Here is a 268771-nt window from a genome sequence, read left to right on the forward strand (position 1 = left end):
CAAAGGCAGGTTACAAACTCCACTTTTTTATTTGAGGTAAGCTACATGGATAATATTGTAGTAAATATAAACATTAAAGCAATATTATGTAGAAAGCAGAGGAGGAGCAACATCTCATATTCCATATGGGGAGCCTCCAACCTGATGGCAGGAACATTAATTTGTCTAACTTCCAGTAATTTCTCCCCCTCCCCTTTCTCTCGTTCTCCATTCCCCGTTCTGGCTTCCCTGCCACCCTCTCTCTTCTCCTCACCTGCCCACCACCTCCCTCTGGTGGCCCACTTCTTTCTCTTTCTCTCATGGTCCACTACCTTGATCAGATTCCTTCTTCTTCAGCTTTTTACCTCTTCCAGCAATCACCTCCCAAGCTTCTTACTTCATCTCCCCTCCCTCACCCACCACCTTCCCCCACCTGGTTTCACCTATCACCTGCCAGTTTGTACTCCTTCCCCTCTCTCCCCGCCTTCTTGTTCTGGTTTCTTCTTCTCTTCCTTTTCAGTTCTGATGGAGGCTCTCAGCCCAAAGCATCGATTATTTATTCCTATCCATTGATGCTACCTGACCTGCCGAGTTCCACCAGCATTTTGTGGGTGTTGATCTGGACTTTCAGCATCTGCAGAATCTCTTCTGCTCTGTTCAGTTGCGGTTTTCCACCCTAAATGAGATATCTGACACCCCTCCAAATTTTCCTGAAGCCCAAATCTATCAAACGCAGTGCCAATTTTTGTAGCGTTAATCTTCTTAAGCATGGCTCCTAGCATTTGTCCCAGCCTTTAATGTAAATCCTGAACAAAGATGAGGAGGAATTTCTTCCACCAGAAGGTGGTGAATTAATTGCCATAGACGAATGTGGGGCCAAGTGATTGGGTATTTTTAAAGCAGAGGTTGATAGTTTCTTGATTAGTTGGAGCATCAAAGATTATGGGGAGAAGGAAAAAGAGTAGGGTTGAGAGGGATAATAAAACAGCCATTAAAAATGACGGAGCAGCCTCAATAGCTGAATGGCCTAAATCTGCTCCTATGCCTTATGGTTTTATAACAATTCACCTGACACTGAACCTAACTGGAGAAAAGAACCATGGCCAATACCATTACTAACAGACTGCCATGGACACCATGGCAACCAGTTGGTTACAGTAATTGGTGATAGCTGCCTTCAAAAGATCGGACAATAAATATATTCCAAAGTTATGGGATAGACATCCCATTGATCCATCTCGTCAATCCTGTCTTCCTGGTAAAAGGAGTGCCAGTTGACATGGAGTACGTACCAATCATGTTACACAAGACTAGTTAAAGAGAGTTCCAAATCAACCAGTGTCAGGATATTTGTAAGCACAGTTCTTTGCTTAAAATCCTTAATATTTAAGGCTGCGAATACTCACTGTCAGCGTTCACTCAGACAGCAATGATTCAGCATCCAAAATATCAAAGGTACTGCAATAACAATATGCCTTGCAGAAAATAAAAAAGGGAATGGGTTTTCTCACCTTTAAATCTGCATTTTGAAAACGTTTATTCTGACGAGCTGCTCTGCTAACATCTGACTTCGGCTCACTGCTGCCTGCAGATGCTGTGTATCGAGAAGCCTCTGTTTCTTTCCTGCTTGTTCCTTGCATGCACCAGCCACAACCCAAAGTAGCCAGATTCAGAGGTTTATTCTCCAAGGCACCATCAGCCGTCTCACCGAATCTCTGCTGGGCTTTCGGGCTGCCGGATCCCATGCAGGCAAACCAAGCTGGCATGTCTGTCTGCCCCACTGCTCTCTGAGCCATAATCAGATTCTTTTTCTCTCTCTCTCCGTTCGTGAAGGATCTAAAAGGTTTGCATGCTATAACTTTGCAGAGGCTGATACTGTTAACCGCAGGAATAGCATTCACTGCTTCCAAATGGGCAGTGATGTTATGATTTCCCAGCACACCAGTGATACAGCATTGAAACCAATCAATCAATCAAGCAGGGCTGGACTTGGAGGTAAATGGGCCTTCTGACATTTTCAATTCACATCGCAAAGACAGACACACACACACACACACACACACACACACACACACTCACCCACACACACACGTTCACCCCACATCCTTACACAGACAGACGTACACACTCCTCCCCCACACACACAGACACAGATTCACCCCCTTCCCCACTCACCCCCGCACACATATATACAGGCACACATACACAAACACACCCCGCACCCACGCACACAGAGAGACACACACCCCACACACCCACACACCCACAAACACAGAGACACACACCCACACAGAGAGACACACCCCACACACATCCACCCACACAGAGACACACACCCCACACACACCCACACAGAGACCCACACACCACACACCCACACAGAGAGACACACACACTCCACACCCACCCACACAGAGACACACACCCCACACACCCACACAGAGACACACACACCCCACACACCCACACACACAGAGACACACACCCACATAGAGAGACACACACCCCATACACCCACACACCACACACACACCCCACACACCCACACAGAGAGACACACACACACTCCACACCCACCCACACAGAAAGACACACACTCCACACACCCACACAGAGAGACACACACCCCACACACACTCACACAGAGAGAATCACACCCCACACCCACCCACACAGAGAGACACACACACCACACATACACCCACACAGAGAGACACGCACCCCACACACCCACACAAAGAGACACACACCCCACACACACCTACACAGAGAGACACACACACCCCACACACCCACACAGAGAGACACACACCCCACACACACTCACACAGAGACTCACACCCCACACCCACCCACACAGAGACACACACCCCACACCCACCCACACAGAGAGACACACACACCCCACACACCCACACAGAGACACACACACCACACACACACCCACACGGAGACACACACACCCCACACCCACACAGAGAGACACACACACCCCACACACCCACACAGAGACACACACATACCCCACACACACCCACACAGAGAGAAACACACACCCCACACACCCACACAGAGACACACACACCCCACACACACTCACACACAGAGACACACACCACACTCACCCACACAGACAGATACACACAGCCCACACCCACACACAGATACACACACCCACACAAACACATGTTCACCCCACACTCACACACAGACAGACACACACACACACACCACACTCACTCACACAGAGATACACGCACCCCACACACACCCACACAGAGACACACACACCACACTCACCCACACAGAAAGACACACACCCCACACCCACACACACACACACACACACACACACACACACACCACACTCACCCATACAGACAGAGAGACACACACCCACACACAGATAGACACACACACTCCTCCCTCACACATGCAGACACAGATTCACCCCCTTCCCCACTCACTCCCACGCACGCATATACAGGCACACATACACAAACACACCCCACACCCACCCACACAGAGACACACACACCCTACACACACCCACACAGAGACACACACACCCCACACACCCACACAGAGAGACACACACCCCACACACCCACACAGAGACACACACACCACACTCACCCACACAGAGAGACACACACCCCACACACACACACACACCACACTCACCCATACAGACAGAGAAACACACACCCACACACAGATAGACACACACACTCCTGCCCCACACACGCAGACACAGATTCACCCCCTTCCCCACTCACCCCCACGCACGCATATATAGGCACACATACACAAACACACCCCACACCCTCCCACACAGAGACACACACCCCACACACACCCACACAGAGACACACACACCCCACACACCCACACAGAGAGACACACACCCCACACACCCACACAGAGAAACACACCCCACCCACACAGAGACACACACCCCACACACACCCACACAGAGACACACACACCCACACAGAGACACACACACCCCACACACCCACACAGAGAGACACACACCCCACACACCCACACAGAGACACACACCCCACACCCACCCACACAGAGACACACACCCACACAGAGACACACACACCCCACACACCCCACACACCCACACAGAGACACACACCCCACACACATCCACACAGAGAGACACACACCCCACACACACCCACACAGAGACACACACCACACCCACCCACACAGAGAGATACACACCCCACACAGACACATATTCACCCCACACTCACACACCGACAGACCGACACACTCCTCCCCCACACACGCAGACACAGATTCACCCCCTCCCCCACCCCACACACACACGCATACACACACAGGCACCCCACACAGACACATGTTCACCCCACACTTGCAGACAGACACACACACGCACTCCCCCACACACGCAGGCACAGATTCACCCCCTTCCCCCCCCCACACACACATATATACACACACACACACACCCTGCACAATCCCTAACAAGCAGACTCACATTCACCCCACACCGATCCACATTGACAGACGGACATTTCCCCCACAGAGACACCTACTTGGCCGCACACGTGCCCATGGATTCACCCACAGCTGCCTGAACAGAGGCACTCGTTCACTCACTCACAGACCCACCAATACAGACATGACATCTGCCATATTCATCTTGTATTGCAAACCCCCATTTGTCCTCGAGAGGCTGATGGTTAGTCACCTTCCAAAGTTCAATGTGCAAAGTGAATTTATTATCAAAGTACATATACATCCCCTTCTACTACCCTGAGATTCATTTTCTGCAGGCGTTCACAGTAAGTATAAATAAACACAATAGAATAAATGAAAAACTGCAAATGACAAAGACGGACAAACAACCAATATGCAAACACAACAAACTCTGCAAATCCAAAACAAAAGTAGAAATAATAATAATAAATTAACCAACAAACATATAAACAAGCAATAAATATCAAAGTGAGTCCATAGGTTGTGGAACCATTTGGTGTTGGCATGAATAAAGTTATAGTCATAGTCATAGCCATAGTCATAGTCATGCTTTATTGATCCCGGGGGAAATTGGTTTTCGTTACAGTTGCACCATAAATAATTAAATAGTAATAAAACCATAATTAGTTAAATAGTAATATGTAAATTATGCCAGGAAATAAGTCCAGGACCAGCCTATTGGCTCAGGGTGTCTGACCCTCCAAGGGAAGAGTTGTAAAGTTTGTTGGTCACAGGCAGGAATGACTTCCTATGACGCTCAGTGTTGCATCTCGGTGGAATGAGTCTCTGGCTGAATGTACTCCTGTGCCCAACCAGTCCATTATGTAGTGGATGGGAGACATTGTCCAAGATGGCATGCAACTTGGACAGCATCCTCTTTTCAGACATCACCGTCAGAGAGTCCAGTTCCATCCCCACAACATCACTGGCTTTACAAATGAGTTTGTTGATTCTGTTGGTGTCTGCTACCCTCAGCCTACTGCCCCAGCACACAACAGCAAACATGATAGCACTGGCCACCACAGACTCGAAGAACATTCTCAGCATCGTCCGGCAGATGTTAAAGGACCTCAGTCTCCTCAGGAAATAGAGACGGCTCTGACCCTTCTTGTAGACAGCCTCAGTGTTCTTTGACCAGTCCAGTTTATTGTCAATTTGTATCCCCAGGTATTTGTAATCCTCCACCATGTCCACACTGGCCCCCTGGATGGAAACAGGGGTCACCGGTACCTTAGCTCTCCTCAGGTCTACCACCAGCTCCTTAGTCTTTTTCACGATAAGCTGCAGATAATTTTGCTCACACCATGTGACAAAGTTTCCTACCATAGCCCTGTACTCAGCCTCATCTCCCTTGCTGATGCATGCAACTATGGCAGAGTCATCAGAAAACTTCTGAAGATGACAAGACTCTGTGCAGTAGTTGAAGTCCGAGGTGTAAATGGTGAAGAGAAAGGGAGACAAGACAGTCCCCTGTGGAGCCCCAGTGCTGCTGATCACTCTGTCGGACACACAGTGTTGCAAGCTCACGTACTGTGGTCTGCCAGTCAGGTAATCAAGAATCCATGACACCAGGAAAGCATCCACCTGCATCACTGTCAGCTTCTCCCCCAGCAGAGCAGGGCAGATGGTGTTGAACGCACTGGAGAAGTCAAAAAACATGACCCTCACAGTGCTCGCTGGCTTATCCCCCCGGTTCAAGAGCCTGATGGTTAAGGGGTAAAAACCGTTCCTGAACTTGGTGATGTGAGTCCTGAGGCTCCTGTACCTTCATCCTGATGGCAGCAGCGAGAAGAGAGCATGGCCTGGATAGTAGGGGTTCTTGATGATAGATACTGCTTTCTTGTGGCAGAGCTCCACGTAAATCTGCTCACAGGCTTTACCTGTGATGGACCAGGCCGTATCCACTACTGTTTGTAGGTCACCGGTGAAATACTTGATACGCTTCTCTATTTGAGCAAACAACTGTGAGTCACTTGCTGGATATTAAGGATCAACCATGTAGGATGGGTCTAGAGTCACATAAATGTAGATCAGGCCAGGTAAGGGCAAGGGTGCAGCTGTTCGAGATGCTGCCTCACAGGTGCAATGATAGATTCAGTCCTGACTTCAGCTGCTCTCTGTATGCAGCTTGCATGTTCTCCCTGTGATTGGAGAGGTTTCCTCTCACTTTCTAAAGATGTGCAGGTTATTAGGCTGCTGTCACTTGTATAATCTGCAGTAAATTGATAGGATGGGGGTAGGATAAAATGGAAGGATTCTTAATGACCAAGACATGACTTAGTGGGTTGAAAAGTCTGTTTCCCTGCTGTATGAAGAAAAGGATGGCACATTGCCTTCCTTGAAGGTTGTGAGTGAATAAGGTTCTTGGTTCTTGGTTCTTGGTCCTCCAAAATATTCCACATGGAATTTAAACTGGAGGTGGCGGAGGGTGGGCTTAAGAAGGAGAGTTTTGAAGAAGAAAAGCAGCCTTAAATTTAATTGGGTTTGGTTGTGTGACTGTGTTAGGATTAAGATTATTTCATGCTTTAATTGTGCAGGGGAAAAATGAATTGCTGTACACATCTGACTTGGTAGTTAGTATTTCAAATTGAGTTGAGTGCCCTCGTCTGCTCCTAATAGGTTTGAGTTTGATGTGGGATTGGTAGTCTATGTCGAGCTGACCATTTAACATTTTGTAAAAACAGGTCAGGCGGCGTGCTTCACATCTGTCTTGGAGAGAGTTCCACTTTAATGAATTTAAAAGTTGAGTAACACCCGTTTCTCTCTCATAGGTATTTGTGACAAATCGGGCTGCCTGTCTTTGGACTCGCTCGATGGAAGTAGTGTTTTTGTTAGTGTTTGGGTCCCATGCAGCGACTGCATATTCCAAATGTGGCCTAACAAGGGTGAGGTACAACTTCTCCTTAACTGAAGCTGAACAATGATGAAAATTGCATCTCAGAAAATTTAGGACTCCTGTTGCGTTCACTGTTGCATGATGCAAGGTGTTGTTTCATAAGATTTGTGGTCATCATTCCAGGATCCCACGACTACCACAGTAGGATTTTGGTTTAAGCACCTGGATTACTAATGTATGACAGCACCTTCCTCCTGCTCCTTCCTATTTCTGTAACCTCCTCCAGCTCCACAACCTCCAAGCATTCATCACCCCTCCAATTCTGGCCTTTCACAAGCCTTGAAAATAACAAGCACTCAATATTCATGCCTTCAGAACAGAAAGGCTTCCTCCAGGAATTTGGTTCTCAAAGAAGGGAACTTAAAAAATACTCTGGAATCTCTCTTTAAACTTCTTCACTTGCTCCCCTTCTACCTTTTAATTATATTCCTTCCCATCACTTCTCTGATAAATGCATTGGGTGAAGGTTGCCAAAACCCTGGGAATGAAAGGATTAGTGTATGAGGGGCATTTGATGGCTCTGGGCCTCTGCTCATTGGAGTTTAGAAGAATGACAGTGGATTTCATTTAAACCTATCAAATATTGAAAGGCTTAGTGGATGTGGTGAGGATCTTTCCAATAGTGGGAAAGTCACAGCCTCAGAACGGAAGAATGTCCCTTTGTAACAGAGGTGGGAGGAATTTATCATTGTCACAACTTGACTTCTTTTGCACATTGGATGTTTGTTTGTCTTTGTTACGTTGCATTACTTTATTTTCATGTAAATGCCTACAATGAAGTGAATCTCAGGGTAGTACATATATAATGACATATGTACTTTGATATTAAATTTGAACCTTGAACTTCTTTAGCCAGAGGGAGGTGAATCCGTGGAATTCATTGCCACAGTTGGTTGTGGAGGCCAAGTCATTGGGTATATTTAAAGCGGAGGGTGGTAGGTTCTTGATTAGTGAGGGTGTCACAGGTTACAGGGAGAAGGCAGGAGAATGGGGTTGAGGGGGATAATTAGTTAACCATGATGGAATGGCGGAGCAGGCCCAATGGGCCAAATGGTGTAATTCTGCTCCTATATCTTATGGTCTTATAGTTTAACACTTAGCATCCAAACTCTGCCATGGATGGTCCCAAGCCCGTCTGCAAAAGGAGGAGGGTTGGGGCTGGCAACCCCATCGCATAAAAACTCAGAGCTACAGAAACGCTAATAGAAGTTCCAAAGACCACACCCCGGGAGGGGGAGGATCTTTAAGGACGGACAACATCCAGGGACAAGCTGAAAGACTGGCTCAGGATAGAGGACTCTGGTGAGCTGCTGTCGGCTGGCTGTGCCCCAGAAAGGGCGATGGGCTTAACCTAGCCTTAGCAGCCACAGAGTATTGTGTAGCACTTGAAGAGGGGTAGTAGATGTCAATAACTGGTCTCCTCATTTCCCAGTGTGATTTCTATCCTCCTTCATGGGTGTTGCTCCAAAACCACCATCTCTGCCCATTGGACTCCCCCCCCCACCCACTCATTCTTTGTGTGGAAGTAAGGTCATCTCTGAATGAGAATCAGGCTTATTATCACTGACGTACATACAGTAGTGTTTGTACATACAATGCCAGACAAAAAACTCACTATAAGTTATAATTTTTAAAAATAATTAAACAGTTCCAAAAAAAGGAATAGTAATGTAGTCAGCAGGTCAGGCAGCATCTATGGAAATGAATAAACAGTCGATGTTTTAGGCAAAGGTTCTTCTTCAGGACTGAAGAAGGGTCTTGGCCCAAAACATCAACTGTTTATTCATTTTCATAGATGCTGTCTGACCTGCTGAGTTCCTCCAGCATTCTGTGTGTACGGTATGTAGCTATGGATTTCCAGCATCTTCAGACTTTCTCACGTTGATAGTAAGGAAGTGTTCATGGGCCATTCAGAAAGCTGATGGTGGAGAAGACAAGCCACTCCAGGTGTTGGAGGACTGTGGTGTGTGAGTGGGTGAGAGGGAGGAATGGGGCTTTTCTTTTGCTCATGTTGTTTCAGTGCTCGTTGTGCTCTGTTTTGTTGTGGTCTGCGTTGTTCTGTGAGCATTGTGGACATGATAAGCTGGCAGGGGAATGTGTGACAACATTTGCAGCCTGCCTCCAGCACACCCCTAGGTGCATTGGTTGTTGAAGCAAATGATACATTTCACTGTAGGTTTCCATGAGCATGTGAGAAATAAATCTAAATCTGAAAGGGACGTGTATAGTTCTATACAAATGCAAACCTCTTTTTCTAGCAAATGAGCTTCTTGTTTTCAACTCCATTTTCCATTCCACCACTTGACCTTTCCTACACACCTGAGTTCGCCTATCGCCTTCCAGCTAGCTTCCGTCCCTTACCCCACCATTTTATTCTGACTTTTTCCCCTTTCTTTCTCAGTCCTGAAGCAGCGTCTCAGTGTGAAATGTCGACAGACACTGCCTGACCTGCTGAGTTCCTCCAGCATTTTGTGTGTGGTTCTCCAATTTCTTTCTGCAAGCTTTTATCTGAATATGACTTCAAAACACTAACTGTTCATTGTCTCTGATTATTGCTCTGATCGTGTATTCCTTCTTCAAAATATTTCTAAATCTTTTAAGAAATGTGAGATATTTTAATAAAATAGATCACCTATCAATGAGGTTTCATCTTTTGAATGTCTTCCATAAATTCAGAGGACTTTTCAATTTCCTTTGCCCTTTTTAATTTTTGTCTTGCAGCATGCACAGAAACCTATTTTTTAAAAAACAACAAGGAAGTCTTATCGGGAACCCAGATGAGGGGAGCAAGTTCAGAGAATGGAAAAGTCAGCAGGATATAATGGTTGAGTAGTGGTTTCTGAGGTAGTAACCCAAGGTCAACACTAATAACCTGCAGACTCAAATTCAAACATAATGAAAGGAGCTGTGAGATTAATTTAACTTAATAATAATTTGAAAAATAGGATCATTAACACAGAATCATTAGCCTTTAGAATACTGAAATGCCTGGATAGATGGGATGTGGAAAGGATGTTTGCATTAGTAAGAGAGACTAGGATCTGAGGGCACAGCCTCAGAATAAAGGGATGTCCCTTTGAAACTGAGATGAGGAGGAATTTCTTCAGCCAGAGGGTAGTGAATCTGTGGAATTCATCACCATGAAGGGCTGTGGAGGCCAGATCATTGGTGTTTTTAAGGTAGAAATGGGTAGGTTTTTGATTAATAAGGGAAGAATGTAGGAGAATAGAGTTGTGAAAAATCAGCCATAATTGAATGGCATAGCAGAGTTAATGAGCCAAAAGGCCTAATTCTGCTCCTAAACCTTACATTCCCGTGGATGATCGTCACAAACTACAGAGTACCCATGTTCTATGACAGCTTGGCAGTGAGAATTTGCACTTAGTGATGTTCACAAATTGTTTTTTTTTTAAAAATTGAGCTACAGAATAAAAATTCACTCTTGGAGTTTATTGAGGAAAATATAACTCAATCCAAAGTTCAAAATAAACGGCAAATGTCAATTTCTGTCAAGTTTTCACATTATGCAAAATTGTGATACAGATGGTTTTCTAGAATGCATTTCCTCTGTAAAACACAAGTCATTTTGTTGTTGTAATTCAGCAAGTTCTCTAATATCTGTCAGGAGAGGATATCTGCCTTCCATAACCAATTTGGTTCATATAAGATTCCATACCCACATCTGGTTGATTCAAAATGGTCAGTCCAGGACAATTAGGACTAGGTAAAATTCCACTTATGACAGCAGTGCCATTATCTCTAAAATTAACTAGATTTTTTTTTAAAAGCCAGATTGAGTAAATTCCAACAAGTTGAGGACTCCTGCATATCTGCCAAAGTCTTGAACCTTCTAGCAGGTATCTATGTGCCTTGCCCACCAGAAATCTGACTCAGGAGTTTGTCTGATGAACCCACTCCAGGATTTACATTGTTCATTCTGGATATCGAAAGACAAATATCCATTCATTTTCTTTCTAAATCACACTTTATCTGAAGCAAAATATTCTTGATAGGCAAACAGAGACACAGAAATACTCAGTTGATCGGGCAGCAACTTAGGAGAGAGAAAAAGACAACACTTCTTCAGAATTGGAAAATTAAACGCTTTAAATTGCATTGAAAGGGGAACAGTCGAGAAAACAAAGGGAGTATCTGTGATAGGCAGACAACCAAGAAAAACCACAGCACATTGCTGTGTTGAAACATTAACTTTGTTCCTCCTTCCACAGATGCTGTCTGACCTGTTGCGTGATTGTAACAGTTTGGGTTTTGTTTCAGATTTCCAGCATCTGCAGCTCTTTTGGTTTTCATTTATCAACACATTGTTGGAGTTAATGCCAGTGGAGAGATGTGGTGATGGTTCTTTTATTGTGGTTGATCTGTCAGGAGGAAATGGACAAGAAGAGATAAACAAGAACAGAGGATTAAAAACAATGCAGAAAGCACGAGACATTGAACAAAGCAGATGCTAGACAGATGAAATTTTTCAAAAGTTGTGTAAGACCATAAGGCATAGGAGTAGAATTAGGCCATATGACCCATCGAGTCTGCTCTACCATTTCATCATGGCTGATCCATTTTCCCTCCCAGCCCCGATCTCCTGCCTTCTCCCTGTAAACCTTCATGCCCTGACTAATCAAGAATCTATCAATCTCTGCCTTAAATATACCCAATGATTTGTCTTCCACAGCCACCGGGGGCAAAAGATTTCACAGATTCAGCACTCTCTGGCTAAAGAAATTCCTCCTTGTCTGTGTTCTAAATGGACGTCCCCCTATTCTGAGGCTCCGTCCTCTGGTCTAGGAAACATAGGAAACATCCTCTCCACATCCACTCTATCAAGGCCTTTCAACATTTGATAGGTTTCATTCTTCTGAATTCCAGAGAGTACAGGCCCAGAGCCATCAAACACTTTCCATACGATAAGTCATTCAATCCCAGAATCATTTTGGTGAACCTCCTTTGAACCCTTTCCAATGTCAGCACATCCTTTCTTAAATAAGGAACCCAAAACTGCTCACAATACTCCAAGTGAGGCCTCACCAGTGCCTTATAAAGCCTCAACATCACTACTTTGCTCTTATATTCTAGTCCTCTCAAAATTAATGCTAACCTTACATTTGGCTTCTTCACCGCCCACTCACCTACAAATTAACTTTTAGGGTGTCCTGCGCATGGACTCCCAAGTGCCTTTGCACCCCCGATTTTTTAAATTTTAACCCAATAACTGTGGCTGTTCCATTTTTGAATAGTTTTTGACTCATTTTTCAAAAACAACTTACATGCTTTTCTTCTATTTCTACCCTCTCCTCTTAGCCAATGCCTGGAATGACAGCCATAGAATCATTCATCATCCTTTTTGTGTGTTAACAGAAATAAAAATACACTCAGTGGCCACTTTATTACATACACCTGCTCGTTAATGCAAGTATCTAATCAGCCAATCATGTGGCAGCAACTCAATGCATAAAAGCACGCAGACATGGTCAAGAAGTTCAGTTGTTGTTCAGACAAAACATCAGAAAGGAAAAGAAATGTGATCAGAGTGATTTTGATGTGGAATTGTTGTCGGTGTCGGACAAAGTGGTTTGTGTATCTCAGAAACTACTGACCCCTTGGGATCTTCTAGACTAGAGTTTAGAGAATGGTGCAAAAAAAACTAAACGAAAACAGCCAGTGAGCAGTAGATCTGTGGATGAAAATGCCTTGTTATGTAGGGTAGCACTGTAGCATAGTGGTTAGCACAACACTTCACAGTACCAGCGACCGGGGTTCAATTCCCACCGCTGCCTGTCAGGAGTTTGTACATTCTCCCCGTGACTATGTGGGTTTCCTCTGAGTGCTCTGGTTTCCTCTCACAGTCCAAGGATGTACCAACTGGTAGGTTAATTAGTCATTGTAAATTGTCTCATGATTAGGGTTAGGGTTAAATCAAGGGATTACTGGGTGGAGCAGATGGAAGGTCCAGGAGGACCTATTCCGCATTGTACCTCAATATAAATAAATAAATAGATAGATAGATAGATAGATAGATAGATGAGATCAGTCAGGGGAGAATAGCCTGATTGGTTCAGAATGACAGGAAGGCGACAGTAACTCAAATAGCCACACATTACAACAGTGGTGTGCAGAAGAGCATCTCTGAACGCACAACATGTCGAACCATGAGGTGGGTAGGCTACAGCAGCAGAAGACCACAGACGTACAATCAGTGAACCCTTTATTAGGTACAGGAGGTACCTAATAAATTGGCTGCTGAGAATAGATTACGCATCCAAACTGTGAAGGAAGTGCAGGTTAGATGTTAACCCTGGTGATAGGGAACATCTCAGTGTCACGCTAACAGGTCACAATTTTCCTTTGTCTTTGCAGATCCAGAAGCCCTCTGCTCTCCAATCCCAGATATCCTACAGGATGGCAGGCTGACCTTTGCCCCTCTGCCCCTTCCCTTTCTTATCACCATCGTTGTGGGAGTTTGGAGGACTGCTGAGTGTGGACTCTCAGCTGTTGGGGAGGGAGAGGGGTGTGGGCTGGGGGGTGTGTTTAAGCTTGGATTGGCAGCAAGTGAAGAAAAAAGCATATGGCACCATCTCCAATTAATTCCGCCCTCAAGGAGGACAACCACTGCCAATTCAGAGGTGTCCAAATCAGTGCTGAAATGCAGATGGGGCTTGCAGCCAACACTGAGATCACTATCAAGAGTATGTAACACACAAGCACATTGTAGCCATTAGCTAAGGTCTTTGTACTAATGGATTAGGTAAAGGAAGGAATATTGATGCAATCACAAAGAAGGCAGGGCAGCAGCTATATTTCATTTGGAGTTTGAGGAGATTTGGCATGTCACCAAGGACATTTGCAAATTTCTATAGATGCATTCTAACTGGTTGCATCGCCGTCTAGAATGGGGGTGGGGGGCACTGCACAGGATTGTGAAAACCGCAAAGGGTTGTAGACTCAGCCAGCTCCATCATGGGCACCAGACTATTCACCATCGAGGGCATCTTCAAATGGCAATGCTTCAAGAAGGTGGCAGCTATCATTAAGGACACTCACCATGCAGAACATGCTCCCCCCTCCTTACTATTGTCAAGGAGGCCTGGAGGACGTGCATCTTCAGGCTGCAGCCTGTGGACAACCGGATTCCTTGCCAGTGTCACCGACTGAAATTTCACAGGAGATGGGAACATCGAGACAGCAGTGTACACTTGTTGTCAAAATAAGCAACGCTGCAGACTATAACGTCGAAACAGTGAGATGTTGCTCTGCCCTCTCGCTGTGGCAGGAGTGATACATCTCTCTCCTTGATTAGTGGGAGAGAGAGATCCTGAGGCATGTCAAAGTATTGGGCTGAACAGTGATTTTTTTGATGGAGTCTCAATCATGGTCTCTTTGGGAGTTGTGCTATTGCTTGCATGGCAAGTGGTGGGGGCATGGATGCTTTCGCTGAGGCAGGTGGGGTGAGGGAGGGGGGGAGAGTTGATGCTTTGCTGTTGTTGGTGGGTGGGAGAGGGGAGGTTTTAGGGTTCTAATGTTTTTCTGTCATTCATTCTTTGAGGGTTTTTTCTTGTGTTTTGTGGATGTCTGTGAAGAGTAAGAATTTCAGGTTGTGTACAGTATACATTCTCATATATTTTGAACCATTGGAGGAAAAGATGCTCACCCACCATTTTGTAAAGAGCTAGTTTCCCTCCACCATCAGTTTTCTAAATGGTTCATGAACACTATCTCGCTATTTTGCCCTCTTTTTGTACTATTTATTTTGTATTATTTCTTATTGTTATTTATAGTAATTTTTATGCAATGTACTACTGCATAGAACAACAACATACTTCGGTAACAATGAATCTGATGCTGATTCTAGGGAAGGCCATAATCTCACATTCCTGTATAATCTCATTCATACCCCGCCTTCCCCAATTCTTCCCCTGGGGCTTTCATGAACATCATTTCTGCTTGCACCCTCCCTGTCAGCTCCATTTCCTCCATCCAGGGGTCATAGCAGTACCGCCATCTTACTGATGTCCCTCCCTTAAATCATCAGCCCATTCTTCAGTGGTATGTTCCTCTTTTGCCTCTGCCTCAACTTCTCTCCCTCCACATCCCCTGGAGTTGGAATTGGTTTATTATTGTCACGTGTACTGTGATATAGTGAAAGGCTTTTGTTCTGGAGGGGGGCACTGTGTTGTAGCAACAGTGCCACATTTTATAGCACCAGCTGTAAGATTGGGGATCAATTCCTACCGCTGCCTCTGAGGAGTTTGTACATTCTCCCCGTGACAATGGGTGTTTCCTCTGGGTGCCCTGGTTTCCTCCCACTGTCCAAAGACATATGGATAGGGTTAAGCTAGTGAGTTGTGGGCACTGAAAGCATGGCAACACTTTCAGGCTGCCTAGCACAGTCCTCACTGATCTGACTTGATGCAAACGATGCATTTCAATGTATGTTTTGATGTACATGTGACAAATAAAAGCTAATGCACTTGTTTTTGTGCCATCCAGACAGATCATCCCACACACACGTACACTGAGAAAGTAAAAAGGCAAACAAAATGCAGAAAATACAATAATGTAATAATTTTATATATTGTTTCATACTGCTGCTGCAAATAAATCAAATTTCATGACACATCTGAGTGATGATAAACTTGATTCTAATACTGGTCTCTGTTGTGGGCTGAGAATGGGAAGGGGGCAGGGAGAGGGGAATTATGGTTGGGAAAAGGGGAAGAGAGAGGGTAGGGAGTGAGAAGCACCAAAGGAACATTCTGTAATGATCAATAAACCAATTACTTGGAATCAAATCACCTTGCCTGGTGTCTCAGGGCTGGGTGTGTCTGCATCCAATCCACTCCCTGCCCCTGGCACTCCTTCTCCGCCACCTGTACCACACACCTCCCACGACACTCCACATTTGCCATTCCCAACGCCTTTGCCCGCGCCAGATTTACAAACTCGCTGTCTGCTCACTGCACTCTGCAACAGTCTTAGGCATCCTAGCTATGTAGACGTGCCTAAGGCTTTGCACAGCACTGTTACGTTACAGAGGAAGTGCAGTGCAGGGAGGCAAATAAAGTGAACCCTGTCCTTATCCTATCCTTCCCCTCCATTTCCCTTCCCATTCAATATTTTTTAAATCTCAAGACAATGGTTTGAATGTATAGGATACCTTTAAGAAATGAGTGGAAGGGTGGAGATACATCTCTACTAAAGGAAGCGTAAGCCCCCCACCCTTACCTCCGCTAGCCTATAGGTCACCTTTGGGCAAGGTGTAGCATCTGCTTAGCCCCCCCGCCCATCGGGGTCATATGAAGCAATGGGATCAAGTGGTGGATGGCCGTATGAGCAGCTGGTGCATATCACAAGTCCTGGTTACAGGACCACCCATGCCAGGCAATCTCTGAAGAGTATTGATAAAGGCTGAGGGGAGTGTCTTGTAAAGACACTGCCCAGAAGAAGGCAATGACAAACCACTTCTGTTGAAAACTTTGCCAAGGACAGTCATGATCATGGTAAGACCACGATTGCCTACGTCATACAACATGGCACATAATGAATTAACAATACCCAATAAATCCATCATAGAATAATAACCATAACAGAAACAATGAAAGATTGCACCAACTTGGGTGTTCGACCTGTGTGCAAAAGACAGCAAACTGTGCAAATGCAAAAAGAAATAAAAATGATAAATAAATAAGCAATACTTATCGAGAACATGGGATGAAGGATACTTGAAAATGAGTCCATAGTTCATGGGAATATTTCAGTGATGGAGCAAGTGAAGTTATCCCCTTTGGTTCAAGAGTCTGATCGTTGAGGGGTAAAAACAGTTCCTGAACCTGGTGATGTGAGTCCTGAGACTCCTTTACCTTCTTCCCCATGGCAGCAGCAAGAAGAGAGCATGACCTGGGTGATGGGGGTTTCCTGATGACGGATGTTGCTTTTCGGCGACAAGCCTCCGTGTAGATATACTCAATGGTGGGGAGGGCATTACCCATGTTGGACTGGGTTCAAAGGGAATTTTACAGCTCTTAGGAGCTGAAAGCCAGGTCATAAATAGCACAATAGTTAATATAAAGGGCAGGTTTCTAGAAGCTTAGAGAGGATTGTACGAAGGAATGAGAACACGGAAAGATCTGGAAACCAGGGTGAGAAGTCTGGACCTGCGGACTTAGCCCTAAGTTTATACCCCTCCATAGATGCTGCCTGACTTGCTAACTTCTTTCAGCACTTAATGTGTGTTGCTCAAGATTTTCAGCATCTACAAAATCCTCTTGTGTTTATAATCTACAAACGTTTGTAGTACTAAAAGTTTATTAGTTTCAAAGTTAAAGGTGCATCACCTTGGGAACAGGTCCTTCACAACAACTGGGGGCTCAAATCTCTTATCACGGGTACACTTTCTCTATCTTGTTCACCACCAAAAAAAAACTCGAGATTTTTCTCAATTTAGCGCATTTTACCTCAAAAAGAAAAACAAGCAGAAACCACATCCTTCATCATTTCTATACCAAGAAACTCCAAAGAGCCAGGAAGTCTTTCAATTGCTTGCCATCAAAGAGTACCACACAAGATGGTTTCATAATGTACAAAGCATAACAGGAATATGATGAAAACCTGAATTAGGCCATCTGGTACTTTGAACATGCTGTGCATTCATCAAGATCACTTCTGATCTTCTACTTCAGCTCCTTAACCATCCCCGAGTCCCTGAACATCCTCAGTGCAGTACATGTATTCGGAACTTGTATTAGAAAATCCCTAACACATGTAAATGTATTGCATATGGTGAAAAGTTGATTATTGATTGAGAAATGTATCAATCTGTTTTCAATGGACTGAGTGACTGATCTTCCACAGACCTTTGGGGTAAGGAGTCTCAAACTGTCACCACCCGCTAACTGTACACAATTCTCGTTTCAGTCCTCCTTATCCGGAGCCCGCGACCCCCTGGTTCAGTATTCATCTGGGTGAACGCCCTCCCTGCTCAAATCCATTTGTAGGTATCAGTGACCAGGTTCAAATCCTGGTCTGAACCATTCTGATGGCGGAGGGAAGTGGGACAGGATGGCAGGGGCAGTAGGTGCTCCAGGCGTGACAGGTTTTTGTTTCTACAGGGGTAGATGAGGAGAAAAATGGCCCAGGATGAGTTGCCTACAAGACTCGGGGGGGTGGGGGGGCAGCACTGTGGGAAGTAGTTAGGGCAACACTATTACTGTACTGGTGACCCAGGTTCAATTCCTGCTGTTGTCTGTAAGGGAATTTTTACATTCTCCCTGTGAGTGCATGGGATTCCTCCAGGAGCTCACTTTCCTCCCACATTCCAAGGATGTACGTGTTAGGGTTAGTAAGCTCTTCACACGGCTTTAGACCACCTGGACAACACAAACATCTATGCCAGGATCCGTTCATCGACTATAGTTCAGCATTTAATACCATCATTCCCACAATCCTGATTGAGAAGTTGCAGAACCTGGGCCTCCGTACCTCCTTCTGCAATTGAACCCTCGACTTCCTAACCAGAAGACCACAATCTGTGTGGATTAATGATAACATCTCCTCCTCGCTGACGATCAACTTTGGTGCACCTCAGGAGTGTGTGCTTAGCCCATTGCTCTACTCTCTCTATACCCATGACTGTGTGGCTACGCATAGCTCAAACACCATTTATAAGTTTGCTGACGATACAATCATTGTTGGTAGAATCTCAGATGGTGTCGAGAGGGCGTACAGGAGCAAGAGATGCCAACTAGTAGAATGGTGCTGCAGCAACAACCTGGCACTCAACGTCAGTAAGATGAAAGAGCTCATTGTGGACTTCAGGAAGGGTAAGACGAAGGAACACGTAACAATCCTCACAGAGGGATCAGCAGTGGACAGAGTGAGCAGTTTCAAGTTCCTGGGTGTCAAGATCTCTGAGGATCTAATCTGGTCCCAACATATCAATGCAGGTATAAAGAAGGTAAGACAGCGACTATACTTCATTAGGAGTTTGAAGCGATTTGGTATGTCAACAAATACACTCAAAAACTTCTCAGACATCCCACCTCTCCCGGAAGTTCCGGGAGTCTCCCGTATATCCATAGTGGCTCCCTGTCGCCTGGAAATTATATACAATATCCCGCAAATGGATTTTTTTGAGCGGGAGAGGGAGAGCAAGAGTGAGCATCCTAATGGGTCTCTCTTCGTGCTAAGAGTGGTCCTCAACCACCGGGCCGCAAAGAAACGATGTGAGTCATCTGCACCTTTCCTCATTCCCCGTCACGCCCACTGTTGAATTTGAATGCACGCGAGGTCATTACCTGCATGTCATCCATGTCAGCGCGGGAAGAAGATCAACTCCTTGAGCTTGTAAATGCCGGCAGGCTGAAAAGTATGTTTGACATAACATCTCTGCCGGCATTCTGGATCAAAGTCAAGGCTAAATATCCTGAGACAGCCACGAAAGCACTGAAAACGTTGCTTCCATTTCCAACATATCTCTGCAATGAATGCAACGAAAACTAAATTGCGGAATAGACTGGACATAAGGAACCCCCTTCAAGTATCGCTGTCTCCCATCACCCCTCGATGGCACCGTCTTGTTGCAGGAAAACAAGCCCAGGCCTCCCACTGATTCAGCGATATTGGTGTGTTGCAATGATTTTATATGTTCATACGGGGAAAATATGTGCTGTGTGTTTAATATCCAAACGTTACTTACAATGTTATGATGCTATTGACTTATAATTGACTTATCACCTATATTCCAGTCGTGATTAACACCCCCACCCCCAGTTGGCCGGTCCACAAGAATATTGTCAATATTAAACCGGTCTGCGGTGCAAAAAATGTTGCGGACCCCTGCTAAGTAGACCTATCAGTTTTCTCTGTGGGCGGACTTTGAGGTCAACCTCAAAAATAATGACAGTGTTGCTCACTGCACTGTTTGCAACAGTGACTTTTCTATTGCCCATGGTGGGTTAAAATGTAAAAGACATGGCGAGGTGAGTTTAACAGGTGTCAGTCATTCATTAGCATAGCTAACGTTATTTAAACTAGCTGGCTGGCTGCTAAGGAGCTACCCTATTGATGTCCTGCATGATGAGACCAAACTCCCTGTAGACTTGCTTAAAGTTGTAATAGAATAAACATGATAATATAAGTATAATATAAGTACATATTTTAATGTTACATTTTCTGCATATACCCAACTTGGTTTACAGATTAGACAAAATCACTAAACAAAGTATTACATACACCCTTGGAGATCAACGGGGGTGGGGGGGGCGGGATATGGGGTTGTGGGGTGCGAGGGTGCTATCTTCCTGAAATGGTGGTGATACCTCCCTGAAATGAGTTTTTACAGGGTGGGATGTCTGACTTCTATAGATGTACCATGGAGAGCATTCTGACAGGCTGCATCACTGTCTGGTATGGGAGAGCTTCTACACAGGACCAAAAGAAGCTGCAAAGGGTTGTAAATTTAGTCGGCTCCATCTTGGGTACTAGCCTACAAAGTACCCAGGACATCTTCAAGGAGCAGTGTCTCAGAAAGGCAGCGTCCATTATTAAGGACCTCCAGCACCCAGGGCATGCCCTTTTCTCACTGTTACCAGGAGGTACAGAATCCTGAAGGCACACACTCAGCATTTCATATATATTATTTCTGTTTTTTGCACAAATTTTAATCTATTCAATATATGTATACTGTAATTGATTTACTTATTTATTTATTTATTATTACTATTATTTTATTTTTTCCTTCTATATAATGTATTGCATTGAACTGCTGCTGAGAAGTTAACAAATTTCACAGCGCATGCCGGTGATAATAAACCTGATTCTGATTGTTGGGCGTGCTATGTTGGCACCAGAGCCTTGTGGACTGCCCCAGCACACATTTGGACTGTGTTGGTCATTAATGCAAATAAGGCATTTCCCTGTATGTTTTGATGTATATGTTACAAATAAAGTTAATCTTTAATCAGACGTTCTGTCTGAATTCACAGCAACCGCAGCCCAAATGAATCGACAGGATGCAGCCGTTCCTCATGACACAGCTCCAGAAGAAGAAAAGAATCTCTTAAACATTTCAGGGCATATTATTTCCAGAATCTGCTGTATTTTCAGCCGTTCCCTGGAAAAGTGCACAGAAAGGCTGATTGAGTTTTTTTCTTTCATTGCATATAGCAGGGGAAAGGGCACAAATCGATATTAATAATTAATATTGAAAGCTGGAAATCATATCAAGCTGCACATTTCTGTTTAAAAGCAGAGCACCATGCCAAACATATTATTAATTGCACCCTATTGCTAACAGGCGCATACATGGGCTTTGTTAATAGGACAGACCAGTTGTCATGACATTGAACCAGCCAATCAGCCCGCAGGAGAACATCAGAACACCAGAGCCACCCAATCACAAAATGTAGAACCTCTTGTGTTTAGGCGAGCTCTCCTTCTGTGATTGGTCCCCAGAAGGCGTGCCCTGCTTTTTAATTTGATTGGAGTTTCCAGGCTGGCTGCGGAGTGATGTGGTCGGAGCAGGAATCCGGGCTGGGGGACGTTCTGAAGCCAGCGCAAGGGCTCGATGGGACAGGACCACCAGAAAGGGTTCTTCCGCTACTGGGGAGGGAGGGTGTGGAAGCCCCTCAGTTATTGTAGAACTGTACCACCCCATACTTGTGCTTTATCCTTGGCAACCACTCCAGCCACATACCACTGTATTAAAAAAATACTGCCCACACATCTCAGAATCAGGTTTAATATCACCGGCATATGCCGTGAAATTTGTTAACCTAGCGGCAGCGGTACAATGCAATACAGTACATGATAACGGGGGAAACGTGTATGAGTATATATATATATATATATATATATATATATATACATACACACACACACACACACACACACACACACATATATATATATGTGTGTGTGTGTATATATATATATATATATACATACGTGTGTGTGTGTGTATATATATATATATATACATACGTGTGTGTGTGTGTGTGTGTGTATGTGTATCAGATAGTTTAAATAGGTAGTGCAAAAGGGATATTTAAAGTAGTGAGGTTGTGCCCATGGAATCAATGTCCATCAGAAATCGGATGGCGGAGGGGAAGATGCTGATCCTGAATCGTTGAGTGTGTGTCTTCAGGCTCCGGTGACCTCCTCCGTGATGGTAGCAATGAGAAGAGGGCAGGTCCTGGGTGATGGGGGTCCTTAATGATGGATGTCTCCTTTTTGAGGCATCGCTCCTTGAAGATGTCCTGGATACTACGGAGGATAGTGCCCAAGACGGGGCTGGCTGAGTTCACAGCTCTCTGCAGCTTATGAATAAAGTTTAGTTTAGTTTAAGTAAAAAGTTGGCCACCTGTGTTTGACGCTGGTTCCCAGCACTGGCGCAGACCTGCTGGAAAGCTGGTCACCGAGTGTTGCGGCAGTAGGGAGGAGCTGCTGCCGTTTCTAAGGCGTTGCAGCCTGTTCCTTGCTAACGGACCCCTCTGTGACTGCAGCTCCTCAACACAATGCGACTGGAAATTAAAAACTCCTATCCCTCACGATCAAGCATCAACTTTATTCGCCATATACATGCACATGTATTAGGAATTTGCTGTGGTGTGTTGGGGCGACAGGTAACAAAAAATCAATTAGTAACAATTATGGAAATAAAGCTAGAGGGTGAAGAACGGCTATGGAATAAAATGTACATGAATAGATAAATAACAACTATTTAGAATATAAACAATATTACAAAAAGTGGTTTAAAGTGTTTAAAGTGCAGTGACTTGGGTAATAGAGGGGGTGAGTTGGGGGGCTAAGTAGACTGGTTGATTAGATCAACTGCCTGGGGTCAGAAGCAGTTAAGATGCCGTGAATCAGACTTGCTCGCTACCATCCCCATATTCGCTGATTTGTGACAACTCATAGTAAAACTTAGCTTTGAATCTCAAGTTTATTTTAGGACGTCGGACAGTACAGCAGGATCAGAATCAGATTTAACATCACTGGCATATTGTCGTGAAATGTGTCAACTTTGCCAGCAGTATAATGCAATACATATTAAATTATATAGAAAAAACTGAATTACAGTAAGTATATATGCATATTAAGTTGTTAAAATAAGTAAGTAGTGCAAACAAAACTAAAATGGAAAGTAACACACATAGAAGTTGCTAAAGAATGCAGCAGGCCAGGCAGCATCTCTAGGAAGGGGTACAGTCGACATTTCGGGCCAAGACCCTTCATCAGGACTAACTGAAAGAAGAGCTAGTAAGAGATTTGAAAGTGGGGGGGGGGGAGATCCAAAATGATAGGAGAAGACAGGAGGGGGAGGGATGGAGCCAAGAGCTGGACAGGTGATTGGCAAAAGGGATATGAGAGGATCATGGGACAGGAGGTCCAGGGAGAAAGAAAAGGGGGAGGGGGAAGCCCAGAGGATGGGGAAGGGAGAGGGACAGAGGAAGAAAATGGAGAGAGAGAAAAAATCTATATAATAATTAATAAATAAACAAGGGATGGGGTACGAAGGGGGAGGTGGGGCATTAACGGAAGTTAGAGAAGTTAATGTTCATGCCATCAGGTTGGAGGCCAAATTAAAAGTACTGAGGTGGTGCTCATGGGTTCAATGTCCATTCAGTAATTGGATGGCAGAGGGGAAGAAGCTGTTTCTGAATCATTGAGTAAGTGTCTTCAGGCTTCTGTACCTCCTTCCTGATGAGAAGAGGGCATGTCCTGGGTAGTCGGGTCCTAAATGATGGACAACGCCTTTTTGAGGCACCGCTGCTTGAAGATGTCTTGAATACTATGGAGGTTAGTACTTATGATGAGGCTGACTAATTTTACAACTCCACATAGTACAACTGTAGAAATTTGAGTGTTTCAGAATCAGAATCAGGTTTATTAGCACCGGCATGTGACGAGAAATTTGTTAACTTAGCAGCAGTTCAATGCAATACATAATTTGGCAGAGAGAGAGAGAAAAAAATTAATAAACAAGTAAATCAATTATGTATATTGAATAATTTTTTTTAATGTGCAAAAACAGAAATACTGTATATTAAAAAAGTGAGGTAGTGACCAAAGCTTCAATGTCCATTCAGGAATCAGATGGCAGAGGGGAAGAAGCTGTTCCTGAATCGCTGAGTGTGTGCCTTCAGGCTTCTGTACCTCCTACCTGATGGTAACAGTGAGAAAATGACATGCCCTGGGAGCTGGAGGTCCTTAATAATGGATGCTGTCTTTCTGAGACACCGCTCCCTGAAGATGTCCTGGGTACTTTGTAAGCTAGTGCCCAAGATGGAGCTGACTAGATTTACAACTTTCTGTAGCTTCTTTCAGTCCTGTACAGCAGACCCTCCATACCAGACAGTGATGCAGCCTGTCAGACTACACATAAACAAAGACTCACAAACAATTAACATGCTAAAGAAGACAAATTGTACAAATAAATAAATAAAAGAACCCATGCCAACTATCAAGCACCCATTTACCCTAATCCTATTACCTTCTTGTATTCCCTTCAACACCACCCAGGTTCTGCTACTCTCCTATGCACTAGGAGCAAGTTACAATGAAGAATTACCCTAAATCAATCTGTATGTCCTTGGGACATGATATGAAATCAGAGCACCCAAGGAAACTTACCCTGTCACAGTGGGGTGAGTTGGGGGAAGGGAGAGACTGTGAAGACTCCATGCAAGACAACAGAGGCAAGCACTGAACCTGTGGCATGGGACCCATGAGGCAGTAAGACAATCAGCCATGCTACCCTCTTGAAAATGGACCTCTTTCTCTACACACTGAGTTAACACCTCTGCCATCTCCTTACTTGACTCAGAATTAATCTTAGGGGACATTTGTTCATCCGTTAGGTGCCATGCTATATGCCATAGGTGATCATGGTCTTTCCATGACCATGACTGTTCTTGGCAAATTTTTCTACAGAAGTGGTTTGCCATTGTCTTCTTCTGGTCAGTGTCTTTACAAGACGGGTGACCCTGGCCACTAACAATACTCTTCAGAGATTGTCTGCAAGGTGTCAGTGATTGCGTAATCAGGACTTGTGATATGCAGCAGCTGCTCCCATGGCTTCATGTGTCCCTCATCGGGGGGGGGGGGGGGTGGTGCTAAACCTTGCCCAAGGGTGACCTGCAGGCTAGCAGAGGGAAGGAGCACTTTACACCTCTTTTGGTAGTGATGTATCTTCACTCCACCACCCAGGGTACATTTGACTTGTGTAACATTAAAAGAGGAGCGGGTTGAGAGAATGCCCATTAGAATCATCTCAAGAAATACAGGGAGCATTTGAAAACTCTGGACCTGTACTTGGCATTCAGGATGAAGGGTGGGGTGGTGGGCCTCATTGAAACCTACCAGTTAATGAAAGGTATGAATAGAATGGAGGTGAAGAGGATGCTTCCATTAGTGGGAGAGTGGTTCTTCATTGACTCCAATGAGTTTCTTTGTAGTTACTGTGAATGCCTGGGAGAAAATGAATCTCCGGGTTGTATATGGTGACAGATACGTACTTTGATAATTAATTTACTTTGAACTTCGATGAGGAAAAATTTCTTCAGCTGGAGGGTGGTGAATTTGTGGAAATTGTTGCCTCAGAGGGCTGTGGAGGTCAAGTCATCGAGTCTATTTATGGTAGAGATAGATAGGTTTTTGCTTGGGAAAGGGGTTAAGGGTAATGGAAGAAGGAGAATTTTCAAAAAAAAATCAACCATGATTGAATGGTGAAGCATACTTGATGGGCTGAATAGCCTAATTCTCATCCTATATTTTATGGTCTTAGCAAACTTCCATCCAAGGCACGATTAAATCAGAAAGTTTTATCCATTTTAAAGAAATAGGATCATAGAAAACTACAGCACTGAAACAGGCCCTTCAGCCCATCAAATCTGTGCTGAACTATTAATCTATCTAGTGCCATATTACTGGCCCCAGACTAAAGCCCTCCATACCTGTCTCATCCATGTACCTATCCAAATTTCTCTTAAATAATTGAAATCAAACCCTTATCCACCATTTCTGCTGGCAGCTCATTCCACATTCTCGCCACCATCTGAGTGAAGAAGTTTCCCCTCTCATTCTCCTTAAACATTTCACCTTTCACCCTTAACCCACGACCTCTAGTTCTAGTCTCACCCAGGGGAAAAAGCTTATCTATACTCATAATTTTGTATACCTCTACCAAATCTACCCGCTTTCTCCTACACTCCAGGCAATATCGTCCTAGTACTTCAGTATTAATAAATATATACCTCACATCTAATGGATGAAACCTTTAAAACTTTAACCTTGACTTCTGAAACGTTTTCAGTTGTGCTGAGGAAGATTCTCACAACTCTGGTGGAGAGTCTGGATTACATGGCTTTAAGAGATACCATCAGTTCTTGTTCACTTGTAAAGTACAAGCTGAACCTCTGCCTATTCGAAAGAAAAGCTGAGTGGAAGCAATATGAGCAAATATTGCTACAGTTATCAAGTCTGAGATGAGTAGAAAGGGACTTCCATGTTTCCAGTCTTATATTTATCCTCAGTAATACTGGCAGGAAATATTAGCCCAACTTTTTACTTAATATGAGACTATCTGCAGAAGCTGGAATGATGGGTCTCAGTCCAAAACGTCGATTTTACTCTTCTCCATAGATGCTGCCTGGCCTGCTGATTTCCTCCAGCATTTTGTGTGTGTTGCCTTTTACTTAATATAATGGACTACTGTTCATAGATTCTTGATTAGTGAAGGCATCAAAGGTTTCAAGGAGAAGGCAGGAGAATGGGATTGCAAGAGATAATAAATCAGTCATGGTGGAATGGTGTAGCAGACTTGAGGAGCTGAATGACATAATTCTGCTCCTACGTATTACGGTGTTCAAGATTTTATGCTTTCAGTTTTATAAGCCAGGGTAAGGGTTATTTAATTTTGAACAAGAGCACATGAATTTAGTCTCGTTAACAACTGGTCCTTATACTTCATTGACATCTCCTTAATGCATCACTTATTCCGGCCCACAACAATGATACGTATTTATACAGCACTTCTGACATAGTAAAACACCCCAAGATATATCATACTAATTTGGCAAACGAAATTAATGTCAAGCCACAGAAGGATATATTAGGACAGCTAATTAAATGTAAGCACTTCAAACCTCCTTGCACATATCCACTTTTTCAACATATATTATTTAATACTATGTTCCGGGAGGATTGTCTGCAGCTGCTGGCTCTCCTGATTTCAAATACAAGGTTGGATTTTCAGCTCCAAGCCTGTGTGTAAATTTCCCATTGATATCAGCTCCCTATTATAGGAGCCTCTATTCTGTCAAAAGACCACAGATCTATATTGGGTGTCACAGTTGCATATCGCAGCTCAGAGCGTTAGAGTTTGGAGCTCAGTTCCAATGCTCTCTGTATGGAGTTTGTACATTCCTTGCCGTGAACACATGTGTTTTCTCCTGATGTTCCAGTTCCAAAGAGGTTACTTGGTCATTGTAAATTGTCTTGCGATTAGGCTACAGTCAAACTGGGTGGGGGGGGGGGGTTCATTAAACCAGAAAGGCTGCTGCATGCTGTATCTCTAAATATAAATAAAATATATCCTGGTAGCAAAGTGTAAATATATTCCATGGTGATGGTGATATAATCCTAAATTAACTCACTGGTCAACCCCTGAATGTCACCCTAAATTGTTAATAGTATAAAAGCAGTTTTTATTCTAAAAAGCTTTCCAGATCCACATTTTATGATGTGTGGAATTTATACTTGTCAGAATGAAGGGTGTCAGTGCTAGAGTTTGGGCCAAGTTCAGACAGATAATAGATTCATGCCCAATATGGTATGGCTTCAGACCAAAGATCTCTCTGTACTTCTGTAGTCAAGGGCAGAACCCTGTGGAACATTTCTCTGGTTCCCATGTCTGCAGTTGTATAAAGATTTGCATTTCTGCAGCCTCCTCCCCATCCTCAGGTGCCCGTAGCTCTTTACAGCCAATGTTTTATTTTAAATGAAGTATCTTTACACTTTAAATCAAAGCCCTTCTTCGAAACTCATTTCACACCACAGCCTTGGCCAGATATGAACTAATTCCTGAAATCAATACATCTTGATTTTGGCTTAGGGTGTGCAGCCTTCATTGCTGCAGACTTTAGCTAGTGAACCATACAGACACACAGTCACAGTGGCCTGAAGAGAGTTCGGATAACTACAGACTGTAATAAACTGCATTCAGCTTCCTATAATAGGTCATAAGTCATTGGGTATATTTAAAGCAGAGGTTGATAGATTCATGATTAGTAAGGGTCCCAAAGGTTACAGGGAGAAGGTAGGAGAATGGGGTTGAGAGGGATAATAAATCAGCCATGATGGAATGGTGGAGCAGACTTGATGGGCCAAATGTTCTACCGCTGCATCTAGGTCTTATAGTCTTATAATACCCAATAACCAAAACACAGATTGAGCTCCTCTGCTTGGCTTTTAACTAAACCAGCAAGGCATTTCCAGAGCAACGCACACAAAATGCTAGAGAAACTCGGCAAGTCAGACAGCATCTATGGAGGGAAATAAACAGTCTATGTTTCGGGCAGAGATCATTCATCAGGACTGGAAAGGGAGGGGGATGAAACTATGGGTTTCCTCCGGGAGCTCTGGTTTCTTCCCACAGTCCAAAGGCGTACCAGTTGGTAGGTTAATTGGTCATTGTAAATTATCCCTTGATTAGTCTAGGGCTAAATCAGGGGTTGCTAGGCAGTGCGGCTTGAAGGCCCAGATGGGCCTATTCCGCACTTTATCTCAATAAGTAAGTAAATAAATAAGCAGAGTAGATCAAGAAGGTGGAAGGAGGAGAAGGTTTACAAACTGGCAGGTGATAGATGAGACCAGGTTAGGGAGAAGGTGGGTGTGTGGGGGAGGTGGGGATGAAGTGAGAAGCTGGGAGGGAGGAGGTGAATGAGTTAAAGAGCTGAGGAGGGAATCTAAAAGGTGAAAGAGTGTATCATGGAAGAAAGGAAGGGAACCAGAGGGAAATGATGGACAGGTGAGGAGGAGTGAGAGGGTAACCAGAATGGGGAATGGAAAAAGAGAGAAGGAGATATGGGGAAGAAGATACTAGAAGTTGGAGAAATTGATCCATGCCCTCAGGTTGGAGGCTATCCGGATAAAAATGGTGGTGTTGCTTCTCCAGCTTGAATTTGTCCTCACTCTGGCAGTAGAGGTGGCTATAGTGAGACATGTCAAAATAGGAATGGGAAGATGATTTGAAATGAGTGGCCACAAGGAGATGCTACCTTTTGTAGCAGACAGAGCAAAGGAGCTCAATGAAGTAGTTTCCCAACCCGCAACAGGCTTCACCAATGTAGGTCCAATGGATGACCCCAAAAGGCCTTCTGGAAGGACTGTTTAAAGGTGGTGAGGGAGGAGGTGTAGCACTTGTCACACTTGCAGGGATAAGTGACATCATCTCCAGGTGTCTGTAGCGGTCACCCAGGATGGATCCATTGATATTTTCCCCCCAATTTCCTTTCGGTACCTCTGTAAAAAGCAGAGTGACATGTGGGAAGCTCAGGCTCCTAATCCACCTCTGCATAGTGTTTTAATACAGTTGACTGCTCTAATCCCAGTCCACATACTGGGAGCTTGCATTACATGTCCAAGACCAGTCAGCCTATCACTTGTTCTACCAAAAAGACAGGGCTGGAGGAAATCTGATGAAAGTCTTTAAGTTTATGAAAGAGTTCAATAGGATGTCAGATAGAGGCCATTGAATCCCCTTTCCACCATGGAACTCCAGGTCTGAGGACTTGTCGATTATAACACTTTTAGGAGTAAACAAAGTATCATTTTACTGACAATGTGGTAAAAAGTTCAATCCCCATCGCCCCCTGGGTGGACAATGAATGAATATTGAAAGACCTAGAAAGAGTGGATGTGGAGGATGTTTCCAGTTGTGGGAAGAATCAAGGGCTTAGATCTCAGAAGAGATGAACAACCCTTTCAAACAGAGAGGAAGAATAACTTTTGCCAGACGGTGGTGAATCTGTGCAATTCACTGCCACAGACGGTTGTAAAGGCCAAGTCAATGGGTATATTTGAAGTGGAGGTTGACAGGCTCTTGATTAGTAGGTGTCGAAGGTTATGGGGGAAGGCAGAAAAATGGGGTTATGAAGATAATAAATGTAATGCCCTGGTTAAGATTTCTACTGCTATGCTGCAGGCATTTCATTTTAGCAGTTCTGCAAAAGCAGTGTGTTCTGTTTTTAGGATGTTTGGTTTCAGCTGGAAGGGACTATGATGTTCAATTTAGGAATATTGTGTCAGCCAATCAAGATGGTGAAATCAGGAGAAAGTTCGAGAGAACGGGATGGAGAGAGATTTGTGGTGACAGAGTGGTTTGTGTTTTTTTTTGGCGGGAGCTACGGAGAGGACAGGAGGAAAGATGGCTGAGGATGCCATGGGAAAGGACATCTCTATTGCACAAAGTGCTTTATGCAGTTGAATGGCTCCAAGAAAAAAGGGCCAATACTCCTGTTCAGAACGGATTTCGAAGTTTGGAATGTGTGTGCTTCCACGCAGACCGTGGATCCAGCGTGCAAGTTAACGACGACTCTGGTATGAGCTCCAACTTCATGAAGACATTTGGACAGGGTTAATGTAATGGGCCTTTTTATTTTTTTTGGGCAACATACACAACATGCTGGAGGAACTCAGCAGGCCAAGCAACATCTATGGAAAAGAATACAGAACTGCTGAAGGGTCTCAGCCCGAAACATTGACTGTACTCTTTTCCATGGATGCTGCCTGGCCTGCTGAGTTCCTCTGGCATTTGATGTGAGTTGTTTGAATTTCCAGTATTTGCAGGTTTTCCCTTTTCATTTTCCGACTAACTGTTCGATAAAGCTGAAATTTGTAAATATACTTTTATGCAGTGTACGATTTGTTATTTCTTGCCGGTCAACAATTGCTTATGGGTTGGATTTGCGCAGCATTCACTGAAATCAAGGTTTCTTGAATTGGAACGTTGAAACATTACAACATTCCTCTTTGATTGAGCCCCAAATCACACCAACCCTAGACGCCTATGGTCTATGAAAAGTAGCATTCTTGCCGCTGTCTCCCTTGGCTGTTAGTGGAGCCCAGTGGGCAGGCTTCATAAACTAGACATGATTGAATGGTGGAGTAGACTCCATGGGCTGAATGGCCTATTACTGGTCCTATATCTCATAGACAATAGAATTTCTAGCCTCACCAATCCACCCCACTTTTTCTGTACCAGCAAGCTCGAGAGAGATTACAATTTGCTTCCATGTGGACAAGACCAAACCAGAGACTATAAACAGGTAGTCACTAATCCACCCACAAATACATTCAGCAGATAGTTACTCATCCAGAGAATAGTGGGGATACGTCACTAGAGGAAGTAGCCAAAGTGATAAAGGGAAAGATAGTGAAATACACTAGCTTTGTCTCATGTTCTCAATATTTATTGCTTACCTATTTATTATTATTATTGTTATTTTTTCAGTTGTATTTGCACACTGGCTGTTTGTATGTCCTGTTGGTTGTGGCCTTTCATTAATTCTATTATATCTCTTGAATTTACTGTATATGCCTGCAGTGTCCATCATCTGGGATCCCCACCGCCCAGGTCATACTCCCTTCTCACTGTTGCCTGCCATCAGGAAAGTACAAGTGCCTCAGGACTCGCACCACCACCAACAGTCACTACCCCTCAACCGTCAGGCTCTTGAACAAAAGAGGATAACTTCACTCAACTTCACTTGCCCCATCATTGAAATGAATCTCAGGGTTATGTATGGTGACATATATGTACTTTGATAAATTTACTTTGAACATGAGAAATGGATGTAGTACGTTGGTGGGGTAAGAGGTCGGGAGAAATCCGATAGATAGATAGATATACTTTATTAATCCCGAGGGAAATTTGGTTTCGTTACAGCCGCACCAACCAAGAATAGAGCGTAAATATAGCAATACCAAACCCCCCAACAATCAAACAACAAATGCAAACTATGCCAGATGGAAAATAAGTCCAGGACCAGTCTATTTGGCTCAGGGTGTCTGACCCTCCACGGGAGGAGCTGCACATTCAATGGCCACAGGCAGGAACGACCTCCCGTGCCGCCGAGTGTCGTATCACGGTGGAATATGGCCGAAGTCCAACAGTGAAAAGTTCAATATCCAGTCTGCAAACATGTTCCTCGATCGTAATATGCCCCGGATTGCACCGTCCGTTGTTAACCAGATCAGTAAGCACCCAACTCCTTTACACTTAACGCTCTCGGTGCACTTCCGGTCAGCCGGAACGGTATTACCCACCGAACTCCTCTTCTCCAAAAGTCTCTGTTGTCTCGACCCGGTCCTCTTTCCTCGGCTTTGTGATTCCCCTCTGTATCCTCTGTGTGTTTTCCTCCGGATTTCAGCAGGGGTGACCACTGCTCTGTTCGCTAAACCGGCCAGACTTTGCTGTTCCGTGGAATACACAATGCGACCTTGCTTCTGTCCCACGTGTCGGGATGTAACAATTTCCAGCGCTAAAGAAAACCCAAATAAAACTCTCTCTACCAGCATGTTAGAGAGGGTGCAGCTTTGACGTGTTACCGTGAGGAAAAAAATACAAAAAATAACATAAATTAAAAAGTAAGAAAGTAAGAATAGATCAGAACAGCTGTACCTGACTGCAGGCATGACTGGCGCAATGCAGAGCTCACAATATTAGTGCTGTAAATTCAATTCAAATCCATCACTTAGAAGTCAGCCTCTCTGTTAAATATGAAAGTGTCACATATGACAGTGCTCCTAGTCCCTTGCTTCAGCTTGCTTTGCCAGCCAAGTGGCATGCACTGCATACAAAACCCACATTTCACAGGAAAGAAAACAAGGAAAATACCATCAGGAGAGTCCCCAAAACGTCCACTGTTTACTCATTTCCATAGATGCTGCCTGGCCTGCTGAGTTCCTCCAGCATTTTGTATGCTTTGCTTTGGATTTCCAGCATTGCAGACTTTCCTGTGTTTGAGGAGGGTTTATTGCAGTGGACAAGAACCTGTGCCATGGCAAACTGACACCTTCCCTGCTAAATCGCATTGAAGCATTCAGAGATTATCCGTTCATTAACACAAGAAAATCTGCAGATGCTGGATTGGCAGCATCAACCGTGACTTTGTACTGATGAAAGGCCTTGGCCTGAGACGTCAACTGTTTCCTCTTTTACATAGATGCTGTCTGGCCTGCTGGGTTCCTCCAACATTTTGGGTGTGTTAGCTGGTCACTATCACATTGCTTGTAGGAGTTTATTCAAATTCAATTCTCATTCAACAAAACAGCACTCCTCCTGGGCCAAGGGGCAAATCACAGCACATACAGTCACACACTGCACGTATAGTTACAGTAGCACATAGTCACAAAAAATATTAGCACAAGTTCCTGAAGATTGATGGTGCATGAGACATTATCCTGGAGCCACAGTTCTGCAAGAACAAGGATGCAGCAGTTCATCTCCTGGAGGCACAGATTAAAGCAATCCAGTTTGTCTGGTTGCAAACACCAGAGAGCGCACAGAAGAGAGGGGCCAGTCCCCAAGCCAGCTAGATTTCAGCGCACCTGCCACATCACTGTTCTCTTCGACATCGCTTCCAGTGCCTCCTTTTCTCAGTGGCTGTAACAGGCAATGCTGCAGCACGAGGGCCTGGCCCACAGAACAAATGGGGCCATGCAGCTTCCCCACTGTCAGTCTTCCAGACTTGCTGCATTTTACATTACCTATGTCCAACAGGCTCTTGCTGTGCACGAGTTGGCTACAACATGTCATGTTACAGCAGTGATTACACTTTAAAAGGTACTTCATCAACTGTGACGTGCTCTGGGATGATTCAAAGTTGTGAAAGGCACTGCAGACAATGAAAGTCTATTTTTGCCAAAATGAACAATCAGATTTCTGTTTCCTTGGGGCATTCTTCTAATTCTTTGTTGGGGAAAGCATTAAGAAAATACATCCGGATTTAGAATTTGAATGACCCATTCATTCTTGTTTAATGGAGCACTATGGAAGGAGGCTATAGATTTTATTTGAACTGAGAAGGTCATCTGTATCAAAGTCGTACTTAGATCTTCTGCAGAGGATCCTGTTGCCAGTTAGACATCTTTTCCGCATTCAGCTATTGGGGCATTGTCAGAATTATCCACATTTTGAAATGGGACTATTACATTTGCTTTGGCGAATTCCTTCTCTGTCTGCATGATGCAACAATTCAAACTAGCATTTTATCTGAGAAATATAACAATGTACAGAAGTTTATAATACTCTTCCCTAAATGGTCTGTGGCAATAGGCTCTGATATTTACTTTTGTTTCAAGATACAGTACGGGAACAGACTCTTTCGGCCCAATGAACCTGGTGCACCCTATTCCACCATGCGATCAATTAACCTACTAACCCATAAACCTTTGGAATGTGGGAGAAAATCCCATGCAGTTATGGGGAGAACATACAAACTCCTTACAGACAGCTGCAGGAATTGAATGCAGTGTGCTAGCACAGTAATAGCAATATGCAACTATGCCACGGTATTGTGAGAGCTTCTCAAAGGTATGATTGAGTAGCATGCTCCCTTCTTGTTCAGTCCTGATGAAGGGTCTCAGCCCAAAACAATGACTATTCTCACCCATAGATGCTGACTAATTTTCTGAGTTCCTCCAGCATTTGTGTGGGTTGTTCCAGATTCTGCAGAATCTCTTGTGTTAATGAGTAGAAGACCCACGATAATTTTATAGATGCTGTGTTTGTTTTTAAAAGAAACATTAATCGCTAATTAGTTCTTTGTTATGTTATTTCAGGGAAATAAAAGGATGGAGTGAGCTATATGTTACTAGGTAGAACAGCAATTAATTTGATGTTTAATTGTACTGTCAAAAGTGTCCTTGAAGTAGGACACGCTTTCAAACCACAGCAGCACACACAAAATGCTGGAGGAATTCAGCAGGTCACGCAGCATTCATGGAAAAGAATAAACATTTGATGTTTTGGGCCAAGACCCTTCTTCAGGAGTTTTAAGGACTTTGAAGGAGGGTCTTAGCCTGAAACATCAACTGTTTATTCTTTTCCATAGATACTGCCTTCACCTGCTGAGTTCCTTCAGCATTTGGATTTCCAGCATCTGCAGACTTTCTGGTGTGTTTTTTTTTAAAACCACAGACAAGCCCTCACTAACACTGGCTTTTTCCAGTCCTATAGTGGCATAGTAGCATAGAAGTTAGTATAACACTACTAAAGCACCAGCAACCCGGTTTCCATTCTGTCTGTAAGGAGTTTGTACACTCTCCCTGTGACCCTGCTGGTTTCCTCCCACAATCTGAAGATGTATGGGTTAGTAGGTTAATTGGTCACATGGGTGACTTGGGCTACATCTCTAAACAAAATAACATTGTCCAATCTGCTCTGCTTTAGCTCATCTGCTGTTGAATCCTTTAGCCACGCCTTTGTAAACTGCAGACAACTTTTCCAGTCCTTTGTGCGCTGCAGCCCATCCAAGACTCTTTTTCCTAAAATCTTAAACTGACCAATTACATTTGCCATCGACCCAATGCTCACAAGCACACCAGTCCATTATTTTAAATAATTTTCAAACCCCTCCCTTTACAGTTGTATTTACACAAATTCTCCAGCACACCTGTCCTCTGAATTTCATTTCAGCATTATCATTCATACCTGATGACAAGTGGCCATTCAGCCCATCAACTTCTTGCCAACAGTAAAGCAATCTCATCAGTCAATTCCCATTGTTTTATTTCTCTGTGGCTCCGCATACTATTCTCTCATGTGTCCAGCAAATTCTCTCTTTTTGTTTCATTTACCATGTGGTTACACCAAGGAAAACACACAACCAATAAACCTAACAGCATATCTCTGAGATGGGAGAGGAATCCCAAGCACCCAGAAGAAACCCACGCAGTCACAGGGAAAATATGCAGACTCTAAACAAGCAGCACTCAAGGGCAGGATCAAAACCCAGGCTGAGAAACAGTGAAGTAGCACTGTTGTACTAGCATGTTGTAACCCAAAGTTCCATAATTCTGCTCCACCTCGCTTCCCTTTTTAAAGGAAGGAAAGAAATGCAGAGTAAATTGGAGTTTTGGACCACACCTTTTTTGCAATAATTTCCTAGTATCTCAGGATAAAATCTGACAGCTAAATCAGCACCTTGGGACATTTTGTTGGGTCTAAGGTCAAGTGCTGTTCTTCAGCATGGAATTACATGTGAGCACTAGGCACACATTACCACTTTGTTTCGCATTTAAAGCAAATACAGTTTTCTCATGTTTACAAAGCTTTTCACCCTTAAATTTGGAAATTGGAGCATTGCGAGCAATCTGATTCTTGAATGTTAAAGAACTGAATGGATATCTGGAGGAACCACAGATCACAGACACAAAAATGCATGGTTACTTTACTTTATAGTCACCAAACAATTGATACTAAAGTGTACAATCATTGCAGCAATATTTGATTCTGCACTTCGCGCTCCCTGGAGCACAAATTGATTGTAAATATAATAAAAATTTAAATTATAAATCATAAATAGAAAATAGAAATGGGAAAGTAAGGTAGTGCAAAAAAACTGAGAGGCAGGTCCGGATATTTGGAGGGTACGGCCCAGATCCAGGTCAGGATCTGTTCAGCAGTCTTATTACAGTGGGAAGGAAGCTGTTCCCAAATCTGGCTGTATGAGTCTTCAAGCTCCTGAGCCTTCTCCCGGAGGGAAGAGGGACAAAAAGTGTGTTGGCTGGGTGGGTCATGTCCTTGATTATCCTGGCAGCACTGCTCCAACAGCATGCGGTGTAAAGTGAGTCCAAGGATGGAAGATTGGTTTGTGTGATGTGCTGCGCTGTGTTCGTGATCTTCTGCAGCTTCTTCCGGTCTTGGACAGGACAACTTCCATACCAGGTTGTGATGCACCCTAGGAGAATGCTTTCTACGGTGCATCTATAAAAATTAGTGAGGGTTTTAGGGGATAGGCCAAATTTCTTTAGCTTTCTCAGGAAGTAAAGGTGCTGGTGGGCCTTCTTCGCAATGGACCCTGCTTAGCTGGACCAAGTCAGGTCATTTGTGATATTGACCCCGAGGAACTTAAGCTTCTGACCTGTTCCACCTGTGCACCACTGACATAGATGGGGTTGTGCGGTCTGCTATTCCTCCTTCTGAAGTCAACAACCAATTCCTTCATCTTGCTGATGTTGAGGGATAGGTTATTGTCTTCGCACCATGCCACCAGGTTCTTAATTTCCTCCCTGTACTCAAACTTATCATTACCCGAGATACGGCCTACAATTGTGGTGTCATCAGCAAACTTATATATTGAGTTCGATGGAAACTTACAGTGCAGCCCCTCAACTACACCCTCACCCCCTGCTGATCAGTCAAACTAATGATACTTCCTGCCCTCTTCCCATAGCCTTGTAATTTTATTTTCTTTCAAATATTAATAAAACACTGTTATGAAGAGTACAACTGAATGAACTCTACTATGACGTCTCACAATCCATTACAGACCCTAACACCATAAAAATAAAATTCTCAGATCATTTGAATTTTATGTTCACAATTCTATGTTTCTATCTCCTCCTGCAACTCTCATTTTAAATACTTCAATCAGGTCTCTGTTCTTCAGAGGGGCAAGGTCAGAAAAATACACAGAAATGGAAATACATAAAGATCAAAAGAGGCTACAAAAAGTTGTAAGATTAGTCACTCCAATGATGGGCACTAGCCTCCATAGTATCTAAGACACCTTCAAGGAGTGGTGCCTCAGAAAGGCAGCATCCATTATTGAGGACCTCCAGCAGCCAGGGCATGCCCTCTTCTCATTATTACCATCAGGAGGTATAGGAGCCTAAAGGCACACACTCAGTGATTCAGGATCTGCTTCTTCTCCTCTGCCATCCGATCTCTAAATGGATTATCGAACCCATGAACGTTACCTGTTTATTATTTCTGTTTTTGCACTACTATTTTTAATTTAACTATTTACTATACGGTGCCTATAAAAAGTATTCACCTCCCTTGGAAGTTTTCATGTTTTATTGTTTTTACAACATTAAATCACAGTGGATTTAATTTGGCTTTTTTGACACTGATCCAACAGAAAAAGACTCTTGTCAAAGTGAAAACAGATCTCTATGAAGTGATCAAAATTAACTACAAATATAAAACAGAAAATAATTGATTGCAAAAGTATTCACCCTCTTCAAGTCAGTATTTAATAGATGCACCTTTGGCAGCACTTATAGCCTTGAGTCTGTGTGGATCAGTCTCCATCAGCTTTACACATCTGGACACTGCAATTTTTCTCCATTCTTCTTTACAAGACTGCTCAAGCTCTGTCAGGTTGCATGGGGATCATGAGAAGACAGCCCTTTTCAAGCCCAGCCACAAATTCTCAATTGGATTGAGGTCTGGACTTTGACTTGGCCACTCCAGGACATTAACTTAGTTGTTTTTAAGGCACCCCTGTATAGCTTTGGCTTTATGCTTGGTGTCACTGTCTCGCTGGAAAAGAAATCGCTGTTCTCTTGCAGACAGCATCAGGTTTTCCTCCAGGATTTCCCTTATTTTGCGGCATTCATTTTACCCTCTACCTTCACGAGCCTTTCAGAGCCTGCTGCAGTGAAGCATTCCCAGAGCACGGTGCAGCCACCACCATGCTTCATAGTAGGGATGGTGTATTTTTGATGATTTGTGATGTTTGGTTTACGCCAAACATAGCATTTAGTCTGATGGCCAAAAGCCCATTTTGGTTTCATTGGACCATAGAACCTTCTTCCAGCTGACTTCGGAGTCTCCCATATGCCTTCTGGCAAACTCTAGCTGAGATTTCACGTGAGTTTTTTTAAAAAGTGGTTTCTCTTTGTCACTCTCCCATAAAGTTGTGGTATGCGCAGTCTCTCTCATGTCAGTCACTGAAGCTTGTAACTGCTCCAGAGTTGTCATAGGTCTCTTGATGACCTCTCCTTCTTGCACAGTCACTCAGTTTTTGAGGACTGGCTGCTCGAGGCAGATTTACAGCTGTGCCATATTCTTTCAATTTCTTGATGATTGACTTAACTGCACTCCAAGGGATATTCAGTGACTTGGAAATTTTCCTGTATTCATCTTCTTATTTGTGCTTTTCAATAACCTTTCCGCAGAGTTGCTTGGAGTGTTCTTTTGTCTTATGGTATAATTTTTGCCAGGATACTGACTCACCAGCAGTTGGACCTTCCAGATACAGGTGTATTTTCACTATAATCATCTGAAGCACCTTGACTGCACATAAGTGACCTCCAAAAACAGATCTCCATTTACTAACTATGTGACTTCTAAAACCAATTGGCTGCACCAGTGATTATTTGGTGTGTCATATTAAAGGAGTTGAATACTTACACAATCAATTATTTTGTTTTATATTTCTAATTAATTTAGATCACTTTGTAGAGATCTGTTTTCACTTTGACATTAAAGAGTCTTTTTCTGTTGATCAATGTCAAAAAAAGCTAAGTCAAATCCACTGTGATTCAATATTGTAAAACAATAAAACATGAAAACATGCAACAAAGTGAATATGTTTTATAGGCACTATATTATTGCATCGTACTGCTGCCGCTAAGTTAACAAATTTCACGACATATACCAGTGATATTAGACTGATTCTGAATTGAAAAGTTTAAGAAGGAACCACAAATGTCAGTGGTTTCAGGGGTGATCAGAAAGCAGAAATGAATGTGTGTTAAGATAAAGTAGTTTAACATGACCTCAAGCTTGTGGTGGACAGAAAGCAAGAAGCCATCGAGGATGCATTGGGATGGTCACATCCATGGACAATATAGGGATGGATGAGAGTTTCAGCAGATGATCGGGGGGGGGGGAGGGGGGTCAGGAAATACCTTGGAGGTAAAAAATACATGTTGAATAATATATTCCAAAATCATTAAATCACCCTATATTTTTAAGACAGTATGTTTGTTTTAAAATGCGGGCTATGAAGTGCCTGCTTAAGATATATTTATAAATTCTGCTTGAGCGTTGCTTACGTCAGGCTGTGATAGTACACTCAGCAGTGACCTCTGTTGGTCAGTTACACTGCATATAAAAGTATACGTCAACCATTTTGTCTACACAGGATGTTACTGCATTGTTTAATTTAGAGGATAGAGCCTGACCTTGGGACAAATACTGAATAAGCTGGCTGCTAGAAGCTCACTGCTTTCAGGCACTGGAATCAACACCAGAACATTAAGGCATAACCTAGGCCAAAACTAACAGAATGCTATGTTGTTGAAGATACAGTCTAAAAATATTTCTCGGTGGGCTGCCTCAGAGATTTTCCATTCACAAATACTTTCTTGTGGAAGCAGAAGCAAAATGATTTTCAGACTTTAGAACAAGTTTAACTGCACTCAGCAATTTGGCTGGAGCGAAAAACTGAACCTTTAACTCACAATCACGAGAAAATCTGCAGGTACTATTAATCCAAAGCCACACACACACACACAAAATGCTGGACTCAGGCCGGAAACTTCAAACTGTTTAATTTTTTTTTCCATAGATGCTGCCTGACCTGCTGAGCTCCTTCAGCATTTTGTGTGTGAAAGCTTTAACAGATGCCCAGGTTAGAATCTGATACTGATTAGTGGAAACTAATTGGGCAGCCTCTTTTCCATTATGCAGTTAGCAACAGTCCCATTTTATGGAAATTATTTGTAGGTAACTCGGTGCTTTTTTTTCCCCCTGGAGAAATGATCTTGCTTTTACCTGAAGTTGCTGCAGATTTTGCCATGGGCTCTGCTTTTCCATTCATTGAACAGATTTAGGAATAAATTACTTGGTTTGCTGTTCAATTAGATGTTTGCCAATAGCCTAGACGTTCTAACCTGCTTCCACCTCTTTGACTGACAGCATTGTCAAAAAGTAGTCAGTACAAAACAAAACTCTCACAACCCATAAAGTTACTCAACTCTCAGATTTTTCAGGACATTAGCATTAAAAGATTAGTCAGCTCCATCGCTGGTACCGGCCTCTGTAGTATCCAAGACATCTTCAAGAAGCATTGCCTCAGGAAGGCGGCATCCATCATTAAGGATCCCCACCATCAGGATACGCCCTGTTCTTATTGCTACCACCAGATAGGAGGTACAGAAGCCTGAAGGCACACATTCAGCGATTCAGGAACAGCTTCTTCCCCCCTGCCATCCGATTTCTAAACAGACATTAAACCCTTGAACACTACCTCACTACTTTTTTAATTTGCTTTTTTGCATTACTTATTTTAACTTTAATTATTTAATAGATACCTTAGATATATATATTTACTGTAATTCCATTTTTTCTCTCTACTTATCACGTATTTTATTGTAACTCTGCTGTAAAGTTAATAAATTTCACGACATATGCAGATGATATTAAACCTGATTCTGATTAAAATCAGATTTTTTTGCTGACTCAACTAAAATTAATCTTCAAACTATCAAGTATGTTTTCCCTCACAGCACTCAACAGACACTTAAGGCCACATAAACAACACTCTGTAAAAGATAACAGCCACTATCTTGCAATGTCACTCCAAAACTTTCAATACTTCAAGCATTTTTCTTCCTCCTCTCCATAAGTCTACTTTTTCCAACTGGTCTCCAATTCCTACGGTAGCCTGGAGCATTTACTGTGTTAAGTATTTATATAACCAAGCTGCTTATAGAAAAAAGGGTCACAGACTGGCTTCCTTTTGTGAACCTTTAGAAAAATGAAAAGAGAGTCTTGTATTTATATGTTTAATGGCACAAAAATGGTTATGATACTAGTTTTACATTAATCAGAATACATAATACAAAGTGCTACCTAGATAATTGCCAGGTATGTTGATACTCACTTTGGCTCAGTTAAATTCAACAGATTCATTTTTGAAAACCTGTCCCACCAATTCAAAATTAATGAAGAAAATGTTTATTTTAAATTGTAACTTTTTTTCATTAATATGTGCTGCAGATTGACATCTTGGCTGCTGCAGACATAACACACTAATGTGCAATTTAGGTTATTTTATTACCATATAGATACCTGTCAGATAAATGTTTATGCTAAAGATCAAAGTATAACCTTTTCTACTTTGTTGATTGGGAGGTATGGGGAATTAATTCAATCTTGTAAAGCTATGGTCCTTCTAATATCTCAAAGTGCAATTTAAGATGAGGACAATTCCCTCACCCCCGCACCTCCACACATTGAAAACAATATTTTAGTTCATTTAGATATCTAGCACAGAACAAGCCTTCCCAGCCCAATGAGCTGCACCACCCAGCAACCCAACCATTTATCACCAGCCTAATCACAGGGCAAATTATAATAACCAATTAACCTACTAACCAGTATACCTTTGGACTGTGGGAGGAAACTGAAGCACCCAGAGGGAACCCGTGTGCACTCATGGTGAGAACGTACAAATTTCTTGCAGACGGTACCAGAATTGAACTCTGAATTTCGGAACGTCCCAAGCTGTAATAGCGTCATGCTAACCACCACACTACTGTGGTGTCCCCATATGATGGTCACAATCTCACTGCATGCACTCAATCAATCCTTGAGCATCTCAGAGCCAATCTGGCACACAGATATGCAATTTAAGGTATTGTGCTCAAAACAAATATTCTTACTGCACGGTGCAACATTAGCAGGAGAAAATGCAGACTGCTTCAGTCAGGAACCTTCCTTGGTCATAGACAAAAGGTATACAGCACAGAGACAGGCCCTTCCACCCAACTGGTCTACGCTGACTTTGATGTCCCATCCAATTTAGTCCTATTTGTCAGCATTTGGCCCAGAAGCTTCTAAACCTTTCCAATTCATGTACCCATCCAAATGTATTTTAGAAACTTTTATTGTACCGGCCTCAGCCATTTCCTCTGGCAGCTGATTCTACATAGATGTTCTGGAGGGTCCTATGCAAAGTTGATTGCCCTTTCTTTGGGAAACTGCATTTCTCAATCATTTTGTGACATTATGTCCTTCAAGCTTACCATCTCTGAATATATCTTTCAATATATCCTGGGCTTCTGCTTTAATTAAAACAGCATTCCAACATCTTTCTTAAAAAATTAACATGTAATATTGGCGCAAAATCAGTAATTCTCTGGTATATCACCATCTCCTTCAACAAAAGGAAACTGAAACAAATTATCTAGATCTCAAGAGCTGGAAACAGAAGGAAAATAATACATTTCCCAACTGCAATGAGCTTCTTCTAAAGACAGCATTCAGATAAGGATATCTTTTCGCTGGAGATCAAGCAACATTCATTTCAAACCAGTATTTTCTTAAACAAGGATCTTCCTTGGTTGTATTTTACTAGAACTAGACATACAACAGGTGCTAGATTATCTCAGAATTTAAACAAATTCACTTCATTTTAAATTTTACTTGTCTTTCTTAAAAGAAACTTTACAAAAATCACTTTCCAAACTTTATTTTCTCCCCCTGGTCAATATGATCAAATAATTTTGCTTAACATCATGAGTTAGCTGAAAGAGCCATTTTGTAGGAGGGGCTTTTATATTCTTCAATGCAAGGGGTAGTCATGCAGTGGAATGAAACGTCAGACATCCCTGCGACAACATTCAGAGTCAGCCCACTACACTGCAGCAGAATTAAGCTTTTTAACACTGCTCAAAGCAGCCCCAACACACTGAGGTTCTTCTACTTCTCACCAGATAGCAATTCTAAAGAGAACTGTGAAATCAATGAAGAACTGAGGGCAATGCCAACACATTGGGAACCAGACTCAGACTGCCTTAACTTACTTGGGGCAGAATTCTTACAACCAAGAGAAAATAGACCTGCTCATCCCATCAGAATAAGCTGAGTTAAACCCCATGTATTAAAAATCTAAAACCTTACTCTAAATTAGGGTTTCCCAACCTGGAGTCTGTGGCATAAAAAAGGTTGGGAAACCCTGCTCTATTACCCAAACAGAAGATTGAAACTGAAGTGCCTACTCTCAAAACAAAAGACAGAAAAAAACTGAAAGGTTATAGGACATAGTTTTAATGTATTAGTTTCCAGAACTAAAATCTTCCTATTAAAGTATTAGGGGAAAGGCTTAAATATCCACAGCATTGCAGCTTAGTCAATCAGGATGTGACAAACCAGCAGAAATTATCATTTGTAGTCCAAGGTGTACATTGCTGTCAGTAGTTCATATCCTCAAATAATGGTGAGATTTCTGAATTTTGCCCATCAGAGGGTTCAGAGTTTGGATCCTTCAGTTTCAGGGATAATCACCAGTCTGGGCTGACTTACCAAATCTTAGCTGGGGTATCACAACTGGTCTCAATATTTGCTGGCAATAGGATCTGCAAAGGGAGGAAATCAGATCACACTTCTTTCCCCCATGAAACCTGTTAGGAAACATCAGGTAGGAACAGGGTGCAGTTCAGCAAGGTCAATAAAGTGTGCTTGAAATAGAGAGATATCAACATTCAGAGGTAAAAATTAATTCTTAAACAAAAATCACAATTATCTTTAGAATTCTGAAAATGTTTCAGTGAAGCATTAGAAAGCAAAGACAAAAAAGCACTGATTTGATCAGTAGAGTCAAGGCCAAATTGCATGGCTGCTTCCTCATTAGCATCAAGCATGTAAAGAAGCAGTGATTTATGGTTAGTTAAGAGAATACACAATAGGTTAAATGCCAATCATTACAATCAAAAACATAAATCTAACTGGAATAACTTCATCAGCAAAACAATATGTTGATTTGTTAGTTCAAGTATTTAGCTGTTTGCTCAAGAGGCTGTAAATGTTAAACGTGAGACTTCATCGCCCACTGCTTTGTTGGTTCAATGCTGCTGGGCACCAAACCTTTCTTCTCCCAACCCTACTGACACCTTTTGTGCTGTGCATAACTTGTGCTATTTTATAATCTAAATGCCTGCACTAAAAGATGCACTGAACAGATCTTCAAAGGTGTTTGCTGGTGAATCTACTTCACACTGATGCAAACAATTAATTACAAGCATATTAGGGTTGCTGTAAGGTGGTAACACAACTTGCTTAACAAGTCAAAGTGCAAGAGAGGAGTCCAGTTAGTGCTCAGGACGGCATTCTCTACAAAGTAATAAAGGGGAATATGTGATGAGATGGGATGCCTTGTGCTTGTGATGGGTATTTTTCTTCCTCCAATTCAAATGTACTGATGGAACATCCACACAATTTCACAGGTCATGTTTAAATCTGAATCTGGCTCTCAGAAGGTGCTGGATGATGAGGTTGTCAGTCTTTTCCCAATGTAGATCCTAAAACAGAAGGGCTCAGGTTAGGAAAACCACATCTCTCCCTATCAAATTCTCACTCACACAATGCAAATGACATTTTTAAATTTACATTGTTGAAAATGAACATTATGTTAAAATTATAAATGAAAGTACAATTTTTATTCTCCGTATTTGATTTCAGCTTGGAATTAAGATTTAGACCAGTGCACTCTCAACATGAACAAAGCCATTCTACCTTTAATTCATGTAGCCAGTAAATTTGAGATTTGGGCCCTTGACAACACTTATTTTTAACAATAAATTTGAAATCCCTCCAGGCAATTAATCTTGCACTTAAATATGTCTTTCACAAAAATGAAATACTGTATGTCCCTCCAACTGAAGTCCGAAGCTTGAAGATCGCCTGGTATACAAGGGTTTTAAGAAATATAAATTCCAAACAATTAAATCCAAATATGAACATAGTGATAAACTTACAGATGTTTCAATGGATGTTTTAAATGCATACAAAATACAAAAGGTGACTCAGTAAAATCTTGGTAATTTCCCAAAGGTCTGAGGAAATATGATAAACATGCACTTGTAACCAATCACAACTCCCCACAAATAAAAGTGCAACATTGGCCAGAGCACAATTTGAACATTCTGTACAACTCTGGTCACCACATTACAGAAACTGTGGAGAACAATTACAAAGATATTATGCCAGAGTAAAGAAACAGGGACAGAGAAGATTAAACAGTCTGAGGGCCATAGTGAGGGATCTTTTGATACCTCTGCTGTTCAGGAGGCATAAAGTTAAAATAACTGGCGATAAGATTTTGAAGGATTGAAGGTGAAACCTGATTATATTTTTAAAAAATAGATGGAGCTGCAGAATAGATCAAGGTAGAACTAGACCAGATAGCTCTTTTTCAGCTAGTAAAGACATAACAGGCTGAATGGACTCCTGCATCATAAGTTTCCCTTTATTCTATGAATTCATAAAATGATGCAGAGTTGCAGGGTAAGAGATGGAAAACATTAAAAGCCAAAGATACATTAAAAATTGACTTTCTAACTTTAGACCATTTTGTTGTTGGAAATGTGAACATTTGTTTTAAATTATGCTTTATCCTGCATTGGTGCTGGAAACTCCCAGGTCAGAGCATTATTATTCCACTTCCACACCCACTGCACTAGTGAAAATTCTAGTGTCCAGAGTGAGTTTATTTTGATTACTACAGTTGTGCCCAATTTAGAAAAGGTATGACAGCAGAATCTCTGAAGTTGTTAGCCATCCAAGAGGTGGAATTAATTTTACTTCTGGTGGTAAATTACCTCGACATCGCCAGTTGGAAAGAGTCCTTATGACTCCCTGCAGATGCCCCCATTTCAGGTTTCCATTCCCATCAGAAGCTTCTGTGATGATGTAGTAGTTATAGACTGCTCATATTAACCAGCTACAATGATTTAAGTAGTGTTTTTAGACTAGCTTGACAGAAACCAGTAGACAGTCAAAGAAAATAGGAAATACAAGCCTATCTGAATTCCCTTACAGTTTGCAAGTATAGATTTTGAAAAATTAGGAGACTGGCTATGCCAATTCAGAACTATTAAAATGAATTATGCAAACAGGCATGCCACAAAATAGCTTGGACGTCCTACCCATGGAACGTGTATTTCCTCTGGGTGCTCTGGTTTCCTCCCACAATCCAAAGATGTACCGGTTAGACCATAAAGAAATAGGAGCAGAATTAGGTCATTTAGCCCATTAAGTCTGCTCCACCATTTCATCATGGGTGATCCATTTTCCCTCTCAGCCCCAGTCTCCTGCCTACTTCCTGTATCCCTTCATGCCCTGACTAATCAAGAATCTATCAACCTCTGCCCTAAACATATCGAATGACTTGGCCTCCACAGCCGCCTGCGGCAACGAATTCTACAGATTTGCCACACTCTGGCTAAAGAAATTCCTCCTCATTTCCCTTCCAAAAGAATGCCCCTCTATTCTGAGCTGTCTCTTCTGGTCTTAGACTGGCTAATAGGCTAATTGGTCTTTGTAAATTGTCCAGTGATTAGGCTAGGGTTAAATCAGTGGGTTGCTGGGCGGCGTGGCTCAAAGGGCCGGAAGGGCCTGTTCCGCAATGTATCTCCAAATAAATAAATGTTCAGCAAGGAATAACAACATCCTGAACATCCATGATCCAGTTACTCTCGAATAAGACGTTCATTTTGTGTTTTTTTTAAATAAAGGCTTTTTAAAAATTAATACGAAGGTTCATTATTAAATACTCACCCAAGGCCAAGAGCCAGAACATGTGACAGAAGCAGGGAGGGAAAGAGAACCTTCAGAAATTCAGCAGAAAATACTCCTCCTTTCTTCATTGCTGCAGTTTTTCTCATACTGAGTGTGACTGAACGCTTAGGATGTTTGAAATGAAATTCCCTGCAGGAGAGGGGGCAAGGAAATTGAGAACTGTGTTTTACTCAAGGACATTTTGTATTATGTACAACTATGGATCTCTCAGACTGACACATTTAAATTCAATAATGGCCAAATGTACCTTAATAAAATCTGAGGAAAAATAACTTCAGCAGGTAGCTACTCTTTTTCTGTAAATTAACAGCAATTACAGCAAAAGCAGACAGCAATAAACAAACAAAACTATGGATGACAAAGGAGAAACAAATACTATAAAAGTACATAAATTCAAATTAATTTTCTATCTTTTGTGCAAAGCTTTGTACTGCTGGGTCTTGTTTATTCTCTCTCTCTGCTTTTAACTGAAATGCATCATATACTTGTTTTCTTTTAACTCCAAGAAGCTAGTTACAAGCAGTTACATAACATCTTAGATTTAAAATACATTTCAGGATCATTTTCTAAGTTTTTCACTTTAACTTCACAAACTTTCAATCACACCAAATTGAGAGCTTTCTCCATTTTGTAGGTAAGTGTGTAATATTCAAATGATACTTCATAACAAAATAAACAGCAACAATCTCTGATTCAACATTCACTTTCTGGCACTGCTGATTTTTGCTCCTGTAACTTCTTATCATTAGCTGAACCTATCCTGTGTATTTTCAGCAGTTTCTTAGTGTTTTACTATTTTATAGAGCTAGAATTTAATAAGTAGCACATCTGTGAATTGACATCATTCTCACTTAAAAAAAAACAAAAATGGATTTATCAAATGTTTTCAATTAAGAAGAAATGTGCTGATTGTGGGGAGCTTGATAATATCCACATTGAAGTCCACTTCATAAACCATTTATGAGTTGAGAGACAAAGTAAATCAGAATCAAAGTCAATTGTGGCTCAGAAAGGTAGGGAAAGGGAGAGGATGGCAGCAATGATAGGGGACTTTATAGTTAGGGGGTCAGACAGGCGATTCTGTGGACACAGGAAAGAAACAGGGATGGTAGTTTGCCTCCCAGGGCCTGGGATGTTTCTGATAATGTCCAAGATATCCTGAAGTGGGAAGGAGAACAGCCAGAGGTCGTGGTACATATTGGTACCAACGACATAGGCAGGAAAAGGGAAGAGGTTCTGAAAGCAGACTACAGGAAGTTAGAAAGGAAGTTGAGAAGCAGGACCACAAAGGTAGTCATCTCGGGATTACTGCCTGTGCCACGCGACAGTGAGTATAGAAATAGAGTGATGTGGAGGAAAAATGCGTGGCCAAAGGATTGGAGCAGGGGAACAAGGATTCAGATTTCTGGATCATTGGGACCTCTTCTGGGGCAGGAATGACCTGTACAAAAAGGACGGGTTGCACTTGAATCCCTGGGGGACCAATATCCTGGTGGAGAGGTTTGCTAAGGCTATTGGAGAGAGTTTAAACTAGGATTGCTGGGGGGTGGGAACCAAACTGAAGAGAAGGAAGAACAGGCGGTTGGCTCACAAATAGGGAAAGCTTGGAGACAGTGCGAAAGGGAGGATAGACAGGTGATTGAGAAGGAACACACTCAGGCCGATGGTTTGAGATGTGTCTATTTTAATGCAAGGAGTATTACGAACAAAGTGGATGAGCTTAGGGCGTGGATCAGTACTTGGAGCTATGGTGTTGTGGCCATTACAGAGACTTGGATGGCTCAGGGACAGGAATGGTTACTTCGAGTGCAAGGCTTCAGATGTTTCAGAAAGGACAGGGAGGGAGGCAAAAGAGGTGGGGGCGTGGCACTGTTGATCGGAGATGGTATCACGGCTGTAGAAAAGGAGGAAGACATGTCTACGGAGTCGCTGTGGGTGAAAATTAGGAAGAGAAAGGAGTCAATAACTCTAATGGGTGTTTTTTATAGACCACTCAATAGTAACAGAGACATCAAGGAGCAGATAGGGAGACAGATTCTGGAAAGGTGTAATAATAACAGGGTTGTCATGGTGGGAGATTTTAATTTCCCAAATATCGATTGGCATGTCCTTGGAGCAATGAATTTAGATGGGGTGGAGTTTGTTAGGTGTGTTCAGGAAGGTTTCATGACACAATATGTAGATAAGCCTACAAGAGGAGAGGCTGTACTTGATCTGGTATTGGGAAATGAACCTGGTCAGGGGTTAGATCTCTCAGTGGGAGAGCATTTTGGAGATGTGATCACAACTCTATCTACCATAGCATTGGAGAGGGATAGGAACAGACAAGTTAGGAAAGCGTTTAATTGGAGTAAGGGGAGATATGAGGCTATCAGGCAGGAACTTGGAAGCATAAATTGGAAACAGAAGTCCTCAGGGAAATGTACGGAAAAAATGTGGCAAATATTCGGGGATATTTGTGTGGAGTTCTGCATAGGTACGTTCCAATGAGACAAGGAAAGGATGGTGGGGTACAGGAACCGTGGTGTACAAAGGCTGTTGTAAATCCAGTCAAGAAGAAAAGAAGAGCTTACGAAAGGTTCAAAACTCTAGGTAATGATAGAGATCTAGAAGATTATAAGGCTAGCAGGAAGGAGCTCAAGAAAGAAAGTAGGAGAGCCAGAAGGGGCTATGCGAAGGCCTTGGTGGACAGGATTAAGGAAAACCCCAAGGCATTCTACAAGTATGTGAAGAGCAAGAGGGTAAGACGTGAGAAAATAAGACCAATCAAGCATGATAGTGGAAAAGTGTGTATGGAACCGGAGGAGATAGCAGAGGTACTTAATGAATACTTTGCTTCAGTATTCACTACAGAAAAGGATCTTGGCAATTGTAGGGATGACTTACAATGGGCTGAAAAGTTTGAGCATGTAGATATTAAGAAAGAGGATGTGCTGGAGCTTTTGGAAAGCATCAAGCTGGATAAGTCACAGGGACTGGACAAGATGTACCCCAGGCTACACTGGGAGGCGAAGGAGGAGATTGCTGAGCCTCTGGCAATGATATTTGCATCATCAATGGGGACGAGAAAGGTTCCGGAGGATTGGAAGGTTGCGAATGTTGTTCCCTTATTCAAGAAAGGGAGTAGAGATAGCCCAGGAAATTATAGACCAGTGAGTCTTACTTCAGTGGTTGGTAATTCGATGGAGAAGATCCTGAGAGGAAGGATTTATGAACATTTGGAGAGGCATAATATGATTAGGAATAGTCAGCATGGCTTTGTGAAAGGCAGGTCACGCGTTGTGAGCCTGATTGAATTTTCTGAGAATGTGACTAAGTACATTGATGATGGTAGAGCAGTAGATTTAATGTACATGGATTTCAGCAAGGCATTTGACAAGGTACCCTATGCAAGGCTTATTGAGAAAGTAAAGAGGCATGGGATCCAAGGAGAAATTGCTTTGTGGATCCATAACTGGCTTGCCCACAGAAGGCAAAGAGTGGTTTGTAGACGGGTCATATTCTGCATGGAGGTCAGTCACCAGCGGTGTGCCTCAGAGATCTGTTCTGGGACCCCTACTCTTCGTGACTTTTATAAGTGACCTGGATGAGGAAGCGGAGGGATGGATTAGTAAATTTGCTGATGACACAAACGTTGGAGGTGTTGTATATAGTGTGGAGGGGTGTCAGAGGTTAAAGTGAGACATTGATATGATGCAAAAATGGGCTGAGAAGTAGCAGATGGAGTTCAACTCAGATAAGTGTGAGGTGGCTCATTTTGGTAGGTCAAATATGACGACAGAATATAGTATCAATGGTAAGACTCTTGGCCATGTGGAGGATCAGTGGGATCTTGGGGTCCAAATCAGTAGGATACTCAAGGCTACTGCGCAAGTTGACTCTGTGGTTAAGAAAGCATACGGTGCATTGTCCTTCATCATTGTGGGATTGAGTTTAGGAGCCGAGAGGTAATGTTGCAGTTATATAGGATCTTGGTCAGACCCCACTGTGCTCAGTTCAGGTGGCCTCACTATAGGAAGGAACCATAGGAAGAGTGCAGAGGAGATTTACAAGAATGTTACCTGGATTGGGGGGTATGCCTTATGAGAATAAGTTGAGTGAACTCGATCTTTTTTCCTTGAAGCGACGGAGGATGAGAGGTGACCTGATAGAGGTGTATTAAGATGATGAGAGACATTGATCATATGGATAATCAGAGGCATTGATCCCGTGGATAGTCAGAGGTTTTTTCCCCAGAGCTGAAATGGCTAGCATGTGAGGGCACAGTTTTAAGGTGCTTGGAAGTAGGTACAGAGGAGATATCAGGGGCAAGTTTTATGCAGAGAGTGTTGAGTGCGTGGAATGGGCTGCTGGTGACGATGGTGGAGTCGGATATGATAGGGTCTTTTAAGAGTCTCCTAGACAGGTATATGGAGCTCAGAAAAATAGAGGGCTATAGGTAACCCTAGGTAATTTGTCAGGAAAAGGCATGTTCGGCACAGCTTTGTGGGCCGAAGGGTCTGCATTATGCTGTAGATTTTCTATGTTTCTATAACTGATTGGTGGAGCAGACGTGATGGGCTGAATAGGCCTAATTCTGCTCTTACGTTCTTATGCAACTTCTTCAATGTGCTGTTCTTCTCAAAATACCAGAAATACACAAAATATTCAGAGGGATTAAAGCCATAGTGGATGCAGTTGGATTCTGTTCAGTGCATTTCAATAATGGTGCTACTAAAATGGGAAATACGGAGTCTCAGGATTTGAATGATTCAGTTCACATTCTCCAGCTACACAATCGGATCCCTGAGGGGTTTTCTCCCGAAGTTTAGTTACACAATAACACAATCTAGAATATACATCAAAGACTTGTTCATATTTTGTCACTAAGTAACATTTAAACATTATATGCCAGGATTTCTACTGAATTAGCTGCTTTTAGCTTGGGTTTAGTAGAGGTGCTGCGATTTATTTTTGCTAATTCAGTACAAAAGGGGATGAAAAAGCACATCAGTAAGAATTCCGACCATGTACTTGTTTTGAAGAATAGGGTCAGGTCCTGGCAACAGAGCATCAATTCATTCCAATCTGAGAAAGTGAAAAAAAATAAGAGTTCCCTAGCTGAGGGGAAAAAAAATAGTATCCATAGACAAAATGGCCACAATTGACAGTACATCTAATAGAACATCGACCAGTACAACACGGGAATAAGCACTTTGACCCATAATGTCATGCACACTAATTAAATTAGTGATCAAATTTCCAACTAAACTGATCCTTTCTGTGTACACAATATCCATATTACTTTCCACAGCTTGCACATTCATGTGCCTAAGAGTCTTGAACACTTCCATTATATTTGCCTCTGCCACCACCACCCGACACAGTGCATTCCAGGCACTCAACACTGTAAAAAAAAAACTTGTTCCACACATTTCCCTTGAACTTGCGCCCTCTCACCTTAAATACATACTCTCTGGCATGAGGCATCTCAAACCTGAAAGAAAGATACTGGCTGTCTACTGCATCTATGCTTCTCAATCTAATTGGTTGGTTTCCTCTTACCCTCCACCACTTTTCTTCTATATTTCTTTATAGCACAAGGCCTCTAATCCAGACAGCATCCTGGTAAAACTCTTCTGCAACTTCTCTAAAGCCTCAACATTCTTCCTATAACGCATCATTCTTCTAATGCAGTGGTCCCCAAGTACTGGGCCGCAAAGCATGTGCTACCGGGCCGCGAGGAAACAACATGATTTGGCGGTATGATGGGTAAAAAAAACAAATGTCACTTGAGAGTTTCTTCAGAAGAGGTGGTAGGGAACATAAAAGGCCTAACGATGATGATAACGCAGAGACAGCTGAGGCCGAGACTACAAAAAAAAAGAAAGCTTCTTTCAATAGAAAATATGATGGGTCGTACATAAAATATGGCTTTATTGCGACTGGTGACTTGCACGCTCCAAGCCTCCTGTGTGTGAAATGTGGAGACAAGCTGTCTAATGAGGCAATAAAGCCCTCAAAACTGCTTCGGCACCTTGAGTCCAAGCACCCTGCACTTAAAGACAAACCCGTTGAGTTTCTTGAGCAGAAAAAACATGAGCAAGCGGGACAGAAGCAAGTGCTGAGAGCCACCACCTCCTCAAATGCTGCTGCTCTGAGAGCGTTGTACTTAGTGGCTAGCCGTAGTACTAAGGCTAAGAAACGTCTGATTGAGCAGCTTTGCGAGGAAATAGATGCAGAGCATAACTGCTTCTCTTACACACTGAATTCAGGTGGCTATCAAGGGGGAGAGCCCTGGCCAGAACTTTTGAGTTAAGAGGGCAGCTACAGAGATTTCCTTCAGGAAAAAAAAGTCACCACTGGCAGCACACTTCAGTGACGAGGAGTGGATAGCAAAACTCGCTTATCTGTGTGACATCTTCAACCTGCTCAATGAACTCAATTTGTCACTTCAGGGGAGAATGACAACTGCCTTCAAGTTGGCAGATAAAGTGTCTGCTTTCAAAGCCAAACTGGAACTGTGGGGACGGCGAGTGGACAGGAGCATATTTGACATGTTCCCAATATTAGCTGGGATTCTGGGAGAGACTGAGGCTGCACCGTCTTTCTCACAGCTGGTGCGCGATCACCTATCTTCGCTGTCGACAGAATTCGAGCGTTACTTCCCAACTGCAAATGACCCAAGACGTACAAAGGAATGGGTCCGTGACCCACTTGTGAATGTCCCTGGTGAATCATCCATGTCAGCGCAGGAAAAAGATCAACTCCTCCAGCTTGCAAATGACGGTGGGCTGAAAAGTATGTTTGACATAACATCTCTGCCGGCATTCTGGATCAAAGTCAAGGCTGAATATCCTGAGATAGCCACAAAAGCACAGAAAACGTTGCTTCCATTTCCAACCTCATATCTCTGCAAAGCGGGATTTTCTGCAATGAATGCAACGAAAACTAAATTGTGGAATAGACTGGACATAAGGAACCTCCTTCGAGTATCGCTGTCTCCCATCACCCCTCGATGGGACCGTCTCGTTGCAGGGAAACAAGCCCAGGGCTCCCACTGATTCAGCGATATTGGTGTGTTGCAATGATTTTTTATGTTCAGATGAGGAAAATACACGCTGTGTGTTTAATATCCAAACGTTACTTAAAATGTTATGATGCTATTGACTTATAAGTGTCTTATAATTGACTTATCACTATATTCATGCGAGGAAAATATGCGCTGTGTGTTTAATATTAAATTTGTTAGATAAACCCTTTTAGAAACGATATTGAGTGTATTAGCCACTTATAAATAACTTATAGTCGACTTATTACCTATATTCTGGTCGTGATTAACACCCACTGCCTCCCCCCACCCCACCATCGGCCAGTCCTCAAGAATATTGTCAATATTAAACCGGTCCACGGTGCAAAAAAGGTTGGGGACCCCTGTTCTATTGGACTCAGAGCTGAATGCAACACTGTGAATGCAGCACTACTAGAAATTTACACTCAGTGGCCACTTTATTAGATTCCTCCTGTAGCTAATAAAGTGGCACTGGGTGCATTTTGTGATCTTGTGCTGCTGTAGCCCGCCCACCTCAAGGTTCGACATATTGTACATCCAGAGACACTCTTCTGCACACCACTGTTGTAACATGTGGTTATTTGAGTTACTGTCACCTTCCTGTCAACTCCAACCAGTCTGGCCATTCTCCTCTGCCCTTTCTCATTGATAAGGCATTTTTGCCCGCAGAACTGGATGTTTTTTGCACTATTGTCTGTGAATTCTAGAGATCGTTGTCCGTGAAAACCCCAGGAGATCAGCAGCTTCTGAGATACTCAAATCATCCTGTTTGGCACCAACAATCACTCCACGGTCAGAGACATTTAGATCATATTCCTTCCTCATTCTGAATCTTGGTCTGAACAACTGAACTGTTTGACTACGTCTGCATACTTTTATGCATTGAGCTGCTGTCACATGATTGGCTGATTAGATATTTGCATTAAAGAAGAGTACAGGTGTACCTAATAAATGTGGCTACTGAGTGAATAAAGCTGTAACATAATTTCCCAGCCCTTGAACTACATTCCTTATCCAATAAATGCAAGCATGAGACGTCCAATACCTTCTCCACCACTCTACCTACTTATGTTTCAGCTTTCAGGGAACTATAGACTTGGACCCCATTATCCCGCTGTTCATTAATTTCTTAAACGTCTTTACATTAACAGTGTACTGCCTCTTTACATTTGATCCCCCAAACTGCAACAGTCCACAGCTGGCCATGTTAAACTTTATCTGCTCATGTTAAACTTTATCTGCCATTTCTCTGCCCATATCTGCAACTCATTTATATCTTGTGTCATTCATTGCCAGCCTTTATGCCACCTAAAACATCACCAATCTTCATATTATCTACAAAATTACTAGCTCACCCATGTCAGTTTTCATCCAGATCTTTTAAGAAAATAAACAACTACTCTTTCATAATTACACAAAAACAGACATTAATAATCTCCAACAGATTTTTTTATAAACATTTAATTTATATGGCATATCATACCTCCAAACAGAAGACACAGTACAACGCAAAATTCTTAGGCACATACATATCGTAAAGTCATTTGATTCTGAACAATTGGCTTATTGATCAATAGAGAATATCTCTCTGAGGCTTTCTGCTCCCTCCCCTTCCCCTTTCCCCAACCATGATTCCCTTCTCCCTGTCCCCTTCCCACTCTCAGTCCACAATAGAGACCCATATCAGAATCAGGTTTATCATCGTTCACATGTCATGAATTTTTTCCGTCAGTAGTACAATGCAATACATAAAATTACTACAGAATTACTACAGTACTGTGCAAAAGCCTTAGGTACCCTAGCTCTATATTTTATATATATATATATAAAACTTTTGCACAGTACTATACATTTTCTGTATGGCGCATTTCCTTCTTGACTAACATACTGGCACTCACTTTGGAGGAATGTTTTCAGGTCGACTTGACCAGTCAGAAATCCATTCAGCACGCTTCTTCATCATAACTTCCATCTCGCGGTCTCGTTCCAGACCATCATCTTCAGACTAAATGGAAAACACAGACTGAATTGGCAAATGTCTGCAGTGTGCATCACATTGTAACTACACTTGTGCCTAATGTTTCCAACAACGTTATGGTCCTGCCTAGCCTCTGGCTAGCAGATTGCCACACTTACTGATATGCAAGTCATGACTCCTGGTTTGTTGTCTGCTGAAGCTGACAATAACTTTAAACACATTGTTGTGTACATACATCTATTGATGCTTCTGGACACATCTTCAGTGATGTTCCTGGAATCATCGGGTGTTTCGGGTCTTTCAACATCATACAACTTCCTCCAGGTGACCCAGCCGGGGCTAATCAGACCCCAGCTTGTGTCCAGATGGCTAGCTACTTATGACTCCATGGCTGCCCTCTTCTGAGCCACAGCCATCTTGAGGCCCTCTCTGCCGCATCGGTGGTACTGCGGATGGCTCTCCTCTTCTCCTCTCCCTCGATGCCCAAAATGCTGAAGGCTCTAACTAAGGAACGGGCTGCAAATCCCCTACAACCAACCTCCACTGGGAGACACCTCGCTCTCCATCCAGCCTGCTGACCAGTCCTGCGTACTTGGAGAGCTTCCTTTCAAAGGCCTCTTCCAAGCTGGTTTGTTGTCTGCTGAAGCTGACAATAACTTTAAACACATTAAAAGAACTACACACTAATTATGCTATCATACTAAAATACTAAACATAATTTGGAATAATTTAAACTCAATTACAAGTAACAATTTAAAAACATTTCCCCTCACAGATGCCATTCTCTATTCGAATAAATGAAGATACTGTTCCTAAACCAGTTCTACCCATTTCAGTCTAAGTGTTCTGTAACTTTGCCAGAAGTCTCTACATCCTTGCTTTTATATTCTAGTCCTCTTGAAATTAATGCTAACATTGCCTTTGCCTTCCTCACCACAGACTCAACCTGCAAATGAACCTCTAGGGAATCCTGCAACAGGACTCCAAGTCCCCTTGCACCTCAGTTTTTTGTATTTTCTCTCCATTTAGAAAATAGGCAACCCTTTCATTTCTTCCACCAAAGTGCATGACCATACACTTCCCGACACTGCATTCCATCAGCCATTTCTTTGCCTATTCTCCTAACCTGTCTAAGCCCTTCTGTAGCCTCTCTACTTCCTCAAAACTACCTGCCCCTCCAGCTATCTTCATATCCTCTGCAATCTTTGCAACAAAGCCATCAATTCCATCATCCAAAATGACATAGATAAAAATAAAAGCAATGTGTTATAAAAATATACTCCAAATGATCAGCAAACAGGAAAGAGTGGGTTGACGAAGGCAGACCGAGCTGCTAAGGAACAGAAGCTTCCTTTAGAGCAGGAGTTCCCAACCTGGATCCACAGACCTCTCAGCTAATGGTCAGAGTCTATGGGATAAAAAAGTTTGGGAACTCCTGCTTTAGAAACACCTAAAAAGCAAAAAGTGGAAGATAAACACTGATATTAGAGCTAGATTGATAGGTCAGGTTGCTTTAATTTTTTTAAGCCACAAGCCAACATACTAAAAACCACAAGCCAACAAATGAGAACTTGCTTTCTTATATTCTCTCATTTATCTTTTAATTTTATTGGTTTTTTAAATATTCTGTTTTCCTTTGGCAGTTGTCTATGTAATATCCTTTGCCATTTCCTCTGACTGCTTTATCAACTAATCATCAATTTGAGGATAAGTTTATGGACTGCAATCCAGGTCAGAAGAATGATCAATCATGCTAAGATGATGTAAAACTTACGTCAAACTATGAAGTGACAAGGTCACAGTAAACTGTCGTTTCGCCCAGATAAATTTATCCATGGCAGGGTTAAAAACAAATGCATTAGTGTTGAATTAGTGCACCGGGAAAGAGATTGACTTGAAATCTTTTTTTTCAACCTGCACCCGGCACAGCACTGAGGTTCCAACTCCTCTAGAAGTGTAATTCTGCACACTCTGTGCTTCAGTGATGGAAATCTATTTAAAAAGTGTTTTCCAGACTATTACTTTAAACTATGATCTCAACTGTCTTCCTATTATGAAATTGCCATCTGAGATCACACGGATTGTCAATTGTTAGAAGAACCTGAGGTATGCAGGCTGCACCGAAATTCAACAGCAAAATGCTTTTGCCATTATTGATAAGAGATGAAAAGAAAATTGGGAAGACAAAGGAAAAAGATCAAATGCAATCTTAAGTACAGGTATGAACTGTTTTAAGATGTATAATCACTTGGGTTCAGTGGCTACGTTTCTAAGAAAAATCGAACACATAAATCAAACAGGGTACAGACCTTTCCTTTCATGAATGATAAAATAATTTCATTGTAATCAATGATAGAAACATAGAAAACCTACAGCACAATACAGGCCCTTCGGCCCACAAAGCTGTGCTGAACATGTCTTTACCTTAGAAACTACCTAGGGTTACCCATAGCCCTCTATTTTTCTAAGCTCCATGTACCCCTATTCAGGAGTCTCTTAAAAAACCCTATCATATCCGCCTTCACCACCGTCGCTAGCAGCCCATTCCACGCACTCACCACTCTCTGTGTAAAAAAATTTACCCCCAACATCTCCTCTGTACCTACTTCCAAGTACCTTAAAACTGTGCCCTCTCATGCTAGCCATGTCAGCCCTGGGAAAAAGCCTCTGACTATCCACATGATCAATGCCTTTCATCATCTTATACACCTCTATCAGGTCATCTCTCATCCTCCGTGCTCCAAGGAAAAAAGGCCGAGTTCACCCAACCTGTTCTCATAAGGCATGCTCCGCAATCCAGGCAACATCCTTGTAAATCTCCTCTGCACACTTTCTATGGTTTCCACATCCTTCCTGTAGTGAGGCGACCAGAAATGAGCACAGTACTCGAAGTGGGGTCTGACCAGGGTCCTATATAGCTGCAACGTTACCTCTCGGCTCCTAAACTCAAACCCACGATTGATGAAGGCCAATGTACCGTATGCCTTCTTAACCACAGAGTCAACCAGCACAGCAGCTTTGAGTGTCCTATGGACTCAGACCCCAAGATTCCTCTGATCATCCACACTGTCAAGAGTCTTACAATTAATACTATATTCTGCCCTCATATTTGACCTAACAAAATGAACCACCTCACACTTATCTGGGTTGAACTCCATCTGCCACTTTTCAGCCCATTTTTGCATCCTATAAATGTCCCGCTGTAACCTCTGACAGCCCTCCACACTATCCACAACACCCCCAACCTTTGTGTCATCAGCAAATTTACTAACTCATCCCTCCACTTCCTCATCCAGGTCATTTATAAAAATCACCAAGAGTAGGGGTCCTAGAACAGATCCTGAGGCACACCACTGGTCACCAACTTCTATGCAGAATATGACCCGGCTACAACCACTCTTTGCCTTCTGTGGGCAAGCCAATTCTGGATCAACAAAGCAATGTCCCCTTGGATCCCATGCCTCCTTACTTTCTCAATTAGTACTTTTTCAAATGCCTTGCTAAAATCCATATATAGACGATATCTACTGCTGTACCTTCATCAATGTGTTTAGTCACATCCTCAAAAAATTCAGTCAGACTCATAAGGCATGACCTGCCTTTCACAAAGCCATGCTGACTATTCCTAATCACATTATGCCTCTCCAAATATTCATAAATCCCACCTCTATCTTGACTGATTATTATTGAAAATCAACAAAAAAAACATTAATCAAGTCAACATGTCAATATGTACAATGAGAATTAAATTATCAAATAACTGATTAACAAAGCTAAACAATATATCAATAATAAGAAAAAATAAAATGTTAAAACTATATTTTTTTGGAAAAAAGAAAGAAGGAAAAAAGAACCCCTACTAACTAAAAAAAAAACCCACACTAACAAAAATAAACGAAAAAAAAAACCCATTGGGAGCACAACCCCGGAGCTATACGCCATACAAGCTTCCAAGGATCTTTTCCATCAACTCACCAACCACTGAACTAAGACTCACTGGTCTATAATTTCCTGGGCTATTTCTGTTCCCTTTCTTGAATAAGGGAACAACATCTGCAACCCTCCAATCCTCTGGAACCTCTCCCGTCCCCATTGATGATGCAAAGATCATTGCCAGAGGCTCAGCAATCTCCTCCCTCACTTCCCACAGTAGCCTGGGGTACATCTCATCCGGTCCCGGTGACTATCCAACTTGATGCTTTCCAAAAGCTTTAGGACATCCACTTTCTTTTTACATGCTCAAGCTTTTCAGTCCGCTGTAAGACATCGCTACAAGATCCTTTTCCGTAGTGAATACTAAGCAAAGTACTCATTAAGTACCTCTGCTACCTCCTCTGGTTCCATACACACTTTTCCACTGTCACACTTGATTGGTCCTGTTCCCCCATGTCTTATCCTCTTGCTCTTCACATACTTGTACAATGCCTTGGGGTTTTCCTTAATCCTGTCTGCCAAGGCCTTCTCACGGCCCCTTCTGGCTCTCCTAATTTCATTCTTAAGCTCCTTCCTGCTAGTCTTATAATCTTCTAGATCTCTATCAGTACCTAATTTTTTGAACCTTTCGTAAGCTTTTTTCTTCTTCTCGACGAGATTTACAACAGCCTTTGTACACCATGGTTCCTGTACCATACCAACCTTTCCCTGTTGCATTGGAACATACCTATGCAGAACTCCACGAAAATATCCCTTGAACATTTGCCACATTTCTTCCGTACATTTCCCTGAAAACATCTGTTTCCAAATTATGCTTTCAAGTTCCTGCCTGATAGCTTCATATTTCCCCTTACTTCAATTAAACGTTTTCCTAACTTGTCTGCTCCTATCCCTCTCCAATGCTATAGTAAAGATAGAATTGTGATCACTATCTCCAAAATGCTCTCCCACTGAGAGACCTGACATCTGACCAAGTTCATTTCCCAATACCAGATCAAGTATAGCCTCTCCTCTTGTAAGCTTATCTACATATTGTGTCAAGAAACCTTCCTGAACACACCTAACAAACTCCACCCCATCTAAACCCTTTGTTCTAGGGAGATGCCAATCAATATTTGGGAAATTAATATTTGGATAGGTTGAAGTTGATGCTATATTTGAAGACCACTGATCTCCCATTTACCATCTTCCATTAATCTAAGCTCTTCTAAAACTCTGTTGCACATAACCTAACTCATAGCTAACATTGCACACCCATAACAGATGGCTTATCCCTCTCTGGGCTGCAAGTCTAATCTTAAAGTTAACACCCTTCTGTAGCTTTAGAACAGATATCTCTGCAAACTCTTCCACAATATAACCCTCACAATTCTATCTCATGCAATTCTTCTTCTACAACTCTGAAACATTTCCTCTACCACCAAGATTTCTCTCACCTTCCCTGCCCTCAAAGTTCAGTACAGGTGTCCCCCGTTTTTTGAACGCTCGCTTTATGAAACCTCGCTGTTACGAAAGACCTACATTAGTTCCCTGTTTTCGCTAACAGGTGTTTTCACTGTTACGAAAAAAGTAGCGCACGAAAAAGCAGCGCGTGAAAAAAGGCAGTGCGCGAGCAAAAGCAGCACACGCCCCGAGCAGCCGCTCCTCCCCTGGAATGGCATTCTCGCCGGCATTGCTTAAACACGTGCCTGTGAGCAGCCGTTAGCAAGATGAGTTCTAAGGTATCGGGAAAGCCTAAAAGAGCTCGTAAGGGTGTTACACAGCGTAAAACTAGACATAATTAAGTGTCTCGATCATGGTGGACGAAGTAAGGACAAAGTGAGTTTGGCTTGTGGAAGTTGCCGAAGATGATGCTGAAGAGGTTTTGGCATCCGATAACCAAGAACTGATAGATGAAGAGCTGATGCAATTGGAAGAGGAAAGGATAACAATCGAAACCTCAGTGTCCCACCACCCCAAACCCCGGGCTGCGGACAGATACCGATTCGCAGAGAATGCAGCGGTAGCCGGGAAGCACCCAGCACGTCTTTAAGAAAAAAGCCGAAATAAACAAGCTAATTAATTAGGTGCCGCCCGGCACGTAAATGTCGGCCCAGATCAGAAGCGATTGCTGATTTCACTTGCTCTATGTAATCGGCAATTGCCTCTGATCTGGGCCGACATTTATGTGCCGGGCGGCACCTAATTAATTAGCTTGTTTATTTCAGTTTTTTTCTTAAAGATGTGCTGGATGCGTCCCGGCTACCGCTGTACCCCTGCATGCTTCGCGGATCGGTACTGGTTCGCTGCCTGGAGGGTGGAGGCCACAGCACCACCCAAACTCCGACTCAGCCTAACACACCATCATCAGTGTGCTCGGCACTGTCCCAATTCCGGTAAGCGAAAGTACACTGTACATACATTATTTCTACTTTATATAGGCTGTGTATTTTTATATGTTATTTGGTATGATTTGGCAGCTTCATAGCATAAAGGTTACTGGAGAGAGTGTTTTTGCCAACAGTGCTTGCGTGAGATTTTCTGCCGAGAGCGCTTGCGTGAGATTTTCGCTACGGCGATCTGTGCAGGCAATCGTTGTAGAGAAGTATTTCAAATTTATATAGGTTGTGTATTTATCATATCATTCCTGCTTTTACTATAAGTTACCGTTATTTTAGGTTTTATGTGTTATTTGGCATGATTTGGTAGGTTATTTTTGGGTCTGCAAACGCTCACAAATTTTTCCCATATAAATAAATGGTAATTGCTTCTTCGCTTTATGACATTCCTGCTTACGAACCATTTCATAGGAACGCTCTACCTTCGGATGGTGGGGGAAACCTTCTCAAAACACTTCAATCACTCTGCAAAAGAAACCTCATTGATTTTATGGGCACTGTCATAATACCTTTACATGGATTGATATCTGAACATAATTTAAGGCAGCTTGTGTCAGGTTATGACATGAAATTTGATATATTACCTTTGCAGTAAATCCTACATATTACATTTGCAAGCAACCATGAACATCAGACGAACATACCTGAGAACTGTTGTCTCTGCTACTTTGTGGCTCTACTTCAAAGACTGCTTGAGTCATCTGAGGTGTTTGGGGTCGAGACTGACTGGAAAATTCAACAGAAATGGTCAACCCAAATGAGACAGAAACAAGACTTACCGTGCCAAAAGTTTGTAAGTTTTAAAATGACCAAAGTATCTATCTATGGTAGGATATCTATCAAATGGATACATATCTCAAGGTAACAAAAGGGATACATATCCAATACCAGAAGAGTTGCAAAATAAACATCACTTGACCCCCATTTATTTTCAAATCTCTGATTGACTGGCACCCCAGGCAAGCTATTACAATGTAGAAACAATGCTACAAAGAATTCCCACCCTCAATTAAATTAAAATACTGTTTCAAAACTCCAGTTAAAAACACTAGTTTCTTTTTCCATTGCATAAGTAGAGATTGAATATTAAGGTAATGTCTAACAAATATGTAAAGATTTATAATCCCTCATGCTGACATTTGGACTTCAGTGAAGTGCAAAGTGATTTTGAAATTGTTTTATTGGATTACATGAATTATAAAAAGAAGGAAACACGCAATAACATAACTTAATACAAGTGTAGAATATTAATGGTTGTAGGTCAGCTACTTCCAATAAAGAAATTTGATATGGTGCAATTAGAGTACATGCACGACTCATTTAAATAAATCTTATGTTATTGAACATGTCACCTAGGATAAAGCAATGTCTGTGTTATCACAAGAATAGAATAAGAAACCTTTTTTCAAACATGTACAAGTAAGACAAATTAGTGACATAGCCAACTCAACATGACCAGTGAAAATGTCCCCAATTTGTTTGGTCAAATTAATGTTGCTCTAAAAAACCCAAAGTTCAAAGTACATTCATTATCAAAGTATGTATACTATATACAACCCTGAGATTTGTCTCCTTACAGGCAGCCACAGAAAAAACTCAATAGAACCAATTTAAAAAAGATTGTCAAACACCCAACGTGCCAAAAAAAAAGAACAAATTACACAATCAAAAGTAAGCACATAACATTCAGAACTAAAGTTTACAAAAATGAATTCACAGCCACGAAGCCAATCACTGCTGCAGCCGGTCCAGGAGCCTGTTAGTTGTAGGCCGCGGTCTCAGTTCAGTGCAGAGACGAGTAAACCGGCCCATCCTTCACCTCCAGCCCTGACAACTTGACCTTTCCAATCTGGCCAGTTGTTTAAACTGGTCAAACATCGGCTTGTCCCTCTCTCTCAGGCCTGGGCCTTGCCGCCTCAATTTGGTTCATACAGGCCACACCACAACCATTCTGCACCTTCGAAACTTCAGTTCACACCGCAAAAATGCCAGGTCGTACAGGAGGTTCAAAAGCTCAATGCCGAAAGGGAAGTTATAGGCTATTGATTACAGTGATCATTGTCCAGAATAAGTGCGATTAATTGAGTATTTAGTAGATTTGTTTGCTGCCAGTAAGGCATCGCTGTGTTTCACCAGCGCCATCTTAAAAGAAACTGCCAAATATTGATTTCATACCAAACAAAGCTACAGTACAAAATGAAAGATGAAACTTCACACAATTCTACAAAGAACCATGACAGCCAATAATCACAAAGTAGTAAAATTTATTTAGTGATGCTCCTCTGCAAAGTCCTCACCATTCTGCAGTTTTTTTGTACAGTGGGACAAAATAAATTGCTAACCAATAAAAGAGTAATCAACAAATATTGCTGGATGGATTGAAAAGGCAGGGTGTCAGGACCAGAGGCGAGGATTGGACTGGTTCTGCTCGCTGCACTGCAGCCGTGGGCCTGCTCCGGGCTTCGTGTCTGAGGACTCACTTTTGTTCTAAATGCCATTTGCTTACTTTCATCACTTGCACTACTTGTTTTTTCTCTCACTCTGCACGTTTGGTGTTTGTTGGTCTTTTTTAATGGGTACTTTTGGGTTTCTTGCTTTGTGGCTATTCGTAGGAAGACGAATCTCAAGGTTGTATAATGCATACACACTTTGATAATATATGTACTTTGAATGTATTGCCAGGATTTTTTTGATGAAAAGGCAAATTCACAGACATATTTCTAAACAAGCATTTGGTTTAAAAAAATTACTCGTTATTCTTCAAACCCCAATTATATTCAGCATTACACAGATTTATAAAAATAAATGAGCTTATTCTCAATGGTATGAAAGAGGCTGAGGAGTGACCCTATAGATATTTATAAAATTCTGAGGGGCATAGGCAGGGCAAATAATAAGAATCTTTTTCTTCAGGGCACGGAGTCGAGAACTAGAGGGGATAGGTTTAAGATGTGAGAAGAGAAACTTAAGAGACCTGAGGGGATAGGTTTTTCCCAAGCAGGAGGTGGTGAATATTTGGAATGAGCTTCCAGAGGAAATAAAGCAGATGGAAATACGATGTTTAAAGATATTGACAGGCCTACTGTGGGCAAATGAGATCAGTGGAGATAGGTATCACTGATAGCATGTACCCAGGTATGCTGGAATGCTCTGTGATTCTAATGACCTTCAACACATTGCAATCAAAATCAATTATTCAACAAACAAGAGAAACTCTGCACGTGCTGGAAATGCAAGCAACACACAAAATGCTGGAGGAACTCTATAGGCCAGGCAGCATTTATGGAAAAGAGTACAGTCAACGTTTTGGGCTGAGACCCTTCAGCAAGACTGGAGAAAAAAAAAGGATGAGGAGTGGATTTAAAAAGTGGAAGAAGGGGTGGGAGAAACACAAGGTGATAGGTGAAACCAGGAGAGGAGAGGGGTAAGGTGAAGAGTTGGGAAGTTGATTGGTCAAAGGGATACAGAGCTGGAGAAGGGGGGAATATAATAGGAGAGGACAGAAGGAAAAGGGGTAAGAAAAAAGGGGAAGGAGCACCAGAGGGAGCTGATGGGCAGGCAAGGAGATAAGGTGAGAGAGGGAAAAGGAGATGAGGAATGGTGAAGGGGAAGGCATTACTGGAAGTTCGAGGAATCGATGCTCAGGTTGGAGGGACAACACCTTATATTCTATCTGGATCCTCCAACCTGATGGCAAGAGCATCAATTTCTTGAATTTCCGGTAATGACCCCTCCCGCCTCCTTTCACCATTCCCCTCTCTCACCTTATCTCCTTGCCTGCTCATCACTTCCCCGGCACTCCTCCCCACTTTTCTTTCTTCAATGGCTTTCTATCCTCTATTAAATTTCCCCATCTCCATCCCTGTATCTCTTTCACCAATCAATTTCCCAGCTCCTTACTTCACTCCCCCCCCCCCAGTTTCACCTATCACCTGTTGTTTCTCCCTCCCCTCCTCCTACCTTTTAAATCTACTCATCTTTTTTTCTCCAGTCCTGCTAAAGGGTCTCAGCGCAAAATGTCAACTGTACTCTTTTCCATAGATGTTGCCTGGCCTGCCGAGTTCCTCCAGCATTTTATGTGCATTGCCTCAATTTTTAAACAATTTTTTTGCCCCACAACCATCCAACTCAAAACTGGATGTACCACTGAATATGCAGTTGTCAACAACATGGACGAAGCTCGTGGGTGAAGACTGAAGTAGGGGCAATAACTGATGAAAAGCACAAAAGCTGGAAAGGGTACATAAAGGATTCACGAGGATGTAACTGGGACTGGAGAGTCTGGATAGGTTGGAATGTAGGAATCTGAGGGGTGACCCTACTAAGGTTTATAAAACTAGGGGAAACATATAGACTGAATGGTCACATTCTTTCTCCATCTTCCCACACCCTGCCCAACAAAGTAGAGGAGCATAAAAGTAGAAACTTTTATGATTTCAAAAGGTGTGAGTGGAAAAAATTAAAGGAAACACAGGGGATTTTTTTTTCCACATACAAGGCAGTAGTAGGCTGCCAGAGGAAGTGATAAATGCAGGTACAATTATAATGATTAAAAAAGGAATTCAGACAGATACATGGATAATAAAGTTTTAGAGCAGGGAGTCCCAACCTGGGGTGCATGGATAATGGTATTGGTTCATGGCATAAAATAAAGGTTAGGGATCCCTGGTTTAGAGGGATACAGGCCATACGCAGGTGAATCGGACCAGCCAGGAAGGCAGCTTGGTCCATATGAGCAAGTTGGGTGAAGTGCCCATTTCTGAGCTGCATAACACCTGGCTCTAAATTAGTCGCAAGCATGTGGAACACAGTGGGATCAAAGACATCTGCATCTATCTTCCTAGTGCGCAATATGGTACATCCGTGCAGGAGAATATCCTTTTTTTTGCAAAACACTACAAGGAAACAATCCTAAAAGAACAAATAGAACATTGTTAAAATAAAATTGCATAAAATCAGCACTGTGAGTACACAGAAGACTTAATTTTGAGCAAAAGAGAAAGCAGCCCTAAAAAGATTTCACTTTTGTAAATCAAGAGTGCAGTTTTCTTAAATGTTATATTCATTGGTAATTCTTTACCTGTCAGCATGGGAACTTCCCCTCGAGCTACTCTGACCAGATTCATGCTGGGCGTCCAAAAGGATTTTTTCCATGTCTCCGTCATGGATGGAGGATGATGAGGGCACATGTTCCAACCCTCCATTTCGCCCAGCACCATTATCATTCCCATTCCCATTGTTCTTTATGTGCAACTCCACCCAAGAACCTAAAGGTTTTAAGAATAACAAAGGTGATATCTAGAATGCAATTTTCTTTCTTCTCTCTTGAAGGCTGTATGTTAAATTCATTCAGTTATTAATGCTACAATGGATGTATTTCAAATACAAACACCAGGCAGCAAATTTCATTTGGATATTTACCAATAAATCCTTCTGTAAATGTCATTAATAGTTTCCAGTATATGTACTGATTGGAATACTTTTCCATTCTTAGAGAACGTCCCCTCCCCAGTTCCCCTGCGTTGAACAAAATTAATAAATGTTGCTCTATACCCTTTGTACTTTGCAATGCCCCACAGGTTTCCTTTTGTAGCTGCCAGACAAGATTACTTAAGAGGAATGTGCAAATCCCTTTATGACACCACAGTAAACACTTCAGAAACTCACTTGGAATATTAACCCTTCGGGGGGAGAGATGGCAGGAGCTGTACAAATGTCGTGGAATAATTTCACATTTGCACTGCCACAATCTTTTGATCTTGCTCAATATTTAGGGATGACAAAGATATTTCACTTGGGGAAATCTAAAACTAGGGTTTAAACTATAAGTTACAGGAGACAGCATAGATTTAAATGGCTTCTGTTTACATAACACTCACAACACATGCAAAATATTTTATTATGTTTCACAGATTGGTGATTAAATTAAAACTGATGCCAAACCACAGATGGAAATATTAGGGTAGGATAAATGACAAGTAGTGTGGTGAAAGGTAGACTTTCAAGGAAGGAGAATGTAATCAAGGAAAGATATGGAAAGTTTCAGGAAGGGACTTCTAGGAGCTAGAAGAAATTGCTACCTCAAGTTAGAATAATTAAATTCTAACAATTAAGCTAGAATTATAATAGGATTACAGGACTGGATGCGGTTACAGAAATGAGTGCAAGACAACAGAGGAATTTGGAGGAAAGGCCCATGATTCTAAAAAGGCATTAGTTTACTGATTGTCACTAAAGACCATCAAGCACAGAGCTGATGGGTGAAAAGGGCACAGAGTTTGGCTGGTCCCAAGTAAGAGTTTCAAATGACTTTATTTTCTCATATTTACCCTATGTCTAAAGGAAAAACTCTGCAAACCATTGCAATTCTTCAAATGATCATGGACATCTGGTAGCTTCTGCTCTATCATCTCAATTCAAAATGTTTTCTAAAGAATATGCTTAATTTCTTCGGATTTTAAGTAGAAATAGCTTTATTTGTCACATGCACATCAAAACATAATGAAGTGTGTTGTTTTGTGTCCCACAATTCACTCATATGTCTTTGGAACATGGGAGGAAACTGGGGCATCTGAAAGAAAGCCATACAGTCATGGGAAGAACATACAAGCTACACATAGATAGTGGCAATAATCTGGTTAATTAAACCTTGAATACATTAACCTCTACACTACTGTGTCACACGTAAATTGAAAAAATACCTTCTAACTATGACATATACAATCTGCTCTATGATATAACTGTAAGTTAAATCACTCTAGACATTACTTCAGCATACTCAACATAAATGTGTATACGATTTAATCATGCCTGGGCTTATTTCAATTTATCCACATATGAACACAGCCCTATAAACACTCAATAATTAATTAAAAAGGTCTTCATCATTAACTCAGCAAAGGTAAGAGGGCAGATATTTTAACAAGCAAGTGATGAAAAGCTGCAAGTATAAGGATTGACCTACCTTTCCACAGTCATAACTACTTGGAGCATACAATAAATACAATGCGTTGAAGGAACATCATTGCTAAAAACAGTGGCGTTGAAATTCCTTTAGAGTGCACATGGCATTTAATCAATATGCTAACAGAGGACAGTTTACTTTTCAGAATACTAATCTGCACACTATCTGAATTCAGAATTTGCTTTACTCAATCTCTACTGCTGAAGGAGGAAAATATGTTCCACATCAGCTGTTTTGCAACAACACTAAGTGGTACAAGAATAGCACAAACTTGTACCTCAAACCGTAGCTGAAAATCTACTTGAGATATCTGACACCACCTTTCCCAACGTTTGCTGCCCTCACATCTATTACAGCAAAGGATACTAATCATTACAGGAACCAAATGACGTTGAGACACACTTCAATGGCCAACACTGACCAAATTGGGAGAAGGAAGCAGTTTAATCCTTACTTACATAAACACCTATTCCTAGAAATAGGTTTATGTATTATAAGTCTGTAGACCTCATTTACATTGCCACATATCATCATTGTCTGCACCGAGGTGGCACAGTGATACTGTGGTTGTGCAGCTATCTCAGAACTCCAGAAGATGCAATCCTGACCCTGGGTGATAGCGCACACTCCACACATTCCTACCTCTAACCACATGGTTGAACCACATTCTGCAGGTGTTCCAATTGTGTCCCACTTACCAATGCCATACTGATAGGTTAACTAGACAGAGTAAATTGCTCCTAGTGTAGGTGGCCGATGGCAGAATGGTGGTGGGAGTTTGTTAAATGACAAGTGAAGAATGGGTTACAGGAAAAGAACTTGCAAAACCAGATTCCACTGGGAACCGGCATAGATTTGATGGGCCAAATGGCCTTCTTCACTATAATTATGAACGAGGAAATTCTGAGGCACTGGGAGTTGTGGCAGCATGCCAAGACTTTCTTTTGATCACTTCTCTGCCTGCATTGCTGGTTAGTACTTAAGCTCCAACCAAGTTTATTTTTATCACACGTAATTATATAAGTATAAAGACAGTAATGTGTGGAATTAAAACAACGATTACCTTTCTCATAAAAAGGGCTTCTTGTTTTAAAATGCAACCAAAAGGTCAAATTACAACAAATTTCTTCTTATGACTAATGCTTGCAGGCTCTAATTTATTTATTCATGATTACAATTAGGAATCCATTTGACTTTTATCATTCATTAGAATTACCAATGAAAACTTCAGCTTACAAGCTTTATTTTAAATGAGCTTCCCTCTATATCTCAATGGAATCGAAACAAATCTAGACACAAAAGATTCTGCAGATGGAAGAACCTAGCAAATTTAATTCTCCGGTCCAACAGAAATCAACAGTTCAAACTAAGAACTTCCATTAATAGCCTATTACTTGATAAGTGCAGCACAATTAAATGTAGGAATTAAGATACCAGTGTAATGACCCTTTTGCAAATTGACATCAGCTATAAGCATAAGATGTTCTGTCTGTACAGTAGACTTTTAATATAGGAGTTCCTAACCTTTTTTATGCCATAGATCCCTACCATTAACCAAAGGGTCTGTGGACCCCAGGTTTGGAACCCTTGCTTTAAAACTATTTAATATTCAATTCCCCCCACCTCTCACTTCCTTTATTTCCCACTCTGACCTTTCATCTCCTCTCACCTGTGTATTATTTCCCCTGGGTCCCTGTTTGGGCATATTCTGGAGTTATGGAACATAACAAATATTATTTTCAACAGCAATCAGTCTTCAGACTGTAGATTGAATTTAAAATGCAGTCCAAAACAATTATCTTTCTGGAGCTGTGGACTTGGATGATTGCAAACCAAGAAACATTCATTCACTTGAGGTGTCTGCGTATGCATGAGTGCGAGATTATTAACACTCATTTTGGGTGTATTGGTGGGAAGCTGTAGGTGCTTGAAACTGAAAGGAAGCATTAAGAATGCATTGTAACTCTGGAAATTGTCCTGCTGTTACCTTTGTTCTTTAATATATAAAATGTGATGTAATATTGGGTCATGAAGCCTCTTCTTCCAAGAGTGTCTCTGGAATAATGCCTGCTTGTCGTTCAGAATAAAGACTTCTATATCACCAGCTTCTGTGTCTTCTGGTTACTTTGTCACAGTCACAACAGACCCCTCCTCCTTCCCTTTTCCTGTGGTCCACTCTCCTCTCCTATGAAATTCCTTTTCCAACCCTCGACCTTTCCTAGCCACCTCGCTTCACCTATCACCTTCCTCCACCTTTTTATTCGGCTATCTTCCCATTTCCTTCTCAGTCCTGAAGAAGGGCCTGAAATGTCGACTACCTATTCATTTCCATAGACGCTACCTGACCTGCTGTTCCTCCAGCAGTTTGTATGTGTTGCTTAGTATTCAATGTATTTTTACATACCAATAAAATGTTTAAGCAGAACGAGATTTTATGAGAGGAATTGTATCTCATTGCACAAAGGCAGTGAGGATTTGCTTAAATATAACATGACACTAACATAATTTGACAAGGTCTGAAAAACAAGCAGGATCCGACCATATCAATGAGAACATTCCAAATTTGGTGTACTTATTTTCATGCTAATGACTGCTACTGACAGTCTCTGTGCCACTATTCATCGCTTTCCTTCACTTGTTAACAACGGTTATCAGTTAAACATTAACCTTTTGTTATCTGTTTAATATAGACTTACTCAAAGCATCCAGATGTTCTGAGTTTTCATCTTCCTCATTTAACTCTAATGCAATTTAAATATTATATAAATAGCAGCTACTTGTGGAACTCAAATGCAGAAAATGTTTAGAGGAAGCATATATTAATGTTAATTATTCCATAGAACAGACCACTATCTACACTTTCCAGATTGGCTCTCAACCAAGACTGAATTAGTTCTGAGGAAGGGATAAGGGTTTCTATCACTGCCAAGCATCTTGTATTTTCTACTTTCTTTTTACTTGATTCACTAGTTTAAAAAAACATATCTCCCCCTCAGCTACTTCCCACGTAAATACCACCCTGTCAAAGCACTGAATTTTGTGAAAAATTAACTTCCATGACACTAAGTGTTGGATGCTGCCACAAAAAGCAACTTAAAAGGCTTATACTTGTCAAAGAGCGGAGCTACGATGGTGCTCAACACCGTATCTGCAAGCTCATCTGCAGGAACAACTTAATTTCTACCTTTAATCTCTCTCTCTATCATTGGTGGGGAGGTTGTTGCCGATTCTCAAGTCAGGGAACTCAAAAAAAGCAGCGTGACAGACTTTAACACCATAAATTGGCAAGTTGTTTGTCCTTGTTGGTGTCCCCTTTCACTGTGAAAGGGCGACACCTCTTTGTCCATTTATTAGGGAAGGAGAGAAAGAGCCTTCAGTATGTTGAATTGTCAGGTGAACGATTAGTTTTTGTTGTACTGCAGATCATAGTCTTTCTCGGGTGCTTTGCTTGGTGGGTAGGTGCTATGCTTTTTTTTGCTGAAGTGGGAGAAAGGGAGGGTCATTGCTTTGTTGTTGCTTGTGTGGGGGGGAGTGGGGGCTTTGTGGATCTAATATTTTTACTTTCACTTATTCTTCAGGGCACTCATCTGTTTTTGTGGATGACTGTGAAGAGTAGGAATTTCAGGTTGTATATTGTATAATGGAACTATTGAAGAGCCTAGAAAAAAAGATCCAATATAATCAAAGCTCCAAACACCAATGAGATACAGTTGCAAGAAAAAATTTGTGAACTCTTAGCAATTACCTGGTTTTCTGCATTAATTACTCATAAAATGTGGTCTGATCTTTATCTATGTCACAATAATAGACAAACATAATCTGCCTAAACTAATAACACACAAACAATTGTCCTTTTCATATCTTTATTGAACACATTGTTTAGTCATTCACAGTCCCAGTCCAGGTTGGAAAAAGTATGTGATAAAAAGTATTTATTAACTGGTAGAACCCCCACCCAACGTTTCCTGTAGCTGCTGATCAGACTTACACAACATAAGAAGGAATCTTAGACCATTCCTCCAGACAAAACTGCTTCAGTTCATCAGTATTTCTGGGATACCTTACACGAACAGCCCTCTTCAAGTCATGCCCCAGCATCTCTATTGGGTTAAGGACTAGACTCTGACCGGGCCATTCCAAATCACGAATTTTCTTCTATTTAAACCATTGTTATTGATTTACTTTTGTCTTTCAGATCATTGTCTTGTTGCATCATCCAACTTCTATTAAGCTTCAGGTGACAGACCGCAACCCTAACATTCTCCTGTAAAATGACTTGATACAATTTTGATTCATTGTTCCATCAAGGCAGCAAAGCAGCCCCAAACCACGATGCTCCTTCCACCATGTTTCACAGCTGGGATGAGGTTTTGGTGTTGGTGTGCAGTGCCCTTTTTCCTCCAAACAAAGCGGTGTGCATTCTGTCAAAAGAATTCAACTTTTGGCTCATCTGTCCACCGAGCATTGCCTCATAAACATTGTGGAACATTGAGGTCTTCTGCAAACTTGAGACATGAAGCAGATTTTGGAGAACAGTGGTTTCCTACATGGTGTCCTTCCATGAACACCATTCTTGTTTAGTGTTTTTCTTGTAGTGGACACATGAACAGAGACTTTAGCAAGTTTTAGAGATTACTGCAAGTCTTTTGCTGTTGCCCATGGATTCTTTTTCACCTCCTTCAACATTATACATTGTGCTCCTGGTGCAATCTTTGCAGGACACCCTCTCCAAGGGAGAGTAGCAACAATAAATTTCCTCCATTTGTAGACAGTTTCTATTACTGTGGACTGATAAACACCCAGGTCTTTAGAAACGCTTTTGTAGCCTTTTCCAAGTCCATTCATCTCTACAATTCTTCTTCTAAGGACCTTTGAAATTTGTTTTGATCGAGGCATGATGCACATAAACAGATCTTTCTTGAGAAGAGCAGGCTGTCAGTAAACTGACTGTGTTTTTTTTATATACAGGACAGGGCACCTCTACAACCCACACCTCCAGTCTCATCTCAATGATTGGAACACCTAATCCAAATAGCTTTTGTAGAAGGCATTACCCCAGAGGTTCATATACTTTTATGAACCCAGACTGTGATTGTTTATATGGTATAAAGTACTCAAGAAGTAGTACAATTGTTTGTGTGTTATTAGTTTAGGTAGATTGCGTTTGTCTATTATTGTGACTTAAATGAAGATTAGACTACATTTTATGAGTAATTAATGCAGGAAACTGCAAAGGGTTCAAACTTTTTCTTAGAGCTATATATATTAACGAAATTCTCAATTACTAAGGAAACAATTTCATGCACTACAATAAAATGTTTGATAAAATCACTGGATGATTTCTTCAATTCAGACCTGGTTTGGCAACTTATAATTGTTTACAAACAAAATCACTGAAAAGCAAAGATGTACAGCAAAACCGAGTCAATCCTTTTCAACAGTTTATAGTTTCAGGAAATTCTGGCTACTGTTACAGAGTAATTGTATATATTTTTCTCCATGCAGCCTATTGTAAATACCACAGTTAGACTCAAAATACCTATGTATGAATCTGGTGACCCAAATGCCATGCCTCCATTTCCTTAAGTAGTTATGTGCTTTGTGACGCCACTCTTATGTTCAAATGTTTTTCGGCACTCCCTGATTAAATCACCTCCGGGATAGCAAACTAAAAGGGTGTATTCTGTTTACATTGGCTACAAATGACAAATGAATACAGTGAAACTCAAGCGGTAAGGCAACAGCTTGAAAATGTAAGGACCGTCACATTATTAGCGAAACTATGGAATGGCATTAAGTCCATATTAGTACAGGTGTTATAATATGGAAATTTTACCTTTCTAAAAGTAACAGTAATAAAGAAAAGTTTATTTAATAGTTTAGGTAACACTGCACTCCTCCATTCTGTGACATTAAAAGATCACAAACAAGGCAGATGGTTGTGTTCTATTATGGAATGTTAAATCTATTCCAATTTTTGTTCACCAAAATCAACCACCCATGCGATTCTTTTGTCGATACTATCAGAGCCAACAGAACATAACACAGACAATTTCAGCGTTTCAACCTTATGCAGAGTAGATAACGATAACATATAAGAAATTTCAGGTGAAAGGAATCCGGCACAAACACACTGTAGTACAAAATAAACTATACACATTTATAGAGACAATTTAGCAGATGTACATTACAAATAACTACTAGTCTATTTTAAAACATACAAAATGCTGGAGGAACTCAGCAGGTCAGGCAACATCCATGGAAATGAATGAACAGTCGACATTTTGGGCCGAGACTCTTCTTCAGGACTGAGAAGGAAGGAGGAAGACGGCAGAATAAAAAAAGTCGGGGGGGGATGGGGATGGAGGCTAGCTGGAAGGTGATGGGTGAAGCCAGGTGGGCGGGAAAAGTCAAGGGCTGGAGAAGAAGGAATCTGATAGGAGAGGTAAGTGGACTATATGAGAAAGGGAAGGAGATGATCCAAGGGGGGAAGCAATAGGCGGGTGAGAAGTAGTAAAAGACCACAGTAGGGTATAGAAGCGGAGGGGGGAATTGTTTAACTTTTACAAGGATAGGAGGATAAATTTGTACTGGCAGACTAGCCATACATCCTGCACAGATGCTCCTCACTAAGAGACCAGGATATGAATGGAAGGCTTAAGAGGATGGAAAGAAACTGAAAACTGCAACTTTTCAAAGTGCCCCCTAAAGCAAAATATAGTGATTATTAAGTCCTGCGATGCATGCACAGCAAGCTCTCTCAAATCACAGAGACATCAGTTGCCATGAAATGTTTCAGGGGGTCAGGATAAAATATGCTAGGTTTAGGTGAGGTGGGTTCTGAGACCCAACCAGCACCTCCGCCTGGCTGCCGAGCAGCTGGCCTGGAATGAGAAGGGGACAGTTGCCAGAAAGGCCATGGAGTATCCTGGGCCGTGGCCACTATTCGCCCAAAGCTGTTGCCAAGACAGTCAAGCTGGCCCTGCTCACCCCGCCCCTACCACTTTCCATTGGCCGAAAGCCGCCAGCACCACAGCCCGACACACAGCAGCGCCATCTCATTGGCTGGGGGCAGATGTCAGTCAGCTGACGACATTTCCGCCCCTCCGCCGCCGTGTTTTTGTTTACCAGCTTCCGCCTCGGAAAACGAGAGGCCGTCAGCGGCCGGCTGGAGCCGCAGGAGGTCGTTGCGGCGGCTCCGCCAAAACCTGCACACTTTCTCCATGGATAGGCTGTGGGGTGGAAGTTGCTGCCCAGGCTACGCACACGTCTCCTCACACTCACCGTTGAGTCCCGTCTCTTCGATGGGTGGCTGTGCGGCAGCCATGGTGCACCTGCCCCGCTGTGCGCCCGGTCGCGGGGAGTCGGCGGCCGTCCGTCCCCTCGGTGTTTGAATTTCCCCACCGGCCCGACGCAACCACTCGGCAGCTTTCGGTTGCCAGATCAGCGCGCATGCGCCAAGCCGTTGTCGGGCCAAGGAAAGGACGCCGGTCGTCATTGCGTCATCGCGTTCCGGCGTCAGCAGTAGTTCCAAGGGGCGTGTCATCGCAGCGTCTTTGGAAACTTTACAGCACAGTATAAGACACTGAGACAGAGGAGATGAAAGCTTGGCCCCTCTTAACAAATGCCCTGAAAGGGTCAGAGTTGTATATTCCAGCCCACACATAGCACTGCTAACAATGCATTCGCATTTAGGCTCTGGTATAATAGCAACCATCATTGCTTATTAGGGAAACAGCCCACTGTAAAGACTCAGATATACAGAATCAGGTTTATTAGAAGAAAAAATAATAAATACATTACAAATTATGTATATAGATTAAAATTATGCAAAAACAAATTATATACATTTTAAAAATGAGGTAGTGTTCGCGGGTTCAATGGCCATTTAGAGGGGAAGCAGCTATTCGTGAGTCACTTCAGGCTATGTACCTCCTACCTGATGGTAACGGTGAGAAAAGGGCAGGCCCTTGGGTGCTGGGAGTCCATAATAATGGACGCTGCCTTTCTGAGTCACTGCTCCTTGAAAATGTCCTGGGTATGTTATAGGCTTGTACCCAAGATAGAACCGACTAAACTTTCAACCCTCTACAGCTTCTTTCGGTCCTGTACAATAGCCCCACCACCCCAATACCAGACAGTGATGCAGCCTGGCAGAATGCTCTCCACGGTACATCTACAGAAGTTTTTGTTGACATACCAAATCTCTTCAAACTCCTAATGAAGTATAGTCGCAGTCTGGCCTTCTCTATGGGCCCTCAGAGATCTTGATACCCAGGAACTTGAAACTGCTCTCTCTCCACTTCTGATCCCTCTGTCTTACCCTTCTGGAAGTCCACAAATAGCTCTTTCGCCTTACTGAGGTTGTTGCTGCGACACCACTCCACTAGTTGATATATCTCACTCCTATACACCCTCTCACCTTCATCCGAGATTCTACCGACAATGGTTGTATCTTCAGCAAATTTATAGATGGTATTTTAGCTATACCTAGCCACACAGTCATGGGTATGGAGAGATTAGAGTAGTGGGCTAAGCACACACCAGAGGTTCACCAGTGTTTATCCTCAGCGAGGAGGAGATATTATCACCAATCCGCACAGATTGTGGTCTTCTGGTTAGGAAGTCGAGGATCCAATTATAGAGGGCAATACAGAGGCCCAGGATTGTGGGAATGATAGTGTCAACTGCTGAGCTACAGTCGATGAACAGCATCCTGACGTAGGTTGTCTAAGGCCATGTGCAATGAGCCATTGAGATTACATCTGCCGTTGATCTATTGCAATGTGTCCAGGTCCTTTCACTGTATCTCAGTGGATGTGACAATAGAAAACCAATCGCCAATTTATTCAGTAGCAAAAGGAGACTAAACTTTAACATCTATTATGAAGGGTGTAGAAAGTTAGATCCGATTTGTCATTATTAAATAGTCTAGTGTCTCTAAAGCAGTATCAGCAACAGGCAGCAGTGAATGAGGGATCACAAGCTGGTAGAATACTGAAGCAACATGCAAGCGTAAAACATCATAACATCCACCCCACAAAACACCACTTCCTTAAACACGAAATTGTCTACATCTCTCTCATCAGCAGATACAATTACACAAGGGAATACCGTTGTAAAGAAATATCAGCTTGAAACCTACAATATTGTGAAATTAAAATAGGAATGACTTGCATTTTTGTATTCTACAATATTACAAATAGCCCTGGCCTGCTGGAAAACAATGACAATTGTCAAATGATTATAATAAATCGGAATTGCATTCTCAAAAGTGTAGTAGAAGGAAATATCAACAGGCTAATCAAACATCAGAATTAATTTTAAAAAGCTTTAAGTTACAGTGGCATGCATAAGTTTGGGCACCCCGGTCAAAATTTCTGTTACTGTGAATAGCTAAGCGAGTAAAAGATGACCTGATTTCTAAAAGGCTTGTACTTAAAGATGACACATTTCTTTAATATTTTAAGCAAGAAAACTTATTTCCATCTTTACAGTTTCAAAATAACAAAAAAGGAAAAGGGCCCAAAGCAAAAGTTTGGGCACCCTGCATGGGTCAGTACTTAGTAACACCCCCTTTGGCAAGTATCACAACTTGTAAACGCTTTTCGTAGCCAGCTAAGAATCTTTCAGTTCTTGTTTGGGTATTTTCGCCCATTCTTCCTTGCAAAGGGCTTCTAGTTCTGTGAGATTCTTGGGCCCAAACAAGAATTGAAAGACTCTTACACGAGGAATTCTGCAGATGCTGGAAATTCAAGCAACACACATCAAAGTTGCTGGTGAACGCAGCAGGCCAGGCAGCATCTCTAGGAAGAGGTACAGTCGACGTTTCTGGCCGAGACCCTTCGTCAGGACTAACTGAAAGAAAAGCTAGTAAGAGATTTGAAAGGGGGTGGGCGGGAAGAGATCCAAAATGATAGGAGGAGGGGGAGGGATGGAGCCAAGAGCTGGACAGTTGGTTGGCAAAAGGGATGAGAGAGGATCATGGGACAGGAGGCCCAGGGAGACACAGGTGAAGTGTTGCCTCACCTGAAAGGACTGTCTGGGGCCCTGAATGGTGGTAAGGGAGGAAGTGTGAGGGCATGTGTAGCGATCCATGGTCATTGCTGGAGTCTGGGTTTTGAATATGCCCTGAGGTGTTGAATCCATGGTCGTTGCTGGAGTCCGGGTTTTGATCCATGGTCTTACACTTGCTCCCTTACCACCACTCAGGGCCCCAGACAGTCCTTCCAGGTGAGGCGACACTTCACCTGTGAGTCAGCTGGGGTGATATACCGCGTCTGTTGCTGCCGATGTGGCCTTCTATATATTGGCGAGACCCGACGCAGACTGGGAGATCGTTTCGCTGAACACCTACATTCTGTCCGCCCGAGAAAGCAGGATCTCCCAGTGGCCACACATTTTAATTCCACATCCCATTCCCATTCTGATATGTCTATCCATGGCCGCCTCTACTGTAAAGATGAAGCCACACTCAGGTTGGAGGAACAACACCTTATATTCCATCCATCTGGGTAGCCTCCAACCTGATGGCATGAACATTGACTTCTCTAACTTCCGCTAATGCCCCACCTCCCCCTCGTACCCCATCCGTTGTTTGTTTATATACACACATTCTTTCTCTCTTTTTCTCCTTTTTCTCCCTCTGTCCCTCTGACTATACCCCTTGCCCATCCTCTGGGTTTTCCCACCCTCCCCCTTTCCCTTCTCCCTGGGCCTCCTGTCCCATGATCCTCTCATATCCCTTTTGCCAATCACCTGTCCAGCTCTTGGCTCCATCCCTCCCTCTCCTGTCTTCTCCTATCATTTTGGATCTCCCCCTCTCCCTCTCAAATCTCTTACTAGCTCTTCTTTCAGTTAGTCCTGACGAAGGGTCTCGGTCCAAAACGTCGACTGTACCTCTTCCTAGAGATGCTGCCTGGATTGAAAGACTCTTAGCTGGCTACAAAAAGAGTTTACAAGCTGTGATACTTGTCAAAGGGAGTGTTACTAAGTACTAACCATGCAGGGTGCCCAAACATTTCCTTTGGGCCCTTTTCCTTTTTTGTTATTTTGAAACTGTAAAAGATGGAAATAAAAAAGTTTTCTTGCTAAAAATATTAAAGGAATGTGTCATCTTTAACTTTATGCCTTTTGGAAATCAGTTCATCTTTCACTCGCTTAGCTATTCACAGTAACAGAAATTTTGACCAGGGTGCCCAAACTTTTGCATGCCACTGTATTATCCTCCATGATGGAAAAGGTTTTAAATATAGTTCGTGACCTTCAACACCAGACTCATTGGAGAGAGGGAAAGTGGTTTAGCAGTTTTCCGTAAGAATAACTGTCTCAGTTTTAAATTGGAGTACATGCCATTTTTTCCCTTCTAAGCATTTCCGGAGGACAATGGTTTCTGCAGTAGCCTCTGGCTGTATATGTAAAACTCAAATTGTTGAGAGATCAGCTCCTTTTATTTACATAGAAACACCATCGTGTGCAATCGCTATTCCTTCATTTGCACACACAATTAACTTTCTAGGGTGGAGAGGCAAGGAAAGTGGACTTGGCACTTTAACAGTCCCCTTTGATAGGTTTGCCAGCAACATCCACATCCCAAAATACAAAGATTAACAACTCTCCTACAACTACACAGAGATTTACAAACATGGTAGCCATGGTTCGAAGTCGGGGCCTTCATGGTCCAAAGCAACACACACACACACACACATACATACATGCAAAAATGCTGGAGGAACTCAGCAGGCCAGGCAGCATCTATAGAAGTGGGGAAAAAAGTCAACGTTTCCGGACAAGACCTTTCTTCGGGAGGAGGACACAATAAAAAGGTAGGGGAGGGGAGGGGGAGTAGGGGAAGGAGGAGAGCTATAAGTTAACACACACATAAAAATGCTGGAGGAACTCAGCAGGCCAGGCAGCATCTATGGAAAACAGTCGATGATTCCGGTCTTTGCTTTGGATTTCCACCATCTACGTATTTTCCCATGTTTGTGATAGCTAGAAGGTGATAGGTGAAGCCTGGTGGGTAGGAAAGGCAAATGGCTGAAGAGAAAGGATTCTGATAGGAGAGGAGTGTGAATGTTTTTTCTGCATTAACGAGCTGATAACAGAAATTGGTGGCTTTGGGGGGGGGGGAAGCTGCAGTTTTTTTCTTATACACTAATAACAATTCGGGTCTAACTTACTTGACTGAAGAAAATAAAAGCACCAGTTCAATCATAAGAAATTGGTAACTACAAGGGGGAAAATATCCTTAATCGGAAATAGTGACACACTTCTTCAGAGTCATACAAACAGGCCCTTCAGTCCACAGCATCAGCACCAACTGTCAACACCCCTTTACCATCCTATCAACCTGTGAAGCCACTTTTAGGGACCTATGGACTTGGACCTCAAAATCCCTCTGCACATCAACTTTGTTAAAAGTCTTGTAGTTGGCTGTGAACTGTCTCTGTACTTTTGATCTCCCAATGTGTAACACTTCACAACCTTTCCAAAAGTGACATGCAGGCTATTTCAAGATAAGATAATTGAAATTTTTACAATTCTAACCCAAATTATGGGCAATAATTTGTAACAAGGCACTTTCCAAAAAATACAATCAATCTAACGCACAGAATGTTGGAACTCAGCAGGCCAGGCAGCATCTGGGAAAAGTATACCCTTTTCCTAGATGTTGCCTGGCCTGCTGAGATCCTCCAGCATTTTGTGTGTTTCTCAAATTTCCAGCATCTGCAGATTTTCTTTTGTTTGTGATACAGAATGTAGATTAAGATTTCTTAGTAGTTATTTCCATTCCATGAAGTACACCAGGAAATAGCTAGTACATCACAATTCTAATGATTAGGCACGTAGTTTAGCAGCATTTATGCTCTTTCGAATCATTTCCAGGCAACATCATTCCCTTTCACATGCTACCTGAGACAATATATACAAGTAGTTTTCAAATTTCTTTCAACATAGACATTCACTGAACATTGATGTCTTCTTGCCAAGGGTAACTTGGTATCCAGCAGGGGAAACATTGAAAAAAAATGTTGGTATGTAGGCTAGGCTAAGCAAAACTCAAGAAATCTGACATTGGGAGCCTCGAGATGTCTTGGATTTAGGAGGCTCCAATTTAAAAGGGTGAATTTGTAAGAATCACCTATATTTACTGTAGCACCACAGTGTGGCAGCAAACCAATGTAGGCAGTTCCCGTGTTACCATCCCTGAGAACCAATTTAGGCAGTTCCGTTACAGTTCCTGAAAATTGTCCATAAACTAATATTTCCCACGGGTCAGAACTGTCCATTTTCTTTAGCTACCCATGTTATCTTTCACTTCATTGAATATCGCCCCTGTCTGTCCTAAAATTACCCATAACACTGGACAGTTCTTTTCGCAAGTGCTGCTGCCTCAGAATTTTTTTTATGATAGACTGCCAGAAGCTGAACACAAATATCACACAAGAATTTGGAGAAACAAATTAACTTTTATTGAATATAATACATGTAATTGCATAACAGTGCTGATGCTTTGCAATAGTTCAACTAAGCCAAAAATGTTTTGTTGATTTTTGTTTGTACTTTTGTGTCTGAGGCTTCTCACTTAAGTGTCCAACAATAATCAGCCAGCATTAATGGATTCCAGTTGCACATATCGTTTCTCCATCACAGCAATGTCCTGGTGAAACCCATCGCCATGCTCATCACTGACAACACCAAGATTTGCAGCAAAGGAGTCTAAAAGGGAATGCATAAAATGAATCCTTAGTTTCATGTTGCACTTCATGGTTTTGTATGCTTGAAGCATGTTGTCAACCACCTGCATATAGTTTGGTGCTCTGTAGTTGCCAAGAAAAAACTCAACATCCTTGAATGTCTTCCATGTGATTTTCTCCGGTCCCAGTGGAAATACTTCAGATTTCCTGTCATTGATGACCTGTTTGATTTGTGGACCAACAAAAAAATGCTTTCCTTAATCTTGGCATCAGTTATTTTGGGAAACGTCTGTCTCAAATATTGAAATTCTTCACGGAAATTTATAGCCTTTCTAAAAACCTGCCCTGTCATGCAGCATCTGCCCTCTTTAAGCATGCCCTAGACAAGGTAGAAAACTTTTCAACTTATGTTGTGGACAACATTTTAATTGACTTGAATTATGAATTGAAATAACAAATAGAGGCAATTTTTAAACAATGGTGCGTGATAGGGAAATTTCATAGTGATTTTCATGATCAGGAGCCCAAAATCCATAAGATACACCCGAGAATTCAGTAAGCAAAATCTTTATATTGTCCAGTGTAATTAAACTAATGAAACATACTGTATTCAATCGAATATCACAAAATATCATAGTTGTTGCCATTTTCAAATTTTTAAAAACTTATGGAAGATTTTGTGCAAAATCAAATTTCTGTAAGTCCGTCCATTCATAATCCAAGCAGCTCCAATATTGAACTAAATTATTCTTCTTTACAAGACAGATGCACATATATGGGCGCCTATTGATGGGCATAAGCTAAATGGAACATGTTACTTGAGTTCATTATAACAGGGACTGAAATTGCTTTACCTACTGCAGTTAACAGGGCAGTGAAACAGGAGAAAAACCCTTATTCATCTTTTCCCCCTCAGATTTTTTTCTTGCACATGAATACATCATCCCGTTGCTGGGGAAATCACAAATTACGACAGTGAAGGTGGTTTTAAATCCAAATAGAAATTTACATTAACAGAGCAAAAAGAAATCATCAAACCAGTAAATTCTTTGGGGGAGCACTCTGTCCTCTTTTGGCTCAAAAATGAAATTTAAGATCCAAGAACACTGCAATTTCTAAACAATGTTCTTCCCACCCCTTTACCAAATTACAGAGCCTTGACAACTTTTAGAAGTGCTAAATTTTATTCAGGTTGAAATCCTAGGCATCAGTGATAGTAGTGTTCCAAATTGTTGCTCCACGGTAATCAGCTGGGTCATGTTGTACCTTGCTCTAGATTAACCCAGTTACAAACATTTCAAAATCGAGATACACAAAGAAAAACTGGAAATATTTCACTTTGGAAATTAGATAAAACCATGAATGCCATTTTGTGGAACTCTTGGATAAACACCAAGTACCTTTGAAGGTGTAAAGAATTTATATAACAGCTTTTCTCTTGGGATATCTGAATAACTTTAGTTATGGGAAAAAAGGCGATCACACATAGAACAGTATAGGTACAGGCCTTTTGGCCCACAATATGTGTACTGACCATCATGCCAACCTGAATTAATCCCACCTGCCTGCATATGGTCCATTCCTCTTCTCCCTGCCTGTTCATGTGCCAGTACAAATGCTTAAGTTGTGATTTTATTTTTGTTATACAATTTCTCCAGCGAACTTCAAGCGCCTACTATTCCTGTAAATATACAAACCATTGCTTGTAATCTTAATTTTCCTGCTCTTGCCTTAAATTTACATCCTTAAGTATTGATATTTCTTTCTGGGGCAAAAAGACCATATGTACCAAGCATGAAGTCTCTCAGCTTTATACACTTCTATCAAGTTGCTTCTCGGCCTACTATACTCCAAAATTCCAAATCTATCCGCCTTCTCCTTATGGCAAATACCTTATTTCAAGTAACATCCTAGTGAACCTTTTCTGCACCCTCTACACCTGTCCAATAATATGGTGACCGAAACTGAACTTGGGGCCCCAGATGATGCCTAACCAGATTTTAATATTCAGTAGCCAACATGACTTAATTTTATACCCAATGCCCTCACTGATTTCACCATCATGCTGTTCTTCACTGTAGCTTTAAGGAGCCCAGTAAGCTTAAAGTGGGATTTGCACACCCTTATCTATACAGGGCAGGAGGTGTTTGATAGGTTGGTTGAAAGGATTGCATGGGCTTTAAGGAGCCCAGCAAGCTTAAAGTGGGATTTACACACCCTTATCTATACAGGGCAGGTGGTGCTTGATAGGTTGGTTGGAAGGATTGCATGGAAGAACAACGATGTAAATTTAATCTCTCAAACAGCAAAGACATAGGACCGTAATATATAGGAGCAGAGTTATGTCATTAGGTCATCGAATCTGCTCTGCCATTCCATCATTGCTGATCCATTATCCCTCTCAATTACATTCTCCTGCCTTCTTCCCGCAACATTTGACAATAATCTGTTTAATGATATTGAGGAAAAAACATTAACCATGACCATGTTCCAGACCATTGTGTGTACCTAGAGAATTTACTGCTTCACGATCATTGGTTCCTTAAGGCTGTTATCACCGGGGAGGGGCGGGTATAGTGGGGATAAGGTCCCACAACCTATCAGATGCTCCCAATGGCACGCATCTCAAATACTGTCTGACAACCAAGACCAGTTCCTGGCCTTCACGTGGCTTAGCTACTAAGCCCGGTGGAACAGTTTCTGAGAGAATGGGCCAAAGCGGGGTACCTGGACCTTAAAACCACTTCGGGCAGATGGGGCTCATCAGCCAAGGTTGACAGCTCATCGAGGTTAAATTTCAATCTGAAATGTCTGCTGTCTTGCGGCTATACCCTCATGAGGGAAGCATTGGGAGTAAACCCTGAGGAAAAATCCAGTGCTGGAGTCCCTAAGGAAGTCCTATATTGAGTTGAACGCTGACTGACAACTCCTGTGATGCTACTAGTGCCAAACTGTATCGTTCTCTTCCATTCAACAGAAGTACAGTATGCTTGGATAAATCACTTCTCACAGCCATGAATGGGGCCTGTGCCGCACCACAGTTGGTAACATTCAGATGAGGGAAGAATGCAAAATAAACCACCATTCTCATGTTCCCAATACCCTGTTAAAAGCCCTGTAGAGTGACTTCACATTGCCAAGTAACACAAAGGACTTTTTGAAACTTCGATTTCATTCCTATTCTGCGATGTTCTGTTCCTCAAGCTCCTCCTTCCTTCAGGTTCAGCCAGAACAGCTGTCACATTACTGACTGTGATAACGAGCCTGCTGCCTGATCGCATACAAGCAATGATTTTAAACACATGCTTAGCACAGTGCAGAACTGAGGGCAAGCAAAGCCATGCCATTATTCTCAACATCTTGCTGAACTATTGCATCTCACCTCCAACACCCTCTCCCCCACCCCCCCCCCCCCCAAGATACAGAGCTGAGGCTTTGGAAGACAAGCCTCTTTCACTCTCAGGGGACATCACTCAGAAAAGGGAGGTCCCTATGAAAAAAATAATCACCATCTCAGGTGGAACAGCACGACCTTTGGTAAAAGAAAAGTGTGTTCAAAGCTCAAGACTCCAAACCTGGCAGAAAATTCAAGAGCTCCCCATGCTTCAGGAAACAGATTACCTACAGCTCCTCCAAGCACCGGAGAGGTACCACCCATTTCCCAAAATGCAATGGTAAGTGAACCAAAGTGCTCTCTTCCAGGCCAACACCCCTATTACCTAATTACTCAACCAGTTTCAACTGGCAGCCACACTGTTCACACACCCATTAGAATCCCCAGGTAGGCACTGTACTCCAAGCTACTTCACAGCAAGATATTACCAGGACAGGGCTGACATTTCAATGGTGTTCTCAAAACCTCCTTGGTTAAAAAAAAAGTTCGACAACTTACTGGAATCTCAATTGGTGACCACTCAAAACTGGATGAGCAGATTTCAGGGTGACAGAGGTATTCTCCTCGTCCACCCACACAATAACGCAAGTCCTGCCTCAATCCGTGTTGAGGTCTGCAGATCATATGATGGCCTCATTAACCACTCAAAACCCCCAGAGATGGAGCAGAAGCAAGTTACCCCAAACCTAAATGGCTGCCCAAGAGGAGACTATGGTAATTACATAGCACACAATAATTCACAGTAGGATGTTTTCAGTTTGATTGGGGAGGGGGGGATGCACTACAGAGGAAACTGATCTTCAAGACATTTAAACCAGCCTAAATTAATGGAACCACTTGTTACCACTCCCAAGTAGGACTCCTCACTTTGAATGTGAACATTAGCAGCATTTTTGGTTTAAGCTTTAGAATACTCACTAGAAAGGTTCACATTAGACAACAGACCACTTGGAATTGTTGATTCATCACTGATCTCTCCAGAGTGATTATTGAAAAATTTGTAATTTTCAAACTACAACCCAATACTGACATTTAAAGTGAAATACAGATATTTCAACCTCACGAATTTAAGGCCACAGAAGTCCAAGCCCTTCTAAACCTGCCATCCTGATAACTCTTCCCCCCCCCCCCAAAAAAACAGGTTTTTTCAAAATAACCTCACAACCGGTGTAAAATAATTAATATAAGGACTAAATAGGCAGGTAAAATGGGATTGACCAGTAAAAAGAAATGACTATTTTCCTGTGAGGAACCAACAGCAGTAAATTTCACATTCTCATGTGTGGCACCCTGTCAAAGGCCTTCTGAAAATCTAAGTAAACACCCACTGACTCTCCTTTGTCATTCCCGCATGTTATTTCCTCAAATAACTCCAACAGATTTGTCAGGCATGATTTTCCCTAAAGGAACCTATGCTAAGGCATATTTTATTACGTGCCTCCAAGAACCCCAAAACACATCCTTAATAATGGTCGCTAAGCAGCCTATAACTTATGTTTTTCCTTCCTCCCTTAAAGAGGGGAGCCACATTTGCAATTTCCATTTCTCCAGAAACACTTAAAAATCTAGCGATTCTTGAAAAATGACTAGTAATGCCTCCACAATCTACTGAGCTATCTCTTTCAGAACCTTGGGGTGTCATCCATCTGACTTACATTCAACAGGTCAATGAGCCATGACTACTGACCAGGGCTAATTTCTGAATGCTAGGGTAGTAATTCCTTAACTCAAAGGCCTTGAGATTGATTGAACGGAAGGAGTAAAAGGGGATGTGACATGTCTTACAGAACTGCTGAAACCTTACGAACACTTTTGTTTAGAGGCTGCAAACTCAGAAGGTAATTGCCTGCAGAAGAAATTACATCCACCATGTGTTCCTAAGAAGCCAACTGTGCATAAGACTACAAGCACAAGTGATTCTGCAGATGCTGAAAATCTTGAGCAACACACACAAAATGCTGGTTGAACTCAGGTCAAGCAACATCTATGGAGAGAAATAAATGTCAACTGTTATAGGTGCCAGTTTACTTGTTGAGTTCCTCCAGCATTTTGTGTGCGCTGTATAACTACAAGGATCTTCCAACACCCACAAAACCATTCCACCATAAAATGTTTTCCAGTCTAAACTGCACAATCCTGTTTCAGCATTCTTCACAGAGGCTATTCCTGGAACAGTCCATTTCTCTACAGGGTAAAAGGTTGCAATTCTATCAGGATGCCCAATCCCAGTAATTGCTCCAAATCCAAACCTAATACATTTCTGAGAGAATTTGCAAATAAAGAAAAAAAATAAAAGCAAGACTGCAATCCTGCATGATGCCACTTCATTAACACCCTACAGTGAACCATGGGACACTAAAGTTATTAATAAACAATTGTATAATAAACAAAATCTGGCCCATTTTATATATTCCTCATTCTGGCCAAAAAACCATCCCTGATGTGCAGACAGTAATTGGCATCAATTACTCCCCAATTTTAGAATCCAATTTAAAGGAGATGTAAAACTAGTTAACATCTTACTGCAACACACAATGCAGGAGGAACTCAGCAGGTCAGGCAGCATCTATGGAGATGAATAAACAGTTGACATTCCAAGACCTTCCTTCAGGACTGGAAAGGAAGGGAGAAGATGCCAGAATAAAAAAGTTGGGGGGAGGGGAAAAAAGACAAGCTAGAACATGACAGATGAAGCTGGATAAGTGGGGGAAAGGTAAAGGGCTGGAGAAGGAGGAATCTGATAGGAGAGAAAGAGAGGACAATGGGAGAAATGGAAGAAGGAGAGGCACCAAGAGGTGATAGGGCAAGTGAGAAGTGATACGAGGCCGGAGTGGGGAATGAAAGAGGAGGGAAGGGGGATGGGAAAAAAATTACTGGAAGGAGAAATTGATGTTCATGCCATTAGATACAGGCTACCCAAACAGAATACAAGGTGTTTCTCTTCCACCCTGAGAATGACCTTATCGTGACAAAAGAGATTGCTGTGAACAGCCATGTCAGAATGGGATAAGAATTAAAATGATTTGCCACCAGGGAATTCCACTTTTGGCCAATGAAGCGCAGGTGCACAAAAAAGCTGTCCCCCATTTAACGTTGGGATTCACCAATGTAGGGGAAACTGCATCAGATTCAAGACAACCCTGACAGAATTGCAGATGAAGTGTTGCCTCACTTGGAAGGACTGTTTGGGGCTCTGACTGTCATATCCTAATGCACTTTCTTTGTCCTTCCCATGTCAATGGCCACCACACTCAGACATATAGGAATTAATATTTCCATGTGGTACAAAGTTTAACTTGCTCCTGATGTTGACCACAAAGAAAAAAGTTGGAAAATCAGAATTGTTGCTACCACCCATCACCCCTCACCCTCAATGCACCAGTGATTCCCAATTGTTACCTTCCACTGCTACAGCTCAGCCAACAATGAGAGTCCACACGAGCACTAGAGCCACCCGAACATTCAACTTTACAGACTCTGCTCCACATTGACAAGTACTGTACTGTGCAAATCCTAAGCATACTACCCATATATATGTGCCTAAGACTTTTGCACACAACTGTAGGTGGCAGCAAAAATTGTACTGCTTTGGTTTTCTCCAATTAGAGAGCAAAGCTTACCTGGAATTCAGGTCCTGTTGACATCTTACAGGTTGATACTGGGAAAGGTACCAGAGGAAAATGGAGGTAAGTTGGAGCAAACAGTATCTAACCACCTCAGGTTCAAATGGATGAGGTCACGGCAGCTGTTGTGCTTTTGTTTTGCACATAAATAATTTTAGAAGAACTTGAGGCACAATCTTGAAATAGCACCATACCAGTCCCCCCACCACCCCATCCCAGAAAAATATGCTGAAGTCACAGCAGTGGTCAAAAAATCCTTCAGGATGCATCTCAAACCAAATTGGACTGGAACCTACATTCCACCCAGTGGCAATGCAGTTTTCAGCATTTAGTGACCGGAGACATTTCAATCACCTTGTTTTCCACAACAAGTTACTTTAAGTGGGGTCAAATCATAGTCTTCCATTGGTCTAACGAGATCAGCAAAAAGGTGTCAATGGCAGGGAATTCACTGAATGCTAACAGGTCCAATTCAGATTTTAACTATCCAACTTAAATAAAAATCCAGCATGTACTGTTCAATTTTTGACATTGAACAAACCAGAGTAACTGTAGAAGGGCTCCCACCTGAAACTTCACACATTATATCTGCAATCACAACTCTGCCCATTATGACTGACCTAGATCACTTACACTGAGAAGCAATCAGATCCCAAATTTCTGCAGTTAAGTGTACCTCAAAGCTAAGCACCGCAAGTTCTGCATGCAGGCGAAAAAGAACATTGAGAAATGAAAGGGTGGGCGGAAATGAAACAGTAAACACAGATGGACTTCATCAAGTCCACTGGCGTCCCCTTGAAAACGCACAAGTTTATTAACACCGTGTAGAAAATACTTAAGATTTATATTCCATTACATCAAACATCAGTAAAACTTACCAGTATTAGACACGCTCTTTAATGCATTCCGTTAAAAAGAGTACATGGGATTTTCAAAAAGTACAGTTAATTCCAAAAAGAAAAGCACCAAAGGAGCTATTTTTATCATTTTTATTCAGTAGGTTTTTCTGGTGCCAGGAATGGCAGGGCAGCAATATTACAGTCGGTTGTTAAAACATCTGTATGCAACAAAAACCACCTGACCCACTGACCCAACTCTGACCTGGTCATGTCCTTTACACTCCAATGGGGCCGGATGGAGGAATCCGTGAGGTCAGAGAAGGAATGTTACAAGCATTAACAACAAGCTGTATGTAGATAAAAAGGGGGAGGGTGGGGGCGAGGCGGGGATAGAGAACATTACGGTAATGAGGGTACACAGTAAAACATTGCCATACCATGACTGAAGGACTTCTTCCTCAAAACCTCATCACAATGGAAGGCAAAGGAGTGGATTAAATGAAGATCTGATGCAGTAAAATGCTAATGTAGTAGCCCATAATTTGTAATGCAGAGACAACCTCCCTCCCCGCCAAATGACTAGCGATCATAAGTTGCAAATTTGGGTGGGGTTGGGTATAGGAGTAAAAACAATTCCCTGCGATAACGTGACTGGTGTGCGTTATAAATGGCACTGATTGAAGAGAGGAGGTGGGGAGGGGGCCAGAATGGGCCTCTCTCTTACAAGATACAAAGGCTACACTATCTTAACTAGGCAGGAATCGGATTCTTTCTTCACTGCACAGGTTTTAATTCACTTTGTCCTGGAATATATACAGGTTGTTGGTTGTGGCTACGGCAATGATATTTTCCTTGGGGTGCCAAGCTGTGTGGAGGATCTTCTTGTTGAAGTCCAGACTATCAACACTAATCTCGTCCTTCTTCCTCTTGCCGCCTGAACACACCCTACGTGGCTTCAGGATAGCCCGTGGTTTGCTGTTCTCTCTCGAAGCCTCTAGCGTAATGTCCCGTTTTGTGTTTCTGTCGAACATTCTGAAGAAATTGTTGTACGACCCAGTCATGACAACACTGGAAGAGGGGTAAAACATTCAACCATTAGTATCATTGAGTCAATACAAGAGGTTTTGCTGCAATCTCAAACTCTTGCTTGGCACATCGCAAGATTATTAACATATCACTGAGAAATTAGAGCCTTACAAATTCAGTTTTTTAAAAATCTGAGTGGCTTTGAATAGACTCCCATTAATTTTATGTCAGTCTCAAAGATCAGAATGGCTTGTTGGGACTCGCTGCATTAATGCATTGACCAACCCTGGTACTGCAAACGCTGGCTACTGAATAACCTTCCAAGGCAAAGCTACAACCACACAGTATTCAGAATTCACAAAACCTGCAACACTTACTGCACGAAGTCCGTCACCCTTCCAATTTATGGTAAATCAGCCATTTCCCATTTTTCTTTTCAACATGAATTCGCTCATACAATAGCTCAGTGTTAACCATGCTCCCAGCAATTCTTCACTAATGGATGCCATAATATGGAGCCCACATTTACATCAAGAGCAACGTTTGAAAATTTAGACAAAGTTTTCAGAATGAGCTACTGATCACTAATGATAGGTAACAGTAACTGCTCTAAACTTACATGATGGGCCCCATTGCAAGACACTTTGGAAACGTCAAGCCAAAGTGCAAAACACATGTGCGATCTGCAGCTCATGCCATGACCAAAACATCACTCTATACACTCAGGCTCAAAATATTTTTTTCCCAGGCAAGTCAGTAAGGAAGAAAATCTTGAAATGTACTTAACAAATGGATCAAGTGCATAGAATTAAAACATTACATTAGATGACCACCCATTACATATTTAAAACATAAGTACAGAGAAGATTCTAGCCTGCAATCACCAACACTGGCATAACTTCACTTTCAGTAAATCTTGAACTCAGCAATCCCACCAGTATTTCCAAAACGACAAACCAATTCATTTGCTGTTCACAGGGACACAGCCAATCAGTTGATCTTTTCAAACATCCACTCAGTTAAGCCTTCTGATTATTAACCACCTTAATTTGCTGAAACCAAATTATAAAATTTTGAAACTTTTATCAGTGAGTCAGCTGAATACATGCCATGCACAATGGACAGTACTGATCTACAGGTTGAACTATTATTTAAATGTACAAAAGTAAAACCAGCATGCCAGACAAGTGATCTTTGCCTTTGTAACGCAACCTCTGCCATGAACCTGTTTTCATCCCAAATTTACTGAACAAGTTTTATCATAGATTGAGGCCGATGTAAAAGACAAGACAGCTCCATCTTCCATTACTCAGTAAGCATCAACTGGCTACACCCTACCCCATCTGTTTTAGGAAATAAAAATATTGAGTATCCAATCCCCCACATTTGTTAACTCTCACAAAATGGGAATCCAGCTTTCAATCACCAAACAAGATCATATTTCTTCTATCTACTCACTAGGGAAAGAGAACATGATCTCAATAAAAGACATATTACTGCAGTACAGCATGTTGTAACCAGCCAAACCACTGGTATTCAATCGAAGCAGCCATCCTACCTAGTGGGAAGAGTCTCAGGTCTATGCTCTGTTCAGGAGTCAGACTAGCTGACCATCCCCGGAAACTGTAGACATATCAAGCTTGATTACCAAGTCCGCAAAAAGGCACTAAACCAAATTTCATTACTGCTTTGGCAGACAGAGTGCATGTGAAGAGCTGGGGAGTCTAACACCAGAAGGCACAGCCTCAGAATAGAAAGACATCCCTTTACAATAGAGATGAGGAGGAACTTCTTTAGCCAGAGAGAGGCGTATGTGTGGAATTCATTTCCACAGACAGGGTGGAGGCCACATTATTGGGTATACTTAAAGCAAAGATTGATAGGTTCTTAATTAGTAAAGAGTATCATAGGTTACAGGGAGAAGGCAGAAGGATTTGAGGGATAATAAATCAGCCATGATGGAATAGCAGAGTAGACTCCGATGGGCCAAATGGCCTAGCTCTTTTCCTATCTCCCAGTCTTACTGTAACCCTGAAAAAGTGTCATATTTCAATGAAAACTACAAGCCATGAATATCTGAAACTAATCACCGTCAAGCACTGGATCACTGTACCTGAAGCGCAGAGCACACAGCAATCACTGGTCCCATGACACAATTTACCAAAATAAATACCATCAGCAAGAACAATTGAAGATCTCATGGTAGAAGAATCAACTTTTACCTATCACATCCATTCCAACAACATTCGAACTTGTCAAAAATACAGTCGTTTTCGTATAGTGAGCAGAGTTTGCTTCGGAGGTATTCATGCACCTGTAGGAACAATCAACAATCAGCACTAGTGCAGCCACAGTGAAGACTCATCTTATACAAAATACAAGATCACAAATATTTTTTGGATAAGTGGACTGTTATTAAATCCTTTAATATACTGATAAAGCCAGGTGCAACATTTGAAAACCTTGGTTTTTTAGGTGGTGGTGGCGTAGGGTTAAATAAACTCAAGGGAGTGGGATTATCAATAGGAAGAGTGTCAGAATTCTTCTTACAAAGCAAGTAAGGAAAATAAAAGTAAACCAATATGTCTTTTTTCCCAGGTAACGGAGAGAAATTGGTCTTGCTTCATCAGAATCCAATCAAATTTCCAAGTCACCCCAATACATTTGGGCAATTACAGCAAGTGAAACAACTCTTGCCCAATTAAGCTGCTGTCTCCATATTATCATCCCTTCAGTTTAACAAGATGCCTTAGGTCAAGCAAAAGTAATTAAGGAGCAACAGCACCAAAATTAAACCAGGTAATTTGCATCAGACACAGTAACATTAGACATTTGAAAGGATGTACACCAACTTTTGCATGCACGGTGCAAATATCAAGGGATCATAACTGGCAGTGACACAATTTAAAGGCTGCAACTTCACAATCATAAGGGATCCTTAGGACATTGGCTTTATGCTTCATGCTGCCCTAACCCAACCATTTTTTTAAGACACAGAATAGCTGATTTTGTACCTACACTCAGTGGCTACTTTATTAGGTACACCTGCTCCATAACTGCATTATCTTATCAGCCAATTGTATGACAGCAAATCAATGCAGAAAGCATGCAGGCATGGTCGAGAGGTTCAATTGTTGTTCAGACCAAACGTCATGTGAAATGATTGTTGGCACCAGATGGGTGGCCGAGTGTCTCAGAAATTGATCTCTGGGATTTTCAAGCATTACAGTCTACGGTTTATAGAGAATGAAAACTGGTTGCATCACAGCTTTGAATAGAAAATTCTACAAATGGATATGGCCCAGTCCATCATGGATAAAGCTCTCCGCACAATTGAGCACATCTACATGGTGTTGTCTCAAGAAAGCAGCATACATCATCAAGGACCCCCACCTCTTCTCACTGCGACCATTGGGAAGGTGCTACAGGAGTCTCAGGACTCACACCAGCAGGTTCAGGAACAGTTACTATACCTCAACCATCAGGTTCTTAAACCAAAGGAAATAACTTCACTCAACTTCACTTGTCCCATCATTGAAATGTTACCACAACCTATGGACTCACTTTCAAGGACTCTTCATCCTATGTTCTCAATATTTATTGCTCATTTCTTTTTGTCTTTTTCACACCGGTTGAATGACCAAGATGGTGTGGCCTTTCATTGATTCTATTATGATTCTCATTCTATTATAGAATTATTGAGTTTGTCCGCAAGAAAATGAATTTCGGAGTTGTATATGATGACATGTGTACTTCGATAATACATTTATTTTGAACTTTGAAAAGCAAAACATTTAGTAAGTGGCAGTTCTGTGAGCAAAAATGCCTTGTTAATGGGAGAGGCTAGAGGAGAATGGCAAGACTGGTTTAAGCTGACAGGAAATTGTCAGTAACTCAAATAAGTGCACATTACAACAGTGGTGTGCAGAAGAGCATGTCTGAACGCACAAGTTGAACTTTGAAGTGGATGGGCTACAGCAGAAGACCACAGCGAATTCTGTTTCTGGGTATAGGTCTAAGTTTGCTTCAGTTGATAGTACTTTCATCCAAGCCAGAAAGCTGTAAATGCTGCTCCATTTCAGTTGACAGTCTAAATCAATACTGAGGTAAAGATACAGAGTCAGAAATGCTGCCTTTTGTACATTAGATGGAGAATTCTCCTGTACTGTCTTATCACACAGACTGCCAAAGACAACAAAAAGGTAACCAGTTATTCATGTCACAACGGTCCATGGGATTGCGCAAGTTGTAAATGTTTGCCATGTTTGTGCATAGCTATATTTATTGTTTTATATGAGATATTAAGAGAGCAAGGAACTTTGCAATGCAAGTTTTCCTTGTGATAGCAGAGGTTCCCAACTTTTTTTATGCCATGAGCCAATAGCATTAAGCAAGGTTGGGAACCCGCGTGTAGTATTAAAATATAACCTATCACCCAAAACCAGATGCTACAATAGTGTAGCAGTTACTGCTACACTATTACAGTTCAGGGCAGAGTTCAGTGTTCAATTCCAACATGATCTGTATTGAGTCTGTACAGCCTCCTGTGGGTCTTCTCCAAGCACTCTGGTTTCCTCCCACAGGCCGAAGACATACCAGTTAATAGGTCATTAAAAACTGCACAAGGCAGCATGAAAAGATACACATCTGTCTAGTGCATTTTGTGAATTAGTTGCCAAGTGGTCTTTTTGTGGCAAACAGTAAAATAATTTAGCTTTGATATAAAGAGATGCTGTAGCCACATACAAAAATATAAGGTTATGTTCTCATTCCCAGTTCCCAGCTATAACCAGCTGAGACGATTCCTGGTGCCAATGAAATTATAGAACAAGTGTGCTTAATACATCATTAGATACCTTAATCACTGGACAGTTCAGGACACATGGGAAAATAACACATTGGTTTAGCAGGTGCTGTTGGTCTGCTGCAGTTTTTGGTGGGAGGATAAAGATCAGCTTTATTTGTCAAATTTACAAAGTAAAATGCCCTGTCTGTGTCAATGACCAACACAGTCCGATGATGTGCTGGGGGCACTCTGCAACAGTTGCCATGCATCTGGCCCCAACATAGCATGCCTACAACTTAACAACCCTAACCAATACGTCTTTGGGAGGAGGAAGAAACCGGAGCACCCAGAGGAACCCATCAGCCTAAGGGCAGAACATATGACAGTAGTGAAATTGAACCCCGAATCACTGATGTTGATAAAGCGTTTCGCTAATCATCACGCTACTGTGAGTGTAAGGGGTTTCTTTTTTTTAATGCCACTGCGTAGTCTAATTAAAATGGCTTCTTTGTTATGTTATAATTGAAAGGGTTTCTTTGTTATGTTAACTGCTGAGAAAGTCCTCCCGCTAGCAGTTTGTTTAGATCACGTTACTGATAAGAAGATGTTATGAACCAATTGGTATAGTTGTTATGCTTTTGGTGTGTCTGTAAGATATTGTATGTGCGGGGTTTTGGGCAGAAGGCGGGAGACAGAGACAGAGGATGGACCAGGTGCTGTGAGTCCGCTAATGGGGTCGGACCCCGAGCAGGAGTCCGAGTTCCAGGGTGAAGAGAGGAGACGGAGATGGACTCGTGTGAAGCGTCTGGTCGACCATCATTGTTGGTCCCAGGCGGCCGGTCGAGGTGGTCCAAGGGGTCACAGGGTGAAGAAGAAGGGTCCTGAGCTCCAACTGTTTGTGCATGAAGAGATTGAACTTTGATAAGTGTGGTGCCTTTTATTTTCCTTTTATAAAATATATTTTATTCTCTATTAATTATATAGTTCCAGTAATATCTATAAACTGTAAATCATTTAATCGTATCTGGTGTGTACAAGATAAGAGGAATAGATAGAGTGGATAGCCAGCGTCTCTTCCCCAGGGCACCACTGCTCAATACAAGAGGACATGGCTTTAAGGTAAGGGGTGGGAAGTTCAAGGGGGATATTAGAGGAAGGTTTTGGTGGTGCGTGGAATGCACTGCCTGAGTCAGTGGTGGAGGCAGATACACTAGTGAAGTTTAAGAAACTACTAGACAGGTATATGGAGGAATCTAAGGTGGGGGCTTATATGGGAGGCAGGGTTTGAGGGTCGGCACAACATTGTGGGCCGAAGGGCCTGTACTGTGCTGTACTATTCTATGTATGTTCTATATATTGTCTGTTATTCAGGCGGGGATGGGTACATCATACAGCATCCACACAAACTAATTACCCAGTTTGGCGGGGCCGAGGGCTGTTTCCCTAGATGACAGCAAGCCCAGCGACCCTGAGGCTGGCCGGGGGGGCTACATGGGTATATTCTGAATTGGCCCTTTCCCAAGTACATGAATTGAAAAATGAAAAATGGAGCCTGGCATACAAGCCCTAATCACACAATTATCAAGCAAACAGCATACCAAACTGCCAACGCAAAATAACAGCAACTTGTGTACCTGGTACGTTTCCACAGGTCTGCTTTCCATATTTAAGTCCCAGATTTTCACTGATAAGTAATCTCGTGTCATCATGTAGCGACCACTATGACTGAATTTGACGTCTGATATAGAAGAAATTATTTCTGAGAAGAACGACCTGTTGCTGGGATCTTCAGGTTCTTCAAACACTGTTGGGGAGGAAAAGATGTTGAGATGGTCCAGAAAGTTCTTCCATTTTATATTCCACTTGGAAGCAACTAAACAATTGTCATCTTGATTAAACAGCATATTTAACACCAATTCAGTAAAATATTAAATTCAAGCCCATGAGTATCCCTATTTACAGCAAGAAATGTCAACAAACGCATGTTCGACAAAATAAAATAGCTAGAATCTCCTTATCAAATATTTGATAAGAAAACCAGAAACCAATGTTTTGGTCATAACATGCAGTCCCACAAGGCAGTGGACACTGTACTGTAAAGAATCTTAATCACTAGAAAATGCTCATTATTTTTAAGCCAGATTTTTGGATGCGCCCTCTCAGCGCATAGATATCTTGTAAATAATAGGATTCCAATTGACAAACCAGGTATAGCTGAATTTTAGTTGTCACGTCACCACCTTCAATATAAGAGATCCAAGTCAATGCCAAATTAAGCTCTAAAGCGGGGGGAGGGTGACAACCTGGGGTTCATGGACCCCTCAGTTAATGGTAGGGGTCCATGGCATAAAGGAGGCTGGGAACCCCTGCTTTAAAGGGTCAACCAAAGTTGCATCTCCATCGTGTGTCCACAGGGAATCTTTGAGTTCCTTTGGAGGATCAGCCATGATCACAGTGAATGGTGGTGCTGGCTCGAAGGGTTGAATGGCCTACTCCTACACCTATTGTCTATTTACAAGGAAAAATCAACTCTTTGCAGAAAGACATGCAGTGGTTGTGCATAAGGAAGGGAACTAGAATGGTGCAGATGTAACAGAGCATGGTGATGTGGATCAGAAGCAAGAAGCAGAAAGAAAATTTCCGCTAACAGCTATTTTTGGAGAGAGCAGGACAATGCAGAATACAGTTAGATCAATCCACTGAGGGGTGGGGGGAAGAACACAACATCGGCGAAAGAGAGCCAGCCTCGTCTGTGAAATAGTTTAGGAAACACAAGATGTAATGTCATAGTACCAATATTGTAATATTACATCAGTCTGTGAAATGCAGGAAATTAATCTTGGGTCCCTGCTTTCTTTACATTAGGGGACAACCACTACAGAAACCAAAAACAAATGTACAAGATATAGAAACATTGAGAAATAAATCAAGTTTGTCAGTCAACAAATAGGTATTCTGGCTCCACTATTTGCCCGCAATAGATTGCAGCAGGTTGCTAAATGTCAGTGGTTACTGAACCACTTAATTTGTTGCAATTGTCCAATCAAAGCAGTTGATTTCTAAGCCATGTGAAAGGAGCATTCATTGAAATTACAAATCACTGAAGAATAAGTATCTGAGTCACCGACTTACATTTGGCATGTTTGTCACACAGGGCAGCTGCTCTCATGTCACACAGTCGAATGGTTCCCTTGCTACTGCTGTATACAAATGTGTTGCACTGATTCGGGTGGAACTCTGCTGCTGTAATCACTTCAGTCAACTCCTCCATGTTAGCAGGCTTGATATCTACAATATCTGAGAAAGGCCATCAAGGGTAATACTAGGATAACTGGCCACACAAAATGACAGCCGTCCAGCAGGATGGAAAAAGTTATCTTTTCAGCTTATGATTGCAACTGTCCCAAGAAATATCCTATTTCCGTAAAATTATAGCAAAGTAAAATACACTATTAAAGCAAAAAAAGTCACTTCTGCAAGAGTCAACTCTGCAATGGACAATATTTAGAACAAGAAAAATATTAGCCCCAAGAAGGTTACCCATGTCTTTCATTATGGCTATCGTCTGCTAGTTAGTTGCAATCTGTTACCATAAAAGGCTTGGAGTCAGGCTCCAAATGAAAACTGCAACTACCCAAGTTTCGGAGAAATCTAATTCATTCCAATGGCCGCCCATCCCAAGCCACATATCAACTTGTGCCAGCAAGTCATGCTGCCTTTTTATTCCATAGAACTCTCCCATACCCAAGCCTACATTCTCCAAGATCTCAAGATTACCGCCGTCTGTAACATAAATTAACCACTATACCAATTTGACCAAATTTAGTTTTTCTCTGCAACCAAAATGTCATCGACCTGAAAAGTGAACTTACTTTGCAGATTCTGCCTGATCTGCTGAGCAATTTCCCATTTACAATTACCTTTCCTTTGCAACAGAAACATTAAAAACCTTCTGCAGTTTGCTCAGATTTAGCTGTACATCGTACTGTTGCATGTGGAATAAAGACAAACTTCTTGGCACAGCTGCCAAAACCTTCAGGTCAATAAAAGGAGCTGGTGTGGCGGCCCGCACACGCCTCGAACTGCCATCGGGAGCCGCGAGCAGACACGCAGTAGCGCGTTTGGAACTACCCGCTCAGGGCAGACTTTCCGGGGATAGTCTGACGTCACGTCCGCCCCACAGGTTGCAGGGGCCCATGGGAGGGGAGATTCAAACGTGCGATTTTGAATCGGTAAAGGCATTCTGAGTTCAGCTCTCTCTGCCTCCATGTGTTTCTTTAGTAGCACGTTTGCGCGCGACTACATTGGTGACCCCGATGTTCCAGACGGCACCCGGAACCGGCCACTCAGCGACCAGCCATGAGTTTGAGCAACTCACACAGCGCAGTCTCTCTGAAGCTCCCGACTTTCTGGGCCACTCAGCCCCACGTTTGGTTCGAGCAGGCTGAGGCCCAGTTCAGTATCAGAGACATTACAGCTGACGCCACGCAGTACTACTACGTGGTCAGCACGCTCAATCAGGAGACGGCAGGCCGGATCATCGACTTCCTACACCAGCCACCAACGGAGGACAGGTACACTAAGCTTAAGGCGCTCCTGATCCGTACCTTTGGACTCTCCCGCTGCGAACGGGCCGCACGTCTCCTACACATGGACGGCCTGGACAACCACATGCTATCCGAGCTCATGAATAATATGCTGGCGCTCATGGACGGCCATAAGCTGTGCCTTTTATTTGAACAGTTGTTCCTCGAGCAAATGCCAGAGGACCTTCGCCTCCTCCTCACGAGTGAGGATTTCAGCAACCCATGCAGGGTCGCAGCTAAAGCAGAAGTCCATTGGCAGAGCAAGCAACATGGAGCAGCCTCCATTGGCCTAGCCACGATCGTGCGCCCCAAAGCCAAGACCCCGCAACCGAAGCCATCCAGATCCACGGGGGAAAAGGATGGAAGTTCGGAACAATGGTGCTTCTATCACCAAAGACGGGGCTCAGGTGTGTGCCGCTGCCGTCCACCATGTGCTTTACAGGGAAACATTGGGGCCAGCCATTACTAATGGCTACAACGGCTGGCCAGGGAGACAGCCTCCTGTACCTCTGGGACCGACACTCCGGATGGCACTTCCTGGTTGACACCGGAGGGGAAGTCAGCGTACTCCCCCCCTCGAACATGGACACTCGTAACACAGTCCCAGGCCCCGAACTCACTGCTGCAAATGGCACCTGTATTCCGACGTACGGTCCGTGAACTATCTCACCGCATTTCAGGTCCAGCCGTTTCACTTGGACTTTCACGTTGGCAGCGGTGTCACAGTCACTACTAGAGGCAGATTTCCTACGAGCCAACTGCCTCCTGTTTGACCTAAAAAGCCGGTGTTTGGTCCACGCCAAGACGTTCCACACTTCCCAGCTTGGAGAAGCCAAGCTACCGGCCCTCCACCTGGATTCCGTGACCCTCTCAGGTAACAAATTCGCCAGGGTGTTGACGGAATTCCCTTCCAGTCACCCCGCAGTTCTCCACGGCCAACCCCAAGCACGGCGTGCAGCACCACATCCCCACACAAGGACCGCCGCTGCACGCCCGAGCTCGCGGGCTCCCACCCAACAAGCTCCACCTCGCCAAGGAGGAGTTCCATAAGATGGAAGAGATGGGAATCGTACACCGCTCAGACAGCCCGTGGGCATCCCCGCTGCACACGGTACTCAAGTCCGCAGGAGGATGGAGGCCCTGCGGAGACTACAGAAGGCTCAACGACGCCACAACTACAGACAGATACCCGGTACCCCACATCCAGGACTTCATAGCGAACCTGCACGGAGTGACCATCTTCTCGAAAATCGACCTGGTCAGGGGATACCATCAGATCCCAGTGCACGTCGTACGACGTGCCCAAGACAGCCCTCATCACCCCGTTCGGCTTGTTCGAATTTCTGAGGATGCTTTTCGGTCTCAAGAATGCAGCCCAAACTTTCCAAAGGCTCATGGACTCGGTGGGACACGGCCTGGATTTCGTTGTCATCTACTTGGACGATATCCTGGTGGCCAGCAGTTCGCACCAACAGCACGTGGCACATTTGCGCCAGCTCTGCCAATGCCTGAGTGACCACGGACTGGCAATCAATCTGGCGAAGTGCCAGTTCGGGCTGACGGAGATCGACTTCTTGGGCCAAGGAGTCAACCGACATGGTGCAGTTCTCCTACTGGACAAGGTCCAGGCCATCCGCCAGTTCCCCAAGCCCAGCACGGTCAAGGGCCTGCAGGAGTTCGTAGGGATGGCCAACTTTTATCATCAGTTCGTGCCGGCGGCGGCACGCATCATGAGACCCTTGTTCAGCCTGATGGCCGGCAAGGCCAAAGAAGTGGCATGGGACGCAGAGTCCACGGAGGCGTTTGAGCAGACCAAGGAGGCGCTGGCAAAGGTGGCCCTCCTAGTGCACCCGAGAGTCGATGTAGCCACGGCACTCACAGTTGATGCTTCCAACACGGCAGTCGGTGGAGTCCTGGAGCAGCTTGTCAAGGACCAGTGGCGATCACTCGCTTTCTTCAGCCGGCACCTACGGCCACCAGAGGTGAAGTACAGCACTTTCGACAGAGAGTTGCTAGCGCTCTACCTGGCTGTTTAGCATTTCCGGTACTTCCTCGAGGGAAGGGAGTTCACCGTGTATACGGACCACAAGCCCCTCACCTTCGCACTGGCCAAGCTATCGGACCCATGGTCAGCTCGGCAGCAGAGGCACCCGTCCTTTATTTCAGAATTCACCACAGACGCCCGCCACATCGCAGGGAAGAACAACGCTGTCGCCGACACACTGTCTCGCCCCTGCCTCCACTCAGTAGGCATATCGTCCTCAGGAATAGACTACGCAGCACTGGTGGAAGCACAACAGTCGGACAACGAGATCCCGGCTTACCGCACTGCCATTTCGGGGCTCCAGTTGGAGGATGTCTCCATCGGCCCGGCAGCGGATCGACTCCTGTGCGACGTGTCTACCAGCAAACCCCGACCCGTGGTACCAGCAGCACGGAGGCGCCGGGTGTACGACACACTGCACGACCTGGCCCACCCGCCCATCCGGGCGACCATCAAGCTGGTAGCGGACAGATTCGTCTGGCATGGTTTGCACAAACAGGTCGGACACTGGGCCAGGACATGCATACACCACCAGACCGCCAAAGTCCAGTGGAACGTGAAGGCTCCCCTCCAGCAATTCCAGCCGACGCACAGGAGGTTCTAACACATCCACGTGGACATTATCGGCCCCCTGCCAGGTATATCTTTACCATGGTAGAGGTTCACCAGGCGACCGGAAGCTGTACCGCTCGCAGACACGTCCACTGAGTCCTGCGCCAGGACGCTCATTGTTAACTGAATCGCCAGGTTCAGCCTCCCAATGGACATCACCTCCGACAGAGGGGCGCCGCTTACGTCTGGTTTGTGGACAGCACTGGCACAGCTCCTGGGCACCCAGCTGCATCACATCACAGTGTACCATCCCCAGTCCAACGGTTTGGTACAGTGATTCCATCGGCATCTCAAGTCGGCCTCAGGGGCCCCAACTGGACAGATGAGCTTCCCTGGGTCCTACTGGGCATCCGCACAGCCCCCAGAGAGGATCTGGACACCTCCCCGGCGGAATTGGTCTACGGCGCCTCCCTGATGGTCCCAGGCGAGTTCGTACCAGAGGCCCAAGTTTCGGAAGAAACTCCAGCAGTGGTGCTAACGAGGCTGCGGGACAAGGTAGGGACCCTGGCACCGGTCCCGACCTCCAGGCATGGTTCCACGCCATGACCCCTAAAGACCTCTGAGACTGTGAGTATATTTTTATTCACAGGGGCACGCACAGCTCACCTCTACGGCAGCCGTACGAGGGACCCTTCAAGTGATCCGGCACAATGGAACCATGTGTTGTGGAGGTGGGTGGCCGGGAAGAGACTTTTACAGTGGACCACCTCAAACTGGCGCACTTGGACACTGAGCAACCAGTGAGGGTACCTGCACCGCGCCGGCAAGGCTGGCCACACAGACTGGGGGCTCCATCCCCCCGATGGATGTTTCTGGGGGGGGGGGGGGGGGGGGGGGGGGGGGGGGGGGGGGGGGGGGGGGGGGGGGGGGGGGGGGGGGGGCGCGCGCGCGCGGCCCGCACTCGCGGGACTCGAACCGCCATTGGGAGCCGCGAGCAGACCTTCCGGGGTCAGTCTGACTTCACGTCCGCCCCGCGGGTCGCAGGGACCCATGGGAGGGGAGATTTAAGTGCGCGATTTTGAATCAGTAAAGGCATTCTGAGTTCAGCTCTCTCTGCCTCCATGTGTTTGTTTAGTAACGCATTTGCACGCGACTACACTGGCAGATTAAATGAGCCGTATAAGACTTGCTTTATTCATCCAAAAGACAATTATCTGATAACACTCCTGAAGCTGTTCAAATCACAAACACAAAAGATTCTGCAGATAATGCAAATCTGGAGAAACACAGATGGAATGAGGTGAGACTCCTCAAACCTGATGGTATTAACATCAGTTTCTCTGATTTACAGTAATATCTCCCTTCTCCTCTTTTCCCATTCCAGCTCCCCTCTTTCTCTTCTCCCCACATGCTGATTACCTCCCTCCTGTACCCCTTCTCCTTCTGTCTGCCATGGTCTACTGCCCTCTCCTAAAATTTTCCTTCTTCAACCCTTTACCTATCACCTCCCAGCTTTTCACTTCATTCCCCCTCCCCCACCCACAGACCTATCTTCTCCATCACCTGGCCTCATCCTTCATCTGTCAGCATGTAATCCTTCCCCCCCCCACCATCTCATTCCAGCTCCTGCCCCCTTCTTTCCCAATCCTGACGAAGTGTCCCAGCCTAAAACGCTGATTGTTTATTCCTCTCTATGGATGCTGCCATAGAAGCTGTTCAAGCCAGCTACTTCGCATTTTTGGGTATACACAATTGGTCTGGAAGAATCAAGAGTGTGCACAATTAATCCAGGGATCCTCAGCATTGTCCAGATATTTGATCACGGAAGATCAGCAGAACCATTAACCTGCCCTGACAGCCGTGCACCTACAAAATACTGGAAGGTCAGGCTGTGAATCGAATCAAATACTCACTATCTGGTTTAGGATACAAAGGGCAATGTGTTGAACAATACCAACAGAACATTACATGAAATAATCTTTAGCATGGAAGCCAAGGTCAGTAGCACTGTTCCCTGAAAAAAAGAAAGCTTTTGTCCAGAAAAGGATGAGTGCAAAATGATAAGGATACTAAAACTTCTGTCCGTGATTTCTAAATGCCACAGGTTAATCCTAAGGTCATCGGCTGATAAGTAAGTTTCATAGTCACTATTGACTGAAATAGAGTTTATATGATACGTGTGCGCATTAGCAAATATTCTTCGAGGACTTGCTTCAACCATCAAATCCATAGGTTTGAATACCGGCACCTGGGAAAGAGCAGAAAGATGTTTTAAAAATTTTAAATGAAATAAACAGAATGGAGCAAGGTATATCACTATACAGTACAGTATAATCTTTCCACAGATGTTGCCTGACACACCCAGTTTATCTAACATTGTTTTTATATGTTTCAGTAGTTCTTATTGAAAGAATTTCATTTCATGAGGGAGAATGGCAGACTGTGGCACAAGTGCAAGTTGTCCCATTGCTCAGGTTTTATAGAGAAACGGTGTAGTGGGTTCAGAAAACTAAGATTTAAAATTGAACTTGGACAAAAAAAGCATCATGCTTAGGGAGTCAAATTTAAAATTTCAGAAAATGACTAGGTTGTTAAGAAGTTCCCACACGCAGAGAATATGGAATAATTTGCCTTGCAAGGATGTAATGTCTATCTCCTTGTGACAAAGTGGACGTAGGGAGAAAGGCACAGGAAACAAAGCAAGATAACAGGACTTACTATGGGTTACTACTACATCTGCACCAGACAGTTGAGGAAGTTTGGTATGGGCCCCCAATTCCTAAGAACTTTCTACAGGGGCACAATTGAGAGCATCCTGACTGACTGCATCACTCTCTGTTATGGGAACTGTACCTCACTCAATTGCAGGACTTTGCAGAGAGTGGTGCAGACAGCTTAGTGCATCCGTAAAAGTGAGCTTCCTACTATTCAGGACATTTATAAAAGACAGCTTCTTCCACCAGGTCATCAGACTGATTAATTCATGATCATACAATTGTACTTCTATGTTATATTGACTGTCATGTTGTACATACTGTTCATTATAATTTACTATAAATTGCACTTTGCACATTTAGACGGAGACGTAAAGATTTTTACTCCTCATGTATATGAAGGACGCAAGTAATAAAGTCAATTAAATTCAATTCCCTTTGGAAATGTTTGCTTATATCTCTGGTATACAGCTCTACACATCACAGCAATAGTAGTAGACCTTACTGGTCAGAGTCGACCATGGATGCTGCATCCTAACTGTTGCCCAGCAAGCTCCCTCTCTCCACTCAGATGATGAACCCATAGGAACGGCAGAGACCGATACAGTTTGGCACCAGTGGCAGTGTTGCCAGTCAACGCTGAATTCAATGTAGGACTGCCTTAGGGGCTCCAGCTCCAGATTTTTCCCTTGAGGTTTACTCCCAAAGCCTTTCCCATGAGTGGGTATAACTGCAAGGCAGTGGAGGTTTGAAAACCAAGTTTTCCTTCTCCTAGATGAGCTGCCAACCACAGCTGACGAGCCCCAACTGCCTGAAGCGACTGGTTTTAAGGAACCAGTAGCCTGCCTCTGCCCCTTCTTCTGGCACAGCAATAACATGCTTGTAAATCCAAGAAAAGAAACACCAAATATAACACAAGTGTTCTTACTCTGTTATAGGCCCCAGCCATCAACAGAAATCAGATCCAGTGCAACCTTGCTGACCTTCATGAACGTGTTACTGAACGGATTAGCTTTGTTTCCATCATCTCTAAATTTGATTACAGCACACAGTCCTGCCCTTGCTCATCTTCCACCCTCTATAAATATCACCCACTGCCAATATTCTAACTAGGACTGCTCCATTTGTCCATCTTGCTGCTGAATTACACTGGATCCCACTTAAATAACTCTGATTTAAAATTCTTATCGCCAAGTCTGCCCACAGGCTTACCTCTTCCACCCTAACTTCTTTCAGATCCACAAGGATTCTATACTCCAGTTCTGCCCTCCAATGTAACCCCAATTTTAAGCACAAGGTGAACCTGCAGATGCTGGAAACCTTGAGCATCACACACAAAATTCTGCAGGAACTCAGGTCAGGCAGCTTCAATGGTGCTTAACAGCTGTTTATTCCCCTCTCATGAATTGCTAAGTTCCTTCAGCATTGTATATGTGTAGCCCCAAATTTAAGTGCGGTCCATCAGTGGCCTTTAGCTACCAGGGCCCAGCAGTTCTCCACACCCCTTTCTCCCTTTAAAATACCTTGAACAAAGCTCATGGATCTTGCAGAACATACAGCACTGGAACAGTGCAATAAGTCGGTTAAACAAACTCATGCCATTTATATTTCACACGCCCCTTCTCAGTCTTCCTCCAGCAGTAAACCTTGCACCCCCCCGGATCCCTTTCTCCTATCAGATTCCTTTTCCTCCAGCACTATCGTTCCTACTCACCCGGCTTCTCTGGCAACTTCCAGCTTGCCTCCTTGCACTCCCCGCCACCTTTTTATTCTGGCATCTTAACCCCTTTCCTCTCAGTCATGAAGAGAGGTTTATTCATTTCCATAGATGCTGTCTGACCTGCTGAGCTTGTCTAGCATTTTGTGTGTGTTGCTTTAGATTTCCAGCATCTGCAGGTTTCCTCTTATATATCTCTCTACAGTATTCACCTCAAATGTTTCCTATCAAAAACAGTTGTCCAAGTTAAAACATTCTTTTTGATTCTTCAGTGATCTCACATCAACGGAACCTGGCTTACTCCTGACTTGGAATCACTGCCTTTGTGTATTCTGTCAGATTCATTAATCAACTTAGGGCCCTACTGAGTTACTCCACAGCCCCTCTTTCACCGGAGAGCACATAAACAAGATTAGCAAGATACAGATCTTTGTGTCAAGAAAGTATGGGCCACCACTCAATGATATTGGTACCTGAAGTGTGAGCTTTCTTGGAAACATCAAAATCTGAAAGTTTCCTCCAAGATGCACGATCCCGACTTGGAATTACATTGCCTTATTTCAGTTACAAATCCTCACAACACTGTATTTAATAAACTTGCAAAATGCTCAAGAGTGACTCGTTTTTTCACAGTTAGTAAGGGTGGAAAATTAATGGCAGGCTTGCCAGTAGCGTCCTTACCCAATGAATTATTGAGCAATTAATGCCTCAACCTTCTCCTTTCAAGACAGAGCTAGACTGTTCAACATTCCTTGATCCATATAACTTTGCACTGGTGCTTTCAATCTTGATATCATGAATGCTCCCCTTTTACAATATGGCATTCAGAACTGTGCAGAGGAACAAGGATCTTTTGTGTTCCAGCATCATCTTGTTTGAAAAAGATCTACTGAATGTCCAAAATATTTCATTACCATAAAGGTGCCATATAGGGGCAATTGTTTATTTTTGGACTTCGGTCGCAGGATGCCCAAATTGGGACCTTCAGCCTCAGTATTAATAACACAGGGACTCCGTAGAAATGGATACCCCGAAACAGGACCAAAACTGCAATCCAAAATAGTCTTAGAATTTCCCTTTTAAAGAAAACTTACCCCAGATTTCACACTTCACCATCATCAAAAACGCTAAAACATACACACTTCATAGAGAGAGTCAAGTGCACCAAGTTTCTGGGAGTTCACATCACAGATGACTTCACCTGATCCCTTAATATCATCTCCCTGAACAAGATGGCACAGCAGCGCCTCCACTTCTTAAGGAGATTGTGGCAAGCGAGGCAGCTCCCCCGGCCACCATCTTTAACACAATGTTATAGGAGCACCATTGAGAGTGCCGAGAGAAGTTGCACCTCCATCTGGTATAGGAGCAGCCAAGCTTCTGACTGGAAGTCCCTTCAAAGGGCTGTGAGAACAGCTGAGAGTATCATAGTGGTCTCCCTATCACCCATCAGGGATATTATCAGTGGCGCAGTGTACGCAGGGCCTTTAGTATTATTAAGGATCCCGCCAATCCATCTAGCATCCTCTGACTTTTCACCATCAGGCAGGAGACTCAGTTGCATAAACGCATGAATGGCCAGGATGAGAAATAGTTTCTTCCCTTGGGTTTTTAGGCTTCTGAACTCCTTGCAGATTGAAAGTGTCACTGGTCAATCTGTTCTGTACCTTATAATATTCAATGTATGCTCTTTACTTTGTTTATTTAGACAGTTCATCTGTAGATTTTATTCTTACTTTCCCAAGTTATTGTGTGTAGTGTGTACCACTGCGCTTTGCACCTGGTTCAGAGAACCATCTCGTTTGACGGTATACATGTATATGGGTAAATGACAATAAACTTGACTTGACATTTTTGTGTGCTGCAAAGCAATTTGTACTTAAGTGCTCACCTTAAGTGTAGTGACTGTGGCAGGATCCCTATACCGACCATCTTCCTCCTTCAAATTATATCCCTCTGGTCGTTTATCTCTTTCACTGATTTTCCACAACTTTATTGTTTTATCTGGCAAAATAAAATGAAAATGCATGAATAAATAGTGGCAACTGAGCCTGTAGCACACAAGTGTTGGAGTTAAACTTCTAAATGATCCAAGAGGAATATTTTTAAATGAGTTTAATTGTGAAATGCAGGCATCTTATCCAGACTGGCCATTTGCATGAACAAGTGTCTGTCTGAATCATTTAACGATACTAATCGGGTATGATAACCCCATTGCATCATAGCAGGCGCTAGAAACAATGCTGCAATAAGTAATATCAGAGAATAAATGCACTAAAGATCAATGTCCAATAGTACAACCTGGAAACAGGACTTCAGCACGGCAGTGTTGTCTTTGAATCCAAACAGCTGAAAGATTAATTTAACTTTTATAGTATACTAGAGCAATGGTTTAAATTTACATAGATATTTTAGAGATGTGATAATCCTAAGTTATTTGCATACTATTTTTTCATAAATGCAGTGACTTATATTGTCAAAGTTGCTGCCGATTCTGCCAATTCCATTTTCAAATAAAACTGCAAAACAGACCCAGAAGAAGACGGTGCCAGCGAACAACGCAGCTAAGGGCGATATTCTTCAGACGTTTACAAACCTACTACTTTTATTTGGTTTACTTCATCTTTTTCTTTCAAATGTGGTTCTGCTCCTGTTGGAGCCTGTTCCCTATATTTTGGTGGTGTGTTTCTGAGCTGATTGAGTGATTAGCGCTTTGCTGTCTCCTAGCGAGTTTAGTGAGTTGAGCGAAGTGTGTGACCTGGAGGCCAAGAAGCCTGGAGAGTCCATGATGGACTTAATTTCTTGCCAATCCCACCGATAAAAGCGGTGACGAAGATTGAAATCAACAAGGATGAGAGCAGAAGGCAAGCTGGCGTTTAGTGCCGTCTACCTGTGTATGAATGGATCCTCGATGCTGCTGGAGTCCACGGGTCTTGGACAAGGCTTAACGAGTGCAGTTTGTGGACTGGACTCTGTAGTTCATATTATGACCTGCTTCTGGTTTCTGGTCATTCTTTTTTTTGTCGCTGTTTTGTGTGTTTTTGATCAGGGTGGACTAGTGCTGCGACCTGCAAATATGAGGAACGCGACGCTGGATTGACCAAAACTGAATATGCCTCAACCCTTTCGTAATCTTCGTGATTTGGTGTTTTGTATTCTGTGTCCCCCCCCACCCCCCCCCCGCCTTTTTGACATTTGCGCTATTTATTTCTCTTTTGTACGTTGGGTGGTTGATGCATTTCTTTAAACAGGTTCCATGGTTTTCTGTTTTGTGGCTGTCTGTGAGCAACCAAATCTCAGGGTTGTATACCGCATACATACTTGGATGATAAATGTCCTTTGCGTATTTAATAGATCGAAAGGATTGTGGGAAGAAACCAGAACACTCGGAGCAAACCCAGGGAACGTGTACAAACTCCTTGCACGCAGGGGCAGGAATTGTTCCTGGGTCGTCTGTACCGTAAAGCGTTGTGCTAAGCACTATGCTACTGTGCCGCTTCATATAATTAGCCATTCTACCAGAAAAGTGACACCACGGTCAGTCTAATAATTCGTTGAGAGAGGTGTTACTGGTGATATGACTGATGTTACAAATATTTCCAAAGATAAGTAGATTGACAGCATCTCTCATTCTATAATGAGGAGTCACCAGCATTCAAGATTCTATCTTCCTATTTTTTTTAATGTACTGTAATTTATAACACAATTTATAACCCATGTAAAAAGGCATTTAGAAACCTTGTGAACACCTCTGCAGCACGATAAAAATTCTTATTGAGACACAATCTTGTTTCATTGCTGCTGGATTTTTGAGGCCATGACTTCCACTCACACTAACACAGAACATGCTGCAAAGCCCATTGTAGCAACTTGGAATTTCACTCCAATTCTGCTACAAATATCAATATTAAAAGGGACTAATAACTACCCAAGCTGGGACTGTCAGTTAGCAAAATCAGCCTAGACACAAATTCACTATGCCCTCTTGCAGCAAAATTACTATGAATTATCTGATTGAGAGTTCTAATTCCATGATTGCTGTCTGGGTGGCATGCAGAACAAGGTTCTTCCACTGTACCTTGGTGCATGTGACAATAATAAACCAATTTACCAGCTGAGAAGTAGTTCCATATTAAGTGGCGTGGCTCAGGTGATGCACAGAGATGGGACCCAAATGTGCTCAAGTAGGAGGCGAGAGGGGGAAAGATTTAGTATAAACTTGAGGGCAATTTCTTGTTTTATATTAAGGGTGGCATGTATGTGGAATGAATTACAGCAGGAAATGGTTAAAATATGAATTTCTGAACAGCAGCTGGACAGATATACGAATAGTAAACATTCAGGAGATTATGGGCAGGTATATGGATAGGAAAGGTTCAAACAGTTATGGGTTGAATGCTGGCAAATGGGACTAGCAGGATGTGCAGTTGGACTGACGGGCCTATTTCTACGCTGCATTACTCAAAACACAGAGGCTGCTCTGCACATTCTGCACCACACAAGTTCCCATGATTCTGAATATTTTGTCATCAGTCTTCTCCAGCCAATAAGAAAACAGAAGACAAAAAGAAAGTTCAAAATATAAGAATTTCTGCAATATTCTGAAGAAACAGAGCCTTTAAGTATTACAAACACTGGTGAAATCATTCATGAGGGAGGGAGGGAGAAGATGGCAGCACGACACAGCCGTTCTGAATGAATATCGATATGTGTAACTAGGGGTGCCGTGCACAATCTGGATTTGACGGGGACAGCTGTGAGAAAGCGCAGAGGAACATCTGGATTAACTTCTGAAATGCCTGCTTCGCAGCCGCTGCTACTGTGCAATGGAGAATCTCCGGAGACGAAGGCCCCAAATCCTCGGCTTTGCGTATTGCTTTTTGCCAGGGCCGGGGCTGAAACGCTCGGCAGAGATGGTGCTCAGTGTCGAGTAGCTGGTCGGAGGCTCGGAGTTTTTTGGACGACTCGGAGTCGAACTGTGGTCGGATGCTTCTGGGATGCTGCATCGGCAAGTTGGCGGCACTGGAGGCTTACCGTCTGCGTGAGATGATGGGACTTTCGACAGACTCTGAGACTTTTACTGTTCTTATCAAATTACAGTATTGCTTTGCACTGTTGTAACTATATGTTATAATTATGTGGTTTTTGTTAGTTTTTAAGTCGGTTTGTCATGTGTTTTCATGATATCATTCTGGAAAAACATTTTTATCATTTCTTAATGCATGCATTACTATGACAATAAAAGGGGACTGCACATCCTCATAATCATAATAATAAATCATCATAATAATCATAATAATAATAATAATGAATCTGTTGTTGAACATTGCGAGTGTTGCTCAGACTGGAAGGATGCTGTCCTGAGCAAGAGAATGAAGAAGGAACTCACCATTTGTTGAGAGCAGGAACTGTGCAGCATTTTGCTGGGGTAACCATCTAATTTTATTGATCTTTTCTTCAATTTCTAAACTTTTCAAGTAGTCAAATTCTGGCTCATGACTCTGAAAAGTACTGTAAACATTATATTCACCTCTGCAATGAGGCTGGCTTTTGCTCTGCAAGAAAGAACAAAATAGATTTGAACACCACAACCATGGTACATATCTACCCATGATAAAATTAACTACTTTGCTTTATCATAAAAAAAAATTATTATAACTGGATTCAAGGAATTCTGTTGGTCCTGGATAGTAATCCCTGTCAAACACACAAAAATGTGATTTACTACATTGGTTGGAGTGCCTACTTTACACTGAACTTTAAAGTAATTGAGTACGCTTGCCTTTGGAAATGCTTGTATTTTTTTTGGCAATACAATGCACAAATGCAAAGCCTATGATAAATTCCTTATGCATAGCAAGTGGTCATTTGGCACAAAGTCTATGCCAGTTTTTGGGATAATCCAATCGACTCCATTTTCCTGGAGCCTATACCCTCATGTGTCTTTCAAGACTACCCTGATTTTCCTACATTCTATACACTCTCCAGGCAATCCACAGTGGCCAATTAATCTACTAAGCAGCTCTTTTTTGTGATGTAGAAGGACATTGCAAAAGCACACAGCCACAGTGAAAATGTACAAACTCCATCCAGATGGCACTAGAAGTTAAGATCAAACCAAGGTTCTTGGAATCATGAGCAATAGCACTACTTGGCACTTCCTACTGTGCTGTGGCATCCTCCAGGAGTAATGCAGGGAGCACCACCTATCACTATTCATGACCTCTTTTGACCTCACTAAATCCTTTGACTGTCAACTGGGAGACACAACCCCTTCAAATTTGATTGCCCACAGAAATCCACTTTCTTACTTCATGACATTCAAGCCACAATGCTAATCAATGGGTCCAATACAGCACATTTTGGCATGAAGCAGACTCACGACATGTCTTTCAATATATCTTACTGCCATAGCAGGAAGAAATTCATCCTGAATAAAGCCTTTTGCTGGAACAGAGCTACTATACAGGACTATGGATTATCTCCATTCCCCACTTGTGTACTTGAAATACAGTGCACAATGCTTGCATCTGCAAATGTTCAGGCTGAGCTCCAAGTTTGCATCGATCTGCTCACTAAGAAACAGGAAAGGACAGACTCTACACTCAACATCCACTACGCAAAAGGTCTCTATTAATCGGCACCACAACATCACACAGTCAATAAAGGTTCTTGGCGAGGCCCTAGAAAACGCAGATCATTCCTAACAGCATAGGACAGAAATACATCAACACCTTCAGTGTGCCAGCAAAACATTTGGACAAGCAAGGGAAGGGATATTTGAAGTACATAGAATTCAGGTGAAAAGTCATGGTCTGCCTGTTGCAATCCTGTCCCCTTGCATGCTTTCCAACCTTTAAAAATACTAAATAGATACCACAAATGCCGTCTCTTTAAAAACCATCCATAAGTAAACCAAGAAAGCAACCATTCCTTAGGGCAAAACTCACAATATTAAGACCCATATTCATTGGGCAAGCCATGTACTCTGCACTTTTGACACCATGAAACTGACACCATTTGGAGCTCCATTACAGGAAGAGATTACGAGATGTAGAGCGGAAATTATTCAAGGATACTCTCAAAGCCTTCTTGGAACAATGCAACTTCTGCACCAACTCCCAGAAATCCCTGGGCCATGAGAACATAAAACAGCACACAAATTTAAACTTGTGCTTTGGGACTACAAGAAAGCCCTCCAGAATGAACATACCATCTAAAACTAGCCATCAAGCCAGTTCAGTACTTCTTGGACTGTTCTACAAGTTTGTGGGTCCTACATTGACCTTAGAATGCATAGAACCAGGGTGGAAGTAATTCATCTTTGTTTTTGATAGATAAAATAGAAGGTATCCATCCTGGCATACCCTGCTACTTGGCTAGAGAACAGCATAGTAATCCCACCTCCAGCAAACATTGCAGAAAATGAAGCATGACTAGCTTTAAAACATGTACATTAATCACAGATAAATAACCACAAGAAAACACTGTTGTTGAAAGATACTGTTAAATCTCTGTCAGAAAATGAGCGAACAAAGGTTCTTCCTCTTTCCAATTAAAAGCATAACTGAACTAATTACCTTGTTTACCAATATACTGAGGGTATCACCTCCTCAGAACCAAACAACGCACACATTCAGTCACCATACAACAAACTGAAAGTGCATATTGCTTACACACAGAAGTGTGCAGCATCATAGATGGTGATGAATCAGCATACAGGAGCGAGATTGAAAATTTGGTTGAGCGGTGTCCTAACAACAATCTCTCAACTCACTGTCAGCAAGACCAAGGACCTGTCATGGACTCATCATACAAATAAAATTGCAAAGAAAGCACAACAGTGCCTCTGCTTCCTCAGGAGTCTGCAGAGATTCAGCACGACATCAAAAACCTTGACAAACTTCTATAGATATGTAGTGGAAAGTGTATTGACCGGCTGCATTACTGAACACCAAAGGAAAAATCCTGCAAAAAGGCAGTGGATTTGGCCCAGCACATCACAGGTAAAGCCCTCGCATCCAATGAACACATTTGCATAAAACACAGTCATAGGAAAGCAGCATCCAAAGATCCTCACCACCCAAGCCATGCTCTTTTCCCATTGCTGCCATCAGGTAGAGGGCACAAGAGCATTAACATTCGCACCATCAGGTTCAAGAACCATTACTACCCCTCAACCATCAAGCTCTTGAACAAAAGACGATAACTACACTCATCTATTGAGATGTTCCCAGAACTGATGTTCACATGTTAAGGGTTCATTATTATGTTTCACTCTGGAGGGAACAAAAAATTCCAACTGAATTTCTAGGTACCTATATTAAGTGGGGGTGGGAGGGTATTAACATCGGAGGGTGTTCATGGAACATAATGACTGCAGTGACCTGTCGGGTCAAGAGGTGCTATTATGCTGTGAATTCTATGCTTTATTATGCAAAATAGTGCCTCAACTCAAACATGAAAGCTCATGTTGCATATTACAATATGCAAAATATGCGTGGTGACAACATGGATCAATGGATCATCATGGATATTCCTTGGAACATGCTACAGCACGTCTCCCGTGCTCAATCACAGAGCCACACCAAGGCCAACCACAATGTTACTTAATCGTATACCCAAGTATGTATAAGAAATAGTTAACTTCAACTTGTTGATGTGCCTCCCAGTTAATACTCACCTCCTGCTCCTGCTGGAATATGACGACTCTACCCCCCTTGTCCCCAGTTGCCAGTAGTTCTCCAGAGTGGTTGAATTCTACTGTGGAAATTACATCAGCTGTAAAAAAAAAAGTAGACAAAACATTAGGATTAACCCACATACTTGAACTTCAACAAATGCACAACTTGCTTCATACATAAAATAGTCAGTGTTTGTTTGGAAGAGTTTTGAGCCAAGTAACCAGATAAGGAACAAATCATCAGATTAGTCAGTCTTCATGCATCACTTGCCAAGTCAGTGAAGATACTCTTATGCAGGGGTTCCCAATCTGGGGTCCACAGACCCCTCTGTTATTGGCTAGGCTAGGTTCCATGGCATAAAAAAGGCTGGTAATCCCTGATTAACACTAACACACACACACGCGCGACGTCTCTGTATTCCAATCTCATAATACAAAAATAATCACCCACTGAACACTAAGGCATTACAATTTACAGGTGTACGGATACTTGCATTGAATTACTCTTAAAACTGTGCTATCCATGTCAGCCCTGGGAAAAAGCCTTTGACTATCCACACGATCAATGCCTCTCATAATCTTACACATCGCTATCAGGTCACCTCTCATCCCCCGTTGCTCCAAGGAGAAAAGGCCAAGTTCACTCAACCTATTCTCATAAGGCATACTCCCAATCTAGGCAACATCCTTGTAAATCTCCTCTGCACCCTTTCTATGGTCTCCACATCCTTCCTGTAGTGTGGCGACCAGAATTGAGCACAGTACTCTAAGTGGGGTCTGACCAGGGTCCTATATAGCCGCAACATTACCTCAGCTCTTAAACTGAATCCCACGATTGACGAAGGCCAATGCACCATTGATGAAGGCCAATGCACCATATGCCTTCTTGACCACAGAGTCAACCTGTGTAACAGCTTTGAGTGTCCTATGGACTCGGACCCCAAGATCCCTCTGATCTTTCACACTGCCAAGAATCTTACCATTAATACTATATTCTGCCATATATTTGACCTACCAAAATGAACCACTTCACATTTATCTGGGTTGAACCCCATCTGCCACTTCTCAGCCTAGTTTTACATCCTATCAATGTCCAGCTGTAACCTCTGACAGCCCTCCACGCTATCCACAACACCCCCAACCTTTGTGTTATCAACAAATTTACTAACTCCTCCCTCACTTCTTCATCCAGATCATTTATAAAAATTACGATGACTAGGAATCCCAGGAACAGATCTCTGAGACACACCACTCGTGACTGACCTCCATGCAGAATATGATCCATCTACAACCACTCTTTGCCTTCTGTGAGGAAGCCAGTTCTGGATCCACAAAGCAATGTCACCTTGGATACCATGCCTCCTTACTTTCTCAATAAGCCTTGCATGGGGTACCTTATTAAATGTCTTGCTGAAATCCATATACAGTACATCTACTGCTCGACCTTCAATGTATTTAGTCACATCCTCAAGAAAATTCAATCAGGCTTGTAAATCATGTTTTAATTTATTTATTGAAATTCAGCAGGATATAGGCCCTTCCAGCCCTTCGAGGTGTGCCATCCAGCAATCTCCCAATTTAATACTAACTTAACCATGGAACAATATACAATGACCAATTAGCCTAACAATTGATACATCTTTGGACTTTGGGAGGAAACCCACGCGGCCACGAGGAAAACATACAAACTCCTTACAGACAGCAGTGGGAATTGAACCTTGGTCACTGGTACTGTGAAGCGTTGTGCTATCCATTACGCTACCGTGGCACCCCCCCCCCCCACTTTCTTCTGAACTCCAGTGAGTACAGGCCCAGAGCCACCAAATGTTCCTTTTAGGTTAACCCAGGGTTATTCTTGTAAACTTCCTCTGGACCCAATGCCAGTACATCCTTCCTTAGACACGAGGCCCAGAGCTACTAATGCCTGACCAATGCTTTATAAAACTTCAACATTGCATCCTTGCTTTTATATTCTTCTCCTCTCAAAATGAATACTAACATTGCATTTGCCTTCCTTACTACCAACTCAAACCGCAAGTTAACCTTCAGGAAATCCTATGAGGAATCCCAAGTCTCACTGCACCTCCAATTTCTGAATTCGCTCCATGGTTAGAAAATAACCTGTGCCTTTATTCCTTTTACCAGAGTACATAGCCATACACTTCCCTGCACAGCATTTCATCTGTCACTTCTTTAGCCATTTTCCTAATCTGTCCAAATTGTGCAGAGTTCCCATTTTCTCAACACCTCCATCTATCTTTATATCATCTGCAAACTTCATTACGGTTATTCATTGATTCTATTGTGTTTCTCTGTATTTACTGTGAATGCCCAGAAGAAATTGAATCTCAGGGTTGTACTTTTTTCAGATTATGAGGACGCGCAGTCCTCTTTTATTTTCATCTAGTAGTGCATGCATTAAGAAATGATACAATTTGTTCCTCCAGAATGATATCACAGAAACACAAGACAAACCAAGACTAAAAAAAACTGATAAAAACCACATATTTATAACATATAGTTACAACAGTGCAAGCAATACTGTAATTTGATAGAAGAACAGACCACAGGCACAGTAAAAAAAAATCTCAAAGTCCCATCATCTCACGCAGATGGTTGAAGGAAGAAAACACTTCCTGCAATGAGCTTCCAGCCCCGCAAACTTGCCGATGCAGCACCCGACCACAGTCTGACTCCGAGTCTGTCCAAAAACTTCGAGCTTCCGAACAGCTCTCCCAACACCGAGCACCATCTCTGCCGAGCGCTTCGACCCCGGCCCCGGCAACAGGAAATAGGCAAAGCTGAGGATTTGGGGCCTTCCCCTCCGGAGATTCTCGGTTGCACAGTAGCAGCAGCAGCGAAGCCGGTATTTCAAAAATTTCTCCAGATGTTCCTCCGTGCTTCTCACAGCTGTCTCCATCAAATCAGGATTGTGCACAACATCCTACTTCACAAATACGATATCAATTCAGCGCCGTCATGCGCGCTGCGTCGCATCGCCATCTTCTCCTCCCCCTCTGTACATGGTGACATACATGCAATTTGAACTTCGAACACGCAACATGAAAAATAGTAAATCCAACACTAACTAATGTGGAACACCACTAGTCACTAGTAGCTAACCAGAATAGGCCTCCTTTATTCCCACTGTCTTCTGCCAGACAGCCAATCTTCGATCCATGCTAGTATCTTTCCTGTAATACTATGGTCTCCTATTCTGTTTAGCAGCCTCATGTGAAGCATCTTGTCAAAGGCCTTCTGAAAATCCAAATAAATAACACCCACTATCCAATCTTGCCTATTATTCTCTCAAAGAATTTCAACAGACTTGTTAGGCAAGATTTGCCCTCAGGGAAAAAGTGCAGTAAGGTACATCAGTTCAACTGCCATTCAGTAACAATTCAGCATCAGGAGCCTCAGAAAATATTTCTACCTCATCAGTATAATTAGTTTAAAAGCTCAACCAGTCACATTCTGTAAGTTTTAACAATCTGGCTTTGAATGATTTTATTCAAAAATAGTTTAAGGTTTCTGGCAGCTGGTTACTTTACCCCCTTACGGAACTTCCATTTCACAGGACAATATTGTTTAATTAAAATTCCCAGCAGTATACTACACTGAGCCATCTAAATTCAGGGGAGCAGAACAAATAGGCCAGTGATCCAATACCCAAGACAAGAACTCAAATGGAAAGCACAGCACTTCATTTTGATCTGGTTGCTGAACAGAAAACAAGGTTTTCATGAAATTCATCTCTCACTACATAAGCAGCATTAAGGTAATTCATCATCATCATCGTGTCATGTCAGTATGACATAGGCAATCAGGTCTATTGACCATGACGGCTCTTGGCAAATATTTCTCCAGAAGTGGTTTGCCATTGCCGCCTTCTGGGCAGTGTCCTTATAAGACAGGTGACCCCAGCCATTATCAATACTCTTCGGAGACTGTCTGCCAAGTGTCAGTGTAACATTACGCCTTTGTACTGTAATCGCAAAATAAACTTCATTCTCTATGACAGTGATAATAAACCTGATTCTGACGGCCATTCCTATGAATGCATGTACTCCCCTACTCATCTTTCACTCAGACCATGCCATCTTTTTGCAGCCACTATTGGCCCTAACGTCTCACACTACCAGTATTAACAACAGTTACTTCCTTTCAAACATTTAGTTCTTGAACGAACCAGCAAAGGCCTGAACACCAGAGTTCAGCAATACTCTGACCACTTTTCCCTGCTGTGGACCATTCTTTGTTGTTCTAACCGTGCTGTTCTCCTAAAATATCTATATAATTTATGCATTTTCTTATGAATGCTGCTTAATTGATGTTTTGTCCTGCTGGGATGTATGGGATGTCTGGGGAGGGGTAACACCTCTGGTGAAGGGGTTTGACATGTCAATTCTAGGGCAGCTCACTCATCTTTGGTCCCCACCAGACACTCAGCTCTCACCTGTAGCTCCAAGTAGCTGTTTGCATGCAACAGCGGCCACACCCCAGTGAAGGCAGCCGGTAGCCTCATACCCCAGTGAGTTAGGAACCCACCTGTCCCAGCACGCGTTGTCAGCTCTGGCGGACTGCGTGCGTGAGATCCACAGTGAGATCCAACAGCCAGGAAGCCAGTACTACAATTCTCCATGGAGAGCAAAAGGCATGACAAGGCACAGAAGATGTTGTGTGGTCATCCACTGCAACCAAGGAAGACCTCAGTTTGTGATGTTTGTTCGTACAACTGGACTTGGACTTCTGAGGTCAAGAGAGTGGAACTGCCCCATTGCAATGGCTTTTCCACTTTAAAAACTCTCCTGCACAGGTCTCCTGTCATCAGACACAAAGGATAATCACCATGATGCAAGTAAGTTTTTCTTTGCATCTATGCATACATGTACTAGTGTCAATGACAATAAACTTAATTTTGACTTTTCGCTTACACTTGGTCAGAACTTTAGCCAAGTTTCTAAATTTACTTAAAAAAAGTTTCCTGCAATTCAATATTGTTACCTGGAAATATTAACCACCTTCTCAAAGTACAAAACAGATTTTTCCCAAAAGACGCCCCCCTGTGACAAAATTAAACAGGTAAGACACACAGAGGTGGCACAGTGCTGTGTTGATCATGCAGAGACAAGAACATGACACAATGCAACATGGGGAAAAATATGAGATCAACCAATACTGCAAGAAAAAATAAAAAGAGGAAGTATTTGTTAAATGCTCAGAGATGAAAGGTGTTCAGTAGAACCCAGGTGTCCTTGTACACAAATCACCAACAGTTAACATGCAGGTAATACAACCAATTAATAACGAAATGAGTTTATTGACCTTTACTGCAAGATCATTTCATAATGAGAAGTGACATCTTGCTCCAATGACAGGTCCCCAGTGAGACTACTAACATTGTGGACTGCTCTGCTTTCCCAACTCAAGGATTTAATGGAAGGAGCGCAGTAAAGACTCACCAGATTAATGCCAGAGATGGAAGGCTTGTTATACTAGGAAAGATTAAAACCCACTGGGTTAAACCCTCGAGCTTAGATAAGAGGAGATCTCATTAAAAAATAAACTTCTTAAAGGTTTGACATGGTTGATGTTTACTTTGGCTAGGTTATGTAGCATCGGGGGATGTGGGGCTCAAAAGAAAGGGATTGATACAGGTGAGAAGAAACTTCTTCAACCCAGAGAGTAGTGAATCTTTGGAATTCCATCTTCATGAGAAATGTGAAGCTGCTGGGTCTGATCAATTCTGGGATATTAAGAGAATTGAGAGATATGAGATTGGGTGTTAGAAGGCCCCTCTTGTATGAGAGATATACAGGATAGAGACATTAAGGCAAAAGATCAGCGGCGATTTTATTGAATAGTAGAAAAGTCTGAAAGGCCAAATGGCCTGCCCCTAATTTTATTTACCCTCTTGTGCAACATTTAACAGCCCTTTTAAAAAAACAACGCACCATTTTATACATTTTGGTATATTCTTAAATGCTTTTTTTAAAATCAGGTTCGAGTAAATAATTTCCACCAAATACTATTACATATTACAAAGCACTATTACATAAATTTAAAAAACAATTACAAACTGCAACTGAAAATACACTGAAAAATACAGCATAAAATTGTCAAAAGATTACTTGGGGAACTAGTTCAGAAACTAGTTTCCAATGATAATTTTTAGAAATTGAAAAATAACTTGTTGCACAGAACACCTCCCTTTGATATAGCCTATTACATCCTTCAATCCACCCTCTTCTCAGAGCTGATGATAGCTTGCTCCAAGACATGTTCCAAAAGGTCCTGAGTGACTCTGAGGTGAGTGCGGGACCTGCATAGTCCACCCACCTGTCCCAACTGTGAAAATTCTTCCAGTGAATTCTGTAAACTCCCAAAGAGATGATATTCAGAATCAGATTTAACATCACCGATGTCATGAAATTTGTTATTTTGCAGCAGCAGTACAGTGCAATATATTTTTTAAAAACTATAAATTAAAGTGATCCTTCAGGAAGTAGTGAGACATTGCAAGACTTAAAAGTCTCCTTGGAAAAACTGCAGTGTCTCCACAGACTTGTGAGAGAGAAACTTTGGGCATGACCATACAGAATTGAGGTTGAGGATATGCGAAACACCAAATTCTATCACAGCAAGAGTAAGGATGGGAATGTGGTGGCCTGACCATCAAAGCCACCAAAATGGCTTAACCTGCGAGGAGTGATTGAGTCACCTGAGACTATACTCGCTGGAATTCAGAAGAATGAGAGGGGATCTTATGGAAACATAAAAATTATGAAAGGGATAGATACGACTAAGGCAGTAAAGTTGTTTCCACTGTTACTTGAGACTAGAACTAGAGGACATAGCTTCAAGATCTGGGGGAATAGATTTAGGATGGAAATTAGGAGAATCTGCTTTTCTCAGCAAGTAATGGAGCTGTGGAATTCTCTGTCCATAAAGCAGTAGAAGCTAACTTCATAAACTATATTTAAGACAAATGGCGAACTACTTCATTGATGTCAGGAATGGTCTATGTTTTCCAGGGTGCTGCTCTAAACCTTTATTGTTGGAGGGCAGTGTGGTGGACTGATGGCACATTGTTACAAGACCTTTATTCTGCTGAGGTCTATTCTCTGGTACACTTCAGTGAACTGGTGAACTTGGAACCCTGCCTCCAAACATTTGCTCAAGTATTGTCATGAAATTGCTGAATACCGATAAAGGTCACCTCTGGAAGCAGGGGCAAGGCAACATTTCAGCAGGTAGCTTGAAGAGAAACTGTAGCACTGCAGCGGGAAACAAAAAGATATGGGATGACAAATAGCTTTGACACCTACACTAATACTGGAACCCACTGTGGATCTACTGGTCAAAATCTAGGTTGCATTCAATAATGTGACAAAAGTACACTGGAGATAAATTTCTGTGGGAAGCCAAAGGTGAGAATAATGCAGCCTCATTGCAGTAATGCACTACATAACCGATAAACTCATATTCGTTCAATAACATTCCCTGTTGAGCCCAGTTTTTGGACAAAGGGCTTTGATCAGATCAACTTAAAATCTCTTTCCAAATCAAGGATTAACTTCCTTAATTTTTCATCAAAAAATTGAAATTTCCCACCACTGGAATCATTTCTCCTCCTACTGTTCCATAGCAAAAACAAAAATACCTTTCACTAGGTGACCAAATCTATAAACGCTCATCTAGGTGGAATCTGAATGGCTTTATACAGTGATAATACCTTAGACTTAGTCATCACTTCTACAAATATTATCTGCAACTCAGTACATCCTCAAAAAATAGTACTGAACTCCTTCCAAGACAACACTATAATCAGACTTTCCACACAACTCTGATCCCCCAACTCCATTCACCAAATAGCTCTAATCATACACAACTGAAATTGATTGACCACCATTTTCATTCAGATGCAAAACTAATCTTGCTCCAACTCCAACAAATGATCAATCCAGTTTGAAGCATCCATCTACACACATTAAAATATGAAAAAGAAATTTACATCATTCACGAAGAATCCTTCTGTACAAACAGATGGAGGACCTTCATTGTTGTCCTACACACCAGTACATAAAAACTATAAGCAATTTCTATTGCAATCAGACAATATAGATTTTAAATATGGTACAAAATTTTGCACCTCCAAGAGATCTTTATTCTATTGGATTATGCAAGGCTTTCCAGCTGTACTCCCTGAAGGGGCACATGAACACTAGTAAGCTGGCCAGTGTTAGATGTCAAGTCCTCACCAAACAGCCAACATTCAAAACTTGCTAAAAGTATGGTTGTGTGGCACAGTTCTTACAGCGTTGCGAACTGGGTTCAATTTCTGCTGCTGTCCGTAAGAAGTTTGTACATTCTTCCCAAGACTGCGTGGGATTCACCCACATTCCAAAGAGATATGGGTTAGTAGGGCAGTTCGTGCTCATTGGTGGGAAGGGCCTATTACCGTGCTGCATCTCTAAATAAATAAAATAAAAATAACTGCCACAGCCAAAGTAGTACATTTTAACGATCAAACAAAAACCCAGCAGGAATCAATCTTGTCTCAAGGGAGATAACTGCGTGGGATTCAGGAGATCGTAGGAAAATCCAATGGGATGATTGAAACTAGGAGGAGACAGTTTTTTTTTAAAATTTAATTTTATAACACTCCTGCTCTAAATGATCTCTGTTCAACCAAAAGGTATGGGTCAGAAGCCTAAAGGAACTACTGACCGGCACAATGCGAGCAAAGTCTATCTCACAAACCTGTCAATAAAACATCAGGGAGGCAGTTGAGATTTCATAAGGTTTATTCCCCACTCGTACTCAAATCTGTATACCTCCCACATAAACATCCACAGAATGGGAAACTTGTTGACCTCAAGTACATAATCACAAGGCAATTTTCCAGGCAAACTGCAGAACTCACAGTACTTGGATCACAACCCAGATTTTGAGCCAAGATCTGCAATCACATGTTTATCTTGCAACTCAAGACACAGACTGAAGGAAATAAGATTCAGAAGGGGGAGAAACATTACGAATGGCTGTAAAGGGAAAACTCTCCTATTTGCCTTCTCATTTAACTTGAGAGTATATGCATTTAGCGACACACTACTCTCAACCAAGAATCCCCTGAAAGCTCTGTCATATTCCACTTGCCGTTCTAAATTTAACATTGAATAGCTTCAGAATTGAATATTTGCACTGCATTCTCTTCAATCAAATCTTCCAGTTTCCAGAAATTTCAAAAGCCTCTGAAAGCACAACATGTATAGAATACCAGATGGCAGCCTCTAGCAGTATTCTGTGAATATTATAAACCAAGCTTCCTCTAACTGCAGGGAATGAATACTATAATATGTTTATTCTGTTGGTTATGTGGAACCAGTCAGGCATTTGATACAGGTCTTCAGACCAATGAGAGTGTTAATCTAATTTTTAAGAAACTGATTGCTTCTGCCTGATCTCCATGTTATCATTCAATCACAAAAAATTATGCTGGGAAGATCAGGTTGACCTGCCTGCTTATGATTTAATGCAGGTCGTTCTTTTGGGGGGCGGGGGGTTCTTGCTCAGAAATAAGTGATAACACAAGTACAAAAGTACAAGTACAATGTAATAGTACAAAAGACTGGGGGGAAACTCAAGGGATACACCAAGTAAACCAAACTACAGAGACATTTGTTTTTGTTCCTTTTCACACCTTGAGGCACACAAGGCAGCACTTTTGGCATTTCAATAGCATTTGACTGTTTTTTTAACGAGGTTGAGTTGCTCGCTTGACACTCAACCCAGCATGATGGAAAGCGTGCAAGGAATTGGCTGGATTCAAACGAAACCACTCGCCTTGAAGTCCGGTGCTGATGCCACTACACTGCCAGCCGGCTCAGAGACCTATTTAGAACCTAGATAAATTTGGAAATTAGTTCTGATGAAGGGTCTTGGCCCAAATTGTCGACTGTTTATTGCCATCTATGTATTTTGCCTGGCCCGCTGAACTCCTCCAGCACATTGTGTGTATTGCTCTAGATTTCCAGCATCTGCAGTATCCCTTGTGTCTAAGTTTGGAGATGGATATAAATTCACGTAGCTTGCAAATGTTGACCATCCTCAGTGCAGAAATATTAAATGCACTCCTAAACAGACTAACCTATTTGTATGAGGACCCCAAGTAGTAGATAGTTTAGCACTATTTGTCATAAGATCTTGGAAACAATAACCATTTCACTCATAATCAATAGCTTTCCTTTGTTTCCTCAGTTGAGAAGGCCCCATCTGCTGCAATGTCAAGGAAGACTGACATAGACAGCTGGTTATTTATAGCTGTTTAACTTGAGGCACTCCAGGACAGGTCACTGCATTTACACAGAAACTCTTGACAATTGCCATATCACATTTCAAATTTGCATCTACAATACAGTTCACAGCTCAATATTACAACCAAGCATTGTTTTATCACCCCTGTATTAATTAGAATCCTGCAATCAGAAATCAAGGAGCACAATCAAATTTAATTTTTTGAAGGTTTGGTCATTCCAGAGCAGCATGTTTTCTCAATCAGCTGACTACCAAGCCTGACATTGTAATTCTTGACCACAGATTGTGCTTAGCATCAATTCAGTTCCCAAGTTTAAAATCTCATTATTATGCAACACTTTGTTTGAGAAGCTTTATCGAGCAGCCTAACAGCACAGCAGATTGATGGTTGCCATACAACAGCCACTTTTCAAACACAAGTTTACCCATATTGCAAAGACTGACAATCCATGAAGAAACATTTACAATGCCCACTGCCCAATGAGATTGGTGTATTTGGAGATATGCTCAGTTAGTGACTTTCAACAAGCTACTCCAATAAACCAACAATTAAAAAGTATCCATGCTGCGCCGGAAATTTTTCTTTAAAGAAAATACTTTTTTTTTTACCTGCACTACCCTTTACTACATGCATTTTGAATTATATTTTATTAACTTATTCTAGCCAGCCGGTGATGTAGAGGCATCTGCACCAGACTTTGAGGCAAGCAGTCCCAGGTTTGAATCTGGCCAGCTCGCCGCTCACTTTCCATTCATGCTGGGTTGAGCGTTCAGCTAGCAACTCGGCCTCATAAAAAGCAGACAAAAATGCTAAGAAAACTGCAAAGTTGCCACATGAGGAGTCACAAGGCACTGAAAGGAACAACAACTTATTCATAGTATAACATCTTGGTTTGTGTGAGATATATGTTGTGTGGGTGCACCATGATCCGGAGGACCGTTGTTTTGTTTAGTTGCATATAGGTACAGTCAGATGACAATAAATTCGAACTTCAACTTAGAGTTCTCCTTGTGACCCTGGTTTCCTCTGGGTGCTCCGGTTTCCATCCACATCCCAAAGACATATCGATTAGTAGGTTAATTGGTCACATGGGTGTAACTGAGCAGTGTGGGCTCGTTGGACCAGAAGGACCTGTTACCATGTTATATGTCCAATTAAATGAGAAGGCCAATTAAAACCAATTCCATAAACTACTTCTTAACATAACCCTGGGAGGTATTATTCATTCAATGATTGTTTTCCCTTTCAACACACACACAATGCTGGAGGAACTCAGCAGACCAGGCAGCATCTATGGAAAAGACACATTTCAGGCAGAGGCTCCCTTTCTCCCCATCACACCAACACACATTTCTATTTCTTTTTAATGCGTAACTGATCATGGGATCCTAGCAAAAACAATTTTACCGTCAAATCTGACCCAAGCCTTGAAATTGCAGTCTGAAGTAATGGTACTGAAATGTTGGTATTCCGAGTGGTGATAAGTATTGTGTGCACAAGATGGCTCAGTGAAATGCAAACAAACAACAGCATAGATTGTCCTGAACAGAGAAACCCTCATGTACACAGTACGTAGTTAAAAACAGTTATTCTAAATGGAGGGGGAAATTGCTTAAAAACAGAATCTTTTATATAGCGAAGCATGCAGTGCCAAAAACAAGTCAGATATTTTAAATCTTAAATTTAGGTATTTTAAATATCATAAAGTTAAATAGAAATGTTTCCAGTAAATATAAATGGTGGAGGAAGCCAGAATCAAAATTTTTCTTAGAACAGATCCCCATATCACATAACTACCAACTGTGACTACTTGTCTACCATATTTACATAGTTCCATCATGGGTACTAGCCTCCGTAGTATCCAAGACATCAAGGAACAGTGCCTCAGGAAGGTGGCCTCTGTCATTAAGGACCCCCCAACACCCAGTACATGCCCTCTTTTCATTATTACCATCAGGGAAGAGGTACAGAAACCCAAAGGCACACACACAATGATTCAGAACAGCTTCTTCCCCTCTGCCAATCGAATTCTAAATGGACATTGAATCCATGAATACTACCTATTTTTAAAATTTCTATTTTTGCACTACTTATTTTAACTAGTTAATATACATATACACTTACTGTAATTCAGTTTTTCCCTAAATTTATCATGTATTGCAGTATTACTGCTGCCGGAATGTTAACAAATTTCACAACATATGCTGGTGATACTTTACCAAATTCTGAGATACAGTACTGTAATAGGTCCTTCTGGCCCAACAAGCCCACACTGCCCAATTACACCGATGTAACCAATTAAGCTACTAACCTGTCTGTGTTTCGGATGTGGTATGAAACCAGAGCACTCAGGAAACCCACAGTCACGGGGAGAACATTCAAACTCCTTACAGACAACGGTGAGAATTGGACCCAGGTCGCTGACACTATGGTAGCAGTTAGCATGACACAATGCTCCTGTGAACACAGACATAACTACCATACCCAACCCCTGATCACAACCAAAATACCAACAAAATTAAGCTCACCAATACCCTAGCCTTGTCCACCATCTTGGTTAATGACCTGGAACAACATCAATTCCTGACATCTAATCTCCAGGTGGATGAACTGGCAAACATCTCCACAGGAGATAACAACCAACTTTTCGGCACCCAAGTTAAAATATCCACCACAAATTCCCAAATAAGTGCTGGAAAATTCAATAGATCAATCAGACTACATCTAAGGAAAGAGCGAGTTCACATTTCTGATCACTTGCCAGGAATATCTGAAGGGGAAAATGTGAGTAAAGTGAGTAAATCTGGTTCGGTTCTAATATCCCACTCAGGGTGCTAGCACTTTGTTTAAGTTCACGCACACATGGCCCACTTAAACTAGCAGCATAAGGATGGACCCTACATGTAATGGAGAAAAGGTAAATGCAAAGAGAAAAAAAAAATCAGAATGTTACTCTTGTATTTACCACTGCATTACTTTCAAATAACTGACCACGATGAAAAGTTACTTTTAATACATCAGTTGGAATCTTACTTAACATTGAATGCCAAAACCCTTAGAGCCATGCTGCCTTAGCAAAGGTACAACTTTTATTGCAAAAAATTGTTATTCTTTTCTGTGCCTTATGGTGCATCAGGTGGCAACCTTGCCATTGCTTTAGCATTTGGTCTGTTTTTTTTTTTACAAGGTCGAGTTGCTAGCTCAACATTCAACCCAGCATGGATGGTAAGCATGCAAACAGCCAGCTGGATTCAAACTCAAAACTGAACGTCTTGAAGTCTGGTGCTGATGCCATGATACCACCGATTTGGCTTTGAAATGGTTCAAAAAGAGAAAAACAATGAAGCAGAATATTTCTGCACTTCATGACCTGATTACACTAGACAACAAAGGTTTAGCTTCCTGAATACTTTTGGATGTAACTCATGGATTTTGGGCTGCTGATCATGAAAATCACCATGGAATTTCCCTATCATGCATCATTGGGGGGAAAAAAAGCCTATTAGTTACTTCAATTCATAATTCAAGTTAGACTAATTTATGCCAAGATTAAGGAAAGTATTTTTGTTGGTACACAAATCAAACAGCCATCAATGATAGAACTTCTAGTGGGATTGGAGAAAATCTCATGGAAGACATTCAAGGATGTTCAAATTTTTCTTGGCAACTAGAGAGCACCAAGTTACGTGCAGCTGGTTGACAACATGCTTCAAGTACACAAAATCATGAAGTGCAACATGTCACTAAAGATTCATTTTCTGCAATCCCTTTTAGACTTCTTTACTGCAAGTCTTGGCACTGTCAGTGGTGAGCACGGTGAAAGGTTTCACCAGGACAATGCAATCATGGAGAAACAGTATCAGGACAACTGGAATCCATCAATGCTGGCTGATTACTGTTAGACACTCTTGTGAGAAGCTTCAGACACTGAGTACAAATAAGAATCATCAACAAAATATTTTTAGCTTAGCTGAACTATTGCAAAGCATCAGCACTTATGCAATTAAATGCATATTTAATAAAAATTAATTTTGTTTCTCCAAATTCCTATATGATACAAGTAATCTGAGATTATATTCATGTTCAGCTTCAAGCAGTCTTTCATAAGCAAAAAAAATTTTTCAGAAAGCAACACTTCCAAAAAAATTGTTGTCCAACGTTGTTTATTTCAAATCACTCCACACCAGCAAGAATTTCTTACAGTTGTTGAAAAGTATAGTCAACCAACAAAATCAACAGAGGACGGAGAACTTGGTGGTACTTGTTAAATAGTAGCTGTGGTTGAAGATATTAAAATGTTAATTACTCAGTAGAGGGAACAGGATTTTTCTTTTCAAACTGCTTGAAATTATAGCTGAAACATTATGAAATGGAAAATATGAATCATGACTCCCTCACGCCTCCAGTTTAAACACAATACCCGGAATTCTGAAGTTAAAACATCTCTGTGGAGTCCAATGGAAACAAAATGCACATCACCATTCAACTAAATATTGATTAAGTAATTTGTGAAGAGTATCTCACTTTTGAAGTGCCCTGGACTGAAAGAAATGTAGCAGATTGCCTCCTTCACAAAACACCCGACTGACAACAAGCCATGCCAGTGATCGGGGCAAGGCTACTCAATCAGCTTAACTAGCAAAGCATGCTCAGCAGTCGCCTGCTTGCAGAAGATATGTACGATGTTACGCTGTCAAAAAAAAACCCCTACAACTTACCAAATATAAACAGCCCATACCTTGGTTATAGGGTGAAGTGGTCATCAGGGCATTTAGGCCAGAGAAAGATGATTTAATTGAATAGGAGAAATGACAGGGGAAGCATTTCATCTTCCGCAGTACACTGATACGCTGCTGAATTCTCATTTGTTAACACCACACCCCAAAACAAGGAGGAGGCCTTTAAATCTTTTTATACTGTTTCAATTAACAACAGTAGTTGTAGTCTCTTGTCTTGCAATGGCAATACATGTGGCATAATTGCAATAAAACAGTCCTTTACTCCCTCTTCATCTCCTGACCAGCTTGTTTTTTTTTAAAGCAGCAATCCTTTCACTGGAGAAGTCTTTCAGAAAGGTGGAGGGGGGGGGAGAGAAGAGGAAAACAGCCACCAGCGCTATCAAGATTTTTCTGTAAAATGCAGAATTCAGCCATCTGCATCTGCAAGACCAGTATTCAAACCAGGAGCTGTTTAGAAACTGACATTTAGCTCTTTCTCAGCGACAATGCAAAATTAAAGAGACAATGATTTTCCTGCAAGAAGAAAAGTCGATGGTTTTCTCCACCCCTTGAAGTGCCAACCTTTATGGCATTGAACACTGGGAGAGACAGCATAATCCTGCTGTGCTTACCAAGGTGAACATGACGTCAGCTCTATTCTCAGATCTCAGCCATTCCGTTTTTGCCTAATACTCATGCCAACACAAAAAGTTCATTATAATCAACAGAACATAATGCAATTTAGCAAAAAGGGTGCAATACTTCTATAACATACCCTAATAATTAATTTTTTTTTGCCTTTATAGAAAAGTGATGAAAACATAAGGCTTAAAGGGTCAAACTACCAAAATCATTTTAACATTCAAATAAGCTTTAACTATTTCTCTACCAGGTTAAATTGAATCATATTTAATCAATTTCTAAAGTTTGGGAACTTACAGTTCAAATATATAGGAACTTGGATCAAGGGATTCTTGCTCATTTTCAAGACCATTTATAGGCCCTGCAAATTACATGTTATTTTCTCCCAATTATTTTAAACAGAACCAGCTATGCAATGTGTATTTTCTTATGTAATCAGAGGCTGGTTACACAGTCAGCATGTTAAATCAACACAATAATACAATTAAGACATTTCACAGGCAGTGATTTTCCTTCCGAATGCCTAATTTCATATCAAATCTCCATCCTCAAGCATCCAGGACATCTTCAAGGAGCGATGTCTCAAAAACAGAGCATCTACTATTAAGGACTCCCACCCTTGATCTCATTGCTACCATCAGGAAGGAAGCACAGGAACCTGAAGGCACACGCTCAACGATTCAGGAACAGCTTCTTCTCCTCCGCCATCAGATTTCTTAATGGACCCATGAACACTACCTCACTACTTTATTATTTTTGCAATACTTAATCAACACTGAAGGCATCTACCTTCGCACAAGAGCTGAATGCAAGGTGTTCAATATTGCTCACTTGTGTTGTATTAGGGCACCCCTCATTCACAAGATGCTGCTTCCAGACGATGCAGCATTGACGTCACACACTGAAGGCAGACTCCAACAACTGATTAACCTCTTCGCACATGCCTGCAAGGAACTTGAGCATAGTCTGAAGGCGACAAATGCCATGGCCCAGAGTGCAGAATCTCCCCCAAGCATTACTACTGATGGTTGCTCTCTTGATGTAGTCGACCCCTTCACCTACCTTGAGTCGACTATTACCAGTTTCCTGTCCCTCGAAGCAGAGGTGAACAGCCGAATTGCCAAAGCTGCAGCTGTCGTGGCCAGACCAAACAGTGTGGAACAAATGACAGCAACAAAGACCAAGCTGCGTGTGTGCTCAGCACACTCCTCTATGCCAGGCTTGGACATCGTACATCTGTCATCTACACTGCCTTGGGTGCATCTTGCACATCTGCTGGCAGGACAGAATCAACACAGAAGTTCTGCAGCGGGCTGAAACACGGACTACTCAGCCAGACACCTCAGATGGTTAGGCCACGTCAAATGGATGCATTCCCAAGGACACACGCTGCATGGCGAGCTGAGGATTACCGCCCACAAGGAAGACCATGCCTCCGCTACAGGGAGGTCTGCAAGTGTAACATGAAGCTGGCAGGCATCGACCTCAACACAAGGGAGGAAACAGTTGAAAGCCAGAGAGCATGGAGGGCTGCGGTCAAAAGCAGTGCACAATATGCTGAGATAGCAAGGACCAACACACTCATCACCAAGAGCCAGAAGAAAAGCCAGAGCTTCCTCAGACAGAGCACCTTCCTCCTTTACCTGCAGCTGCTGTGAAAGAGACTGTCACTCTAGAGTAGGGCTGAATGGCCACTCTGCAAAGTGCAAATAGTCCCAAGTCTACAACCCCAAGAACCCCCAGAAAAAGTGTCACACCATCATCTCTCGAGACGTACAGATGCCAATGACTTATTTAATCAGCTAATAATTCATTTTTTTTTGTACTGCATTGTACTGCTGCTGCAAAGGCAACAAATTTCACAACATGTGCTAGTGATATTAAAATTGACTCTGATTTACTAATAAAGTAAATTTGTATGTAATGAAAAGAACTCTTGTTTTGTAACAGCTTTCACCTCAAACAGGGGTTTCCAACCTAGGATCCACGGATATCTCAGTTAATTGTATGGGCCCATGGTACAAGAAAGGTTGGTAACCCCTGCTCGACAGCAACTGAAATACTTTTGAAGTGTTTTCAGCGTTGCAATGAGGGGACACTGGAGACCAATTAATGCAAGCAAATTTATGCAATTACCAATAAAATGAGCATTTGAATTGCTTCAATGGTATTAAAACATGATTGCCTGAATTATGATACAAAAACAGAAAACAGCAGAAATATTTGGGCTGAATCTGCAGAGAAATAGCAGTCATTCAAAGATCTTTCATCAGAAATGGATAGAGATGCATCCTTTTCCAGTGACAATAAATTTCACCCAAAACTTTTCCGCATTCCACGGACGTTCACTGGCCTTCTGGCTATTTCCAGAAATTTCTGCTTTTACGAGAGAAAGTGCGCCAAAAGTAACCAGAAATGATCTGCCCAATTAGAAAAACCTCTCCAATTCAAATTCCTCACTTCCAGTCACCAAAATAATCTAGGGGAGGAACTGAACAGACAAAAATTACAGAGATAAATTCAATCTGGGACAGTGTAACATGTACCTACAACATAGCTGTTCCTATTAATTGGTCCTCTAATGCAGCAGTGAGGGAGTGCTCTATTGTCAATGCTACTTTTGAGTACCCTCAGGTGGACATAAAAGAGCAGTCAATATTAGCAACATATGATCTATTATGATGTAGTAAACTCCGTTGCAGAAAACCAGTGATGTAAAACTCCAATAATTTAAGCCAGCTGGCCATTGGAAGTGATGCTAATTGCCTTCAACAACCCTTTAAATCAGGGGTTCCCAACCAGGGGGTCCATTGACCCCTTGCTTAATGGTATAGGTCCATGGCATAAAAAAAGGTTGGGAACCCCTGCTCCAAATTGTGACTGAGGTGAGGTTATGATGGGAAAACATGGTCAATTCCTCCCTTCCAATTAGGAGACCAGCTTGCCTACCAGGACTAAACCCAGGAGCTTTACGTTTTGGTTAGTGAGGAAGTTGCACTGAAGCAAGGGTTAAATACAAGTAGCCTGGGGGCAGTTGTAGTCAAGTGAGACCTCTGAAGTAGGACTGTTAGGGACACCTCTACAGGGGTGACTGTAGCAGTGTATATTCAAGCCAAGTGAGGGAGGCCTCTGTAGTAAGACTTTGCTACAAAGTTCTTTGCAAAATATAGTGTCCCTTTACACAATGCACTGGAAACAAACTAGATAGGAATAATGGAAGGATGTGAAATCCAATCAACAACTAAGGGGCAATTGCTTTACTAACTTGAAAACACCAATTGTCAGCTTGTTTCAAATGACTCTTAACACCTCCATTATGAATAGCATTTGATCTTGTGAGCAAGGGATTCAAACTAAATCTACAATTTACCAAATGAAACTGTAACTGATAAGGCAATTCTGCATAAAAACAGCAGTTTTCTGTTCAGACTTGAGAACAATGTGGATGACAAGGGCCATGATGCTGTCCTTGTGCACAAGTAAAATATATTTTAAAAAATGCTTGAGTCATAAGAGGGCATGTGTTTGGAGGCCAGTTATGTTATTTTATTATCGGCAGCAACAGTTAGCAAAGCAACACTCCAGAGCTTAGAGTTTACCATTGCTGCTTTAAATCATTGTAACTCATTCATTTTGGAGCAGTCAACTTCCTGGTAACAATTCTATTTTTGAAATTTATTTAAAATTAAAATTAATATGTTCAATTTGCTAGACTTGGTGACTGAGGAGCCGTGCTGCATTGTTAATAAAGGAATGAGGTCCAATACTTTCATTCTTTCCAGTATGGGAACATGTGAAGTATGCCAACACAAAGGTGACTGCATTTCAAAAGTAATTCCATAGCTGTCAAATACCGCAAGATGAGAACTTTGATGCAATCTTTGTTTTTCAAAATACAGCACTAGGGTTATGGCCTTTGTTTCATTGTGCTGTAGCTCCCTTTTACTAAAGATGGATTTTAATAGATGTAACAAGATATATTCAAAAGGCAATTATACAAAGGGTTGCTATTGAGACTAAAGCAAAGTAAAATACATTAAATGATTTAAAATCCTGACACAATTACTTGAAAATCCATCCTAACCTAATGACACACAAAAAAAATGCTCCTTACCCCACAGAGTTTCTCCAGAAGATCTAAAATAGGATGTCACTGTCATATGGGGAAGCCAAACTACTTTGGATGCTGGTAACACTTGAGTCACTGGCATATTATGAATGATCCTTTTCTGCAGATCGTCAGCTTGTGATGGAGAGGTTTGATGGCTCCTAAGACCCTGAGAGTGATGACATCTGGTGCTTAGCTCTTGTAGGGTCACCCATGATGGTAAGGGTCAAAGGGGAGATTCCAAACAAAGAGAAATTCAAACAAGGCCTCTACCATGGAGCTGGCAAAAGATGATGATACATCACAACAGACCTTAGGCAGAGGAAGGCTGCAGCAGTGAAGGATCCTCAATCCATGCCAATGGAACCCTGATGCCAACCTGTCAGGGACCCTGCAGGGGCTGCCTTCTTATCAGCCTCCTCATACCAAACAAAGTCACACACGGGTGTCCTCCATTAAGGGAGTCCACCCTAACCTACCAGGTATGTGAATCCTGGATCAGCGTTTACAGCCACCTGAGGACCCACAAATTGACAACCACTTAGGGGAACATCATACTCACCACAAATGATCACTACTATGAATGTCTGCTTTCACAGCATTTTCGTATGGTCTCAGAATGCCATAAAGCACTCATGTCTTCAAAAAAAATTGCTATTTTTTTATTATTTTGCTTAGCAGGATCACAAATTGGAAAGTAATGGAGCTTTTAATGAAAGAGTAAATGTTACTAGAATACAATATACATTCTGCTTTCTTCAATAGAGAAGATCTTTTACATTTCACTTACAAGACAGTTCAATTCCCATCTACAAGATTAATCAAACACAACAGCATGTCAAACCAGTAATGACAAGGCAGTTCTCAGTCCTTTTGTTACATTCCCCCCCCCCCCAAACATACTTCCCCCATTTCCTCCCTTTTTCTGTCCTGAAGGCATGTGCCAGGGGAAAAATTACCTCCGGTGCTTAACACAATTTGCCTTTCTTGCTCATATCTGGGCAGTGTGACACCCATTCCTAGCAAGAGGGCACATCATGTGAATCCAATCCCTAAACACATCCCTGCCACCTTCCTCTAAAATCATTTTCAAGCAAAGGTTAATAGAAGGCTTTATTTCCACTTCATTCTCTCTAGGCCAATACCACCGCTGCCAAGATTAACAAATGCCACAGGATCTCAAAACAAATCTACAAAGTCTGCAATTTTCAGTATCACAACATGTGGGAAATTTGCCTGAATTATGAGGTAAGCTCTTGCTGTAAAATTGAACATTGGCATGAGGACTTTACCCTCCCTCTCCCAGTAAATTTGGAGTAGAAAGAACAGTGACTCTGAATGGAGAATATTCTCTTATTCAAGCTGAGAGCAAACATACCAACAACCTGGAAACAAAAAGCTACAGGACAACCACTTGAGTATTTGCACAATATCAGGTCCCACAGCATTACCCATGCTGGTCTAAATTTGCAGCCTCTTAACTGGCATAGCCATTCCAGTATTGAGATCAGCTCTCTCCACAGAGTCTCAAAATGGCCAATCTGTTCTGGTACAGAAAACTAACACTCGGCCTGTATAATTATGAAGGTGCAATTTTATGATGCACAGAACAATCACGAATGCCTACCCTTTGAAGTTTTACATGGCAATTTGTTAACCATCAGATGCTTAGCAGCAGCATTCTCCATGGAGATGACAATTATATCAAACAATTATCTAAATGGGACTGATTTTAACAATCACAAACTAGTAGAAATGTAAACCTAATTCTAAAAGGAACATGCAATAAAACATACAAAAAAAAATTGGAGAACAACAGCTCTCAAGGATGTAGTGTCCAAAATTCAAAGCTCAGTTCACTGTTAACATTATTTGTCTTGTTCTATGACAACCTACAACCCTTCAGCTGCATCTGACAAACCCATTTTCACTGTGATCCAGACAGAGGACATTACAAGGTTTTTGTTAAGCAGAGAAAAGAGGAGACAGTAAATGGAGAATAAAAGCATAAATCAGTGAGTATGAGTGAAGATCAGCTTTCAGAACAACCACACACAAAACAACCTGCTATGTGAAAAGCATCAGAGACCTATTGTTAACCCAACCCTACAAGTGAAACCTGAAAATACACACAGGCCTAGTTTATTTTCAGGTAGTGAAGCGGCTTTAATTACTTCATTTCCATTTTATTTTTGTATTATTTTTTGCACATCTCTTTGCTGAAGGCATTTAAACAGATGATTTTGAAACAAGAATGTGCTCCAAAACGCCATAATGTTACATCAAGTTCATGTTCAATTGTCATTCAACTGTACAGATGTATACAGCTAAACAAAACATCGTTCCTCCAGGGCCAAAGTGCAAAACATATTATAAACTGACACACACAGCACAGTCACAAAATAATATTAATACAAGTCCCCAAGTGGCATGGCCTGAAGACTGATGGCACATGGGATGTTGTCCTGGAGCCACGTTTCTGCAAGGACAAGCAAACCAGCAACTTTGATGTGTGTTGTTAGCATTTCCTTATCTTGCACTGGGTCAGCTGCAGACAAAGACAATCCAGCTTGTCTTCCAGGAAGCAAATACCGGTGAGCTGGCCTGCAGGCACCAACTGCCAACCAGCACGAATTCCAGCTGCAAGTCTATTCTGTCCCATGCTGTCTCGGGCATCCCTTCCCTGGGTGGCTGCAGGAGGTGACATCTTGGCATGAGGGCCCAGTCCGCAAAACAAACAAGGCCATGTAGCTCTCCCGTACACCCTCAGGCCACCATCATTCTCATCACTGAACCAATTGACAAACACTACAGTGACATGCAAAATATCAGCCCACCTGTTGATTTCACTGTGTTTATTTCCTCAAAGTTTTGATATTCCATAAAAAAGTTGACTATTTAAGGCCATATTCTTGATAGCTATCACTCTCCTTTGCAGGCAAATGTGTTTTGAGAAAATGGTGAAATTGTACTATTTTCCAGCCACTGATAACAGCAGAATCTTAGTGCGTTTTCTTGGCGATCAATGCATTTCCGGCAATTGATTTTCAACTGACTGGATGATTTCAACAAAGCCCACAATGGAAGCAATGACCTAAATCCAGTGATCTGCTCTTAAGCCAATACTTAATTAATTACATTAATAAGCTCAAAAAGGATCTTTTACTGACTAGGTATCCAAGATTTTTGAAGAACTTCAAAAGGTTGATCCAATCTTTTTAAATTCATAGTGTTATTATCTTGCACAACTATTTATTTGAGATACAGCACAGAATAGGCCCTCCTGGCCCTTTAAGCTGCCCCACCTAGCAAACTGATTTAATCTGAGCCTAATAATCATGGGACAATTTAGCTACCAACTGGACTGTTGGAGGAACCTGGAGCACCTGTAAGAAACCCTCGTGGTCACATGGAAAGCGTACTAACTCCTTACAGGCAGTGGCGGGAATTGAACCCGGGTCACGTGTATTGTAGAGCGTTGTGCTAACCACTACGTTACCATAGCAGCCCAGTTCATTTAAGCTTGTTAACCCATGTTTGGCCTCAGCTTGTAGTGTACAGAGCCACTGCTGCAAAAAGCTAATTTTCCTGCCATTTATAACTGTGCATATAAGCATGATTCAAAGATTCGAAGTGTATTATCAAAGCATGGACAAGTTATACAACCTTGAGATTTGCCTACTTACAAGCAACCGCAAAGCAAGAAACTCGAAAAATCCTGGTTAAAAATAATAAAGATCAATCCTCAATGCACGGAGAAGGAGAAAAAAAAAACAAATCATGCAAACAATAGAAGAAAGCATACCAACAGCGTTTCCAAACAAATTGAATCCTTAGTTCCCTGGAGCAGCCAGAGTAGGCCCAAAGCCTCGGTATTAAGTTCATCACATTAGCAGAGCAAATTGTCACAAAGTGCATAGACACGAAGCACGGCAGCCGGGGGCAGTCTCACAGCCTCTGTGTCATGGGGAGAGGAGCCCCCAGTCTATCTGGGTCGGCATTTAAATTGTCTGAACAGCTGATCATACTTATGCCTATATGATAACCAACTTGAACATTAACAACCAGATGTCAAACAGTAGGACAACCCAGGTGCAGGGACAACCCAAGTTAACTCCAGCATGTGAGCTACAATTCAGCATGGGCCAAGGAAAGGACAGTGGAACAAAATAACACTTGGCTAAAACATGTTGGAAACTAGTATTAGGATTCCCAGTACTGGACATCATCCAACAATGCTGTGTCATACAAGCCCTGTTAGAATGAAAGGAGCACAGGACCAGATTTGCTAATGATATAGCTGAACTGAGTATCCATTTGTAAAGAATGGGAGACACCATAACAGCATTTGGCAATAAGTTAACAGGCTTATTGAAGGCAATGAGTAATCCAACTAAAAATCTTTAAAATGCCATTTGCTCAAGTTTCACAAGCCTTGAAGTGGAGAAACTTGCTCACTGTCTTGACAATGATCCTCCCTGGAGTGAAGGGAGAGGATCCGATGAGTGGGCAGATATGAGCTGAGTTATAATCCTGTGCGTGGGAATTGTTTGAAGTTTTATGAATTAGGCATTCTTTCAGCTCTAGTTTGTTTCTGGAGCAACATCTGTCACATCAGCCCAGGTTTGTCAGTGTGTTGCTATATAAATAACATCAGTGAAACCTATTTAACTGATGTGCTTTAAGTGTTCCACCATATGCTTTACTGATGTGATATTTTCTTATTATACTACAGCATCTCCAACTTCTGCCACCACAATCATCTCCCACTAGCACTACAGTGCTAACAATGTTCTCTGTAGATCTTAGTATCCAGGACATCTTTAAGAAGAAAAGGCGGCATCCTTCACTAAGGGCCCCCAACCACCCAGGACATGTCCTCTTCTCATTGTTACTGTCAGGAATGATGTACAGAAGCCTGAAGGCACATACTCAGCGATTCAGGAACAATTATGGTGGACTTGTCTGTTACCTCAATTCTGTATGCACACCTGCACTTCCACTCCTTGGTTAGCAAGTTAGAAGTAAGAATGCTAACTAAGTCATTTATTTTGCTTCTACGACCTTTTGTGGAAGAGAGCACTGAGGACTCAGACCCTCAAGGGAAAGCAATCTGCATTATCGTAGCACCCAGAAGTGTCTGGCACCTCACTTAACTCACCATTCTTCATCTACAGCCCAGTAGGCATCAGCACACTGTTGGTTGTCCATCATATTCAACAATGACAGAGACCCTGTGCGGGAAAGTTTTTAAAGTAGGAAAGATGTTGCACTGGAGCAGTTCCACTCTGTCGACCTCAGAAGACCAGTGCCAGTGGTACGAGCCGTCTTCACAACTGAGGTCTTCGTTTATTGCACTAGATGACCATGACTTCTTTTGTGCCTTGTCATGCTCTTGGCTCTCCACAAAGCATTGCAAAATTGCCTTCCTGGCCATTGGATCTCGCTGTTGATCTCATCCGCCTAGTCCACAGAAGCTGGTTTCACATGCTGGGATAGACATGTTCCTATCTCACAGGGGTATGAGAGGTCTCCCGGATAATTTCAGCTAATTTAACGCGCCTGTTGAAGTGGGATGCACTAGAACGTTAGTCAAGCCCCATCACTTCCTTACTCCAAACCTACAAGTGTATACTTTCAAGCTGAGCTCAATGAAAGCACTCCTTTGCTTCTGGACATTTAGGCCAATTTTTGTAATCCAACTATTTTCATAGTAATAACCAAGAATCACATTTGGGTCATACTGTTATGCCTGCCCAATCCACACAGCACTCTGTTACTGAGAAAACCTTCAACTTAAAGTCATGTTGCTGACATGGATTGGATTTGATTTAGAAAAAAGCTTTAAATTTGAATTACAACATGCAGTAAATTCGTTTATGTTACTTTTATGCAATAAAATAACCCAAGGCACTTGAAAGGAAGATTAACATGGACCAAAAAATCGATCTGGAACTGCATCTCAATAGGTCAGAGGATTTAAAGAAAGATTTTCAGAGTTTACAGCCTTGATGATCACCTGGTTCTCTACCTCTACTGATGTGCAGAACAACCCAAGCAATTTCTGATTTCATTTCAGGAACTGAAGTAGGCAAGGAAGCGCTGAAGAGATGGGTAAACAGTGCAAGCCAAGATCAGGGAAGAACTCTGGATGACCTCAATGAAGTGTGGGAAATGGGAAGCTCGCCAGTGAAGTACTGGAATAATCAAATATAGAGATGATGATTGAACCACGGCAATGGAAGAACTAATCTACAATAAAGGGGCGGAAATGAGAAACTTAGGTGTTAGAACACATGCAAACAGGTGCTCAAATTGAACATTAATATTTCAAACAATCTTGTTCAGTTAGCAATTATTGAAAATGAATGAAGACATGGTAATGGCTTCAGTCTTCCCAATATCGGAGAGATTTCTGCTTGTGTTGCATTGTGGACAAGCAATATTACAGTTCTGAGAAAGTTGAGGAGCCAGGATGGTTGGAGCTTGATGGATCCAAGTGTAGTAGGGCAGCATGGTCGTGTCATGGTTAGCACAATACTTTATAGTACCAGTGACCTGGGTTCAATTCCTGCTGCTACCTGTAAGGAGTTTCTATGTTCGCATCGTGACTGGTTGGGCTTCCTCTGAGTGCTCCGGTTTCCTCCCACAGACCAAAGACATACCAGTTGGTAAGTTAATTGGTCATTGTAAGTTGTCCCATAATTAGGCTAAGATTACATTGGTGGAATGCTGGATGGCATGGTTTGAAGGTCTGGAAGGCCTATTCCACACTGTGTATGTATATACAATATATAAATCAGATAAGAAAGTCAACCTTCATTCTTTCTCCTGAGATGCTGGACTGTAATGCCCCACAAGTTAAAGAAATAGCATAAGCATGAAAATTTAGAAGCCTTATTTTGGCAAATACTGCCAACTGCCTCCAGATAAGAGAAAGCATTCACAGCTTGACGAACTTCACAATATGTTTTCATATGTATAATCATCTGCACATTCCATGTATGCTCATAAATAAAGTGGTTATAAGAGCGAACCGAACAAAAACAGCAAAACTACACTACAGTCCAACATCTCAGGAGAAAGCATGAAGGCTGACTTTCTAATCAACCAGAGCCTGAATCTAGAGCTACAAAATAAATATCAGTATTTTAGAATGCATTTGGCACTAAAAATATTGACTAGGTAGTTATTAGTGAGGAAGAAAGCTCTAGCCTGCAGGAAGCTATTGGCAGACAGAAAAGTAGAAACTTGGGCAAAGAAATGTACAACAAATGGAAGGATTTCAACATGAATGGAGGATTAAAAGTAAAGTGCTCATGAACAGATCTCTGAAGGCAGGACAGGTAGACAACGTAACCTCGCACTCAGCACCAGCAAGACCAAAGAACTGATTGTGGACTTTAGAAAAGGCAATATGAGGGAAAACACACCAGTCCTCAGAAATGGAAAGAAGAAGCAATTTCAAGTTCCTGGGTGTCAATATCTTTGAGGATCTATCCTGGACCCAACATATCGATGCAGTTACAAAGAAGGCATGACACCGGCTATACTTAGATTGGAGTTTGTGGAGATTTGGTACATCACCAAAGACATTCACAGATTTCTAAATGTGTTCTGTGGAGAGCATTCCAACTAGCTGCAGAGAGTTGTAAACTTAGTCCGCTCCATCATGGGCACTAGTCTCCCCAACATTCAGGACATCTTCAAGAAGCGATGCCTCAAAAAGGTGGCATCCATCACCCAAGTTATGCCTTGTTCTCACTACTACTATCAGGAAGGAGGCGCAAACGCCCAAAGGCACTTCCGTGCCTCAGTAGTCCTCAGAAGCCTGATTCAGGAATAGCCTGTTCCCCTCTGCCATCCGATTTCTGAATGGACATTAAACTAACGAACACTACCTCTCTACTTTCTTATTATTCTATTATGAACTGCATTGTACTGCTGCTGCAAAGACAACAAATTTCACAACGTATGCTAGTGTTATTAAACCCGATTCTGAAGCAGTATACGGTGCACACAGTGCCTTAAACATAAGAAATACAGTGCCTTGAAAAAGTATTCAGCCCCCAAACCTTTGTTCACATTAATGAGTATTACAACCGGAGATTTTGATTAATTTAACCGATAAGTTTTGTTTGTGAATCACATGCTCTTCCCCCCCCACCCCCCACAGTACAGACCAAATAATAAAACAGGGAAAATTGTAAAGCATGAAAAACTAAAATTTCAAAACCTGAAATGTCAGCAATTCAGAAGTATTCATCCCTTTGCTCTGTACTTAGTTGCAGCTATTACAGCCGGTAGTCTTTTTGGATAAGCCTCTATTAGCCTTGCACAACATGATGGTGGTGGGACAAGATTTGCCCACCTTCCTTGTAAAATTGTTCACACTGTGCCCAAGATATTCAATCGTGTTAAGGTCAGGACTGTGGCCTTAACCAGACCAAACACGGACATCAATTTTCTTCACTTGAAGCCACTCCAAGGTTGCTTTTGTAGTGTGCTTTGACGAACGATGAACTTTCCCCCCACTTTTCAGCTTTCTTGGGGGGGGGGGAGAGAGGAGGCTAGAAGGTTTTTATCCAAGATCTCCTTCTATTTAGCAGCATTCATCATCCCATCAATCCTGACCAGATTTCTAGCCCCTGTTGCTGAAAAGCATCCCAATAGCTGATAAACAACAGGAATTCTGCAGATGCTGGAAATTCAAGCAACACACATAAAAGTTGCTGATGAACGCAGCAGGCCAGGCAGCATCTCTAGGAAGAGGTACAGTCGATGTTTCAGGCCGAGATCCTTCGTCAGGACTAACTGAAGGAAGAGTGAGTAAGGGATTTGAAAGTTGGAGGGGGAGGGGGAGACCCAAAATGATAGGAGAAGACAGGAGGGGGAGGGATGGAGCCAAGAGCTGGACAGGTGATAGGCAAAAGGGATACGAGAGGATCATGGGACAGGAGGTCCAGGAAGAAAGACGGGGGGGGGGGGACCCAGAGGATGGGCAAAGGGTATATTCAGAGGGAGAAAAAGGAGAGTGAGAGAAAGAATGTGTGTATAAAAATAAGTAACAGATGGGGTACGAGGGGAGGTGGGGCATTAGCGGAAGTTAGAGAAGTCGATGTTCATGCCATCAGGTTGGAGGCTACCCAGACGGAATATAAGGTGTTGTTCCTCCAACCTGAGTGTGACTTCATCTTTACAGTAGAGGAGGCCGTGGATAGACATGTCAGAATGGGAATGGGATGTGGAATTAAAATGTGTGGCCACTGGGAGATCCTGCTTTCTCTGGCGGACAGAGCGTAGATGTTCAGCAAAGCGGTCTCCCAGTCTGCGTCGGGTCTCGCCAATATATAAAAGGCCACATCGGGAGCACCGGACGCAGTATATCACCCCAGTCGACTCACAGGTGAAGTGTTGCCTCACCTGGAAGGACTGTTTGGGGCCCTGAATGGTGGTAAGGGAGGAAGTGTAAGGGCATGTGTAGCACTTGTTCTGCTTACACGGATAAGTGCCAGGAGGGAGATCAGTGGGGAGGGATGGGGGACACAAATGGACTAGGGAGTCGCGTAGGGAGCGATCCCTGCGGAATGCGGGGGGGGGGGAGGGAAAGATGTGCTTAGTGGTGGGATCCTGTTGGAGGTGGCGGAAGTTACGGAGAATAATATGTTGGACCCGGAGGCTGGTGGGGTGGTGGGTGAGGACCAGGGGAACCCTATTCCTAGTGGGGTGGCGGGAGGATGGAGTGAGAGCAGATGTACGTGAAGTGGGGGAGATGCGTTTAAGAGCAGAGTTGATAGTGGAGGAAGGGAAGCCCCTTTCTTTAAAAAAGGAAGACATCTCCCTCGTCCTAGAATGAAAAGCCTCATCCTGAGAGCAGATGCGGCAGAGACGGAGGAATTGCGAAAAGGGGATGGCGTTTTTGCAAGAGACAGGGTGAGAAGAGGAATAGTCCAGATAGCTGTGAGAGTCAGTAGGCTTATAGTAGACATCAGCGGATAAGCTGTCTCCAGAGACAGAGACAGAAAGATCTAGAAAGGGGAGGGAGGTGTCGGAAATGGACCAGGTAAACTTGAGGGCAGGGTGAAAGTTGGAGGCAAAGTTAATAAAGTCAACGAGTTCTGCATGCGTGCAGGAAGCAGCGCCAATGCAGTCATCGATGTAGCGAAGGAAAAGTGGGGGACAGATACCAGAATAGGCACGGAACATAGATTGTTCCACAAAGCCAACAAAAAGGAAGGCATAGCTAGGACCCATGCGGGTGCCCATAGCTACACCTTTAGTTTGAAGGAAGTGGGAGGAGCCAAAGGAGAAGTTATTAAGAGTATGGACTAATTCCGCTAGACGGAGCAGAGTGGTGGTAGAGGGGAACCGATTAGGTCTGGAATCCAAAAAGAAGCGTAGAGCTTTGAGACCTTCCTGATGGGGGATGGAAGTATATAGGGACTGGACATCCATGGTGAAAATAAAGCGGTGGGGACCAGGGAACTTAAAATCATCAAAAAGTTTAAGAGCGTGAGAAGTGTCACGAACATAGGTCGGAAGGGATTGAACAAGGGGGGATAAAACTGTGTCGAGGTATGCAGAAACGAGTTCGGTGGGGCAGGAGCAAGCTGAGACAATAGGTCGGCCAGGACAGGCAGGTTTGTGGATCTTGGGTAGGAGGTAGAAACGGGAAGTGCGAGGTGTGGGAACTATGAGGTTGGTAGCAGTGGATGGGAGATCCCCTGAGCAGATAAAGTCGATGATGGTGTGGGAGACAATGGCCTGGTGCTCCTTAGTGTGGTCACGATCGAGGGGTAAATAAGAGGAGGTATCCGCGAGTTGTCGCTGTGCCTCGGCTGATGTACAGAATTAATTTATGCCACACGTACCACTTAGTGTTGAGGCCAAAAAGTTCCACTTTAGTCTCATGTGACAAGATCTTCTTCCACATCTTTACAGTATCTTCTAAGTGACACTCTGAAAAGTCTTTACGGGCAAGGACATGCTTTTTTTTAAGCCAAGGTTGCTTCTGTGCCACTCTTTTATAAATACCCTTTTTGTGGAAGGCTTTAAGAGACTGTGAAGCCATGAACTTCATCTCCAGTAACAGCCACCAACATCTGCAGCACATTCAGAGAGACTCTTAGCATCACAGTAGCCTCTCTTACAAGTGCCATTCTTATCTGGCAACTAAGCTTAGAGGGGCAGACTGACCTAGGCAGTAGGACTGTGTTTTTATATTTTTTCCATTTTTTTTTTACACAATGAACTGCACTGAGATATGCTCACTACCTTTGAGATGGTCTTTTACCCTTTCCCAGATATTTGCTTTTCTCTTAATTCCTCAACTTGTCTTGAATGCTGTTCTGCCTTCCTTTTCAGTTGGTCTGTTAAACATCTACCATACTGTTGGGCCTTAGAGAGGGTGTGGTATTTATTCTTATTAATTGAAAACAGGTGATCTTCCAATTTTCAACATCAACAAATATTGATGAACATCAACAAGTAACATTGACATGATGCACAATGCTTTGCAGATCAGCTCAAAAAAATCCTACCTCAATATATTTTAAATTTAGTAAATGAGATAGTAATGTGAAAATAGTTGTGGGGTTGAATACCTTTTCAAGGCACTGGAGCACACCTGATTTTACTAGCTAAGGTACAGAATATAAATGAATGGGCTGGTCATGTCAGAAATACACAAACACAATTTAGTCCACCATTCGAGTGCCACATGCAAGGCAGATCGCCACATGAAGGCTGCGATCACACTGAAGTTAAGAGATTGCAGAACTGAATTTTATTAGATACACTTGAATTACTAAAATGGAACAAAGGAAATAAAAGGGCAAGTTTAATTAGGTTTTGCAAATTTTCCAGTTACTTAGTTACAAGTCAATAGTTCTGAAATAATTCAATAAGACAATATACATATGAATTCACCTGAAGCACTAGCAAAGAGAAATCTCTCACCTATATGTGGTGATGGGGCACGGAAACACGGCCAGGAGTGCAAAAAAGAATTTGCACCAATTAAATGATAAAAATAATTAGATATGCCCTTGTAGTTCCATAAATTGCAAACTGACTCAGAGAGCTGGGAACTGGCATGAAGGAAGGCAGTTCTTTAACCAACTCAGATATGATGGCCAAACTCCTCCTGTGCTGTTAATCTGTGATGGTCAAAAAGCAATACCTGCTTAGTATGAAGAGATTACTGCTGATTTAACCTAGTTCTAGTTGCTCTTGGGAGCCCTATAACTTCATTGAACTGCATTAAATACCACATAAATAGAGTTTTAGAAAGTGCCATGCTACCTAATTTCAGTGTGATATCTTTGCCTGGTGAAAAGGTTTATGCACATATATATGGCTAAGGTGCCCAAGACATTAGCATGGTACTGTAGTAATTTTATGTATCACACTGTACTGCTGCCACAAAAAAATTTCATGACATATGTGAGTGATGATAAACCTAATTCTGATATGGGTCTCTGTTGTGGACCGAGAGTGGGAAGGGGGCAGGGGGAGAGAGGAATCATTGTTGAGAAAAAGGGAAGGGAGGAAGAAGCACCTGAAGGACATTCTGCAATGATCAATAAACCAGTTGTTTAGAATTACCCTTTCCTGGTGTCTCAAGGCTAGGTGTGTCTGCACCTGTGCCACCACCCCACCCTGGCACGGCTTCTCCGCCACCTGTCCCACACATTTCCTGTGATGCTCCACCCTCATCATTCCCAATATTCTTTGTTCCCTCCAGATTTACAAACTCAACCTCTGCTCCACATGAATAAACAGTACTGTGCAAAAGGTCTTAGGTACCCTAGTAATATATATGTGCCCAAGACTTTCGCACATTACTGTATATCCATTAATTTAAAAAGTATTGCCACACAAATCTCTACCATCTACAAATATCTTTACATCTGGACTAGATATAGTCTAGTCTCTAGACCAGTGGTTCCCAACCTCCGGGCCGCAGACCGCCTCTGATCTGGGCTGACACTTACATGCCGGGCAGCACCTAATTAATTAGTTTATTTCGGCTTTTTTCTAAAAGATGTGCCAGGTGTGTTCCGGCTACCGCTGCACCCCTGCATGCTTCACGGCCCGGAGGTTGGGGACCACTGCTCTAGACCATGAGCCATACATTAGTTAATCCACTGAAGAATCCACACAGAGCGGCTGGAGACCCTTCTGGGAAGCATACTCTAGGAAGTGTTTTGGAACACAAGGTCCTTACTAGCAACCATCACAGCAAATGAACACAAGCTTCTCCATTCTGGGTTAGGCAGGACATTAAGAACAAAAAATCTCTCCTCTCACTAATTGGATAAAGTCACAACAGACCCCGGTAATGTCTCAAATTGCAACTATAGAGACCAGCTATACATATAGCAAAAGGCAAAATAACTATAAAATGAAAACAGAAAATCCTGTAAATTTACTGTTGACCAGTATCGCCAGACCCACACAACATATGACATCTTTTGCTTTAGTGCTCACATCACATATATAGGATAGACATGGACACAGAAGAGCACAGCACAGGAAGGGCCAGTTGGCCCATAATGTTGTGCCAAACCAGCTAAAGAGCAAATCAAAAACACCCAAACACTAATATTTCCTATCTACACAATGTCCATGTCCCTCCATCTTTCTCACATTCATGTACCTATCTAAATGTCGCTTAAGAGCATCTCATGTATTTGCTTCTATCACCATACCAGGCAGCGCATTCCAGGCACCCACTGTTCTGAGGTTTTAAAAAAAAACTTACCTTCAATGCATGCCCTCTGGTATTAGACATTTCAACCTTGGGAAACAGATACTCCGTTTACTCTATCTGTGCCCCTCATAATCTTATAAACCTCTATCAGATCTCCAGTCAGCCTCTGCCACTCCAGAGAGAACAACCCAACTTTATCCAGCCTCTCATGATAGCACATGCCCTCTAAACAGATAATCTAAAAGGATGGTCAAATTTATCTCTGCGGAAAATAAAAGTCCATAGTCTTTTAGATAAATACAAGAATATGCAGTCAAGGGAAGGATATGGATCACATTCAGGCAGAGAGTGATGTTGTGTAATTTGGTGTTGTGTCCAGCAAAGGGCTAAAGGACCAGCTCCTGTGCTATACTGTTCTCTAAGAATTCAACTGCCATTTCAGCAAACGTAAAAGGGAGCAATGACTTTTTTTAATATAATTTTTATTAAATTTTCAAAAAGAATACATGAAAAGATAAAATCTACCCACCCCTCCCTCCCCTTAACCCTCCCCCCCCCCCCATATATAGTCCTACCTAAAAAAAAAGAAAGAGAAAAAAAAGAAAAGAACCGCCTGGTTATTGGAAGGTTTCCACATGCTCCATGGGATTCAAAATAAATTTGGTATAATTATTCGTTACTTTCCCCAAGTAACCAAAATCTTTATCGGAGCACTTAAATATGCCATCCTATCTTTTGTAAATAAGGGCGCCAAATATTCAAAAATGTTACATATTTATCTCTTAAATTATAAGTAATTTTTTCAAGTGGAATAGAACTAGCCATTTCATTATTCCAACGATCCATACTTAAATACGAATCAGATTTCCAAGTAACTGCTATAGTCTTCTTAGCTACTGCCAATGCAATTTTTATAAATTCTTTCTGATATTTATTCAATTTAAGTTTCGGTTTTATCCCTTCAATATCACCTAATAGAAATAATACAGGGTTATGTGGAAGTTGAATTCCAGTAATTTGTTCCAATAAGACTCTTAAATTTATCCAAAAGGGTTGAATTTTAAAACAAGACCAAGTAGAATGTAAAAAAGTACCAATTTCTTGATTACACCGAAACATTTATCAGATAGATTTGAATTTAATCTATTTATTTTTTGTGCTGTAATATATAATTGGTGTAAAAAATTATATTGTACTAATCTAAGTCGAACATTTATTGTATTTGTCATACTGTCAAGACAAAGTCTTCACCAATTTGTTTCATCAATATTAATATTCAGATCTGTTTCCCATTTTTGCTTTGACTTATGGATTCCTTGTTTAATTGTCTGTTCTTGAATCAAATTATATATACAAGAAATAAATTTTTTAATTTTCCCTTTTTGAATTAAAATTTCAATTTCATTAGGCTTTGGCAAAAACATTGTTTGACCCAGCTTACCTATTAAGTAAGCCCTTAATTGAAAGTAACAAAAGAAAGTATTATTAGATATTTTATATTTATCCTTTAATTGTTCAAATGACATCAATATATCTCGCTCAAAACAGTCTCCTATAAATTTAATCCCTTTTTGGTACCAATTATATAAAAGTTGATTATCCATTGTAAAAGGAATAAGTCTGTTTTGGAACAAAGGTCTCCTTGCTAATAGAGATTTCTGTGTTTCCTTATCAACATTTATCTTATTCCATAGATCAATCAAGTGTGTTAATATAGGAGATTCTTTCTTTTCCCGTATCCATTTAGATTCCCATTTATATATAAAATCTTCAGGTTTATTTTCTCCTATCTTGTCTAGTTCTATTTTGATCCATGCTGGAAATTCAATAAATTAGTCATTATTCTTAACAAAAAGTTACTCCAATCTAAAGCATTACTTATCTTCTCAACTCTCATAGTTCCTTGGGGAATTTCTTTAAACTTCACCATGTTGCTATGTGTTCCCCCCCACAATCTTCCAGGCAAAAAGAAAAAAAGATAGAAAAAAAAGAAAAAACAAAATACCCCCCCACTAATGTTGTGAATGAAAGGATACACAACACTACCCCCCTCCATTTTACAGGTCGCAGCAAAAGCCACGCTTGCACACATGATTAACGTAGCAATCAATCAGTGCTTCTTCCAGCTCCCCCGCAACAAAAAAAGTTATATATATAGACAAAATTAGTATTACTATTCCCAACTAATTTCCTCCAGTGTTAACCTTTCTTACCCCCTCATATAATTAATAATATATTTATACATTCATCCAGCTTCAAAAATCCAACAAGTCCATTCTTTAACCCAATCTTCATCTTCAATCTATCTCTCTCTCCTGAGTTTGTTCTTGTATCTGGTGAATATTCAGAGAATCTTGCACAAACTGCTCTGCTTTCTGGTAGTCATCAAAAAATCATTTTTTCTCCACCAGGCAAAAAAATCTTCAAAGTTGCAGAATAACGCAGTATAAATTGATAACCATGATCCCATAGGGTTTTTTTCACTGGATTAAACTTGTTCCTTTTCTTCAAAAGTTCGTAACTTATATCAGGGTAGAAAAGAAAACTTTGTTCCCTTTAATTATCAATGACCCTTTTCTATCTTTGGCAGCTCGAGCAGCTGCCTGTAGAATCCTTTCCTTGTCTTGAAATCTTAAGAATTTTATTAAAATCGATCGTGGATATTGGTCATCTTTTGGTTTTGGTCTTAGAGCTCTATGTGCCCGCTCAATTTCAATTGGTCGAGCCTCCTCTCCCATTTGCAAAACATCCGGGATCCATCTTTGAAAAAATTCTATTGGCTTTTCTCCCTCCATACCTTTTGTAAGACCAACAATTTAATATTATTACATCTACTGAAATTTTCCAACATATCCACTTTCTCCAAGAGTCGGTTTCTTTCCGAGTTCCAAACAAGCAAATCATTTTGTTTTTTCCACTCTATCATTCATAAGCCCCATTTCTCTTTCCATCTTCTGAAGCTTCTTTTCCATTTTGTCCTGTCTTTCCATAACTTTATTATCGCACCTCTTCGTATCTCTAAGCTCTTCTCTTACTTTTCTTAATTCAGCCGTTGATTGCAATATAGCCTCTCTTATGTCTCTATCATCTCCTTCACTTCCACTCGCTTCCAATTCTTCCTCCTCTTCTTCATCATCTGTGTTCTCTGCAGAGTCCAATTCTGACTCTGAGTCATTTTCAATTGCAGTGGGTGTCGGTTCTTGTAGTTTGCGTTGTGTCGATTTGTGCATGCGCATTTTCGGTGTCTTCTTCGGAGAAACCGTTGCCACCGCCATTGCTCCCTGTTCTACCGAAGGAGATCCAACCTGAGTCCGAGGCTCCATCGTTGCAGTAGGCCCTTTTTTTTCTTCCCGTCTCGCGGCTGCTTCGCAACAGCAGACTTCTTTTGTTGCAGTTTAGGAGGCATATCGTAAAGTAGTCTTACAAAGTTTATAAATAGTTTTGAGAAAATATTTACCAACTTTGTTTTATTTAAACGGTACTTTAACTGATTTGTTGCGGGAGAGCTGGATTTACACGCCCCAATCCCACGTCATCACGTGACCCCCCCCTCGGGAGCAATGACTCTGAACTAAGACTACGCAGTTTTGCTGCTTTTAATATTGGCCCTACTGCTTCAACTGCCTGTGGTTCAAATGGAGTAATCATGCAAAATTACTAACCATTTCCATTACAGTCAACTGCAAAGTTGCCACTTAGTTCTCTAGCAGCCTTCTTTCTGCATTTCAGGCATAAACTGCTCAGTTTACTCAACTTCTTAACGTGTAAATGGTGTTGGGTTACAGCTCGAGTATAGCATCCGTTTATGTCAATGCATTACAAAAGACATGTTTTTCGGGAGAGGGTGAAGGTTTGTGAGAATATTACCACAAGATAAAGCTGTACACTTTGACACAGGGCACTAACTAAGAGGCTTAATTAAATTATACCCGCACTGAGGTTAAAAAGAAGGACTTATCACAGGTATCAAGAAACCAAAGATACAGAGTTCACGCAATTGCTAGAAATAAAGGTGAAAACAGATTTTTCACCCAGTGGCAACAATTGAGGTCTCCGCCCAAAACATCGACTGTACTTTTTTTTCCTCCATAGATGCTGCCTGGCCTGCTGAGTTCCTCCAGCATTTTGGCTGTATTCCTTGGATTTCCAGCATCTGCATACTTTCTCTTGTTTATGAGCAATTCATAACTATTGAGTTTTTTTTCAGTCCCATGACCTTTAAGTAGTACTGATGATCCCTGCCCTGTAGAGTCACAGGTGGGAAGGTATAGCCAAATGACCAGTAAATTTTAGTAGATTCTGTAGTAATGGTCTGCCAGCTGACGGAGATGTCCGTGACTGAATGCTGCCGACTGGCACACTCTCGTCTGCAGGAGTACGTTCTGAGGGATGCACTCAAACTTGGTGCAGTCACCGCGAAGGCCCGGTGGGGAAGGACCACAGTTTAACGTTCATCACCAGTAGGAGGGGGAGAGGTTGGGTGGGGAGGAGACCTACCCTCATCAGCGGTGTGGACAGATAATCAACATGGTGCCCAAGGAGTGGGTGGAATTGTTAATTTGGGAAAGTATTACAGCCATTGCCTGCCTTTATTGTTAATAAGTCTTAACACTTGACCAAGGGTTGACAGTAAACGCATGATTTACTGTAAACATCTTTCATTTGTAAATGAACAGAGTCAACGCAAAATTTTATTGTTAATAATTGTATTGAATAAGGACTCACAGTCAACGAATGGTTTTCTTTTCCTGTATGTAATTATTTTTATATTGCAATATTTCTGAATAAAGTATTTTTGGAAAAAAAAATTTAGTAATTTTATTCAATTTCCGATCCACCATTATATCCTTGGCTTTAAAATTACTACAAGGTTGTGTAATAACTACCTGTCAGTATGGCCAACCTTCCCTGCTTCAAGCTAACTTGCTACTGCTTCACATTTCAACTCATGAACACGTGGGAACCAACACTCAACATTGTAACAAAGCATGCTGCACCAATAATGTTTGCAATTCATGGCACAGAACCTTACAGCTGGTTTGCGAGAGCCCAGGGAATATACCTCTGCAAGGTTGAATAGGTTTAAAATTAAGCCGCGATCACACTATCAAATATTGAAGGAACTTTCACTTAGACTGACCATTTTGTTAATGAAGTAGCAAATTGTGGTGGAACCGTTTGAGAGATTTGTTAAATGCTTTGTAAACAATATTGCCATAAGCAGGCATTTCAATAAAAATATCGCTCATGTTGTGTGGCACTACCATAAAGGTAAATGAGATACATATCTATCTGCATCCAATTTCTTAGGTGAGTACATCCCTGACTCCAACCTTATCACAAGCAACAAGACCAAGCCTGGTTCCTGGTTTAATGACAAGATTAGAAGGACACACGAGGAGCAACATCTTATACACCTTAAAATTGAAGTGTTCATCTGGCAAATTATAACCTAGGACAGACAGGCAGGCACCAGGCTCAAGAAAAGGAAAATGGTCCCAGAGGCTCTGTAGTCCTAACGTATCGATTCAAGACTAGTGGTGAATAATTCAACAGCTCACATAGGAGGTTCCAAAAACACACCATTCACCACCTCCCTCCCCAGAATTTTATAATACTTTCCAATGACCCTGATGTGCAGAGCTCTAATAACACAATACTATCCATCTGATTACCACCATCTTACACAACTCTATACATAAATGGTAGACAGTGCCTGCAATGTTTCCCATCTACAAATGGAATGATTGCAATTGCCAAACACACTCAAATCCATCACCTCTACTATTCTGGAGTACGAGAGCAGCAGCTATGTCACAGTGCCACACTCTTCAATCTTTGATATAAAAATATCATCACATTCCTCCTTTTTGCTGAGTCAACATGTTGGGAGCAACACTCACAATAAGCTGGAGGAACTCAGCAGGTCAGGCAGCATCCGTGGAAACGATCAGTCAACATTTCAGGCTGGAAGCCTTCATCAGGACTGTAGAGGGAAGGGGCAGAGGCCCTATAAAGAAGGTGGGGGGAGGGTGGGAAGGAGAAGGCTGGTAGGTTCCAGGTGAAAAACCAGCAAGGGGAAAAATAAAAGGGGTGGGGGAGGGGAAGCAGGGAGGTGATAGGCAGAAAAGGTGAAGGAAGAATAAGGGAAAACACAATGGGTAGTAGAAGGAGATGGAACCATGAGGGAGGTGATAAGCAGTTGGGGGAGGGGGCAGAGTGAAATAGGGAGACGGGGAGGGAAAAGTTGTTGAATTCTATGTTCATACCAAGGGGCTGGAGACTACCTGGACAGTATATGAGGTATTGCTCCTCCAACCTGAGTTTAGCCTCATCATGGCAGTAGAGGAGGCCATGTATGGTCAATTCCAAATGGGAATGTGAAGCAGAGTTGAAGTGGGTGGCAACCGGGAGATCCTGTCTGTTGTGGCGGATGGAGCGGAGGTGCTCGACAAAGCAGTCCCCCAATCTGCGTCGGGTTTCACTGATGTAGAGGAGGCCGCACCGGGAGCACCCAATGCAATAGATGACCCCAACAGACCCTAACACCACTAGCACATCCCTGATCCCTGTGAACATCACTGGTCCGTCCCCGATCCCTGTGAACACCACTGGTCCATCCCCAATCCCTGTGAACACACTGGTCTGTCACCGATCCCTGTGAACACACTGGTCTGTCACCGATCCCTGTGAACACCACCAGTCCGTCCCCGATCATGTTGCCTCACCTGGTAGGACCGTTAGGGGCCCTGAATGGTGGCAAGAGAGGAGGTGTAGGGACAGGTGTAGCACTTACGCTTACAGGGACAAGTGCCGGGTGGGAGATCCGTGGGGAGGGACGCGTGGATGTTGGGACTTTCACATCACCATGAGAAATACAACTGCTGCAGTTCAAGGTGGTAGTGCATAACCACCTTAGAGGACAATTAAAGATGGACAATAAGACCATTAAGATATAGGGAGCAGGAGTAGGCCATTCAGCCCATTGAGTCTGCTCTGCCAATCATGAGCTGATCCAATTCTTCCAGTCATCCCCACTCCCCTGCCTTCTCCCAATACCCTTTGATGACCTGGCTAATCAAGAACCTATCTCTGCCTTAAATGCACCCAATGATTTGGCCTCCACAGCCACTCGTGGCAACAAATTCCACATATTTACCACCCTGACTAAAGTAATTTCTCCACATCTCTGTTCAAAATGGACATCCTTCAATCCTGAAGTTATGCCCTCTTGTCCTAGACTCCCCCATCATGGGAAATAACTTTGCCATATATAATCTGCTTAGGCCTTTTAACATTCGGAATGTTTCAATAGTCGACTTTGTCAACTAAGATTGCATCCCTGGAGGTTTTTTTTAAAAATAAAGTTTTGCAGTTGTTGGTTCAATTACATTTCCAAAACAGATAAAGAGCCAATGTTTTGGGCCAAGACCCTTCATCAGGTGAGTTCTGCCTGATGCTAGCTGAAGGCACTGACAACATTTTTGCAGGCAGCTCACAACTACCAGAACTTCTGAACTATGATTACTGCAATCTGCACCCTGTAATTTCCCTTTAAGAAATATACTTTTAAACCTTCCAAACGACCTAACAATTGTATGATCTGCTGAAGGATTCGGCGAACTTGACTCAAGAGAACACAGGTATAGCCATCGCTGCAGGGGGTATGACACTGTGTCATGGCCCAAGAGCAGCGAACAAACCCATGCTTAGCTCCATTACTCCGCTCTAATTAAAGCACAGAGCCAGATTAAAACACTGATCACCAAGAATGGAAAACAAACTAATGTTTGATGCTGTCTGCCTGCATCTGACCTGTTTTCTCTTCTCTCTACTACCATTGGGTGGGATGCTCAGGAATCTTGGGTCCCACGCCACCAGCTTCAGGAACATTTGTTGCCCTGCATCAAAGGCTACTAGCCCATTTTCACTCGCCTCAGCACTGAACTGACTCAGCAGTCTGCAAACTCATTTTCGGGAACTCTGCAGTTCATGTTCTACATATTATTTGTTCACTTTTTTTAAAAACTATTTGCACAATTTGTCCTCTTTTGCATGTTGGATGCTTGTCAGTTTTTGTAGTGTCACTTCTTTGTGGATGATATTGTGTTCTTTTAGTGGTTGCCTGCAAGATGAATCCTCAAGGTTGTATATAGTATACACATTTTGATAATAAATTTGAACTTTGATCTGCTGAGTTTCTCCAGCATTTTCTGTGTGTTACTCTGGATTTCCAACACCTGCAGAAAATTTTGTTAACAAATTATACATCCAAATTCTATTCTACACTGAAGCATTTTATCTCAGCACGGTATGAGTTCTACAGCTAATCTCAATATCCATTCTTGACACAAGCAAGGAGATTCTTGTCCTTGATCACAAAGCACAACACTTGCTGCACATGGAGGGGGTGGTGAGGTGGAAAGAAGATCAGGCTCAGCTGTGCTCCGGCAACCTTTTGCTCTCCCCTTTCCCTACCTATCCTGTCAACACATAGCCATGATGGCTCAATGCCTAAGTACACTACACAGTGTGGCTACAAGCCACACATACCAGAAATATCCCTGGCCTGGGCCAAGCCAGTAAAGCTCAAGTAACAGTGAACACTATAAGCAAGAGAGCTGCTTGGATTTTCTTTTGGGTGGAGGTGGATATAAAGGGAAGGCAAGACAAAGCAGAGGACAGCAAAGGTAAGAAACATCAGACAAGGTGCCCTCGTCGTCGTGGCTATCCCTTGAGGTCGAGGATGATGGTCTTCATTCTGAAGAAGTGGCCCACGGAGCGAAGACGCCTGTGCGTGTATTTGTTTAACGTGCACTTGATGTTGCACTCCAAGAAGCACACGATACTTTACAAATCAACCAACTGATTCCAATGGCATGGAAACCACGACAATTGGAGCTGATGGATCTGTTGCAGCCTTCGTCCGCCTTCACGGCTGTTGAGTTCGAAGTAACTTACAAAGTGCCCTATGTTTCCTGCCAACCAGAAGGATTGAAAGAGTTGAGAAGAATGAGGGAGAATCTCATTGACACCTATCAAATGCTGAATGGCCTCAACAGAGTGGATGTGGAAAGGATTATTCCTAGGTGGGGGAGTCAAGGACCCATGGTCCATTTTATCATGTACCTCCAAGTACCCCAAAACCTCATCCTTATTAATTGACTCCAAACATCTTTATTAATAAATTAGCAGCCTCAGAATTGAGGGATGTCCATTATAACAGCAATGAGGAAAAATTTCTTTAGCCAGAGGATGGTGAATCTGTGGAATTCATCGCTACAGACAGATGTGCAGGCCAAGTCATTGGGTATATTTAAGGCTGAGGTTGATAGGTTCTTGATTAGTCGGGGGCATGAAGGGACACAGGGAGAAGGCAGGGAACTGGGGCTGAGAGGGAAAATGGATCAGCCATGATGAAATAGTGGAGCAGACTCAATGGGCGAAAGTATTAGGAACTCTGTTCCTAAGTATTATGGTATCTAACCTTCCTGCATTTGAGGGACATCCTGTACCATTTAATTGGCAATGTGTATTTATGTAATGTTAATGAAATTTGGCGCAGTATCTGCTTCACCATTCTGTCATGGCAGATGTATTATCCCTCTCATCCCCATTCTCCTGCCTTCTCCCCATAAACTGACACCCTTACTAAGAACCTATCGATCTCCACTTTAAATATACCCAATGACTTGGCCTCCACAGCCACCTGCGGTAATGAAATCCACAGATTCGCCACTTTCTGGCTAAAGAAATACCTCTATAGCCCATATTTACCCCCAACGAACAAGTTACCGACTCAATGCTACTCTAAGGTTTTCCCAACACACATACTTCTCTAACTTTCCCTTATTGTGCACAGATGGGAGTCTAAAAGACAGCATTGAAAAAATACAGAAATGAACAGTTGCACTGTCTATTCTTGCCAAACTAAAGCTTGCATCAAAGTATTCCTGTCACTTCACAGGAACACGATCAAAATAACCCCAATCCATATAACTAGTGGTGTTTAGTTGTGATCAAGATCACAGTTAAGGAGAGGCATCAATTTTGTGCAAGTCATCAGCAGAGCATAAAAGCTGGAATTCATGGAGGACAGAACATGAGGGAAGCTCTTGGAGTACTCAATACAATGGAGGACAAAAATTGGGTTGGAGTAGGGTCACAGAGTCATACAACACAGAAACAGGCCCTCCACCTCAACTACTCCATTTCAACCAAGATTCCTGACTATGTCAGACTCATTTGCCTATGCTTGGCCCATATGCCTCTAAACCAGGGATTCCCAACCCTTTTATGCCACGGAGCCTTACTATTAACCGAGGAGTCCATGACACCAGGCAGGACCCCTGCTCTAAATCTTTTTATTATGTACCTGTCCAAGCATCTTTTAAACATTATTAATGTACCTCCCTCAACTACATCGTCTGGAGGCTTGTTACTCATACTGAGTGTCATCTGGATGGGAAAATATTGCCCCTCAGGTTCCTATTAAATCTTTCCCCCTCACCTTAAACCCAGTCCTCTAGTTCTAGATTCCCGAACTCTTGGGGTGGGGGGGGGGGAGGGGGAGAGAGACTCTATATTTACCTTATGTCCCCCAAGATTTCATATACACGAGACCATAAAATATAGAAGTAGGCCATTCAGCCCATCGAGTCTGCTCCGCCACTCAATCATGGGCTGATCCAATTCTTCCAGTCATTTCCACTCCCCTGCCTTCACCCCATACCCTTTGATGCCTTTGCTAATCAAGAACCTCTCTATCTCTGCCTTAAATACACCCAATGACTTAGCCTCCACAGCCCCTCGTAGCAACAAAGTCCACAGATTTACCATCCTCTGACTAAAGTAATTTCTCTGCATCTCAGTTTTAAATGGACGTCCTTCAATCCTGAATTCACGCCCTCTTGTCCTAGAATCCACTACCATGGGAAATAATTTTGCCATATCTAATCTGTTCAGGCCTTTTAATATTCAGAATGTTTCTATGAGATCCCCCCCCCCACCGAACTCCAGGAAATACAGCCCAAGAGCTGCCAGACGTTTCTCATATGGTAACCCTTTCATTCCTGTAATCATTCTTGTGAATCTTCTCTGAATCCTCTCTAATGTCAGTATATCCTTTCTAAAATAAGGAGCCCAAAACTGCACACAATACTCCAAGTGTGGTCTCATGAGTGCCTCATAGAGCCTCAACATCACATCCCTGCTCTTATATTCTATACCTCTAGAAATGAATTGGCTGGCTGGTGGCGTAGTGGCATCAGCGCCGGACTTCAGAGCGAAGGTTCCTGAGTTCGAACCCAGCCGGCTCCCTGGCACGCTTTCCACCCGTGCTGGGTTGAGCATCGAGCTAGCAACTCGACCTCGTTAAAAAAAAGTGCCTGCTACAGAAACATCAACAGCAAAAAGTTGATGGCCTATGCTCTCTTGAGTTTAAAAGGGCAATTTCATTTTTAGAAATGAATGCCAACATTGCATTTGCCTTCTTCACAACTGACTCAACCTGGAGGTTAACCTTTAGGGTATCTTGCACAAGGACTCCCAAGTCCATCTCTGCATTTTGAATTCTCTCCCCATCTAAATAATCGTCTGCCTGTTTATTTCTTCCACTAAAGTGCATGACCATACACTTTCCAACATTGTATTTAATTTGCCACTTCTTTGCCCATTCCCCTAAACTAAGTCTTTCCGCAGGCTTTTTGTTTCCTCAACACTACCCGCTCCTCCACCTGTCTTTGTATCATCAGTAAATTTAGCCATAAATCCATTAATACTATACTCCAAATCACTGACATACATCGTAAAAAGCAGCAGTCCCAACACCGACCCCTGTGGAACTCCACTGGCAACCGGCAGCCAGCCAGAAAAGAATCCCTTTATTCCCACTCTGTTTTCTGCCAACCAGCCAATTCTCTACCCATGCTAGTAACTTCCCTGTAATTCCATGGGCTCTTATCTTGCTCAGCAGCCTCATGTGTAGCATCTTGTCAAAGGAATTCTGAAAATCCAAGTACACCATGTCTACTGCATCTCCTTTGTCTTCATCACCAATCCTTTAGCAGAAACAGAGTTATAGAGTCATAAAACCATAGGCCATAAGGTATTGGAGCAGGATTAAGCCATCTGGGCCACAGCATCTGCTCTGCCATTTCATCATGGCTGATCTAATTTTGCTCTCAGCCCCAATCTTATGCCTTCTACCTGTATCCCTTCATACCCTAACCTACCGAGAAGCTATCAATCTCTGCCTTAAATATACATTTATCATATCACCCTTGTTCTCCTACACTCTAATGAATAAATTCCAAGCCTGCTCAGCCTCTCTCTATGACTCAAAGTTGAGTTTACAATATATGCACAATTACATGTATGCACAAGTACAAAAAAAAACACTTACTTGTATTAATGGAGACGCAGCATTGGAGACAACTTTGAAAAAAAAGTTAAACTTAAATTATACAAGATTTAGAACAAAACAAGTCTATTGTAATGAAAAGTAGCCATGGTGTTGCTACACTGGGGTAATGATTAAGGTTGTGCAAGACCCAAATGGCTGAAAGGAAGCAGGTGCCCATGAAGCTGATGGTCACAATTGAAAATTTCAGAATCTGTGTTGCAATACAACAGAAAAACAATTCAATGGAACCTCAGTGGAGAAACATTACATCATATTTGGGTTCTATTTACTTATAATCCGGAAGATAGGACAATGATACAGAATCACATAACATTCTCTAGATGCTGGAAATCCAAAGTAACACAAACAACATGCTGGAGGAACTCAGTAGGTCAGATAGCATTTATTGTGAGGAATAAAGAGCTGATCTTATGAGCCAAGACTCTTCATCAGGACTCAGCCTCAGCCCAAAACACCGACTCTTTATTCTTCCCCATTGATGCTGTCTGACCTGCTGAGTTCTTCCTGCATTTTGTGTGTGTTAGATAGGACAGTAGGACATTTTCCTAAAAGGGCCAATATAGGCCATGAGACACAAGAACAGAATTAAGCTAATCGGCCCATCGACGCTGCTCCTCCATTCCATCATGGGTACTTTATTATCCCTCTGTAACCTTTAACTTGCTGATTAATCAAGAACCTATCACCCTCCGCATGTAGCAAAGAAATCCACTGATTCACCATCCACTGGCTAGTTCTCCTCACCACTGTTCTAAATGGATGTTCCTCAATTCTGGACTCCCCACCATAGGAAACATCCATTCCATGACCTCTCTAGCCAGATCTTTTGATAGGTTTCAATGAGATTCCCCATCACTCTTCTAAATTCCAGCAAGTGCAGGCCCAGAGCCATCAAATACCACCACTGGATAACCCTTTTATGTCTGGTATCATTCTCATAAATTTCCTCTGGATCCTCTCCAATACCAGCACATCCTTTCTCAGATAAAGAGTCTAAAACTGCTCACAATATTCCAAGTGCAGTCTGACCAACACCCTTGCTTTGTATTTGAGCCCTCTCGAAATGAATGTTAACATTGTATTTGCCTTCCTTACCACCAACTCAACCTGCAGGTTAACTTTTAGAGAATCCTGCACAAGGACTCCCAAGTCCCTTTGAACCTCAGATTTTTAAAATTTTCTCCCCATTTACAAAATAGTCATCATCTTTATTTCTTCGGCCAAAAGGCATGACCAAGCACTTTCCTACATTATATTCCATCTGCCACTTCTTTGCCCATTCCCCCAATCTGTCCAAATCCATCTGCACACACGCTGCTTCCCCAACACTACTTGCCCCTCCACCTATCGTCGTATTGTCTGCAAACTTGGCCACAAATCTATCAGTTCCTTCATCCAAATCATGAACATACAAAGTTAGAAGCAACAGCCCCAATACTGATCCCTGTGGCACATCACTAGTCATCTGCAGTCAACCAGAAAGGGGCCCCTTTATTCCCACTCTTTGCCTCCTGCTTTTCAGCCAACCTTCTATCCTTTCCAGTAGCTTTCCCATTATACCATGGGCTCTTATTTTGTTAAAGCAGCCTTCATGTATGGCACCTTGTCAAAGGCCTTCTGAAAATACAAATAAACATCCACAGATTCCCTGTTGTCCATCCTGCCAGTTATTTCCTCAAAGAATTCTAATCAATTTGTCAGGCAAGATTTCCCCTTAAGGAAACCATACCAACCATGGCCCATTTTATCATGTATATCCAAGTACCCAAAAACCTTATCCTTATTAATTGACTCCAAATATCTTTATTAATATATTAACATCTTTCTAACCATTAAAATCAGGCTACCTGGCCTATAATTTCCTTTCTTCTGTCTCCCTCCCTTCTTAAAGAGTGGAGTGACATTTGCAATTTTTCAGTCCTCTGTAACCATTTCAGAATCTAATGATTCTTGAAAGATCATTACTAATGCCTCCACAATCTCTTCAGCTACCTCTTTCAGAACCCAACTGATCCAGGTGGCTTGTCTACCTTTCAGATTCCCAAGCATCTTCTTAATAACAGCAATGACTCTCACTTCCATCCCAACGCACTCACATTTCTGGCATTCTGTTTGTGTCTTTCACAGTAAAGACTGCTGGAAAATACTTTAGCTCTTCTGCCATTTCTTTGCCCCTCCCATTACTACCTCTCCAGGCAACACACATCAAATGCTGATGGAACTCAGCAGGCCAGACAGCATCTATGGAAAAAAACTACAGTCGATGTTTCGGGCCGAAACCCTTTCTCTCTAGTGTCATTTTCCAGCGGTTCAATGTCCATTCTGGTCTCTTTTACTCCTTATATAACTGAAAATACATTTCTGTATCCTCAAATTATTGGCTAGCCTACCTTCATATTTCATCTTCTGTCCCCTCATGGGTTTTTCAGTTGCCTTCTATTGGTTTTTAAAAGACTCCCAATCCTCTTCCTTCCTTCTAGTTTTTGCTCTAGTATATGTTGTCTGTGACTTCCCTTGTCAACCATGGTTGCCTCATCCTCCCTTCAGAACATTTCTTCCTCTTTGGAATGCGTCTTTCTTGTGCCTTCCAAATTTCCCCCAGGAATACCAGTCATTGCTGTTCTACCACAGAGCCAGTCTCAGTGCCAGAGATCTGTTCGCTGCACCTTCCCCTGGTCGGTTGCTCCCTCCCCAAACCATATCCAAATCAGTATACTATTTATGAGGGGAACGGCCACAGGGGTACTCTGCATTCTGCCTATTCCCTACCCCTCTCCTCACAGTCACCCAGGGACCCACCTTCTGCAACTTAGGGGTGACTGCCTCCCTGTAGCACCTATTTTTCACCTACTTATTCTACCGCATGAGCCAAAGATCGATGCATTTCATTGAGACTGGAGGTCTCTCAAATTTCCCTCATCTCACACTAGGAACATGCCACTACCTCAAGAACCATTCTCAGTGCACTAGCTTTGCGACAATAGGAAAAAAAAACTTGCTAGAAACTTATTTTTCTGACTTCGAACCCCTGTCTGTGCTTGCCCAAGCCTGATGGGCCAAATCCGATTAGCACCAGAGGTCTTTTAAAACCTCGCGCTGCGTCTCCAATGGAAAATCTCATACATTGATTGTTGCCCGACAAGGTTTTATCTTAATGACTTAAATTTTTTCCAGATAAGCTTCCACAGTGACAACTTAATCCATCCCTGCCTCTATTGTCCTGTACACTTCCCTTAATTTGAAGTGCGAGCCAGCAAGGTCCAAAAGCTTTAATAAAATGTTATTTTCACTGATTTTTTTCTTAGCTCAACTACACAGTCCTGAGGTTACAATATGGGCAAGGCAGGCAGCGGTGAGATGGAGCTGAGAAAACACAATGGGCAAGTACCATTTAGACTCATTACATTTACATTGAAACATACAGTGAAATGTGTCATTTGCATTAATAACCACAGACACAAGACAGCCCATGGGTGTCTCCACACACACCTGCATGACAGCATGCCTACACCATTAAGGTGCAACACAGCAGTCTCAGGGTGGAGGAGCAACACCTTGTACTCTTGTCTGGGTATCTTCCAACTTGATGGCATGAATATTGATTCTCCTTCCAGTAAGCAAATTCCACCCCCCGCAACTCCGACCTTTTACTTCTTCTCACCTGCCTTCCCGAGTCCCCTCCTCCCCTTTTTCTATCAGATTCTTTCTTCTCCAGGCCTTGACTTTCCCACCCACCTGGCTTTACCCAACACCTTCTAGCTAGCCTTTCCCCTACACCCCCCCCCCAACTTTTTTATTCTGACATTTTCCTGCTTCCTTCTCAGTCCAGAAGAAGGGTCTCAGTCTCAAGTGTTGACAGTCTAATCTTTTCCACAGATGCTGCTTGACCTGAGTTGCTCCCGCATTTTGAGCATGTCGCTCTCCAATAATAACAACTAAGAATCAAATTTGAAGAATGGATGAACATAGGCAACTACAAATCACCTGGATGGCTGGAATACTGAGCATCACATCGCACTGAGTGCAGTTGGGGGTGGGTGGGGGGGGGACACTGACCTCACGTACTTCTGGCAGCCTCAAGAAAGAGGAAAATTATGTTTGTTTTTCCTATTCAGAATTATTCAGCTTCATTGTTTGAGAAAAGAAAGCTTCTGGAACAATGCCCATTTCACAAAACATTCATCAATACTGCTTCTATGGTTTTTTTTGGTGGCAAAATTTGTTTCCTGCCTTAATTCTCAAAAATAGAGAACGAAGTCCAACAAATTCCGCAAAATACTTCTACAAGGAGAATAGCAAAAGACAAATTTTACACACATGATTTCAAGCTAATATATTTCCCATGGGAAAAAGAAAATTAATGCTGGATACCTTAAAGTTTTATCTTTACTTGTTCAGAAAATATCAACTCAGCTAAAGTGAAGATATTTCTACCTTTCCATCGCACCCAGGATCTTTGTATTTTGAGTGCAATTTTCAACTTGCTGTTCTTACATACAGAACTTATGTAATTGGGGCAGAGGAGCAACAGATGCTGAGAGGAGACTTGATAGAAGTTTACAAAGTTATGCAAGGCATAGATGCTTCCCCCACTCCCAGGCTGAAGTTTTCAATACTGGAGGACATTTATTTAATATGTAAAGGAGAAAGTACAGGGGACATATGCAAAGTGAGTTTTTTTTTGTCTTACACAGTGTGGTGGGGGCGGGGGGGCTTGAAAGGCACTGCCATGTGTGGTGGTGGAGGCAGATAGCACAGGAGAATTTGAGAGAGGTAGGCTCAGGAATATGCAGAGAAAGGAGAGGGATGGTCAACGTAGAGGGAAGAGGAATTAGCTTAATTAAAAGATATAGGTTTAATCAGTTCAGCACAGCATCATGGGTCAAAGGGCTTGCCTGGTACTGTACTGTTCTATGTACTGTGCCTATAAAAAGTATTCACCACCCACCCCCTGAAAGTTTTCATGTTTTATTGTTTTACAACAGTGAATGATAGTGGATTTAGTTTGGCTTTTATTGGCACTGATAAACAAAAAAGTCTCGAGAAAACAAAAGTGAAAACAAATTTCTAGAAATTGGTCTAAATTTATTACAATTATTAAACACAAAATAACTGATGGCATAATTACGCACCCCCTTCAAGCTGGCATTTAGTAGATGCACCTTTGGCAGTAATTACAGCCTTGAATCTGTGTGGATAAGTCTCTACTAGCCTTGCACATCTGGACACTTCAATTTTTCCCCCATCCATCTTTACAAAACTGCTCAAACTTTTGTCAGATTGCATGGGAATTGTGAGGGAACAGCCTTTTCAAGTCCAACCAAAAATTCTCAATTGGATTGAGGTCTGGTTTCTGACTTGGCCATTCGAGGACATTAACTTTGTTGTTTTTAAGCTATTCCTGTTTAGCTCTGGCTTTATGCTTGGGGGTCATTGTCTTGTTGGACAACAAATCTTCTAAGTCACAGTTCTTTTGCAGACTGCATCAAGTTCTCCTCCAGGATTTCCCTGTATTTTGCTGCATTCATTTTCCCTCTACTTTCACAAGGCTTCCAAGGCCCGCTGCAGTGAAGCATCCCCACAGTATGATGCAGCCACCACCATGCTTCATGGTAGGGATGGTGTGCTTTTGATGATGTGCAGTGTTTGGCTTGTGCCAAGCACAGCGTTTAGCCCGATGACCAAAAAGCTCAATTTTGGTTTCATCAGATCATAGGACCTTCTTCTAGCTGACTTCAAAGTCTCTCACATGTCTTTTGGCAAATTCTAGCCAAGATTTCATGTGAGTTTCCACCCCCCACCCCCCAACAGTGACTTTCTCTTTGCCACTCTCCCATAAAGTTGCGACTGGTGAAGTACTACCCAGACAACAGGCTCTCCCATCTGCCACTGAAGTTTGTAACTCCTCCAGAGTTGTCATAGGTCTCTTGCTGGCCTCCTTCACTAGTCCCCTTCTTGCACGGTCACTCAGTTTTTAAAGACAGCCTGCTCGAGGCAGATTTACAGTTATGCCATATTCTTTCCATTTCTTGATGATTAGCTCAACTGTACTCCAAAGGAATATTCAGTGACTTGGAAATGTTCTTGTATCCATTTCCTGACTTGTGTTTTTCAATAAACTTTTTGTAGAGTTTCTTGGAGTGCTTTTTTGTCTTCATGGTGTAGTTTTTGCCAGGACACTGACTCACCAGCAGTTGGACCTTCATAATACAGGTGATATTGAAACAGCTTGACTGCGCACTAGTGATCTCCATTTAACTATGTGACTCCTAAAACCAACCGGCTGCACCAGTGATGACTTGGTGTGTCATATTAAAGGGGGTGAATACTTACACAATCAATTATTTTATGTTTTATATCTGCAATTAATTTAGATCACTTTGTAGAGATCTGTTTTCACTTTGACACTAAAGAGCCTTTTTCTATTGATCAGTGTCAAAAAGAGCCAAATTAAATCCACTGTGATTCAACGTTGCAAAATAATAAACCATGAAAACTTCCAAGGGGAAGCCTTTTTTTAAATATAGGCACTGTAGCTCATTCATACAATAGCAGTTATACGGCTGGGGGGCTCATATGCAGGGAGCATTCTGATGTGTGTTCAAACCCAGAACTTGCACCGGGACACAGAGACTCTAATGAGACAGTGGGCATAAGTCCCCAATTGACTCTTGGGGAAAATCACTGACTGATGACTACTTAAAGAATAGGGGAAAGTACTTAGAACCTGGAGGTAATGCATCAGGAGCATACCACCTCAAAAACTACACACCTGGCTGCCCTGTCAGCCACTGCCTGCCCCTTTTGTGAATGTGCTTCTATCAGCCTTGTCTGCCACAAAACCAAGTCACCCCCCACTCTGACCACACTCCTTTCCTTTTATACCCTTTGTACATCCTTACATAAACCATTGTTAACCTAAAGTCAAATATTAAATATTACTATTAAAATGAAAGTGATAGCTTCCAAGATTCCAGTGGCACATGAAAGAAATCTGTCATTATCTTTGTCCATAAGTCACTGAAAAGACACAGAAGGATGCTTTTCAGACTAGTACCTTTGTCAGATCCACCAGCTTAGTCCCTCACCATTTCACTGCAATTCGAATACTGAATCACGTTACCAGTAACTGTAACCCCAACACACACAAGTAGTGAATACTGACTCCTAATGACTCACTTCATACAAAGGATTTTCAAGTGGCTTCTGGCACCTTTTCCAATCAGCAGCAAGATCTGTGATTAGCAAACCCTCAACAATTTGAAGTTTTCTGTCTAAACCTTAGGTCTTAAACATACCTGTCAAATTTTCTCTTCCAAAGAAAATAACCTTGTGAAGGATTTAAGAAATATTTTACTAGATACACCTGAAAGCATCTCAAATAAGAAATTTGTTTGGAAAAAAATACTCTTAAATGCTTTTTCATACTTTTTCAATGTGAAAACTGCAGCCAGGTTTCAACTTGTAGAGCGCACACTCAAAATGAAAGTTGCGTAGGAATTGAGGTCTAGTCATAATCTAGCAAATTACTTAACCAAAGAGAAAGGAAATTGTAAAACTGACCCGCCCAGAGAAAGACGCAACATAATTGTCACTGCTCTCACTGAACTCAAAATGCTAGCAAAAAAGTCTGCCACCCAACAAAGGAAATCTCAGTCCATTTGATTCATATTACAATAGCCTTGAGGTGTTCTACTGACTTACTGAAGCTACTTTACATCCCATCTACACTCTGGACTGCAGCAGCACACTGTACTTGCATTAATGACACTCCAGCCTCAAAACATCTATAAGCAAGAAGAGTAAGGTTACCCCATGGGCACAACCACATCCAAATTACACTCAATCCCGTTTAACACACTGCTGTTTGTTCAATGCCAGGTTAAAATTCTACAGTTAAAGTTCCAAGTACATGTATTACTGATGCGTCTTCTTCCCTGAGGCTGTGACACTGCTGAACCTCTCATCACATTGCTAAGCAGTATTGCATCCCTATTGTACTGTCTCAGTACTTTTATATTTGTGTGCTGTAGCGCTTTTTTTTAATTTGCAGTTATTTTGTAAATAACACTTCTTTGCATTTCTGTTCAGATGCTAAATGCATTTCATTGGCTTTGTATCTGTACTCGGCACAATGACAATAAAGTTGAATCTAATCTAATATACTACTTGGGATTCATTTTCTTGCAGGCATTCATAGAAAAAATACAATAGAATTTTTCAAAAAACTATACATAGACAAAATGACAACAAGCAAATGATGGCTAAATGTACAAATATAAATAGTACTGAAAACAAGAATTTGAGAGTCCTAACCCCATTATCTCAACAAATGCAGCAATGAAGTAGAGCACCTTGAGGAAAATAAGGACGGGGAATGAACATGACCTTGCCAAAATCGTTCCGACAATAAAATAACCATCTGGTAGATTCCTAATTCAATACCTTACATTTCAGTTACCAACTTTTAGCATAGAATAAGAAAAAAACTCTAGCTTGTGGCATGTTTAATTAATATCTTCAAATCATTTCCGTCACTCTCTTCAGCAGTCTGTGGGTACTTTACATCTCATAAGCAGATTTGGGAGATCAAGGCCTGTAGCTGTCCTGTCAATTCTATTTTGTTTTACATCTACAGCTCGTGTGAAATAAGCTGTTTCCATTCTCTTTTGCACACTGCCGAAATTCCTGTAGCAGCATGCCAAAATATTAGCACTGGAAACCAAACACTGGGCAGGAAAAAAGCTATTCCACATCAAAAGAAACAGATTGCAAGTCTGAAGGTAATGAGAAATTGGTGTCTACTTAAAGGTTATTTGCCTACATTAAGTAACACATTCAAGCAAGGAAATACCATGAGAATATTTTAAGTTTCTCAGCAGGACTATACACATCTGTACTCGTGTCATTCTACAGGTGCACAGTAGAGAGCATCATTAACAAGCTACATCACGGAAACCACACTGTAGCAAACAGGAAGGCTCTACAATTGACAGGTAGTCAAAACTGCCCAATGCATCACCAACAAAGCATCCAGCCTACCCACCATCAGGAACATATATACAGGAAGGTGCTGGTAAAGGGCCAGTAACATCATGGAAAATCCTACCCACTCTGCTCATGGACTGTTTGTTGCACTCTCATTAGGGAGGAGGCTACTTTGCATCCACTCAAAGCCCACTAGACTCATAAAAAATGACTTTCCCCAAGCAGTAAGGCTAATCAACACCTCCACTCCTTCACGCCCACATCCTCCGCTACCTGTCCATCACCGTATGTACAAACACTCCTGTGTGCCACTTCATGGACATACAATCAATGTATACAAGCTATCTTATGTATTTATATTTATTGCATTTTTATTACGTTCTTTATCTTATGTTGTTTTCTGTGCTGCATTGGATCTGGAGTAACAACTATTGTGTTCTCCTTCACACTTGTGTATTGGAGATGACATTAAACAATCTTGATTGGCTACAAGGAAGATTGAACATCCAAATAGCTGGTCCACAATCAGTCAAATTACTGTACTAAACCTGTCATTCTACAAACACTTGAATCTTTGCAGATCAGCACATGTCCACCATGCCAAATATGCTAAGTTATCTGCAAATTCTTCAATTGAAGCCATATTAACAGTGCTGGTCAATACCAGATACTACAGTCAAAAGCACATTTCAAAGCAGGACACCCCTGAATAAAGGGATGACAGAGCAACAACAATCAGATTTATTGACATCAAAACAGCTTGGCATGTGGTCAGTACTATTTCAGATGTAGCTACTGAACTATCAGAGTGGGACAGAAAAACATGTCATTTCATTACATCTGGCTTACCAAATTAATTTATTGGTTTCCAATGGTCAAATTAAACTAACATATTTATCGAACAGCTTAATTCCTGCATCATATTCTTCTGTTACAGATTTTCCCCGTCAACTCCAAGTATCAATAACAGAGCCACTGAATTTTATATAATCTTTTACTTAATTATTGCCTTCCAAAACCAGAGGCCAAATGTCACCTACCCAACAACACCTTGTGCAAGATGGTTCATTCACCCAATGGACCTTATTGGTCTGCAGTTAAACCACACCCTATGATTAGCAAATGAAGTATTGACAAAGCTAGTCATCAAAAAGACTTGTCCCAACAAGTACTGAAACTCCACCTGGAATGACATTGTGAAGTTTCACTCACAAGCATATATTTTCTTTAATCTACACCCATGTCAACTGCATGTTTCACTTTCTGTAACATATAGGATAAAATTTTGACTTTGGAAAGTATGGAGAAATAACATTTCAAACATCTTAATGCTGCAAGGAGAGAAGGAAAGGAAGTCAAGTATTCTTGCTGGGTCATTTCTGTCGTCTGGACTTCCACAGTTACCCCTTCATTCCAAGTTGCTTGAAATACTGCCATGATACCTACACTAGATTCCATTTTGAGGATGTACACAGGACTTGGATTTAAATGCAATACGCAGCCTCCCATAGTGCGGACAAACTCTACCAATTCTTCTCCGGTCCCATGACAGAATTACACCCTCTGCCCAGCTGAGCACACCAGAGATTAACGGCTTTGTGGCGGGTTTCAAAACCAAAGGGCAAATAAAAGCAAAAAGTGCTGTAAACACTCAATAGGCCAGGTAGCATCTGTGGGAAGGGAACACAGAAGCAGGTTCTCCCTTGTATTGAAACAGTGAAAGCGCATTCACAGAACCACAGAACAATGTGCTTGTTTCTGGAACTATCACCCTTCATTACACCCTGGCAATAAAACTCAGGAGCACAAATTTTTGCCATGCAAAAATACTGATCACCTTGGACCTGATCCTTGGAAATGAACTTCTGCTCAACACTAATTTTTTTTCAAGTATATTCTCCATCTTAAGCTATTTTGTAAAATTTGATCTGCCTGTTAAAGGCTTGCCAGTCAAGTTTTCTGGATATTCTCTGGGTAAAAGGTACATGCATCAGCAAAGTACTCATGATCCTGTGTTGTTTCATGACATCGAGTACGGTACAGCGTATCTCAGCATCTGTAGTCCTACCCTTATTGCACGCCTTGAACTGAGCCTTAGTGTTGCACTAGCTGAAACGCAACTTGGAAATAAAAGAATTCCTATAACAAGATACACATGCCAACAAACGGCATCTCCATGTTAAAATTACATTACCTGAACCATGTCTTTTAAGGAGATTGTATATTACCTCTGGTACAAATTTGGTCTATAGTGGGAACAACATTTTTTATTTAGAGATACAGCACAGTAACAGGCTCTTCCAGCTGAAAGAGCCTGCTCTGACCAATTATACAAATATAACCAATTAACCCAAGTTGCATGTCTTTAGAATGTGGGAGGAAACCAGAGCACCCAGAGGAAACCTATGCAGTGACAGGGAGAATGTACAAACTCCGTACAGACAGCAGCACAATTGAAGCCAGGTTATGGATGCTGTAACAGAGCCCAACAAGTGCCAGATGACAGTCATTTAAAAAAAAAATTTAAGTAGAGAACAGTCAGTTTCACTGAGGAGACTTCAATCTCAGATTTGTAACTCTTCATGAACAATCAAATTCAGCAAACCGATGCTACACTAACCAATCTATCGTTTCGTACCCATGTCTTGCTCTGCCGAGCTGCTTGCACTCCCTAATGATTCCCAGAGTTAGTGTAAGCAGTAGTTTTCACTCCTGGCAGGTTCAGTCTTCCTAAACTGGTCAGAGGAGGATGACCAAACGAAACAGACACTGTGGTCCTCCAAGTAGGAAGTTAGGCACAGGATTAATCAATCACCTTGTGCCTTAAAGTAACAAAATGTTCTGGAAGCAGTATTGGCAATATCAAATATACTGTGCAAGATGGTTTTCCTGCCAGAAGCAAATAGGCATGGAAAAATAACACTGTCCTAAATACCAGAGGTACATTTGATTGCAAGAATGCAAAGCAGTGATGAGTTTAAATCTACACAAATTGAATTTTAAACCAAAAAAAACATTCAATTTTGATCACATTAGAAACAAAGTGACTTTGAAAGTGATGGATTATCAGGAAAACAATAGCTAGCTCTCAAATAATCTCAAAAAATTCACTAAGCAGGGCAGTGGCCATCGGAATGGTGACTGTAATCTGGCCAGTATTTTTTTTTAAAAAGGATGGCAAGAATTGCAGGCTTTCAGGCCTAGTCTATATGCTCACCTCCTCCCTCAATTTTCCTAAAATCTGTAAAAAGTACAATACAAATATCTGCTGCAAAATCTCCAGTGCTACTAGTGACTGATATATGGTCAACACACACAAAATGCTGGAAAGATGCAGCAGATCAAGCAGCAACAATGGAGGAAAATGGATAGTCAACATTTCAGGCCAAGAACTCTCATTGAGACTGATCTGATGAACGGTCTTGGCCAAAATGTCAACTATTTATTTTCCTCCATTGATGCAGCCTGGACTGCTGAGTCCCTCCAGCATTGTGTGTGTATTGATCCAGATTTCCCGTATCCGAGATCTCTCATGTTTCCAAGTTATTAATGTTGTGCCTAAATATATTTCAGTTATTCAAGGTTGGGGCAAAGGACTAACACATCTGAACACTGATGTTACATATGCCTTTTTCATCATGTAATGGCCCAGAGTAGTGGGGGGTAGGGGGAATCAATTCAATCCTCAGCCAGTATACTATGACAGTGTTTTAAAGTTGATTCACTGCCATTTATCCACCTTCTTGGTGGAAATGTATAGAAAAGACAAGGTTTTTTTTCATGTTTCAGACCAATCTTAGCACTACTTCATCACATAATTCTCCACAGAGCTGATGAATCTGGACTACTCAGTTAGGAGAACAGATCAGAAGTTGTGCCACACCTGCCAGTGGCCTCTAAAGTGATAGGACATAAAATACAGATTAAATGTTCAGTTTCTAACCTGTGCACTGTTCTCAGCTGGCATTAAAGATAGGGAACATCCAAGATCTATCCAGCATCCCGTCCAAAGACCACACATTGACCACTTAGTGGACATCAGATGAAAAGCGCCAGATTTAATCATGCTGATGCTCCTTCAAGTTTGAACAAACTCCTAATGACTATTGAGACTACCAAGAAACCATTCCAATAAAATGCATTACTAGATGTACGAATATATAAAAGATGAAAATAAAAAAAACTCTTGCTTATTTGCTTTCTGCAATGCAGGTTTGTAATACATATGCAAATATATACTCAAGCCACATGACATTTTCAGAGTGCGGAAGCAACTTGGGGTCCTAATCAACTTCCAATGTTTGCGCATTGCATACGATTTAAAAATGTTTTTAAAAACCTGGCAGCTAATATAATGGAAGCAGCCATGTTTACATCATAAAATGGAGTTCAGAACATTTATGCACAGGAATATTTTTAACTTTTATCTATGCAGGACTGCCTACTCAAATATCAATGCAACCCATTTAGCCAATTGAAAGTTGACCTAAGGAATTATTTCTGAGCTCCAATAATGGCTTCTTGGCTGATGGACAGCAAGTCCAGTATACTACTAAGCTAGAAATTAGGTGTCCTAAAAGAAGTCTTGTCATAAATCAGACAAGTAAATATTAGAATTAGATTCAGTGCTGAGAGCTTAAGATGATTGGGCCAAAAAAAACATTGAAATTACGGTGAGCAAACTCATCCCATTATATTTAATATATATATATTAGACAAACACACACACACACCCCCACTCACTAACGTACATCTCCCCAACCCAAGGAAGAACAGCAATCAAAAGCCAAACCGGCTGAAAACATCTTCAACTCTGATTCAACTTGGTATTTTCCTAGTCTGAACAATCTGGTACTGCAAAATGTATTGAATTTAAATAGCTAAGTAGCTTAAACTTCCCGGAAGTACACAAAGCCACCAGTTTCTACAAATGAACAACAGGAACTCTGCAGATGCTGGAAATTCAAGCAACACACATCAAAGTTGCTGGTGAACGCAGCAGGCCAGGCAGCATCTGTAGGAAGAGGTGCAGTCGACGTTTCAGGCCGAGCCCCTTCGTCAGGACTAACTGAAGGAAGAGTAAGGGATTTGAAAGTGGGAGGGGGAGGGGGAGATCCAAAATGATAGGAGAAGACAGGAGTTGGAGGGATGGAGCCAAGAGCTGGACAGGTGATTGGCAAAAGGGGATACGAGAGGATCATGGGACAGGAGGTCCGGGAAGAAAGACAAGGGGGAGGGGGGGGCCCAGAGGATGGGCAAGAGGTATATTCAGAGGGACAGAGGGAGAAAAAGGAGAGTGAGAGAAAGAATGTGTGCATAAAAATAAGTAACAGATGGGGTACGAGGGGGAGGTGGGGCCTAGCAGAAGTTAGAGAAGTCGATGTTCATGCCATCAGGTTGGAGGCTACCCAGACGGAATATAAGGTGTTGTTCCTCCAACCTGAGTGTGGCTTCATCTTTACAGTAGAGGAGGCCGTGGATAGACATGTCAGAATGGGAATGGGATGTGGAATTAAAATGTGTGGCCACTGGGAGATCCTGCTTTCTCTGGCGGACAGAGCGTAGATGTTCAGCAAAGCGGTCTCCCAGTCTGCGTCGGGTCTCGCCAATATATAAAAGACCACATCGGGAGCACCGGACGCAGTATATCACCCCAGTCGACTCACAGGTGAAGTGTTGCCTCACCTGGAAGGACTGTTTGGGGCCCTGAATGGTGGTAAGGGAGGAAGTGTAAGGGCATGTGTAGCACTTGTTCCGTTTACACGGATAAGTGCCAGGAGGGAGATCAGTGGGGAGGGATGGGGGGGACGAATGGACAAGGGAGTTGTGTAGGGAGCGATCCCTGCGGAATGCGGGGGGGGGGGGGGAGGGAAAGATGTGCTCAGTGGAAATGAGTTGGGCAGATGCAGCGATAATGATTAACAATAATTGTTTATCTAGATAGAGTGCCATAGATTTAAAAGTACACTCAGTGGCCACTTTACTAGTTAACTCTTGTACCTAATAATATGGCCAATGTATGTTCGTGGTATTCAGCTGCTGTAGCCCACTCCCTTCAAGGTTCGACTTGTTGGGCATTCAGAGATGCTCTTCTGCACACCACTGTTGTAATGCGTGGTTATTTGAGTTACTGTTGCCTTCCTGCCAGCTTGAACTAGTCTGGACATTCTTCTCTGAACTCTCTCATTAACAAGGCATTTTCACCCACAGAACTGCCACTCACTAGATGTTGATATTGTTTTTCCACGCCATTCTGTGAACTCTGTTGTGCACAAAAATCCCAAGAGATCAGTGGTTACTGAGAAACTCAAACCACTCTGTCTGGCACCAACAATCATTCCACAGCCAAAGTCACTTAGATCACATTTCTTCCCTATTCTGACATTTGTTCTGAACTGAATCTCTTTTGACGATGTCTGCATGGCTTTATGCTTTTTGAGTTGCTGCCACGAGTTGGCTGATTAGATATTGGCATTAACAAGATGTACAGATGTACCTAATAAAATGGCCACTGAGTGTATATTGGGAATTTTTGCAGAGAAAAGCTTCAGTACGAAAAAAAATGGACGAAAGGTACCTGACTTCTCCCCTTCTGCCACGATGGATTTCCAGAAAAATTTTATTGCCAAGTTTATTTAATGTATAATGTTCAACAAGGATTTAGTTTAGCCATTACGAATTCAGTAAGCTTGAATGACACTGTTAGCAATATCAGAATTTCAAAGCTTTTGCACTCAACTAGTTCGGAATATTTTAATCTCAACTGGAAGCAAATAGAAGTGTTGCCACACAAATTCGAGTAATCTGGATTCAATCCTGATCTCCAATGATAGCGGTGCGAGTCAGGTTTCCTCCAGGTGCTCCATTCTCCTTACACATCGCAAAGATACGTGAATTAGAAGATTAATCATTCACTTTCACACACTACTGAATAAGTGGGGTAGCAGGGTAGAGATAGGTCTCTACCAAAGGAGGTGTAAGGTGCTCCATCCCTCTGCTAGCCTGCAGGTCACTCTTCGGCAAGGTATAGCACCCCTTAGCTCCACCCTCGATCAGGGTCACGTGAAGCCACTGGAGCAGGTAAATGGTGGTCATCACAAGTCCTGGCTATGCGGCTACTAATGCCAGGCAGACAGTCTCTTAAGTGTATTACAATGGCCGGGGTCACCCGTTTTGTAAAGACACTGCCCTGAAGAAGGCAACAGCAAACCACTTCTATAGAGTTAGCCAAGAACAATGATCGTGGAAAGACCATGATCGCCCATGTCATACAGCACAACTCATAATTAATACATGAATGGAATTGATGTGAATGAGCAAAGGAAAAAAAAATGGGATCAGTGCAAATGATGTTTGATAGCCGGCATGGATGTGATGCGTCAAAGGGCCCACTTCTCTACTATAGGCCTCAATGACTTTAAAACTACATTTTGGTGTTTTAATGCAATTCGAGTAGACAATACAATTTAGGGCTACCTTTATAAATCTTAAATCCAATTAATCCCATTAATGGGCAATTCCTTTCCAACACAATTAAAGAAAATGCTAGCAAGACTGACAGCATGGGCTGCACAGTAGCATAGTGGTTAGCTATTGCAGCACCAATAACCCACGTTCAATTCCACCACTGTCTGTATATCATCCCTGAGGCAAGTTACAAACTCTGGGTCCCCATTTCCTCCCACATTCCAAGGGCATACGGGTCAGGGTTAGTAAGCTGTGGGCCTGCGTTGATGGCATTGCAAATGTGACCACGACCACCATATCCTTGGAAAGCATGTTGATTCTCAGTAGTCACCTGGTCAGATCGTCAATGACCTCATACACCACTGCAAGTGCCACAAGGATCTCAGCCTGAAAGGTCAACTGTTCACTTCCCGCCTGCCGGGCCTGCTGAGTTTCTCCAGCATTTTGTATGCAGTCAAGAATTCTAGAATCTTCAGGATCTCTAGTGTCTAGCAGTAATTTTAATTGCACATCATTAACAGGAGCAACTGAGTGGGTGAACTACTTATTCCTTCAACAGTCCACACAAACCATTGCTAGAAAACAGACAACATTCCACTAATACAGAATGCTCCTAAAAGACAACCACACCAAACTAAAATGAGCAGAAATATTGTACTACCCATCAAATTTCAAATACTAGAGACACTTCCCTTTGAATATCTTCCTGAAAGTTGTCTATCCTACCAGATTTCAACCAGTGGAGCCAACTCCTTTGTCCAACTGGATAATACTTACTAGAAATATTCCACTGGAAGAGGTAACACAGCTGTGCCTGCCCTTATTCAGATAAAAGACATCCATAAATCATGACATTAGGCCATTTGGCCCATTAAGCCATTTCCACCATTCAATCATGGTTGACTTATTATCCCTCTCCTGCCCACCCATAACCTTTAATAACCCTTACTAATCAACAACCTATCAACCTTCGCATTAAATATATCCAATGACATGGCCTTCACAGATATCTGTAGCAATGAATTCCATAGGTTCGTCATCCTCTGGCTAAAAAAAAATTCCTCATCTCTGTAATAAAGAGACACCTTTCTATTCTGAGGCTGTCTCAAGGTCCTAAACTCACCCACTACTGGAACCATCCTCTCCACATCCACTCTAAGCTTTTCAACATTGGAGAGATTTCAATGAGATCCACTCCACTCATTCTTCTGAATTCCCAGAACCATCATTTGCTCCTCAAATGTTAACCCCTTCATTCCCGGAATCATCCTCATGCATCTCCTCTGGACCCTCTCCAATGTCAGCATATCCTTTAGAGTCAGAGAAAAGTACAGCACAGAAACAGGCCCTTCAGTCCATGCAGTCTCTTGGATACAAGTCTCAAAACTCCTCACAATACTCCAAATGTAGTCTGACCAATGTCTTATAAAGCCTTGGCAACATATCCTTCCTTTTATATTACAGTCCTCTCAAAATGAATGCTAACATTGCAGTTCCCTTGTTTCCTACCAACTCAAACTGCAAGTTAACCTTTACTGAATCCTGCAATAGGACACCCAAGTCCATTTACACCTCCGATTTGTGAATTCGTACTGTTTAGAAAATAGTGTATACCTTTATTCCCTCTACCAAAATGCATGATGATACACTTTCCTAAACCATATTCCATTTGCCACTTCTTTTTCCATTCTCCTAATCTGTTCATCCTTTTGCAAACTCTCTGCTTCCTCAACATTGTCTGCCACCCACTATCTTTATATCATTCACAAATTTAGACAATGCAAAAAAAAGTCTCAGTATCAATCCCTGTGGTAGCCAACCACAAAAGGCTCTCTGTATTTCCACTCTTTGCCTCCTGTCTGTTAACAATGCTGGAAGACTTAGTCCAAATCCTTTCCAAGAAAGATTGTTCAAGAAAGAGCGCTAGAACCCTTACTGATCATCTTCGTCGACAATAGCCTTTGCAACATCTCAACAGCTGGGCATTTTGACAAGCCGACTTGACCCAAATGATAACCATCATGCCAAGACAATTTATTTTGGAAAATGTAAATAAAATGCAAACTATTGTCACAGCTACTTTCCATGATCCCTTGCAGCTGCAGTTGACAAAGATATTGGTACCGCAACTTTGAGTCAAATAGAACTATCGCTTAACTCTCATGAAATTTTGAGTGTATCCCATAATCACTCTTCCCCATCATAATCAGGTTTATTATCACTGACATACTTCAAAGAATTTGTTGCTCTGTGGAAGCAGTACAGTGCAATACATGAATTACAGTAATATTTCAAAAATTAAATTAGTGCAAAAGAGCAAGAATAGTGAAGCAGTGTTTGAGTTCATGAACCTTTCAGAAATTTAACAACAGAGAAGGAGCTATTCCTTAAATGTTGAGTGTGCCTTTGGGCTCCTGTAATATCTCCCTGATTATAATAATAAGAATAGAGCATGGCCTGGATGCTGGGTGCCCTTAATAACAGATGACGCCTTTTTAAGGCATTGCCTTTTGATGATTCCTTGATGGAGTGGAGGCTAGCGCTTAAATGCTTATAAATTTAAAACAATCAGCTAGAAGTTTCTGCTTCAAGCCTCAAACAATCCTCTGGATTTGCGGTAAACCATTCAAACTGGTGTCAGACTGAGAAAGGTACAAGATGACCATCATCTGGGAACTTTGATATATTCAGATTAGGTATCTAGATCTGCACCATGTATCTAAAACTGGTTTGATAAAACAATCAGTAAAGGCACCAATTAGTTCATTACTTACAGAACATAAAGTCCTGCATATTGCAAAGCAAATAGTCACGAAATGAAATGGAAATACTTCAACATAATCCCGATGGCAGATTATGAAGAAATCGCAGATACTGAAAGTGAAATCATATTCTCATTATCTTTCACTGGAAAGTATTCTGCAAGTTATTCAAACAGATGAACACTCCAATCACTGATTATGTTTCCTCCTTTGCTCTGTGAAATTCAATCTAATCTTGTAAAATATCAATAAAGTTTGCTCCACAGATCAAGGTCCAAGGCCTGTAAAGACAAGACAAAGGCTCCACCTTTACTTGTGTGCTATGCAAGGATTTGTGGGTGAGGTTTTACAGGAGCTATACGCTGAATGTACAAACCTACAGAAAAGTTCTTTTGAACTGGTCTACTTGCATGATGAAAATGGACTTATTTGTAAATACTGGGACTGTTGAAAAGGAATGAATACTGGGACTGTTGAAAAGGAATACAACCAGTCCTAGGTTACAATTGGGTTCTATCCCAGAGTGCTGTTCACAATCCAAACAAGTGAGAAATGAACATAATCAGTGCGTGGAAGAGGGTCACAGAAACACCTGTGATGGAAGAGCGAAGTGCAGGAACAGGGTCAAAGCCAGTCTCGCTGTTTCAATGAGTGAACTTGCAGAGCAGCCCCAGCTCTGCTCAGCTTATTCCAGCTCCTGATTGTTGCAGCTTGAGGGTGGGGAAAGGAGGCACAGGGAAATGTCCCAACCCCACCCTAGATACCTACAAACCTGCAACAACAGGCAAACCCAAACTGGTCTCCCATACAGGCAGACATAACCTAGGGTAGACCAGCATTGCAGAACATTAGGTCATACTAATTTGAACCCAGTTCTTTCCAACTGCAAGCCAAAATATATCTCCTATACTATGAAGGATTAATGGCTAAGTGTATTCCTGAAGAAGTTGGTAACAGTCAGACCACACAACTCACTCAATCGATACAAGCATTGGAAAAAACTGTAGAAAGTTGTTAACTCAGCCAGCTCCATCACAGGCACCAGCCTTTAGAACAATGAGGCCACCTTCAAAAGTTGATGCCTCAAAAAGGCACCATCCATCATTAAGCACTCTCCTTCACCCAGGACATGCCCACTTTTCATTGTTACTATAGAAGTGGTACAGGAGCCTGAAGTCACACACTCAACCTTTCAGGACAGCTTCTTCCCCCATGCCCTCAGACTTCTGAATGAATAACAAAGAATCCATGAAAATGACCTATCATTTTTCTTCTCTTTTTGCATTAATTTTTAAAATATATTCTTATTGTAATTTATTTTCTTTATTACGTAAGGCTGCAGAGAAACAGCAAACCTCACAACGTATGCCAATGATATTAAACCTGATTCTGATAATGAGCTCCGGAGGAATTCAACAGCTCAAGCGGCATCTATAGAGGGAATTATGGGCTGAGATTCTTCGCCTGGATTGGATGCTACAACATGCAGCAAATTGGACTGAGACACAACATTCAAAGACCCTTTTCTCATCTTTCAGCCCTGGGATCAGCCAGCAAACTGGTATGTAACACTGCACGCATGGCACTGACACTGTACACATGGCAGTACTGAAGTGAAAGAAATCATTGTAATGGGTAACAAAACGAATCATGATTGCACTCAATTCTTAAAACACTGGTAATCTTACTTGGCTCATGAAGCTCCCGCCACTGTTTAAAAGCACGACCTGACATGGGCAGAGTACCAGCTGAGGGCTGTTACAAAATGATCTTCAGTTTACTGCTCCAGTTAACATGAACAATCCAACCTTGCTACTTACACCCAAACATCTCCCTTGCTGTCAAGATACAGTTTTTTCTCAAAGCTACACTACTATGACAAACACTGAAACATGCTCAGAACACACAACCTGAAGCCAGGGGAAATTAGCAAACACACTAATGACTTAATGCGGAAATTAGAAGAGCACTGTTCTTACACTTTAAATCCTGCTACATTCCCATATGCAGAGTTGAACTAGTTCCTCATTCAATACACTTTAACACCTTTTAAACCAATGACACTTCTGTAATCAACAGAATGGTTTCATTTAATATCAGACAATGTATACAGTACACAACCTGAACCTCCTGCTCTCCACAGACATCCATGAAGCAGAAAACACCAAGGAATAAATGACAGAAAAACTTTAGAATCCCCTCCCCCCCCATGCACAAGCAGCAAAGCATCAACCCTACCCCTCCCCCTACTTGTTCCAATAGGAAGCATCAGCCTTCTTCAAGCGAGCAGTAGTAAAGCCCCCAAAAGAGACCATGATCTAGGTCCATCAAAAGCTAGTCCATAACCCAGCACTTTAGACATGCCACAGGCTCTTTCTCCCTCACTAACGAGGGAGAGAGGTGTCACCCCTTCCACAGTGAGAGGAGACCAACAGCTTGTTGTTTCAATGTTACAGTTTACAGTGTCACTTATTCAAGTTCAGCTGACTTGAGAACACCCCCCCCCCCAATCTCATACATCTCAGAATTATGCAAAATACACTATTATCCAGGTCTGGAAATCAGTGATTTAGCAACTTAAGGTTCACACAGATAGAATACTACTCTTTATCTAAATACAACTCACTGAAATTGGAATGACACTGCCTGACATGTACAGAAATGAAAGGGCACTGGCTTTCAACAGCTCACTCATTACAAACAAGAATTTGGCCCTTAAACTGGCTCAGAAGGTTTGCAGCAATCAGTGGGAATCACTTCCGAGAAGCTGTTATGTATTTTTGCTGGACAGCAAATCAAAGTGACAAAAATGCGTTATTTCAATTAACTCAACCTATGCAAGGAACAAATGCAAGCAGCCATCATGAGTGCAGGAGCAAGGAGTGCCCCAGTATCCACAGGAAGCACTTCAGTACACAGCTCAACTTCATCAGTTAAAGGCCTACCACATATCTCAAACGCTTAAAGAACAGATATTAGCATCTGGATCATCTCTTAGCTACACAATATGCATTCTCAGAGGCTCAGTACAGTACTTCCTCCCAAGCACATAATGCACGTATATAAAAAAACGCACGAGAATACTCAACATTCAGCTTTTCACAATCACGTTAGTTCCCAAAGCAATTCATACATCATGTTGAAAATCTCAAGATCACTTGCCATCAAGTGCAAGAGAATGATACCGGGGGGGGGGGGGCGGGAGGCGGAAGAGACAGAAACTGCAACACACGCTCCAACCATTCAACAAGAGAGAGAGAAAAATCACAGTCAAAAGGCACTAGAAGCAACTAGGGAAGGAGAGGGGAAATGCAAATTTGAATCGCTCTACCTTCTGCAACATCATCGTCTATAGCTCCTTTCACCTGCGAGAAACACCACTGGATGTCATTGCCACCACTTCCAACTCCTGAATGAATGGAGAAAATTAAAATTAATGAACTAGTATATTACTGGAGAGGGGGGAAAGAGGGGAAACAAGCATATTAGATACTGGGGAGGGGTTGGGTGGGCGGGAGGAACACTCACAGGGCACCAGATCCTCCAAGCTTTACAGTGGTGGGGGGAGGAGGTTCAATGCAATTAAAATTAAATCAATAGGCAGGTTTGGGAAGGAGGAGGGGAACTCCGGCAATTGCAAAATTGTGGTGGAAATGTTTCCTTCCAGACCCGGGCTGTTTGCCTGCCCTTTCAGCTTCAGTGCAGAGTCCGCAGGCCTAAAACGAGGTGACAGAGGGAGGGGAAGAGGTGCAGGTTGGAAAGCGATCCCGGCCAGGGGTTGGGGGCAGGATGGAGAGGCGGGGAGAGTCCACCCCCCCCCCTCCCGCTGCCCTTTTATTTCAGACTTCAAATTCTCACCTGCCATGGCGGAATCGGCTGGAAATGGAGGTCCTCTGTGTTAGCGCGGTGTCCGGTGATGTGGCCGAAGCCCAAGACTGAGAGGCCGGGCCACACTTGGCAGAGGATGGCGGCGGATAGCGTTTCCCGATGGCGCTGAAGTCGCCTCCCCCAGCTCGCTGAGCCCGCCGCCGCCGGACACCCCCCTTCAAAATGGCGGCGCGCCCGCCCCGGCCATCTTACAGTGACGTCACCCCTCTCCACCCGGCGGGCGGGCGGGCGGGAGGGGCCAGAGCTGGAGCGAAGGGGCGGGGCTAGCGAAGCAGCAAGGTTCCAGCGCATGTGCAGTTCCAACTGGGTCTGAAGTTATTTGCCACCAAGTAAATACTGTACATGCATTCATATACATCTCGTTATTTTATGTAGTAAATCTATATAATGTATTATATATAAATTTAACCTATAATATATTTTATTTATTGAACCAAAGAACATAATAATAGTACATTTTATATTTTATTTAATTTTAATACATCATAGTTTATTCATAATATATTAATACTTGGATTTTCAGATGGTACCACACAGGAGGCTGCTTAACAAGTTAAGAGCCCAGAGTAGGAATAAGGAGGCAAACACGAGGAAATCCGCAGATGCTGGAAATTCAAGCAACACACACTCAAAATGCTGGTGGAACGCAGCAGGCAAGGCAGCATCTATAGGAAGAGGCACAGTCGACGTTTCGGGCCGAGGCCCCTTCGAAGGACAGCCTTTTCTGGTTGGCTGCCGGTGACTCGTGTTGTTCCACATGGGTCAGTGTTGGGACCACTTCTTTTTACGTTATATGTCAATGACTTGGTTGATGGAATTGATGGCTTTGTGGCCAAGTTTGCAGCAATAAGAAGATAGGTGGGGGGTGGGGCAGGTAGTTTTGAGGAAGTTGAAAGGACTTCGACAGATTCGGAAAATGGGCAAAGAAGTGGAAGATGGAATACAGTGACGGGAAGTGTATGGTCATGAAATAAAAGGTTAAACTATTTTCTAAATGGAGAGAAAATTCAAAAATCTGAGTGCAAAGGTGCTTCACTTCCAGATGAGCTCCAGTGCCTTCTGTGCTCATTTTGACCATCAGAACATGGAGGAATCATCGCGCACTCCCGTGTCTCCCGATGATCCTTTGCTCTTAGTATCTGAAGGTGACATGTGGTCTGCCTTCAAGAACACGAATACAAGGATGGCAAGGACGGAGGTCCTGGCTGAGTACTGACTGGCTGGTGTGTTCACAGATATCTTCAACCTCTTCAAGCAGGCTTCAATCATACCAGTGCCGAAGAAGGGCGTGCATCAATGTCTATAACCCAGTGGCACTTCCATCTACAGTGATGAGGTGTTTTGCGAGCCTGATGTTAAAACTGATCAGGTCCTGTCTAAATGGTGACTTGGAACCATCCTATTTGCCACCTTGGCTCTTCACACAACCCTGGAACATCTGGACAGCAAAGGTGCATGCATCAGGGTGAACTTTATCGTTTACAGCTCAGGACTTAAAACCATCATCCCCTCAAAACTAATCAGAATACTCCAAGAACTGGGCTTCAGTATCCCCTTGTGCGATTGAATCCTGGATTTCCTCACTTGCAGACCCCAGTCAATTCAGATTGGCAAAGACACTCTCCATCAGCACAGGTGCACCACAGGGCTACTGCTCAGCCCCCTGCTCTAGTGGCTTTATGACTGTGTGGCTAAGTACAGCTCCAACACCATATACAAGTGTGCTGATGACACCACGGTTGTAGGCTGAATCAAAGGTGATGATGAATCAGCATACAGGAGAGAGATTGAAAATTTGGCTGAATGGTATCATAACAACAACCTCTCATTCAATGTCAATAAGACCAAGGAACTGATTGTAGACCAGAAGAGGGAGACTTATTGAAGGAAAGATGTTCTGCTTTGGAGAGGGTTCAAAGGAGGTTCACAAAAATGATTCTGGGATTGAAAGGCTTGTCTTATGAGGAGTATTTGATGGCTCTGAGCCTCTATTCACTGGTGTTCAGAAGAATGAGGGCTGACCTCATTGAAACCTATCTAGTGTTGAAAGGCTATGACAGAGTGGATGTGGAGAGGATGGTTCCTTTGGTGGGGGAGTTTAAAACCAGAGGACACAGACTCAGAATAGAGGGCCATCCTTTTGGAACATAAGAACATAAAAAATAGGAGCGGGAGTAGGCCACCTGGCCCGTCGAGCCTGCTCCACCATTCAATAAGATCATGGCTGATCTGACCATGGACTCATCTCCACCTACCTGTCTTTTCCCCATAACCCTTCATTCCCCTACTATGCAATAATCTATCCAACCTTGTCTTATTGAGGTAGCCTCCCCTGCTTCATTGGGCAAAGAATTCCACAGATTCACCTCTCTCTGGGAAATGCAGTTCCTCCTCATCTCTGTCCTAAATCTACTCCCCAAATCTTGAGCCTACGTCCTCCAGTTCTAGTTTCACCTACCAGTGGAAACGATCTTCCTGCCTCTATCTTATCTATCCCTTTCATAATTTTATATATTTCTATAAGATCTCCTCTCGGCCTTCTGAATTCCAGCAAGTACAGTCCCAGGCAACTCAATCTCTCCTCAAAGTCTAACCCCCCTCATCCCTGGAATCAACCTGCTGAACCTCCTCTGCACCACCTCCAAAGCCAGTATATCCTTCCTCAAATAAGGAGACCAGAAATGCACTCAGTTCTCCAGACGCAGCTTCACCAGTGCCCTGTACAGTTGCCCCATAACCTCCCTACTCTTAAATTCAATCCCTCTGGTAATGAAGGCCAACATTCCATTTGACTTCTTGGTAGCCTGCTGCGCCTACAAACCAATCTTATGTGATTCATGCACAAGCACTCCCAAGTCCCCTGCACAGCACTTAACGTTTAAATAATAATCTGATCTTGCATTTTTCCTTCCAAAGTGGATGACCTCGCATTTACTAACATTGTATTCCATCTGCCCACTTATTTAACCTATCTATATCTAACTGCAGACTCTCCGTATCCTCTGCAAAATTTGCTTTTCCACTCAATTTAGTGTCATCAGCAAACTTAGATACACTACACTCGGTCCCTTCTTCTAGATCATTAATGTATATCGTGAATAGTTGCGGGCCCAGCATCAACCCCTATGGCACAACTGCTCACCAATGATTGCCAACTGGGGAAACACCCACGTATCCCAACTCTCTGCTTTCTATTGGTTAACCAATCCTCTATCCATGTTAATACATCACCCCCAACTCTATACATCCGTATCTTATGGATAAGTCTTCTATGTGGCACCTTACCGAATGCTTTTTTGGAAATCCAAGTAAATAATATTCGTCTGTTCCCCTCTATCCATTGTGCTTGTTATATCCTTGAAAAACACCAATAAGTTTGTCAAACAGGACCTGCATCTGCCTGATGGATCCATTTCTTTCCAGATGCCTTGCTATTTCTTCTTTAATGATAGCTTCAAGCATTTTCCCAACTACAAATATTAAACTAACTGGCCTATCATTACCTGCCTTTTGCCTACATCCTTTTTTGAACAGCAGCATGACATTTATCTTCTTCCAATCTGCTGGAACCTGCCCAGAGTCCAGAGAATTTTGGTAAATTATCACCAAAGCCTCAACTATAACCTCTGCCATTTCTCTTAGTACCCTGGGATGCACTCCATCGGGACCAGGGGACTTGTCCATCTTTAGGCCCACAAGTTTGCTCAGCACTACCTCTTTAGTGATAGCTCTTGTATTGAGGTCCTCTCCTCCTATTGCATCCATGTAATCTCTCTTTGACATGTTAGACGTGTCCTCCGCTGTGAAAACCAACACAAAATAGTCATTCAAAGCCTTGGGCATTTCCTCATTGCCCAATATCAATTCCCCCTTCTCGTCCTCCAAGGGACCTACATTCACTTTGGCCACCCTTTTCTGCTTTATATAATTATAAAAACTTTTACTGTCCATTTTTATATTTTGTGCTAGTTTGTTTTTATAATCTATCTTCCCTTTCTTTATTGCTCACTTCGTGATTTTTTTTTTGCTTTTTAAAGTTTTCCCAATCTTCCAGTTTCCCACTACTCTTGGCAACTTTGTACGCACGAGCTTTTAGTTTGATGCCTTCCTTTATTTGCTTAGTTATCCATGGCTGGCTTTCTCCACCCGTACTGTCTTTGCTTTTAACTGGAATATACTTTTGTTTAGCACTGTGAAAACTCTCTTTGAAAGTCTTCCACTGTTCCTCAACCATCCCAACATATAGCCTGTGTTCCCAGTCTAACCTATCCAACGCCTCCCTCATCCCGTTGTAGTTTCTCTTGTTTAGGCATAATACACTGGTTTTAGATCGAACTATTGCACCCTCCGTTTGTATGAGAAATCTAATCATACTGTGATCACTCTTTCCAAGAGGATCCCTAACTAAATGATTGCTAATTTACCTGTCTCATTGCACAGGACCAGATCCAAGATAGCACATTCCCTTGTGGGTTCAGTAACATGCTGTTCAAAAAAGCCATCATGGATGTATTCTATGAAGTCCTCCTCAAGACTGCCTCGACCAACTCGATTTGCCCAATCTATGTGCAAGTTAAAGTCCCCCACAATAACTGCTGTTACATCCTTACACGTTTCAGATATCTTTTGGTTTATTGCCAGTGCCATTGTAATGTTATTATTCAGTGGCCGATAGACAACTCCCACCAGTGATCTTTTCCCTTTACTATTTCTAATCTCTACCAGACAGATTCAGCATTCTGCTCCTTAGATCTTAAATCATCTCTCACTATCACCCTGATCTCATCCTTAATTATGAGTGCTACGCCACCTCCCTTACCTTCCTGCCTATCCTTCCGTATTACCTCATATCCTTGGATATTTAATTTCCAATCCTCTCCACCCTACAACCATGTTTCTGTATTGGCTACTAATACCCCTTTATACTGATTTGTGCCACAAGTTCACTGACCCTGTTATGAATACTATGGGCATTCGGATAAAGTGCCCTTATACTCATTATGCCTTTAAAATCTAGTAATCTTGGTCTCTTATGCACTTATTGGCCCTCCACGCTTACTTTTCTCTTTTTTAACTTTTGCTTTTACTTCACCTTTATCCACACTTTCCTCTTTTACTTTATCCATGCTTCTCCAATCTGTTGAACCCAGCCCCCTGCTATTTTGTTTAAAGCCCTATCCGCGACCCTAGTTATGCAATTCGTCAGGATCCAGGTCCCATCACGGTTCAGGTGGAGCCCGTCCCATTGGAACAGCTCCCTCCTTCCCCAATACCGGTGCCAGTTTCCCATGAATTCAAACCCACTCCTCCCACACCAATCCTTCAGCCACGCATATAACTCTCTAACCTTCTTAACCCTGTGCCAATTTGCATGCGGCTCAGGTAGAAATCCAGAGATTACCACCTTTTTGGTTCTGCTTTTTAATTTAGTCCCTAGCTGCTCAAATGCCCTTAGCAGAACCTCTTTCCTCAATGGAGAAAAGGAGGAATTTCTTTAGCCAGAAAGTGATGAATCTGCAGAATTCGTTGCCACTGGTAATTGTGGAAGCCAAGCCTTTGGGAATACTTAAGGCAGAGGTTGATAGATTCTTGATTAGTCAGGGCATGAATGGATACGGGAGAAGGGGGCAGAATGGAGCTGAGAGGGAAAATGGATCAGCCATGATGAAATGGCAGGGCAGACTTGATGGGCCAAATGGCCTAATTCTGCTCCTATATCTTTAGGTCCAATACACTTTCTGTGTTATATTTAAAACAAATAATGCATTATTTATTTGGATTAGTATGCTGTCATATTTTCATACATAATATTCAATATGTATGTCTTCATTAATTCAAACTGTATATTGCTGGATAACAATCATACTGTTTCTCCTTATTCTCGAGTGCTGAATAAGGACAATCGGCTTCAGCTCACCTAGTCCATGCCAACCATCAACCACTCCTTTACTCTAAAGTTACTTATTCTGCTCAGTTCCTATCAACTCACCCAGATTCTACCACCCACCTACAACATTGTGCAAACGTCTTAGGCTAGGGTGCCTTAGAACTTTGCACAGTACTGTAGTAATTTTATGCATTGCACTGTACTGCTGCCACAAAAAAAAATCATGACAAATGTGAGTGATGATAAACCTGATTCTGATATGGGTCTCTATTGTGGACTGAGAGTGGGAAGGGGTCAGGGAGAGGGGAATCATGGTTGGGAAAAGCGGAAGGAAGAGGGGAGGGAGTGGGAAGCATCAGAGAGACATTCTATAATGATCACTAAATCAATTGTTTGGAATCAAATGAACATGCGTGGTGGTGTCTCAGGGCTGGGTGGGTCCACACCTGTGTCAGCACCCCCCCACCCAACTCCACCCCTGGCACTCCTCCCGCGGCACACCACCCTTGCCACTCCCAACATCCACTGCTCCCGCCAGATTTACAACCTCGCTCTCCGTTCCACATTGACAAACACAGTACAGGATGGAAGTAAGCTGCAGAGAGTTGTAGAATTAATCAGCTCCATCACAGGCACCAGCCTCCCTAGCACCCAGGACATGGACACTCAGAAAGGACTCCCATCACCCAGGACATGCCCTCTTCTCATTGCTACCATCAGGAAGGAGTTACAGAAGCCTGAAGGCACACACTCAACGATTCAGGAACAAGTTCTTCCCCTCTGCCGTCCAACTTATGAATGGACATTGAACCCATGAACACTGCCTCACTATTTTTTTATTTCCATTTTTGCACTACTTGTTTGATTTAACTGTTTGGTATATACTCATACTGTCATAAGGCGGTGGCTGGGAACGGACCCAAGTGCAAGACACAGACACTGAAGTACTAGGGACAGGATTAGGATACAGGCTGAGGGCAAGGACATGGACACGAAAACCGGGAACCCGGAACAGGACTGGACAAGAGAGCTAGGAGCCCGGGCTTGGACTCCGAGTCAGAGGCTGGACAAGGACCCAGTACCTGGGTCTTGCCTCTGGCTTGGACCCCAGAAATAGGCAAGGACGAGGCTTGGCAGGCAGGCAGGACGAGACTGGAATCTTCAGGCTTGAGGCTTGAGGCTAGAGGCAAGGCTTGGCAGGAGGCAGGAGGCTGGAGTCTTCAGGTTTGAGGCTAGAGGCGAGGCTTGGCAGGAGACAGGAGGTTGGGGTCTTCAGGCTTGAGGCTAGAGGCTAGAGACTTCAGGCAAGGCTTGGCAGGAGACAGGAGGCTGGAGTCTTCAGGCTTGAGGCTAGGCAGGAGGCTGGAGTCTTCAGGCTTGAGGCTAGGCAGCAGGCTGGAGTCTTCAGGCTTGAAGCTAGGCAGCAGGCTGGAGTCTTCAGGCTTGAGGCTAGGCAGCAGGCTGGAGTCTTCAGGCTTGAGGTTAGGCAGGCTCCTCCTGGGCAGGGCGCGGATCACCACCCGACGGAGGCATGGAACAGGAAGGGACAGAACCAACCACAGGTAACGGCAAGACGGCCTGGCTTACCCGACGGAGGCAAAGGACAGGAAGGGACAGAACCAACCGCAGGTAACGGCAAGGCGGCCTGGCTTACCTGGGTGGAGGCAAGGGACGAGAAGGGAGCTAGGTACAAGGTGGCTCCAGGACAAGACTGCAGGTGAGATGAGGCAAGTGTTACCAGCAAAACAAGGCAAGGCTTCAGGCAATGCAAGGTGAGAGAAGAACTTCAGGTGAGGTGAGAGTTACCAGCAAGACAAGACAAGGCAAGGCAAGGCTTCTGGCAAAGCAAGGCAAGACGAGAACTTCAGGTGAGGCGAGAGTTACCAGCAAGACAAGGCAGGGCTTCAGGCGAAGAAACAGGAGGCAGAGGAAGGTATACAAGGAGTAGGACAAGAACAATCCAGCAGCCACGCCCTAGTCTCTGAAGGTATTTATGCAGCCAGCCCCAACGAGCATCAGCTGCCTCAATTAGAGCTCAACAAGAACAGAAACAGTGTAGACAGGAAAACCTGGAGCAAGGGTTGATGGACCAGACCGTGAACCGGAATACGGACTTCACGGACCGGACCATGACACATACTGTAATTCACACCTTTTTCTCTATTATTATACTTTATACTTTATTGTCGCCAAACAATTGATACTAGAGAGTACAATCATCACAGCGATACTTGATTCTGGGCTTCACGCTCCCTGGAGTACAAATCGATAGTAAATATTAAAAATTTAAATTATAAATCATAAATAGAAAATAGAAAAGGGAAAGTAAGGTAGTGCAAAAAACCCGAGAGGCAGGTCCGGATATTTGGAGGGTATGGCCCAGATCCAGGTCAGGATCCGTTCAGCAGTCTTATCACAGTTGGAAAGAAGCTGTTCCCAAATCTGGCCGTATCTATTGAATTGTACTGCTGCTGCAAAGTTAACAAATTTCACGACATATGCTGGTGAAATTAAACTTGATTCTGATTCTGGCAGTACTGAGGCAGCCTAGCTATATACAGTATATTTTCCCATGACCATTGCACAGTTCCGCACGTTAGGGGCATTTTACAGTGGACAGATAACCTACCAACCTGAATGCTTTTATTATGTGGGGGGAAACTAGAGTACATGGAGGAACCCCCACACAGTCACAGGGGCAACGTGTGTGCCATCCGCACAGACAGCAGCTGAAGTCAGGATCGAACTCAAGTCTCTGGCATTGTGAGGCAGTGGCTCTACCAGCTGTACCACTCTGCCACCCCGTATGCCGAATGTGGATAACTTACGCGGGTTATGGAATCACCATTCTGCAGCCTCTCACTGACAATCCATGCTACCTATTGCAGAAGGGTTGCCACTCAAAGTCTAACCCTGTGTCCCAGTCCTGAGAGGTAGAAAGGGGTACCAGCTGCCAACAGGGCACTGGTGAAGCTGTATGGGTCAATCCCCTGTGCAGCGGATTACGGAGACATTGATGAGTTCCAACCAGACCATTGACTTTGGACGACGGAGATGGGAGGTCATCAATGGCCTATGCTCCACTGGGTCCAAGAAGAAGAAAATTGCAAATGGGTGTGATATCCTTTTCTCTGTTTCACAACATGGTCACCAGCTATAGACATAGTTGCCTGAAAGGATCACCATTAAAAGATGACCCTGGCAAATGTTTTCATTTCAACCTGTGGTTGGCAAGTCATCATGAACAGCTTGGAACGTTGGGTTGTGTTGGGCACGTGGCCAAGTGGTTAGGGCATTTGTCTAGTTACCTCAAGGTCGCTAGTTCGAGCCTCAGCTGTGGCAGCGTGTTTGTGCCCTTGAGCAGGTCACTTACCCACACATTGCTCTAGTGTCTGAGCGAGGAGTGGCGCCCCACACAGACTGCCAATCTGTGCCTTGTAAGGCATGAAAATGCCCAACGCAGGCCTCTCACGGTCTGAGTTGACGTTCCCCCTCCTAGGTGTGAACATCACAGATAGCCCGTTCTGGTCCAACCACATTGGTGAAATGGACAAGAAAGTTCGCCAACACCTCTAGTTCCTTTGGAGGTAAATAAATCTGGCATATCCCCATCGACTCTGATTAATTTTTATCAATGCTCCCCAAAGTCTCCTGTCTGGACACATACTGGTTTGGTATGGAAACTGCTCTGCGTGTGACTGCAAGAAACTGAGGACACAGCTCAGCACATCAGAGGAATCAGCCCCCCGCCCTCCACGGATTCTATCTATACTTCTCACGGCCTCTAAAAAGCAGCCAACGTAATCAAAGGATCCACCCACTGGGAACATTCTCTCTCCTCCCCTTTCCCATTGGGGCAGAGGATACAAAAACATGAAAGCACGGACAACCAGGATAGCTCTGTTCCACTGTTATCAGACTCTTAAACGGACCTCCTGGACAACGAGAATCAGAATCAGGTTTAATATCACCGGCTTATGCTGTGAGATTCGTTGTTTTTGCAGCAGCATTACATTGCAATACTTAATAATAAAAACTGCGAATCACAGTAAGTGTATATTTATTAAATAGTTAAATTAAATAAGTAGCGCATAAAAGTAGTGAGGTAGAGTTTGTGAGTTCAATGTCCATTCAGAAATCTGACGGCAGAGGATTTCCTAAATCATTGAGTGGGTGCTTTCAGGTTGCTGTACCTCTTCCCTGATGGCAGCAATGAGAAGAGGGCACGTCCTGGGTGATGGAGGTCCTTAATGATGGGTACCGCCTTTTTTGAGGCATTGTTACTGGAAGGTGGCTTGGATGCCACAGAGGCTAGTGCCCGCGACGCAGCAGACTGAGTTCACAACTTTCTACAGTTTATTTTGATCCTATGCAGTGGCCACCACCAACCCCATCCCCACCCCACACCAGATGGTGATTCAGCAAGTTAGCACCTTTCTGTAGCTTACGTCAATCCTGCGCAGTGCCTTCCCCCTACCATACTAGTTGGTGATGCAGCCAGTAAGAACGCCCTCCGCAGTGCACCTGTAGAAATTTGCGAGTGTCGCTGGTGACAGACCAAATCTCCTCAAACTCCTAATGAAATATAGCTGCTGTCGTGCCTTAGTAGCTGCATTGATATGTTGAACCTAGGGTAGATCCTCAGAGCTGTCGCCACCCAGGAACTTGAAATTGCTCACCCTTTCCACTTCTCATCCCCCAATGAGGACTGAGATGGACTTTTAACCTTACATCTACCTCATTATGATTTTGCATTTTACACTACACTGCCATTTTTCAGTAGATTTTACACTTCATTCTGTATTATTATTGTTTTGCCTTATTCTAACTCAATGTACCATGTAATGATTTGACCTCTGTAACAGCACGAGGTCACTGTATCTTGGTACATGTGCCAGTAATGAACTAAACCAAACCAACTTGCAATTGACAAATTCCCTGTTCCAAATTGCCTATTCCCTCCCAGTGAGCGGCATTGTCTGCAGTCGCCCATACACTAGTCCTGATGTGACAAATAATCTGTGCAAACATCACTGTTGAAGTGCCAAACTTGTTCTTAAAATGGACTGAAGACTATAAGACATAAGAGCAGAAGTAGGCCATTTGGCACATCGAGTCCGCTCCGCCATTTCATCATGGCTGATTCATATCCCTCTCGACCCCATTCTCTTGCCTTCTCCCTGTAACCTTTCACACTCTTGACTAAACAAGAACACGTCAACCTTCGCCTTAAATACACTCAATGACCTGGCCTCCACAGCCGCCTGTGACAATGCATTCCACAGACCCACCAGCTGAAGTTGTATAAGATGTTGGGGAGGCCGAATTTGGAGTACTATGTGCAGTTCTGGTCCTCCCCTGGCAGGAAAGTTATCAATAAGAATGAGTGGAGAGACAATTGACAAGGATGTTGCTGACACTTGAGGAGCTGAGATGCAGGGAAAGGTTGAATAGGTTAGGACTTTATTCTCTGGAGTGTAAGAGATTGAGGGGAGATCTTAAAGAAGTATACACAAATCTGAGGGATATAGATAGGGTAAATGCAAGCAGGACTTTTCCCCCTGAGGTGGGGTAAGACTAAAACTAGAGGTCATGGGTCAAGGGTGAAAGGAGAAATATTTAAAGGGCACTTGAGGGGCAACTTCTTCACTCAGAGGGTGGTGTGAGTGTGGAATGAGCTGCCAGTAGAAGACCATAAGACCAGAAGACAAAGGAACAGAAGTCGGCCATTCGGCCCATCGAGTCTGCTCCGCCATTTTATCATGAGCTGATCCATTTTATCCTATTTAGTCCCACTGCCCCGCCTTCTCACCATAACCTTTGATGCCCCGGCTACTCAGATACCTATCAATCTCTGCCTTAAATACACCCAATGACTTGGCCTCCACTGCCACCCGTGGCAACAAATTCCATAGATTCTACCACATAGAAGTGGTAGGTGTGGGTTCAATTGCAGCATTTAAGAGAAGGTTGGACAGGTACATGGATGAGGAAAGGTATGAAGGGCTATGGTCCAGGTGCAGGTAGGTGGGACGAGGCAGAAAAAGAGGTTGACATTGAATAGATGGGCTGAAGGGCCTGTTTCTGTACTGTAATGCTCTATAGCTGTCTGCCCTGCAAACCAGAGACATTTGACATCCAGCATTGTGAAAACCTAACGGTCAGATCCTCACTCTTCACATGGTTACTCTCACTGGAGGAGTGAACACAGTCTGTGGCTCATGGTTTGACTGCAGTAGATGGATAGGCAGTGATCACACTCTCCCCGACACTCGATAGTCGTAATGGTTTCCCTCAGTTGCAAGGCTCAAGGAAGGTGGGGATCCACAGGGAGGTGATGGGTAGGTCATGAGGGTGTGGGGACGTGAAGAGAAGAAGTGAATATGGAAAACATCTTGATACCCTGGGAAAAGAGGAGATGCCACCATTACCATTCCTTACTGCTTGCACTTCAGATTCACGCACAATTCTTAAGTATGATCTCCAATCTTGTTGCCATTCCCACAATCTCTCAAATATTTAAGTGTTTTAAATACTTCACTTGAAGTCTCTCATGAACAACTTTGCACTCCACAATGCTGATCTGAAGAGATCTGCAATTTGCTCCAATATCTTTAGTCTGACTACACATTCTCCATCTGCTTCTCCTGGCCCAGACCCGCAGCTCTCAATGGTCTCCGGCAACATAGGTTTTCACTGACTTCATTATATCTGAATGTGGTTTGAAGATAGCAAATTATTCTGACATTAGTGAGAAGAATAATGTTGGAATCTATTCCTGAGGAAATGGAGCAGACCGTTTTGAAAATAAAACAAAACAGAATCAGAATCAGGTTTAATATCACTGGCATATGCTGTGAAATGTGATGTTTTGCAGCAGCAGTACAATACAATACATTGAAATAAAAAAAAATTATACATATCATCATCATCATCATCATCATCATTATGTGCTGTGTCGTATGATGTGGGTGATCATGGTCTCGACCATGATTGATCCTGGCAATTTTTTTCTACAGAAGTCATTTGCCATTGCCTTCCTCTGGGCAGTGTCCTTACAAGACGGGTGACCCCAGCCATTAACAATACTCTTCAGAGATTGTCTGCCTGCTGTCAGTGGAGGGGAAGAAGCTGTTCCTAAAACATTGAATGTGTGTCTTCAGGCTCCTGTACCTCCTTCCTGATGGAAACAATGAGAAGAGAGCATGTCCTCGGTGGTGGGGGTTCTCAGTGATGGACAGCACTGGGTGGTGTCAACGAGGACTTAGAAAAGGTACAGCCTGTTTAAAAAATTGTTCGAGTTTCTAAAGCTTATAACTAGCACAATAAATAGGATGAAACAAGCCCTATGGATATTCGGAGGGCTTTAATAAGATTCCACATGCAAGGTCATTAAATATGGGATTGGGAATAATACAGTGGATCAAGGATTGCTTAAGGGAGAGAACAAAATATCAGGGATAGATAGAGTAAATGCTGGAAAAACTTCGCAGGTTGGATGGTATTTGGCAGCTCCAAATCCAAAGTTTCTCTTTCCACCGACACGGCCAGACCTGTGAGTTCTTCTAACATTCTCTGTTTTTGGTTCTGATTTCCAGCATCTGCAATTTGTCTTTTCATTTTTATTTCCTGGAGGATTAGGTGGAATTATGTTGAGTTCGGAAGCTATGATTAGTTTGGACTGGAGATGGAGCCCAGCTCTTTACAAACTCTCTTCGCAGCTTGGATGCTGGGGTCATGTGCAATATATCCAATTTTGCTGGTGATACAAAGCTAAGTGGCTATGAGATGATGGAGAGAGACTTTCAGGGGACAACGGACAGTCTAAGTCAGGGGTTCCCAACCTTTTTTATGGCATAGACCGCTCCCATTATCTGAGGGGTCTGTGGACCGTGGGTTGGGAACCCCTGGTCTTACTGATTTGCTGAGAACAACACAGATAGAAAATATGATGTGGATAGATGTGAAGTCATCCACTATGTTATGAAAAATAATAAGGCAGAGTAGTTTTGAAAAGTGAGAGCTTGAAAGGTGTCGGTGCTTAGAGGGACCTGAATGGTGCATTAATAACTGAAGGTAACATGCAGATAGAGTAAGCAAGAATAAAGTCAAAGTGTGCCCTAGTCTTTGTTGTAAGAGGATTTGAGTATGATGGTAAGAAGTAGTTCTATATAGCCCTCTACTGAAATATGCCTTTTGATCTTGTCTTTTATATTCGGTGTTTTCACTCTTTTTTTTGGTCGTTTGTGCATGGTGGTGGGGGTGGGAGGTTTGATATTTGATGTTCTTCTTCCAATGGGTTGGTTCCATGTTTCTTTTTTGTTTTGTGACTGTGGGAAGATGAATCTCAGAGATGTATACTGCACACATACTTTGATAATAAATGTACTTTGAACCTTTGAATAAGCTGGCTCATGGAAGACTGTGTGCGGGCTTGGTCTCTTTACCCGAGTTGCTGTCTGTGTGGAGTTTCCATGTGACCACTCGGGCCTCCTCCAGCTACTGCAGTTTCTCCCCCACATCTCCGAGGTGGTTTAATTGTCCCGAGTTTGTAGGTGGATGGAAACGTAGGGAGAAAATATTGCAGGAAAAAGCAAGGTGGTTCACACTCGATGGGCTGAATGGCCTACTTCACTGTCATAAGGAAGTTGGGATATATATTTCCCGAGAGTGAGACAAGACTTACCAGATCGATCTTAAGAGATGGAAAGACTGGCTAATGATGAGATAGGACCTTGACTCCCTTGAGTTTAGAAGAATAAGAGATGGTTTTGTTGAAAGAAGCAAAGTTATTGAAGACACAGAAAGGATACAATGCTTTCATTTCTACTGTCTAAGATTAGGGGTCTCAGTGTCAAATTAAGAGTCTGGACATTCAGCACCATTCATTCAGGAGAGATTTCTTTGCCCAGAGGGGAGGGAAGCTTTCGTTGTTTTCTATGTGATAGGGCAGTGGAGACTTGATTCTCAGTCTTCTTAAGATAGAAATTAATAGCATTTTAGATATTAACATATCAATAGATATGAGGTTGGTACAAGCAAGTGATGCTGAGGTAAAAGGTTCACCGTGGTATTCATGAACGGTGGAACAGGGTCAAAGGGCAGAATGGCCAAGTCCGCACAGGAGACTTGCTGGAAAGGATGAAGAATTATTCTAAAGGGAGGATGACACAACCATGGCTGACAAGGGGCATCAAGGACAGCATAAAAACAGAAGAGAGGGCATATAATATAGCAAAAATTCATGGGAAGGTAGAGGATTGGGAAGCTTTTAAAAACCAACAAAAGACAACTTAAAAAGCCATAAAGGGAGTAAAGATGAACTATGAAGGTAAATTAGGCACTACAGTATGGTAGTGTAGTGGTTAGTACAAGGCTTTACAGTGCAGGCAAACCGGGTTCAATTCCCACCGCTGCCTGTAAGGAGTTTGTACGTGGGTTTCCTCCCAGTGCTCCAGTTTCCTCCTACAGTCCAAAGATGTACCGTTTGGTGGGTTAATTGGTCATTGTGAATTATCCTGTGATTAGGCTAGGATTAAGTTGGAGGTTACTGGGTGGTATGGCTTGATGGGCCACAAGAGCTTACTCCATGTTCTATCTATCTCAGTAATAAACCTGTTACCTTCCTGTCAGCTTGAACCAATTTGGCCATTTTCATCTGACCTCACTCATTAACAAAGTGTTTTTACCCCCAGAACCGCTGTTCACTGGATTTTTTTTTTGGTTTTATTGCACCATTCTCTGTAAACTCTAGAGACTGTTGTGCATGAAAACCTCAGGAGTTTTTGAGATACTCAAACCACCCCATCTGGCACCAAAAATCATTCCACAGTCAAAGGTCAAAGTAACTTACAGTAAATCACACTTCTCCCCCATTCTAATGTTTGGTCTGAAGCACATCTGAATCTCTTGACCATGTCTTGATGATCTTATGCATTGAGTTGCTGCCACATGATTGGCTGATTAGAGCTTTGCATTAACTTGTAGATGTATAAGTGGACCTAATAAAGTGGCCACTGAGTATTGCATTCTACTGGTGCTATAACACACATTTCATGAAATACTGCATGCCAGTGAAAATAAAGTTGATTCTGATTTTGACTCCCTCTATGACAAGAATAACTTTCCTCAGTTGATATATTGTTTGTGAGTTTCTTTATGTTGCTGGGAGCGTAAGTAAATAAACTTAGTGCTATAAATAGAACATCCCTTATTGAAGCCAGTAATTTTAATCTAAACAGCATCATCTGCTATGTTATATTAAGGCCACAGCATGTGGCACACCCAGTTTTTAAAGGTACCCCTTACACCGAGGATTCAAAAGCAGTACTTAAAAATAATTTTGTCCATTATGAGTGCACCATTTCAACTTTCCACTTCATATTTTAGAACGTAGAAGATAGAACAGTGTAGTGCAGGAACAGGCCCTTTTGCCCAAGATGTTTCAAAGTTCAAGGTTCAAAGTTTACTTATACAATCTTGAAATTTGTCTTCTTGCAGGCAGTCACAAAACAAAGAAACCCAAAAGAACTCATAACAAAGACCATCAAATACCCAATATGAAAAAAAACAAATCGTGCAAACAATAAAAGGAAGCAAATAGCATTCAGATCAATTGCCAAACTTTCCGTTTTGCCTGCACAAGGTCAAAATCCCTCCATTCTCTGCATATTCATGTGCCATCTATGGGCCTCTTAAATTCTTCCGTCCTATCTGCTTCCACCACCTAGCTGTGTATTCCAAGCACCCACCACTTTCATTGTCCCACACATCTCCTTTGAACTTTTCCCTTCACCGGAAATGCATGCCCTCTAGTATTGGTTTGAAAACATATTTGCCAATTAATCTTGCTATCCTTCCTTGTGGTTTACAAATGTTTCCACTGGTCAAGGGTTATGTGCCCACAGGCAACTGTTATCAAGTTCTTCACCAGAACTGACGAGATCTTCCTTGACGTGCCAAGGTCATGGGTCCAAGCCAGTTTGAACCTGAATGCATATTCTAGAGTTGTTCAGCTTTCATAGAGTCATAGTCGTACAGGAGGCCATTCAGTCTTTCATAACCACGCTGACCATTACACCCATTTATATTACTCTTGTAACCCTCAGGGTTGGCCGGCGGCATTAGTCTAGGGAAGGCAGTCTCTGGCCCCACCAAATGTGTGAAATCTGAGCTGCAAAACCTCTTGTTTGTGTGGATGCTGTGTGATCTGTTCCCCTGTTACTAATCAGTACCACGAAATAACAGAAAGTATACTATATGCAATTAAACAACTTAGCTCTTTAATTCTTAATTTGACTAAAGAGTGAGTAAAGAAAAACAAGAAGAAAAGGGCCCATTTTAATGAAACAGTCTAATGTGCACAAGTTGGAGCTCACGGTTTCCCTTCTGTTGGTCCTCCATCGATTTCCCCGGGCTTCGCTGGCTCCCGGCCCACTCCAAGTCCACTCCTTTCTGGTTTCTACGACCTCTCCGTTCTGGCATCTTCTCTCTTCATCTTCCACAGAACCAAAAACCCAGATCACCTCGGTCTCAGGCACACAACAAGAAAAAACATTCCCTTCATTGGACGGCGCACATTCCAAAGCTCCTGTTATCTCTAGCCATAACCTAAACACTGCTGCTGCAGAAAGACCATTACATTAGAAGTACTTCCACAGAAAGACCATTACATTAGCAGTGAAACCTTTCCCAGGGTGTTACACTCTCATTTACTTGCATTCGCTTAGTAGCCTCCTATGTCTTAATGATTCAAATACTTCTTAAATATTGTGAGTACATCTGCCTTCACCACCTGCTTAGCACATTCCAACATATTTATAGATATCATTCTTCTTCTTCTTCTTGGTCGTTAGCTCCCAGTGGAGCATAGGCCATTGATGACCTCCCGTCCCCATCGTTCAAAGTCATTGATATTGTCAGAGTTCATCAATGTTTCTGTAATCGATTGCATCCACTGCACAGGGGATTGGCCTGTCCAGCTTCACCAGAGCCCTGTTGGCCGGCCTTACCCGTTTCCACCTCTCACAATGGGGACGTAGGGTTAGAGAAGATGACAGGGGCCCTTTCAGCTGCAGAGCTGCATTAGAATTTTTAGCCTGGAGTGGCACAGCATGGCAGCAGATCCTACTGCCCACTGAGTCCATATGACCGTAAGACATAGGAGCAGAATTAGACCATTTGGCTTTCTGAGTTTGCTCTGCCATTTGATCAGGGCTGGTTTATTTTTTCTCACAACACCATTCTCCTGCCTTCCCACTGTAACCTTTGACGCCATCACAAATTGGGAAACTGTCAACCTCCGCTTTAAATTTACGCAATGACCTGGCTTCCATGGCCATCTGTGGCAATGAATTACACAGATTCACCACCATCTGGCTAAAGAAATTCCTCCTCTTCTATGCTCGAAAGCAGGGGTGGCCAACCTTTTACATTCCATGCGTCAATTTTTTCACGCATGGGTTCAGATGCGCCATAGATCTCTTGTACCCCCACAATTCTTGTAAAAATATGTTAATATAGAACTCGTGCGTGAAAAAATTGACGCATGGAGTGTAAAAGGTTGGCCACCCCTGCTCTAAAGGGATACCTTTCTATTCTGAGTCTGTACTCTCTGGTTGAGACTCTTCCTACTATTGAAAACATCCTCTCCATATCCACCCTGTCTAGGCCTTTAAACATGCAGAAAGTTTCAATAAGCTCCCCACTTCATTCTTCTAAACTCCTATGAGTACAGGCCCATAGAGATCAAACACTCTTCCTATGTTAACCCTCTCATTCCTGGATTATTCTTCTGAACCTCCTCTGGGCCCTCTCCAATAGTAGCACATCCTTTCTTAGACACAGACTTCCCACCTCTCCCAGAAGTTCCAGGAGTCTCCCGCATATTAATAGCAGCTCCCTGATGCCCGCAAATTATATACAATATCATGGAAATCACTTTTTTTGAGAGCTAGCGAGCGAGAGAGCATGAGAGAGAGAAAGCAAGAAAGAGCGAGTGAGAGAGAGAGCAAGAGAGAGAGAGAGGGAGAGAGAGAGAGAGAGCGAGAGAGCGCGTGAGTGAGAGAGAGCACAAGAGAAAGAGAGGGAGAGAGAGAGACAGGGGGAGAGAGAGAGAGAGAGAGAGGGACAAAGAGCGAGCATGAGCGAGAGAGCGAGTGTGCGCCATGGGAGAGTGTTCCAAAAAAAGAAAATATAAAACGTACGTCACCCCAGACTACACTAAAGTGTACCCCTGCCTAATAGGGGTCAAAAATAATGACAGTGTTGCTCACTGCACTGTTTGCAACAGTGACTTTTCTATTACCCATGGTGGGTTAAGACTGTAAAAGACATGTTGAGGTGAGTTTAACAGGTGTCATTCATTCATTAGCATAGCTAACGTTATTTAAACTAGCTGGCTAGCTGCTCAGGAGCTACTCTATTGCAGACATCCCACCTCTCCCAGAAGTTCCGGGAGTCTCCCACAAATTGATAGTGCCACCTCCCTGAAATGAATCTTTGCAGGGTGGGATGTCTGTAGACATGGGGCCCAAAATTGCTCAGGATACTCCAAATGTGGTTTGATCAACGCCTGATAAAGCCTCAAAATTACATCCTTGCTTTTATATTCTTGCTGCCTCAAAATAAATGCCAACATTGCATTTGCCTTCTTTACTACCAACTCAGCCTACAAGTTAACCTTTAGGGAATCCTACACTAGGATTCCCAAACACGAGGAATTCTGCAGATGCTGGAAATTCAAGCAACACACATCAAAGTTGCTGGTGAACGCAGCAGGCCAGGCAGCATCTCCAGGAAGAGGTACAGTCGACGTTTCGGGCCGAGACCCTTCGTCAGGACTAACTGAAGGAAGAGATATTAAGAGATTTGAAAGTGGGAGGGGGGGAAGATCCAAAATGATAGGAGAAGACAGGAGAGGGAGGGATGGAGCCAAGAGCTGGACAGGTGATTGGCAAAAGGGATATGAGAGGATCATGGGACAGGAGGCCCAGGGAGAAGGAAAAGGGGGAGGGGGGGAAAACCGAGAGGATGGGCAAGGGGTATAGTCAGAGGGACAGAGGGAGAAAAAGGAGAGAGAGAGAAAGAATGTGTGTATATAAATAAATAACGGATGGGGTATGAGGGGGAGGTGGGGCATTAGCGGCAGTTAGAGAAGTCAATGTTCATGCCATCAGGTTGGAGGCTACCCAGACAGATTATAAGGTGTTGTTCCTCCAACCTGAGTGTGGCTTCATCTTTACAGTAGAGGAGGCCGTGGATAGACATATCAGAATGGGAATGGGACATGGAATTAAAATGTGTGGCCACTGGGAGATCCTGCTTTCTCTGGCGGACAGAGCGTGGGTGTTCAGCGAAACAATCTCCCAGTCTGTGTCAGGATTCCCAAGTACTCTTTCATCTCCAAATTCTGAATTTGCTCCCCATTTAGAAAATAGCATGCTCCTTTAATCCTTCTGCCAAAGTGCATGACCATACACTTCCCTTACATTGTATTCCACCTGCCATGCCCATTAAATTGGTCATTTGTTTGTTATTGTCACATGGGGTCATAGAGAACCACAGCACAGAGTCAGGCCTTCAGGCTGGTTTCTCACTGTACTGAGGTACAGTGGAAAAAAACATAACTTGCATGACATCTAGACAGATCATGTTATAGCAACACACACAAAATTCTGGAGGAACTTAGCTGGCTGGGCAGCATCTATGGAAAAGAGTAAACCGACTTTGATTCTCATCCCAATAAAACCCTGACAGACTGAACTAAGTAAAAATGGAAAAAAGTAACGAGTCGATGTTTTGGGCTGAGACCCTTCAAGACTGGAAAGAAAGAGGAGAAGTTAGAGTAAGAAAGTTGGGGAAGGGGTGGGAATTTAGAAGTACAAGGAGGTGGGTGATAGGTGAAGTTAGGAGAGGGGGAAGGGGTGAAATAAAGATCTGGGACTTTAATCGGAGGAAGAGATAAAGGGCTGGAGAAGGGGGAATCTGATAGGAGAGGACAGAAGGCCATGGAAGAAAACGACCGGGGAGAGATAAAGTGAGAGAGAGAGAAAGGGAAACAGGAATGGGTAATGGTGAAATTGGGTCGAGGGAACCATATCATACACAGATACATGGAGATAGCACAAAAAGAAAATAATGACAGAATGCAGAATATAGTGTCACAGTAAATGAGAAATTACACCATGCAGATAAATAGGCATTACTGAGGTAGATTCAAAGACCGGGAGTTCATCTTTAAAGTATAATAGGTCCATTCAAGAGTTTTATATCTGCAGGGTAAAAGTCCTTGTTGAACTGATGGTATGTGATCCCAATCTTTTGTATCTTCTGACGGATGGAAGAGGGACAGGAGAGCATGACCAGGGTGACAGGGCTCTCTGATTATGTTGGTGTTTTCCTGAGGCACTGGGAAGTGTAGACAAATTCCATGGAGGGGAGAATGTTTTTTGTGATAGGGTGGGCTGAATTCACAGCTCTCAGCAATCTCTTGCAGCCTTGGGCAGACTAGTTTTCATATGAAGTTGTGAGGCACCTGGACAGGATTCTTTCTATAGGCCACCAATCTCATTCTATTCTTCCAACATTCAGAGTTCAAAGTTCAAAGTAAATTTATTGTCAATCTAGTATAGAGTACTGTTAGGCACACACACATACACACTCTATTGTGGACTGAGAGTGGGAAGGGGGCAGAGAAAGGAGAATCATAGTTAGGAGAGGGGAGGGAGCAGGAAGCACCAGAGAGACATTCTGTAATGATCAATAAACCAATTGTTTGGAATCAAATGACCTTGCCTGGTGTCCCAGGGCTGGGCGTGTCTTCACCCGCGTCACCCTCTGCCCCGGCACACCTTCTCTGCCACCTGTCCCTCACCCCTCTTGTGGCACTCCACCCTCGCCATTCCCGACATCCTTGGCTCTGGCCAGATTTACAAAATCACTCTCCGCTCTACAAATACAGTACTGTAGGCAGCCTGGCTATATATATGTGCCTAAGACTTTTGCACAGCACTGTTTATTACCATATATTACCGTGAAGTAGTATATTTCATTTTCTTGTAGGCATTCACAGTAGGTGCAAAGGAATGCCCACAAGAAAATCACCATCAATGAACATAGAGCCTACCACTCACCTACACACCGGGAGTACCTTACAGCAGCCAATTAACTTCCCAACTTACAGGTCTTTGGGTAGCTGGAGAAAACATTCCTCATTTCACTAAATGCTCCAGTATCTGTCAGAATGCCTGTTAAACACATCCGAATGTTTAGGAGGAAGCCTACATGGTCACGGAGAGAATGTGCAAGCTCCATACGGAAGTCAGGATTGAACCTGGGTCACTGGAGTGACAAGGCACTGTGCTACCTTGCACTCAGGAGGTACCTAATAAACTGGCCACTGTGCGTATATCCAGTCTTAAAGCATTTTTATTTCCTATTATAGCCAATACTTCCCAGCCAACATTTCCAGGGAGGATGCCTGACTCAAATTTTGATTTATGGCAATTAATGTGGTCAGTGGTGGGGGGGGTGGAAATCACTGTTTTTCTTTCAGGTTTAGTAATGCATCAAGCAGTCACAAGGGCAATTATCAGAGCCTGTATCTAATCTCAAAGTTTTGAAAATAATTCTTTATTCTGGGCCCACGCAGCATACCTCTGAGTACTCCAATATATGTCCTTTTTAAAAAAAAAACATTGATGCTGTACAAGCTGAGAAATGTTGGTGCAGAGGATTCTCTACTTCAATAGCAGCTAGAAAAACATACGCCCACATCAGATGCAGATGGTCAGATGCTCCTCAATCCAAAACAGCAGGGCATCCGGTTCCTACACTGGACAGAGCTCCCCCTAGTGGCTCACTCAGGCATTTTCCACTTTCCCACAGTCTTCAGTCACTTGGTTCTATTTATATACGCTCAGCAGATGTGTGTGTTACTGGCCTGGCCAGCGGTTATTGCCCGCCCCCCCCCGGATGCCTTCCAGGACGATTTCAGATTGGATGGTTAGCTTGTTGAGTGCCAGCGTTTGGTCCTCAGGAGTGACCCTGAGCTCGTTGTCCGCACCACCCCGCCGTCCAGTTCCCACACTAACCTTTCCTTCTGGGAGCCATGGCCGCGTAGCAATTGGCGCGAGGCTATTGCCGCTCGGGGCGTCAGAGTTCAGAGTTCAATACCGGTGCCATCTGTAAGGAGTTTGCGCGTTCTCCCCGTGGCCGCATGGTTTCCCCATACGCTTTGGTTTCTTCCCACAGTCCAAAAGTGGACCAGTTAGTCGGTTAAAGTGGCCTTTATAAATTGTCGTGCTTAGGCTAGTGTTAAATAGGTGGGTTGCTGGGCAGTGTGGCCTGCTCCGCACTATATGTCTAAATAATTAAATACATTACTTCACATCTCTTTTCTAAAGGGACGTGGTACTCTGAGGCTGTGCCCTCTGGTCCTAGACTCCCCCACACAGAACACGTCCTCTCCACGTCCACTCTATCCAGGCAATAACACATACGTCAAAAACAAAGCTCATATTCTGATATGGTGCATGTTGCCATGACAACGTGCACTACGAGGGAAAGAACACTTGTCATTGATCCTGGGTGCATGCACATGGCTCCCAAGAAGTAGCAACGCAAGTGCCGAGGCTGGTAAAGCAGGCGGATGACTCACCTGCCTCCTTTGGCCAGGGTTTGGAGTAAAAGAGCCGAAACGTCATCCTGCAGCTCTTTCAGACTTTGGTTAGGCCTCACTTGGAGTACGGTGTGCACTTCTGGTTGGCCCATAGCAGGAAGGACGTGGAGATTATGCAGAAGAGGATTCCCCATATGCTACTGGCATTTGAGCTGTAAGAAGAGGTTGTACAAATTTGTATTGTTTTCTTTGGAGTGTCAGTGCCTGAGGGGAGACCTGAGAGATGTTTACAAAATTTTGAGAGGGCTAGAACAGGTAAATAGAGTCATTCCCTCAAGGTAGGAATTCCAAGTACTAGGGGACATAACTTTAAGGTGAGAGGGCAAAAGTTTGAAGGAGTAATTTTTTTATACAGAGTGGTGGCGGATAGGAGTGGGGTTGGAGGCAGATGTCTAAGAGGCACAGAAATATACAGGGAGTAGAGAGGTATGGACCATGGGTGGGCAGATAGATTTAGCTTAATTTGGCATCGTGGTCAGACAGCCATCATAGACTGAAGGGCCTGTTCACGCGCTTTACTCTTCTATCTTCTATACTCTTGACTATGTTACATGTTACGAGGCCCCTCTCAAGGTTGAGGAACCGCCCATTTTCCATCTGGAGAGGATGCAGCCTTCCAGATTCAATACTCAGAATCAGAATCAGGTTTATTATCACCGGCATGTGACATGACATTTGTGTACTGAATTCTCCAATGCCAGGTAACTCTTCCTTTCTGTCTCAGTCAGAACTCAGCACTTCCACCTTTCCTTATTTCTCCTCAGTTAGTTATCCTTCTTTTCCTTCCTTGTTAGAATAGCCAGCTCTGCAATTCACGTCCCATTGTCTTACCATCAGCAATGCCCTGCACAGATAAACCTGATTCTAACTGCTTCATAACTGGCACATTAAGCTGTCTGCTGTCACACTACCAGAGATATCCCCCCTGATAGTCCCAGAGATTCATTCCTCCCCCAGCTTCTCTGCTACCCAAAACTAACATGTTTTTTTTCTCGTTCCCAGTTCAGATGAAGGGTCCTGGATCTGAAGCATTCTTCCACAGATAAAGATTAGCTTTATTTGTCAGAGGACCACAACCTTGTCGTGGCTTGGAGGCTTGCATGCCTTGATGACCCGCAGAATTATATTGGCTGGAGTCAGGGCTTTATGCTTTGGCTCTTGGTAGGGTCACCCATAGAAAACAGGTCAAAAAGTAGAGGACAGACTAAGAAGATCGGTGGCAGAAGATGGCAGCGCGACGCAGCTCGCAGTGGCCATTCTGGTGGTGATGTCTGTTATTTCTTAAGTAGAGCGCCATGCACAATCCTGATTTGATGGAGACGGACGTGAGAGCATGGAGGAACATCTGGAGAAACTCCTGAAAAGCCTGCTTCGTTGCTGCTGCTACTGTGTGGTTCAGAATCTCCGGAGGAGAAGACCCCGAGTCCTCGGCTTTGCTTGTTGCTCGACGGCTGGGGCGGGGTCGAAGTGCTTGGCAGAGATGGTGCTCGGAGAGGCTGTGTTGGAGGGGCTGGTTGGAGGCTCGAAGTTTTCGGACGGACTCAGAGTCCGCTGCGGTAGGGTGCTTCCAATGGTGCTGCATCGGCAAGTTGGTAAACACAAAAACATCTGCAGATGCTGGGGTCAAAGCAACGTTCACAACACGCTGGAGGAACTCAGCAGGTCGGGCAGCATCCGTGGAAAAGATCGGTCGACGTTTCGGGCCGGAACCCTTCGTCAGGACTGAAGAGGGAAGGGGCAGAGGCCCTATAAAGAAGGTGGGGGGAGGGTGGGAAGGAGAAAGCTGGTAGGTTCCAGGTGAAAAACCAGTAAGGGGAAAGATAAAGGGGTGTGGGAGGGGAAGCAGGGAGGTGATAGGCAGAAAAGGTGAAGAAAGAATAGGGGAAAACACAATGGGTAGTAGAAGGAGGCGGAACCATGAGGAAGGTGGTAGGCAGCTGGAGGAGGGGGCAGAGTGACATAGGGTTAGGGGAAGGGAGGGGGAGGAAATTAACGGAAGTTGGAGAATTCTATGTTCATACCAAGGGGCTGGAGACTACCTAGACGGTATATGAGGTGTTGCTCCTGAAAGTTGGCAAGTTGGTGACGCTTGGAGGTTCGTGGCAGGGAGAGTTCCTCCCTTCTGCCGCCTGTCTATTGGGACTTGGAGACTTTTTTTTACCGTGCCCATGGTCTGCTCTTTATCAAATTACAGTATTGCTTTGCGCTGTTGTAACTATATGTTATAATTATGTGGTTTTGTCAGTTTTAATCTTGGTTTGTCCTGTGTTTTCTTGTGATATCATTCTGGAGGAACATTGTATCATTTTTAAATGCATGCATTTCTAAATGACAATAAACAAAATGAAATAAAGAGTGGTCCAAGCAGTCCTCCAGGTTCAGGGGTTCAGCTCAGGGCTAACAACCTTGACTGGTTAAACAAAATTGTTATGGAAACAGAAGGAAGAATCCTTCTACATCTGAGTGCGACAGTATTCCTGAGTCTGCACCTGAGACCTGCATGACTGACAGTAGTGAAAACCAAGCGGAAGCTACTGACATGGTGAAGAAAGCCCTGAACACTGCCAGAGATGGAGGAACTTCATTGATGCCCCAAACACCAGCAGCATAACAGGCAGTAAGTAAGTAAGTTATTTGCAATATGTACATCAAAACATATAGTGAACATGTACCACTGTCATCAAAATATGTAGAAAGCATATACCACGGTTGTAGGCCGAATCAAAGATGGTAATAAATCAGCATATAGAAGGGAGATTGAAAATCTGGCTGAGTGGTGCCATAACAACAACCTCTCACTCACTGTCAGCAAGACAAAGCAGCAGATTATTGAAAGAAACTGGAGGTCCATGAGCCAGTCTTCATCGAGGAATCACAGATGGAAAGGGTCCGTAACTTTAAATTCCTTGGTGCTATTATTTCAGAGGACCTGTTCTGGGCTCAGCATGTATGTGCAATTATGAAGAAAGTACGGCAGCACCTCTACTTCCTTTGATGTCTCGGAAGATTCAGCACGATATCTGAAACTTTGACAAATTTCTATAGATGTGTAGTGGAAAGTATATTGCCTGGCTGCTTTGGTATGGAAGCACCGATACCCTTGAATAGAAACTCCTACAAAAGCTGGTGGATACAGCCCAGTCCATCACAGGTAAAGTCCTCTCCACCATTGAGCACATCCGCATGAAATACTGTAGCAGGAAAGCAGCATCCATCATCAGGGCCCCCATCACCCAGGTCATGCTCTCTTCTCATTACTGCCACCAGGAAGAAGGTACAGGAGCCTCAGGACTCACACCACCAGGTTCAGGAACAGCTACTACCCCTCAACCATCAGACTCTCGAAACAAAGGGGATAACTTCACTCGCCTCATTATTGACAATTTCCCAGAACCAAAGGACTCACTTTCAAAGACTCTTCATGTCCTCAATATTTATTGCTTACTTACTTATTATTATTATTTCTTCCTTTTTGTATTTGCACAGTTTGTGTCTTTTGCACACTGCTTTCATTGATTCTGTTATGGTTATTATTCTATGGATTTACTGAGTACACCCACAAGAAAATTAATCTCAGGGTTGTATATGGTGACATATATGTACTTTGTTACTAAATTTATTTTGAACTTTGAACTGTGTGACCGTTGAGCCCTCTGGAGACGTTGTGGGCTTATCAACGAAACGTCAAAGAAGGAGGGTGCCCACCTGATGACCCTGATGACGTACCTACCCTCCCTCCTCGTCACCACTCCAAACCCACTGCCAACATCGAGAGTGCCAACTTACTATAGGGATTGAAACATCAAGTCCTAGTAGCTCTACTGTGAAATGCATCATTTGCGTCAACGACCAACACAGGTGAAGGATGTACTGGGGACAGCAAGTGTCACCACACTTCTGACGCTGGTATAGCATGCACACAATTTACTAACAACCTGTACTGTATGTCTTTGGAATGTGGGAGGAAATCAGAGCACCCAGAGGAAACCCACACAGTCATGGGGTAGAACGTATAAACTCCTTAGGGGCAGCGTCGGGAATTGAACACCAATCACTGTTGCCGTAAAGCATTACGCTTGCCACAATGTTACCATACCACCCATGGTGTCTGTCCATCTCGGTCTTTGCTGCATTTTCTGTTTCTAAGGGACACTGGTGGGTCTGGATTCATGTCTTGAACAGAGTGAGTAAACCGTACAGATTTCTTTTCCTGAAGAACTTCAGTGAAGTAGATGAATTTCTATAATCCGGTAGGTACCTGTTCACCATTTTGTGCTTCATTTCAGTTTTATTTAAAAGGTTCAAAGGTTCATTTATTATCAAAGTTTCCAACTCTGAAATTCTTCTTCTTCAGATAGCCAAGAAAGAGAAGAATGGCAGCACGATCATCAACCCCCTCCTTCCCGCACAAAAACAGAACAGGCACATCGACCCCCAAATCCCCCTCCCCTGCACAAAAGAAAAACGAGAATGATTGGGCGAAAAACACCAAACCTGAAAAACTATAAGACTGAAAAAAAAAATTCTATAGTCCGAGTCCATATCCAAAACACAAAAAACCTGGGTAACATTCTCCGGGCCCAGCAGCGGGCCTTTCCCTCTCTGTAGCAAAGTGACTCCACCAGTGATCAAAAGGAAGTTTCTCCTCTCCGTAGCAGAGCAATCCCACCAGTGATCAAAAGGCAGTCTCCCTTCTTTGGTAGCAGAGCGATCCCCCAGCGATAAAAAGGCAGCCTCCCCTCTCCAGTGCTTAAATGTTTGAATTTAATTTCTCCTGCTGTGGTAGTGGGATTTGAACTCACATCTTAAGAAGCATAGCCAGGTCTCTGTGATACATCCAGTAAATTAACCACTATCCTGGTGTTTTAGTCTCATTGTCTTACAGCTCAGAAACTCCACAACTCAAGGACTCTGTACCCATGTTCTCAGTGTTATTTATTTTCTATTTTTATTATTCACACAGTTTGTCTGCTTTTGCACGCTGGTTGTTTGTCGGTCTTTGTTAATGTACAGTCTTTCAAAAATTCTATTGTATTTCTTTATATTCCTGCAAGTGCCTGCAGAAAAATGAATCCCAAGGTAGTATATGGTGACATATTTATTTGACAATAAATTTTCCTTGGACTTTGAAATCTGAGCAAGCACTTCAGCCCACCCATGTGCACACAACCATCGAGTTCCACCCTACACGAATCCTACACATCAACACTTGGTCCACAATCTTCTCCACCTTGGCCATTCAAGTGCTCGTTCAAATTATTCTGAAATGTTCCACAATTACCCCTCTCTAACACCCCAGATTCCAGACTGCAAACCCTTTCTCCATGAAATTGTATTTCCTCAGATCTTGACTGACCCCTTTAGTATTTAGCTTACACCAAATTCCCTCTGATTTCAAATGTCCCTATCTGTGCCCCTCATCGTCTTGTCTACTTCTATCAGGTCCACTCTGAGCCTCTGACAATTACTTTATATCTCTTTTGAGATAAGACAGCCCTGACAATGTTCCATTTAAATCCCTTGGGGCAAGCACAATCAAAGGTGATTCAAGTTGCGGCCAGTGGTTAAATTTGATCTCTCACTATTAGTGCTAACAAGAAGGGAAACACAAAAGTTTCTACTCATAGTTTGAGACAGAGATACAAAACACGGCAGATAATGGAATATGAAACAACAAAAAGGAAGAGATTCTGAAGAACTTAGCAGGTTCGGTGGCATCTATGGAGGGAAATGGTCAGCGGACTTTTTGGAAAACAGGAGAAAATCTGCAGTCGCTGAAAATCCAAGAAACACAAGCAAAATGCTGGAGGAACTCAGCAGGCCAGGCAACATCTATGGAAAAGTGTGCAGTCAAAGTTTTGGGCTGATACTCTTCAGCAGTACTCAGGGTCTCAGCCCGAAACATGGAGTGGACTTCTTGGGTCATTTTCCCTTTCAAGCTAGTCCAACCAGACCAATCCCTTCTGACGACACAATATCCATATCCTTCCATTTCCTGCACATATGAGCCTACCTAAGAGCTTCTTGGACGATCGTATTTACTTCTGCCATCATCTGTAGCAATACATTTCAGGCACCCACCACTCTCTGAGTAAAAAAAAAATTGCCCCACACATCTCCTTTGAACTTACCCCTTCTCACCTTAAAAGCATGCTCTCTGCTGCACCCCTGGGAAAAAGTATTGGCTGTCAACTCCATCCACTCCTCTCATAGTCTTTGTAAACCTCTATCAGATATTCTCTCAGCCTCCTCTAATCCAGGGAGAGAAAAAAACAAGTTTGTCCAACTGCTCCTTATAACACAAGCCCTCCAGTCCCATTAACATCCCCTAAATCTTTCTTGCACCATCTCCAGTTTAATTCTATCCTTCCCATAGCTGGGCGACTAGGACAGAATGCAGTACTCCAAATGTCACCATACCAAAGTTCAAACTAAATTCATTATCAAAGTACATACAGTATGTGTCACCATATACAACTCTGAGATTGATTTTCTTGTGAGCATACGCAATAAATCCATAAAGGATTATAACCATAATAGAAACAATGAAAGACAGTATCATCTTGGGTGTTCAACCAGTGTACAAAAGGCAACAAACTGTATATACAAAAAGAAAGAAATAATAATAATTAAATAAGCAATAAATATCGAGAACATAAGATGAAGAGTCCTTGAAAGTGAGTCCATAGGTTGTGGGAACAGTTCAGTGATGGGGAGAGTGAAGCTATCCCCTTTAGTTCAAAAGCCTCGTGATCAACTGGTAATAACTGTTCCTGAAGCTGGTGGTATGAGTCCTGAGACTCCTGTACCTGGGAGAGCATGACCTGGGTGATGGGGGTCCCTGATGACTGACGCTGCTTTTCTGTGACAACATTTTGTGTAGATGTGCTCAGTGGTGGTGGTGGGGGGCCTTTACCCATGATGGGCAGGGCTTTAAGTGGAGCGAAGTTGAGGGTAATGAAGGCCTCAATGTTTGAATGCAAGAGTCAATGGATTCAGAAACTGCCAATTAAGTCAGAAATGAGCTTATTATTTGGTGTATTAAGTGATAGGTGTGTGCAGGGCAATACTTTAGACAATACAGTAGTCATGCGCTTGCAGTAGGAAAATTTCCAGCACTCTGCAGAACATTGGTAGTAAGTGTACAACCTATACTTTACTTACTGTCCGTTACGCCGCTGGCGTTTAGGGCAGCAATGAAGATCCTCCATCTCTGGCGGTGTTCAGAGCTTCCTTCATCGTGTCAGTAGCTTCCTCTCTGTTTTAACTACTGTCAGTCTTGCAAGTCCTGGGTGGAGACTCAGAAATACTATCGCATTCAGGTGCAGAAGGATTCTTCATTGCTGTTTCCATAACAATTTTGTTTTACCAGGCAGGGTTGTTAGCTCTGAGCTGAACCTCTGAACCTGGAGGACAGGTGGACCACTCTTACTCTGATCTCTACCCTTTGGCCTGTTTGGCATGGGTGACCCTACCAAGAGCCAAAGCATAAAGCCCTGACTCCAGCCAACATAGCTCTCCAGGTCATTGTGGGACGCAACCCTCCAAACCCTATGCCAAGGTTGTGGTCCTCTTGGAGGGCAACCAATACTTCACACAAGAATTAAGATGATCAACACTGCAGGTTTCCCTTGATTTGGATGTGACTGATTTCCTCAGATCAGAGTCCACAAGAAGAGACCACCCAGTTGCAAAACTGGTGCTGAAGGGTGATTTTTTTTTTAGATTAGATTATGAGGACATGCAGTCCTCTTTTATTGTCATTTAGTAATGCATGCATTAAGAAATGATACAATGTTCCTCCAGAATGATATCACAGAAACACAAGACAAACCAAGACTGAAAAACTGACAAAAACACGTAATTATAACATATAGTTACAACAGTGCAAATCAATACCGTAATTTGATGAAGAGCAGACCATGGGCATGGTCAGAAAAAGTCTCAAATTCTCTTGAAAGTCCCATCATCTCACGCAGACGGTAAGAGGAAGAAAAACCCTTCCTGCCATGAACCGCCAGCACCACGAACTTGCCAATGCAGCACCCTGGAAGCACCTGACCACAGCTGACTCTTGAGTCCGTCCGAAAACTTCGAGCCTCCGACCAGCCCTCCGACACCGAGCACCATCTCTCTCTGCGAGCGCTTCCACCCCGGCCCCGGCAACAGGCAATAGACAAAGCCGAGGATTTGGGGCTTTCCTCTCCGGAGATTCTCAATCGCACAGTAGCAGCGGCAGCGAAGCGGGCATTTCAGAAGTTTCTCCAGATGTTCCTCTGTGCTTCTCATGTCTGTCTCCATCAAATCAGGATTGTGCACGGTACCTACTTAACAAATACGATATCATTCCAGAGCGGCCGCACGCACTGCCATCTTCTCTGATTTGGAGAATCGGAATGGCTTGTTAGATAACAAAGATCTTCACACAGTTCATTAACCTGTAATTTATATTTCTCACTGTGCATTTATTTATTTTTATAACTTATAGTAACTTTTATGTCTTGCACTTTACTGCTGCCACTAAATAACGAATGTCATGACACGGATTATGTCAGGGATGATAAAACCGGATTCTGATTCTGGGTGATTTACCACAGAAGGTGGCCATTGCATCTTACATGTTTTTCAGTGAAAGACATGAGGCTGCAGTGAAGTTGGGCTACTTTCGGATTGCCTTTTCAAAGAGTTATTCTGCAGATGTACCATGGGGAGCATTCTGACTCTTTGCAGCAGCATCTGACATGGGGAGGCGCCAGTGCACAGGATCCTAAAAAACAGCTGTGGAAGGCTGTAAACTCAGCCAGCTCCATCATGGGCACTATCCTCTCCAGCACCGAGCATACCTTCAAAAGACAATGCCTCAAGACAGCAACATCCATCACTGACAGAGCTTTATAAAATCACGAGGGGCATAGATAGCCAAAGCCTTTTTCCCAGTGTAGGGGCATCCAAAATTAGAGGGGAAAATTTTATAAGGGAACTGAGGGACAACTTGTTCCACACAGAGGGAGGTGGGTATTTGCATCCTTAAAGAACATGCTCTCTTCTGGTCTGGGAGGAGGTACAGGAGCCTGAATGCGCACACTCAATGCTTTAGGAACGGCTTCTTCCCCTCTACCATCAGACTTCTGAACAGCCAATGAACACAGGAACACTACCTCACTATCTTGTTCTCTCAAAAGATTCAAAGGTTCATTTAATACCATAGTGTGTACACAGTATACAATCTGAAATTCTTACACTTCACAGACATCCATGAAACAAGAAATCCCATAGAATGAATCAAAGCAAGATGAAGGAATTGGTTGTTGACTTCAGAACGAGTAGCGGACCGAATTTACATTGGTGGCGCGCAAGTGGAACAGGTCAAAAGCTTTAAGTTCCTCGGGGTCAATATCACAAATGACCTGACTTGGTCTAACCAAGCAGAGTTCACTGCCAAGAAGGCCCACCAGCGCCTTTACTTCCTGAGAAAACTAAATAAATTTGGCCTGTCCCCTAAAACTCTCACTAATTTTTATAGATGCACAGTAGAAAGCATTCTTCTAGGGTGCATCACAACCTGGTATGGAAGTTGTCCTGTCCAAGACCGGAAGAAGCTGCAGAAGATCGTGAACATGCGCAGCACATCACACAAACCAATCTTCCGTCCTTGGACTCACTTTACACCACACGCTGTCGGAGCAGTGCTGCCAGGGTAATCAAGGACATGACCCACCTAGCCAACACACTTTTCGTCCCTCTTCCCTCCGGGAGAAGGCTCAGGAGCTTGAAGACTCATACGGTCAGATTTGGGAACAGCTTCTTTCCAACTGTGATAAGACTGCTGAACGGATCCCGACCCGGATCTGGGCCGTACCCTCCAAATATCCGGACCTGCCTCTCGGTTTTTTTGCACTACCTTATTTCCCAGTTTTCTATTTATGATTTATAATTTAATTTTTTAATATTTACTAATTTTAACTATTTTTAATATTTAATATTTGTAATCCAGGGAGTGGGAAGCGCAGAATCAAATATCGCTGTGATGATTGTACGTTCTCGTACCAATTGTTTGGCGACAATAAAGTATAAGCGCAAAGCCCTCCCACCCACCCATGCCAGCAGAAACACCAACCCCCCAACCCCCCCCGCCACTTTGCACTACTTATTTATTTTTTTGTATGTCCCACATTGTACCTTACCGGTAAGACCAAAGAGCTGCTTGTGGAGCTCAGAAAGGGTAGGACAAGGGAACACAAACCAATCCTCTTAGAGGAATCAGAAGTGGAGAGAGTGAGCACTTTCAAGTTCCTGGGTGTCAATATATCGGAGAACCTAAACTGGACACAAGATGTTGATGCAGCTATAAAGAAGACAAGGCAGAGGCTATATTTCATCAGGAGTTTGAGGAGATTTGGTTTCCAACTAAAACACTTGAAAACTACAAATGTACCATGGGGCGCATTCTGACTGGCTGCATCACCATCTGGTATGGGGGGGGGGGCTACTGAACAAGATTGAAATAAGTAGCAGAAACTTGTAAAATTAGTCAGCTCCATCATGGGTACTAGCCTCCATAGTATCCAAGACATCTTCAAGGAGCAGTGCCTGAGGAAGGTTGCATCCATCGTTAAGAACCCTCACCACCCAGGACATGTCCTCTTCTCATTGTTACTGTCGGGAAGGATGTACAGAAGCCTGAAGGCACACTCTCAGCAATTCAGGAACAGTTTCTTTCCCTCTGCCAACTGATTTCTAAATGGGCATTGAACCCATGAACACCACCTCACTACTTTTTTATTTCTGCTTTTTTTTTGCATTACTTAGTTTAACTTCACTACTGGACAACATACCGACGACATCTGAAGGCACTTGAAAAGTTCCATCAACGCTGTCTTTGAAACATCTTAAATATCAGCTGGGAAGATAGAACAACCAACCTCAGCGTGCTAAATGAAGCAAAAACAACAAGCATTGAAGCCTACATCATCAAGAACCAACTAAGATGGAGCGGTCATGTTGTTCGGATGAAAGATGAACATCTGCCGAAACAAGTCTTCTACTCCCAGCTTAAAGAAGGCAAACGTAAAAGAGGTGGACAACAGAAGAGATTCAAAGACGTCTTAAAAGCCAACGTGAAGAAAGGTAACATCGACATCAACAATTGGGAAACCAATACCAAGGACAGGAAACTCTAGCAAGCCATCATCTGAGAAGGGACAGCAATTTTCAAAGCCAACAGATGTGCAGAATTAGAAGAAAAGAGAAGAAAATGGAAAGAGAGGCAGCAACAACCAAAGCCCGATCTGCCATCTGGAACTACCTGTCCTGAATGCGGAAGAACTTTCAAAGCCAAGATTGGACTCATAAGCCACTTGAGAGCCCATAAATAGATCAACAGAACGAAGACCATCATCCTCGACGATGATATATATATTTACTGTAGTTCAGCTTTTTCCCCTATATATTTATCATGTATTTCATTGTCCTGCTGGTGATATGAGACCTGATTCTGATTTATATGTACTGCACTTTACTTCTTCCACAAAACAACGAAGTACATGACATATGTCAGTGATTAGAAATCTGATTCTGAACCAAGTAAGACAAGTTGAGACAAATAGCCCCCATCTGCTAATTCTAATTCTAACTTTTAATTCTAAGGCAAAGCAAATGACTTAGCAGCTTAATTCCCCCAGAGCCTTTCCCTGCCCGAAAACATGGGTTGGGCAAGGTTTAATTGTTTACAGGAGATACTGAGTTAATCAGAATCTCTCAAATTTATCTTTTAGTTTGCATTTTGTGTTGTCTCATAAGCTAATTTAAAGTGTTACTACATTATTGAGAAATAATCCACACCAGAAGAGAGAAAACCTAGCCTTTATTGGGTGCTGTGATGTCACTCTCATAATTTATTGAAGAACTCCCATGGGAATGGTATCTTGTAATGCAATTGAGGTGCTTAGAGCGAAAATCTGTTTTCATCAGTTCAAAGTTCAAAGCATATTTATTATCAAAGTATGTATAAATCACATAATGATTTTGTGTAATTGCTAAACAAAGATGAACAGAGATGGCTAATATGAGTTGGCTTGGGCCGACTCCGGCTGTTCCAGGGAGCAGATCACAGGACTCAATCTCGTTCGGAATGCTGTTGTTTGCTTTTATTGTTTGCCTGATGTTTGTTATATTTTCCCCTCTTTTATGGTCTTTTTTTAATTGGGTTTCTTACTTTGTGGCTGCCTGTAAGCAAACAAATCTTAAGGTGTATATTTCAGAATCAGAATCAGGTTTATCATCACCGACATGTGTTGTGAAATTTGTTAACTTAGCAGCAGCAGTTCAATGCAATACATAATATAGAAGAATAAATAAATTAATTACTATACATACATTGAATAGGTTAAAAATCCTGCAAAAACAGAAATAATATATATTAAAAAAGTGAGGTAGTGTTCACAGATTCAATGTCCATTTAGGAATCGGATGGCAGAAGGGAAGAAGCTTTTCCTGAATCGCTGAATGTGTGCCTTCCGGCTTCCTGATGGTAACAGTGAGAAAAGGGCATGCCCTGGGTGCTGGGGGTCCTTAATAATGGACACTGCCTTTCTGAGACACTGCTTCTGGAAGATGTCCTAGGTACCTTGTGCGCTAGTACCCAAGATGGAGCCGACTAAATTTACGACCCTCTGCAACCTCTTTTGGTCCTGTGCAGTAGCTCCCCCCTCCCCCATACCAGACAGTCATGCAGCCTGTCAGAATGCTCTCCATGGTCCATTTATAGATGTTTTTGAGTGTTTTTGTTGACATACCAAATCTTTTTGAACTCCTAAAGAAGTATAGTTGCTGTCTTGCCTTCTTTATAGCTACATCGATATTTTGGGACCAGGTTAGGTCCTCAGAGATCTTGACGCCCAGAAACTTGAAACCAATTACTCTCTCCACTTCTGATCCCTCCATGAGGATTGGTATGTGTTCCTTCGTCTTAACCTTCCTGAAGTCCACAATCAGTTCTTTTGTCTTACTGAAGTTGAGTTCCAGGTTGTTACTGCAACACCATCCACTAGTTGGCATATCTCGCTCCTGTATGCTCTCTTGTCTCCATCTGAGATTCTACCAGCAATGGTAGAATAATTTATACCTTCTTTGAAAATAAATGTACTTGAGTCTTGAATCTTCAATCTTGAGATTTGTCTCTTTACAGTCAGCCGGAAAACTCATTAAAAAAAAAAGACCAATGAACACCCAATTGGGGGTAGAGATAAGGGAGAGGGGAGAGGGCAGAGAGGGAGAAAAAAACACAAATCATGCAAACAACAAAAGCAAGCAACAGCATTCAGAATGAAAGTGAGTCCATAGATATGAAGCCCAGAGCAGGCCTACGGCACCAGCCTCAGTTTATCACACAGCAGAGCCTGCAGACACAAAGCCTGGAGCAGGCTCCCAGCCTCTGCCTTAGAGCTGCGGAGAGCAGAGCAAACGTCATGGAGCAGTGAGCAGAACCGGCCCAATCTTGCCTCCAGTCCTGACACCCTGCCTTTTCAATCCATTCAGCCCGGCGCATAAATTGTCCAGGAAGGGAATCTCATCAAGGAAGCGATGCCACTGGGAAATGCCTTAATGTATCAATGTGCCATTTTCAGGAGAGAATTAAAGTCAACCATATTACACTGAGTGTACAGTCATTAATATGCCAGGTTATGTAAAGACAGTAGATTCTTTTCCTGCCAAAGAATCTCACGAACCAAACGCGTTATTAAGTCAAACAGGTGATTTTGTAGTTACCGCGTCTGATATGAATATTTATTCCCAATTTATTTAATTAAATTTACATTTCCCAGAGCACCATTCTGGGATTTGAACTCTTGTCTCCAGTTCATTAGTCTCAGAACCTGTGGATTATGAGGCCGGCAACATAACCACTACGCTACCATATCCCTAAAACGTAACATATACCTAACTCCTTCAGGGGCTCATTAAACATGAGACATTCTTAGATTCTTGACATAACCTAAAAGCCCTCAAGTGAGACCTTGTCTATACATTATGTTGATCAGGTTAGTCTGCTTCATACTTATGTGATCTGAAAGAATCTGTGGCGAGTACTCTGTATAAGCTGTGGAGTGCTTCACTAAATTAAGAGGCCATGGTGTGTCAGATAAATCAACACTGAAAAATGTCCCCTCTGGCCATCATGGATTTGTAAAAGCTGGAGATTCTTTCTTGCAAAGTATAAAGCTTCAAAGGTTCATTTTATTATCAAAGTATTACACAGAATAGAACTCTGAGATTCGTCTTCTCCAGATAGCCTTAAAGAACATGGATATTATTGAAAGAAAGATATCAACCTCCCTTCTGCACGAAAAAGAAAAAAAAACAAAACTCACAAACCCCTAACCACCAAGCCTCTCCCACGCAAAAAAACAGCAACAATAAGATCAAACTACCAACCCCTCTCGAGAACACAAAAATCTAACAGATTGCTCAGGTGGGAAAACACCAACAAGAACATCAGATTCCAAATCCCCAACCCCTCCCTCAGCCAAAAAAAAGTAACATATCAACCGCCCACCAATCAGCAACAAGAAAGAAAACGCAGGACAGCTGAAGGAGGCCAATATAAACTACAGTCCTCACCGATAATCACATACTGTATGTCTCAGAATGTGAAATGATAGGCTGATCCTATTCTGAGTGAACCATCTGGGAGTTTTACCTTCATTCCAGGCTGTCCTGAGCTTTAGTCAATCCCTTCACACTTTAATGTTCGTCCCCTTATGCCTTCCTGGCACACTAATCTATGATTACCTTGCTCTGATTTTGAACTGATTGAGAGGGCGGAGAGGATGGATGCTGAGTGATGACGTAAGTTGGCCCTGCTCTCTTCAGAATGAGAAGGTTGAGAGGTTGATATGATTGTTGACTAAGATCTTTAAAGGAATTAAACGGAGAATGACAATTTCACCTTATTCAGAGCAGCAGAATCCAAGAACATGCCCTACTATTGAAGAGGGTTAAATTTGAAAACATTCATATAATCGGTGAGCAATTAGTTCATAGAACAAAAGGCGCCATGGTAACATGGCGGTTAGCATGAGGCTACTGCAGCTCGGGGTGATCCAGGGTTCGGAGTTCAATTCCGAATGTCATTCTGTAAGGAGCCTCAGCATGTCCTCCCTGAGGAATGCGTGGGTTTCCCGCAAGTGCTCCAGTTTCCTTCCACAGTCCAAAGGCGTACTGGAGAGATTAACTGGTCATTGGAGATTGCACTGTAATTAGGTTAGGGTTAATTGGGGTTTTGGGGTTGCTGAGGTGGAATGGCTCAAAGGGGGAGGGGGAGGAGGGGGAGGAGGAGGAGGGGGAGGAGGGGGAGGAGGAGGGGGAGGAGGAGGGGGAGGAGGGGGAGGAGGGGGAGGAGGGGGGAGGAGGAGGGACCACTGAATCATTTATACTCCAATAATAAATCAACTTTGAGATTTGTTTCATAGAATATAGACATCTACAGCACCTTACAGTCAGCCACAAAAGAAAGAAGTCCAGTAGAATCCATTTAAAAAAATCATCAAGCGCCTAATGTGCAGAAAAATAATGTGCAAACATTAAAAGTAAACAATATTCAGAACTGAAGTTCACAAAAGTGAGTCCACAACCACGAAGCCAGTCACAGCCGATCCAGAAGCTTGTTAGTTGCAGGCCACAGCTCAGTTCAGTGCAGAGTTGTCACTTAAGTACCAAGTAAATAAATGCTCTGGTAAGAAATTTTTGGGAAATAGTTTATTAATAATTTGGTACATGCCATCGGGAGTTGTGTATCAAAGTTGACTTTGGACTTTTGTTTTCCAAAACTCTCAACCACTTGATGTGTTCTTTATCCACAACAGGGTCAGCAATTGAAGAAATGAGCATCTATTGTTCATCAATAATTTTATTTTGCTGCTCTTAGTGACCATTGGAGTGGCGGGCAGTCTAGAAGGGCTCATCTACCAATCATGCTCCAGGTTAGTCTTTTTCATTAAGCCAATGGCTTACATGCAGTTCCGATGAAGATGTTCCCATAACACTTTGATGAGGCACTTCCAGAATGTTGTCCCAGCAGCAATGAGGAGTGTGTGGAGCCAAAGGTATACTTACTGCTGCCTTTATACTTCTTGGCAGTAGAGTTGCATTTGAAAGGGTCTACTGTATTGAAACAGCTTGGGGGAGTAACTGTAGTTCATTTTGTAGGTATTACACACTGCAGACACAGTGGAGGAAATGGATGTTTAGTCTGACTGAAGAAATGCCAGTCAAACAGGTTGCTTTATCCTGGATGGCATTGACCTCAATGAGATTTGTTACAGGGGTTAGTTGGGAATATTCCATCAGGCTGATAGATCATGGATGGCCTTGAGCATCAGGAGATAGGTCAATTGTTACAGAATACTCAATTTCCATCCTGCTCTTGTTGTCAAACTATTGATCTGGCCGGATCCATCCAGTTTCTGGTCAATGACTCTCAGGATATTGATGGGAGGGGATTTGCACTTTGGCATTTTGATGGCAACAGGGTGGTGTAGGGGTCAGTGAATGATTCCATTACAGCTCAGGGCGTCGGAGTTCAGCGTTCAGTTCCGCTGCTGTCTGTAAGAAGTTTGTACATTCTTCCCACGAGCATGTGGGTTTCCTCCGGGTGCTCCGTTTTCCTCCCGTAGTACAAAGACATAACGCTTTGTGGGTTAATTGATCTTTGTAAATTGCCCTATGATTAGGCTAAGGTTAAATAGGTGGGTTGCTTGTCAGTGCGGCTTATTGGGCTGGAAGGACCTGTTCCACACTGTATCTCTAAATATATAACAAATAAATCAGTAATCTCTGAGTAATACATATAAATACAACTTGCCACCAAGCATGAATAGATTCACAGAGTAACGCAATGACATCTAGGTCTTGTTCAAGCAGCCAGCAGATGTGTCATTTGCTCAGGATTTGCGTACAGACTTAAAACATCACACGACCATGAGTGAACATCCCTACTCTCTGCCTTAAAAAAAAAATAGGCATCCGTTAGTCTCGTGAGACCATGGATTTGCACCTTGGAAGGTTTCCAGGGCGCAGGCCTGGGCAAGGTTGTATGGAAGACCGGCAGTTGCCTATACTGCAAGTCTCCCCTCTCCACGCCACTGATATTGTCCAAGGGAAGGGCATTAGGACCCATACAGCTTGGCATCAGTGTTGTCGCGGAGCAATGTGTGGTTAAGTGCCTTGCTTAAGGACACAACACGCTGCCTCAGCTGAGGCTCGAACTAGCAACCTTCAGATCTACCTTATGATGGATGGAAACTCATCAATATAACAGCTTATGACGGTAGGGCTGAGAACACTGCTCTGATGAACTCCTTCAGCAATGTACTTGAGTTGACGATTCACCTCTGACAACCACAACCTTTATGCAAGTCAGGGGTTCCCAACTTGTGGCCCACGGACTCCTTTGACGTCTTTTTTAGGTCCATGGCATAAAAAAGTTTGGGAACTTCTGGTGTAAGATATCATTCCAACCAAGGGAGTGATCTCCCATTGATCAACATGGGTATTAGTTTATTGTTGTCACATGTACCAAGATGCAGGGATACAGACTAGTCATACACATCATATCATTACACAGAGCACTGAGGCAGAACAAGGTAAAACAATAACAATGCAGAATAAATTGTAACAGCTAAGGAGAAAGTGCACTGTGGGAAAACAACAAGGTGTACAATCATAACTATGCTTAGGACTTTAGTTTCAGGCTTTTTGATACAATACCACTGCTTTGCTGTCAAGGACAGGCTCACCAACCGCTCCCAACACCTAACCCCTGAGATTGCTAATCCCTTCATATCCCTGCCAACCCTCTCTCCAATTGATTCCACTCCTGAACGAGAAGTCACCCCGACCAATTCTAACACATTTAAGATTTTATGTGGGATGATAGAACATTGCTGATGGTATCCATCTTCCAAAGCATTCAATAAGACCTCATACTTCATGTCCACTTCTTCAGCTAATTCCCATCTCCTTTGAATCCCAGTATTCCCTGTTGCAGGTTGGGGAATTTCCCATTCATTGCTTGTTGTCTTCTGCTGAGTATTGTGGGCAAGCTATGTTGGCACCAGAATGTGTGGAGACACTTGCAGGTTGCAAGTGCCCTTGGGGGTGCAATTTGTTTATGCAAATGATGCATTTCACTGCATGTTTCAATATGCACATTGCAAATAAATTTGAATTTTGAATCAGGCAGGGTTTGATCCTTGACCAGAGTCTTCACGCACAAAGGCGTTGACTGAGAATGCAGCCATGATGAGTGACACAATGCACAGACACTGAGCTGGTTGGAGGAACAGTGGGCCCTTGTCAATGTTGGGGTGTGGCTGGTAACTATGGGATACATCCCAGTATGACTCAGCACCTAGGAGGTGAATAAGATGTAATATTCATAACTTTCTGCATTATTTATTTGTATATCAGCTTGATTTCAATGTTTAAGGGAAGTTTGGATAGGTACATGGATGGTAGGGATAGAGAGGGCTATGGTCCCAGTGCGGGTCGACGGGAGTAGGCAGCTCAAAAGGTTTGGCATGGACTCGATGGGCCAAAGGGCCTGTTTTGGTACTGTACTTTCCTATGACTCTAACCCAAGTCAAAAATGTAAGTCATCCCACAGTGATGAAGCACCAGTACTTGCACCTGGCCTCTTGTATTAGCACAGAAAACCCACCTGTGAGGGTCATTAAAGATGCAATGAGCTGCTAACAATATATTTTTTACTGAACAATGACATGGAATGATGCCGAACGGTAATGAAAGAATAGACCAGACCTGTCGCCCTCAGTCAGAAACAAAAGCTGCTTAACATTTGAGAGTCTGCCCTTAACCAACATTGTCTATTGTTGGCGCCAGAATGTGTGGTGACACTTGCCGGCTGTCCCTAGCACAGCCTCAGGTGTGTTGGTTGTTAATGTAAATGGCACGCTTCACTGCATGCTTCGATGTAGAGGTGATAAACTTCGATCTTAAATCTTGAGCAATTCTCTTTTCTGAGGCAATCGTCAGACATCATTACAACCGACATCATTACAACCGCCTTTTCTGGTCTGTCGATATAAGCTTTTTGAAAACACGTAGTAAAAGGAACCTGAAGACCAGAAGGTAGAATTCTGACTGGCTTTTGATGACGTCAGCCTCAATAGCATTTGCTGGATCGTAGTGTCCAGTGGCTTGGATAATACTTCATTAATAGCTCGGCTGGGCCTTTGATGTTGCAGCGTTCGCCGAGCTTGGCAGACACCGCAGCATCGAGCCCGCCCGTGTGTGTTTTTGCACCAACCCAAGAGCCGATACACTCTAAAATACTTCCTCCAATTCAGTCACCGACTGCAATGTTAACATTAACAGGAGAGTCAGTTGTCAAAAAAAAACATTCATCACCCACTTGTTGGAGTATCTAATGTGTTTCAAAGCAGGTTAGCAAAGTGAGTCAGCTTTTGGAATGAATACATTGCTAACCCATCTTGTCACTGATCCAAGGCACAGTAGTTTGAGATATAACAAACAAGAGGTGTCAGGAGGTTGACTGATAACTGTCAACGTGGAAAAATGAAGAGCTGCTATTAAAAGAGGGAGCTTTAGCTATTTACTTGTCCATGACTGGTTAACATTAAGGCAGGAACAAAACGAAGGAACACATGAAAATTTTCAAATCTTCTTTCTTCAGCCTTACCAATAAAGAAACTGGTCATCCAGCAGTTTGTCCTCATGGAATTTTTCTGCTGTGGGAAAGCAGCTGGTATAATAACACACACAGAATGCTGGAGGAACTCAGCAGGTCCTCCGGTAGCATCTATGGAAGTGAACAAACAGTTGAACGTTTCGGGCTAAGACTCTTCTTCAGGGTGGAAATGGAAAGGGGAAGATGCCAAGAATAAAAAGCTGGGGTTGGGGGAGGGGGAAGAGGGGAAGGAGGACAAGCTAGAAGGTGATAGGTGAAGCCAGATGGATGGGAACGGTAAAGGAATGATGGAAAAGAAGGAACCTGATAGAAGAGCAAGGACCATAAGAGAAAGGGAAGGAGGAGGGGACCTGGGGGAGGTGACAGGCAGGTGAGAAGAGGAAAAATGCCAGGGTGGGAAATAGATGAGGGGAGGGGGAAGGAAAAATTTATCGGAAGGTGAAATCAATACTAGTGCCATCAGGTTGGGGGCTACCCAGATGGAATATAAGGTGCTGCTCCTCCATCCTGAGAGTGGCCTCATCTTGGCACAAGAGGAGGCCATGGACCAATATGTCAGAATGAGAATTAAAATGTTTGGCCACTGGGAACTACACAAAGATAGTCAATATGTTCTCACAGCAGAGAAACAGACTACTCAGCCCAACTGGCCCCTGATGGAATTCACAGATCCTACATCCTCATACCTCCTCCAACTCCTTTCATCTAACACATACTTCTTCTCCCTTCCAAACTGATCTAGCTTTTTCTGAAATGCATCTAACTTTGTTGCCTCTATTGAATTTAGTCTTAGAGCTGTTCGGCCCAACTGGTCCAGACTGTGACCAACATTCCCATCTAAGCCATTTCCATTGCCTGTATTTAGCCTTTAACTCCAGGGTTTCCAACCCTTTTTTATGACATGGACCTTTACCATTAACAAAGGAGTCTGTGGACTCCAGGTTGTGTAGAACAGGGGTTGTTCCCTTTCCTATCCATGTACCTGTACAATGTTGTTAATGTATCTACCTCAACCACTTCCTCCAACAGTACATCCTATATACTGACCACCCACTGGGTGAAAAGGTTGTTCCTCAGGTTCCAATTAAATCTTTTGCACCTCTTGTTTTTGATTCCCTAACCTGTGAGAACGACTGAGTATTGACTCTATCAATGGCCCTTGTGATTTTATACACCAGTATAAGATCACCCCTCATTCTCCTCAACTCCAGTTTGAAACGTCCTAACCTGCTCAACTTGTATTCACAAACTCAGTACTTCCTTGCAAATCTCCTCCTCTTTCCAGCTACTGGCACCTTCCCTATAGCAGGGTGACCAAAACTGAACATTCATTGGTGACCACATTATACTGTTGCCCCCAATTTTAGTCTCCCCTATTGTGGGGAACATATGTGCTCTAAACTATCCAAGGCATTCCCTTTCTCAACCTCAAGCAGATTGCAACCTGCTTTATCTTTCTTGACAGACACAACCTCCAACCTATAGATCTTGGCTTAGAGAAGTGTGTATGCATGTGGTAAACAAATAAATTATCCAAGGATTCCTTGTTCTCAAGCTGCCAGTCCGAACAGCAATAGGATAAGTTAAAGGAATACATACACAAAATGCTGGAAGAACTCAGCAGGTCAGGCAGCATCTATGACAGTGAATAAACAGTCGACATTTCGGGCCAAGACCCTTCTTCAGGACTGATAAAAAAAAGGTGGGGGAGAGGAGAAGGAATGATAGCTCAAGGGTGATAGGTGAAGCCAAGTGAAAAGTAAAGGGCTGGAGAAGAAAGAATCTGAAAGCTGAGGAAAGTGGACCATAGGAGAAAGGGAAGGAGGGGATCCGGCAGGAAGTTATTAGACAGGTGAGAAGTAGTAAAAAACCAGAATGGGAAATAGAAGAGTTGAGGGGGAGGGAATGATTTTATTTTAATGAGGAGAAATCGATATTCATGCCACCAGGTTAGACGCTACCCAGACAGAAGATAAGGCATTGCTCCCCTACCCTGAGGGTGGCCACATCTTGGCACAAGAGGAGACCATGGACTGACATGTCAGAACTGGAATAGGAATGGGAATTAAAACGTTTGACTGCTGGGAAGTTCCGCTTTTGGTGGATGGAGCACAAATGCTTGACGAAGCGGTCCTCCGTTTCACGGCGGGTTTAAACAATCAGTCTTACGACCTCAAAATCAGAGAGAGAATGGGGTCAGTCACAATCTGCACCTTTGCTTCAAACAAGAATGGACCGGGCCCTGATTTGATCCATCCCTTGTTTTCCCTCTTGAGAGTCTGCACTCAAGGCCCAACTGTCAATCAATCACTGCTGCACCTTCCGAAGAGATTATCTTACACTACGGAAGGGAAATAAAATTATACATAAACAAAATTCAAACAGGAAACCCTTTATTTTTTTTTAATATACCTTGCACTTGGCCCACACACACACGAAAATATGCTTTGTCCAGAGACAGCAACGTCATTCACAGAAAATTTCTTATGAATCACATCTCTGGTTATGTTCATATTTGGTTCTATAAGAATACTGCAAAGTACTCTGGATTTACACAATGATCATTGTTCATTACCACGAGAGATTCTATAGATGCTGGAAATCTAAAGCCACATACAACATGTTGGAGAAAGTCAGCAGGGTCTCGGCATGAAATGTTGACGGCTTATTCCCGCCATAGGTTCTGTCTGACCTGCTGAGTTCCTCCAGCATTTTGATCATTGTTCATGAGTAGGGCAGTGAGATCAGGAGCCTCAGTAGGTGTTGGTATGTTATTCCGGAAATGTGCTGTGGTGGAACATCAGCCTGAGAACCTAAGATCTGAAACAGGAACTGTTTCTCCTTCCACAGATACTACCTGAGCTGAGGAGCTATTGCAATATTTTGCTGCATCTCCATGAGACGGTGGTTGGGGTGGGGGGAGGGGAGGTGGTTAACTGGCTACTTTTAATTGCTTCCAGTTGAAGGGCAGTGGCAGAATCTGGTGGGGGGGGCATTGACAGAAATGCAGAGGAACAAAATGAAGTTAGCATAAATGGGTGCTTGACAACTCAACAGTACAACGTTAAGGGTCTGCAACATATAGGGGGAATAATAAGCTGCAGAGTAAACAAGTGAAGATCATTACCGCACGTTGGGTTCAAAACATTCTTGGGTTTTTGCTCAGTGCCTCCAAAGGAGAGTTGCAGGTGTCAGAACCAGACGGTTCCTCCAGTGACACAATGCATCTGTCAATTCAGCACTAGGGTGCCAACGGGCAGCAGACTTAACTCGGGACGAGCATCACCACAAGATCATTCAGACTTGCCCCTTGACATCCAGGAAGCCCACTGATCACCAGAATGAACCCGGCTCAGTGTAAGGGGTGTAACTCCGCAATAGTGTTGACAAAGAATTCCAAGGCACACAATTCCACATGGAAATCTGTTCTCAGATGGAAACTTCAAATGAAATCCACAGGCCTACTCTGTGAAGTTAGGAGAAGAACATGAGGGTGGTTCTAGAGTCATAGAACAACACAGCATAGAATCAGGCCCATTGACAGATCAAGTCCATACCTATTCTGCCTCATCACATTGACCCACAGGTGGACCGTAGCTTGGACACATGCTCCAACTGAACCCCCATCTACCACTTCTGCTGGCAGCTCGTTCCACACATGCACCACCCTCTAAGTGAAGAAGCTCCCCCTCAGGTTGCTCCTAAATATTTCACCTTTCACCCTTAATTTATGTTCTCTAGGTCTAGTCACGTGTTTCTTTAATCAGGTTGCAAAAGCTCAATATCTTTTTTCATGGACAAAATGTTATCATCAGGATGTCTAGCTCACCTTCTCCATTTAAAGTTCAGACTGTGTTTACTTGACCTTGCGACGTCAATCATGAATGTGCAAAATGCAGTCCCTTCAGTGGGTAAGCCAGCACCCACTCTGTGCACAGCAAGCTCCAAAAAAAAGGGAAAATAATCTTCTTCAGTGATGTTGAATAAAGGATGAATACTGACCAGGAATATACTCACCTCTTTGCAAGTGAATCGTAACGGAGGATCTTTTGATGATGGGACAGAACAGGTAGCATCATCGTTTTAGAATCACCCAAAAGATGCCCCTGCTGAATTAGAATGGCACGGTAGATTAGCAGTTAGCATAACGCTGTACAGTGCCAGGAATGGGAAGATGATGGTTCAATTCCCGCTGTGCTGCTGTCGGTAAGGAGTTTGTACATTCTCCCTGTGACCGCATGGGTTTACTCTGGGTGTTCCGGTTCCCTCCCACTTTCCAAAAGACGTATGGGTTAGGGGTGATAAATTGTGGCCACGCTACATCGGCACAGTGACACACACGGGCTACCTCCAGCACATCTCCAGGCTACGTAAACAATGCATTTCACTGTCTCTTTCGATATATATGTGACAAATAAAGCTAATCTTGTTCTCCAGTGCCGCATTGGAGACTCAGTCTAAACCTTTCTGCGCAACGCTCTGGAATGAGAAATTCAAATCACAATCTTCCGACTGAGATAGAAAGGCAGATACTTGTGTGTTTCAAGGGGATGAAATATTAAAATTTCATCCACAGAGTTCACACTAACAAAAATCTCTCAAATTTTGTGACATCAACACATCTGATTATACATTAAAATTAAATGTGGCAGAATATATATATATATACACAAATTCAACGAAATAAAAGTGAACAATATTGAAGAATAGCAGTAATTAATGGGGACAAGGTAGTCCAAAACAATGTTTTTCACTCAAAGTACTCTTGCTTTTCTATTAGAAACTAATCAATTAAAGCTTCAATCGATAGTCTTGTTATGGCCTTTCTTGCCTCAGAGATGCAATATTGGGGCTCTATGCCTTTGGGTTGCTCCAGTGCTGTCACTGTTGAAGAAGCAACTGGAAGAATTGGACCAACGCCTTTTGCTTCAGTGAGGGTTGATTCAGGTAGTGAATATATCAACTTGGCAGAAACTCACCTGGGTGTCATATTTATAACTAGAGAAATCTTTATAGAGACTGAGAAGTACTTTGGAAACATCTTCAAAATCAATGTTTAGAAATACTTGAATCAGAGTGTCTTGAATTTGATTAGCAACAGAGCAAAGCAAACACTGACAAAAGCATTGTAGCTGTCATTCACTGTGAGTAGAAGATCCTTGATAAATCCATCATTGCTAGGTCTAGAATCAAACTAGACGCAGCACTCAGCCAAGAGGAAAGAATCGCTTTTAGTCATCAAAGTCTGGGATGTCATCGTAGGAGTAACCTCGGTATCCCCTGGAGGCGTAATATGCGATACGAAGGTGGTAAAAGCCAGGAAGAAAAACCAGAATCCCGATGATCAGCACTGGCCAGGTCGTGTCACTGTACTGAAAGGGGATTAAAAAAAAAGGGAAGAAGTAATTTATCTTCATAGAAGTTTAGCACTTTGTTCAATAGAGCATCAACTTTGTGGTAACTGATGGGGTAGAGATTAATCTTTTATTGGTAGGATGTGTCTTTCAATCTAACCTCGATAGCAATGAGCTTTTGATGCGGCGGTGTTCGCTGAGCTTGGCGATTAGCTTGCAGACATTTCATTACCAGTCGGCATGACATCCTCAGTGCGCAGTTGTTGGTGCTTCTCTCTGGGAATGCTCATGTTTATTTAGCACCCCCCCCCCCCAGCTCGGTTCTGATTGGCTATCACTTCAGCTGACCTTTGAATTCTAATTGCACACCTTTCTTGGGGGTTCGTAGATGGTGTCTGTTTTGATATGCTTGTTTACAGAGTTTGCCATCTACAAAACTCTCAGAGCCAAAGAAATGCGAGCCAATCAGATTCAAAGGTCAACTGAAGGGGGTAGCCAATCAGGACCGAGGCAAGTGAACGGGGGCCTATATAAACGCAAGCACTCCCGGAGAGAAACACCAACAACTGCGCGCTGAGGATGTCACCCTGACGGGCGATGAAACGTCTGCAAGCTAATTACTAAGCTCGGCAAACACCGCAACATCAAACGTCTCAACCCGAGCTACCAATATTCACCACCATCCTTGGCAATGAACTTTCTACTTTGAGAGCAGATCGGAATTTGAATCAGAATCAGGTTTATTATCACTGACACAGGTCATGAAACGTGTTGCTTTGCGGCAGTAGTACAGTATAAGCTATAAAAATTACTGATACAATAATAAAACAACAAATAAATCGTGCAAAATGGGCAGTGTTCATGGACCGTTCAGAAATCTGATGGCAGAGGGGAAGAAGCTGTTTCTAAAATGTTGAGTGTATGCTTTCAGGCTCCTGTGTCTCCTCCCTGATGGTAGTAATGAGGAAAAGGCATGCTCCGGTTGGTAAACAAGGTAAAGTTCCTCCTCGCGCTATTAGGCACATTGGGTGGTGACTTTGCCATTTCTTTAGCGTTTGTCCGTTTTACGAGGCCGAGCTGCTAGCACAACACTCAACCCAGCAAACGTGGAAAGCGAGCAAGGAGCCGACTGGATTCGAACCCGGGACCCCTTGCTCTGAAGTCTGGTGCGGATGGCACTGCACCACCGGCACAGACTTGCTCTGGTTAGTGAAGATCCTTAATGAAGGATGCCGCCTTTCTGAAGACGCCCAGTTATTGAGCGGTAGACAAAACTCATGTGTTATGAGGGTACACTAGCTGAGGTTCAGACAGAACGAGGTGACGGAATTGGGGTCAGCAATCCCTCCTCCATCTCACCTGGTGGGAAGACGTCAAAGGCTTCCACTTGACTTACCGAACTGTCGATGTATCCGGTCAGCAGGAGAGCACCAATTGTAATCAGCAATGTGCCAATCAGAAAGAGAACAGCAGCCAGTGCAATTGCCTTGTATGGAACCTTTGGAGCATTCTTCTTAAACTGGGAAAAAAGTAAAGAAACAAACGCCCTCAGTCAGGTAACCAGTCAGTACCAGGACCACCTGGCTTCAACCTTAACACCAAATTGGACACAGCTAAGTTGCAGAGGTCTCCTCACAAACATTTGAACACCAATATTTAAACTGTATGAACTGTTCAGGCAATAGCCTGACACAATTTTTCTCACAGAATTAGACTTACGGACAACATCACAGCTTCTTCCATTATAGTCTTTGGGTTTGTCCTGTCGCACAGCAGGTCAAATCTGCTAGAGGGGTTAGCACCGTGATATATGTGCACCAGTCCGAGGAGTTCTGAATATTGACTCCAGACCCAGGTGAAACAAGGCAAGGAAACATCCACCCGATGACTACCAATCACCTTCCTCCAGTAGGTGAGGCAATTTGAAAAGCAGTTGGAAGAAACAATGAAAGAACTAAAGGCACATGATTGGAACGTCAAAATCCATCACCATGAGTGGCTTTGTGGTAGTAGCACAGACCACGACGGCTATCCTTCGGGCAGATGTGCAGTTTAAACTGCCACTGTAGTCGGCATAGACATCGCAGGCCAAAGGAGCTCTTCCTATGCTGTACAGTTTTATGGAGACACTGGAGATGCGGGCAACACACAAAACCCTGGCGGAACTCAGTGAGTCGGGCACCATTTATGAAGGGAATGGACAGTCGGTGTTTTGGAATACTGGACAGGGAATTTTGACCGTTCATTTCCCTCCATAGATGCTGCCTGACCTGCTGAGTTACCTTGGCGTTTTTCATGTTGCTGTACTGCTCTACGTTCACTGAAAACCAATGCCAGGCTTTTGCTTGACGACACTCCTGTGAAGCCTCCAAGAGCACTCTGCTACAAGCTCTATTTAAGTAATGGGGTGTATGGGGTGTCTAGGGAGGGGTAGCACCTCTGGTAAAGGAGTTTGTCATGTCCATTCCAAGGCAGCTCACCCACCTTTCTCCCCATTCAGACACTCAGCGCTTACCTGTGGCTCCAAGTAGCCGTTTGCACTCCCCGGTACACCATTTCAACCGGGGGGGGTGGAAAACGGCTAAACCAGGTCTTCGTACCCTGATGAGATAGGGACACGTCTGCCCAAGCATGCAAAGCCAGCTCTGGCCAACTGGGTGGCTGAGGTCTACAGTGAGACCCAACGGCCGGGAAGGCCATACTGCAACACTTTGCCAAGAGCGAAGGGTATGACAAGGCACAGAAGGCATGATGGTCATCCACTGCAACCAAGACCCCAGTTTGTGACGCTTGTTCATACCACTGGACCCAGGCTTCTGAGGTCAAGAAAGTGGAACTGCCCCAGTGCAACGCCTTTTCCATTTAAAAAAATCTCCCACACAGATTTTTGTCATCAGTGGACACGACGAACAACTATCATTTAAGTACTAATCTGTGTTGACTCCTCTCTCCAGCAGTCAAAGTTAAACTAATTGGAGTCGAGACTGATCCACAGACTCAACTTACTTTACATGAACCAGGTATCAAACCTAGGTGACTTCTGGTGTGGATAGTCAGGAAGGGCACTGATCAATGAATTCAGCACAGCAGAGAGCTTTCAATCGTCCTGCAACTATTCCCAATCTAGCTCCGGACAAGGAGCCCGAAAGGAACATAGCATTTGGGAATCCACCACTGTCAAGTACCAACCTGCAGGTCAATGTAGCCGTCATCGCTGTCGGCGAGCTTGGAGTATTTCACCTTGCTGCTGGAGACCCCAGCGGCGGCATTATTACGTGAAGGCATCATACCATAACTGGTCAACGGCTGGAGAAAGACGACAACAATGTTAGGCTGACAAGGGATCAGTGCTCATAATGCACAAGAATGTGCTGGAACCTCATCACTCCACAACACAACAACATACAAGGTGTGCTGCACTATGTAAACACAAAATAATCCGCAGATGCTGGGGTCAAAGCAACACTCACAACACGCTGGAGGAACTCAGCAGGTTGGGCAGTATCCGCGGAAAAGATCGGTCGACGTTTCGGGCTGGAACCTTTCGTCAGGACTGTAGGGGGAAGGGGCAGAGGCCCCATAAAGAAGATGGGGGGAGGGTGGGAAGGAGAAGGCTGGTAGGTTCCCTTCCCCTATCCCTATGTTACTCTGCCCCCTCCCCCAGCTGGCTATCACCTCCCTCACGGTTCCACCTCCTTCTACTACCCATTGTGTTTTCCCCTATTCTTTCTTCACCTTTCCTGCCTATCACCTCCCTGCCTCCCTTCCCTCACCCCTTTATCTTTCCCCTTACTGGTTTTTCACCTGGAACCTACCAGCCTTCTCCTTCCCACCCTCCCCCCACCTTCTTTATAGGGCCTCTGCCCCTTCCCCCTACAGTCCTGACGAAAGGTTCCAGCCCGAAACGTCGACCGATCTTTTCCACGGATGCTGCCTGACCCACTGAGTTCCTCCAGCGTGTTGTGAGTGGTGCTGCACTACGTTGGTTCTTCACACGAAATGGTGCCCAATGAACCAGCATTAAAACTGGGAAAGCCATGGAAGTCCTAAAAGGACAGGACCACTTCCAGAAAGTTCCTTCTCTCTGGAGCAAGAAGCATCACATTTCTCATTGGGCCTTGAACACTGTGTTTCTGTTGCCTGCTCATGTGGACCCTCAGTACCCTCACCTTTCACTTCACCAATTTGCCCCCCTCCACCCTCTCACTCCTCTCCTCCCTCCCCTCCACGCCACTCCCCCACTCAACTCTGCTCCTCCTCCCTCCACTCCACTCCCCTTACACCCCCCAACCGACACCAGCCCCCTCTTTCTCCTGCTCCTTCCCCTTCCACAACCTGCCGCCTTCAACCACATCATCTTCTTCTTTTGCGCCAATGGTGGCTTGCACCCATCAGGAAGGTGCATTACCACCTCCTACTGTAATGAAGTATGATGGGAGCCGTGATGGGGACCAGATCCTACCTCCCAAACCTGTTTTAATTTAAAGTTCACCAAGGTCCTACATGACTGAACCGTCCCTGCCTCGGGTGCTAGAATATCCTGCAAGCTGGACACCACAGATCTATCCAATAATTGCCTAAACAGCTTTCTATGTCCTAATGAGTATCTGTGGCACACCATGATCAGATGTTCCACCATCTCTGGGACCTTTCAAATTCACACCACCATTCCCATGCTTACCAACACGTGCCCAAGTGGAGTGCAAACCCGTACGTACAAACCTCAGTCTCGCCAACCACACATCTTCCCTCCTATTCCTTTCCTAAAGGCCCCTCCCTGAATTGATGGAAACAAATTGTAATACCACCTCCCTATCCCATAATTTTTGCCATTTCCAATCCCAGCCAACCTAATACAATATTTAGATCACAGACAAAGGAGCAGAAGCAGGCCATTCGGCCCATCGAGTCTGCTCCACAGCTCCCCCATGAACTAAACTATTCACCCATCTAGTTCCAATTTCCGGCTTTTTCCCCATATCCCTTGATACCCTGAATAATTAGATCAATCTCCTCCTTAAACACCCTCAATGATCGGGCCTCCACAGCTGTATGTGGCAACGAATTCCACAAATCCACGACCCTCCGGCTAAAAAAATTTCTCCTCATCTCTGTTTTAACTGGGTACCCTCTAATTCTAAGACTATGGCCTCTTGTCCTGGACTCACCCACCAAGGAAAACAACCTTTCCACATCTACTCTGTCCAACCCTTTCAACATTTGAAACGTTTCTATGAGATCCCCTCTCATTCTTCTATACTCTAATGAATACAATCCAAGAGCCGACAGACACTCCTCATATGTTAGCCCCTGCATTCCAGGAATCATCCTCATAAATCTTCTCTGAACTCTCTCCAACATCAGTACATCCTTTCTAAGATAGGGGGCCCAAAACTGCACACAGTATTCCAAATGAGGTCTCACTAATGCCCCATAGAGCCTCATCAACACCTCCTTACTCTTATACACTATTCCTCTTGAAATGAATGCCAACATAGCATTCGCTTTCCTTACCGCCAATCCAACTTGGTGGTTAATCTTTAGGGTATCCTGCACGAGGACCCCCAAGTCCCTTTGCACTTCCGATTTTTGAATTTTCTCCCCATCTAAATAATAATCTGCCCGATTATTTCTTCTTCCAAAATGTACAACCGTACATTTGTCAATGTTGTATCTCAATTTAGCTTCACACTTTCCCATATTAACTATAATATCTACCTCAGGCTTTGTAAATGCCTGTTTTGCAGTAACATCTGCCTTTCCATTACCCAATACACCTACATGTGCAAGGATCCAACAAAAGTGTATTCCTATTCCCACATTCTCCAGAACATATAGATAATACACTTCCATCAACAGACCAGGTCTCCTTGAACACTTCAATTCCAAACTCTGCAGTACCGAGGGAGAGTCTGAACAGATCTCGACTCTATTTGGCTTAACTTCTTCAACAAATTACAGGCTAATGATAACGGCCATAAATTCTGCTATAGACAGACAACCCATCTATCAGCCTTTTCCCACTTCAACATTAAACCAGGGGATATATATTCCCGAGCCCACGTGGTTACTAACTGGCTCTTTAGAACCACCTGTAAAGATGGAAATATACTGCGTCCGTAAATGACCAGACACCCTCTCACCACCACAGATAAGACCCCAGTGACGTTATCCTCCAGTGACGTTAAATCTATCCCCACATCTGGAAATTTCCAAGGTGGAACTCCTGGCCGGGCCACGGTTGGGATAATCTGCAAATACCCAAGACCATACTCCCCCATATATTCCCCAGCTATCCGCACGAAACATTTACCAACTCCGCTGGTATGTTCCCAACAATCCAGTAAAACAGAATACGACAAATGGGACCCCCCCCCACCCTACAAAGGATGCAAAGTTCAATTTTTCTCAACAGGTCAAAAGGCATCTTGCCACGTTCAACCCCCGATGCAGCTTTTGGTGTGGTCCGGAATGCTCCACCACAGAGTCTAAGGGCACTAGCCTGTAGGACATCCAACCTACATATTAAAAAAAATGAACGAGATGCCTCTCTATAAATCACACAACCATAACCCAGACAAGAGCGTATTAAAGCCCCACAGCAATACAGCGCATAAAGTTAATGACCTGCTCACATTTATCCTTCAAAAACTGTATATGACTTCCCCAGGTCGGTCTCGCACCCAGCCATTGCCCCAAATACAGTATTATAAACACAGGAACTCACCCAGACATCAGACCCATTCTTTCACCACAGTCGCTTCCCGTCCGCACTCCAGAAACGTCCGATGCAGCACAGCAGCCAAACACTTTGGTTCCACCTCGCTGTCTCGGTGAAATGCCCGGAGACGATTTTTGTTCCGAGTTAACCTGGGAACCCCACACAGCGATTAACTTTTCCTTTCGATATTGCTTTGGAAAAGAACAAATGTAATTCCCCCACCGTCAGTAGTACTGAGTGCACATTGCAGAGCTCCTAGGCTCTGTTTTATTCTTCTTCATTTTAAATCTTCACAAGCCAGTCAAGCCGATAAATTTTAGAAACGCAAACAACAGGAATTCTGCATATGCTGGAAATTCAAGCAACACACATAAAAGTTGCTGATGAACGCAGCAGGCCAGGCAGCATCTCTAGGAAGAGGTGCAGTCGACGTTTCAGGCCGAGATTAAAGTCTCAGACTGCACCTCTTCCTAGAGATGCTGCTTGGCCTGCTGTGTTCACCAGCAACTTTTATGTGTGTTGTCCGATAAATTTTAGGTCTACTTCCAAAATTCTCCCTCCATCTTAAGAAATATTTCACTTAGATGGTCACAATTCCCCGCAAACCTTATCCAAGGGTAACAAAACTACCTCAGCTTTGACAATGAAACAAGAGTTGCAGATGTTAGAGATCTGAAATAATACAGGAGACTCCCACCAAGTCCGTCTGCATCTGGGGAAAGAGAAACAGAGTAAATGCTTTGGGTCAAAAAATCCTTTGCCAGACCTTACAAATGTTTCCAATGGTTTTCTCTTTCTATTTCAGGCTATTTCTGAAGAAGCCTTCAATCAAAGTATTCACTCTGTTTCCTTTTCTACAGATGCTGTGTGAAGCATCTGCCCGATGAAGGGTCTCTGTGTGAAATGTCGACTGTTCGCTGTATTTCTCTTCAAAGATGATGCCTGACCTATAAGACAAAGGAGCAGAATTAGGCCGTTCAGGTCATCGAGTCTGCTCCACCAATACAATATGGAATTGTTATTTCTTTCAACCCCATTCTCCTGCCCTCTACCCATAACCTTCGAAGCCCTTACTATTCAAGAACCTATCAATCTGGTTTAAATATAACTTGGGCTCCACAGCTGTCTGTGGCAATGAATTCCACATTCCTACTGAGTTCCTCCAGCTCTTTGTGGGGGTAGGCCAAGAATTGGGTTCCCCTTTGTTCGCATCTTCCTCCCACTAGTCTTCATCTTCAATTAATCTTCCTCAGTAATTTCTGCCATCTCAGTGACAGTCCATCACCAGACACATCTTCCTCCCTGACTGTCTGGGCAATATTCCAAATGAATCATTCCCACCATGGTTCATTTTTTGATTTCCATCAGCACTCACTCCTATTCTCACTGCACCTCCCCATTGCAGCTTTTGGAAGTGTGCTCCCTGAAATCACTTCCTCCCTCCAAGGACTCAAACCTCCCAGGTAAAACAGCAATTTAACCCTTGCCTTTCCTCATGGGCATTATTTTTCAAAGACCAATTTTCTTTTTCTAACTTTAGTTCTTGGAACTGATTCACCAGTATCTTCTGATTGACCTCTCACGTACCCTGTGACGGGTTAAAGATCCAGCAGAAATGGAAAACACTTTGGAGTCCGGTATTACTATTAACTAATGGTATTTATTAGTAACTACGCAATGCAGATATATCAAACAGGTTAGCAATGATTTTATATATATAAGTAAGTGTGGAAATATATGAAAACCAAGCTTCTTCACATCTAGGGGTAAATAGATAGTCTTACGATGATGAGTAAAGTTCAGTTCAGTTCGTGGTATTGAGTTGAGTAGTGATGGAGAGAGAGAGAGGGAGAGATTTGAGTCTTCAAGTGAACTGATGCCGTCGATCTTCCCGTTGTCCTCCGAAATCCTTTAGAAGTCAACGTCTGTGACCACAACAAAGGGGACCGTTCTTCTGTGGTGGAATTATCAACCCAGGCGAGGGTTGGCACACGAATAACTCCCCACTGGTCACACCCTTTTCACACTGCGAGAGCCACTGATCGATCCTCCAAAACCCACCTTTTCTGTGGGCACAACAAAGCTCATTCAGTGTCCAAAACCATGTGTCTGTAGGTCTAACAGCTGACCTTCTATTTATCTCACCGTGCTGAGCACCAGCTTTCCATCAAGCAGCTCCTCCCTTCTCTCTCTGTAAGAACTTAGAAGTTGCTAGTGTCCTTGCAAAAGTGTAAACAAACTGTGAGCAGTCTTCACCTCTCTCTCTCTCTTTCTTTCTCTCTCTTTTTAACAAGGTGTCTGTGTTCCACAACTCTCTCTCTCTCTCTCTCTTTTCAAAAGCACAGTTCATAGGGGTAATTCAGGACCCCATCACAGACCAGATTAACATGTAGGATGCACTGTTGACCATGTTATACAATCATAGCCATTGTCATACAGAGCAGTAACAAGCCCCTTGAGGAGAATGATCTTCTTCAGATCTTCTCTAAAGGTTTTACATAGAACAGTACAGCACAGAAACAGGCCATTCAGCCCTCAGTGTTGTGCTGAATTAGCTACAAAACAAATCAAAAGTGCCCATGCACTATTCCCTCCTACTTTCATAATGTCCATATCCCTCCATTCTTTACATCCATGTGCCTATCCAAATGTCCCTTAAAAGCCTCTAATGTATCTCCCTCTACCACCATACCAGGCAGCGCATTCCAGGCATCCACCACTCTCTGAGTAAAAAACTTACCCTCACATCCCCTTTGAACCTACGCCCTCTCACCTTCAATTCATGTCCTCTGGTATTAGACTTTTCTACCATGGGAAACAGATACTCCCTATCTACTCTATCTATGCCTCTCATAGTCTTGTAAATCTCTATCAGATCTCCCCTCAGCCTCCGACGTTCCAGAGGAAAAAACCCAAGTTTATCCAGCCTCTCATGACAACACATGCCCCCTAAACCAAGCAACATCCTGGTCTGCTCTTTATCAAATTATGGTATTGCTTTGCACTGTTGTAACTATATGCTATAATTATGTGGTTTTCTCAGTTTTAGTCTTGGTTTGTCCTGTGTTTTTTTGTGATATCATTCTGGAGGAACATTGTATCATTTTTTAATGCATGCATTTCTAAATGACAATAAATGAGGACTGAGTGTCCTCATAATCTAATCTAATCTAAACCTCTCCTGCACCCTCTCCAAAGCCTCAACATCCTTCCTATAGTGGGACAATCAGAACTGTATACAGTACTCTAGATGTGACCTAACCAGAGTTGTATAAAGTTCCAACATAACCTCTTGACTTTCCAACTCAATGTCTCAACTAATAAAAGCAAATATTCCAGTAGCCTTCCTAGCCACCTTACTGACCTCCGAAACGTTGACTGTACCTCTTCCTATAGATGCTGCCTGGCTTGCTGCATTCACCAGCAACTTTGATGTGTGTTTATTGACCTGTGTGGCCACTTTCAAGGAGTTATGAACTTGGATGTCCATTATCCTAAACCTGTCCTAGTTCTAGACACTACTGCTGTGGGGAAAAATGTTTTCTGCTTTTATCTCTATTTACGACCCACGTGATTTTCTAAACCTCTATCAGGTCCTACTTTGATGCCTGGTGCTCCAAAGCAAAACAAATCCAGTCTATTCAGATAGATAGCACCCACAGATGCTGCCTGATTTGCTGAGTTCCTTCAGTATTTTGTGTGTGGGTTGTGTTTTCTAGCATCTGCAGAATCTCTTGTGTTTATGAGCTTGCTGCCTCACAGCCCCAGTGACTCAGGTTCAATCCTGATGTCAGCTATGTTCTCTGTGCATCTTGACCACTTCAAGTCAAGTCACTTTTTATTGTCATTTCCACCATAACTGCTGGTACAGTACACAGTAAAAATGAGATGTTTTTCAGGACCATGGTGCTACATGAAACAACACAAAAACTACACTGAACTAGACTACAGACCTACCCGGGACTGCATAAAGTGCACAAAACAGTGCAGGCATTACAATAAATAATAAACAAGACAATAGACACAGTAGAGGGCAGTAGGTTTGTGTCAGTCCAGGCTCTGGGTATTGAGGAGTCTGATGGCTTGGGGGAAGAAACTGTTACATAGTCTGGTCGTGAGAGTCCGAATGCTTCGGTGCCTTTTGCCAGATAGCAGGAGGGAGAAGAGTTTGTATGAGGGGTGTGTGGGGTCCTTCATAATGCTGCTTGCTTTACAGATGCAGCGTGTGGTGTAAGTGTCTGTAATGGCAGGAAAAGAGACCCCGATGATCTTCTCAGCTGACCTCACTATCCGCTGCAGGGTCTTGCGATTGGAGATGGTGCAATTTCTGAACCAGGCAGTGATGCAGCTGCTCAGGATGCTCTCAATACAACCTCTGTAGAATGTGGTGAGGATGGGGGGTGGGAGATGGACTTTTCTCAGCCCTTGCAGAAAGTAGAGATGCTGCTGGGCTTTCTTTGCTATGGAGCTGGTGTTGAGGGACCAGGTGAGATTCTCTGCCAGGTGAACACCAAGAAATTTGGTGCGCTTAGCGATCTCTACGGAGGATTCCTCTGGGTGCTCCAGTTTCCTCCTGCACCCCACTTGTGGGTTGGTGGGTTAACTTGCCCCTAGAGTACAGATGTGTGGTAGAATATGAGTGGATGAGTTGATAGGAAAGATTCAAAGATTCATATTGATTTATTATCAAAGAATGTATAAGATTTGTTTCCTTACAGGCAGACACAAAGCAAGAAACCCGAAAGAATCCAATTAAAAAAGACCTTCTGGTTTAAGATGGCGCTACCGAACGCATGCAACAGCTCACTCGTAGTTGGAATTGGGAAAGTCAGGGGAAAAAGTGATTAGTACATGATCAGTGCAAATGGGTGCTAGAAGGTCAGTCAATGGGCTGAAGGGTCTGTTTCTGTGCTGGATTTCCACATGATACTGTGAGAAGAAAAGGAGGCTGCATCTTAACACAGCAGCTTAACCGTGATCCACTTTGTGTTGGAGAGAATGGAGTGTAGGTGAATGTGTCAATGTGTACAGTAGGGAAGGGAGTGGCTTTATGCCTATATATTTTATGCTGGTGATGGATGTCTAATTGGATACATAGGTGGGAGTACTGTAGGGAAAGGGAGCGGTTTTCTACCTTTATTCTTGGATGCTTAGAAATTTGAAATACTGCTTTACGTAGGTGGGAGTACAATTTTTTGGAAGCTTTTCATGTTCATGGCTGAGTCGCAAACCGCGTTCCTCCTGTGCCCCGTATTCAAGAAAGGATGTGCTGGCGTTAAGGAGGGTCCAGAGGAGGTTTATGGGAATGATCCTGGGAATTGAGGGGTTAATACGTGAGGAAAGTTTGATGGCTCCGGGCTTGTACTCAACAAAGTTGAGACAGGGGTTCCCAGCCTGGGGTTTCCGGGATCCCTCAGTTACTGGAAAGGTCCATGGCATAAAATAGATTGGGAACCCCTGGCTTAGAAGAATGAAGGGGAAATCATATTGAAAGGCCTGGATAGAGTGGATGTGGAGAGGATATTTCCTACAGTGTGGGACTCTAGGACCAGAGGGCAGAATAGGAGAACGTCCCTTTAGAACAGAGATGAGGATGAATTTCCTTAGCCAGATGCTGGTGAGTCTGTGGAATTCATTGCCACAGTTGGCTGTGGAGTCGGAGTGAAGTCAAGATGGCGCTAAACGGCAATTCCTTTGTTTACGTCTTTGGAAATTAGATTAGATTAGATTAGATTATGATGACATGCAGTCCTCTTTTATTGTCATTTAATAATGCATGCATTAAGAAATGATACAATGTTTCTCCAGAATGATATCACAGAAACACATAACAAACCGACTGAAAAGCTGATAAAAACCACATAATTATAACATATAATTACAACAGTGCAAAGCAATACCGTAATTTGATAAAGAACAGACCATGGGCATGGTAAAAAGTCTCAAAGTCTCTCGAAAGTCCCACCATCTCACGCAGACGGTGAACCTCCAGTGCTGCAAACTTGCCGATGCAGCATCCTGGAAGCATCCGACCACAGTCCGACTCCGAGTCCGTTCAAAAACTCCGAGCCTCCAACCAGCTCTCCGACACCGAGCACCGAGCACCATCTCTGCTGAGCGCTTCGACCCTGGCCCCGACAACAGGCAATAGGCAAAGCCGAGGACTTGAGGCCTTCCCATCCGGAGATTCTCGATCGCACAGTAGCAGCGGTAGTGAAGTGGGCATTTCAGAAGTTTCTCCAGATGTTCCTCCGTGCTCCTCACATCTGTCTCAATCAAATCAGGATTGTGCACGGCCCTTAGTTAACACATACCATATCATTCGGAACGGCCGTGCGCGCTACGTCGCATCGCCATCTTCTTCTCCCTCCTCTATTTCCATCTTTAATATCTTTATTTTTCCCTTTCAGGGTTCTTTTGAAGACCCTGACCTGGAGTTACACGCTGACTTTGATTCTTTGTGGGCATGGGACCCATTCTTTTTTTTTTTTACAAAATTCTTTATTACAAATGTCGGTGCTATACAATATTTACAAACCCAGTGACTAACACATTACTACACTACAAACAGACAATACATGTTAAACCAATATATTGCCATCCTCATCAATGATGGCATTTACACCCCGCGGAGCCCAACGGTCCCGGAACATCTCGACGGTCGCCGTGGACTGTGCGTATTCCTTTCCAATATTCACCCGGGCACGAACATACCCCCTAAACATAGCCAGGCAGTCCGCCCGGGGAGAACCTCCTGCCACCCTTTTCCAGGAGCCACGGATGGCAATTTTCGCCAGCCCCAGGAGCAAGTTGACAAGGACATCCTCATCCCTCTGTGCCCCCCTCCTTACTGGATGACCATATATGAATAGGGTGGGACTGAAATGCAACCAGAAGGCGAGAAGCAGCCCACGCAAAAACGCGAAAAGGGGCTGCAGCCTCACACACTCCACGTACATATGGTACACGGTCTCCTCCAGCCCGCAGAAGTGACACGCGGCTGGGAGATCCGTGTACAAACTAAAGAACTTATTGCAGGGCACCGCTTTATGCAGCACCCTCCAGCCGTTGTTCAGCACGCCAAGGGTTCAGCCTGAGAGTCTGGCTCGGATTTGGAAGCCTAAGATCTCGGGGCTCTGGAGACGGGCGGATCGAGAGTTGGTGTCACGGTAGGAGACCCGTGTGTCGTCAGAGGAGTTGGAAAATCTACTGCTGTGTGCCCGAAGACCCGGGATCTTTGTGATCTTTGGGAACAGAGCTTGGAAAAAGCGACATGACAGACTTTTAATATCGTAAACCAGCGAGTTGTTTGTTATATTTCCCTGCTCGCTAGGAAAAAACAGAGACACCTCCTTCTCCCTTATTAGGGAGAGAGAGAGCCTGTGGTATGTCGAATGCTGGGTGAAATGCAAAGTCTTTGGGGTAACTGCAAGTCTGTGTCTTTGCTGTTGTTTTGCTCACGCTTGAGTGCTTGATAGTGGGGGCTAATACTTTTCTTTGCTGGTGGGGGGGAGGGGGATCGTTGCTTGCTGCCACTTATGTGCGGGAGGGAGGGGAGCTGGGGGGGGCTTTGGGATTCTTACTTTTAACTGTCGATCATTCTTTGGGGCACTCCTCTGTTTTCGTGGATGTTTGTGAAGAAGAAGCATTTCAGGATGCATATTATATACATTTCCCTGACATTAAATTGGACCTTTGAATCTTTGTGGAGGCCAAGTCATTGGGTGTATTTGAAGCGGAGGTAGATAGGTTCTTGGTTATTAAGGGCATCAAAGGTCACAGAGAGGGCAGGAGAATGGGGTTGAGATGGCTCATACATCCTTCACTCATTTGAACTCTGAGCTGATTCAAGGACTCTACAACTCACATCCTCAGTATTATTTATTTGTTTCTTTGCTTATCTACTCGCTCATTTGTTCATTTATTTATTTACTTTTCTTGTACTTGCAGTTTTTCTTCTTTCGCACATTGCTTACTTGTCAATTTTTCACTGATTCATTGTATTTATTTGTTCTACCGTGAAGAAGACCGTATAATGATTGTCTCTCGGGGTCTGAGGAAGACTACATTGTGCAGGGTGGCAGTGTTTTTTTTACGAGGCTGAGTTGCGGGCTCGACGTCAACCTGGCGCGGATGGAAAGCGCACTCGGTAGCAGTATGTCACTGGATCGAACTCGGGAACCTCCGTTCTCGAGTCCGGCGCTGATCTCACCGCGCCACCAGCTGACCTTGTTGCACAATGTGACCAGTGAGTGAAAGATATTAAAGTGGCAAAGCCTTGCACGGAGACGATCTCACTCTCTCGGCCTCAGAGGTCAGGATCCAGTGGTACGAAGAATCGTTACGTCTGGCAACTTCCTTGGCTGCATTGGATGGTCACGTCTTCTTAAGTGCTCTGCCACGCCCTATGCACTCCACAATGCACTGCTGCAACTCCTTCTCAGCCGTTGAGCCCCCGGGGTTTCCTCTGCCTGATCCACCTAAGCAGTCTTCGCGTGCTGGGATGAGCAAATTCCTATCTCACCAAGGGTTTCAGACCCGTTGGCTACCCTCACCTAGCCGGCCTGTCGAAGCCGTTGCCCGGGGTGTGGCCACTGTCTCATGCAAACAGCTACGAGGAGCCACAGGTGAGAGCTGGGCATTGGTGGGGACCAACAGATGACGAGCCACTCCAAGGAGTGTGACAAGCCCCCCATCTAGAGGTGCTACCCCTCTCATGCACCCCAGAAGACCACAAGGCCCATCGGGTCTGCTCTGCCATTTCATCATGGCTGATCCAGTTTCCCTCTCCGACCCAGTCTCCTGCCTTCTCCCCGTATCCCTTCATGCCCTAACCAATCAACAATCTATCATCCTCTGCCTTAAGTATACACAAAGACCTAGCCTCCACAGCTAAAGAATTCCACAGATTCACCATTCTCCTCATCTCCGTTCTAAAAGTATGCCCGTCTATTTTGAGGCTGTGTTCTCTCATCTTACACTCTCTCACCATAGGAAACATCCTCTCCACATCCAGTCTATCAAGGCCTTTCACCATTCAATAGGTTTCAATGAGGTCACCCCTCATTCTTCTGAATCCAAGTGAATGCAGACCCAGAACCATCAAACGCTCTTCGTATGATAATGACTGCAAGAAAATGAATTTCAGGGTAGTATATGGGTAACGTGTCCGTACTTTGATAATAAACTTACTTTGAACCTTAAGTTAGCTATGATGGAATGGTGGAACAGATTTGATGGACCAAATAGCCTATTGCTGCTCCTATGTCTTATGTCCTTATGGTCTAACAGAGTGTAAATTTAATAAAGAATCGATTTGTTTGTTCTCTGCTTCCAGCAGCTCTAGTAAGACTCACTTTAAATTACCAGAGGCAAAAAAGAATGATGCAGATAGTCAGCAGGTTGCACAGCATCTACAGAGAGAGAAGCAGCATCAGTGTTCGACCTTTCATCCGATGCCGTCACCTGAAGCAATGACTCCAATAGGGCTGCTTGACGTTTATCTATTCACAACAATTTCTGTTTTTATTTGTGATTTTCCAGAAAATGTCATGTTTTTTTCCCTTTTACACTGCCATACCTTTCAGGAAAGGGGTTCAGGGCAGCACAGTAACATAGCAGCCAGCATAATGCGATCAGCGTTCCATTTCTGCCACTGTTTGTAAGTTCTCCCTGCAATCGGGTCAAAGTTGACGGGAAAGGGACACTAACAGGAAGGACAGCAGAGAAGCAATGGCTGGAGTTTCTGCAAAAAATGAGGGAAGTGCAAGACAGATATATTCCAAATAAGAACAATTTTTTGAGTGGAAGAAGGACACTACCGTGGCTGACAAGTGAAGTCAGAGCCAAAGTAAAAGCAAAAGAGAGGGCATACAAGGAAGCCAAAGCTAGTGAGAAGATAGAGGATTGGGAAGCTTTTAAAGACTTGCAGAAGGAAACTAAGAAGATCATTAGGAAGGAAAAGTTGAATTATGAAAGGAAGCTGGCGACTAACATCAAAGAAGATACTAAAAGCTTTTTTAAGTATATAAAGGGTAAAAGAGAGTTGAGGGTAGATATAGGACCAATAGAAAATGATGCTGGGGATATTGTAATGAGAGACGCAGAGATGGCAGAGGAACTGAATGCATATTTTGCATCAGTCTTCACAGTGGAAGACATTTGCACTATACCAGACGTTCAAGAGTGTCAGGGAAGTGAAGTATGTACAGTGAATATTACAACTGAGAATGTGCTCAGGAAGCTTAATGGTCTGAGGGTGGATAAATCTTCTGGACCTGATGGAATGCTCTCTCAGGTTCTGAAGGAAGTAGCTGGAGAGATTGCGGAGGCATTAACAATGATCTTTCAAGAATTGATAGATTCTGGCATTGTACCAGATGACTGGAAAATTGAAAATGTTACTCCGCTATTTAAGAAGAGTGGGAGACAACAGAAAGGAAACTATACACCTGTTAGCCTGACATCAGTGGTTGGGAAGTTGTTGGAATCGATGGTTAAGGATGAGATTACGGAGTACCTGGAGGCACATGACAAGATAGGCCAAAGCCAGCATGGTTTCCTGAAAAGAAAATCCTGCCTGACTAACCTACTGCAATTTTTTGAGGAAATTACAAGCAGGGTAGACAAAGGAGATGCAGTAGATGTGGTGTACTTGGATTTTCAGAAGACCTTTGACAAGGTGCTGCACATGAGGCTGCTTAGCAAGCTAAGAGCCCATGGAATTACAAGGGAGTTGCTAGCATGGGTGGAACATTGGCTGATCAGCAGAAAACAGAGTGGGAATAAAGGGATCCTATTCTGGCTGGCTGCTGGTTACCAGTGGAGTTCCACTGGGGTCAGTGTTGGGACCGCTGCTTTTTACGATGTATGTCAATGATTTGGACTGTGGGATTAATGGACTTGCGGCTAAATTTGCCGATGATACAAAGATAAGTGGAGGAGCGGGTGGCGTTGAGGAAACAGAGAGTCTGCAGAGAGACTTAGATAGTTTAGGGGAATGGGCAAAGAAGTGGCAAATGAAATACAATGTTGGAAAGTGTGTGGTCATGCACTTTGGTGGAGGAAATAAATGGGCAGACTATTATTTAGATGGGGAGAGAATTCGAGATGCAGAGATGCAGGGGGACTTGGCAGTCCTTGTGCAGGATACCCTAAAGGTTAACCTCCAGGCTGAGTCGGTGGTGAAGAAGGCAAATGCAATGTTGGCATTAATTTCCAGAGGTATAGAATAATAGAGTAGGGCTGTGATGTTAAGGCTCTATAAGGCACTCATGAGACCACACTTGGAGTATTGTGTGCAGTTTTGGGCTCTTTATTTTAGAAAGGATATACTGACATTGGAGAGGGTTCAGAGAAGATTCACGAGAATGATTCCAGGAATGAAAAGATTACTGTATGAGGAACGTCTGGCAGCTCTTGGGCTGTATTCCCTGGAGTTCAGAAAAATGAGGGTGGATCTCATAGAAACATTCCAAACATTAAAAGGCCTGAACAGATTAGATATGGCAAAGTTATTTCCCATGGTAAGGGAGTCTAAGACAAGAGAGCACGACTTCAGGATTGAAGGACATCCATTTAGAACAGAGATATGGAGAAATTACTTTAGTCAGAGGGTGGTATATCTGTGGAATTTGTTGCCATAAGTGGCTGTGGAGGCCAAGTCATTGGGTATATTTAAGGCAGAGATAGATAGGTTCTTGATTAGCCAGGGCATCAAAGGTTATGGGGAGAAAGCAGGGGAGTGGGGATGACTGGAAGAATTGGATCAGCCCATGATTGAATGTCGGAGCAGACTGGATGGGCCGTTTGGCCTACTTCTGCTCCTATATCTTATGGTCTTAGGGGTGGGTTTCCGCCAGGTGCTCTAGTTTCCTCCCTCAGTCCAAAGATGTATGGGTTAGTAAGGGTGAAGTTTGGTAAGTTGTGGGCATGCTGTGCTGGCACCAGAAGCTTGGTGATGCTTGAGGGCTGCCCTTGGGCTGTGTTGGTCATTGACAGAAACAATGCATTTATCTTCTCACTTGGTTCAAAACATCGACTGTTAATTCTCCTCCACAGATGCTGCCTGACAATAGGTTTTGTGTGTTGCTTCAGATTTCTAGCATTGGCAGAATCTCTTGTGTCACTATGTTTCGATGTTTCAATGTACATGTGACAAATAAAGCTAATCTTTGACCTTTAGAAACTCCCAACCGACAGCATTTCCTCTTATAAATTCCAACCAAGGAGTTAAAAGCCAGAGTATCTTCCACAATTCAAGTTCAAATTACATTTATTATCAAAGTGTAGTGGTGTGCTACACACAGCGCGAGAATAACCACACGGAGTCGGTGAGTTAGAGTTGCGATGAAAGAGATTTATTCAAACTTCGCGGCCTGCTTTAAAGCCTTCCCGTTCCCGCCCTCCCTGGGGCGGGACTGCTGTGGGGAATGCGTATTCCCAGACCCTTTCTGCGTGCGGGATTTTCCCCCTGCTGGTGAAAATGGCCTGGCGTCCTTTTTCGGGCCGGCCCTCTGCCTGCGCGCGCTATTTCGTGGGCCGGTTCGTGTGTGCCAGAAAGTGGGTGGCTACATACCCCCCCCCAGAACCGGCGATACCTCCCCCAATGTCCACAGTCTGGATCGGCCTCTGTTTGGGAGGTCTGCCCATGCGCCGCGGTGCCTGAGCCTGGACCGGCTGCGCCAAGTCCACATGGGCCGGTTTGAGTCGGTCCACCGTGAAAATCTCCTCTCTCCCCCCAATGTCCAGCAAGAACGTGGACCCGTTGTTCCTGATCACCTTAAACGGCCCCTCGTAGGGCCGCTGTAGCGGTGCCCGGTGTCCACCCCGTCGTACAAAAAGAAACTTACAGTTCTGCAGGTCTTTGGGTACGCAGGTCGGGCTCTGTCTGTGCTGTGAAGTGGGGATGGGGGCCAGGTTACCGAGCTTCTCCCGTAGTCTGTCCAGGACTGCTGTGGGTTCTTCCTCTTGCCCCCTTGGGGCTGGTATGAACTCTCCTGGGACGACCAGGGGTGCGCCGTACACCAACTCGGCCAATGAGGTGTGCAGATCCTCTTTGGGCGCCGCGCGGATTCCGAGCAGGACCCAGGGAAGCTCGTCCACCCAGTTAGGCCCCTCCAGGCGGGCCATGAGAGCCGATTTCAGGTGACAGTGGAAGCGCTCCCCTAGTCCGTTCGACTGTGGGTGGTAGGCAGTTGTGTGGTGTAGCTGTGTTCCTAAAAGGCTGGCCATAGCCGACCACAGGCTGGAGGTGAACTGGGTGCCCCTGTCGGAGGTAATGTGGGCCGGTACCCCGAAGCGGGCTACCCAGGTTGCGATCAGTGCTCGGGCTCAGGATTCAGAGGTGGTGTCTGTGAGCGGGACTGCCTCTGGCCATCTGGTGAACCGGTCTATCATAGTTAGGAGGTACCGTGCTCCTCGTGACACTGGCAGGGGCCCCACGATATCCACATGGATGTGGTCGAACCTCCAGCGGGTGGGTTCGAACCGCTGCGGTGGAGCCTTGGTGTGCCGCTGCACCTTGGCCGTTTGGCACTGCGTGCACGTTTTGGCCCATTCACTGACCTGTTTATGCAGTCCATGCCACACGAACCTGTTGGCGACCAGCCGGACGGTTGTCCTGATGGAGGGGTGCGCTAAGTTGTGAATGGATTCGAAAACCTGCCGGCGCCATGCTGCTGGGACGATGGGGAGGGGTTGGCCGGTAGCTACGTCACATAGTAGGGTCCTCTCACCTGGGCCTACGGGGAGGTCTTGGAGCTGTAAACCGGAGACTGCAGTCCTGTAACTGGGGATCTCAGCGTCTTCCTGCTGTGCCTCTGCCAGCGCTGCATAGTCCACCCCCTGGGACAGGGCCCGTATGGTAGGTCTGGATAGTGCGTTGTCCTTTCCAGAGTCATGCCGGATGTCCGTCGTGTACTTGGAGATGTAGGACAGATGTCGCTGCTGGCGGGACGACCAGGGGTCGGATACCTTCGTGAACGCAAAGGTAAGCGGTTTGTGGTCCGTGAACGCAGTGAAGGGCCTACCTTCTAAGAAGTACCTGAAATGCCGGATTGCCAGGTATAGTGCCAATAGCTCCCGGTCGAAAGCACTGTATTTGAGTTCAGGTGGTCGTAGGTGTTTGCTGAAGAATGCCAGGGGTTACCAGCGACCCTCGATGAGTTGTTCCAGCACTCCACCGACCGCTGTGTTGGATGTGTCCACCGTGAGGGCAGTAGGAACGTCCGTTCTGGGGTGCACTAGTATCGCGGCGTTTGCCAAGGCTTCTTTGGTTTTAACGAAAGCGGTTGCGGCCTCTTCATCCCAGATAATGTCCTTGCCCTTACCCGACATCAGAGTGAACAGGGGGCGCATGGTTCGGGCTGCTGAGGGGAGGAAACGGTGGTAGAAATTCACCATACCCATGAATTCCTGCAGGCCTTTGATTGTGCTGGGTCGGGGGAAGTTGCGGACCGCGTCTACCTTGGCGGGCAGCGGGGTTGCCCCGTCTTTAGTAATCCTGTGGCCCAGGAAGTCGATGGTGTCGAGTCCGAACTGGCATTTGGCTGGGCTGATTGTAAGGCCGAATTCGCTCGGGCGGGAGTAGAGCTGGCGGAGGTGGGACAGATGCTCCTGCCAACTACTGCTTGCTATGAGGATGTCGTCCAAATAGATGAATGCAAAGTCCAGGTCGCGTCCCACCGCGTCCATTAGCCGCTGGAAAGTCTATGCGGCATTCTTTAGACCAAACGGCATTCGGAGGAATTCGAAAAGTCCGAACGGGGTGATAAGTGTTGTTTTGGCGATGTCGTCCAGATGTACAGGGATTTGATGGTATCCCCGGACGAGGTCTACCTTGGAAAAGATCCTTGCGCCGTGTAGGTTTGCTGTAAAGTCTTGAATGTGCGGCACAGGGTAGCGGTCTGGTGTTGTAGCCTCGTTCAGTCTGCGGTAGTCACCGCATCGACTCCAGCTCCCCGTTGCCTTGGGCACCATGTGAAGTGGGGAGGCCCATGGGCTGTTGGACCATCGTATGATCCCCAATTCCTCCATCTTCTTGAACTCCTCCTTCGCCAGTCGGAGCTTGTCCGGAGGAAGCCTTCGAGCACGGGCGTGGCGGGGTGGTCCCTGGGTCGGGATGTGGTGCTGTACTCCGTGTCTGGGCATGGCTGCCGTGAACTGTGGTGTCAGTACTGATGGGAAATCCGCCAGGACCCTGGTGAATTCGTCGTTGGACAGCGTGATGGAGTCCAGGTGTGGGACTGGCAACTGTGCTTCACCCAGGGAGAACGTTTGAAAAGTCTTGGCGTGGACTAGTCGCTTCCCTTGCAGGTCGACCAGCAGGCTGTGGGCTCGTAGAAAATCCGCCCCCAGGAGTGATTAGGCCACGGCGGCCAGTGTGAAGTCCCACGTGAACCGGCTGGAGCTGAACTGTAGCCGTACCGTGCGGGTGCCGTAGGTTCGTATTGTGCTGCCATTTGCGGCCCTCAGGGTGGGTCCCGGTTCTCTGTTGCAGGTGTCGTAACTCGTTGGAGGTAAGATGCTGATCTCCGCTCCGGTGTCGGCCAAAAACCGGCGTCCCGACTGCTTGTCCCAGACGTACAGGAGGCTGTCCTGATGGCCAGCCGCCGTAGCCATCAGCGGCGGCTGGCCCTGGCGTTTCCCGGGAATTTGCAGGGTGGTCTGCAGCGGCGGGCCTCCGTGCCCCACCGCTGGTGGTAGAAGCACCGTTGTTCGTTGGGCTCCTCATTCCCGTCACCGGGTTTTGTAGGCTCTGCTGCCGGGCCTGGTCTGGTCTGTCGTTGGACACGCGGCTTGGTGATCTGTGCGACGGACGCCCCTCTCTCTTTCCTGGCATTCCACAGCACATTTGCTCGGGCCGCCACCTCCCGGGGGGTCGCTGAAACCTGCGTCGGACAGCAGCAGGCATATGTCCTCGGGCAGTTGCTCTAGGAACGCCTGCTCAAACATGAGGCAGGGTTTGTGTCCTTCAGCCAGGGCCAGCATCTCGTTCATTAATGCTGACGGCGGCCTGTCTCCCAAACCATCCAGGTGCATTAAGCGGCGTGCTCGTTCACGCCGTGAGAGTCCGAAAGTCCTTATGAGCAGGACTTTGAATGCTGTGTATTTGCCGTCCTCCGGGGGCGACTGTATAAACTCCTCAACTTGTGCAGCTGTCTCCTGGTCGAGGGAGCTCAGCACGTAGTAGTAGCGAGTGGACTCCGAGGTTATCTGCCGAATGTGGAATTGAGCTTCTGCTTGTTCGAACCATAAATGGGGTCGCAGCGTCCAGAAGCTTGGCAGTTTTAACGAAACTGCATGAACAGATGCAGCGTCGGTCATCTCTGGTCCAAATATTGTTTTGGGCCGTCGGGGTCACCAATTGTAGCGGTGTGCTACACACAGCGCTGGAATAACCACACGGAGTCGGTGAGTTGGAGTTGCGATAAAGAGATTTATTCAAACTTCGCGGCCTGCTTTAAAGCCTTCCCGTTCCCGCCCTCCCTGGGCGGGACTGCTGTGGGGAATGCCTATTCCCAGACCCTTTCCACGCGCGGGATTTTCCTCCTGCTGGTGAAGATGGCCTGGCGCCCTTTTTGGGGCCGGCCCTCTGCCGGTTCGTGTGTGCCAGAAAGTGGGTCGCCACAAGAGTATGTTTTATATATAACCCTGAGATTCATCTCCTGACAGGCAGACACAAAACAAGGAAACAAGACCGTGCGGAGAAAAAAAGAACAAATCAAATCAAGCAAACAATAACCGCCAGCAAATAGCGTTCTGAACTGAAGTCCACAAAGAGGGTCTGAGACCCATAGTTCAGTGCAGCACTGAGTAAAATTCACGGAGCAGTGGGCTGAATCGCCCATCCCTCACCTCAGGCCCCGACACCCTGACCTTTTCAATCTGGCATAGCGCCTAATGCATCATCCAAACATTGGGTTAAGTCACTTTGATCCAATCTTGGGCCTGGACCCCACCGCTTCTATTCAGCATGTCCCCAACGTTTCTGATTCAGCCCGGAGCTTATATCATTGTCCACGCATCGGGTTCAATTGCTTCTTTCTTTCTTTCTTTTTCAATTCTTTTATTAGTTTCATAATAACAAACATACCATAATATTAACACAAAGATATTGGGAATACATTGTTATAGTTAACATAATTAAATATAAGCCCAATTGACACATGGGTGTTAAATCTCCCAATCATACAGGATACAGATGTAATATACAAAACAAAAAAAATTCTTAAAAAAAAACATGAAAAAGGAAAATAAAATATCCCCCCCCCCAAAAAAAACTAACCTAAACAGTGTTAATCAACTAAACTAAGAAAAAAAAGACATGGGCTGTTATGTAACATCAAAAAGAAAAGGAACCATTATTGTCATTAACTCTGTTCATCTCAATATATATTAAAAAGAAATAGAATTAAGTTTGGAAAAGGTCAAATCACATCATATGAAAATGTTGAATAAATGGCCTTCAAGTCTTTTCGAATTTAATAGAGGGATCATAAATAACACTTCTAATTTTTTCCAAGTTTAAACACAACATGGTTTGAGAGAACCAATGACATGTGATGGGAAGATTAATCTCTTTCCAGTTCAGCAAAATGGATCTTCTAGCCATTAATGTAAGAAATGCAATCATCCAATGAGCTGAAGAGGTTAAATGACTTGATTCCATCATTGGTAACCCAAAAATGGCAGTAATAGGGCAAGGTTGTAAATCAATATTCAAAATAGTTGAGATAGTATCAAAAATATCTTTCCAATATTTTTCCAAAAAAGGATATGACCAAAATGTATGAGTTAAAGAACCTGTCTCAAAGTGACATCTATCACATACAGGATTTATATGAGAATAATAATGAGCTAGTTTATCCTTAGACATATGAGCCCTATGTACTACTTTAAACTGTATCAACGCATGTTTAGCACATATAGAGGATGGTTCAATTGATTCAATATGCTCTTGGGCCTGGAACTTGCCACCTCGATTTGGCCTGTACCCAACCTTTCTGCTTCGGCCCAGCAGTATATTTCAGTCAGAAATTGAATAGAACAATTTGCAGTTGAAGAAGGTACTGTTGTTCATTTCAGCTGTTGGTGTTGGATTGATTGGCGAGGCTGTGCACTCATTTTGAAGGACTTTTGGGTCCATGTTGTATGCACTCCTGGATTCTGGTTACTCTTTTATTTGTTATTTTTGACAGCAGTCCGGGGCATTTCAGCGAAGAATGCTTTGCTCTGCGGCCTGCAGTGGGCGAGTGGTGTGAGGCTGAGCTGAACCAACCTGGTTTGAAGTAATAGTCTATGTCTTGTCCACTTGCTTTTTGCTGTTTGAGCAATCTGTTCTTTTCTCTCACGTTGGGTGTCTGATATTTTTCTTGAACAGGTTCTATGGTGTTTCTTTGGTTCAGGCTGCCAGCAGGAAGATGAATCTCAGGGTTGTACTCTGCATCCATGCTTTCATAATAAATGTATTTTGAATTGTGAATCTTGGTGTGTGTTCTGAATTACGCCAAACGCAGTGTTGCATAAAACGGGTGGACAGCCTATCATGCGCGGTGGTGTACTGCTCCCATTCTGAGAATGAAAGAGAGTAGACAAGCTTCCTTCCTTAGAATCTGTTGCACTGTTGTAACTATATGTTATAATTATGTGGTTTTGTCAGTTTTAGTCTTGGTTTGTCCTGTGTTTCTGTGATATCATTCTGGAGGAACATTGTATCATTTTTTAATGCATACATTTCTAAATGACAATAAACGAGGACTGAGTGTCCTCATAATCTAATCTAATCTTTACAAGTGGCTTTTCAACTCATCGAATCTGTGTCAGCTCTTAGTAGAGCAATCCTGCCTGTGGTATTCCAAAGTTCTTTCCCTGTAGCCATGCAAATATTTATCTGTATCCTTTTGAAATCTGTTATTAGTTTACCTCTTTATGACATGGTTCCACATGCGTGCGGCCTCGTTTGGTTCCCTGTTCCACTACAGGCAATGGTTTCAAATGAGTTCCAGTCCTGCAGGCAGCTGGAAAGGATAACAAACTCTGGCACTTGTTTCATACTGTTGTGGCCCGTTGCAGGTCTGTATTGAGTCATAAAGTCACACAGTATTTAAACAGGCCCTTTGGCACAGCTAATTCAAGTGGGACTACCTTGCCCAGTGAGATAGTCCCATCTGTCCATATTGGACCCAGAGCCCTCTAAACCTATCCTGTCCAAAACCTTCAAAATTCAAAAAAAATTTTATTATGTGCAACCCTGAGATTTATTTTCCTGAGGGTATACTCAACAACTCTACAGAATGATAACCATAACAAGAGGAATGAATAAAAGATGGCCCAACTAGGGCATCAACTAGAGTGCGGAAGACAACTTATCTAGATAGCTTTTAAATGTCGCTAAAGCAGTTGGCGCGTGGCCAAGTGGTTAAGGTGTCGGTCTAGTGATCTGAAGGTCGCTAGTTCGAGCCTCAGCTGAGGCAGAGTGTTGTGTCCTTGGGCAAGGCACTTAACCACACATTGGTCTGCGACGACACCAGTGCCAAGCTGTATGGGTCCTAATGCCCTTCCCTTGGACAACATCGGTGGCGTGGAGAGGGGAGACTTGCAACATGGGCAACTGCAGGTCTTCCATACAACCTTGTCCAGGCCTGCGCGCTGGAAACCTTCCAAGGCGCAAATCCATGGTTTCACACGACTAATATTTGTCTATAAAGCAGCCACATCAAGCACTATTTCTGGCAGCTCATTCCAAATACATACCATCCCTTATGTGAAGAAGCTACCCCTTACGTTCCTTTTAAATGTTTCACCTCTGATCTTAAACCTATGCCCTCTTGTTGTTAGGAACCCTTCCCTGGGAAACATGCTTTCACCTTGTCTGTTCTTTTCATGATTTTATATACCTCTGTCAGATCACTCCTTGATTTCCTAAGTTCTGGGGAGTAAAGTCCTAGTCTACTCAACCTCCCCTTGGAACTCAGAACCCCAAGTCCATGTAACATCTGCGGTTGGGCTGCTGCAGGAATGGGAATTTCCTATGGATCCAACTTTCCTTTTCTTATCCAAGGGTTGAAAGACAAGGAGCCTCCAAGTGGATTCTTCCCAGTAGGCACACATGAAAGAAACAACCTGTCTGGGACAGTAGTTTAATGATTTCTGGCAGTGGTGGGATCCCTATTGCCATCTCCAATGGGATCCCGCCACCAAGCACATCTTTCTCACGACCCCACCCAACTTTCCAATTTCCAGAGGGATTGCTCCTTACATGGCTCCCTTGTCCATTTGTCCCTCCCAACCGATATCCATCCTGGCACTTAACCTTGCAGCAGAATAAGTGCCACACATGCCCCAACACCTCCTCTATCACTACCATTCAGGGCCCCAGTCAGTCCTTCCAGGCGAGGCAACACTTCACCTGTGAGTCTGTTGGGGTCATATACTATATCCAGTGCCCCCGATGTGGCCCCCTGTATATCAGTGAGATCTGACGTAGATTGGGAGACCGCTTTGCCAAACACGTCCGCTCCATCCGCCAGAAAAAGCGGGATCTCCCAGTGGCCACCCATTTCAATTCCACTTCTCATTCCCATTCCGACATCTCAGTTCATGGCCTCCTCTACTGCTGTAATGAGGCCACACTCAGGTTGGAGGAGCAACACTACCCGTCTGGGTAGCCTTCAACCTGATGGCATGAACATCAGTTTCTTGAACCTCTGGTAATTGCCCCGCCACCACCTTTCACCATTCCTATTCCCATTTCCCTCTCTCACCTTACCTGTCCATCACCTCCCTCTGGTGTTCCTCCCCCTTTCCTTTCTTCCATGGCCTTCTTATCCTCTCCTATTCGGTTTCCCCTTCTCCAGCCCGGTATCTCTTTCACCAATTGACTTCCCAGCTCTTTACGTCACCCCTCCCGCTCTCCTGGTTTCATCCATCACCTACTACCTTGTACTTCTTCCTCCCCTCCCCCCATCTTCTCACTCTGACTTCTCGTCTCTCTTTTCCAGTCCTGATGAAGAGTCCCGGCCTGAAACTTTGACTGCTTACTCTTTCCCACAGATGCTGCGTAGCCTGCTGAGTTCTTCCAGCATTTTGTGTGTATTACGGGCTTCCAGAATCCCACTAACGGTTCGCAGATCATTCCCTTTATAGTCAACATGTGAACTGAAATAGACACATGGAAACACCAGAAGGTGCATATTTAAAGCGGAGGTTGATAGGTTCTTGATTAATAAGGGTGTCAAAGGTTATGGGGAGAAGGCAGGAGAATAGGGTTTAGAGGGATAATAAATCAGCCATGATTGAATGACAGAGCAGATCTGATGGGCCAAATGGTCTAACTCTGCTCCTTACAAAATTTAATATCCCAGGACGTACTCTGGTGAATTTTTACTCAGCCATCATTGAGACTGTAGTGACGTTTGGTTTCCTGCCGCCCCCTTCCTCTCCAAGTCCAGGTTGCAATGAGTGGCCCACCCAGTAGAGAAGATCATTGCTGTCAGCTACGGACATTAGAAACCTGTTCATCATCGGAGTGAAGAAAAGAGCTGGAAAAATTGCTGCAGACTCCACCCTCCCTTGCAGACCTATCCACCAAATTGCCATGAGGGAGACACTACAATTCCATCACCACCAAGACTACACGTCATCTCCAAAGCTTCTTTCCTGTTGCTCTCCAGCTTCTCAACAAAACTCACTCAAGTGTATTACCCTGTCTCTGCACAACATCCATTAAACGGTCTTTCCTGCTCTCCTTGTTCTGTTGATAATTATTGAGTCTGTTCATATGTTCACAATGACTTAAGTTTGATTATTGATGTTTGCACATGCGACCGTTCGGCTAATTGTTGATTGCTCATGGCTGTTCGCACTATTGCCTTGTTGGCTGCTATTGCATTATCTGCTATGGTGTTGTCCTGTGTTTTATGCTTAGCACTGAACCATAAACAAACAAATAAATAATACTGAGGACATGAGTTGTAGAGTCCTTGAAAGTGAGTCCATCGGTTGTGAAATCAGAGTTGAGCTGAGTGCAGTTATCCACACTGTTTCAGGAGACTGATGGTTGAAGGGTAATAACTGTTCCTGAACCTGGTGGTGTGGGACCTGAGGCCCCTGTAATTCCTTCTCGATGGCAGCTGTGAGAAGAGAGCATGGCCTGGATGGTGGGGGTTCTTGATGATTCATGCTGGATCTTACTTCATATGTGCCTCCCAGGCTTCCCTGCCTCCCATTCCCAGTCCGTATTTTAGGTATGCACCCAGTCAACACTGAAAGGTCACACAGACAAACATGACCCACTCAATCTTTCCTTCTGAAAGGAATTTCACTATTGTACCTTCCTAAATGTGTAGCATTGAAATAGGCCAATAGATAAATTCAGGCATCTGTTAGTCTTGCGAGACCACGGATCTGCGCCTGGAAAGTCTTCACTCTACAGGGCGCAGGCCTGGGCAAGGTTGTATGGAAGACCGGCAGTTGCCCACGCTGCAAGTGTTCCCCTCTCCATGACACTGATGTTGTCCAAGGGAAGGGCAAGGGCCGATACAGCTTGGCACCAGTGTCGTTGCAGAGCACTGTGTGGTTAAGTGCCTTGCTCAAGGACACAACACACCGTCTCGGCTGGGGCTCGAACTCATGATCTCAGGTTGCTAGTCAAATGCCTTAACCACTTGGCCACGTGCCCACAGTAGATGAATTAAAATTCTTGGAATTGGAATTATTGTTATTTTAATTTACTGAGATACAGTGTGGAGTAGGTCCTTCTGGCTCTTTGACCACACTGCCCGACAACCCCTGATTTAACCATAACCTAATCACGGGACAATCTACAAGCAACTGGTATGTCTTTGAACTGTGGGAGGAAACCAGAGACCTGGAGAACACTGACACGGTCACGGGGCGAATGTACAAACTAGTTTATTATTATCACATGAACCAAGATGCATTGAAAACTTGCCTTGTATACTGTTCATATAGATCAGATCATTACACAACTTTTCCAGTTGTTTTGAGTAATCTAAATTCTACAGAACCAACCAGAAGGGACAGAACCAACCGCAGGTAATGGCAAGACGGCCTGGCTTACCCAACGGAGGCAAGGGTTAGGAAGGGACAGAACCAACCATAGGTAACGGCAATACGGCCTGGCTTACCCGACGGAGGCAAGGGTTAGGAAGGGACAGAACCAACCATAGGTAACGGGAATACGGCCTGGCTTACCCGACGGAGGCAAGGGACAGAACCAGCCGCAGGTAATAGCAAGACAGCCTGGCTTACCTGGGCGGAGGCAAGGGACAGGAAGGGAGCTAGATACAGGATGGCTCCAGGTGAAGGCTGCAGGCGAGACGAGGCGAGAGTTACCAGCAAGACAAGGCAAGGCTTCAGGCAATGCAAGGCGAGACGAGAACTTCAGGTGAGGTGAGAGTTACCAGCTAGACAAGGCAAGGCTTCAGGCAAGGAAACAGAAGGCAGAGGAAGGGATACAAGGAGTAAGGACAAGAACAATCCAGCAGCCAGCCCCAACGAGCATCAGCTGACTCAATTAGAGCTCAACAAGAACAGAAACAGGGTAGACGGGAAAACCTGGAGCAAGGGTTGATGGACCGGACCGTGAACCAGAATACGGACTTCATGGACTGGACCATGACACCCCAAGTCTTCTCAAATCTACTGAGAAATAATTATGAAATATAATTAGAGTTGTAATGCAGGAAGAGAAGTGGTCACCATGAACACAGAAAGCTCCCGCAATAGAAACATCTTAGGTACATTTTACACAGGAGCAGGATGAGGCCACTCGGCCCCTCGAGGTTACTCCACCATTTATTAATTTTATGACTGATCTAACTGCAACCTCAGCAGTGCATTCCTACCCACCCAGGGCATCCTTTCACTTATCAAATATCTGTCTCAGAATCTGAATTCTTTATTGTAGGAGCCATGTATCTGTTCTTAATCTGCTCTGTGTTCTGTGTTACGCGTTTATTATGGTAACTAGTCACATGAGTAGAGGTTTAGTAAAAGCAAAGGGAATAAGTTATGTGTTCTTGCTTATCTTGTGGCAGTTTGTAGCTGGGAACCAGTGGAGGTCGTATCTTTTACTGAAATAAAGCTGAGATATCGCAGAATGGTGCTTAGTTTACACTTGGGTGTGCTTAAGTTCGTGGCTTCAAGACTGTGTGTTTGCTGATTGCTAATAAAGGGCCAAATAAAGGATTTAACTTTTGGAGCTGCCATTGGAGCTGGTGGTGTGTCATGCAAGTGTAACATTGGGTTCATCTATTTTGATCTGCTGCTGGCCAAAGGCTACTGTTACCTCATCAATACCCTGTTGTATGACGCAAGAAACAAATCCGTAGTGGTCACAAGCTAGAGGCAATTGTTTTGTCTTTGTTTTGCCACCACATTTATCATTGACTTAATCAGAGGTTCCCAGCCATTTTTAATGCCATGGACCAATACCATTAAGCAAGCGGTCCGTGGACCCCAGGTTGGGAACCCCTGACTTAGATGGTGCGAAGAAGCGCAAAGATATAAAGTGAGCACAAATTGCAAATAGTACAAGGGAAAGTCATCATGAGTTAGATCTACCTCTTTAAAAATATTCAAAGACAATGTTTTTTTGGATTATGAGAACACTCAGTCCTCTTTTATTGTCATTTAGAAATGCATGCATGCATTAAGAAATTAAACAATGTTTCTCTGGAGAAAACAGAAAACAGGACAGATCAAACCTGACAGAACCACATAATTATAACATATAGTCACAGCAGTGCAAAGCAATACCATAATTTGATGAAGAGCAGACCATGGGCGCAGTAAAAAAAAAGTCTCAAAGTCCCGAGTCCCCGATAGCAGGCGGCAAAAGGGAGAAACTCCCTGCCATAAACCTCCAGGTACCGTCAACTTGCTGATACCTTGGAAGCAGCCGACCACAGCCGACACTGAGTCCATCTGTCCGAAAACTTCGAGCTTCCGACCAGCCTCTCCAGTACAGCCTCCTGAGCGCCATCCTCTGCCGAACGCCTTTGACCTCTCCCCGGCTGCTGAAACATGCAAAGCTGAGGATTTTGGGGCCTTCAGCTCCGGAGATTCCGGTTACCACACAGTAGCAGCGGCAGCGAAATGGGCATTTCAATGTTTCCATCATCCTTTGAGGAAGCAAGTTCCAAAGACTCAATCCTTTCAGAGAAAATATTTGATCTCCATCTTAAATTTATGGCCCCTTATTTTCAAGTACCTAGTTTCAGATTTAGGGAGGGGACAGAGGCATTGCAGTCAACCATAGAGCCAGCTGTAAGATCGGAACTTGAACCCTGCTGCTGCCTGTAAGGTGCTGGTACGTTCTCCCCATGGTCACGTAGGTTTCTTCTGAATGCTGCAGTTTCCTCCTATGGTCTAGTGGTTAGGGTTAGGGAGCTGTGGCCACGCTATGCAGGTGCCAGAAGCGTGGCGACACTTGTGGGCTGCCCCCCTTCCCCCAGCACAATCCCCACTGACTTGATTTGAGGCAAGTGACACACACTTCGCATGACGAATAGTGCGGCACTATAGCGTAGTGGTTAGCACAACGCATTACAGCACCACAGACCCAGGTTCAGCTCCTGTCGCTGTCGGTAAGGAGTTTGTATGCACTCCCCCATGACTGGTTTCCCCCGTCGTTATAAATTGTCCTGTGATTAGGCTAGGGTTAAATTGGGGGTTTCTGGTAGAAAGATAAACAAATGAATAAATAAATAAAACTAATCTTTATCTATATCTTTAGATTTCCTACGAGAGGAAATATACCCTCCACATCCACACTGTAAAAACCCCTCAGGACCTTATATGGTTCAATACACTGCAAGTCACCTTTCTGATACATTCTAGTGAATTCAAGCTTCAGTTGTATACCGATTCCTCTTAAGGCAATCTGTCTACCCCAGGTATCAGTTCTCTTTGAACTGTTTCCAGCATATTAATATCCTTCCTCAAATAAAGACCACAAGACCATGAGATATAGGAGCAGAATTAGGCCTTTTGGCCCGTTGAGTCTGCTCCACCATTTCATCATGGCTGATCCAATTTTCCTCTCAGCCCCAAACTCCTGCTTTCTCCCGGTATCCCTTCATGCCCTGACCAATCAACAATTTATCAACCTCTACCTTAAAAGTACATAAATAGTTAGCCTCGACAGTTGCCTCTGGCAAAGGATTCACCATCCTCTGGCTAAAGAAATACCTCCTCCTCTCCGTTCTAAAGGATACCTCTCTACTGAGGCTGTGTCCTCTGGTCTTTGACTCTCCCACCATAGGAAACAAACTCTCCACAACCACTCTGTCAAGAGCTTTCACCATTCAATAGATTTCAATGAGGTCAACCCTCATTCTTCTGAATTCTAGTGAATACAGACCCAGAG

General features: G+C 43.2%; 3 protein-coding genes across 5 annotated transcripts; all 3 read right to left on the minus strand.

The window, feature by feature from the left end:
* Positions 1–44464: 44464 nt before the first annotated feature.
* Positions 44465–77780, minus strand: LOC140201851 (BCL2/adenovirus E1B 19 kDa protein-interacting protein 3-like). The gene is made up of 6 exons (XM_072266579.1): positions 77597–77780; positions 68429–68615; positions 63993–64074; positions 56958–57064; positions 47988–48137; positions 44465–45730 (listed from the first exon to the last, which is right to left on the minus strand). Exons 1-6 carry the CDS (start codon positions 77637–77639, stop codon positions 45682–45684), a joined length of 618 nt encoding a protein of 205 aa, XP_072122680.1. The 5' UTR covers positions 77640–77780; the 3' UTR covers positions 44465–45681.
* Positions 77781–91804: 14024 nt separating this feature from the next.
* On the minus strand, positions 91805–187218 carry LOC140201852 (serine/threonine-protein phosphatase 2A 55 kDa regulatory subunit B alpha isoform). The gene is made up of 10 exons (XM_072266581.1): positions 186976–187218; positions 186449–186526; positions 117977–118074; positions 114683–114848; positions 111185–111297; positions 106933–107110; positions 100813–100977; positions 99315–99484; positions 95117–95208; positions 91805–92936 (listed from the first exon to the last, which is right to left on the minus strand). The coding sequence occupies exons 1-10, from the start codon at positions 186980–186982 to the stop codon at positions 92657–92659; spliced, it is 1347 nt and encodes a 448-aa protein (XP_072122682.1). The 5' UTR covers positions 186983–187218; the 3' UTR covers positions 91805–92656.
* A 45459-nt stretch (positions 187219–232677) lies between these two features.
* On the minus strand, positions 232678–242444 carry tmem230a (transmembrane protein 230a). 3 transcript variants are annotated; one of them, XM_072266582.1, is made up of 4 exons: positions 242383–242444; positions 238845–238961; positions 237052–237174; positions 232678–235673 (listed from the first exon to the last, which is right to left on the minus strand). In XM_072266582.1, the coding sequence occupies exons 2-4, from the start codon at positions 238941–238943 to the stop codon at positions 235533–235535; spliced, it is 363 nt and encodes a 120-aa protein (XP_072122683.1). In that variant the 5' UTR covers positions 238944–238961; positions 242383–242444; the 3' UTR covers positions 232678–235532. The 3 variants fall into 3 exon arrangements, with proteins under 3 accessions (XP_072122683.1, XP_072122684.1, XP_072122685.1); XM_072266583.1 differs by lacking the exon at positions 242383–242444 and adding an exon at positions 242291–242378; XM_072266584.1 differs by lacking the exon at positions 242383–242444 and adding an exon at positions 242283–242336.
* Positions 242445–268771: the final 26327 nt, after the last annotated feature.

The sequence above is a fragment of the Mobula birostris genome, chromosome 8, assembly GCF_030028105.1.
Source record: "Mobula birostris isolate sMobBir1 chromosome 8, sMobBir1.hap1, whole genome shotgun sequence".
Lineage (NCBI taxonomy): Eukaryota > Metazoa > Chordata > Chondrichthyes > Myliobatiformes > Myliobatidae > Mobula > Mobula birostris.

Bases quoted from the DNA above. Each gene is read 5' to 3' on its own strand.
- LOC140201852 (XM_072266581.1), bottom strand. The intron at 114,849-117,976 runs GTGAGTATTAAC...TCTTTCTTGCAG, and splicing joins TATTCCAGCAGGAGCAGGAG to AGCAAAAGCCAGCCTCATTG. The intron at 111,298-114,682 runs GTGAGTTCCTTC...TTATTTTGCCAG, and splicing joins GTTCCTGCTCTCAACAAATG to ATAAAACAATAAAGTTGTGG.
- tmem230a (XM_072266582.1), bottom strand. From the start codon at position 238,943: ATGATGCCTTCACGTAATAATGCCGCCGCTGGGGTCTCCAGCAGCAAG. The intron at 237,175-238,844 runs GTTGGTACTTGA...CTTTTTTCCCAG, and splicing joins ACGGCTACATTGACCTGCAG to TTTAAGAAGAATGCTCCAAA. The intron at 235,674-237,051 runs GTAAGTCAAGTG...ATCCCCTTTCAG, and splicing joins CCGGATACATCGACAGTTCG to TACAGTGACACGACCTGGCC.
- LOC140201851 (XM_072266579.1), bottom strand. From the start codon at position 77,639: ATGGCTGCCGCACAGCCACCCATCGAAGAGACGGGACTCAACG. The intron at 64,075-68,428 runs GTAAAGAATTAC...TGAATTTTCCAG, and splicing joins GGAAGTTCCCATGCTGACAG to TCAGTCTCGACCCCAAACAC. The intron at 45,731-47,987 runs GTGAGTATTTAA...CTTCTGTTTTAG, and splicing joins GTTCTGGCTCTTGGCCTTGG to GATCTACATTGGGAAAAGAC.